General features: G+C 35.3%; 31 protein-coding genes, 1 non-coding gene and 4 pseudogenes across 40 annotated transcripts; 15 read left to right on the plus strand and 21 right to left on the minus strand.

Moving 5' to 3' along the window:
• The first annotated feature begins 14,974 nt into the window (after window positions 1–14,974).
• On the plus strand, window positions 14,975–17,400 carry LOC117914930 (exopolygalacturonase-like). Its single transcript, XM_034830450.1, has 5 exons — window positions 14,975–15,280; window positions 15,934–16,248; window positions 16,375–16,664; window positions 16,753–16,981; window positions 17,079–17,400. Exons 1-5 carry the CDS (start codon window positions 15,062–15,064, stop codon window positions 17,307–17,309), a joined length of 1,284 nt encoding a protein of 427 aa, XP_034686341.1. The 5' UTR covers window positions 14,975–15,061; the 3' UTR covers window positions 17,310–17,400.
• A 1,396-nt stretch (window positions 17,401–18,796) lies between these two features.
• Window positions 18,797–21,355, plus strand: LOC117914431 (exopolygalacturonase-like). The gene is made up of 6 exons (XM_034829778.1): window positions 18,797–19,066; window positions 19,121–19,159; window positions 19,845–20,171; window positions 20,270–20,559; window positions 20,643–20,871; window positions 21,131–21,355. Exons 1-6 carry the CDS (start codon window positions 18,797–18,799, stop codon window positions 21,353–21,355), a joined length of 1,380 nt encoding a protein of 459 aa, XP_034685669.1.
• Window positions 21,356–22,091: 736 nt separating this feature from the next.
• Window positions 22,092–23,973, plus strand: LOC117913952 (multiple organellar RNA editing factor 3, mitochondrial). The gene is made up of 4 exons (XM_034829087.1): window positions 22,092–22,513; window positions 22,620–22,717; window positions 23,198–23,263; window positions 23,378–23,973. Exons 1-4 carry the CDS (start codon window positions 22,140–22,142, stop codon window positions 23,620–23,622), a joined length of 783 nt encoding a protein of 260 aa, XP_034684978.1. The 5' UTR covers window positions 22,092–22,139; the 3' UTR covers window positions 23,623–23,973.
• A 2,400-nt stretch (window positions 23,974–26,373) lies between these two features.
• LOC117914694 lies at window positions 26,374–29,157 on the plus strand. Its single transcript, XM_034830138.1, has 2 exons — window positions 26,374–28,111; window positions 28,710–29,157. The coding sequence occupies exons 1-2, from the start codon at window positions 26,687–26,689 to the stop codon at window positions 28,881–28,883; spliced, it is 1,599 nt and encodes a 532-aa protein (XP_034686029.1). The 5' UTR covers window positions 26,374–26,686; the 3' UTR covers window positions 28,884–29,157.
• Window positions 29,158–33,473: 4,316 nt separating this feature from the next.
• LOC117913864 (ethylene-responsive transcription factor RAP2-3) lies at window positions 33,474–35,159 on the plus strand. The gene is made up of 2 exons (XM_034828957.1): window positions 33,474–34,185; window positions 34,299–35,159. Exons 1-2 carry the CDS (start codon window positions 33,999–34,001, stop codon window positions 34,898–34,900), a joined length of 789 nt encoding a protein of 262 aa, XP_034684848.1. The 5' UTR covers window positions 33,474–33,998; the 3' UTR covers window positions 34,901–35,159.
• A 4,139-nt stretch (window positions 35,160–39,298) lies between these two features.
• Window positions 39,299–40,166, minus strand: LOC117914739. The gene has a single exon (XM_034830195.1). The coding sequence runs from the start codon at window positions 40,148–40,150 to the stop codon at window positions 39,470–39,472; it is 681 nt and encodes a 226-aa protein (XP_034686086.1). The 5' UTR covers window positions 40,151–40,166; the 3' UTR covers window positions 39,299–39,469.
• Window positions 40,167–40,450: 284 nt separating this feature from the next.
• Window positions 40,451–43,853, plus strand: LOC117914740 (60S ribosomal protein L19-2). The gene is made up of 5 exons (XM_034830196.1): window positions 40,451–40,590; window positions 41,697–41,819; window positions 42,776–43,089; window positions 43,416–43,462; window positions 43,543–43,853. Exons 1-5 carry the CDS (start codon window positions 40,479–40,481, stop codon window positions 43,565–43,567), a joined length of 621 nt encoding a protein of 206 aa, XP_034686087.1. The 5' UTR covers window positions 40,451–40,478; the 3' UTR covers window positions 43,568–43,853.
• Window positions 43,854–46,248: 2,395 nt separating this feature from the next.
• On the plus strand, window positions 46,249–70,810 carry LOC117914401 (phospholipase D zeta 1). The gene is made up of 20 exons (XM_034829744.1): window positions 46,249–46,782; window positions 47,919–48,020; window positions 48,153–48,268; window positions 48,373–48,514; window positions 58,845–59,015; window positions 60,605–60,778; window positions 61,656–61,898; window positions 62,001–62,117; window positions 62,572–62,711; window positions 62,817–62,966; window positions 63,427–63,583; window positions 63,670–64,203; window positions 65,667–65,777; window positions 66,161–66,307; window positions 66,385–66,582; window positions 66,780–66,881; window positions 69,084–69,215; window positions 69,385–69,450; window positions 69,949–70,010; window positions 70,093–70,810. The coding sequence occupies exons 1-20, from the start codon at window positions 46,555–46,557 to the stop codon at window positions 70,340–70,342; spliced, it is 3,342 nt and encodes a 1,113-aa protein (XP_034685635.1). The 5' UTR covers window positions 46,249–46,554; the 3' UTR covers window positions 70,343–70,810.
• A 1,022-nt stretch (window positions 70,811–71,832) lies between these two features.
• Window positions 71,833–74,924, plus strand: LOC117915478 (probable protein phosphatase 2C 34). Its single transcript, XM_034831081.1, has 6 exons — window positions 71,833–71,929; window positions 72,415–72,679; window positions 72,811–73,113; window positions 73,835–73,952; window positions 74,053–74,276; window positions 74,422–74,924. Exons 2-6 carry the CDS (start codon window positions 72,437–72,439, stop codon window positions 74,653–74,655), a joined length of 1,122 nt encoding a protein of 373 aa, XP_034686972.1. The 5' UTR covers window positions 71,833–71,929; window positions 72,415–72,436; the 3' UTR covers window positions 74,656–74,924.
• A 1,265-nt stretch (window positions 74,925–76,189) lies between these two features.
• LOC117915479 lies at window positions 76,190–80,390 on the plus strand. Its single transcript, XM_034831082.1, has 8 exons — window positions 76,190–76,557; window positions 76,637–76,767; window positions 77,461–77,538; window positions 77,637–77,681; window positions 77,759–77,803; window positions 77,926–77,977; window positions 79,611–79,707; window positions 79,922–80,390. The coding sequence occupies exons 1-8, from the start codon at window positions 76,245–76,247 to the stop codon at window positions 80,085–80,087; spliced, it is 927 nt and encodes a 308-aa protein (XP_034686973.1). The 5' UTR covers window positions 76,190–76,244; the 3' UTR covers window positions 80,088–80,390.
• A 278-nt stretch (window positions 80,391–80,668) lies between these two features.
• On the plus strand, window positions 80,669–85,910 carry LOC117915480. Of its 3 annotated transcripts, none has more exons than XR_004651393.1 (9): window positions 80,674–81,012; window positions 81,092–81,222; window positions 81,540–81,617; window positions 81,733–81,777; window positions 81,873–81,917; window positions 82,021–82,072; window positions 83,365–83,461; window positions 83,667–84,860; window positions 84,980–85,910. XR_004651393.1 is itself a non-coding variant. In XM_034831083.1 (9 exons), exons 1-8 carry the CDS (start codon window positions 80,880–80,882, stop codon window positions 83,830–83,832), a joined length of 747 nt encoding a protein of 248 aa, XP_034686974.1. In that variant the 5' UTR covers window positions 80,674–80,879; the 3' UTR covers window positions 83,833–83,855; window positions 84,405–84,758. The 3 variants fall into 3 exon arrangements, 2 of the variants coding, with proteins under 2 accessions (XP_034686975.1, XP_034686974.1); XM_034831083.1 differs by lacking the exon at window positions 84,980–85,910 and having other exon boundaries at window positions 83,667–83,855; window positions 84,405–84,758; XM_034831084.1 differs by lacking the exons at window positions 83,667–84,860; window positions 84,980–85,910 and adding an exon at window positions 83,576–83,657 and having other exon boundaries at window positions 80,669–81,012.
• Window positions 84,574–91,403, minus strand: LOC117915477. The gene is made up of 7 exons (XM_034831080.1): window positions 90,904–91,403; window positions 90,127–90,324; window positions 89,280–89,552; window positions 87,296–87,398; window positions 86,248–86,366; window positions 85,961–86,137; window positions 84,574–85,658 (listed from the first exon to the last, which is right to left on the minus strand). Exons 1-7 carry the CDS (start codon window positions 91,192–91,194, stop codon window positions 84,906–84,908), a joined length of 1,914 nt encoding a protein of 637 aa, XP_034686971.1. The 5' UTR covers window positions 91,195–91,403; the 3' UTR covers window positions 84,574–84,905.
• A 3,792-nt stretch (window positions 91,404–95,195) lies between these two features.
• On the plus strand, window positions 95,196–97,005 carry LOC117914839. The gene is made up of 4 exons (XM_034830336.1): window positions 95,196–95,564; window positions 95,661–95,712; window positions 95,798–95,865; window positions 96,259–97,005. Exons 1-4 carry the CDS (start codon window positions 95,415–95,417, stop codon window positions 96,763–96,765), a joined length of 777 nt encoding a protein of 258 aa, XP_034686227.1. The 5' UTR covers window positions 95,196–95,414; the 3' UTR covers window positions 96,766–97,005.
• A 49-nt stretch (window positions 97,006–97,054) lies between these two features.
• LOC117914838 (pumilio homolog 24) lies at window positions 97,055–104,813 on the minus strand. 2 transcript variants are annotated; one of them, XM_034830335.1, is made up of 17 exons: window positions 104,456–104,813; window positions 104,251–104,304; window positions 103,511–103,572; window positions 103,288–103,369; window positions 103,070–103,193; window positions 102,885–102,968; window positions 102,269–102,383; window positions 100,998–101,148; window positions 100,789–100,902; window positions 100,581–100,652; window positions 99,480–99,530; window positions 99,334–99,384; window positions 98,711–98,818; window positions 98,401–98,616; window positions 98,098–98,172; window positions 97,592–97,839; window positions 97,055–97,487 (listed from the first exon to the last, which is right to left on the minus strand). In XM_034830335.1, the coding sequence occupies exons 1-17, from the start codon at window positions 104,714–104,716 to the stop codon at window positions 97,367–97,369; spliced, it is 1,989 nt and encodes a 662-aa protein (XP_034686226.1). In that variant the 5' UTR covers window positions 104,717–104,813; the 3' UTR covers window positions 97,055–97,366. The 2 variants fall into 2 exon arrangements, with proteins under 2 accessions (XP_034686226.1, XP_034686225.1); XM_034830334.1 differs by having other exon boundaries at window positions 100,789–100,905.
• Window positions 104,814–115,767: 10,954 nt separating this feature from the next.
• LOC117915114 (probable polygalacturonase) lies at window positions 115,768–120,277 on the plus strand. 3 transcript variants are annotated; one of them, XM_034830685.1, is made up of 7 exons: window positions 115,768–115,824; window positions 116,086–116,192; window positions 117,157–117,474; window positions 117,580–117,700; window positions 117,811–117,985; window positions 118,078–118,148; window positions 119,252–120,277. In XM_034830685.1, the coding sequence occupies exons 2-7, from the start codon at window positions 116,181–116,183 to the stop codon at window positions 119,926–119,928; spliced, it is 1,374 nt and encodes a 457-aa protein (XP_034686576.1). In that variant the 5' UTR covers window positions 115,768–115,824; window positions 116,086–116,180; the 3' UTR covers window positions 119,929–120,277. The 3 variants fall into 3 exon arrangements, with proteins under 3 accessions (XP_034686576.1, XP_034686578.1, XP_034686575.1); XM_034830687.1 differs by lacking the exon at window positions 115,768–115,824 and adding an exon at window positions 115,960–115,978; XM_034830684.1 differs by lacking the exon at window positions 115,768–115,824 and having other exon boundaries at window positions 116,021–116,192.
• A 4,560-nt stretch (window positions 120,278–124,837) lies between these two features.
• On the minus strand, window positions 124,838–127,396 carry LOC117913826 (senescence-associated carboxylesterase 101-like). The gene is made up of 4 exons (XM_034828878.1): window positions 127,271–127,396; window positions 126,842–127,169; window positions 125,976–126,521; window positions 124,838–125,833 (listed from the first exon to the last, which is right to left on the minus strand). Exons 1-4 carry the CDS (start codon window positions 127,285–127,287, stop codon window positions 125,027–125,029), a joined length of 1,698 nt encoding a protein of 565 aa, XP_034684769.1. The 5' UTR covers window positions 127,288–127,396; the 3' UTR covers window positions 124,838–125,026.
• Window positions 127,397–136,573: 9,177 nt separating this feature from the next.
• On the minus strand, window positions 136,574–138,081 carry LOC117914037 (senescence-associated carboxylesterase 101-like). The gene is made up of 2 exons (XM_034829194.1): window positions 137,711–138,081; window positions 136,574–137,568 (listed from the first exon to the last, which is right to left on the minus strand). Exons 1-2 carry the CDS (start codon window positions 137,744–137,746, stop codon window positions 136,867–136,869), a joined length of 738 nt encoding a protein of 245 aa, XP_034685085.1. The 5' UTR covers window positions 137,747–138,081; the 3' UTR covers window positions 136,574–136,866.
• Window positions 138,082–148,231: 10,150 nt separating this feature from the next.
• LOC117915406 (senescence-associated carboxylesterase 101-like) lies at window positions 148,232–150,785 on the minus strand. The gene is made up of 4 exons (XM_034830988.1): window positions 150,675–150,785; window positions 150,246–150,573; window positions 149,381–149,925; window positions 148,232–149,238 (listed from the first exon to the last, which is right to left on the minus strand). The coding sequence occupies exons 3-4, from the start codon at window positions 149,414–149,416 to the stop codon at window positions 148,432–148,434; spliced, it is 843 nt and encodes a 280-aa protein (XP_034686879.1). The 5' UTR covers window positions 149,417–149,925; window positions 150,246–150,573; window positions 150,675–150,785; the 3' UTR covers window positions 148,232–148,431.
• A 4,749-nt stretch (window positions 150,786–155,534) lies between these two features.
• Window positions 155,535–172,842, plus strand: LOC117913893 (WD repeat-containing protein 43). Of its 3 annotated transcripts, none has more exons than XM_034828994.1 (13): window positions 155,535–155,606; window positions 156,489–156,582; window positions 156,997–157,140; window positions 157,249–157,364; window positions 165,899–166,053; window positions 166,394–166,482; window positions 166,631–167,174; window positions 167,874–168,044; window positions 169,203–169,375; window positions 169,495–169,574; window positions 170,647–170,758; window positions 172,014–172,088; window positions 172,174–172,842. In XM_034828994.1, exons 2-13 carry the CDS (start codon window positions 156,493–156,495, stop codon window positions 172,321–172,323), a joined length of 1,899 nt encoding a protein of 632 aa, XP_034684885.1. In that variant the 5' UTR covers window positions 155,535–155,606; window positions 156,489–156,492; the 3' UTR covers window positions 172,324–172,842. The 3 variants fall into 3 exon arrangements, with proteins under 3 accessions (XP_034684885.1, XP_034684888.1, XP_034684886.1); XM_034828997.1 differs by having other exon boundaries at window positions 169,212–169,375; XM_034828995.1 differs by lacking the exon at window positions 155,535–155,606 and adding an exon at window positions 156,315–156,336.
• Window positions 172,843–174,728: 1,886 nt separating this feature from the next.
• Window positions 174,729–176,598, minus strand: LOC117913894 (heavy metal-associated isoprenylated plant protein 35-like). Its single transcript, XM_034828998.1, has 3 exons — window positions 176,138–176,598; window positions 175,915–175,999; window positions 174,729–175,809 (listed from the first exon to the last, which is right to left on the minus strand). The coding sequence occupies exons 1-3, from the start codon at window positions 176,153–176,155 to the stop codon at window positions 175,034–175,036; spliced, it is 879 nt and encodes a 292-aa protein (XP_034684889.1). The 5' UTR covers window positions 176,156–176,598; the 3' UTR covers window positions 174,729–175,033.
• Window positions 176,599–180,136: 3,538 nt separating this feature from the next.
• On the minus strand, window positions 180,137–181,324 carry LOC117914843 (major strawberry allergen Fra a 1-3-like). Its single transcript, XM_034830341.1, has 2 exons — window positions 181,087–181,324; window positions 180,137–180,655 (listed from the first exon to the last, which is right to left on the minus strand). Exons 1-2 carry the CDS (start codon window positions 181,268–181,270, stop codon window positions 180,360–180,362), a joined length of 480 nt encoding a protein of 159 aa, XP_034686232.1. The 5' UTR covers window positions 181,271–181,324; the 3' UTR covers window positions 180,137–180,359.
• A 1,390-nt stretch (window positions 181,325–182,714) lies between these two features.
• LOC117914202 (major allergen Pru ar 1-like) lies at window positions 182,715–183,788 on the minus strand. 2 transcript variants are annotated; one of them, XM_034829431.1, is made up of 3 exons: window positions 183,648–183,788; window positions 183,305–183,488; window positions 182,715–183,192 (listed from the first exon to the last, which is right to left on the minus strand). In XM_034829431.1, exons 2-3 carry the CDS (start codon window positions 183,486–183,488, stop codon window positions 182,891–182,893), a joined length of 486 nt encoding a protein of 161 aa, XP_034685322.1. In that variant the 5' UTR covers window positions 183,648–183,788; the 3' UTR covers window positions 182,715–182,890. The 2 variants fall into 2 exon arrangements, with proteins under 2 accessions (XP_034685322.1, XP_034685321.1); XM_034829430.1 differs by having other exon boundaries at window positions 183,305–183,788.
• A 2,386-nt stretch (window positions 183,789–186,174) lies between these two features.
• LOC117914082 (major allergen Pru ar 1-like) lies at window positions 186,175–187,004 on the minus strand. Its single transcript, XM_034829269.1, has 2 exons — window positions 186,730–187,004; window positions 186,175–186,626 (listed from the first exon to the last, which is right to left on the minus strand). The coding sequence occupies exons 1-2, from the start codon at window positions 186,911–186,913 to the stop codon at window positions 186,334–186,336; spliced, it is 477 nt and encodes a 158-aa protein (XP_034685160.1). The 5' UTR covers window positions 186,914–187,004; the 3' UTR covers window positions 186,175–186,333.
• Window positions 187,005–196,607: 9,603 nt separating this feature from the next.
• Window positions 196,608–197,340, minus strand: LOC117915036 (major allergen Pru ar 1-like). The gene is made up of 2 exons (XM_034830586.1): window positions 197,150–197,340; window positions 196,608–196,981 (listed from the first exon to the last, which is right to left on the minus strand). Exons 1-2 carry the CDS (start codon window positions 197,331–197,333, stop codon window positions 196,686–196,688), a joined length of 480 nt encoding a protein of 159 aa, XP_034686477.1. The 5' UTR covers window positions 197,334–197,340; the 3' UTR covers window positions 196,608–196,685.
• Window positions 197,341–198,819: 1,479 nt separating this feature from the next.
• LOC117914882 (major allergen Pru ar 1-like) lies at window positions 198,820–199,700 on the minus strand. The gene is made up of 2 exons (XM_034830397.1): window positions 199,439–199,700; window positions 198,820–199,302 (listed from the first exon to the last, which is right to left on the minus strand). The coding sequence occupies exons 1-2, from the start codon at window positions 199,620–199,622 to the stop codon at window positions 199,007–199,009; spliced, it is 480 nt and encodes a 159-aa protein (XP_034686288.1). The 5' UTR covers window positions 199,623–199,700; the 3' UTR covers window positions 198,820–199,006.
• A 1,960-nt stretch (window positions 199,701–201,660) lies between these two features.
• On the minus strand, window positions 201,661–202,421 carry LOC117914985 (annotated as a pseudogene).
• A 4,820-nt stretch (window positions 202,422–207,241) lies between these two features.
• LOC117914891 (major allergen Pru ar 1-like) lies at window positions 207,242–208,150 on the minus strand. Its single transcript, XM_034830408.1, has 2 exons — window positions 207,915–208,150; window positions 207,242–207,770 (listed from the first exon to the last, which is right to left on the minus strand). Exons 1-2 carry the CDS (start codon window positions 208,096–208,098, stop codon window positions 207,475–207,477), a joined length of 480 nt encoding a protein of 159 aa, XP_034686299.1. The 5' UTR covers window positions 208,099–208,150; the 3' UTR covers window positions 207,242–207,474.
• Window positions 208,151–209,599: 1,449 nt separating this feature from the next.
• Window positions 209,600–210,404, minus strand: LOC117915018 (annotated as a pseudogene).
• A 1,271-nt stretch (window positions 210,405–211,675) lies between these two features.
• LOC117914958 lies at window positions 211,676–212,622 on the minus strand (annotated as a pseudogene).
• Window positions 212,623–216,171: 3,549 nt separating this feature from the next.
• On the minus strand, window positions 216,172–217,209 carry LOC117914876 (major allergen Pru ar 1-like). Its single transcript, XM_034830390.1, has 2 exons — window positions 216,933–217,209; window positions 216,172–216,736 (listed from the first exon to the last, which is right to left on the minus strand). Exons 1-2 carry the CDS (start codon window positions 217,114–217,116, stop codon window positions 216,441–216,443), a joined length of 480 nt encoding a protein of 159 aa, XP_034686281.1. The 5' UTR covers window positions 217,117–217,209; the 3' UTR covers window positions 216,172–216,440.
• Window positions 217,210–218,949: 1,740 nt separating this feature from the next.
• LOC117914925 lies at window positions 218,950–219,861 on the minus strand (annotated as a pseudogene).
• Window positions 219,862–229,339: 9,478 nt separating this feature from the next.
• Window positions 229,340–230,273, minus strand: LOC117914671 (major strawberry allergen Fra a 1-2-like). Its single transcript, XM_034830100.1, has 2 exons — window positions 229,997–230,273; window positions 229,340–229,877 (listed from the first exon to the last, which is right to left on the minus strand). The coding sequence occupies exons 1-2, from the start codon at window positions 230,178–230,180 to the stop codon at window positions 229,585–229,587; spliced, it is 477 nt and encodes a 158-aa protein (XP_034685991.1). The 5' UTR covers window positions 230,181–230,273; the 3' UTR covers window positions 229,340–229,584.
• A 2,711-nt stretch (window positions 230,274–232,984) lies between these two features.
• LOC117914670 lies at window positions 232,985–239,638 on the minus strand. The gene is made up of 2 exons (XM_034830099.1): window positions 239,352–239,638; window positions 232,985–234,797 (listed from the first exon to the last, which is right to left on the minus strand). The coding sequence occupies exons 1-2, from the start codon at window positions 239,533–239,535 to the stop codon at window positions 233,668–233,670; spliced, it is 1,314 nt and encodes a 437-aa protein (XP_034685990.1). The 5' UTR covers window positions 239,536–239,638; the 3' UTR covers window positions 232,985–233,667.
• Window positions 239,639–242,046: 2,408 nt separating this feature from the next.
• Window positions 242,047–242,981, plus strand: LOC117914929 (major allergen Pru av 1-like). The gene is made up of 2 exons (XM_034830449.1): window positions 242,047–242,322; window positions 242,441–242,981. Exons 1-2 carry the CDS (start codon window positions 242,139–242,141, stop codon window positions 242,734–242,736), a joined length of 480 nt encoding a protein of 159 aa, XP_034686340.1. The 5' UTR covers window positions 242,047–242,138; the 3' UTR covers window positions 242,737–242,981.
• A 3,340-nt stretch (window positions 242,982–246,321) lies between these two features.
• Window positions 246,322–246,469, plus strand: LOC117915494. Its single transcript, XR_004651404.1, has one exon. It is a non-coding gene; the product is annotated as a small nucleolar RNA snoR135 (small nucleolar RNA).
• Window positions 246,470–251,556: 5,087 nt separating this feature from the next.
• LOC117914791 (major allergen Pru av 1-like) lies at window positions 251,557–252,425 on the minus strand. The gene is made up of 2 exons (XM_034830264.1): window positions 252,209–252,425; window positions 251,557–252,093 (listed from the first exon to the last, which is right to left on the minus strand). Exons 1-2 carry the CDS (start codon window positions 252,390–252,392, stop codon window positions 251,798–251,800), a joined length of 480 nt encoding a protein of 159 aa, XP_034686155.1. The 5' UTR covers window positions 252,393–252,425; the 3' UTR covers window positions 251,557–251,797.
• Between the last annotated feature and the right edge of the window lie 23,097 nt (window positions 252,426–275,522).

The raw sequence follows: 275,522 nt of genomic DNA on the forward strand, positions 1-275,522 counted from the left end.
TTTGTATTACCAACATTAGATTCATAAAGAGACAAGTTATCACACCTTTATTCTCAATGATCATCTGAAAGCTTAGCGAACTGATTTTCCTGATAAAATTAAGAGATGTGATGAGGACTGAAGGGGGGGAAAAAGCGAGGAATGCAAGCAACTGCACATGAGTCATTATGCCAAGTGATGTTAATACATGTTCCAAGTGTTGGATTTGTGTTTGGCATATTTGAGTAATCTAATGCACAAATTATTTGATTTGTTTTTTTTTTGGTAATAATTAACTTGTCAATATATTTAAAATTTTAATTAAATTTGAGGGTTAGAATTTTGTAACCATAGTTCTTGAGTTTTAGTGGTTGTATTAAGTTACCAATTCTGTTAAAATATTTAAGACAATATTTGGTTTTTAGAAAATGTGATAAAAATAGAATAGAAAAAAAAAATGAAGAAAAATAAAAATAAATTTAAAATCATTTATTTTTATATGTTACTATTTTAAAATTTTTTATTTAAAAATTAAATAATTTAAAAATATACAACTTATTTTTTAATTATATTTGATTTTTTCTCATATACTTTGTAATAAAACCAAACTTAATAAATAACTTTTGTTACGTGTTTTTTAAATACTTTTTTGAATCTAAACATAACTTATTTGGTTCACTAAATAGTAAAAATAAACTTAATAAATAACTTTTCCAAAAAGTGCCGAAAGGGAGAAAGTTAATGTTGGCCAGGCAGCATGTCTAGATCAACTTGGTGATTTATAACCTCGGGGCTTGATTGATGCTTTACAAGAGAACGTGAAGAGGAGGAAGTGGTCTCAAAAGACACCTCCAGAAGCAAAGTCCAAGTACATCAAGCAACAAGATTCGCCCCACCTCTGGTCGGTTAAGTCCACTGAAAATGGACTCAAAGAGGCCCAAGGTTAGTGGGTGGCCCCGTACGTCCAATGATTAGGTTAGTAATGGGGGGAGAATATTAAGCAATCAATGAAAAAAGGAAGAGAGAGGAGATCCTTTAATGACCTCAGCCCTTCTACGTATATAGGATGATAACATGTGCACATGTTGGTTAACTCTAATCTATAAAGAGAATAATATGGTTAAAAATCGCTAAATTCACCACTACGAGATTCCCCTATGAGCTACAGCAAGCTCCTTCACTATTCGGGTATAAAATCCATGACCTTCCATAAAATAAAGGTTCCATACCATGTTAAACCATCAAATTGATTCAAAGGCATAATCAGGTTATTAAATGATGATGTGCCACAAAATGAATAAAAAATGTGCCTTCTAAAAGGGAGACAATTAATGTTGGCCTAGCGGCATGTATAGATCAACTTCAGGGCTTGATTGATGCCTTACAAGAAAATGTGGAGGGGAGGAAGTGGTCCCAAAAGACACCTCACTTTTCACCTCCCCCAACTCCTGGACACTGTTGTTAATGGCCCCTCAGAGGCGGTCTAAGTCTACCTTCTGGTCTTATATCCTCTTTCTACAGCTTTTACTGACTTTACCTAGAACCAACATGCAGGTTATTCCAAATCTCAATTATTTGGCCAATATATATAATCTTCCCCTATGGCAAAACCATATTCATCTGCCATATCTTCTCAGTGCTCTCCTCCAAAGAGATATATGAGAATCTTTCCTTCTAAGACTCAAGATTATCTGGAATCATATTTTAGTGAGGCCCATTGCTCGACCAATGGCATGCTCACAACTATAGGGCACAGCAGGGTGGGCCCTGCTTGAGACAGTGGCCATGGGGGGACTGTCAATGAGTCAATAATTTTGGAAATCCGCAAATTTGAAAGCATCTAATCCACTGACGACCAACGGAAAGGAAATCAACAAACACCTTTATTTTTGCTTTGTTTCACTGAGAATATATGTACCGATATTTTCTATCGTGTGCCACCACTCCTTGCAAATGACATCATTGCCCCTTGGAAAAATCTGTATCACTATGAGCAACAAAGCCTAGTTGGCTATGATTTTCACTGCCCTTTATGGAGAAGAATCACAAGAAGCCGGGAAACCTCTATATAAAGGGGTCTATGTTGTGGTATTCATACCAAGAAGCAAGAAACACAGCGGACTGTTTAGTACATTTGGTGTGAAGGTATTTAGAGAATGGCACCAAAGGGAGATCCTCAACTCTCGGAGGTCGGGACGGAAGCCTTTGGTTTGTTGGAAGAGATTTTTCCAAGCAGATATCCTCCCCCTCAAGGGCCTCGACAACGTCAGTTCCAGCAAGAAGAGGCTGTGCTCAACAACTTCGAGGCTGCTAAAAAGTATGGGGGAATGGCATTTGCAGATCCCCGAAAGAGAAAACCAGTTCCAGTTCGCAAGGTATATTATTATGAGGTTGTGTAGCTTCTTGCAACAGAGTCCTGTCTGTCATGCTTCCTATTATAATAATTATAATAGGGATGGAGTTCAGAGTTATGCCAAGCTTTAATTTGCTGCAGCTGTAAATTAGCACTATGTATCTTCAGGCTCTTCAGTAAAAAAGCATGTCCCCCTGTTGTATTGTGGTATATATATATATATATGTTTGTATTCATATGTGAGTTTGACTTGCATGATTTTCTATGTTCTATACTCTTAACGCGACTGCAAAATTTTTAACAAAAAACAGCTTAATTGAGGAGAAGCAGCACAGTGATGGGAGTCATATATGTATATATATATAGTGTTGAAGCTTCAAGTCACTCAAAATCTCTGTTAGGAATCTGGAGCTCTAGTTCCATGAAATAGTTGGGGTCTCTAATGGGCTTTAAGGAAAGAGGGAGTCCACCCCTCGGCTTATCTGGGTCCTACCCGATGGAACCTCCTTCGGGCATGATTAGGTTAGGTCCTTTAATTATAGCTGATTAGTCCATTTGATAATGATTTTACCATAAAAAGTGTCTTTAAAAAAAACATTAAGGCTATATTTGGTTCTGAAAAATATTAAGGAAAGAAAAAAAAATGTTAAAGAAAATAATTTTTTTTAAAAAAATTAAATATAATTAAAATTAGTTAAATATTTATATATTTTAAAATTATTTAATCTTTATATAATAGAAGAAACTAAGTGAAATGAGTTTGAAGAAATATATAAAAATAATTTATTGATTTTGAATCTATTTTTCATTTTCTTTTATTTTTTCTTTTCTTCCACTTTTTCTCTCTATTTTTTTTTCCGTGAATTTTCCAGGAACCAAAAATGTTTGATAATATTTAAAAAACATTTTTAAAATTTTGAAAAATCATTTGTAATATTGAAAATCACTTGTAGTGTTTTGTGGAGAAACTTGAGAGGTGATTCTAATTAAAACACTTCATTAGAAAGCATTTCCACTAAAAACTCCTTCAAATATAGATATTCTCAAACACAAAAATGTTTTTGAGTTTTTTATAAGCGTTTTTAGTAAAAGTGTGTTTGAAGTGTTTTTTTGAAGCATTTTTAATAAAAGCATTTTCTTTCTAAATTGTTAGACCAACGAAAGCTTAAATGCAAATAATGTAGTTCAAGAATACAAAAATAAAATAGTCTACATTAACGAATAAGAGAGAATCATTCTATTATACCGTGAAAAACAGGGGCCCTTACTCATCAGATGTTTTTCATTCTTCGTTACATCTCTATCCACCTCTATAACCTTTACACGTCCATATCCATCTTATAACCCTTTTTCCTTATCATCTAAAATACTTATAGAAATATTCTAATACAATTCATAATGTATAAGTTTTGGCTCAAGATATACAAGGAAAATAAGATCAAGAGTGGAGTAAATGGATATTCAAGATTTTGGGTCAAAGTGCACTCAAAGTACTTTTAAGGGTCAAAGGATATTTCAACAAAGATTTGAAACTCCTCATTTTAATACATGAAACATATAGTTTTTAAATAGAAGTTGGATGGTTAAACCACTTATTAGGCTCAACTAGGTTCGATCGGTCGACCTTCTTGTTGAAATGGTTGATTAGCTGTTAAGGGGAAAAAGGAAAGACATAAAGTTATTATTGGATCATTTAGTTGAACTAGTTGAATGTCCAATTTGTTAAATTAATTGAGGTCTTGCCTCAACTGGTGGCTATTAGACCTTAGAACACATAAGACTCTTGAAACCACCCTTAACCAACTGATTGGATGATCAATTGGTTCCCTTGTGATTTAAGTGTTTATAAAAATTTTACAAGTTAAACACAAAAACCCTAGGAAAACTTGACTAGATAAATTCCTTGACATTTGAAAACCTCTTTGAGGAAATATGACCATGTACAATTCAAGTTTTTCTACGGAAAAAAAAAACATCTATATTACAAAAATGTGAAAATGATGTAGGTGCTAGGATGAATTTAAGTGCTTAAACAAAAATATGAAATGCAACCCTGTAACTTAGTGCAATTAGAGGGTGTTTGTTTTTTTAGTTTTTTACTTAAAGCAATTTGCTTTTAGACTTTAAGTAATTTGTTTTTCTACTTTTTCATGACTCATTATAAACTTTTTGATAAATAGAAAAAGTCAAAATATTTAGCTTTTTCTAAATAGAAAATATAACATATTGATTTTTCTTTACTTTTTAATGCTTAATAGAAATAAAATATTAAAAAAATAAACCATCTAACACTTATTAGAAATCCTATTATGCTTAAATACAAACATTAAATCCATCTATTATTATCAAAACATGAGATAAACCAAATCTTGGTCTAACATTTTCTCATCAACCAAACATAATTAGAAATCCTATTTATTATCCAATCACTAAAGTTTTAAACTAACTACATAATTAGTCATTATAACATTTTTATAATAAGATTTTGTGATATTTGAAAATATGTTAAATTATTTCATTTTTCAAATGATTATTTTATAAATTAAAAGAAGAAGAAATAATAATAATAATTGATTTTATAAATGGCTTAACAAATAAAAACAACATTTTTTTAATGAAAAAAGACTATGAAGTAGAATACCTACAAATTTGATTGAAATATGAGCCACAATAATCTTCAAAACCAAACTTTGTAACATCTTTAAGAAAATTTAACCACCAAATGAACAATTTTATATTACAAATATCTTTCTTAACTAAACAATATATTTTTCTATTTGTTTCCCTATAAATGTGATGACAATGGTAAATATTTAGATTTTGAGATAACTTCAAAATATTCTTCATTAATAACATAATAAAATTAGGAATATTATTCTTTTTATTATAACAATCAATAACTATTTTTGAGTAACCTTCAATCTTTAGATTTAAGAACCCATAATTTTTTGTAACTAACACGTCATTTCTTAAAACCATACATTCCACAATAATTATTGAAGCATTGTCTATATGCCTACTTGCAACCATTTTTATAGTTTCATTAGAGTCTCTAATAACCCATCCTAATACACTTTAATTCTCTATCTTTGAATCATCAAAATTTAATTTGAATCTTCCATTAATAGGAAGAATCCAATGAATCCATTTTTCAATCATTTGAGGGACTTTGCGTCTTTCATTTTGAAGATAGGAGTCAATCATATAATGTTGAAGATTTTGAAAGTTTAAGATAGCTTTCTCAATGACAAGAAAAAGGTTGAATCAGATCTTCCTTGAAAATACCTAATTTCTATGAATTCGTACATTTCACAAGATAATGATAAATTTTTCCTTAAGATGCTTGAAAATTTTGCGGCTAATCTTATAGTTTTTATACACCATTTCAAGCCAAGATAGGAAGTCACCTTCCTACAAGAGAGATGTAGGACAATTATACTTAATGCAATATGAAATTCCTTGAACAAAATGACAATATTTAAAAATATGATCAATATTTTCAATATTTTGATTGCAAAGATGATACATATTTGTAATATCCAACCTTCTAGTCATTAGAAACTCATGTGGGGAGAAAATCTCTAACAACTAGTTATAGGAAAAACTTTAATTTTGATAAAATATTTAATTTTCAAATTCAATAGAGAATTTTGGATCTAGATGCATCCAAGGCTTTCTCATTATCCAAGTTGTTCACTTAATGGTAAACTTTCCATGAAGAAACCCAAAAAATCCTATCCTTAATGATATAAAAACAACATTCAACATCCAACATTTAGATATGAATGAAAACATATAATTTAATAACTAACAGTATTCAAACAATATGGAAAGAACATTGAGTTGTATTTATATTTATGTCAAATTATGGTCTATTCGAATTTCAAAGAAAAAAAGTATCGTTAAAAAGAGAAAAAAATATCAATTATTGCTAAAATAAGATTAGTTTTTATCCATTTTTCTCTTTTTTAAAAAAAAGAAAATTTAGGTTTAAAATTTTCTTATAAATTATTACTAAAAACACAAAACCAACAACATACAAATCACTTAAGGTGAATAATAAATTAATAAAAAATCCCCAAAATTCTCAAACCAAAATTAAAATTCTACCATATGCTATCACTATTTTTGCCTCATAATTTATTGAATTCTTAATATAAATTCCTTAAATTTATGTATATATTCTTTATTCAAAAATAAAAATAAAAATACTAAAATAATAAAATTTGGATTGAAAATGAATTTACCTCTTACCATACAACAAAACCAAAATAAATTACTATCAATTTGAATGGTTTTTTTTTTAATTACAACTCTAAAACATAATTCTTCAATTATTTCAATTAATTTTGAAAAAAAAAAAGGATTAGTATTTGACACTCTTTCCCAAATTAAAATTTCAAAAAATTAATGAATTAATTTCAATAATAAAACACATCTTTCAATCACAAATCCATAAATAAAAAACAGACCACATAAAAACATGTATTAACATAGAAAAATTTCTAATATTTTTTTAACAACTAGGCATTATTGGACTTAATTATTATCCAATTACCAATTTCTTAACTAATTACACAACTAATCATTTTAGATTTTTAATTATGGTAATAAATTCTAATATTTTAAAATATTGGGAATATTTTAAATTGAAATGAACAAAAAAAGAATATAAAATTAATTTTATAAATGTTTTGAAACATGTAAAAATATCATTTAATGCTCAAAAATGAATAAAATAAACAACTTAATACTTAACTATTTTCAACAAAAATGAACGGTTTAAATATTTTGCATTTTCTCGGGTAAATGTTTTTGCAATTACAGGTGGTAAATAATAAAAACAAAGAAACATTAGATAATTTATAAAGAAGCACATAATTGTTTTAGGATTTAAAAGTAATATTTGATTTTCAAATAATGAATCGATTCTTTCTTAGTCGTGATGTAGGGATGCATGATTGAACAAATTATTACATGCAGATTTTCTTTCTTACTTCCGCTTGTTACGTACCAAGTGGCAGTTCCACTAATCAAACAATTAAGATTAGAAGAATATTACAATTTGGAAGGTATCAGTCAATTGCTTAGCCATTACATGTAACCCATTACCAAACTTGGGATTGAGAAAAAGGCAGGTTTAACAAAGGATCAGATTCACTGATCAGGGCTGAATCCCAACCTTTTTGGTGGCAGATTAGATGGAAGCCAATATCTAGTGGGAGTGGAAGGTAGCATTCAGTTACAAATGAACTGAATGTCACTGATTTTTTATTATTAACACTAGATTCATAAAGAGAAAAGTTCGTCATCTTTATTCTCAATGTGGATAGTAGATCATATAAAAGCTTAGTGAATTGATTTTCTTAGAAAAAATTCAGAGATGTGATGAGGACAGAAGAGGAGCAAAAGTGAGGAATCCAGACAACTGCACATGAGTCCACATGAGTCTCGATGCATGTTAAGTACTGTTACTAGATGTTCCAAGTGTTGGATTTGTGTTTGGCACATTATGAGTAACCTACTGCATAGATTGCCTCCAATGATTAGGTTAGTAATGGGGGAGAGTATTAAGCAGTCAATGAAAAAAAGGAAGAGAGGGGAGAGAATTGATTCAAAGACTTATTAAGGTTATTAAATGATGATGTGCCACAGTTTATATTAAATTAATTAGGGTTACAATTTGAACTTGTGGACAAAATGAATGAACAAGTGCCGAAAGGGAGAAAATTAATGTTGGCCTAGCAGCATATATAGATCAATTTGCTGCTTTATGCCCTCCGGGCTTGATTGATGCCTTACAAGAAAACGTGGGGAGGAGAAGTGGTCTCAAAAGACACCTCACTTTTCACCTCCCTCACTCCCGGACACTTGTTAATGGCCCCCCAGAAGCAAAGTCTCTACCTTCTGGTCTTATATCCTTTTTCTACAGCTTTCACCGACTTCATCTAGAACCAACAGATTATTCTGAATCTCAATTATTTGGCAAAAATATATGTAATCTTCCCCTAAGGCAAAAACCATATTCATCCGCCACATCTTGACTCCTCCAGAGAGATATGAGAATCAATCCTTGTGAGACTCAAGATTATCTGGAATCATATTTATTGAGGCCCATTGCTCGGCTTATGGCATGCTCACAACTAGAGGGCACGGCAGGATGGACCCTGGTTGAGACAGTCGCCATGGGGAACGGTCAATGATTTTGAAAATCCACTAGTACGAAAGCATCTAATTCATTGACGACCAACCGAAAGGAAATCAACAAATATCTTTCACCTTCTTTTTTTTTTTTTTTTCCTTTGTTTCACTGAGAAGACGAGTGTCATTCCTTGCAAATAGACAGTATTGCCCCTTGGAAAAATCTGTCTCAGTATGAGCAATAGAGCCTAGTTAGCCATGATTTTCACTGCCCTTTATGGAGAAGAATCCCAAGAAGGTGGGAGACCTCTATATAAAGGGGTCTATGTTGTGGTATTCATACCCAGAAGCAAGAAACACAGCAGACTGTTTAGTACATTTGGTGTGCAGGCATTTAGGAGATGGCACGAAAGGGAGATCCTCATCTCTTGAAGGTTGGGGCAGAAGCCTTTGGTTTGTTGGAAGAGAATTTTCCAAGTAGATATCCTCCTCCTCAATGGCCTCAACAACCACGTCAATTTCCGCCAGAAGAGGCTGTGCTCAACCACCTTGAGGCTGCTAAAAAGTATGGGGGATTTGTAGATCCCCGAAAGAGAAAACCAGTTCTAGTTCGCAAGGTATATTATTATGAGGTTGTCTAGCTTCTTGCAACAGAGTCCAGTCTGTCATGCTTCCTATTATAATAATTATAATAGCGATGGAGTTCAGAGTTATGCTGAGCTTTAATTTGCTGCAGCTGTAAATTAGCTTGTAAGAACATGAGCACTATGTATCTTCAAGCTCTTTAGTAAAAAAGTATGTCCCCCTGTTGTATTGTGGCATATATAAATATGTTTGTATTCATATGTGAAGTTGACTTGCATGATTTTCTGTGTTCTATACTCTTACGCGACTGCAAAAAATTTAACAAAAAAAAAAACAGCTTAATTGAGGAGAAGCAGCGCAGCGGGACCTTAATTTCCTCTTTGGCTTCATGCGGTTTTTTTTTTTCCAAGGAAATCTTCTTACCTTAAATACAAACATTAAATCCAAGGGCTATCATCAAAACAAAAGATAAACCAAATCTTGGTCTAATAATTTGTTTTATGATGATAATACCAAGGCTCATAAAAATCACCCATTCAAATAAAAAATCTAAGAATTAATCAATTAATCTCAATAAGGAGAAACATATTTCAATCACAAATCCATAGTTCAAGGATATACCACATTATAACAAGTTTTAACTTAAAAATTTTTCTAATATTTTCTTAATTACCAACCAAGATTAATTAAAAATCCTATTTATTATCCAATAACTAATTTTTTAACTACCTACATAATTAGTCATAAAAAAATTTATAATAAGAATAAATCCTAATATTTTGGAATATTTGAAAATATGTTAAATTACTTTATTTTTTCAAATGATTATTTTTTAAAATTAAAATAAGAAGAAATAATAATAATTGATTTTGTAGATGCCTTGATATATATAAAAACAACATTCAAACAATCTAAACAACTAATAACATTAAATTGTATTTATATTTATATCAAATTAAGGTCTATTTGAATTTAGAGAAAAAGAAAAACCAAACATCAACTATGATTAAAATAAGTTTTTTTTTTTTTAAATCCATTTTTACTCTTTTTTTTTTTAAGAAAATTTAGGTTTGAAATTTTCCTATAAATTATTACTAAAAACAAAAAACCAACAACAAAAGAAATCGCTTAAATGTGAATTAATAAAATAAATGGGACAATTGTATTTTGAATCCAATTGGGACAAAAAATTAAGATTTGACCCATAAAAGTTATATAATTGATAGGAAGAATATAAAATGTGAAGAGACCAATATACCTTTCAAAACTATTTTGAGTATTTTTTACCATAATATTTGACAAATTTTTTTATCTTAATTTTTTAAATAATTATTATGAAAATTTATTATTTTTAAAAAACTAATTTTTTTAAAAAAAAAAAATCTATCATTTTTAAAAAATAATGTTGACATATTTTTAGTTATTTTTTACATACAATTTTAAAAATATATATTTTTCAAAATGTTTGATTTTTAAATAATAATAATAATAATAATTTATTTTTATTTTTTTTGGAAAATGGTGTATTTTTTTCCAAATCACTAAATTAAATTAAATTTTATTGAGGTTTAAAAAAGAAATAAAATTTAAATTAATGTTTTTTTACTCTTTTTTTTTTCATAGTTAATAAATGTCATTTTTGGAAAGATTATACTATATGTCATTATATGTATTTTACTATACATCATCACAATTTTCACCCGGATCGAATTCTTAATAAAATTAAGTTTCTTAAATTAATTTATATGTATTCTTTTTTCAAAAATAAAAATAACAATACAAAAATCATAAAATTTGAGTGGGAAATGAATAGTCTTACCATACAACAAAACCAAAATAAATTACTATCTATTCTAATGATTTTTTTTAATTAGAACCCTAAAACATAATTCACACTTATCTAAATATCACCAAAAACCAATCATTTGGATTTATTTTGAAAAATAAGAAACCAGCCATTGACACTCTTTCCCATATTAAAATTTCAAAAATTAATGAATTAATCTCAATAATAAAACATGTATTTCAATCACAAATCTATAAATTTAAAAATACACCACATAAAAAGATGTATTAATGTACAAAATTTTCTAATATGTTCTTAACAACTAGGAATAATTAAGACTTAATTATTATCCAATTACTAATTTGCTAACTAATCATTATAAATTTGTTATTATGGTAATGAATTCTAATATTTTGAAATATTTGGGAATATTTTAAATTGCTATTTTTAAATTGAAATGAGAAAAAAAAATATAATAATTAATTTTATAAATGTTTTGAAACATGTAAAAAAATCATTTAATGTTCAAAAATGAATAAAATAAGCATCTCAATACCTAACTATTTTTATACACTAAAATAAAAAAACAAACAGTCTAAATATTTGATATTTTCTTATGAAAATAGATTTATTTAAAAAATAGGAAAAATTAAAAAATATATGTATTAACAACTATAAATACGAGGGAGAGTGGAGATACTAAAGGGAACAAGGGTCGACATGAATATTAAGAGTGAGTGAGTGGGAAATTTTTTTTCCCAAAAGATTGTAAATGCTAAGAACAAAGAAACATAAGATAATTTATGGAGAAGCACAAAACTGTTTTAGGATTTAAAAGTGATATGGAATTTTCAAACAATGAATTGATTTCTTTCTCATTTTCCATACAAGAATAATTAATTACACAATTTGATTTAGGGCTTAAAAGAAATATCTGATTTGATTCCTGCTCAACTTGAAGTTGGAATGATTGATAAATTAGTACATGTGGATTTTCTTTCTCACTTCCGGTTGTTGCATAACAGGTGGCATTTCCACTAATAAAACGATTAAGATTAGAAGAATATTGCAATTTGGAAGGAATCAGTCAGATTGCTTAGCCCTAAAAGCAACCCCATTACCAAACTTGGGATTGAGGAAAAGGTAGGTTTACCAAAGAATCAGATTCACTATTCAAGGCTGAATCCCAACTTTTTTTGTGAAAGATCGATAGAAGCCAATGATCAAGTGGGAGTGGAAGGAATCATTCAGTTACAAATGAACTGAATGTTACTGATTTTTTATTATGAACACTAGAATCATAAAGAGAAAAGTTCATCATCTTTATTCTCAATGTGGGGTGTAGTAGATCATATAAAGCTTGGCGAACTGATTTTCTTACTGAAAATTAATCGATGTGATAAGGACTGAAGAGGGGCATCCAAGCAACGGCACATGAGTCCACATGAGTTGGGATGTTGAGTTCTGTTACTACAAGTACCAAGTGTTGGATTTGAGTTTGGCACATTATTAGTAATCTTAGTGCACAGATTCTTTGGTTTTTTTGGCATTAGCTTGTCGATATACTTAGAATTTTAACTAAATCCAATATATAATTATAATTTAATATTTTTAAAAAATAATAAATAATATCAAAATATCAAAAAGTCCCAAGGTTGATGGGGGAGAATATTAAGCAAGCAATGAAAAAGCAAGAAAAAAAGAAAAGAAAAGAAAAAAAAGGGGGGGAGTTCGATCAGGGAATTGTTTCCAGATCCTCTCATGACCTCACCCTTTTTACGTGTATAGGATGATGGCATATCCATATGTTGGTTAACTGTAGTTTAGAAGGAGACTAACCATGGTTAACAATAACGCAATGGACGTTAGCAAACATGAAAATCTCGAAGTTCATCACTACGAGTTTCCCGTATGAGCTACTCGGCAGGCTGCTTCACAAGTCGGGTTTAAATTCATGACCTTTTATAAAATGAAGGCTCGCACTCGTGCCATATTAAACCATCAAATTGATTTAAAGATTTAAGATTATTAAATAATAATGAGCCCACAATATATATTCTTTTCAAAATTAAGGTTGGCCTAGCAGCATATATAGATCAACTTGCTGGTTTATGCCCTCAGGGCTTGATCGATGCCTTCAAAGAAAACGTGGAGAGGAGGAACTCACTTTTCACCTCCCTCGACTCCCGGACGCTTCTTGTTAATGGCCCCCCAGAAGCAAACTCTAAGTCTACCTTCTGGTCTTATATCCTTTTTCTACAGATTTGACCGACTTTATCTAGAACCAACAGATTATTCTGAATCTCTATTATTTGACCAGACTATATATATATTCTTCCCCTTAGCCTTGAGCTAAGGCGAAAACCATATTTATCTGCCACACCTTCACTCCTCCAGAGAGATATATGAGAATCTTTCCTTGTGAGACTCGAGATTATCTGGAATCATATTTTAGTGAGGCCCATTGCTCTGCCTATGGCATGCTCACAACTAGAGGGCACGGCAGGATAGACCCTGGTTCAGACAGTGGCCATGGGGAACTGTCAATAATTTTGGAAATCCACAACTATAAAAGCATCTAATTCACTGACGGCCAACCGAAAGGACATCAACAAATATCTTTCACCTTTTTTTTTTTTCCTTTGTTTCACTGAGAAGACGAGTGTCATTCCTTGCAAATAGACAGCATTGCCCCTTGGAAAAATCTGTGTCAGTATGAGCAACAAAGCCTCTGTAGCCATGATTTTCACTACCCTTTATGGAGAAGAATCAAAATAAGGGTGAGAGACTTGGAGCGCTTTCTATATAAAGAGGTCTGTGTTGTGGTATTCATACCAAGAAGCAAGAGACACAGCAACTTGTTTAATACATTTGGTGTGCAGGCATTTGGGAGATGGCACCAAAGGGAGATCATCATCTCTTGAATGTTGGGAGGGAAGGGTTTGCCATGGTGGATGAGTTCTTTGGGCCCAGGAAGGTTCCTCCTCCTCCCCAAGGGCTTCAACGGCAACGTCAATTTCCACCACCCCATGTTCATAGCCGCCCGGTTTCTCCACCGAAAGAGGCTGTGCTCAACAGCCTGGAGGCTGCCGAAATGTATGGGGGAATGGTATTTGTAGACTACCGAAAGAAAAAACCAACTCCACTTCGCAAGGTCTATAATTAATTTATTAGGTTCTCTTCTTTCATATGGTAACTCAAACATAGTCTTGTCTGTCGTCCTATTATAGGAATTATAATAGTGATGGAGTTCAGACTTATTATGCTAGACTTTGCTGCAGCTGTAAATTAGCCTACGTTGCAAGAATATGAGCACTTTGTATCTTCTAGCTCTTTAGTAATGAGAATGCCCCTACTGTTAGTATTGTAGTATATATATATTTACCCTCTTTCTCTCTTTTCTCTGCATATGCATATTCATATATGTATGTATTCATATGTGAGTCTGGCACAATTTTAACCAAAAAAAGAAAGAAAAAGCAGCTTAATTGACGAGAAGCAGTAGAATTGTGGATGCCATATCAAATTGAAGGTCATTAGGGTAATAGATTAAACAGTATTGAAGATTCAAATCGCTCAAAATCTCTGTTAGGAATCCTTTAGCTCTAGGACCATGCATGGAGGGTTTAATTACCCAATTCAGAACTTACATGGACTGGATCAACCATGGAATTTTAGGGGTGTTGGAGTTGCAGAGTTCTACAGTTATGTTTTTTAGCAACAGCTTTGAGCAGCAGGATGCTTGACAGATAGCATTTACCATAAATATATAAATGACTAAAGACACATAAATTCATAAAGCACTCTTGTTATTTCTTAGAAAAATGAGCACCTCAACCTTGGGGACTCAGGCCACAAAACCCTCCTACAAAACAGCTATGGTCTGTCATTTCTGGGTGCAATGCTGGTAGTGAATTTGGTGGTGGTTAAACGAGTGGTTAGAGGAAGAAGCAGATCAGTTACACCCCACCCCTACACCCTAAATTTAGGGAGGGCATACACACAAAGCATCACTAAATTTAGCCAAGCCAAACCAAACAACAAACCAAGATTCCCCGCAGAGTTAGACCTCCCATAGACAGCATTAGCGGTAGGCATTTGTTTAAGATGAAGACAAGGTATAAAGAAAGGGCCACAGTACGAGAACTCGTCCCCATCAATTAGAAAGGTGGGGGGACAAGGAACAGCTAGTCCACAATTGGGATTTGGAAGTTGCAATGGCCACTGCCAGAGGAATAATCTTATACTCCTTTCTTCTCTGTTCTTTTGCTCTAGTCTCCTCTAGAGCCAATGCTGGCTACCATCCACGAGTCGGTAGAGGTCAAGGCGGTGTTGCCCAGCACGGTGGTCGTGGTCGTGGCTCTATCCCTGGAGAAACAATATTTAACGTTCTACAATATGGTGCCAAACCCGGGGGGAAAAAGGACAGCACTGAGGTGAATTCAAGCATAAGAATAAAAATTTGATCATTAAGTTTCTACTTTATTTGTAAGAACTACAACACAGCTCATTTTTGTCTAACATCAGGTAAAGGTCATCAGGACCATACGGTAAATCTTTCCTAGGAAAAAATATATTAATTGTTTCAGTTTTATTTTCCAAGCTACCAAACAATGGAAGGAAAGAACCATCACCATCAGTTACTTGGTTATCCTGAGGGTTAGAATATTTTTAGGAGACTACTAGAATTTGCTTGACCAGAAAGATGGGCATTGTTCAAGCCAGGCATACCCAACATTCTAGCATTATTCCTAAACCAATATCGTTCCATTTTATTTAAATGATTCTTTGATGATCTGAAAAATATTCCCAATAGTCGGGATTAACACTTTGTTAAATTGAGCTTATCCTAAACAATACAAATTAACACTTGATAGTAAGCAACTGCTTTACTCTGTTTTTGTTGTCTTTTCTTTTTCTTTTTGGTTATTCTAGATTTGACCTGAGAAAATTTTCATTCTGAACAGTCTCTAAATCCCAAATGGATAAGGAAATGTGTCATGGGGTTAAATTCAGTCCATCTTGCCAGGGCAAGATTCCGAATGAATTGAATATTAATGTTGGATCTGATGAGTATTTTGCCTTGCAGGCTTTCATGAAGGCATGGGTTGCTGCATGCCACTGGAGGGGGAAGGCAAGGCTTCTTATCCCTCAAGGCATTTTTTTAATAGGGCAGGTCACATTTCAAGGGCCATGCAACAGCCCAACTCCTATAATTGTTCAAGTGGCAGCAACCCTGAAGGCAGTGACAGACATTTCTGAATTTGCCTCTCCTGAATGGGTCACATTTGAAGACATCAATGGCTTGATAGTCACCGGTGGAGGCACTTTTGATGGGCAGGGAGACGTTGTCTGGAAATATAACGACTGCCGGAAAAATTCTAACTGCCAGCTTCTCCCAACTGTAAGCCTTCTCAATTATGTATCATCCGCATTATTCACCTGTATCTTTTAGTATCTTTTGGTGTGATTTTCAGTAACCAGACTGCATATACTATTTGCCTAATTTTTTTCATTTGATTTGATGCAGTCCATAAAGTTCAACTCGATCACCAATGGAAACCTTCGCGGGATCAATTCTGTGAATGCAAAATCATTTCATATAGCCATGAACAGGTGTCAAAACTTCAGGGCATTTGGTCTTCACATAATTGCCCCTGAAGATAGCCCAAACACAGATGGCATTCATATAAGTAGTTCCAATTTTGTGAAGGTATCAAAAAGTATCATCTCCACTGGCGATGATTGTATCTCTATTGGGCAAGGATCCACCAATATCAGCATCAACAAAGTAACCTGTGGCCCCGGCCATGGCATCAGGTAACTCCTAGAAGCTGCCTCCATTGTGGTAGCCCCTCATTTGCTGATGGTTTTCTAATCTTTTTGTACCAATTCATTTCTATAACAGTATTGGTAGCCTTGGAAAGTACCCAGATGAGAAAGATGTGATGGGGATCATTGTGAAAAACAGCACCTTGATGAATACTGACAATGGCCTTAGAATCAAAACATGGCCTGGTTCACCTCCAAGTCAAGCTTCAGGAATTCTTTTCCAGGATATCATCATGAAGAATGTTAAGAACCCCATCATCATTGATCAACTGTATTGCCCATCGGGGTCTTCCTGCAGAACCCAGGTTTGCCCTTATCACTGGTTTATGTCGTATTGAATAATACCTTCTTCTATACTTATAACTGAGGGTGCGTTCTGTTCTCCTGTTGCTCTATGTGCAGCCATCAAGGGTCAGGATCAGCAACATTCATTACCGGAACATTCGGGGAACCTCATCCTCACCCCTTGGAGTCAATCTAATGTGCAGCCCTCAATTCCCTTGCCAAAATGTTGAATTATTTGACATCAATTTGAGATACAGTGGCAAACGGAGAGTTTCAACTCTCACTTCTTCTTGTTCTAATGTAAAAGCAGGCTTTGGTGGGGTACAAATCCCACCACCTTGCCGATAGTTCCTTACTGTTGAAACTACACATCTTTGTTGCTGGATTGAGCACGATTTGTATCATTTGAAAAGGAAGGAAAAGACCTCAGGAATTAACATACATATGTGTTAGGGGCAAAGCCTACTTTACAGATATTTGGTATGGGAAAATAATTTTATTTTTCTGTATCAACCACAGCCAAGCAAGAAATTCGTAAACTGGTTTCAAGTATGATCCACTGTAAACCAATCTGGATACTTAATGCAATTTTTGTTAGACATCAATAACCCGAATCGCAAAACATCGATGGGGAAAAAATTCACAAAAATGAAGTAGAAAATCTTAAGAATGAATTTCTTGAAGCTATAAGAATAGTTCAATCATACTGGTGAAAGAACTAAAGGAGTCATCACTCATAACTTTCTTCAGAAATGTTACTTCTCTTATTTGAAATCATCACCCAAAGTGGCAGTTGGTTCATATTTCACGTGGCTTAAGTCACAACCAGCTCAAAATAACACCTCACGTAGCTTTATGAAGGAGCGAGAAGCTTCTGCTGCTTCTGGAAGGAATAATTTGCAGAATTGAATGGAAGATGATGGAATATATATAGAGAATTCTAGGAACACATAGTTCTGTGTAGCAATCTCTAGAGAATTCTAGATTTGTGATAACCTTATTACTTTGTGCTTATAAATAGGAGGAGACTTGTTTGACCAATTCCAAGCACTTGAAAACATACGAGTCTGGTAAAGTGTTTCAATACAAGTTCCTTTCTTCGAGAACTCTTTAAACATGATTTCTTTGTTCTTGTCTAGCTTTCGGTTGAGTAATATTGCTTAGCCTAGCAAACTTTTGAGTTGAGTAGTAAGTACTTGGGGGAAAACTGACTTGTATGCGACACTTAGGTAGTGCACTAGACAATGAATCCTATTAACTATAAAAGGAGATGTAATCATCTTCTCAATTCTTTTCTATGAAAACCAAAGCAATTGAATTATTGATATACCCTTCAAAATGCCCTTATCTATGAAAACAAAACAATTGGATTATTGATATGCACCTCAAAATTCCCTTACAGTAGGGAAGCTGCTCAGGCATTAAGTGGTAAATGAACTGAAAATTTTACATTGAAGCAATCACAATGTATAGAAACTCCACACAGAAACATGACAATACTTAATTTTACATTCAAGCAATCAGAATGAAAAGAAACACAGGAACATGACAACACTTAATTTTACATTCAAGCAATTACAATTGAAAAAAACTCCAACATTTAATGACTGAATACATCAGTTTAGTAAAGGGATTTCAGTTTACTAGAGATCATAAATATCACAGTTTAAGGAAGGGTTTGAAGCTGAGCAAATTTAGTGAAAGTATTTCAGTTTACCTGGACATCATAAATATCACAGTTTAAGGAAGAGTTTGAAGCTAAGCCATGTGCCAGGAGAGGATCAACTTTTTGTGCCAATTGATCAAAGAAAACAAAGCAAATGACATTATTCAACATGAGTGATTTAGCTGTTTTTGCGACCCTTTTACTTATTTCCACTGCAGAAGCTTCAAATTCGAGGAGCCACGCCTGTGGCTCGGCGCATGCAGCTTCCCCGCCTAGAATAACTTCATCAGCTCCAGCTCCAGCTCCAGCTCCAGCCCTAGCTCCAGCTCCAGCCCTTTCCGCTGAATCACCCAAAAATGATCCGGCACCGGATGCTGCAATGATATTTGATGTTACCATGTATGGAGCAGTGGGAGATGGTAAGACAGAGAATGGCATGGTAGGTTCCTTAATTCTTACATTTGCCTAATCTTATATATCCTGTGCCGTGTAGATAATCGAACATGGAGTGTCGACATCAAAAGTATACTCTGTAAGAATAAAATGAGGAGAGAGTTAGAAACCAATGTGGTAAAGAAAATAATAAGGATCAAATATGAAGCAATTCCTGGTTATACACATGTCCAACTAACATTATCGGTGATTATGTTATTTCCCAACTGTTTGTAGAACTGTCTGCTCCCTCCGGTATAAATATTATATCGATTCATGGTTTGAAAACATGCCCACCCAGTTATAAACCCACAGAAGTGCAGCCAATAGAGTTCCACTCCGAGGTGTGGAATCAGCTTTGATACTATTATGTATGACTTACTCCTCATATGGATATTGTCGATTTTGAGCCCAACAAACTCTAATAGGTTTATTTAGTTAAGAAGAGTCATATTTATGGTGGTAGGAACTTTTTCTTCCCCTATCCAACGTCTGCTCCAAGTTTTGTCTCCCATACAACACATTTTCCTTGAAAATTTGGAAATTGACCACATTTCTTGGCAAAAAGTCATCTTGTCACAAGTTTTCTAAATCACAACATCTGAGCATTCGAATTTTCAGCCTGTTTTGACAAACAAAAACCAGTTATCAAATCTATACTCATGCAGTAATTAGTAGTTAATTCTTTCTTTGGTAGAAACTGAAAATTTTCAGTAATGTGATGTGATTTAACAGACAAAGAAATGGAGTTATATCTGCATTTATGATTTTGCTCTTTCTTTTAGGCATTCTTAGCAGCATGGGATGATGCATGCAATCATCCTGGAAAATCCACTTTATTAGTACCCAATGGGACATTCTTCATTGGCCCAATCTCATTTATTGGCCCTTGTCAAAACAATCAATCCCCAAAGGTAGAGATCAGAGGGACTTTGAAGGCTCCTTCCAGCCTCAAGGCCTTCCCCACACCCTCCTGGATTATGTTCCGACAATTGCAGAGCCTGATTCTCACTGGAGAAACCACAACAAACACATCTTTGTTTGATGCCCAAGGAGAAGAATCATGGAGACATGCCGATTGCAGACACAAACTAAAATGCCAGTTCCCTACAGTAAGTTTCGATCCCTCTTATGTTACTCTTTTTGACTTCATAAAACACCAGTGACCCAAGTATTTAATTTTATTGGCATTTCAAAATGGTTGATGCAGTCAATAATATTGGTCAATGTTACAAATGGGAATATCAGCAACATCACTCTAAAGAATGGTAAGGGATTCCATATGGGCATCATAAACAGTGACAATGTCACTGTCCATGGCGTCAACATTACAGCCCCCTGGAACAGCCCCAACACCGATGGCGTCCACATCGGTTACTCCACCAACATCCACATCACTTCTTCCACAATTGGAGTCGGAGATGACTGCGTCTCCATTGGACCCGGCAGCATCAACATAACTGTTTTCAACACCAAATGTGGCCCAGGTCATGGTATCAGGTAGCATTTAGCCTTTTTCGAATACTGCATAGAATTTACCTGTATCCAGTACTGCAGAAATCATAACCTTACCAATATGGCAGTGTGGGGAGCCTAGGCAAATACTCAGCTGAGAAGGATGTGGTGGGAGTCAGAGTGAAGAACTGTACAATCAATGGCACCCAAAATGGGGTCAGGATCAAAACATGGCCCGGATCTCCGGCAAGCAAGGCGTCTAGTTTTTGGTTTGAGGACATTGTAATGATCAATGTCTCAAACCCCATAATCATAGATCAAGAGTACTGTCCCTGGTCTACCTGCACCAGCTCCAAAGTAAGTGTCCTGACTCCTAACCACATTATAAACCTTACAAATGTGTTTCAAGTGGTAAAGGCTCTCTGGGCTCAAAAACAGATGATGTCTAAACAAATGGTAACGGGTTGTTTCAAATGGTATCGGTCCTGACCCAGTGTAAAGGTTTATCTGGCCCTGTAGACACAATGATGGGGAACGTGTTGTCATATCATACACACACACAGAAAATCTCTCTAACCTTACTGATCTATTGTTCTTATTTTTTCTCTGCGCTCAGCCCTCACTTGTGAAGCTCAGTGACATTCATTTCACGAACATCAGGGGCACTTTTAATACCAAGTCTGCAGTAGCTTTGATGTGCAGTTCTAGTGTTCCTTGCGAGGATATACAGCTTCTTAACATTAATCTGACCCACACAATGGCAAGCAGCCTTCAAGGAGGAGGCCACTTGAGTGTGAAGGGTGCTCTTCATGGTCTAGAAATTAATGGTTCTAGCTTCTGAGTTGAACTTCTACAGTTACCCAATAACTAGCTAGGAGAATGGCTGCTGAGAGACTACTATTCTTGGATTCAGGTAGAGTGAAGAGCCACTCCCTGACGGCCCAACATTCCAGGGTTCTAATTTTGGTTTGTCATTGAAGTTCAAACGTTCCACACTAGAGAGTTTTGAATTTCCAAGCTCTATTTTTGGCATATTATGAGTGTTATAATTACCAGTTTCTTCCTCTGTTAGTGGTTACCAATGGCGTTAATGGGTTAATAACTTAATATAAAAGGAAAGACGTTACAAAAAAGAAAATCAAATTTTAATATGTTAATAGGATTCATTTTAAGGCTTATTTTCATATCCAAAAATTTAACTTTTATCTCAAAGTCAAAACTAAAGTTTAATGCACAATTTTCTATTAATTTTTATAAAATAAATCCAAATCTCTCCCATACTTCAAATTCTAAAAAAGAAAAAAAAAAATCAGAGTTTTAAACATACCAAACTTTATTATAAATATTTTTAATTGTTTAAAAAATCTTATATAATATGTACATGTTTATAAAAAAAATTAATGAAAAATATTTATTAATTTTCTAATTTAATACAAGAATTGAGTTTGACCTCTAATTTTTGTTCAAATTGAGTGAAGTCAATGTTAGAATGGGGTTTTTATTTATTTTCCAAATCAAATATTATTAATTTTACATTAAATCACGCATTACGCAATTCACCAATATTTTCTTGGCCAGTGGAAGTCGCAACTCAGCTTATTATTGCACTAAAGGCTCGACCAGCAATGGCGTTGTTCACCGGTCGGCGCACTCTAGCACGCTTCCTCTCTCGAACCCTCTCTCAATCCTTTTCTTCCTCCTCTTTATTGACATCTTCTCGTTCGCGATTCGCTTTCGCCCTTATCGATAAGCACTCCCCGCCACTCGTATCAAACTCAGCCCGAGTTCCGACACGCTTGAAGACGTCTGGGTCCGGATACTCGCCCCTGAACGACCCGTCTCCGAACTGGAGCAACCGACCTCCAAAGGAGACGATTCTTCTCGATGGGTGCGACTACGAGCACTGGCTCATCGTCATGGAGTTTCCCAACGATTCCAAACCCTCCGAAGACGAGATGATTGCGGCTTATGTCAAAACTCTAGCTGCAGTTGTGGGAAGGTATGTATGCCCATTTCATTCGCTACTCTCTGATTGCTATGGTTCGATTTTTTATGTGCTTGTTTTTTGTTTGATGTTCTATTGTGTTTTCCTTGTGGGCTTTTAGTGAAGAGGAGGCGAAGAAGAAGATCTATTCGGTTTGCACGACTACATATACTGGGTTTGGTGCATTGATATCCGAAGAGCTTTCTTACAAAGTTAAAGGTATTTATTTTGGGGTTAGGGTTTGAGGGTTCCAGGTTTAGTTTTTGATACTTTTTTTCTTGATTTCAAAGTATGGGTGTTTGTTAGAATGGAATTATTTTGAGGTTCTGATTTTTTGTGGTTTAGGGTCTAAGGGGCTTTTTTTTTTTTGGAACAAGTTTGTTGTTTGTTTCAATTTTGGTAAAGTCATTTTGGTCTGTTGTTTCCTTTTCTTTTAACTTCTTGTTTGTAACAAATTATGGGAGTTTGGTAGAATCAGCTTGATGTGTTGTTGCTGGTGCTCCAGGGTTTTGGGTTTTTGGGGTTGTCTTTGTTATTCAGTTTGTTTCAGATTGTAGGTGTTTGTTTTATAGAAGCAGCTTGGTTTGTTGAATTGGTATTTTATGGTTTTGGTGTTAATTTTAGCCTTTTGATCATCTTTGAAACGTAGGTAACTGATGTATCAAATTTAACTAATTAATTCTTTTTCTTGGTGAATAGAATTACCCGGTGTTCTTTGGGTGTTGCCTGATTCATATCTTGATGTCCCCAACAAAGATTATGGTGGTGAGAATCATATAAAACCTGTATTTTACTAGGAAAGTAGCAAATTCTTTGGATTTGAATTTCCTAAGCATAACAAATTTTCTTTGTTTTATATTTTTCTGGACTTCCTATTAGGGGATTTGTTTATCGATGGGAAAGTCATCCACAGGCCACAGTATAGGTACAATGAGAGGCAGCCAACCAGGAGTAGGCCACGCCCAAGGTATGATAGGCGCCGTGAAACAATGCAGGTTGAAAGAAGAGAACCAATGCAACGGGACAACTGGGCCCAAGATCGGAGAGAACCAATGCATCAACCCACGTCCATGAATGACCAGAATTCACCTCAGGGTGGCGGTAGAGATCCCTCTCTGAACTAGGAGCAGTGCCTGAGAATTCAAGAGTCACCAAAATTCAGAACTTTGAAAATTGAATTAAGGTTTGATGTCATATTTTTCGTGTATTATGGACAATGACTGTGTTTCCCTTGCATTGCAGCTGAGTATGTTTCATGGTGAACTTAAACTCATTGTCTATAATCTTTTTGAAGATAAGACATGTGGATGTTCTGTAGGTCCATTCAGATTTTTTTTTTTTAACAGATGAGAGTACAACCTGAGGTTCTTCTTGAATTGTTCTTAGTATACACATTGATAATTATGGAACATCACTAATTATTGCAACAAATAACCTTCCATTGTTTATTCTGTTAGTTTGATCATTGAACATCATTAGTTATTGCAACAAATATGCATTTTTTGTATTTATTTGTTGGTTGTCACCATCACCAATGACTATGTTTTTGAGCCCCAGTATCATTTCATTCTTTTTTCTCTCAATTTGTTTTGTTAGGAGTGTGTTTTCTGTATCATCACTTCCAAGTTCATAATGCAGACATGTTTGTGTCTGATTTGTAAAAGAAACCTAAGTTTGAAGATATGAGACTGTCACTCTTTTGGGTTCAGAAGCCTGTGTCTTTTCATGTTTAAACCAATTCACAATGTCCATTTTGTGATGATTTCATATATCTGCTTTGTTGCTAACTGATTCTCCTTACACAAGTGCTTGAATATATTATGCAACAGAAATCATTCATTTGATAAGAGAATTTCGTATGTTGACCTCAGTCTATCTAGATGTAGTTTCTGAATAAACATCCAAAGTTTGCATACATGAGCTAGAAAAAGTCTGATGGCATGCTGAGTATTACGAGCCCTGCATCTGTATTGACACTAGGCTTGGGGCTTTGCCTTTGAGTAGCTCCTTACTGCCACAATACATCACACCATAATATGTCGTACTAATATGGTGGGAGTTTCTGTTATAGCTTATTGTCTTTACCTATGGTCACAATCAGGCAGCTGTTCAACTCTCACACAATGAGAGATGTGGTATAACTACTCTAAGCAATGTCGAAAACTCTTTTTTGCACATTTGAAAGGGGGAAAATGGCCTGCAGTCTTTTGCTGTAGGCTAAGACTTTCAGAGATGTCATTTTCTTACTTGAGTGTGGATGGATGATCCTAGTTGAAATGCAATGTGTGGCAAGACTTAAGATATGATACTAGTTGGAGATGACATCTTTCTTTGTTGGATGGTTTGGGATTATTGACGTTGCTAATCAAGAACTCTCCAAATGGATGTGAGAGATGAACCTTCTTTCTTTTTGTTTTAGCCAGATCTGTGTGGGGAAGCTTCTTGCTTTTCTGCGTTTGGTGAATGTTTGCTGCCTTAGAATGAATGTGGTTTTTACAAAGGTGGGTTAACTGCAAGAGTTAATACAACATTTGGATATTTGATGTAACCAAAATGTTGGCATTTAAGCTTTTGTTAAGTTTCGTTGTCCCTTTCATAAATTGACAGATCTTGAAATAAAAAGGCAGGTTTTGGGCATCCATATGGACACTCTGCAAGGGTGATTAAAAGGGTTGCTGGAGTTATGCCCTCATGGGGGCCATGAGGATGACTCAATATCCATGCTTGGAACCTTAACTAATTGTTCCTAGAGTATCTGTATGTAGTCCCATCTTTTTGCACCTCTCTGCACACAGATTTTGCCTGTTGCCTTCTTTCTTGGTTTTTGTTAAACATTTGATGCCTCCATATCAGAGATAGATATTATATTGCCTTCATTAGTAGCACCCTTGGGGACTTGGATGAAACCTGCATGTCTGGGATTAGTACTCTGTTGATTTATTTGTTATCCATATAAACAGTGTTGGTCCATGCTCAAAATGAGTGATTAATATAACTAAGAGCTTTGAATGATTTTTAAAAATTTGATTGAACACCTAATTTTTTGGAAGCAAACGCTTTCAAACCTTAGGAAACGTTTTTAACAGCGTTCAAAATCACTCCTAACGGTTTTAAGTTCTAACTTTAAATAATCTAATTCAAGGATGGATGCCTCGGAAGATAAATACAGGGCCTTGGGCCTTGTTGATCTAATGCTGTTCTGTCACTTCTGCTTATGCCCTCTTTACAATTGATAACCCCCAAAAGTTCAATGGTAGATCAGGCGGCAATAAATTTCAAATTTCAAGCTAGGGTGCTTCAACTGAAATAATCTTTAACAATTAACTTGTGATTCTAAAAATAAAAAATAAAAAAGTTTGATTTTAAGATACAGTGAAAGGTAGTTTTTGAAAAATGATATTTGGAGAATCAACGCCTTCTTCAATAGTTACCTTGTAAGCATATCATTATATTCATTGGTTTAAAATAAAAATTAAATTTTATTTTGTTGATGGAAACCAAGTAGAGTAGACGGTGGACCACACAACCACTCACTTGGTGCTTTTGTTCAAATTTAACCAATTGCTAAGTGCATAAGTAGATTCTATTGTTTGATTGCATATTGAAAAAAAAAATGTTTGGACTTTGATGATGATATTAGATGGTTTTTTTTTGGGATACATATGTAATTAAATCCTTTTATTTTGTATTTTATAAATAATGTTGTTGCTTTTTATATTTTGATCTCATAAACAAATTTGTATCTTCCTTCAGTCCTCTAGATTTTATGATCCATTTAGAGGATGCATGGCTTTTTCCCCAAAAATATCCACAAATGATACGTAATCTCATATGCGTATGTTGAAACGGCGTCGTTTCAATGCAAGTCAATTTCGTCTCTCCCCCGCTAAAAGGGGGTGCCTAAGATCCAGAATTGCCATCGCCTCGCAACCGACCGAAAAGCTGTGAATCCAAAAGCGAGGAAAATACGCCAGACATCGGGAAGCTGCTTACGATTGGCCACTCATCAACCACCGCCATCGCCACCGCCACCCCCCTCTGTCGCCCTCTCTCTCTTCTCTTCCGATCTGCTCTCTCACTAATCCGCGATCTTTTCTTTTTCCTTTTGATTTTTATCAGAGGTAAGCTCTCTTGATCGATCTAGATCTTGGTCGTTTCTCTTTGATCTACAATTCACGGCGGGATACCATGAACTCCAATTACGGAAAAACCACTAACTCCCAAAGAGGAGGAGGATCCGTTCCCCTCAACAACTACCAGTTCGATTTCGGACTCGGATCCAGCCGTTCCCGCCCTCTTAACGACCAGAAGCAGCAGTCTTCTCATTCTTCTTCATTTTCTGCGCCGCAATCCCACCCCTGGCAACCCAACAAGCCCTCATGGACTCACCAGCCCGCACCGACTCAGACGACTCGCTCCGGCTCGTCGAATGGGCCAGCTTCTATGGTGGGCGATATCTTTGGGAAGAGTTGGGCTCCTTCTCCAGGACCGAGTTCTGGTATTGGAATTGTGGATAAAAACCCGAATTTGTTTGGAGACCTCGTGGGCTCCGCTCTAGGTAAGGTTAATAGTAATGTTCCTCTGAAAAATAGCACGCCGGTGTCAGCACAATCGACTAAGAGCCCATATTCAATGGGGAATTTGGCAGATTCATTGCCGAAAACTGGCAATTCAGCGAAAAGTGGTGGGAATTGGGGGAATTCGGAGAATTTTGGGGGTTATTCTAGTGGATACAACAATAGTAGTAATGTCAATAAGAGTACAAACCTTGGAGGTACATCAACGCAAAGTATGGCTGGCGCTGGTGGAGGTGGGGTGGGGATGACTTCCAAAAAAGACCCATTTGGTTCTTTGGTTGATTTTGGATCAAAACCAATGGGTAGTCTTAATTCAGCAAGTAAGGGTAGTAAGGTTAATTCAAGGGATGAGGCATTTGGAGATTTTCAGAATGCTCCAAAATCAAGTGCATCTGCCTTTCCATCAAGTGCCTTTCCTGCGAGTAATTCCATGGGTGGTAAAGTTAATTCAAGGGATGAATTGTTTGGAGATTTTCAGAATGCTTCAAAATCAAGCGCATCCGCATTTTCTTCAGGTTCCTTTCCTACCAATAATAGCAATTCCATGGGATCAAGTTCAGGTTTTGATCCGAAGATGGACAGCTTTGGCATTCCCACCCAGGATTTTGGTTCTCAAAATCAGCCTCCTGTTCAGACCTCCAATGTTGATCCGCTAGACATGTTGTTTGCCTCTTCAGCTTCTGCTGGAACGGGTCCAACAGGGTCAGAAAGAGTTGGAGAGCAGCAGTTTTCTGAAGTTGATGATTGGGGGTTGGATTCGGACTTTGGAGGAGGACATGACAATGGCGGTACCACCACTGAGCTTGAAGGTCTGCCTCCCCCGCCTGCTGGGGTTACAGCTGCCTCTGCAAAGAGCAAGGGACTGGATAATCACAAGCAGGGGCAATATGCTGATGCAATTAAGTGGCTTTCTTGGGCTGTAGTTCTTCTTGAGAAAGCTGGCGATGATGCTGGCACCATGGAGGTCTTAACATGCCGAGCTTCATGTTATAAAGAAGTAGGGGAGTATAAGAAAGCAGTGGCTGACTGTAGTAAGGTATAGCTTTTCATGTTGTCAATAAATAGTTATGTCTAGGGATTGAGAATTTATTTTTTATTGCTCATCTAGTTACAAGATGGTGGCCTAGAAGTTATATTGCACAGTTCTAAAGCCTGTTTGAAGAACTCACAAGTTGGTTGACTGCTGTTCAGTTACCAGTGACAATGGGGTTACATTGATCCCTTCTGAAAATAATATGTTTATCTTGACCACTTTTGGGGACCTGCAACTTGATGGATGCTAATATTATGGGTTTGGCAGGTTTTTTACTGCAAAACTATCTCAGTTGGTAGATTTCCCAAACAGTCTGGCACAATGCAACTAGTCAGATTTTGATACTAAAGAACATAGCTTTAGATGTATTTAAGACAGTATTTCTCAGTTATTGGGTGCCGCAGATTTAAAGGTTTGCACCCAGTTAACTGATTCAGGCTGATGTGCAGCACTACTACCTGTGGGATGTAGTGCAATGTCACATTACTCTTCTACCATTTACTTATGGGCATGGATATTAGTCTTCTGGTTTTAATTTTATCATTATATTCTCTTAAGCTTTTTGAAGAAGAAACTTCATAGACTGCATTGTGTCTTGCAGGTGCTAGAACATGATGAAGAGAATGTATCTGTCCTTGTACAGAGAGCACTTCTCTATGAGAGTATAGAGAAGTACAAACTTGGGGCAGAAGACCTGAGGACTGTTTTGAAATTTGATCCTGGTAACAGGGTTGCAAGAAGTACCATTCACCGCTTGACTAAAATGGCTGAGTAGAGAGTTTTACATTTTCGTTTGATTTAGCTTCTTCATTTAGTCATAAGGTCAATACCCTTTTCCCCTCTTACTAGAAAAATTGTGGGGAACTATAATATTTTGCTTGGATAAGTGGGCATTTCTGATAGTTGTGGTCTTAAGGAGTGTTTTACATATATCATGTGTTGTATTCCATTTCAACCTTTGCTTGTGACTGGAAATGATTTTTGTTACTTCTTTTTTTTGTTCAGAATTTTGAATTTCAAGTGATTGCATTTCTTTTTCTTGTTTTGCATATGTGGGAAACAGTTGTTATGTGGTTTGATTCTTTGTCTCCTCCAATTTCTTGTGTATCATGAATTGAATTTGATGTTGGAACTATATACTGATGTATATTAACATAAACCAGTATATCTTGTTCTTCATTGATTGCTTTAAGATTTTGTTCCAAATTTTAGGCTGAGGTCTTTGTATGGGGAACATGGAGCTACTTCAATCTAGCACAGCTGTTCTAACATTCACCAGTGTTAATTGTTGTGAGTTGTTACATGTTACATGTTATCGGAGAAGTTGTTGATTTATTTCTGTCTACTTTGGCCTGTAGCTCACTGTTTTCTATCATTTCTTTTAACCTGTTTAAATAATGCTACAGCTAGGTTCTGAGATGATTTTGAGATGTGTGTATGTGAAAATCTTAACTGACTATTTTGTTCTTTTTCTTCCTGAACTTTCTTAAAACCACGAAGATATCTTTGCAAACCTTTAATGGACAGTTAATTGTGCATATGTGTGTATATGTCGATGTGTGTGATTCTGAGATTCAGAAATATGCTAATTCAATCTAACACCCCAGAAGAGAATACTCTCGAAGGCTGGACCTCTAAGTTGTGGTGGTGCTGATTAGGCGGGGAAGCACAGGGCCATGCCTGGAGTTTGTTTGCTTGAGGAGTTCCAGAGGCATCTGATGATAACTCAAGTCTCCCCTGAGGTTACAGACTTACCACTGTCATTCCTCTGTTTGTCTCTAACATTATTAAAGATACTCCTTAAAGGACAGACAAGTTAAAATTCATCTAAAATTGCAGCCAAACTCTGAAGAATATCCTTCACTTGCAAGAGGTATTCAACACCATAAAATCTTTTCTTTGTTCCACTTCTCCAACTATCTTTAACCTAAAAGTTAAAAGATTACTCTTTTTATCTAGAAAATGAAAATAAAACAAACAAGGAAAAAATTTGAGGATCATAGAGAAAGGGTAGTTCTAGTTAATTTCAGATCGTAAAGTGTGTAAAAAGGAAAGAAAAAATTGGTAATTGGAGAAAATGGATCTAGGAGTGCAGAAGGGGAATGAGGATGAATCATCTGAGATCATATGCTAAAACCTTGGCTGTGGGTTTTGAGAGACACGTCTAAAAATAAAGGCTTCCTGCCAGAGACTGATGCTGTTGATATGGTGGAATATAGCTCTGGGATGAGGGTTGGGATTTTAGAGGTGCATAAGGGCTCTTGTTTTAGATGTGTAGAAAGGGAATGAGGATCAAATTTTTCCTATGATTTTCTTCTTCATCCCAAACCATGGTTATGGGTTTTAAAGAGACTCTTCTCAGAATAGAAAAGGTGATGTGCTTTGTCTATCATGTCCATGGACAGATGTAATGATGGTGAAAAAGGTCTAATGATCATATACAAAATGTTTGTTTTATTAGGATTTTGATATGCCATTGTTGCATAGAGAAAGGAGTGACATCAAGCCTCCATTAATTTTTTTTTATATATCAAAAAAATAAAATTTAATGGAGGCTGATGTCACTCCTTTCTCTCTAGGGTAATTATGATATTTCATAAAAAGATTAGATGGATCCATTGTATGTTAGTGAACATTTCGAAGGTTAGTGACAAATTGGAAGCCTTTAGAGAGGTTTGTGTTAGTGTTAGAAATTCTAGGGGAGGTTTCGTAATTATCCTGAAGAAAATGGCTTGTTTTTCTTCAATCATTCTTAGTTGTTGATAAGTTGAATATTCGATTGCTTTCCAATAGATTGACCATTTGATAAGGATTAAGTAAATATTGGTCAATATTGCCTCCTAAGAGAATGTGACCTCATCATAGATTCATAGCATATATGAATCAAATGAAAATAATGTCATGTATACGGTAATGACTTAAACATTTCTTTTAGCACTGATGTCTTGCCTTTTGGCCTGTATATCAGTATTGTCAATAGTCGGGAAATTAATGTTTGGAGATATTATGTGGAATCTAGGAATTGTGATGCTCACATTGATTGTTTTTTCCCTTGTGTGATGAACCATGCAGATAAAAGAAATTTGAGGTGTTGTTTATAGATTGATTGCAAATTGCTAACCTTGCTTAAAGTTATGAAATTTAATGTTTAGCATGTGTCGCCAAAGGGTAGTCATGTTTTAGCTAGGCGAGGAGTTAACAAGTTTCTAATTGTATTGACTTGCTCTGATTTATGGAACTTACAGAATCACAGATCTGTACATCCTAGTTAGTGTTTAGCAAGATATTAGGCAATAGAAAGTGAAACAAAGCACACAGCTGTTAGAAAGAAAACACTCCAGAAATTTTCCATTTGTTTTTATCTGGGGTGAACCTAATGATCTGAGTCCCCATACGAATGTGTTCACTAGCAAAAGTTCAGTACCTAGACTAAGCTTGTCTGTCATATGTATTTAGGGATGTAGAAGCCACTGAGATTGTCAGACTCCAAAACTCATCTCTTCTCCAATTGATATGTAGCATTTGATCCAGACAGATTATCAACACCTTAGAAAGGTGAAAAAAAAAACTCCAAATCCAGATTGGGTCCAAATCTTTTATGGGAAGGTCCCAATTTAGCTTTATATTGCCCCTCTTTCATCGTCCATTCTGTTGAAAAGCAAGAAAGGAGACAAAGACATAGGCCATGATTTCCCACTCCATAGCCAGTCCCTGATTGGAAAACGGAGACACCCAGTATTCAGCCAAGCTTTTGCAACTTTTTAAACATCAGCAGAGGAAATTGTTGTTATAGGGCTTCAATTATCATGCTGTATGGTGTGACCATCTCCACCCACTGTAGTGGTAGGAAGCATGATTGAGGAGAAAGGGGGGGAAAGAGGCCAAAGGAGGATGCCCACGTTATTATAAGGGAGAGGGACGAGTGGTGAGTGAAGCGTTTTGGTTTCTTGGAAAGACACCAAGGGAGAAGTTAGGAGACAAACAGAAACCACTTCACTTTACACCTCTCTCCTTAGCTGTTTCCTAAAAGCCTGCCCCCTTTTCCTTTCTTTTTGTTTTGCTACATTAATTCCCCACCTCCCTTCCTCTCTCTTTATACCCACAATGCCATCCTTGTTTCTTTTTTTTCTTTTTTATTTTTATTTTTATTTTTTTATGGAAAGAAACCACAAAATAGAGTATTTACACATTTGATTGAAAGAACTGCAATAAATCATTGAACCCAAACTTAGTAACATTTCTAGGAAAATCTGACCTTCAAGTGAAAGACTCTAAAATTATAGATGCTTTTTTTAGTTAAACAATCAATTATTCTATTTGCTTCTCTATAAATATGCCAACAAATACAAACATTAAGGTTTTGAGTTATTTTCTACATATCTTCCATTAACAACATAATGGAACTAGGAATGCTACTTCTTTTGTTTTAATTATCTATCACTATTGTTGAGTCACCTTCGATCTTTAAATTTAAGAACCCAGTTACTAACGCACCATCTCTAAAAGTTAAACATATTTTGTAATAATTATTGACGTATTTTGCCCATATGCTTATTTATAGCCACTTTTATTATACCATTAGAATTTTTAATAACCCATCTTAATGCACATCTATTCTCTACCTTGACCCATCCTTGTTTTCAATTTTAGGTCTTTCTGCCTTTCATGATCATTTTTCTCTTTTAATTTTAGGGTGTGTTTGGTGCCTGAAAATACAGTAAACCCTCGTACAGATGGGTTTTGGTTTTATTCTTTTTCTGATTCTAAACAAGGATTTACTTCAGTATTTTAAACATGTTTTTTTTTTTTTAAAGTAATTAAAGCCTTGAATTTGGCCCATATGCTAGGGCTATGGGCTATCACCCAGTATGAGTTTTGATTTTTTATTTTTTTTTAAATTTTGGGTGAACTAAAGATGGAAATTAGAATAGCACGATAGATATAGAAAATTTTAAATTCTGTCAAACAAAGACAACTTTCATGAAGTGAGAAATAGAATAAAAAAGCGTTTTTTAATAACAATTTTTAAAAGTATTGAGGTGGTGTTTGTTTTTTTTATTTTTTATTGAAAATAATTTGTTTTTAGAATTTAGGTTGTTTGTTTTTTTATTTTTTATGATTTATTATAAATTTTTTATTAAATAGAAAAAATCAAAATATATAAATTTTTTAAATAAAAAAAATAATATATTAGTTTTTTTAATTTTTTAATAGAAATAAAATATTAAAAAAATAAATAACATAATATTTAATATTATTAAGCATTAAAATTCTATATAGAATTAAGTAAAAAAATAAATACCATTGTAATGTCTAAATGATCCCAAACTTAGGGATCGCTGGATTTATTAAAAAGGCAGACCCTCGTTGATTCCAAACGAGGAGAAATGAAGGAGGGGATGGCAGGATTGAGATATGAGGAAAACAAGAAGGTCATATAGTAAGAGTAGCATTCCAAGGTGCCAACAACTGCGAGTCCCTTCCTCCACTGGGCCGTTAAATTTTGGAACTGCTGTGACGCGCGTTACAACAGCTGCCCACACTTACGCTTCATCTAGACAGTGCTGTCACCCAGCCTCCCCACCCCTACGCGCCACGTCCTCACCCCGCTTACGTCACCAAACGCACCACTCCCGTACCGTCACCCTCATTTCACCTTCGTATTTGTATTAGCTCTCCTCATTGGCTCTCCACCGTCCGATCAGATGACTAGTGTGAAAGCTATCGATTGTGTTTGTCGTGTTGCGTGTTGATTTCTTTTGTAACCGTCGTCGTTCTATAAATGAAGGCTCTCAGTGAAGCATCTTTCCTCTCTCATCTGCATTTATGGAGTGCTTCTCTTTGGCGTAGTTGCTACTTGCTAGGTGTTTAATTGCTTTCTTTTTTCAAGATGTGTGGAGGTGCAATTATATCCGGCTTCATCGCCGCAAAGCGTGGCCGGAAACTCACCAAGGAGGACCTCTGGTCGGAGCTCGATACCATCTCGGACCTCCTCGGTTTGGATTCTGCTAACGGCGGTGATGATTTCAACCCGTCTGAAAATAGGGTTGCTCCAAAGCCAAAGCAAGTGAGCAAAGGTGAGGTTTTGTGCCTGGGTTTTTTTTTTTTTCTGGGTTTTTTTTTTTTCTGGATTTTTGTGTTTCTTCGGTTTTATCGATGGAAAAAGATTTCATTTTTTCTGGGGTTGCAGGGACGAGCGAGAATACCCAGAAAGCGATTCGGGTGGAGGAAAAGAAGAGTACCACCACTCCGAGGATTCGGAAGAACGTGTACAGAGGAATCCGGCAGCGGCCTTGGGGAAAATGGGCGGCGGAGATTCGGGACCCGCACAAGGGTGTGAGAGTGTGGCTCGGCACCTACAACACCGCCGAGGAAGCCGCCAGAGCCTACGACGAAGCCGCCAAGCGAATCAGAGGCGAAAAGGCCAAGCTCAACTTCGCTGATCCCTCCTCTCCCCACTTCCCTCCGCCCATCCCACCGCCGCCATCCAAAAGACGATGCGTTGTTCCAGCCCCCACAGCACAGTCAAGTTATCAGCCGACCGTACCACCACCACCATTAATGACCTATCCTGCTCGGTACGAGAACGAAGCAGCGAGCGAGTTGGAGTTTAAGGAGCAAATCTCGAGCTTGGAATCGCTCCTGGGTTTGGAGCCGGAACAGGCCGCCACTCCGTTGAACGAAATCACCGAGTCAGACTCGATCGACCTCTGGATGCTGGAGGACCTTGCTTCCACTCACCCTCACCACCCTCACCATCATCGTCTGCATGTATGCAGCGCTGCGTTTTGATGCACCACTCTGTAATGGTTCCAGTGCATCGCAGATACAGTAATAAATGCATGTGGTTGCATGCATCGCCGTCGGTTGTCGTCATCTGCGTTTGCTTTAAGACCCTTGGATTTTACGGAGTTTGTCGGTGCATGTATCTACTGCTCTTTTTTCTGTTAATTTCCTTCCTAGCCCTTCCTTCTTCTTCTACTATAATTAGACTTCACATTATATTATATGGGTAATAATGTAAAAACGTCTTTGCTAAATTTTGTGTGCATGGAGTACAAGTGTTGGTGTGTTTATAGGTTATGACGTCATAAAAAAATGAGGGTCCTCCACATGTTAAAACTTAAAACTACGTGCATGTCTCGACTTTCAACTACAAATTCACAATTTGAAAAATAAAAAATGGAAGAGATTTGTAACGGAGGTGATAAAACGCGCAGAACTTCCTCTATTGTCCATGTGAATTAGGGGCTTCATCACAAAGCTGTTCGATTTTAAGGGCCTAATTACTAAATTAACAATTAGATTAGAGAGTTCCTTTTTATCTAAGTCTTAAGGCCTTAGATGACGTCAAACCATTATCTTATATTAGGATTAACATTGATTTTAGTCTCATTTATAATGATTTTTTTTCTATGTAAACATTATTTATTGAATAAAATTTCTCACTATTTTAGCTTAGAAACTTCTTCCCTTAATGATGTGAAATATCACTATGAATTTCATAAAGAAAACTTATTTTCTTTTCAGTTCTTTCCTTGTCAATAAGTTGATTACCCTATCTCGCCCGTCCCAAGGGCTATTCTTCCCTTTTATCTCTTGCCTTGTAGCCTTCTTCACGTGGCCTTTCCCATCTTAATAGCTTTGTCAACTTTCTTGTGACTCTCATCACCCTCATGCATCCCTTTGCCACACCTTTACACTTTTATTACACGTTCTATTAAAACCATCCATTATCAGCAGTCATTAATCAGAATCTTAACGTGACACATATTTTTAATATGAAAGATGTTTGCTTGCTTAATTATTAAGGTCAGACATTATATATATATATATATATATATATATATAATGTGAAAGATGTGTGACTTGTAGTCATGAGTATAATTGTTCTAATATTTTACTAGTAAAGCTTCCCGAGCCATACTTTTCGACCCTTTTTGAATGAAAACCACCCGTAAAAGAAACAAAAAGGGTGAGGAAAATATCAAGCGAAGCAGCAACCAAGAGGATAAAGAAGGTTGAAATGTTATATTTATCAAAGTTAGATGTGAGGGATTGGAGCAATAATTGGAGTTTGAAATGGGGAGAAATATATTTGACGCTGGTAAACATTATGTCTCTGGTTGGTGGGACTCTAACCGAATCATTTGATTGGAGTGGAGTTGCAGGGGAAGGTGCATGAACCAAATCTTAGTGGGTCCTTCAGCTGTATGTCTATGCTATCCAATTTTCCTTCATTGGATAAAAATATGAAATGCTCCATAAAAGAAATTAAGGAGGGTCAGCTCCACGAAGAGGGTGTGGCTTTCTGGATGAGAGAGTTATGATTTACTTGCAGATGTGGGGGCCAGGGGGCATAAGTCCACTTAAAATAAGTACTGGCTGCTTAATTTGTGGGGAGAATGGATAAATTCCTTCCGCTCAAGTCAAAAGAGGCCGCCGATCAAGATTCATGCATGAGGAGTCAGCCAGCCCTCCACTTGCCTGTCTAATCCTCTCCTTTTCTTAGTTCGTAGTCTCCTACTCTTATTTTTTACGAGGACATTTAGTACACTGCGTTCTAAAACAGTTCTCAAAACTTCTTTTTATTTTTTTATTTTTTATATTTATAACAATTCTTAAATCAGTTCTTATTTTCAAAACTGATATATGAAACTAATTTTCTCAATCGATTCTCCCTCATCTCATTTTTTTTCTAAATTTCTACAAGGAAAGAGTATTTATACAGGATATTTAACGTATGATTGGGTGTGTCAAAAAGAATATATGAAGAGATAATATTTTATTTATTTATCTCTATTTAACTCAACTCAACCCAATTGGGCCTTCATTTGGAATATAAAAAATTTGTTATGTATAAGTTCTAAGGAATCAAATCCCCCCAGTCAAGATGCTGCTCCTCCTTTATATGGAAGGATTACAATCCAACCCTTGATTATGTAAGTCGCTTTGGTGCCGTCCCACCTTTTCAACTTCACCCTAGTCTGTCTCTGCATGTCTTCTCTTGATTTTGTCTCTCCCTCTTGGTTTCAAAAGAATAGAAACCATTTTTAGAAACATTTTCAACCTATTCATTTATAATTATTATCAGACCTTTCTTGAGCCAGGTATTTTTGGCCCTCACTATTAGATGTGTGGCCTACTCTACAATTTCTCAAATCCAATGCTTCATCAGGAAGAAGACAGATCTGGTGTTTACCTAAAATCAAGGGAAAATGGAAGATGAATTGGTTCCAAGTCCTCGGTCTTCATGTTAAAAACTCCCATATCATGACACCCTTGTATGCTCTCAAACTAGCCTTCTCAATAATTATCCATAAAGTAGATACAATCCGGTTTGAACACGGAGAACTCCTTGGTACGTATGGAAATTGATCCATTATGACCCAAGGACCAAGAACAAAGCATCGTCTCCTTGGTTGTTCACAGCATTCCACATCCTTTTACTAAAATCAAACCTAAATACCAGAAACCCAGCTGTTTCATTAATATCATTCCACTCCCTAGTCTCTTGAGACCTGCAAAATATCCCCAGATGATTCTATCAAACACTTCATTCAAATGATGGGATGTGAGTGGGTGCCACATGAATGACTTGCCCATCATCGTCATCACATCGATTCAAGTTTCCCCATTGATTCACGATATAGAAGTAGTCTCTGTAATGGAACTGATGTCTACCTCTACTACATTAGGTGGAAATCAACAATGAAAATATATTTTTATTTTTATTTATTTTTCTTATGTTTGGATAATTTTAATTCTTCTATTTAGATGGATTTGGTAATATAAAAGGTTAAAATGATTATTTGTTTTTAATATATTTTTTTTAGAGTTAAAAAAAAGTCCAAACTAATGGAAATGAAAGGGTAAAATAATAATTTTAATATATTTTATATCATTTCTTATATTGAATGAATCAAAATATCTTACATGAGTGGAACTGGAATCATTTTTATAAGTTAGAATTTATTTTAGTTGGAATCATTTTTAATATTAAAATACACTTCAAGAGTATTAAAATAGACAGATGACAGATGACAGGACACACAAATATCTGTGTGGATCTATGTTTGCAAACTATTTGGACTGTGTTCCTGCTCCTTGCATCAGATGATTCTCCTAGGATTTCACAGAATAAGCAGATATCCAGTTCTACTTCTTAGTTAATCAATGCCCACATGTATATTTCATTGTGGATCATCAAACATCAAACCTCGCCGATTTCAAATGCTCTTGACTGATTAATAATTTCAAAGATAATCAATTCACGAAAAATGAAAACTATTGGGAATCCATGCGCAATCTTCCTATATTTTGGAAGAATAATTTTTTTTTTTTTTTTAAATCACAAGGGTACTAACTGGGCTCTGTTGATGCTTAGAGACAACTGGGTATATCAGAATCAAGGTATATTAAGCACATCAAGGGACACAGTTCACTGATTACCACCCATCAGGAGACGCTATAATTGAAGGCTTTTTCCTCGTAAGCTAAAGAACCAACACAAGGGGCAATACAGAGTTCACCTTGTGCGCCTTGCGCCTTTTAAAGCTATGCATGTACCTAATCCTCCCAATATTCATTCAGAATTACAGATCTAAATCATATAATCCTGTCTAATGAAGTCAATCATAAAACAAAGACAACTTAAAAGAACATGAAACCAATTCCATGTAAAGGTTCGTAGTTATGTAGGCCGACTCAGACCCATTAGTAAAAATGATAATGCGCTCCAACTTTTCACACTGCCTAAGTCCATTGTCCAGAAACAACTATGTGGTAAGGCTTCCAATCAATCCGTCAACAGATTTTGTCTAGAAAAACACCCCCCTATTCTGGGGAAACAATACCCAAGAATCAAGAGGTCATCAGAAAAATTCTCTCAATGCTACAGCCCAACGAACAAACCAAGGAAAAATAGGAATGATATCTCTAAGAGCCTCTTTTGGTGTTCCTATCACCCATGAAACACAACATCTTCCTATCAATTTCGGGGCTTTTAGGGGACTCTGGATTCAGCATAAACTCTCTCAATGCACCTTCCAACACTGCGAATTGATACGAGATATCTTCCTTTTTCTCAAATTTATGAATATCAAATGTATCATTAGTTATTACTTTGGAAAAAAGGAACACACTTTTATCGGTGAAGTAGTTCAAATATGCCAATAAAAGGATTGAATCTACGTAAAGAAATCATAAAGGAGATTTATAGAAACAATGAGAATATGTACAATATATACAGAGAATAGTACATAGAAATTTTGGCAGAAGATTCAGACAACCCAGATAACAGAAATATTATCCAATTCTCATCCATTAACGGGTTGAACACTGAGGAGAAATGGTACCAAGTTAGCACATTGATGCAAATCTGAATGGAACCTTCTCCCTTGAAGCATCGCCGATATCATCCGCGAAGATTCGAACAACCCTCTTAAACGCAAAATGCACGCAATTAGAGAGGGCAATCCAGCAAATCACCTCGTACACGAAATCGAAAGCGGGATCGGATGACGAAGACGGAGATTCGTCCCAATTATGCCCTCCAAACCTATCAAAATTCCATCCCCTGCCACCGCCGCCGAACCCACCAAACGGACCATCGTCCCCGCCATCACCAAGGAACCCGAAGTCTTCGCCGTTCTCCGAATCTCCGGTCAGTGATCTCCTCCTCGTGCGCCGCTTTCTCCGTAAAGAAGTACGCCGAGCGGTCTTGTACGAATTCGATCTCACCGGAGGCGGAGCTAAGGCGTCCACCGGGAAAATCATGGCGGAGATTTGGAGGACTCCGGCGGTGGAGGATTGCTCCGACGAATCGAAGACAGAGAGGTGGTTGTTCGAGACGACGTTGTGGCCACGGAGGAGAATCTTCGCAAAGCTTAGCCCTTGGCTTACAGTATCGGCGATGAGACAAATCTCCATGAATTTATCAGATGCGTTGAAGAATAGATTTCGAAACCAAGAAAAACCTAGGGTTTCCGCAGCTTGAAATTCTGGCGGAGATTTTCCGGGAAACCCGAGAGAATAAAACATAGCAGGAAATTCGAATTGGACTTTGATTCCAAGAAAAAGACAGGGCCGAAACGCACGGAACGTGTTCAATTGGATTTGGGGCTCCTTCAACTAGTAGGTCGGACAAATGATGATTGGGCCCAACAAATGGCCCAACCCAGTAGTACACCCTATTCTTCCTTAACTCCTAGGCCCAACCCAATCGATTCCACATCCATAATTCCAATCTGGGCTGACCCGAAACCACTCAGCCACACAAAACCCTAACCCTAAGTAGCCGTCATATGATATAAAAGCTGGTGTCTCTCCATTCGGAAGACTCTCTCGTCTCTGGTTGCGAAGAGAAGCCATGGTATCGCTGAAGCTTCAGAAGCGGCTCGCCGCCAGCGTTCTCAAGTGCGGGAGAGGCAAGGTCTGGCTCGATCCCAATGAGGTCAACGAAATCTCCATGGCCAACTCCAGTACGACTCTTTCTCTCTCTCTTTGCTCCTGATATTTCTCTGCTTCGATGGAGGTTTTTGTGTGTTTTCTTTTTTCTTCATGATTTGTTTGATTTCGGGGAAAATGCAGGAATAGAATCTTTTGTAGCATCTTTGATTTTGGAGGGACGGTTGAAGGATTCCATTCCTTTTGCGTTTTTTTTTTTGTTTGTGGAACTTTCATGGACAGTGGATTTTAGTGGTTTAGCAGATTGATGTTTGTCTGTTTATATTTCTTTTATCGTTTTTGTAGTGTAGCGTGGTACTCTTGAGATGAATCGCTGTGAACATTTAGTTACATGCGAAATCCATTTCTTCTTAATCATGTTAAGAAAAATTCCCCATACTAGGTGCATTCTTACAGCAAAGTAGAGTGGTAATCTTATTGGTTATCACGTTTATGTTAGTATAAAACACTATCCTTATTGAAAGAAGTAGACTTGGTAATTCTTGGGTTCAATTATTTGCTGGAAGTTGTTTTTGAAAATTGCCTGTTTAAGCTCGTCCAACATCAAAATCTTGCTGATACTCCTTTTTCTTCTTCTTCTTGCTGTACTTGATTCTATTTTCTCCTCGTTGTCTTTTTTTTTGTTTGGGTGGGGCTGGGGGGGTGTTGTTTTGTTCTGTGATTCTTATTTCTTTGGGTTTTCCTTCTAACTTTGGTATCTTCCTTCAATAATATGATGTGTGTTTTTTTTGTGAAAATGTAGATGATCTCGGGTCATCTAATGGAATTGGTTTGCTGAATTCTTATTTCATATATATTTATATATAATTTGCTGTTGAAGCTTGGGTCAAAGCCATATTCTTAATGATTGTTTGTGGGGCCTTATATTAATCTTTGATACTTATCATTTGTCGATTTAGTATATTACTTTGGTTGATTTTTTATTTCTAAAATCAAACTAATTCTCCATGCAAGAGTTCTATTTATCATTTTTGTGTAATGGTATCCTTAATGATTGCTAATGCAGGGAAAAATATATTACTTTGGTTGATCTTTTATTTCTAAAATCAAACTAATTGTCCATGCGAGAGTTCTATTTGTCATTTTTGTGTAATGGTATCCTCAATGATTGCTAATGCAGGGCAAAATGTAAGGAAACTTGTGAAAGATGGCTTTATCATCAGGAAGCCAACTAAGATCCACTCTCGATCTCGGGCACGGAGAATGAAGGAGGCCAAGAGAAAGGGACGTCACTCTGGATATGGTATGGTTAATTGTTAAATGTATAGGGTCATGGTTAAATGGCTGCATATCTTTATAGATGCAATGTACAGTAATGAATCAGTTGATGTACATAACCTTTATTTGAATGTCATTTCAAATCAACAGGTGTTTATGCATGACATTTCTTTTTTACTTGGTTTTAGACTTATGAAATGAAGAACAGTTGTTTATGTGTGATTGGTTTCTTCATTTGCAATAGTTTTCTCAATTGCTGTTTGCAAGTCTTGATGCCAAGTATTGGGAAAATTTTTACTAGCTTGGGAAACTCATTATGGTGCTTACCTGGATGTGTTCTTTGTTTTGTGTTTCCTGTTTTTAAACAGTGTTTATTTATTGTTTGTATTTGTATTTGTTTTTTTGTTTTAGGGCCCTTATTTTCTCATTCTTTTTCTCGTGTTTTTATTTTTTTTTAAAAACTACAATGAATGTTATACATGTTTTAAATTTATGTCCAACAATCTTTAGTTTAACTTTTGAAGACTCATGAATTTTGCACCCTTTTTTGTTTGTCTCGAGACAAAGTGAATGCCTCATATTTGCTGGTAATTATGGTTACATGCCTCATATTTTCTGGTATTCATTGTTACAATCATATCATAAAACTATAACTCATATGATAATTTTTTTTAAAAAAAAAATATGTTAACAACTATAGAATGGGAATATATTTGGTCTCACAATTTGTGGTGCATGTACCTGACATCTTTGGGCATGCCTATTCCCATGGGAAGTGGAGAATAAACAATTCTCCATGTGAAGACAGAAATTATTAACTTTACCATGCTTTCAATAGTTCATTTTCTTTATGCCTAAGTTAGATAATGCATGTGCTAGGTTGCTCTAGATAAGTTACCGGTTGGATTTCCCTCTTCACATTGATTCGGATTGAAGAGCTTAAGACCATAATGAAGCTTGATAATGTGTGAATTTTTTCAGGTAAACGCAAGGGTACAAGGGAGGCAAGGTTGCCCACTAAGATCCTTTGGATGAGGAGAATGCGTGTACTGAGGCGCTTGCTCCGCAAGTATCGGGAGTCCAAAAAAATTGACAAGCACATGTACCATGACATGTACATGAAAGTGAAAGGTAACGTCTTTAAGAATAAGAGGGTGCTAATGGAGAGTATCCACAAGTCGAAGGCCGAAAAGGCAAGAGAAAAAACTCTTTCTGACCAGTTTGAGGCTAAGCGTGCTAAGAACAAGGCAAGCAGAGAAAGGAAGCTAGCTCGGAGGGAGGAGCGCCTGGCCCAGGTATGATGAGAGTACAAACCTCTTCTTTCCACAGTGTCCTTTCTAAGCTTGAAAGTATCTTTGATTGTTGGATGCTCAAAAATGATCTATGAAAAAAGATCAACATTGTTTCTTTTAGCTTAATTTAGTTAATGATATATGAGATATTGCAAGGATAACTTTGCTTGTGTGAATGCTAGGTGCTAGAATATCCCAAGCCCCATGTACACTTTAGAAGCATTTGTAATGTTTAAAACCAACCTGCACAGAAGTATAGGCATATGTGTAGTATGTATTTTTATATTCAGATGACCTTGTGAATTATAATCATGTCTTAATGTACTCAGGGACCTGTGGAAAGGGCACCACCAGCATCTGCACCCCAGCCTGCTGAGGGAACTAAGAAATGTGAAATTTTGTTTTATCCATCTATTTGAAACAGGTGGATCTAACCCCTCTCTCTCTCTCTTGTAGGGGAACTAAAAAGGCCAAGAAGTGATGAAAGGTGCCTCTACCATGAACATTGAAGAACTGATAACAACAGATGACAATCTCTTGGTTTTCTGCAGTAGGATTTTGTTCTTAAGCCAATATTGTTCTCTTTTTGTGGCCAATTTTTTCTTTATAAGAAATCTTGAACCTCTATTAAGTTCTAGGTACTTTCCCATATGTTGAGTGCTTTGTTCATTTATGATTTCAGTGAACCATTAAATTATGTGTGCATGCTTCAGTTAAACATGAGAATTTACTCGCATTAGTTGAAAGCACAGTTTTGGGTCTTAAAAGTTTGCTTTGTTCATAATGTTTGGAGTTGATCTTGTTTGTCATGTTCTCTTCTTGCTGCTTTGCTCAAAGCCAATTACAACGCAGCGGCTAAAAATGTCTTGAGTCCCGTTGCACCTTAATGCATTAAGGTCATTTTTTTCCGAAATTGGAACTGTATATTCAAACAGTAGCTTATCTTTTTTTTTTTTTAAATGTTTATTTATTTTTGGATTTTAGTATCAGGGCTACTTACCTCTGTGTGCTTTGTTGGGTTGGAACGAGTTATTCTCATGAATTCAAGATTGCTAAAAACAAATAGGTGCTTTAAGCCTCAAGCATGCCTGATGCAGTCTTTGTTGGAATGCCAACCCTCAAGATTCAATTCGGGATGTGGATAGCTGTTATTCTTGAGATTGTGCTTTACAAATCTTGATGGTAGCACCATCCAGGTGGGGTTCTTGATCTTATCAGCCAAGCTCCTATAATCCCTCCAAAATACTGTCTAATAATACTTCGTGTCCAAGTGGCTTTATTAATATAATTTCAGTTGTTACTTGTCAACCAATGTCCTTACTAAACTTGCAGTATTTTTTTTTTATTTAAAAAAAATGCAAAAATCCACGGGGCGCTTTTTGTAGCACAAGATTGTCAGTATAACTTATGAAAATCTTAAGCTTCAAATGGTACGACAAAAAACTTCGTTCTCAATTCTATTAGATTGAAATGAAGACAGCTTATTTATATGAAAGTTCTGCTAATAGATGGTCTAAAGCTTTAAACTCTGAAGGTAAATATTGAAATCATGTATTGAAGTAATGATTTTATATGATAATGATTTTTTCAACTAGTCGTAATTAATGTTGAAGGTGTAGGTGTGGCTTGACAACCCTATTTTCGTTGTTTTATAGCACTTACGTTTAGTGGATTTCTTTGTGGTATGTTTTAAAATTGTATAGAGATCGTCTTCTTACAACAGTATATGATTCTATTCTATTTGAGTAGTCTAATAGAATACAATGATAATATTTCATATTTTAAAACCTTAGAGATAGCAGGAAACAAACTGTTACAAATTATGGTGGTTTCACACATTATCATCTTTTAAAAATAATTTTCAAAATTTGCTGTATTTAGAAAGAAGCCCCTGGGAGTCCAATGTGGTTCAATGCCCAAAATATCCTGTGTTAAATGTCTTCAGCTAATATGATTTTGGCTATTATCCATGTGGTCCAATTCTTTGGACCATGCCATCTAGCTGTAAACCAATATGGGCACATATTCATATATTGAATTAAAAGATTTGGTCTTTTGAGTTACCATTACTCCCAAGCAAACAAATTCCACGACCCTCCCACCTTCTCTAAATATATACTATAGTTGTAATATTAAGCTGCGATTTAAAGTAACAAAACATACATGTTAATGGCTGAAATAATCCCTTTGAACCAGAACTTGAAAAGGGGTCACTAATGAGAATGTGTCATATTTACACTTTGATCCTATTTATACCTTATTCCATTACTTTCTATTTTGATTTCACTTATGTATATCCCCCACCTTTTTTATTTATACCCTCATTAAATAACTTAGATTTCATTCTGCATTTCAACCATCTATATTGAAATTTTGGTATGATATTGAATTTGATATCATAATTTTTTTATGTCATATTCTTGTTGTCAAGACTCAAGAGAAAAGTGTGCTTAACAAAAATTAATTTGTACCCAATGTTAAAAATAAGCGATAAACCCTTGGAAGATGATTAAATAAAATGGTTGCATGGAACCCATAATTTTATCCATTAATTCACGAAATCTGAAATAATTTAATCATGCATCGCGTGCCAGTTTGGTTGCTTGCCATGCTTTCATCTAGAAGTCTGGCACGAAACCAACAGAGAAAATATATATATCTTAAATAATAATTAAGAAATAGGTGTCTGCGACTGCGAGCCACCGACTTCCTTTGGTTCAATCATTTCCAAGTCAATCAAGGCAACTACCAAAGGGAGGATATGGTGGCATCTTCCTTTGTGTATCAACTAATATTCCTTCTCTGAAAATTTGTACAAACCAATAAAAAACTCTGAACATTTAACACTCTTCTTAAAAACAACTTTTTGTTTTGTGGAATAAAAATTAATTTTTCGAGTCAATAAATATTATATTTTACAATAAAATTTAGATATTTTTTATTTTATTTTATATACTGTGTTGTAAGAAATAATTAAAAATAAGAAGGATAATTTGGAAATTTCCCAATTATAGGGAAGCGTCTAGAAACTTGGTGAAAATAGTATACAGTTTTCAAAACATTAGTTCAGGCGTGCCTACTTCCCTCATCTCGTAGATGATGAAAATTATGGGAGACACGTGGAAGAGTGGCAGCCAAACGTGATTAAAAGTTTCGTTGGATTAAGAATCCGATATGAATTTTCCGGTTCGGATCATTGAACCATCCGGATTGTATTAGATCCGAAACCCATATACATGAAATGGCAAAATTCAATATGAGTTTCCAGATTTTGACGTAGTTGTAGAGCAGTTGTTTTTATTTGAAGCAAAACCAAAACCAACAATTTCCGGCCCTTTCTCTCTTTGTTGCTTTCTCTCTCTGGAACTTGGATCCGGAGCCATCGTAACAAGGCGTTGAACAGGTCTCGATTTTCAATCAAAATTCTCAGGGGAGGGACTGAGAGACTTAAGAGTCTGATCGGAATCAATGGCGTCGGAGGACTTGATGTCCGGCGCTGGGGCACGCTACATTCAAATGCAATCGGAGCCGATGCCGTCGACGATATCGTCGTTCTTCAGCTTCCGCCAGAGCCCGGAGTCAACTCGGATTTTCGACGAGTTGCCCAAGGCCACAATCGTGTTCGTCTCTCGGCCCGATGCCAGCGACATCAGCCCCGCGCTGTTAACTTACACCATTGAATTCCGATATAAACAGGCAAGATCGTTTCGTTTTTTTATTGTTATTTTTCATTGTTCTCTGGATTTATTTTTTACGCCTCTGTTTGCTTTGCGAGAAAAAGAAAAAAAAAAGAGTCAGATGAACAATAATTTGGAGTTCCTTTTTGATTTGTATTCCAGGTTGGGGTTAGAGTTGCTGTTATTTTCCGATTTTATAAGTTCTTAATAACCCTCGGTTTCTTGAAACCGAAGGCAATAGCGTTTGATGGTTATTTTATCGGAGGTTGAGCTTAGTTGAATTCGGCAACTATAGATGGTTTCTTGGTTGGAAACTTAGGTTAGGTTCAAATCACATTGACTTGATTAAAATTGATTTATTGAATAAGCTGATATCAGTCTTTTTGGGGTTTTTAGGTTCAAGATTGTGATAAATGAATTAAACTTAAAATTATATGATTGATTCAGCTGCATTGTTATCCATTTCACTTGCAAGGAAATGAGTATCACTCATGCTAAGTAAGATCATTACCTTTGTTGTCAATCAATGTGATTTTCTTTATTGTTATGTGGAGTTCAAGCATGATAAATTATAAAACAGGTTAGGCCACTTACTTTTGGTGCCCTACTGTACATAGCCTTTAATATTCACAGTAGATGCATACACATGCTATGGCCATGATAGTGAAATACGTACATGAACACTAGGAATTAACATTTGGTAAATGTCAAGCATGCAGATGTAACATGCACAAAAAGAAGTTTTGTAGGATTATTATTGTTTAATTATCATTGCATTCTTTCATTTTGTATCATAAGGGTAAAATACAGTTATTTATATCATTTCACATATGGCAAGTGTGAAATGAGACACCTAGGAGAGAGGTGTGTCCTCTTCCTTCAATGAGAACGGTAACAATGATAATGATAATTTTCTTTTAATGCTGGCAGATCAACAACAATCTTATAGGGGAAATTTATTGAATTTTCAACTCTGAATACGATTTCATGTTGTTGTATACCGTACAAAATTTAGGTTTTTATTCTCCGTCAGTGTGATATTTCTCTTATTTCTTTTCCTTTTTCTGTCCCCAATACATAGTGGTGCCTTTTCTTTTTTGTTGGAAGTGAACACCTTAAAATTTGGTGTACTAATCTTTTGTTCTCAAACTTCAGTTCAAGTGGCGGTTAATAAAGAAAGCTTCACAAGTATTCTTTTTACACTTTGCGTTAAAAAAACGAGTAATTATCGAGGAAATTCAAGAGAAGCAAGAGCAGGTGTGCTTCATTCTTTTTTCCTTGTTTTTTATTGTATCTGATAACGTAAGTTCGGGAAGATTCTCCCATTTATTGTTTAGTTGGGAAGGTGTGGGGTTTTTGATATAGTTTTTATTTAACATTATATTAAAGGTTAAAGAATGGCTTCAAAACATAGGAATAGGAGAGCACACAGCAGTCGTGCATGATGATGATGAACCTGATGAGGAAACTGTTCCTTTACATCATGATGAAAGTGTTAAAAACAGGTGATTGCTGGATCTTGTTCTTGTCAGATGGATGCTAAAAATAAAGCACATCTGTGTACTGCTAGAGTTCTTATGGGTGGCCCCCTTTTTTTTTTTTTTTCCAGAGATATTCCATCTAGTGCTGCTCTGCCAATCATTCGGCCAGCCCTGGGAAGGCAGAATTCTGTTTCTGATAGAGCAAAGGTTGCAATGCAAGGGTATCTTAATCTATTTCTTGGAAATTTGGATATAGTAAACTCCCGAGAGGTATGTTTAAGCTCCTCATTTTGAACATAGTTTTCCCTTCCTATTTTGAGTCATTTGAATTCAGATACCTTTAGTTAGTTGTCTGTATTCTTTTCTTTTTTTTTTTTTGCTAGTTATATTTATGTCATCTGCAAAGAGGTAGAACCCTTTCAATTATCATCTATGCTCCTAATATGCAATAAATGAGTTTCTTCTGTCTTATTATAAGTCCTATAATGCCCTGCTGCTTTGGCTTCTGTTCATGGGCTGAGAATAGATTGTCTAATTCAGTTAGAGTTTTAATCACTGTTTTGGCTTGTGTTCATGGATTGAGAATAGATTATCTAATTCGATTAGAGTTTTGGTCACTCTAAATTCAAAATTTATTGCTTCCATGTCTCTGAAGAATACTTCAAATTCCTCTCTCTGCCACTAAGCCCACCAAAAAAAAGAAAAGCACACTACCTCTCTTGCAAGATTTGCATCCTAACAAAAAAAAAAAAAAAAAAACCTCTATTTTCAGGTCTTGTGCTGCTTTGACAAAGTTTTTAATCTTAAATCTCTTCATTTGGATTAATGCACTGACAAGGGGTCCTTGATAATGCTAATGCTTTATTACGTAGCATTTAACACCCTGCTTCTCTTAAGGTTGATATACGATGTTAATCCTTGAGGCCTAGTTCAAGTAGTAAGGTGTTGGGGTGGGGATAGAGAAGATTCCTGGTTTGATTCCTTGTGGAAGTACCCTAAAAACTACCATATGGCTCTTCATTTGTTTTGGATGCTCCCAATAGTGTCTGTAATGGTACTAAATTCTCTATACCGAAGGTTTATTTTCAAGTCTTCTTCGGCTCCTTATTCTGATGCACACTAATGTTCTTGAAATGATATTCCTACCTAAACATTCTAGTCACATCATTTTGATAATAGAAAACTTCCAATTAATTGATGCCTTGTGTTTGGTTATTTGATTTCTGCTCTTTTTATAACTCTTGAGGTATGTAATGTTCATACTTGAACTTTGGAACTTCACATTTCTTTAATTGGGGGAGAATTATGCAACTGTATGCCATCTAAAAAATGGATTCTTTAAGAACCCAAGCTTTACCTTTCCATAACAAGTGCACAATGGGGTAAAATAATTCCCCAAAACATGCACTGGAACAATAATCATACTGGAATTCCAAAATTGCTATTTTTTTAAAAATTTCTCCAAAATTTCAGAAACTCTCTTGCCACATAAACATCCACATGGCAGCCAAAGTAGGATTTGCCAACTAGCCCATGCCATGTAAGCATTCTAACTTGGCATGACAGGTGGACTTATAAAAAGAAAAAAGTAAGAAAGAAACCCCCAAAATAAAAGAACCAAGGCCCTAACCTGTTTCTTGTTTGAGCACCTTCCATCTCATAACACTTACCTCGCTAAACCAAATCAAAGGCCCTAACCAAATCTGAACCCCTAACCATGCTGAAATCCACTCTAACTCTGCAGCAATATTGAAGTTTGCTCTGGCTTTGCATTTGACACCCTAATCCAGCCCATCTATTGTCACGTTCAACACTAATCAGCCCTCAAAAACCGTGGTACTTTGGCTCCATTCAGATCTCTTTTCTTTTTCAAAAGATTGGTAAGTTTTCAGGTCTCTAATCATCCATTCCCGTCGATATGTTTATATGTATGTGTGCATTTTTTTATAATGTTATTCACTTTCAAATGCCTTAGGTTGAGCTTATTTGTAATTTTTCAAAGCTCAATATTTCTTCATGTTGTTTGATAAACTTTTTGTGTGATTTTGTGGAAAAATTTGGGATGAACATTATGTTGATTTAGTTGTATATAGTTTAAGAGCCTATACCAAAAATAGTAGTAAAGAATGAGCTTTTTTATGCTTCTATATAAGCTAAAGGAATTAATTACTGAAAAAGGAATGAATGAAATTGGATCTTGTTTCTTAGTGTTTGATAGAAGGTTCCGTGGAAGTTTTGTATTTTGTTGGGTGCTATATTGTTTTGGTTTCTTTTCCCTTTGTGCTTTGTTGTTTTGATTCTATGCTATGTTGGAAGAGAGTATAAAGAACCCAAAAAACAACAAAACATCAGGATTGAAAAGGAAAAGAACCCAAAACCACATAGCACCAACAAAATGCAGAAGTTGTATTGAAACCTTCTATGAAAACCTAAGAAATGAAATCCATTTCATTCATTTCTTTTCATTAATTAAATTCCTTTAGCTAATAATTGTTTACTCTATTCACAACTATTTTTCACTTCTTGCACCTTCAATTGGATACAACTAAATCAACATAAAGTTCATTCCATTTTTTTTTCTTTTTTTCAAAATCACAAAAAAAATTACAAACAACCTCAATGAAACTAGAGCTTTGAAAAATTACAAAAAGATCTAAACCTAAGACATTTGAAAGTGAATAACATTACAAAAAGAAACACCCATATATATAAACACATTGATGGGGATGGATGATTAGGGACTCAAAGTACAAGGACTTTTGAGGGGCCAACCACTGTTGAGCATGGGTTGCAATAGATCATAGATGAATTAGATTTGGGCATCAAATGAAAAACTAGAGTAGATTTCAATATCTTTGTAGAGATAGAGTGGATTTTGGCTTGGTTATGGCTTTAAGTTTGGTTTGACATGGTAAGTGTTGTGGGAGGGAAAGTGTTCTGATGAGAAATAGGTTAGGGCTTGGGTTCTTTCATTTTTTATTTTTTTTTTTAATGGCATGGGCATAGTTTTAGAAGGCACGCACCTAGGTTCAAGGAGCAACCACTCCCTAGTTATAGTGCATTGCTTGCCAAGGCATGCGTTTTGTTGGAAAGTCGCACCTCATCTATTTTACTTTTCCCTTTCAAACACTTTTACTTTTTAAATTTCTAACCACATATTGAAATTTATATATTTTCGTTGCTCTTTTATTGAATCATTCTCTTACATGTTTGGAATCTTAAATTTTTATTGATTTTATTATATTTTTTTTTTATAAGCAACAGCAGAAAATATATTAAAGAAGGCCGAAAGGCCGCACCGCATACATGAGGTATATAAAGCAGCCACAAGGCCAAAAAAACAAAACCAAGAACACCTCACCAGCCCTTAGGGGACCGCAACCCACTCCAAGAAGCCTAGAAGTGAAGAGGACTCCTCTCCCCTATACAACTTAGCCCAACTTCACAGACTACATACAAAAGACTTCTTGAGAGTCTGAATAGCCAAAAGACCCCCTCTAAAAGCTAACCTATTTCTTTCCTTCCACACCGTCCAAAATATACATAACGGAATGGTCTTCCATATCTTCTTCCTTTTTTTACCCACAAAAGGGCTCCGCCAACAGAACAACGCCTCTTTAACCTTCTCTGGAAACACCCACTGAACCCCAAATAAGGCAAAGGCGATATCCTAAAGGGTCCTAACCACTGTATAGTGTAAAAGAATGTGATTTACATTTTCCTCTTCACAACCACACAAAAAACAACAATTTGGAAGCTGCTACCCACGCATTTGCAGCCTATCCAACGTGAGGATTTTTTCCCAAGTAGTCTCCCACGCAAAAAGAGCCACTTTGGTTGGGACCTTATCCACCCAAATATTTTTTCCCGGAAAAACACAAGGATTAGGGGCTGCCAGCAGATTGTAAGCCTCCTGAATCCGAAAACTGGCAGAATCCCCGCCTTTCCAAAGCACTAAGTCCTCCTCTGGGGTTACTCTGATGTCCCTTAGCAAAAAAAGCAAATCTTCTATTAGCACCAGCTCGCAATCATTAGAATCTCTAATCAATCTGAGATTCCACCCTCTTTGGCTAAGCCTTGGATCCCACGCATCATTCACCAGTTCATTACTGCACACTGCCAAGGCAAAAATCTGGGGGAACGCTTGGGACAGCGCTTCGGTGCCGCACCAATGATCAGTCCAGAACATGATCTTAGTCCCCCTCCCCACCTTGAACTTCATTTTATTCCAGCACCAGCTCTTCTCCTTTAAAATCTCCTTCCAAACTCCCACTCCAAAGGGCCCCCGGGCTTCCTTAGAATTCCACCCACAACCCTCCAGCCCATGCTTCACCCCGATTACCTTCTTCCACAAGACATCCTTCTCAACGACAAATCTCCAAATCCACTTGCCCAATAAGGCCCTGTTCAATAACCCCATCCTCCTAATACCAAGACCCCCCTTCTCCTTTTGAGTACACACCACCTTCCATTTAATTAAATGGATTTTCCTACCCGAGTTTCCCCCTCCCCAAAGAAAATCTCTTTGTAATTTCTCCAGCCTTTTAGCCACTGACTTAGGCATTCTAAAGATGGACATTTGATAAATAGGAATGCTAGCTAGGGTACTCTTAATTAGGGTGATTCTCCCGCCCTTAGACAAGTATTGTCTTTTCCAACAGGCAAGTCTTCTCCTCATTCTTTCCTCCACCCCATCCCACGTGGACAAGGCCTTGTGCCGGGCCCCAAAGGGCAGCCCCAAGTATTTAACCGGAAAACTTCCAATTCTGCAGCCTATCTCCACCGCCATTTCCTCAATATTATCAATCTCCCCTACTAGTATCAGCTCGCTCTTGGCCAGATTGATCCTAAGCCCAGAAGCCGCTTCGAACCACGCCAAAATCCATCAAAGATGAGTTAATTGGTCCTTGTTGGCCTCACAGAAGAGAATAGTGTCGTCTGCAAAGAGCAGATGAGACACCATAATCTCCGTATCCCCTCTACCTCTCAGCCTACAACCAGAAATGAAGTTCCCCTGCATTGCCCGCCTTACGAGTGCACTCAGCACTTCCATGCCCAAAATAAAAAGATAGGGAGAAATTGGGTCTCCTTGACGCATACCCTTAGAGCTGGAGAAGAAGCCTGCTGGAACCCCGTTAATAAGGACAGAAAATTTTGCCGTTGAGAAACACCACCACATCCAATCCATCCAGCGCGACCCAAAGCCCATCTTTTTCAAGACCTTCATAAGGAAGCTCCAACTGATGCTGTCGTAGGCTTTCTCAATATCCAATTTGCACACCATCCCTTTTCTTTCCTCTTCTGCCAATAGTCAACCACCTCATTAGCTATGAGAGAGGCGTCTAGAATTTGTCTCCCCCTCACAAACGCATTCTGATCAGCCGAGACCACCTTATCTAACACCATTTTCATCCTATTGGCCAATACCTTGGCCATAAGCTTGTATAGCCCCCCTAGCAGACTGATAGGCCGAAACTCCCCTAGGTCCTCAGCCCCACCTTTTTTTGGAATGATGACCAAAAACGTGGCGTTCAGACTTTTGGCAAATGACTTTTGATCGTAAAATTCCTTGAACAGCTCCACTATCTCCTCCTTAGCGAAGTCCCAACAAGCTTGCCAAAAGGCCACAGTGAACCCATCCGGGCCTGGGGCCTTATCGCCGTTCATATCCATCAGAGCAGAGAATATTTCTTCTTCAGTAAAGGGGACCTCCAAAGCTTCAGCTTCACTACGGTCAAGACTTTTAAGAGATAGCCCCTCTAAGTCGGCTCTCCACCCTGGTTCTTCCCTTAGCTGGTGCTGAAAGGCCTTGACAATCCCCTCCTTCACCTCCTGCTCCTCCACCAATTCCACCCCATTTATTTTAATTTTGTCCAAAAAGTTATTTCTCCAATGGGCACTAGCCATCTTGTGGAAGAACCCAGTATTCTTATCCCCTTCTCTAAGCCACAGCTCCCTAGACACTTGTCTCCAATGGGCTTCCTCCAAAAGAACCCACTTCTTGAAGTTCTCCTTAACTTCATTTTTCACGTTCGTTTCCCTTTCTGAGAGGTCCCTACCACTTTCCACCCTGTCCCAAAACTCAATTTGCCGAAGGGCTAAGCTTTTATTCACTTCCACTCTACCAAAAACATCCCTGTTCCACATTTTAATTTTCTCCTTCATCTCCTTCATTTTAGCAGCCATTTTGAAACTAGCTCTTCCTACTCTTTCCCCTCCTTGCCACCATTCCCGAAGAAGCTCCTTAAACCCGTCCACCTTGAGCCACATATTTTCAAACCTGAACGGGGAGGGTCCCCGACTCATCCCGCCCCCCTTCAACAAAATAGGGAAGTGATCAGAGGTAGGCCTAGGGAGCCTACACTGAACAACCCCCCTGAAGATGTCTAGCCAACCCTGGGATACCAGGAATCGATCCAGTCTCGCCCAAGTCTGGTTGCTCCTACCCCCACTCCAAGAGTACACACCCCCCTGCAAGGGGAGGTCAATGAGGGCAAGGTCATCCACCACCTGAGCAAACCTACGCATTGCTCCGTTAATGCTCCCCTGCCTGCTCCTATCCCTTTGAGATAAAGTAACATTAAAGTCCCCTCCTAGGCACCAAGGGTCTTCCCAATTTCCCCTTATCGCTCCTAACTCCTCCCACAACTCCTCCCTCTCCTTCCTGTTACACGGCCCATAAACTCCAGTAAAAATCCAAACCCCTCCGTCTTCAACATTCTTCAACCTACACGATATAGAAAAATTGCCCACCTCCATCTCCAACAGCTCCAAGGATCTCTTATCCCAGCAAACCAAAATACCACCCGCTGAGCCTTGGGCTCCCATAGCCCCCCAATCGAGGAACCTCCCAGAGCCCAGACTCCTCACCACCCCCTCAGTCATAGTCTGAATTTTCGTCTCCTGAATGCAAACTAAGTCCGCCCTTTGACTCCTAATCAAAGCCTTGATCACTTTCCTTTTAGAGCTATCATTAGCTTCCTGAACATTCCAACTTACCAACCTTAACTTCATAAGACAACTGGAGACTGGCCCCCTCTTCCTTGCACAATGCCTTTCTGCTTCCTTCCCCCATCATAATTGATGGAACATTCAAGTCTCTTCAATTCCCTCTCAAATTTCGAATTTTCTAAGAGAGACTTGCTGTGCACTTTTTCCCTTCTTTTTCTGATTTTGACCATAAAATCCATAATGCCTTTATCTAAACCCACTGTTGAAAACCACAAGAACTGACTGAACCTTGCCAGCTCACTCTCCTCCCAGTTGGCCTCCCTCCAATCCCTAATTTTTGGAACCGTCTCGCCAACAAGATAGAGGTCCTTTCCACTGGATCCCATCACGTCGTTATTATCTTCCAAAATCTCCCAGCACTCCGCATTCTTCAATACTGCAGGCATCCTTCCAATCATCCTCCGGTCCATAGATTCCCACTGGGAAGCGTCCAGAGCCACCCCAGAACGGTCGTAATACTCCCCCTGTGGAGTCCGACCAAAAAAAAAAGAAGGGGGAGAAGAAGAAACACACACCAACGGCCCAAAGAAATTAGAGGCATTCCCATACCTCAAAGCTTCTTCCAGTAGAGCGTCATCTGTCTTCGAGTTCTCCTCCAATCTATGCTCCTCAACCACAGGCCTCCACAGTCCATCCGTCACTAACGACCATGACTGATCAAGGCCCCCCGCAGAGCTTGGGCCTGCCCCATTAAAGGGACGGACCCCCCTCAAATGGGCTTCGTCCGCGTTAGAAGCCAAAGGCGAGTCCGGGCCTCGAACCCCCAGTCCAGCCCCTCCGATAAGATTCTTCGAGGCCCGCCCAGCGTCAAGAGACAGCCCAAGAAGGGACAGCCCAGGCACGCGAGGAAAGGCCGTGGGCGGGGGGGGGGGGGCCCAGAGGCGTCAGAAGGCCCAAAGGCCCACTGCGTCGCCAGCCCACACGCTTCATGGGGCCCATCCGCCACCAAACCCGAATCCGGAACCGTAGCCGAACCCGACCCCGAGGACTGCCCCCTAGTCCCATCATCAGTCTGCAGCCTGACCTCGAGACTTGAGCCTCCTACCAACCCCCTCACGCGCCCCCCCGTGCGTGCAGGGTCTTCACCCCCAACCTCGCCTTCTGAGACAAGAATATTTTTGCCCTTTCTCTCCCTTGCCATTCTCGCAGCGGGTCTGATTTCCCACCAAAGTGTGAGCTCATAGCAAACCTCCTTGGTCCAAACTTCCACGACGTTGGGGGGCCTCTCCTTATTGAGCTTCACCAAGATCCTTGCCCACTGCAAGTCTTCCAGCATCTCCGTCTGAGAGTCGATATCGAGGAAACCCCCACAGGCGTCCCCTATTCTCCTCAGAGTATCCCGCTCCCATAGCGAGACTGGCAGTCCCAGGATACGCACCCAAGCCTCGCGCCTCTTTTCCCCTTCCGGCGTACACCCACTCTCAGGCCTCCATTTTTCCAGACTGAGAGGAGACCCCGCGCACAAGAAACCCCCAATTCTTAAGGCTTTCTCTGTTTCAGCCAGAACCTCAAATTCTAAGAGGGCTTTGCCCCTTTCCAATTTCGCAATTCCTAAATTACCCTTCAAACTCCAAAATTTCGCCAATTTAATCCCCCAACCTCTCAAGTCGTCCTCTTTCCCAGAGCTAGGGTCCCAGCTCCCTACCAGGCAGTTAACCAATTTCCCCATATTCTGGCTCAATTCCCTCTTACATAGCTCCACCCTCACCACTGCGGTCTCTATCTCCTTTGATTGCACCACAGCTTCCGCATAGGTTTTCCCCATTGATGACCTCAGAAGCGTCGCGCCCTTTTTTTGTAAACTCTCGTCTCTGACGTAACACCCCAGTCGGCGAAGCATCTCCGCCATTAACACCCAACCGCCCTTATTTCCATCGCCCTTCGGGATATAAATGCTAAACCTTTTATTTTCCACATCTGTAACCCCTAACCGAATGAACAACCCCCCCTTATTTAGGTCTCGCACCATAAGAAAGGACCTCCCACTGTCCTTCCACTTCCTTTCCCAAAATCCGGTTCCTGCGTTCTTAATACAGGCCTCCAGACCATCGATAAAGCACCCAATACTATTCGGTCCCAACCTGATCCACGAGGAGACTCCCCCTTTCCTTTCTACAATCAGGGCTTGCACCTTGCCTTTCTGCTTCCTTACCTCTACATCAAACCATTTCGACTCCACTCCAAAACTTCCCTTCTTGGCCCTACTCCGAACCCCCACGAAGTCGTCACCTTCTGCATCAACCCTTGTGTCTCCCACTAGCTCTTCTGGAACTCGCCGCTCGCCTCGCTCCCTTCCATCACTTTCACCCTCTCTCACACTAACCCTCTCTCGCGCTCTCTCGCTCATCGCTATTAAGGCTTTGATTTCATTATATTTTGAATCATATTTTATAAAATTGATATGCATTTTAGGTCACATTTTATGTCGCTCAAGTGTGTGCCTTGTGTTGTGCCTTGCACCTACGATGTAGGAGACTTTTGCACTTTAGGTGCTCCTTGTGCCTTTTAAAACTGTGGGCATGGGCTTGTGTGGCAATCCCTCTTTTGCTACCATGTGGATGTTTACATAGCAAGAGAGTTTATGTGGAGTTTTGGACAACTTTTTTTTTTAATGGGCAATTTTGGAATTCCATCATAATTACTCTTCTGCATGTCTTGTGGGATTATTTTATCTTATTATGTATTTGATATGAAAAGGTTAAGTTTGGGTTCTAACAAAATCCTTTTTTTTTTTTTAAATGGTCTACTATTCCATAATTCTTCCTTTAATTATCTCTTTGTCAATAGAACAATCTTTTAGTTGCTGTTGTCAAAAATGGGTGTCTAATTGCTAGTTAAAATTTTATGTATTGTTTTATGATATTATGTATTTGTCTTCAACTGAATGTACACTCTCCCTAGGGGTGTAGAAATGTTTGTCTTTTCTTTTTGGGGAGGGGGGGGGGGGAGGGAGGGAGGGAGGGGAAGGGCCTTAACATAAGAAAGAGTAGTTTTTTCAATTAAAAATACAAAAAATTAAATATCATTTTAAAAATATTGTAGAAATAATTTTTTTTTAAAAAAATCAAATTTGGGTCATTGTGCATATGGTTGCCTATAAATTGAAACAACCAATATGTTCTCAAAATTTAATAGTAAACCGATTTTCTATTTTTATAGAAAAATATATTTGTAAAAAAAAGTCATATTTAAATAATTATGTGTCTTTTTTTTATATAAAAAATTTATACTTCTAAAAGAATTTTAAAAAATGGTAATAAATTTTATTAAATAATATCTTTGTAATTTTATTTTTTATTTTTTATCTCTAAGGTTTTATTCAGTTATTTTATAAATAAATAAAAAATTTATATAAAAAAAGCAAAATATATTCAAATTCAAAAAAGCATCATCAGAAGAATATTCATATATGTTAAAAGAAATTGTCAACTGGTGAAGTCCTTGAGAGGGACAACTGAGAATGAAATGAGTATATTTTTTAGCATTATTCAAATAAATGAAACAGGTGGCACCATGCACGAGTGGTGTGCTTGAGAGTGGCACCACTGCATCGTACCTGGTTCTTACAGTGGGTTATTCTATGCTGTAGGTTTGCAAATTTTTGGAGGTTTCGAAGTTATCATTTTCTCCGGAATATGGCCCAAAGCTGAAAGAAGATTATGTGATGGTCAAGCATTTACCAAAAATTCCAAAGGAAGACGATACTAGAAAATGTTGCCCATGTCCTTGGTTCAGTTGTTGCAATGACAATTGGCAAAAGGTAATGCAATCTTATCCTAAAAAAAAATTAGATTTAATGGTATCTTGAAAAGGTTCTGTTTCAATTGAACATTTCCATATTGGAATTCCGAGGTTTTGAGAAGTTTCTTATCTACCTGGTGGTGTTAAAATATGATCTACTTTAATCATAGATTTCTGTAATGGTTCTAAGTAATGATAACAAAAAATAAAGTTCCATTAAAAAGATATGTGCTTTTGTGAAGCCTTTTATGATAAATTTTGACTAATAACAACTTTATTATTCTTTATGTTTTTAATTATCTAATTCTTGTTCCAGTTTTGAATATTTTATTTATGAAAAAAAATTCATCACAAAAGATTTTGTTTAGTATTGACCTACCAAGTTTCCTAAAAGTTTAAGCTTATAAGATTTGGGCCCACAATGTATATCATGCACTTTAACATCCTCCCTTAGATGTAACCTCCATTTTTGGGTTTATGGACTTAATAAATTGGGTAAATAAAAATAGGGTCTGAAGTGGTTATACTTGTATAGGCCTTTTGTCTTTTTTGTATAGCATTCCTTTTTTAGTAGAGGTTTTCTTAGTTCTTTTGAGCAGGTTTGCACATCCTGGGGAGGACTTCTCATCCTTCTTATGTTTTTTTAATTACTAAATATGTTTGTTTCTGATTAAAAAAATAAATTGGGTAATTAAACATGCAATGGTGAGGCTCGAACTCTTGATCTCCCACTAAACAAGGCTTTGATGTCATGTTAAAATACTAATTTTCCTAAAAGCTTAAGCATATTGGATTTGGGCCCACAATGTATATTATGCACTCTATTAGAATTGTAATTAATTTTTTTTTTCTAGAATATTTTCGTAATTTTTCATTTACCTTCTACAAAAGTTCAAATTAAATTACTTTCTAAAGATAGTTTGATGGACAATATGATATTATTGTAATTTGAGTAACAAATAAAAGGATCTGCTTGTCACTTCAATTATTTTAAAACCCATTCATAGCAATCATTTTTGCAAACTCACATCCCTAGGTGTGTTATGTGTGCCACAAACCTATTAAAATTCTAAAAGAAAAACGTTGTGCATAACCAAATACTGGAATTGATGGAATGGAAAGCAACAACCATCCCATTCCATGAACCAAATGTAGCTTGAAGGTTTTGACCTGCTCTCTGGCCTATTAACAGGGCTGTAGGCTTACTGTTATTGGATTTCTTGCTCACTATCTGCATCATATTTTCATATCTGGGAGTACCATGATCCTAGATCCTAAACTCTCATTCTTTTAATTTATTATGCTTGCACATTTATTTATAATCTTCTTTGTTATTTGTTTTTCTTTCACCCTAGTTCATCTCTACTCTATGTGCCATATAACGGCACGTACTGACAAACCTGTGGTTCCCTCAGTTTTGTTTGTGAATTGTTAACAGTGTTAACATTAAATTGTGGTTAAATATGAAAAATTTTAGTGTGTGATTTATATTCTGTACCATGTTGCACAAGTGTTTCTCTTTTTTATCGTCCTTTGATAGTACGTCTGCATTTGTTTTTTTGTTCTTCTTACATTTTCATTTTATCACATTCTTGAATTTTTATGCAGGTGTGGGCTGTATTGAAACCTGGATTCTTGGCCTTGCTGGAAGATCCTTTTCATCCTCAGCCTTTAGATATTATTGTTTTTGATCTGCTACCTGCCTCAGATGGAAATGGGGAGGGCCGGCTATCATTAGCAAAAGAAATAAAGGAAAGGAACCCTTTACGCCATTCATTAAAGGTAAGAAGCATGTGGTCCTTTCATCTTGTGAAAATCTGTTGCTTTATTCTTTTTGGTTCTGGTGGAGAGGCTGGATTAAAAAATTCTGGAAGTTAGGTCTATTGTTGTTCTACTCCACCCAGAACCACATAAATGGAATAGGCACAGGCTACTGGCCTTTCCAGTGAGCCTTTAGGTTCATTTCACTTCCTATTGTATTATTGGAAATTTCAATATCACCACCTCAATGTGTACAGTCTATTTTCTTAACTAACCAACCATAGTGTGCCATGCTTGGGGTATCTTCTGATTCGATCTAACTGAAAGGATATGTATTTATGGTATATGAGAAGCTGAAAACCTACTAATATGGTACTGGATTACTGATGTATGGGAGTCTGCTTATTAGAAACACATGTTTCAGAAGCCCTGCAATAAAGCAATGGCTTTGAGAGGGAAGTTATGCTTATAAATTTCTGTAGGTTTACTAAAGATCTGTTTATTGTCTGGTTTGAACCTAAAAAACAAGGGCCTTAACATATTCGACAACTTCGACACTTAATTTGGAAAGTAAGGTTGATTTTCTTTCTTGCAGTAATTTAGAGTATGTAGGGGTTGTTTTGGGACTACAGCCACTTAATTCTTTTGCCTGATTCTACCCCTATACAGCTAGATATTAGGGCTTGTGCTGCCTTTTTCCTCACAGAGCAAGTGACATGAAATTTTAGTGGCTGAAGAAATTTTGCTATGTTTTGAGATGAATTTTTCCCACCACATCTTCATGTTGAAATTAAATTGGTCCATTTAATTTATGGGAACATATATATGGATAGATATATAGTTTAGTTGTTGGATAGATGAAGTTCACTCTCTAACAGACAACAGGAAATTTCTAAAGGTGACATGCGGAAACCGGAGCATAAGGTTAAGAGCTAAGAGTAGTGCTAAAGTTAAAGACTGGGTTGCTGCAATTAATGATGCTGGACTTAGGCCTCCTGAGGGCTGGTGTCATCCTCACCGCTTTGGCTCTTTTGCACCTCCAAGGGGTTTGAGTGAAGATGGTAGTCTAGCTCAATGGTTTGTCGATGGTCGAGCGGCATTTGAAGCGATTGCCTCCGCAATTGAGGAAGCAAAATCAGAGGTAGATTCCTGCTATAGCACATAATGCAGTTGTGGTCTGTCTTGGTTGATTATCGTTGTAGTCAGTTTAAAGCAATTCTTAGATGATGAAAGTTTGATGCAGATATTTATTTGTGGCTGGTGGGTGTGCCCAGAACTGTATCTGAGGCGTCCATTTCACTCTCATGCTTCTTCTCGGCTTGATGCTTTACTGGAAGCAAAAGCTAAGCAAGGTGTTCAGGTACCCTTATTCCTTAAATGGTCGTTCATATTTATGTTCCATTATATCATCTAAATATATCAAACCCACGGTTTGGTATAGTTGTACCATTGGTTTTTCAGGATATTCATTTATGCACCAAGTGACGATGTTTTCCACTATGAAGATAGGCTGTGAATCATTTGTTATTGATTTTCAATATCCTCTTAGTGGATATTCATTTGGATATTTTAACTCATGACATTTCATCCTAGAGATGGATGCCACTGACCTGGATTGAAGGGAGGGATACTGGATATCATTGATCAAAATCTTTACTTTACCACAACATGAGAACTCATGTAGCTTTACTGAACTCCATATCCATGGACTCTGGAAATCATTATTCCTGCATTTTTTTTTCTTTCTGTTGATTATGGGACCTACTTTGATCCACTAGAAGGGATGCTGGTGTTAATTTATCTTATGACTGCAGATTTACATTCTTCTCTACAAAGAGGTTGCTCTTGCTTTGAAAATCAACAGTGTCTACAGTAAAAGAAAGCTTCTTAGCATTCATGAGAATGTGAGAGTACTGCGATATCCTGATCATTTCTCAACTGGCGTTTATCTGTGGTATATAATTTACTTTGAAGTCCTATAGATGTAAGAATTGAGCTATAGTATTTCCTGTTGTAATGAATTTTTGAAGTTGCTGATGTCATTTCTGTTTATATACAGGTCCCACCATGAAAAACTTGTCATTGTTGATTACCAGATTTGCTTTATTGGAGGTCTGGATCTATGCTTTGGCCGTTATGACACATTGGAACACAAAGTAGGTGATCACCCTCCTTTGATGTGGCCAGGAAAAGACTATTACAACCCAAGGCAAGTTCTTTTCTCAATATCTGGATCCTGATTCAGAAAGTTTATTGCAATGGATGACTATTGGAAGACAATTTTAAATATAGATCCTGTACTTTTCTCTCGAAGTTTAAATTAGTTCTCTTTTCATTGATCTGTATTTGTTTGGTTGGTATGCTGTGTTTTGGGTTTTCATCAACAAGATCATTCACTATTAAGATAAAGAATTTTTAAGGGACCAGTTGCTGCTGTTCCTATGCTGGATTAAAATCAAAAGCATTTTTTTAGACATCAGTTTTTTTTTTTTTTTTTGTAAAATGTTTTGATATTAGAGACTGTCTTTCCCTTGTAAACATATAGGTGACAAGCTCCATAGTTTGTGTGAGAACATTGACAAAAGTTTCTTCTTTTCTAAGTAATTGCAAGTTTGTTTTCACTCTGGCTCTTTCACATTGGATAACTTGTAATGAATTTTCAATTTCAGGGAATCTGAACCAAATTCTTGGGAAGATACAATGAAAGATGAATTGGATCGTGGAAAATATCCTCGTATGCCATGGCATGACGTCCATTGTGCCCTATGGGGACCGCCTTGTCGTGATGTAGCTAGGCACTTTGTTCAGCGTTGGAACTATGCAAAGGTTGATGTCTTCACTACATACTCCCTAGTTCTTCTGTCAAAAGTATAATAAACCTTTTCTCTCAATACAAGCATACTTTTCTGCAGAGAAATAAAGCTCCAAATGAGCAAGCAATTCCACTACTTATGCCTCAGCAGCACATGGTCATTCCACATTACATGGGAAGGAGCAGAGAGATGGAGGTTGAAAAGAAGAATGTTGAAAACAACCATAAAGACATTAAAAAACTGGATTCCTTTTCCTCTCGGTCATCTTTCCAAGATATCCCACTGCTTTTGCCTCAAGAGCCTGATGGATTGGATTCTCCCCATGGAGAATCAAAATTGAATGGGTTTGACTCCTCTAGTAATCTCCTTGATCAGCCAACTAGGGTCAGCAGAAGTCTTTCTTTCTCTTTTCGCAAGTCCAAAGTTGAACCAGTCCCAGATATGCCAATGAAAGGTTTCGTAGATGACCTTGATACCTTGGATCTGAAAGGAAAAATGTCTTCAGATATAATGGCACAGCCTGGAATGAGAACGTGTGATAGAGAGTGGTGGGAAACACAAGAGCGGGGGAATCAAGTTCTTTCTGCTGATGAAACTGGACAAGTTGGTCCTTGCGTTCCATGTCGTTGTCAGGTAGGCTATAACCTTGAAGGGGTTTAAAATTCTTAAAATTATGACTATATAATTCTTGAAGTTCTTTAAAATCTTAAATTATGCCAAATATCAGCAACCTACATATTCCTATAATATCAATATGTTTATGATGTGTGAATCTTGGGGTTTGGATGTAGAATCAATTATCTGCTCTCAATCAGGAGTTGCACATTTTAACCAAGTTGAAAATACCATTTATTTAATTTAAATAATTTATATTATTTCAGGAGTAGATGAGTAGTTTATCGCACTAAAAATAGTAGTTGCCTAAGGGGGGATGTGTTGGTGAATTCCTCAGGGGAGATCAGCAATCTGTCAAAAAGCTCAATGTAGTCCAAAATGTTATTTTAGATTTCGTGATGTTGTCAGACTTTGGAATTAGATCACATCTGCATGGTGAAGATTGCAAATCTTTCCATTTCTTTTTTTGCTGTATCTACAGACTATGGATGTCAACCTTTTATTGACAGGCTTTTTCATTTTTCTTTTTCTTTTTCTTTTGATAGGCATATTAGGGATCTGAATTGATAGGTGTAACAAAAAAGAGAGAGTGCAACCCAATTACTATTGAATGTCATAGTCTGGCATAGAATTTCATAGCTTTAAGTCTTGCTGTGATGATGGTTTGTTGCCTTGTCAGTCCCTGCCCTCTTGTCACATTTCTAAATTGGATTCCTCTTTATGTAGAATCCACCCTGCCAACCTTGTCAGCACTCTACAGTCCTTTCCTTATAATATAGAATATTATAGTACTCATGGTTTTTGGTTATATTCTCACAATTCTATGACATTAAAAATATTTTGCTATATTTTTCCTATATCCTTTTAAGTATAGTTGGCTGCTAGAACCTGTATTATCATTTGGTGTCTTCAGATTTGCAAGTGGCAAGGGATTTGGAATGAAATTGGATAGCTAGTTAACGTTGGTATACATTTATATTTAGAAAGGGAAACAACGATTTAAGGTTTGAAAAGCTGCTAGTGCCTTGCTCTTGTGGTTCATTCAGGAACTAAGTAGCACCAGCCAATTACCAACACAATGGTACCTTATTTGTGATTAGTGTTGGATCAAACTTTAACCATCCCATTTGAAAACCAATTGGTGTCTAGTGAGGGTAGGTTAATGATACCAATTCTTGGATCAGACTCTAATCATCTCATCTGAAAACTTGTTTGTCTCCAATAAGGGTAAGCAAAACCTGTTATGGCATTTAACATCATATCTTGTGAGTCTATTCTAAGAGCCATCATTTAGTGACCCATCCTTGGGCTTAAGAGCAGAATTGTTGCACCCTAACAATTAGCCCTTATTCACAATGAGGACCAAAAAACAAAGCCCATAAATTTATATATGTTGTCACTCTAGCATATTTATGGGATTGAATCGTTTTTTCATTATAATATTATTTGTTTAACTATCAGAAATAATATCTCACTTTCAGGTTATTAGGAGCGTCAGTCAGTGGTCTGCTGGAACAAGCCAAGTTGAAGACAGCACTCATAATGCTTATTGCTCCCTTATAGAAAAGGCAGAACACTTTATATATATTGAGGTATAGAATGAGATGAGCTTTTTCATCTTTTGCTTCGTATCTTTAATGAATGATTAGTTGACAACCATATGCGATGGATGTTTTTTTTTTTTTTTTTTTTGCACTTGTAGAAATATGCATGGAAGCATGTAATAAACAGGAAAACATATTTCTCATATACACTTGAGTTTACCAGCATGTTAGGGTCTTAGATGTCTTCCTAAGACATTTATATGGACAAGTTTCCCTTCATAATTGGATATCTATTTAATTTATTTATTTTGAACCTTTGATTTCTTACTGAATATTGGGAGGTTCTCCATCCCAAGGAGGCCTGCAAAAGTTCCAATTAGCTGCTAATGTTTCTGATTTTTTGTTCTGCTCATGGGGCAACTTGTTCCCAGAATCAATTTTTCATATCAGGTCTTTCAGGTGATGAGATAATACGCAATCGAGTATTAGAAGTGTTATACAGGCGTATTATGCAAGCATACAATGATAAGAAGTGTTTCAGAGTTATTATTGTCATACCACTCCTACCTGGCTTCCAGGTACTATTCTTGATTAAGTTCCTTGACATTTGAAATAAAAGAGATTTGTTTTTTATTTTTGTCTTGAATTTCAACAGGGTGGTTTGGATGATGGTGGGGCGGCATCTGTAAGAGCCATAATGCATTGGCAGTATCGAACTATATGCCGAGGAAATAATTCAATATTACAAAATCTTTATGATGTTATTGGTCATAAAACACATGATTACATTTCTTTCTATGGTCTCAGAGCTTATGGTAGACTTTTTGATGGAGGTCCTGTGGCCTCTAGTCAGGTATTGTGTTTTGCTGATGCACATAATCACATATGTACATTTATTTTCAATGTTCCCTAATCAATTACAAAATCTATTTGTATGCATCTTTTTCATGTTTTTTTTTTTTAATTTTTATAATGGACATGGGAAAAACAATTGAGCTTGGAACTCAGTGGTATATCATTTTTCACATTATATTCCTATTGTTTCTGTAGGTGTATGTGCATAGCAAAATCATGATAGTTGATGACTGCACAACCTTGATTGGATCCGCTAACATTAATGATAGGAGTTTGCTTGGATCAAGAGATTCTGAGGTATCACTTCTCAAGCATCCCTTTGCTTTATACTTATTCATTCTTCTACAGGTTCATGCTTCAGAGCTAAAACCTATCATATGTGATAAAAAAAAACCCATGTTTTCAACTTCAGAAATGGAAAAAACCAGAGAATTTGAAATTTTATTTTTAGTAACTGAAGAAGACTGAGGAAATTGCATATTTTCTAAGCTTTATTCATCGTTAGGAATAATCTTAGAAGTGTTGTGTATTCCAGTCATCATCCAATAACAAAGAATCAGTCTATCATACTATCAACTTCTTGGATGCCCACTACTTTCCTTTCTCACAGCGTTCCAATCTATCTCCTAATATGCATGAATAAAATTTTGTTATTGGTATTTCATTCTTTTCAGTTCTAGAGCATGAGATCAATTTATTGTTCACAACTCTGATTTATCATGATTTGTTTCTTCACATGTGAGTTTCAGAAAATTTTTATCCAAAAACACTTTTGGTAAGATAAATTAGAGAACAATTTTTCAGAAGACAGAGGATTATCAAAATTTGTTTAGTTGTGACCATTGAATAATTAAAAAGCACATTGATGAATTTTGTGAGTGAATTGTTTCCAAATTTGCAGTTAAAATTCACATGTTTTGCTCATTTGGCCTGACCCATGTCACAAAGGGTTGTATTAGAGATGTGAAAGGTTCCAAGTTTTGAGACCCAATGAAGACCAAAAAAAATTACCCATGAAAAAAAATTACATGTCTTTAAAAATATAAATACAATATTGTGTGATCAAGAAAATTTATGTGAACCATTGAATTAATCGCAGAAATTTGAATGAAAATGAATGGAATCAGGAATACAAGATTTGAAATGAACTGATTTTAAGCTCAGCAGTCATAATTATTTTTTTCCCCTTATTTTAAATACAGGAGTTGGAGGATATTTTATCGCCCTTTGTTTGAACTTTATTCTCTCTTTTGTCCTTCTCAGTTTATGGACAGGCTTTGGCTGTGGAAGTGTCGCCTTGCCTTAATAAGTTCTAAAGGGATTATTTGTTTTAAGTTTCTTCCAATTTCTCATTGTTCCAAGATTGCTCTCCCAACTATCAAGCTTCAAAGTGTTTCAGAGCTCCTTCCTATTTAACTCTTGACTTCCAGTTGTTTTTGTTTTCTATCTGAAACTCTGACCTGAGTGGAAGAAAGTAGCATTAGTTTTTCTCCTTCTATCTCCCGGTTATAAATGTCAATGACAACTTGAAGTTCTTGTTGAGTTGTTTTCAATAACATTATTAAACTTTAGAGCCACATTTTACTGTTCTCTTAAAGCACCTGTTTTGAAAATAAAAATAAAATAGTTTCTGAAAAAAGTGAATCAAATATAGATTTTAGAAGTTCTATACTTCATTTTTAAAATAAAAATAAAAAACTGTTATCAGAGAGAACCAAACATTCCCATATGATATTCAGAGGAGGAGGTTAAAGTTTAGGCATACATATAATTGGATTGCTACACTAAGGTTCACCATTTCCATTGCTGTGGATTTTTTCCCAAGTTAGAATTTGATACAGGTTTCTCAATTTCTTGAAATTTCTTTTGTACTTTTCACCAAACAATTTAGAGCTGTTTCTTGTTTAAAATTAATGCTTAATGCATTTTGAATGCTTTTAAAAAGGTTGGTTTTTCTTTATGGTCTAGGAGGTGGTATCAGCATTCTGAAACCCTGGACTGTTCAGACAAATGAACCATCTATTCCATCACTAGTCCTCTTTTTGGTAACTAGTTGCTCCTGAAATTGTTCCACCATGGGGTTTCCTTGCATATCATGAGTTTATGTATAGTGAGAACTTTATTTATTTATTTATTTTGGTATTAATTTCAATATTGGAATATCATGGTTAAAGTGAACAATATAGATTGTTGAACCAGGATTGTGAACTTAAGCAGATTGCATTACAGAATATTGGTCAATATAATATTTAATAGCTAAACTGTAAATTGAATTTAATATCTTCAGAACTGTTGTTCTTGTGTTTTCTTTTTGTTGCTACCAAGTTTCTGAATTTTTCTCTTCCCTGCATTGTCTTAGTCATTGCGAATAATTCCAAAATTAGGAGTTATCCCCACCTAATGATACGGTTTTCTGTCCTAAATGTAAACTTGCTTCTCTTTTTTATTTATTTATGATTAGGTTTACCTTAATTATCGCTGAACTGTTTGTTCTTTCAGATTGGCGTGCTCATTGAAGACAAGGAATTGGTTGATTCATATATGGGAGGAAAACCAAGGAAGGCTGGCAAATTTGCTCATAGTCTCCGCCTCTCACTGTGGTCAGAACACCTTGGTCTTCGAGGAGGAGAGGTTAGTCATAAATATGATAATTGCTGCTTAGCCTTTTCTTCAAAAGCCTTCACTGAACCACACCCATGCGACTGAGGGTTGGTTGTAGCAAACCATAGCATCAATGAAGAGGAACTAAATATAGCTCATATCATTTGGCTGACTGTATGTTCTTTATTTCTTTTTCCAGATTGATCAAATAAAAGATCCAGTTGTTGATTCAACTTACAGAGATGTGTGGATGGCAACTGCAAAGGTCTGAATCGAAAACAAAAAGAAAAGTGTTACTGTTAAACAAAAGACTTCAAATTTAGCATTTACATTGCTTTCCTCAACATCAAACCAATAGAAATGAATTTGACAATTTCAGGATTCTTTACTAACTATATTAATAATACATAATTTTTCTTAAATATTTTTCTCTAATTTATGGCCCATATTTTATGGGCTTTTTAACCTCTATATAGGCCACTCTTTTTTTTTCTTTTTCCCAGTATTCTCTGGATGGGATAAGTCAACGCCGAGAGTGGGGAAAGCATTTATTTTTATTCCGAAGATTTGCATTTTTATTTTAATTTATGAAAGATAATTCCCTGCATATGAAAATGACAAATTTTTTGTGCATGCTAAATCTTCCCAACGGTGTAGACATCTTCATGTTGATATACTATTGTGCTCGAGTCTTTTTCATTTGTTTGTTGCTCTTGATTCTTTCTCTAATTAACTCCCATTTATGGGTGTTTAACCTTGACAGACGAATTCCACAATCTACCAAGATGTCTTTTCTTGCATCCCAAACGATCTCATACATTCTAGGTATGAAGCAGCTGTGATCTTCATCTCACATTCTCTTTTCTCCCTGCTAACCTCTTTTTCATCTCATCTTCATCACATGCAGAGCTGCAATGAGACAACATATGGCCATCTGGAAGGAGAAACTTGGCCACACCACCATTGATTTAGGAATAGCCCCTATGAGGCTAGAATCCTATGACAATGGAGACATCAAGACAATCGAACCCATGGAAAGATTAGAGTCGGTGAAGGGTCATCTTGTTTATTTCCCCTTAGATTTCATGTGCAAAGAAGATTTAAGACCTGTGTTCAATGAGAGCGAGTACTATGCCTCTCCTCAAGTCTTTCACTGAGTTTTTTCCTACACACTAATTAAAGAGTTTCACGGCAGATGGGGTCCCTGCCCTTCACGTTGTAGCTGTACCTCCCCGGATATAATACTCAAAAGACACAGCATGTTATCCTGAGATCCATCATTTTCTCGGTCATGTGAAGTGAAGATTTCAGGTTCATGACAGACACGGCTCCCCCAATGTTGTAAGTATTTGTTAGCATGAATACAAAAAATGATAGAGAGAAGGTCCAATGTGGCTGATAATTAATCCCCCACTTGGGGTTAATGTATTTTAGGTCAATCATTTATCGTCAGTTGTATAAAACTTCATGAAAGTAGTTGCTTCGGTGAATCTCTTTTCCTGCATCCGGAAGCAACGTTTGTGTCTCCAAAATCACTTATTGCTTTACCTTTGGAGGCTTTGCAGGTACACTGTAAAATTCAGGATGATATTTCTCCATAAAATGTTTGTTTTGGTATAGCATCACACACAACCTAGCCTTCTCCTCTTATTTCAAATCTACTTTCTTGTTTGGAAAACTCTATGGTGGCACCACGTGGAGCTTTTAATTTAGGCCATATGGTAAAATTTGGGTCATCGAATGGGGGTAACGAGCAAATGGGGGGTCAAAAGTGTAAAAAAAAAAAGAAGGGAAAACCATAATATAAAATGTCAGGTACAAAACAACAAAAAATAATGGGATCAACGGGACAAAAAAAGGTTCTTCTAAGAATAGGTGAAAAAATATTCATTATAACTTGTAGATCCTCTTTTCTTAAAGTTCTTATTAGATTCACCTTTATATAAACTTTAGTATAAACAAAAACAATGGAAACCTTTCTATTTAATTTCTATAAGAGCACATTTCATTCCATTACATGTACTTATGAATTACATGCATAATATTTACTCGACAAAAACTTAAAGATGAAACATCATGCCTTCCAGAGTTATAATATTATCAAACATAGTTGATAGGAACAATCGTAATTGTCACAAAAAAAAAAAAAAAACCCATAATTGCTTTCAAATTAAATGGTCTAGCCTACTTTCCTTGGATATCACACTACCATAACCAAACCCTTGTTTAAAATACTTAATGTACTACTTTCATGATATCATTACTTCTAACCACTCCGAAAAAGAACTTATATTTACTAATTCCATTTCCTTCGCCAAGAATTATTTAATTGCATTACGACTTCTTCAAAATATTTTTTAAAATTATCATGAATTCCCATCCACAAGAAAAACTTTATTCAATTCCCACTGTTCTTCTAAAATAAGCATTTTTAATTAGCCTCAATTTCCATCCACGTAAAAACTGTAATTAATTCAGAACAAACATTTTTTATTTGAGTCAATTTCCATTCAAAAAAAAAAAAATCTTTTACTATTTTGTCCTAATCCATATTATAATTTTCTTTCAGACCAAATCTGAATAAAATATTTTGATTACTATTTTACTTAAATGAAAAATGGCCCTTCCCGGTAAAAGCTATGCTTTAGATTCTAGAATTGGAAAGATCAGTTGGTTTGGCAATAGTTCGCCGGAGAGATCTCCGGGACGGAGTGATCGGTCTTTGACCACCGCGGAAAAACAAGGTTGTGTGTTAGTTCTCTGAACATCAGTTGCTTATGTTATTTAGAGGCAGTAGATTAAGACCATGTTTGGTCGGGGAAACCAGAGAAAGTTTTTCATTGTTTGTACTTGCAAAAACTAGACCAAGGACTCAGCTGAGAGGATAGGTTTTCTTTCCATCGGTTCTGTGTGGGGAGGAATGGTTTTCAATTCTTCCTGTCTTTCCTTTTGGTTCCGTTGGGCTCCTTTCGAGTGTGAATACTTTTTAGCTTCAAGTTGACCTTCAGTCATTGCACTTCGTATTTTGCTTTAATTTATTTATGTTTGGTAGCAAAGGAAGGAGGAAAACGAAAGAAAATTTTCTATCTTACTTTTTCTATTGTTTGGATTGGAATGTAATTGTAACAAATGAATTCATTTACTTCTTCCAGTACTCAGTAGACATGAGAGTCATTTTCATATTTGATAATCTGATTAAATAGATTGGAAAATACCATGTAATTTGCAGGTGTGATTTGGAGGGAAGGCCGATGGAGAATCTTTTGGCTCTTTTTGATGCATTGATGCGGAATATATCACTCATGAAAGGGGAGAGCTGGAGGAGTGATGTTGGAAGAGAAGCTGCTGAATCGTTAGCAAAGGAAGCAAGGGGGAACAATTTGATGTTGACTTCTCCAGGCATTATAAATTCAAGGGGCTCTAGCAATTTTGCCTCTGTCTTCTCCAAGAAAGGAAAGAAAGGAGTGAATCAAGATTGCTTCATTGTGTGGGAGGAGTTTGTATGCCAATCATATCTCAAAGTCAATATATGGCAAACTTGTTATTAGAATCTAGAACAATTCTTTGAAAATGATAATTACCATTTAGTTTCTAATCGATTGACAAATTCGGGTTTGGTTGGTAGGAGTTTGGATGCCAAGAAGACATGACCTTTTGTGGGATTTTTGATGGGCATGGCTTGTGGGGGCACCATGTAGCCAAAAGGGTCAGGAAATTGATGCCATCATTTTTGTTATGCCATTGGCAAGAAACTCTTGCACTTGCTCAGGGTTTTGACATGATGGGACTTGATAGAAACCTTTGCCCATTTGATATATGGAGGCAATCCTACTTGAAAACTTGTGCTGCCATTGATGAGGAGCTCGAGCAGCATGCAGATCTTGATTCTTTTCGCAGTGGCACCACAGCTTTGACAATTGTTCGACAGGTAGCTGCATAATATCTAATTTGAGCAGATAACTGCTTGGTTTGATTAGTCATTTCATTATTGTTCTTTTGAATTGATACTTGTTTTCAGTTTTATCACTTCTAGTAGATTTCCTTCGTGTTATCTTTGAAATAACAAAACCTCGTAACCCAAATTTCAAAGTCCGCTACATGATTCCTTGACCACCATTCAGCTCTATCTAATGTTATGTCTTCTGTTGTCAAATATTGAAATTAAAGAAAGAAAAAGGAGTTTTAATTTGCAAAAGATGCTTTGGCTGAAGTGACGTATTGAAAAGCTTGAGGTTAATTTGTACAGATGAGGAACAGACCTCTAGTTTGTATGGGAATTCCTGGGCATGTCCTAGTTTGAATTAGTTCCCCATGTGGTCAAGGCCAACCCTCTGTATAGAGGTACAAATAAGGTCGAGGTTGTCTACTTGTAGCTGGAGGTTGAGGTTGTCTAGAATGATTTCAATAGGTGGTATCTTCTTTGCCACCCTTGTTTCTTTGTCTACCAACCAAAAGCAAGTCACAGATATTTTAATAAAAATAGGAAAATGGATTTCTAAGATCATTTTGGACTGAGCTGGATAATTTATACCGTTGTCCCTTGAAAATTTTATTGGTTTGGAAAACTAAATTAAAAGACTATCAGATATTAGAAATTTTTAGATTCAAGCAGAAAGTTGCCTCAGCCTTTGCCACATTAACTTTTTCAGGGAGAACTCATTATCATAGCAAATGTTGGTGATTCTCGGGCTGTGTTGGGAACCACGTCTGATGATGGCAGCCTTGTAGCAGTTCAACTTACCGTCGACTTTAAGCCCAATTTACCTCGTTAGTTCTCCTTCTCTACATGTGTTTGTGGGGTGTTGTGTTAACAAGTTATACTAAGTACATATTGATAATTTTACACTCCTATTCATCTTGGTTACAGAGGAAGCTGAGCGAATAACTAAGTCCAGAGGGCAGGTATATTGCTTACAAGATGAGCCAGGGGTGTACAGGGTTTGGATGCCAAATACAAAGACACCAGGGTTAGCAATATCAAGAGCCTTTGGTGACTACTGCATGAAGGACTTTGGGGTTATTTCCGTGCCTGAAGTCACACAAAGAAATATAACCAGCAGAGACCAATTTGCCATTTTAGCCACAGATGGGGTATGCCTTTCATTGTTTCTGGTCCCAAATTTTACATCAACGCATTACTTTCTTAAATTGGTTTGGCAAAGGTTAGATTTTAAGTAGATTTGATCTTAGTGAAAAAAACCCATAAATGACAAGTTGTTCTGGCTTTTGTGTTCAGGTATGGGATGTCATCTCCAACCAAGAGGCAGTTGAGATTGTTTCTTCAGCACCAGACCGAAACAAATCTGCTAAAAGGCTGGTGGAATGTGCAGTTGATGCATGGAAACGAAAGAAACGGGGTGTTGCAACGGATGACATCACAGCTATTTGCCTCTTCTTCCACCCTTCACCCTCCCAGCAAGGCAACAATGCTAAGGTCCTAGAAGAGGCTGGCATGACAAAAGCTGGGTAATTGCTCATTGCCCTTGCCTTTAGGCTATCTTTCAACTATGTTTCAATTTCAATATCTTTGTTGCATGCCTTTAAATGTATGCAAGTTTGAATGAAAAATCATAAATGTGAACAAGAACTTTCCTGAATATTGTGGACTCTTCCTCGTTTCTGAATTATATCTTCACCAGTTGGATCAAATCTCATGTATGTTTTTGTATTATTCAAAAATACTAGTGCTGTTATGTGCTGTAATTCACAAGAGAAATATCTTGATGGTATTTAAGATTACTCACGTGTAGAAACAGAATGGGGATGTAAGTGATGATTTAGAAGCCACATTGTGCTCTAATGATATTATGAGAAAAGCTCTTAAGAGGTTTACATATGGACAGATGATGGCCAGTTTGGAAATTATTTTTGAAAAAAAGTTTGATAAATTTAAAATAAAAAACTGTTTTTAAAAAAATTGTTTTCAAGCCACAGATTTTTAGAATAAATTTATGTGTTTTCAATTGTTGTTTTTCAGAATGTGATGAGTTACAATTGAAAACAAAGAAAATGTTTTAAAAAAATTTATATTGTACGTATTTAAGTTTTTAAACAAAATTTTGTTTTTAAAAATTATTTCCGAGAGTTGCATTTGAAATCGCTTCCAAATGGCTCTATATTACCTAATAATTGTTTTATGACAAGATTACTCAACCTTTATAAATTCATGTACATCCCAATTCCTCTTCTTCCATTTCTCCTCATTTATTAGTCTTTGGCTAATCCTATGAAGGGTTAAAAAAAAATTAAATTTATTTTTTAGATGAATGGATAAGAAAATCATCATTGTTATAAACCAAGATGTATGGTTTTTGTTTTGTTTTTTTTTTTTTTTTTTTTTTTAAATATTAATTTATTTTTCGGGCATTTTGGGAGTTCGTTCTAAGGAAGGTAAGTTGAGGTTATCCAAAAAATTTCGCTGAGGTATTCTTTTTAACATTGGGAAGTATACTTCCAAACAATAAATAAATGTCCGAAGACATGCCCGTAAACATTAGAAGAGGTGTCTTACACTATATTTCGATGCACTTTTATAACGTTGGATACTAAAATGCCAAAAGTGTATAAAAACTTCTATGTTAACTCTTTTATAATCAAAATCTCTCTTTATGTTTGGTTCCCAAAAATATATATATATATATTTAAAGTTAATAATTTTTTAAAATCATTTCACGTTTAAATAATTTAAAAATATATAAATTTTTAATTAATTATATTTGATTTTTTTTCCGTATATTTTTATCAATGAACGCCTTTTTTTTCTCTCCTTGTATTTTCTGACAACTAAACATTGTTGTTGACACCAATTTCATCCATAAAAGTCAGATTTGTTAAGGAAGAAGACTAGTGAAACAGGAGGGTAATTTAGGTAAAAATTTAGGTTAATAAGCTTGCGACTTGTGACTTGTGAGTTGTGAGCGTGTAAAAGCCTAAAAGGCAAGGATAGTCTCTTCCATTTTTATCGCTTAGAACATGGGCGGTACTGAAATGACAAAAACGACCCTGAGTGATTAATAAATAGCAAAAAGACCCTCTCTCCCCTCTCTAGCTTCTTTTCCGATGACCATTTCTCTCGATTTCCCATTCATTCCCTGGACTTCCTCGCGAGGGCGTGGGCGCACTGGGCGGTGGCGCCATTCCAGAAGCCTCTCCTCACTTGCCTTCCCAACACCTCACAGAGCGATAGCTACATACACTGCTCTTCATTTCGCAGCCAAACCCGACCGCTGGGCATCCTCGCCGGCCTTGTATTCCGGGGACGTCATCAATCACTCTGAACTGACTGAACTTCACGATGAATCCGATTTTGAAAAGCTTGCCTCCTCCAACAATGATCTTCTCTCCATCTGCGGTTTCGGTTCTCTTCTCTCCGGTATGTATGATCATCATCCGTGCTAGAATTTTCTTGTTGTTAGTATGCGATCAATGTGTGTGATGCGCTGTGGTACCAGAGAGGAGCGCGAGGAGTACCTTTCCGGATCTAATCAACTTCAGAGTCGCAAGATTGAACGGATTTCGCCGTGTCTTCGCTCATGTTACTCCAGTTTTCTTTGAGCGCGGCGTTGCCAAACCGGAGACCATGGTTAATATAAACTCATTCCTTAGCAGTGCCTTTTGTCAAGTACCTGACCTCTGTTTGGTTGCTGAGAAAACTCAGGAAAGTAATAAAAAAAACTAAGGGCTTGTTTGCTGGCAGGTATAAAAATTGTGTTTTCAGAATCTATTTTTTTTTTTTTTTAAGTTAAACTATAGTGTCTTTTTACTATTTTCAATAGCTTATGTGCTTGGAATTTTTAGAACTCAAAATTTAGAACTGAAAAAAATTTTAGTTTATATTTTAACAAATATAATGAAGACCTGTTTTCAGGAAATGTTCCCGAATACGGTTTTTGGGGACATGTTCATAAAAAGTTTTTAATAACCATGTTGATCCAAAACTTTCAGAAAAATGTTGATGCACATGTTTTTTGTGTTTTTTTTTCTATTTTTTTAATACAGATAAAATATAGACCATTTCCTATTTTCACTGCCAAACAGGCCCTAGAATGTTGAATTTAATATTTTTTTTCCCCCTCAGAAAGCAGGAAAAGACTTACCACAACTATGGCAATTGGCTTTTGTTGGACTCATAGAGAGATATTCTTTCTTTTCCTGATTTCCTCAGAAACCAAATGGAGATAAATCATTTAGTTTTGAGCAAAGGGAGGTCTTTCTTATGACAAGGAAAATTGTACTGAATGCATTATTCGTTATATGTAAACTGCAAACATTTCAGGAGATTTCAGGCTTGAGTGTGGAGCCTTGTGAAGGGGAAAGCCTTATAGTTACTGTATTTGAGATTTATAGATCAGAGGTAAACAACAATATTAGTGCTTATTTTGAATCTTAAAGAACAGGGTAGTGAAGTTCTACTTCTCAAGATTAACTTAATGTGCTACTTCTTAAAGTCAGATTCCGTCTTATATCAAGAGGGAGATTGAGTATCGGTTTCTAGCAGTGAGTTCCTGGATTTTTACTCGATTGTCATTTCGAACATTTTGGTTGCCTTCTTTATATGTGAATGTGAATGGCAGGTCTTCCCTGAAACACTAGATGGGACCCCATTTACTAGTCCAGCGGTGCGTGAAATGGATGATTCACTATGCTGTAAAAATATTTTCCATGGCTTCTCATTTTCCTTTCTATTATTTGGCTGCAAATTACTTTATCAATGGATTATGGGTTTGTGGATTTTATTTAGGTGCTTTGTGCTCGTTACAGTGACGAGGAATTTTTGCAGATTAGATGTAAAGGTAATCAATCTTCTTTGGATTTTCCTATTAGTTTAAAGACCTCTATGGTTATAGGCACCTGGGGAAAGAAATATGACAAATGAGTACTTCTCTGGGACATCTATAATTCTTGTTTTGAGTTGTGTACTCTAGCCACTCTTTTGTTTGTGATTTAGATCAAGTGCATGAAATACTGAACAAGTTGATTGACTTGTTTGAAGGTGAATAGATGACTACATACAACTTGGAACATATGTGCTTCACAAACATATTCCCTTCTTTAGGATCCTTATAAGCTTATACTGTGTAGATCTTGAAATCATACTTGGTAGGCCTCAAGGAAAGGATACTGAGAGAATTTCTAGATAAGATCAATTTAAATCTGGCTATTGTCACTAAGGTGCACATTACTTTGTGCTAAAGCTAAATTTTTAGTCATATATCGCTATCTTCTATGGTATTGATAGCTGACAAAATTACTTCTACTTTACAAATTGTAATCTCCAATAGATCAATAGGTCCTGAATCCAGAATTGCATGATAGCTCAGTGGCAGTTTGGAACCCTGAACTGCAATTTCAGTTTACTATTTTTTATAATGGTAAACTCTGTTCTTAGTCCTTTAATTCAAATTCATATCTGCAAACCAATTGTGATGGTTGAATTCTTTTATTTATATCTAAGAGTCCACTCTTTAGTATTTAAGAAAGTGCATAAAGCTGATTCTTCCTTGATTTTAAAAATAAATTTGATGGAGTTGTAGGTACCTGATTGAGTGCCAAGTTCTGTTGGTTTTAGACAAGTTTTGAAGTTTGGAACCAAAGATTAGAATGGTTCCATTTGTTCTATGCCTTATTTTCTGTGATAAGTCATCAGCATTCTCATTGGAACAAGTTGATGGTGGTCAATAAGATTTTGTTTGTCCTGATCAGAGACCTGTTCTGCCCAGGAACAATATGCATCCTTCCTTTCCTTTTGCACACATTTTTCTTTTCTTAGAAAATAACAAGTGAAATGGAATTAATAATATCACAAGGATTTCATTTCTCAGGCACAAGTAATGAGCCTGCAGCAGTGTGACTCTAGTCAATGCACTTAACTTCTCAGCATTGCATCATCTTTTTTGTTTCTGTAATTGTGCTATAATATTCTCAGATTTTGAAGCCCTAAAACCTTTTCTTGGGTGTGGATGTTCCAGACCTCTCATGAAATTAAGTTCATGGATGACTGTTGATCTTGATAGAGTTCTAACCCCTAATTTGTAACCAAATAATTAAGATCCAAAAATTCTTTCTCACTCATGTAATGGCTTGGGTATTAGGTCCCAGGAAATAACACATGATTCTTTTGTGCATCAATGTAAGGATGCGTCCAACTCCTAATGGATTAGACTTTAATGTTGGAAGTGACGTCAACTATCATTATTTGATTTTAAAGATTGAGAAGCTGGGCATATTGGTCATGTTCTATGTGTTTTACTTGAGAGGAAGTAGAAAATAATTTTTATCATAAAACCTTAAGGTTCTCCATACCCGTGTGAGAACTGAGATCTTCATGTACTGCAGCAGACTCGATCATTGGACTTGTTAGGGGGTCATTTTGAATTTCTTTCCACATGTTCTCCTCGTGCTAATTTGCTAGCTACTTTCATACAGGGAGCAAGGAGATGTTTTTTGAGCAATATGGGCGATATAACATCCACAAGATTTGGCGAGATGATGTCTTCCCTTGCCGAGTTTATCTTCGGCACTGGTTAGTGTTAATTATCCTTGAATGTTTTGCTTACACATGTTCATAGTATTGCTTGAGGAATCTGGGAATGATTTACAAATCTTGAACCACGGTGCAATATTTTGTTCACACCCTAGTAAATGATATGATCTAATACTTACACTTTCTAGGATGTACTTTTGTTTTTAAGTACTAACTTCTATATGTGAACTGAAAGATGCAAAACACTCTGTAGTTTGTTGGCAGCAAAGAGTCTCAGCGATGCAGCCTACAACGACTTCCTCGATCACACTTTCCTTGCAGACCGCAAAACAACCATCCGGGAATACTTAGCCACAACAGGTTCAGGCATCATGGAAGAGGAGCCTCCAGAATCCCTCAAGGCCCGTTATGGTGGTTGATATGAACAAGTCCACAGAGCAGAGCCAAATTTGGAAGCTGCAAATAAGGCTTCCCATATTAGGACATGAAATTCTTCAACCTTGCGGTTTGTGCAGGCTAAAAATAAGGGGGAGAGTCACTGGAGGCAATTGAAATATGTAAAAGCCCTCTTCACCCCCTTTTTCTCCTTCAATTTGTTTAGTCACCATATTGGAGATTTAAACTGTGAATCTTCTATTAAATTTAATGGTTCATTGTTGGAACATGTAACTTCCATCACCCTTAAATTCTATGATTATTTTAGAACTGATTTTAGCCTTTTAGGATAAATTTGTTCTAGATTCAAAAATCATTTGTGGCATCACTAGTATAGTTGGCTCCAGTTGAGAGTGATTTTGCATAGTATGTGGATGTGGGGAGAAAATGCTTAGTTGCTGAGAAAATGGAGAGTATAGGTGGGTGTAGAGAAGTTGAAGAGAAAGGTATTTTCGTAATTATAATTTCTACATAAACTTAGTTTTTAAAAAGTAAGAACAGTGAGAGATTTTTTTTTTTTTTTTAATTATGCATTTGGAGGTGCCACGTGAATTGACCTAAGTACCCTTCAAGTGATTGACAAATGGCAAAACCGCCAACAACCGTCCACCAGTCATGCTTTTTCTGCCTATGACCACTCACTCGCGCGCATGGAGCGTGGCCCGTGGCGACATTCAAAAATCAAAAGAGTTCCCTGGACTCACCTTCCCAACTCATCGTAAAGCAACAACCAAACACACTCCTCTTCACCTCTCCGCCAAACTCGATCTCCGGCCATGTCGTCGGGCGAGGTTCGTGATGATTCCAAACTGATAGAATTGAAGGATGAATCCGATTTCGAAAAAGTTCTCTCTCCCGACGGTGGTCTTGATCTTCTCTCCGTCTGCGGCTTCGGTTCTCTGCTCTCAGGTAAGGACGATCGTTATCATCATTACTAGAATTCTTGTTAGTATACGATCAATGTGTGTATGATGCGTTGTGGAACCAGAGAGAAGTGCGAGGAGCACATTTCCGGATCTGATCAACTTCAGAGTTGCGAGATTGAACGGCTTTCGACGTGTCTTCGCTCATGTTGCTCCAATTTTTTTTGAGCGCGGCATCGCCAAACCAGAAACCATGGTTAATATAAACTTATTCCTAGTAGTGTTTTTCATTTTAACTTTATTTCTGTTTGGTTGCTGAGAAATTTGGGGGAATGGGAGAAATTCTTCAATAATCTCATGTTTTGTGCTGTTTTTGGTTTTGAAATTGCAAAAAATTCACTCAACTAAGTCATGGCTTTTGTTAGAATTCGCAGAGGAGTTTTTATTTTTGTTTTTCTTACATTTTCTCAACAACAAATTGACCTTAGTTTATTCAATTTTGAGTGGGGAAGTTTTTATATGATGAAGAAAATTGGATTAATTTTTTGTTTTGTGTTAATTGTAACATCTCAGGAGATTTCAAGCTTGAGTGTGGAGCCTTGTGAAGGGGAAACCCTTATAGTTACTGTATTTGAGATTCAAAGATCTGAGGTAAACAAAAACTTTCAACTGTTGGTGCTTAATTTGAATCTTGAGTGTAAGCAAGAACAGATGAATGATTTCACAATTCTCAATATTAACTCAATATGCTGCTTCACAAGGTCAGATTCCATCTTTTATCAAGAGGGAGCATGAGTTTCGATTCTTAGCTGTAAGTTTGTTACATGTTTACTTCATTGATATTTTCTTATTTTTTTAATATCTTATTTGTTTGTGAACCTGAATCCATTTAATATTTTATGGCAGGTCTTCCCTGAAACATTAGACGGGAAGCTCTTTACTACTCCAGCGGTGGTTCACTTTGCACTATAGTTTTTTTTTTTGGTTCTTTGCCGCTGTATGATTTGCTCATAAATTATTCTGAAACAGACAGTTGGTTTGTGAATGTGTGCAGGTACTTTGTGCTCGTTACAGTGATGAGGAATTTTTCCAGAATAGATGCAAAGGTAATCTTCTTTGGTGTCCTACTTACTATTAGCTTGAGAATAAACTTAATTACTTTTTCGTGACATCTGCAGCATGCTTGACAAGGATGGTGACTGCTTCTGATGTTAATTATTAGCATTTTTGTATAACATGGGTTTCTCAAGTAGCCACTGTTCTGCTCATGGTTGAGATTGATTGCATAAAATACTGAACAAGTTGAGTGATTCATCCAAAGATGATTGTACTACTTGGAATTTACACTTCATTTAACCTGGGGTTTTCAGATGGCCATTATTCTAACAGTTTTTTGAAAGAACTTTATACAGTGTTGATCTAGAAAACTAACCTGGTGTGCTGTAGAAAAACATGTTGAGAAAAACTTGAGTAACTTATTATACATTGATCTGTTGTGTAAATCTTTTTCTTGTCACCTAGGTCCACATGTTTCTTTCAAAAGTTAATGGTAGTTATATGCTTCTTCCCCCTAAAATATCATCCATCTCAATGTTTAGGAGCTGTGAAAATTACTAGTATTTTACAAATATATGGAATGATAGATTTGCAGAAGTAATATATGAAATGGAATTAACTTATTTCCAATCACAGGGATTCATTTCTCCATCACAGCATGGCTACTCAGATTAGTGCTCTTAATTTCCCAGCATTGCATTGTATCGTATTTCCTTTTTCATCATCTTTGGCATAATTCTGCTGTAAGATTCAATTACTTTTAGCCAACATAGATAATAAAACCTTTTTCTTTGCTTCTTCTTTGACATTGATTTTCCAGTCTCATCTCCTTTGCAACTAGGATTGTTAAGACCCAAAATTTCTGCCTACCCATGTAATCATTTGGCCTATAGATTCCATTAAATGACAAATTTGTTCTGAATTCCAGTTTGATGATTTGACCAACTTCCTAGTAATAAACTTTGTAAGTTGGTAGTGATGGCATTCATCCTGTGGTTGTTTAAGAGATTAAGAAGCTTGCAATGGCTATGCCCCTATATATAATTGAGAAATGAAGTTTTTACTTTTCTACAGTGATTCCAACATTCAAGGAAGATTAAATAATTCTTACCATAAAACTTAAGGCTCTGTACAAGCTAAATGTAAAGGAAATTAAAACCTATGGACATCATTCAAATACTCGCATGGGGAAAAAGATCTCTATTTGATTTCATCGATCTTTGTCATTGGAGCAGTCAGTGTTTTTTTTTTTTAATTCCTTTGTACTCTTTTTCCTCCTTTGCTGCTTGTCATTGAAATGTAGGAATGCATTCTCATATATTTTTTTGCTACTATTATGCAGGAAGTAAGGAGATATATTTTCAGCAATATGGCCGCCATAACATCCATAAGATTTGGCGAGATGATGTTTTACCTTGCCGTGTTTATCTTCGACACTGGTCAGTGTTGATTATCTTTTATATATATTTTTTACATATTTTATTGCCTGAGGGATATGGGAATTGTTTCCAACTCACAAGAACCACATTTTCTTCACACCTATGTTGATCTAGAAAACTATGCTTCAATATGCTGCTTTTCATATGCACGCTGTTTGCAATGCCAACTTTGTTGACAAACTGAAGGTCGTTAAATACTCTGTAGTGTGTTGGCTGCAAAGAATCTAAGTGACGCAGCTTACAACAATTTTCTAGATCACACTTACCTGGCGGACCGTAAAACAACCATCCGTGAATACTTGGCCACAACAGGTTCAGGCATCATGGAAGAGGAGCCTCCGGAATCCCTCAGGGCTCGCTATGGTGGTTGATTTTAACCAGTCCACTAAATTTGGTATGGGAATATGATACCAACTTTCTGTTACTTTCTGAAGTTTTGTTTCAAATTGACCTTTTTGGTCATTAAAATATTACTATTTTGGTCCTCTTCTCTCTGGCATCTCAAACTATTGTTCAAAATGGCCCCTTTACCATATATTTTATTTTTGTTTTTTCTTTTTAAATTTATTTCAAACTGCATCTCGAAATTACATTTTATTACAAATTTAAAAACCATGTCTTGAAAGTATGATTTTAATATGCATTTAGAAACACTTTAATACAGCAATTTCTAATTCATATGGAAGCCTAAAATACGGTTTCAAACTAATTTAAAAAAAAAAATATTTTGGACAATAGTTTCAAAAGATGCTATAAGTTATATCATGCACGTAAAATGGGCCAATTGACCCCAAATTCTACTTTTGGCTTATTGTCAACATTCAGCATGGGAATTTGAAAGAAAGGAAGCTTTCCCGTGACTCTTTTTTTTCCTTCTAGTTGGTTGAATGGTGAGTTGGGAGTGAATCGTGAATCTTCTAATATGTCTTGCCCTTGCCTCCAGGTGGGAGATACTGTATACCATAGGAGGAAGACACAGTAAATTGGCTCTACTAGTATCAAATTAATCTCCTTGAAATGGATCTGCAAAACACACCCGCCATTAGTTGAATCATTTTAGTTTGTATCATTTAATGCGAATGATATTTAAGTTTAGAATAATTGAAACATGCTGCAAAACACACTCGAGCAAGAATTTGCCCGAGTTGGATTCTCTCTTTTTTTCTTTCTCTGATTGACATGCAGCCTCAAGAAACAGTTGAATTCTACAATTGGATTCAACAGTCGGTAAGAATCGTGCCTTGTCAATATCCACACTTTGACATGATCAAACATACACTGACGATCAAATTTTTTTCTATTGATATCCTGTAATCCCTTTTCAAGCTGGTAAAAAAATAAGTGGAGTCTACAATGAATCATCGAAGACAAAACCTGTTTGTTTTTCTCAAACACTGGGGTATATCTTTCTTCACTATCATCTTGTTGCTTTTTTTTTTCTTTTTCACATAACATAGCTACTGGCTTCCTCATTTTCCAGTTCCCTGATTAGCAATTCCATCATCTTCTTATACATAGGCATAAAATGATCTTTAATCATTGTCCTTGAGAGCCGGAGCTTACTGTACAGATTCCTAGGTGTCTCATAAATAGCAACATGTTCTTCAGCAGGGCCAGCGCCAGTGTCATTGTCAACTGAATCATTGTCATTTGATGGGGGCATAGAAATAATATGCATAATCCTGCCAGGTGGATAGAAGTGCAGGCTCTCCGAAACATCAGAGGAGTTGGGCGTTTTGCTCTCGACTGCATCAGCCAACATGTTCTCCTCTTCAGTGATTTCCATAACTGCAGCCGCTTCTTCCTCCTGAGCCTGAACATCGGGTTCATCCTCCTGCCTCTGGAGCTCCTTCTCCAGTTCATACCACAGCTCACCATCGGTGATGTCTTCTGTGGTGGCTGTGGTAACTTCTCTATCACCTGGGAGGAGTGTTACCTCTTCATCTGTGTCGTCATTGCCTGATCCACCACTGGAAGAGCTGCATTCCGCTTTATTTACAACTGAGACTCTCGTTCCCACTTCAGTCACAAGGGATTCAGATGTTACCTCAGAAGATATTAGAGAAGCCTCAGGCAAATCCTCTTCTTTAGGGCTTGGTAGTGAGCCCACATTGCGGCGACGTGCACCCATGCAAGACCATGATGACAGAGATGAGCGGGTCCTGACAACCGCCTCAGTGACATTCTGTGTCACAACCTGCAATTTGCCAAAAAAATACTCAGGTCATGTTAAAGAGAGACAAGATGACCAAGAAATTAAACAGATAAAGGTGCATGTTAGGTATTTTTAGACTCAGACAAAAAAATAAAAAATGAGTCATGTGCAGTTCATCAATAAATGCTTGTGCAGTTCAGACACCAGAATTCAGACAGTTCAATGATCTACTGTAGCTGCGCATGGTGCTCATAGAGTTGCAATAAATTTTAATCCACTATTGAATATTGACAATTTAGATTCAGTCACTGGTTTGTCATCCACAAAAATGAGTCACATTGTACCTGAGTGCTGCTGGAGACAGGACGCAGAAGTGCACCAGCACCAGAAACTCTTGCCCTTGCACTGGCTATTGAAGGCAACCGAGAACTCAGAGCGGTTGCAGAGCGATAAACGACATTAATGACTCTTGTTCTCTGAACTTGATCACGCAGATCATTTAACCAAGATGACGCGGTGACCTGATTATATCCACTCAAAATTAGGATTCTGATGCCTATTAGAGCTTAAGATAGGAACTCACATCATAATTAACAAGAATAAATATTCTATATGCACAAGGTTACAGCACCTCAGAGCGAAGATCATCAACAGACACTGCTGAAAATGTAGGCACCAGGTCAGAACCATTGATGACAGTAGTGATAAAGTGCCTTCCTGATTCTGCTAGATCCCACGTCATGCAGGCAGCTGCACAATGGCAACAGTAATTCAAGCGTTTAGAGAGAAGCACATCGCACTAAAATAGAAATTTACCTACAGTAACCGGGAATAGATAAGTCACATTTCAGAAAAATGGACTTAGATGATTATGCTTTTCCATGAGGACAAAAGGAATTTAACTCATTTCAAGCTTGAAAACCTAATCAAAATGGCTCCAAGCAGATTTTCATCACTCATCCTCGGCATCAAGGATTGCCAAAAATTGGCAGTCAAATGAGGCTATGATTTGTGTTGCCATTTAAAAAACCTTGCTGAAAAAATAAAAATTTTACCACCATGTTTTATAATAGAGTTTGTTAGTCCCCTCCACACACACAGACAACCAATGTTGCATATCTATGTTATATCTCAAATTCAAATAGCCCATAAGTTTAGATGTGTGTATTCTTCATCCTACTGGGTCTCATTGGTTGCAAACCAGAATGTTACAGGAAAATTGAACATTCTAGTAGCAAAACTCCATACCATTAGTTAATCCAAATCCGATGAAGAAATCATTGAATAATCATGATAATAATTAGAAACTCTAGGTCCTAGGATGTTAGGAGTTATCTTGCAACGAAACAGAGCTGAGTTCATATCAGACACAGGTCACAGACAATAACATCAACTTGCTTCTGGATCATTTAAAACTGGAAATCATAGGTAAGATCCCAAGTTGCAACTGATGTGGGAATCCATATTACTGCAAATTCATCAAAAAAGCTAGGGTGATGATCTCCATCTGTTTTCATTTAATTAAACAAAGGGGCATGAAAAAAGAAGTTAAAAATGGAATGCTTGCATATATAGGAAAAAGAATTTACACACTCTCAATGGTTTAAGTGTGATAAATTGGTTATCACTTTGAATGTGCTCAAAAGGAAATGTAAGCATCATATTTGATTGGTACGTGCCTGGGGCAAATGTGACACAAGTGGTCGAGGATAACTCTTTCTGTTCTCGAAGAATATATGTTAACAGCGCAGCAGTACCACCACCAAGTGAATGCCCAACAATCTTAAAATGAAAAAGGAAACAAAGTTTATAGATGCAAATAAAATTGTAACTTGAGATTATACACAAAGATCTAGAATTGAGAGCTAATATCATGATAGCAGAACATACAGGTATATAGTGGAAAAGGCTGAAAATTTTTTAATTCCTAGGAAAGCAAACATTAATAAATTCAAAATGATTCTATAACTAGTTTCTCAACAGTCCAATAGCAATAACTAGTAAGTTTAAGCTAAATATAACCTATCAAATAGGGTTGCATCTTGAAACAGCTTTGCTTGTCTCTCAAAGTTGGGTAAATGATTGATCTATTATAAGGCTCAACAAGAATCAAAATGGCTGTTCTACAGTTGTTTTTTTTTTTTTTTTTTGATAGACAAATGAAGATTGTATTAAAAATAAAAGGTACACACGATGTACACAAAGCAACAAAAACCAAAAGGTGCGAATACACAAAAACAAGTAACCACACCCACAAAGAGCCTAACCAATCCACAAAGCCAAAGAACCATCCCCAATGGACAATCTAACTCAATCCCAAAAAAGAACTTTTAATTGTTTGGTCCAAGCTTTCACAATTCTCAAACGTTTTCCTATTTCTCTCCCTCTAAATGGACCAAAAAAGGCATAAAAGAGCCACTTTTCAAGCCTTTTTTCTTTTTTTGGCCAATAAAGAGCATCTCTCTCACTGAAAAGTGCATCACCCACTGAACATCAAATAGAGCAAAAATCAACTGCCACAAAATATGCACTTTCGGACAATGGAGGACATGATCCCCCATTTCTTCTTCTGCCTTGCACAAATAACATCTACTAGGCATCCTCCTGCCTCTCTTTTTGAGCTGATCCTGAGTTAATATCTTAACCTAAGTTGCTTCCCAAGCAAAAAAGCTAGCTCTTACAGGAGCCCAAGAGTTCCAAACTATGCTATGAGGGAAAGACTCTGCTCTCCTACTTGCCAAGGAGGTGTAGAAAGACTTGATTGAAAAGACACCATTCTTTGTCTCCAACCACACCAAATTGTTATCATTACCCGAAAAGATGGAAAAATCATGCAGCCTCCCAAAAAAGACTTCAACTTCCTCCAACTCCCACTCATTCAGCTATCTAAGGAACCTAGGGCCCCAACTGCCTCCTTCCTAGATATCAACCACCCAAGCATCTTTTGAAGAGGCTATAAAATAAAAATTCAGGAATGAATCCCTCAAAAGGTGTATCCCCGCACCACTTATTTGTTCAAAATTTCACCTTATCCCCAAAACCAACCTTAAAACTAGTCTTACCTTTGAACGCCTCCCAACCATTTCTGATTGTCCTCCAAACTCCCACTCCATAACTCTCTCCCACCTCTTTCATACACCAACCCCCATTGTCATGCCCGTACTATTCCACAGTCACCTGCTTCCAAAGAGGATTCCTTTCAATCACAAATCTCCAAGATCATTTTCCTAGAAGAGCCCTGTAAAAGTTCAAAAGATTTATGAAACCCAAGCCCTCTTTTTGTTTATCTAAGCAAACAATGGACCAATTCACCAGATAGGGCTTGTTAAGCAAAGCCCCCCTCCCCAAAAGGACCAATAACATGGAAATTAGTTTTTTTGACGAGACCTCATTATTGAGGCAATCAGAAATTACAGCACAGGTCATGCAGCTTCCATGAAGAGCAGTATTTGTTATACAACAAAAATTTTGAAAATTTTATGGTGCATTAACTTTAGTGTGTTGATGGTTGGATTTATTTTGCAAAAATCACTCAAAATAAACCTATGAATGTATGATCATAAAAACCAGAAATGGATAAAAGAAAAAAGAAAAAAAGAAAAAGAACAATCAAGACAAATTAAAATGTATGATATTCATTTAGATCATAGTGAGAGCATCTACCTTAACATTGAAGCTAGGATATTCTTCCAAAGACTTGAGCAAGAAAGGAGTGCTAAGCTTTGCAATCCAACGAGCTGCTGCAACCATTCCACAGTGTGCATATCCTAAAACTAAATTGATTATCCCACCATCATGTAAAACTGAATGGTGGAAAGGAACCACAGCACCAGTTGCAGCTGTTAGAGTATCTTTAATGCTATGAGTACCCCGAATCAATAGAAGGATGCATTTTGAATTTCTATCACATAAAATTGTGAAAGCAGGCTTCAGAAGCTGCAAAAAGAATATCAAATTATATTCTTCTAATAAAAAATAAAAGGAAATAAAAACAGAATAAGTAAACAACCATGCTTTATCATATAAATTAGAGATCATTTTTTTCTATAAGTTTTCTTTTTTTTCCTTTTTCTTTTTGCTACATGGAATGCACTCTTCCAAATCCCAGTCCTTGCCACCTGAGTCAAGTCTCCGGGGCAACCTATAAATTAAGTTGATAGGAATAGAGGCTGCATGACTATTTCAAGGAAGAAGGTTGTAGAATTAGCAAGTGGTAGAAAACTATATAGATTAGAGACTCTGTTATCCACATATTTACCCACAAATTACTGTTAAATTATAACCAAGGTTTGTAATCAACCATCCGCTTTTAGTAAAATGATCTTATTCAAAAGAAGGAACTTCATCAGAGAGGAGCTAGTTCTTATGTCCTAATCTATAGGGATGGGATCTCTGCAGGAATGCTTAAAAGTAATTTTGTTATCATGTTTCAGTCCTTTTCATATCTGAGTGTAGGTAGTGAGGTTTTCAAGTTTGAACACAATTAAGCATATTTAAGATAATTACATACCCCTGCCTTAGGCTTCTGAAGAAGTACATCTGCCTGAGTGTAGCCAGCAGTCTCTAGAAATACTGGAAATGACTTCTTTGAAAAAAGCATACAAAGGGTCAACAACCTCAGATAATAGTTCAACTCTGCAATAATTTCTGGGCCTTTGAGTTGTACAGAATTACATCCAGCATATACACTAGCAACTTGTAAGTTACCCTGCGAGAACATAAAAACTAAGAAATCTCAATTTTTTTATTTATTTACTTATTTTGATGAGCAAACTTCAGAGAAATCTTAGAACTAAATCGAGGAAGCACAAACTGAAAACAGTTCACATGAGCTCATAATTCTTGACAATTAGAGGCATATTCTTCTCCTTGAGCTTGGTGTAACACAAACAAACAACAGTCTCGTGTTGCAGGTAATATTTTGCAATAAATTTCATATTTAGACATTAAGTGAAGTTTGTTGGTTGAAAATTCAACATATGTTGACAGAAAAAGAATTTAGAATCGAGGTGAGAAATTCCTGGCAAATAAATATAAAATTTACACTTATGAGAATTTAGAATCAAAGGAGAGAAATTCCCGGCAAATAAATATAAAATTTGTACTTACGTTTATAAAATTCTCACGAAATCATTGATTATGCAATCCATGGCTATTCACAGTCAAAGATATAAACAAGCAACTGAAAATATACATCTCACACATCTCATAGGCGAAAACTAGAACCGTTGCAAATAAACAGAATCTTAAAGCAACAGCCAAACTAAGGCCATTCAACACAGCTCACCTGTCTACGCATGAGATAATTGATGCCGAAAGCCAAATCTCCAATCGGCCATTTGCCTAGTGTCTCCGAATACGTAAACCTAAGCGTATCCGACAACGTTGTGATCGTCTCAAACCACGTCGCCGGCGCCTGAGCCGGCCTCCGAGCAATCCTCCTCCCGGATCTACTCAACGACTTCGAAAAATTACCATTGCGATCATCCTCCTGCTCCTTTCCTCCTATTCTCCGACTCAGCACATAGTATAGCAGCATCGCCGCTCCGACCGCCGTCGCCATCGTCGTCGCCGCCATCGAATCGGAATCTCAAGAAAAAACCATCAAACTGAAGATCAGAAAAATCTCCGCCCCGATTCTAGGGTTTTGAAGCTGAACCGAAGAAGAAAAGCAAAATGCATCCAGTTCAGAGATAATGCGAAAACGCAGAGAACCGCGAACGAAAAGGGAGAGGGAACAGAGCTCGCTTTTGGTTTTGGGCGACTCACGAGTGAGTGCTGTGCGAAATTACCAAAAGCAGCCCTGTCTTTCAATAATTGACCCGGACAGGTTCCCCGCGGATCCGAGATTCCGAGTTCTCAACTAAAACCCGTTTGAGACAGTTTGGCTTGCATATAAACAGAAGCCATAATTTTAGAATTTAGGTATAACACATTTTTCTTGATAATACCACAAAAAAAAAAAAAATGCTTAGTAGCTACTAACTAGTAAGGAAGTCATATTGTCTTTATTTTATTTATGGCAAATTTTAGAGAGACAATATCAATAAAGAAAAGCCCCCTCTTTGTCTTTTTTGTTTTATTGCTTTGAAGTCATAATTTTAGAGAGACAATATGGATGGACTTGCTGTACAAGTTAAAAAAATACTTATATAATAAGATCATTATTAGTTTTTTCAAGACAATATATCAAGCATAGGAAGAAAATAAGTTTAAAAAAACTTGAAAAACACGGTGAATTATTTATTCTAAAAACAAATTATTAATTTATTCTATATAATAATTAAAATTTTGAAAAATGTTTCAACAATTTTTATACATGCATAAATGTAAATAATTTTATAAAAATGATTTTATATTTAAATTTCAAATAAAATTTTATTTTTAAAAATAATTTAAAACTATTTCTTAATAACATTGTCGAAAGAATTTTTTTTATAATAATTTTTTTGTTTAAAAAAATAATTTTATAATTTGAAAATATGTTTGACAAATTTTCAAAACTACTATTATACAAATTTTTGGGAGGCACTCAAAATCAAAATTGAGATTTTTTATTCCTGAAAAGTTAATTCAAATAAGGCATCATTTAATTAATTATTTATAATAATAGCGACGTGCTTTTAAAATTATTACTTGGAAAAAAAAATCAATTATTGAACTCAAAAGAAAGAGGCTTGCATTTATGAGAAACCTATTGGAAGTATACGCTTATTCTTGAAGTAGTAAACCGGTTAACGCATGAACAAAAGTGGACGCGATTCGATAAGGTTGAGCGTGCGCTTCATACAGTGAATGGGGACACAGACGCCATACGGAGAATGTGCGGTGGGCCCAACGCGGGGCTGTTGATAGTGACACGGACAGCCACCATTGAGGCCGTACATTGTGGGCTTGAATATCGGGGGCCTGCTAGATTTTACATCAACCTGTAAGGCTGTAACGAGTTAAAGCCTTTGTCTCAGTGCCGGCCCACGGAGTCAGTCCACAATAAATTCCATAAATTAATTGTCACCGATTATTTTTTTGGGCCTGATTTCGAGGGTACACATTTTTTGACCGGGGCTGACCATTGTCATCTAACTGAAAGCCCTTTGACTATTCAAAGCTCTTTTAGGCCCATCGGCAGTGATTGGGTAAAAGTAACTTTAGTGGCCGTGTGTAAACTGTTGTTGAAACAAGTTTTTTTATTTAGAATAGAGCACCGTTTTTCTAAGGAACAAGTTTGACAAAATAATATTTTAAGAATTTATTTTGAAAATAGGTTCATTTTAAGGACATTGTTTTCAGTTTGTTTTTGAAAAATACTTTTAGAAATAATTTAAAATATGAAAAATATTTTATAATGAATACATAGTACATTTGTTGAGAATAAAACAGAAAAATTATTTATAATATTTGAATTTTTAATAAATCATCAATACTACTTGTGGAGTATTTCATATATAATGTTTTATTTTTCTTATACTTGGTACTATTATTTGTTTATCTTTTTTTTTTTTTTTTTTTTGTAGCTTGTCTCATTATAACGATATAAATTTTACCATAAGTTTGAAGAAGGTCCCTCTTACCTTAAAATTTTCAAAATGATTTTGGAAGCATTTGAAACGGTTTCTACTACTTGTGCATTGGCTTTTTAGTTACACAAGAAAGTCAACAAATCATTGGTGTTTTTATAGGAAACTGAAGCGACATAGGGCAACTAGTCCGTGGATTTTAGAAATTGAGACAGGAAATGGTTGCATTTGCATAGGCTTTGATATTCGGATTCCAATCCCCCATCCACTTATTCCGGAAAAGTTCGCATTGGGTTTGGTTTTCAACTGCACCGGTTGACCGATCTTCACCATTCTCTTACCTCCAAGTCTCCAACCCATGTACTTTGTCCCATTGCAACGCTCCGAGGCTCCTGTCTAGTTTATGCAAACAGTAAACTCATCAATATCAAGAGGGTGCATACTGCATAGTATATTTGAGGGCAATGACCCATATGTAAGTTGTAACTCCTTAAAGCTGGTTTGGCACGGGTCTCCAGAAATAGCCAGCTTATGATGCTAGAAGAGACTTCTCATTTGAGTTGAAAGGGCTCCAGCTTTAAATGTCTAGGAAGCTCATTCAAAATTAATCACATATTTTTATTTTTTTGGTCTAAAGTTATTCTTATTGAAATAAATGTTGCCAAATAGTGTTTGAAATTAAGTTTTAATACTTGAACTCAGGGCTAGCTTGATAGTAGATAAGATAGAAAGAAGTTACTCAGATTTTGTTTGGTTATTGTTTTTCAAAATAGTTTTTTATTTTCTATAATAAAAAGATAAAAAAACATATTTAATAATCAAAAACTCTTTTTTTTTTTCTTTTTAAAGTAAAAAATAGAATATTTTTATATAATATATTTTAATTATTTTTTAATGATTGTTTTAAAAAATAATTATAAAAATATGAATGATTAAAAATAAAATAGTAGATATAAAAAAATTAAAATATATTAAAAACGTATTATAAGTATTTTAGTTCTTGAATAGACTTATGTTTTACAAAACATCCTTAAAAATTGTTTTTGAAAACAATATGCTTTTATTACAATACAAAGAGATGGAGAAAACAATTATATTGAAGCAAGAGACACTGATTTTTTAGAAACACTTAGAAAATGTCACACAATGGTATGGCGGAATAGGAGAGAACGCATCAATCAATGCAAACCTAGTTTACATCAACTTGTTCCTTACTCCATTAGAAGATCCTATAAAATAAAATAAAGAACAATATGAAAATTCGAGAAGATATCAAAATTAATTAATAGTACGAAGAATACTACCATGATATAAAAGTTAACCACGAAGCTTCGGTCACCAACAATTTTACAATGCCTAAAAATGCCTTTTACTCAAAGACGGTGGGTAAACAATGGCCTGAATTGAATTTTTTGCCTAACTGTATTGTAACTTAAAAGTCTATTTGAAGTTTTCACCTACCATATAGCCTTTTGAGTTGGTGAGGGTGAAGCATCGCAGAGGGCATTATATGCGTGGGTCACCCCAACTGGACGCCGCAGGCTCACGAGCAAAGCCTCACTATCTTTCAATATCACACTTGCTACACTCACAGAAGAAGAATGAAACTGCTGCCTCTGGGCTTTGCCTCACCCCCTACCACCATTCTTCTACATCTATACTTCAGAGTCAGTGGCCATTAACATCACCATCTGGGCATTACAACTGACCATTCATTCAATGGTTTTTAATTATTAGATTAGGAGGTTTGGTTGGTTGGATTTGAAGCCAGTTACTGCCTTTCCGTTTAATCAACTACTGCATTCAAATTTAATCTAACTCTACATCATGAGATCCACCTACAAAATTCATTGAATTCCAAGAAAATCGGTTTCAAAATTGAATTGGGTTTTCGAATATTTTGTCGTTTTGAAACACCCATGATACTAAAAAAAAGTTAAAAATCATGGAAAATAGTTACCATTTAGAAGATATTGGGGTGAATAAAGAAATATATAGAAGGGCCCGTAGGCATTGATCTCAGTCAATGCCTGGTGTCAAAATTAACGGTAAGCTCTCCATCTCTCTCTCACATCTTCCCACCAACTGATCCACTTTCAAATTTCTCTCCCGCAAACTGTGCCCCTTTTTCTTAACCGCTCCACTTTCTCATCAGTTCAAATCCAGAAAAAAAAAAAAAAGAAAAAAGAAAGGAGAGAGAAACAGGAAGTGAGTTTATTCTTTTCTTGTTTCAGCATTTGTCTCACCCTTCTCCAAATCTTCGATTCCCGTTTGTTTGTCAATGGGAAGAGTTGGAGAAGAACAGACAGATTTCAAAACCCAGTTGGTGTTGGAAATTATCTCCGTTTCCTCACGCTCCATTGCCTGCCCTCACCAGCATTCTCACAAGAGAATTAAATCGCCTCTCGTCGACTGGTACCGTCTTCTTAGAGTACGTTTCTTGGGTGGTTTTTCTTGATTCATTTGAAGCCATTTTTTCTGGGTTTGAATGTATGTTGCTGAGAATTCTGTTTCTGGGTGGAAACAGGTTGAAGAAGATGCAGATGCAGATATTATTCGGAGACAATACCACAAATTCGGTATATTTCAGATTGAAGTAAATATTTCTGTAGTCTTTGCAGTCTGTTATTCTTTCATATTTTGTGAGGAATGCTCTCTTTGCAGCTTTGCAACTTCACCCAGATAAGAACAAGCATCCCAAGGCTGAAATTGCCTTCAAACTTGTATCAGAGGTTGGAGCTCTTCCCTTACATATCTTCTGGAATCTCGGGGCAGTAGTCCATAGGATACCAATAGAATAAAAATGGGATTTATTCATTCTCTCTTTTTTGATGTATTTCCCTAGAACATAGAACCCAAGGTTAATGCAAAGTTGAAGTTCGAGCCTAGTTTGATTCACCAAATAGTTGTTATGGTGGGTAGGGATGAAGATATGGCCCTAACCATTTGTGGGTAGTCTTCTATGGAACCCACATGATCTGTATGTTGGGTAGGAGAGATTAATGGTTCATTGGGCATAGGGTGATCTCTTATGGAACCCACATAATCTGCCACATTAGGTTTGGGCGATGTGCTGCTTTTCACTTGATCTTCTGTTTCATTAATCTGTATGTTATTATTTGAAGGCATATGCATGTCTGTCTGATGATGTGAAGAGAAGAACCTTTGACTCAGAGAGATGGAGAAGCTTCTGCAGGGACTGCAACAGAATTCCCTATACTGCCTGCAATCCTTCAGCCAATTCTGGCTCCGCAAAACTGAAGCCATTGAATCCTACAAACTGGTCGAGATATTACAAAGTTTTTCGAGGTCTGAGAGACATCAGAGACAGGTTAAAGGAGGAGGCAAGGGTGATAGAGAATTGCTTCAAGACCAATGCAGCATCAAGAGAAGAGTTCCCACTCTTCAATCCATCTGACTATCAATTTCAAGGCTATCCTCACCACAGACCACTCTTTTATAAGAAGACTGAGAGCCTCTGGTATTTGCCGGGGTCAAGGGTGACAGAGAACTATTTGAGGAGCAATGTGACATCGAGGAAAGAATCTCCTCTCTTCAATCCGTCTGACTATCTGCACCAAGGCTACCCTCACTACAGGACACGGAGTTACCAGAAACCTGGGATTTGGTAGTTGCAGACAAGAAACTTACTGAACTGGGAATATGGAAGAGGAGTGAGATGTTGCAATTTGTTCAGGATCAAATCAGAAGGCAACTATTCAATTGCTAATCCAAATGTCTTAATTAATAATAGGAATTCAGTAGAACCATGTTCTATCCACAAAATCACAGTTTGATTGACGCATTTTTCATGTATTCAGCAATTTTCTATGGCAAATGGAATCACAAAGAATCATCTGATGTTATGCTTATATGTAGATTCCAAGCAGCAGTATACAACATATGGCTTCGAGTTCAAAAGAATAAGTAGAAAGCCAGATATAGTACAGACCCATCTGATGGAAAACAAGTTGTCTTTGATACAAAAATTTTCTTTTACTTTCAAACTCAATTCAACCAAAACGGAATACTGCTGGCACAGTCTAGTCTTTTATGAAAGCCGCTACATTAACTTGTTTCTTAGGCCAAAAAGAAAAACATTACATGGCTATGTAACTGGAAATACTACGGAAGTGAGAACCAGTAGGATCCACCATCACGGCAATGCTTGTTCCATTGAGTAAGACTTCCTCTCTTCATTGGGGCTACCAGTGCCTTGAAACTTTATTTTGCCTACTGCTTGGTCTCTGGGATCTTGAGAATGCCACTATCTATCAAGGGCTGCAGCTCTCCCTTGGCCAGCTCACATACCTCAGAATCAGAGGCCTCTAAGAATGCCAAAACTACCTTATGACTGCATTCACATTCCCAAAATGTGATATCAGAAAATATTTCATTATCTAAGTGGTTAAATGCATTGGTCTTAAAAGGACTTGAAAGGAGTCAGTGTAGTCAAACCTGTGACCCTGGGCCCACATTTCGCACTTCCCTCCAAGAGCTATCTTCCACAGAGTGGAAGCAAAAGTAGGGCAGTCCAAGACCAGTTTTCTAATGGTCCTGCTGGAGTGAAAATTTTCAAGGACATGTTCCTCTTCTGATTCTTCTGATTTAGGCTGTGCTGCAAGAGATGCTATAGCTCCATGTAGTGCATCTAACTTTTCATCCAAAGCTGGGCGTAGAATGCCACCAGCACCCCCGGTTGCAACCTGCATGCATTACCAAGATAAGTGAAGAAATGAGTTGATGGATTAATAGCTCATTGATTGCTTCAGACCGTGTGATGAAGATCACAGATAAAACTGGGTTTATAAAACCACAATTCATCCGGCAGGTGATAAGTCCAGAGACCTAATGCAGCTAATACAGAAACTAAAAGCATTTAAACAGTTTCTTGACTAAAAATCCACAGAAACCCTGGGGAGGATTGACTGTCATTAAGATGAAGTAATAGACAAAATAGCTACCTCATACATGACTTCTTTGCCAAAATTTGATCTAAGTAATTCTCCTGCACTCTCAATACATGTGTCAATGAGATTCTGCAAGACACATAAAATCAGTTTCCAGAGCAAATTGGATAGGTGTATAACATGACAGCTTAAATTCTTTCCATTGAGATGAATGTGTATAAGGGATGATGTGATTCACCTTCCAGTTGAAAAGAAAAGATGGAGGAGCAAAAGTAAATAAAGGCAACAGGGTGCAAATAGATAAAAATGATAAACCTTTTGGTTAAAAATATCATACAATAGATTGAAACAACAAACCTCAGCAAGCCCACTATCAACCAACAACTCTTGTCTTCTTAGATTTGGATCCTTTTTTCCACCTTCAGCTATGTGATGGCTCTCACTGGGGCTAGTGTTTTCATTGGCCTCAGCTGTAGTTACCTCTAGGTCACCCTTTGTCTCCTCATCACCAGATTCCTTGGTCTTAGAAGATTTTGCTTCCTTAACAGAGTCAGGATTTACCTTGGACTCACTCTGGCATGGGATAAAAAGAGAAAGATACAAGCTTCAATGTATTGCATCACTGATCAATATCTTACTACAAAAAGCTATCAGAAGACGGCAATACCTTGGGACTAAGAGAAGGAATAGACAAATTGAAAGAAACCAGATCCTCTGGACTGAAATAGCGGGAACAATTTGGATGAAGGAGCTGCAATAAGACTCGTCTTCCATTCTGAAATTTAGACAAGGGAAACAGAATCACTTTATGAACCCATGAAATATAAGGTTAAAATAGGAAAACTGTAAAGATGGTCTCCCAACAACACAGCTGTATACATGGCACTTGGAAAGAGGGCCCATGTAAAATTACTTGGATGCATTTTAAAAATAATTTCAGGAAGATAAAAGAAAAAAATAATGGCAATGATCTAATTTAGCCAACCAATGTCTCAGCTTCCTTTTGAAGCAAATCAAATAATCTCTAAAAGACCCACAGAGTTTGCTACAGACATCTTCAATAATCCCACCAGACAATTTTTGGGAAGTGGTGAACTAGCAGCAAAACCAAAACGAGAATAGGGTTTTACATAAAAATGGTTCGTCAACCATACTTACATCCTATTCAGAGCTATATCAATCTCTGTTTGAGGTTATATGCCAGTGTAATGTAAAAGAACTCAGAGCTATATCAATCTCTGTTTGAGGTTATATGCCAGTGTAATGTAAAAGAACAAGAAGAGTAGAAACCTTATCCAAAAGAAGCTCTTTCAAAATTGCTTGAAGCTCACGAATAATAACCTGTGTAAGGAGAATTTGATTAAGAACTTCAAATAAAAAGCAACTCCATTAATTATGAAGAATAATTCATGACAAACATCACTAGAGGAGCCAACCTTAGTTAGTAGTTTTGTGTCATCGACAGTTGAAAGAATGTAAGCAAGCACCTGAAAAGTAAATAGCGTAAGGTGAATCCTAAAATAAAATGAACCACAAAAGAATAAACAAAAATTTATACCTTATAAAATAATCAAGGCAGCAATAGGAAAAAAAAATAAGGTAAGGATGGGCCTCAGAATGGTACTGATGACTGGTGGGATACAATATATAATACCATAAAGCCAATAAATTTTCTTAACCATAACAATTTTTGCATTGAACCCATAAGCATAGACGTAGACATATGGTGGACCTATGTTAGCATTGCTAGGATCATGTGCAAATGCCATTCAAAATTCCGTTAGTCAAATTCCAGTTGGGGCTTCATGCTGATTGAACTTGTATTGCCATAGACTAGAAGTGAGTGCACAAAACAATCTTATGAAAACCAGAGCTACTGGAGGGAGCTTTGAACATCCCATAAAATTAAAGCATTGGAGATACATGCTGCAAGCATTTAACATGAATCCATTTTGTTATTTACAGAATCTGAAATGATTCTATTCAGTATCACATCTAGGATCACTTTAGGATTTAAAGAAATAAAAACACTTACATTTTATTACTATTATCATTAGACATCAACTTTTGCATTGAAAGTTGACACATTATTATGATAGATAACTTTAATTGAAGGATAGATTTGTGCCTTCAACTGCTACAGAAAATAAAATGGAATGATTTCATCTCAATGATATTATGGGAATGCCCTAAAAATATAAATCAAGTTCTTGTTTCAGTGTTGTTATGCTCATACAAATGCATATACAAAGGAAGATATATATATATATATACAAATGCATATATGAAGGAATATATATCAATATAAGAAAGCCCGAAGACATATCAACCAAAAGTAACAATAAGAAAGCTGAACTGATAAGCATCACAAACTACAAAGATAGACTCTCAATTACTGAGGCTGGTAACAACATCGTCAATATGACATCTGTAGGAAATACAAGTCAAAATGCACAGGCTGAAAGCTAACAGGAAGTTTTGTAAGAGTGCCCTAGAGAATAAAAGTTGAGTAAACGCATTCTGAAACTGATCCTTACCATACTCCCATATTGATCATGAGCTATCTTGTCTATGTGGCCTTTCATTCCTTTGATAATTTTCTTTCTTTCCTAAAATAAAAGATGACATTGAAGAACAATTCATCAGTTATTAAAAATTAAAACTTCAAATGCATAAGATCAGATCAGATTAGTTGTCTTTTAGTGGATCAACTCGTGGGGGAATCTTGACCAAATTTACACAAACCTTTGCACTCCCATGTTTGATGCAGAGCAACCCAATCCTGGATCCATCCCTGGTATGGATCATTCGAACAAGGAGTGCACCTGATAACTGCTGGATTACTTCTGCAGCAGATGACTGCTAGAAGACTTGGTTTAGGAAAAGGTAAAAATAAAGTGGAGAAAAAACAAGGAACTCCAGCAGGCAAGAAAATGCTAATTCAAGATGAATACCTTGTCAGCAATGCTTAAGTATTCCATTAATGCCCTGTGTATGATAGAGTGGTCAACTATTCCTTTCTCCAAAATTGGTTGAATCACAGAGCTCATGTGTCGTAAGACAGAACCTTTTTGCAGTCCTAGTTTAGAAATTACATCTATTAACCTGACAACATGAAAGAAGTAATAAGGACAATGAGAAAGTAGGAACCCTCAAAATTCATAAAAGTTCATATATTACATGTCAGGAATATACCAAATTGTTGTATCAACAAAAGCTTTAATGTAAACAAGGTTAATCCAAAAAACACAAAGATAAATCAATCAACACAATAATACATGAGGTTGTAACATGGTTTGACTAGTCATACCTACATCTATGGATGAGAGGATTTTTTCATTATACAATAGAGAACATTATAGAGGACAGAACCAGATATGAATATTGGGTTCTCGAAACATCCCATGTTTCTTCAATCCTTATATCCACACCCTAAACCACAAGCCTCCTCGCTCTACCAGATATCTCTCATTCTTCCTCATATTTCTATCCACTTCGTATAGTCCCTACAAACTCATCTCCATACAAAGTAATAATATATTGACATTATAATTCAATAAATAATTTATTTTATTTGTATTTTTTTTTTTTTTACTTTTTGGTGATAAGAAGCACATATACACACATGCATACACATTTATGCACATAAATATATACACATACAATTACTGATATGACCTTTTTCCACATCCAAAGGGAGTCCTTTGTTGCAATGGAAGCACAAGCTCTGGGATTACTTAACAATACACAATCCAAAACGAAACAACTCCAATATTTTGATTGTCATGTTGGATCCACACTCAATCCTAATGGATCCTTATATATAGAAACCATAAAGGGGGTAAAACCCAATAATAATGAGGGCATCTTAGAAACATCTGAAAATAAAAGAAAAGAAGGAACACAACTCGGGGTGAAAAAGTAATTCAATAGTTATTCCTTTATACCCTGGAATGAAAACAAAGATCCTAGAAAAAACAATAAGATTTTCACTTTGTAAGACTATGGTTGCCTGTTATGCTGCGATAGGAATTTAGTCCTCAAATTGCCCTGAAGATTGAAAATGTAACTTTTTAATCTTCAGAAAAATGACCTTTTGAAAATCGTATAAATGGTGATTTTGTTTAAAGAGAAGATTTTGCAGTTATTTGGAAATATTAAAAGGATATCACGAAAGAAAACAGTAATCAAATGAAGAAAGTCAATCAAACAAATGACTCTTTACCTGCTCTCTTTTACTGAGGCCAAGTCCTTGAACAACTGAAGCTCTGTGGCATACAATTCCATCAGAAGCTCTTGTTTCTGAGTTGCATTTCCCAACTGGTATGCATGCTCAACAACTGCATGAAGCCAAATGATTGAAAGAATCATATAACCTGAAAGGCTTGAGAAAAATAAATTTGGCTACTTCACAGGAATACATTATCGAAGTGGTCAAGTTGAAGAAACAGCATGCCAATGCCAATTGAATAAAACACGCCTATCATCTTACTTCTTCCCCTCCCAGGTTCCCTTACACCTTACTTGCTCCAAAAGTGTGGCAAGAATCAAAATCCAAGCTTGCCTAAACAAACTCCAGAAAAATCCAAGAAGGCCCAACCAACTCAGTACTTTTTTAGGTCACTGTAAACTAAGAACCTGCCAAAAGTAACTGAGACATAACTTGGGCAATTTGGAAAAAGTAAACCCATATAAAATGCTAATTATTGTAGCTATTATTAGGGCCAAATAACTATTTGATTCCAAATACTCCAGAAGAACAAGAAAATACAATGGATTTTTTACCCATCAACAAAAAAAAAAAAAAGAACAAGAAAACCTATCAAATTATAATGACATACCAACAGATCCAACCATATGACGAAGAAGAGAAGCAACATGGCCATGGAGGGAAGACATAAATGCTGCCAGATGTTTCTTAGAGGCTGCAAGCAGCATAAAAGTAACTTAAGATAATAAGAAAATAAAATCAACTTGACTCTGAAGCAGTGCTCTTCAGTTTTTTTACCCTTGAAGCTGAACATACCATTATCTAACATTTTCTTCACCAGATGCACTGCATACGTGTTGCATGCAAGGGTGAGAAGCTGTGGTTGAAGCTCCTCAAATACAGCATCCCTTTCAGCTTGTGTACAGTACTTAACACAAGTCTGAGGTAAAAGATAAAGAATTACTACAAGCTGGAATAAACAAATGAAGCCCTTAAATTTGAAGACACCCAAAAAGCAATTTTCTAGAAATCACCTGCAGCACACGGGAAGAAACATGGGATCCTGCTATTTCAGGGATTTTCCCTTTCATCTTATGTAGAGCTTCACTCACCAACCTATGATAAATTTCAATTTAACAATGGAAGGAATATAAACAAGCCATTAGGGAAGTAGCCAATGCAATATATAATTAATAAACATACCCAAAAAGTAAGAACGAGGAAGTGCCCCATGCAATATATGGTTAATAAGCATACCTAGATCTATCTTCTTTTGCAATATTACGGCGCCTCATCTTTTCCCACAGTGATGCAAGCTCCTAGTTGGAAAGGCGGAAAAACTCTATTAAGCCAAAAGCCACCACAATCTCACTATACGAGTCTTAAAATAAATCTTAGTAACTACTTCATCTGCAAACATGCTGTGCACTCCACTTTCACTGGATGAGTCTTAGAATAAATCTTAGTGACTATTTCATGAGCAAACATGCAATAATAAGAAAGCTTGAGCTTGAAATTTTTTAATCAATGAAGAACAAGTTAACCTTCATTAAAGGAAGTGAGCCCATATCTCATGCATGCTCTTATGACAGAGAGATTTGTATGAAAATAAAAAAGAACCAAAATAAATAAATAAATAAAGTGTAACATGTATCCACACATGCTCAGTCTCATACACAATAATTACAAATAAATCAAAGTTTTAGACTCTCTTTGGTTCTTGTGAAGAATTAGGGAAAGGAAGAGAATGCAGAAATTTACTTCAAATGGACCCTTCTCAAACTGCTTTCAGCATTTTGCTTGCCTTCCATACATTATTTTCAATATATATAACGCAGAAAAAAAAAAAAAAAAAAACCCCGTGATTTACAGATATGGCCTCCAAAATCCATGATAGAAAAGCTTAATATCAATTGGACTTTGAATCGATGACATTAATTATATCAGGTGAAGTTCATTTAGAAAACCAAAGGAAACCAGAAAATGGCCCTACTAACTTGTTCAAGAGTGTAATGCTTCTTTCTCTTCTTTTTCCTAGCCTCTGTCAGTTCCTGCAGTTAATCCAAAACCAAACAAAACAACAAATTACACTTCCAATCCATATTCAACTTCATGCCCAAAATATAAACCCTAATTTTCAATTCGAATTCAAGTTACGATGTTCTACATATACACCCAATCACTACAAAACAGCGAATCCACCTTGGCATGCAACCGACGTTCTCTCTTCGATTTTGGACCCTCATTTGCTCCAGCAGTTTCTAATTTTCCGGAATGCGATTTGACGGGGCGCTGTTGTTTGAACGATTTGAAGGGCTTGTTCAGGCCCTTGTTTCCAGGATTGGAGGATTTGGATTGAAGGAGCTTCGGCTTCTTGGACGGTGAGGTATCTGACTTGCTGTGAGGACCTGTAATTTGCTTTCTTTTATTAGATTTGTTGCTCTGTTGGGTCTTTGCCGCCATTGGAAGTCCCCTTCGTTCCTTGCTAGTCCCCTCTGTTGAATGTATTATGTGGGTTTTGATTCTATCGCCGCTGGGGTTTTGTGAGGGTTTTTGGAAATTGAAACCCTGTGTGGTCTCTCGGGTAGGGATGGAAACGGACAGGAGATCCGACAGAAATGGGCCGTCAATCGGGTCAACACAATTTCCAGCCCAGGGTTTGAGTTAGCCCTGGCCCATGGTGAAATTTTGAATTTCAATGAATAAGAATACTTGGTTCTATTATTCTTCGTCATTTAGGGAAATTATATGCTATCGAATGGGTAATTAGCGGTCAATATATGGAAAATTTATAATAAAAAACTATTAATAGTATATCAATTAATAAGATATGAAGGCTATGTATGATTCCAAGAAGTACAACAGGAAAAATTATTTTTATACCATCTTTCAAACTTATTTCACTTATTTTAACTCTTTTAAATAAAATTATACAAATTCATTATTAATTTTAATTATATTTTATTTTATCCACATTTTTTATAGTAAAATCAAATATAAAAAATTTAAATTTTTTAACACTTTTTCTTTTTCTTTTTTTTGCTTAACATTTTCTAAAAACCAATATAGCCCAAAGGTTTTTTCAAGAAGTTTTGCTAATAAAAAGTAGGAAAAATCAACTAATAGGATGGGTTAGAAGTGATGAGTACTTTAGAAGTAAGATGAATCACAACTAGATCAAATTTCAAGTTATTTTGAACATCTGGGACAAATTTTTGAATAAAATGGGTAGTATCTATTGGGTATTAAAAATAAAATAAAATAATAATAATAAAAAGACATAGGTCACAGATAGTGAAACATTCAATTTTTTTTATTTTTTTTGCCCTAATTCTTGCTTACTAATATACTAATGAATGATAGGACAAAAAGAAAAAAGTTCACTAGCATATAAATGGAATACCACAAATTTATTAACAAACAAATCGTTCCTAACATTATTCATTGTCAAACAATTCCAATGAATCTTTACCATCCTTATTTTGTCTTTCCTTTTCTAGTTCTTTCTTTTCTTTTCTTTTTTTTCTTATTAGTTATTTGGCTTGCTGGAAAGTTGAATGGAGTACTAACATCTCTGTCAACATGTACTAAGAAGCTGTATAAAAAATCATAAACGTATGTTTTTAAATTCCTCCTTAGAATTGTTTGAATCATAAACATGAGTGTGATCAAAGATGTATACGGATGCTTGAACATATCTCCGTCTCTTAAGACTCTTGGGATTTCCATTCTTGTTCTAGGAAGATAATCTCAACTATTATTTATTATGATTAGTTTTGTTTTGATACGCCATTTAATTCATGATTCTCAAATGCTTATACTATTCTGACATCAAGTATGTAGTTGTTCTGATGCCTTGATGAAATCATAGTTATGATGGCTGCTTTTGTAGCTTTGTTTTTGGAACACTGATGCATGGGAGAGAAGGAAATCAATTACAATTCAACCGCCCTCTGGGATGGTTCCTGGTGGGGACACTAGAGTGCAGTTCCATTCTGATCAAGTTCACTTGTTGGTATTCCATGAGACACAAATTCCCGTATATGATGTTTTTAAGATGGATTGTGTTGGGCAGGTAAAAAATACTCATAGAATGCATACTTTTTGGTTATTGGTAACAAATTCTGTAACATGTTTTTCATTGCAGTGGGTACCACAAGGTGCACGTCTCTGCCTATAACTAATGCTGCATGTTCATGCAACAGTGAACTGTCCGAGCCGGAGGGGATGTGGGGTGTTACAGCGCCTGTTGATAATGGAATACAGAATGGCAGGACAGCACCTTCATCCATCATAAGTAATCAGACTTCTGAGCAGCTACAAAGATGAGATTCTATCTACTGTACTGATTTTCTCGATTTGTATTTTGTCTACGTATAATACTTGCATAAAGTGTACGAGTGAGTGAGTTTTAAAGTGTTAAAAAAGAAGAAGCTCCAATCCCACGTGAAAAAAGGAGAAGCTCGTTTAAGTGGGTATATATTGAATCCCAATTCCTTAGTTTTATAAGCTTGTGGAGGGATAAGTGGGAGTCTCGTACGCCTAGAGGGCTCAAGCCCACCCCAGCGGAAATTCGGGTGGCTTGGTTTCCGATCCTAAGTGGAGACCAGTTTTATAAATCCAAAATTAATGTTTTTTATCTAATTTTTTTTAATTCTTTTTTTACTTAGTCATTTAGTTGTTCCACAGTCCTTTTTACTCCCTTGCATCCTACAGCATTCTGCAACCCGAGGCTGTGTCCACCATGCTGCACCTGATCTTACTGCATCCGTCATAACTACAGTCATATCATCCTCTACGTGATCATCATATAAAGTCTTATGAGCTGTATTTTTCTTGTCAAAAGTGTTCACCTAAGTCAAGGTTGCATTGGTTGTTGAATATTAAAGGTACGTAGCACGTTAATTTCTTTCTGCATCGAGGCGTAAAGGTTGATACGCCTCAATCACTTTAAATAATAAGTACCCTATCCTTGTGTTTTGTTTCTTATTTTGTTCGACCTTGGGTTAGGTCAATTTACCTTTTTTTTTTTTTTTTAAGGCCCTTGAACCAACATAAAGCGTGTTTTACATGAGAAAAATGCTACTCGCATCAAGTGTGTGAACATTAGAAAAATGGCTGTAGCAAATCTCCATATGGACTGACTTAATTCCTTACCAGTTAAGAGATTTCCGTTGTGATGGATGCTTAGTCATTTATAAGATTCCTCGTCTTCGATTTCTTAGTTGGGGTTTTCATTTTGGTAAATATTGGAGAAACCAAACTGAATGGTCAGAGTATATATATGGAAAGTCAGGCTGTCCACAAGTTTGGTGATTTGGTTTTTTCTGATTTCCACCAAAAGAAACAAGGAAGACAACCACATCTTTTGGGTAGACTTGGTATTTTTTATTAGATGGTCCATTTCGTGGGTCCTTTAGTTTGTAGGGCTAGCTATTACTTGCTGTCATGCCATGTGGTCATGGTCCTGAAGGTGCTGTATTGATTGACAAAATTCCAATTGCAGGGCTGGTCATTGTGTGTTCCTCGAAAAGGACAGGATCTATCCATGGATGACACACTGCATGTACATGGTATACATGCTGGGGGGTTTTAATGAGTGGGGTGGAGGCATACATGTGTATATGTTATCTCTCGATAGAAAATGTTCTTCACATCGAATTGGGTTCATGGTCTTACTACTCATAACAGTGATGGATGTCCACTTATAGTTTTATCACCCTCCTGAAAGTCAGTAAGAATGTTCATTTAACTTTTTTTAATATATAAGGTGAATCCAACCAATATTAGTAATCAATCGATATAAGATCTACATCTACCTCCCATTAGCTTACACTTCTAGGAATGTATGTGGTTCTACACCATTTGGTATTAGAGCGAGTTTTGGTCTAACTCACCACAAGCTCATTGATGTGGGCGTCAACTATTAAATGGAGGTGTCTGATCTAGGATGAGCGAAAATTCAATTTCTCACATTTGTTGATTATTAATATTAGTTGGACTTTATATGTGAGACTATTTTTACATCCCATTAGCTTAATCTTTAAAGAGTGTATGTGATGCCACATCAATATATATAAGGATAATATGCTACTGTTTCCGTTGGGTTACATGTTGTGTAGGCAAAAGCTTGAATAGAAAGGTTAAATACACAAAAATAAATGAAAATTCTAATTACTAATTTCTCTCTTCTACTAAAAAATCTAGTGTTGCTATAACATATTTTTCCAACATGTGGGGTGGCATGGAAGAAAATGGAAAGAACTGCTCAAAATAACGTACAGTGATAAATAAAAGAGAGGAAAATTGGAAATGAATGCATTTGAGAGAAAGTATAGAATCAGCCACAAGGGGACAAGGGAGCAACAAAACTCAGCTATAAATGGTTAAGTCCATGACAACAAATAGCTGACCTGGTGTGGATGAGGAGATTAAGAATAAAGGCATTGCAAATGTAAGGATGAGACCCCCAAGTTAAAAGATGTGACCTCTAGTACAAGGAAGATCATATTTGATTAATTTGCACTTATCCAATGATCAATGTGAACCAATCCACCAAATGAAGCCAAATTATCTGCAGTCAACAATTTGGCTTATAAATCACTGGCCTTGACTATTCTAAACTCCAACTACAAGATTTCCCTTCTCTTTACCATTAAGAGTTGTATTATATGCTGGGCCATACCCCTCTATTAAACAAACCATATGCCACAATATCTTTTCTAACATCTTTTGGATCTTTCCTCACATCATATCCAAATCATCACATGCCAGCTTGAATTATTTCTCTATTATATGCACTGCATGTGGCTTCCTCACTGTAGAAGCCACTGCTTCCCTAGGTGGGTCTCTCTCTCTCTCTCTCTCTCACACACACACACACACTCTTCAATCGCATATGCTCAGCATATGACCTCACGCTCCATTCTATCAAACTCCTATCAGCTTTGTCTAGATTTAATGTTTTGTTCGTACCATATGAAGATTTTGAGTTGATTTTGGAGATATGAGATCTGATAAGGGATTTGTTCTCTTATGTCTATACAGCTAGAAAGTTTGAACCCACAAAAAAAAAGGGCAAAACAAAATGAAGAAGCCCTGGAACTGTTGAAGCGGTGGAGCAACAAAGTGAAGTCCAAGAGGCCAAATTTTGAGTGTAAAAATATAGGGCTTAGGGTACAAGAAAAAGGAGAGAAAACGGACAGACACCAGACAAGTTACCGTGAAAAATGAAAGCTTTTGCTTTTGTGTTGTGAACATGAAGGATGTTGCATTGACCTACTCTTTGGTATGATTTCAATATTCTGTCTAACGATTCTTATTTTCTTACATTGCAGGGTTATCATTAGTTCGATTTGGAAGCTAAAAGTTCTTTTCAAAATTTTAATAGAAGTTTTTAGACTTATTTATATAATTTTTTTCGAAACAGTTTAAGGCTATTAAAAAAGAAGCTTAATATGAAAATTGAGATACTGTTATTCTTATAAAAAAAAATTAACAACTTTATGTAACAAATTTTAATTAAAACTTAAAACATAAAAATAGATCATGTATTTTTATGCTATATTTGGTTCTTGAAAAGTACTGAAAACAAAAAAGTATTAAAAAAAATGGTTTTTAATTTGTTTTATCATAAAAAAATAAATAAATAAAATTAAAATTATATATTTTTAAATTATTTAATCTTTATATAATAAATGGAAATAAGTACAATGAATTTAAAGAAATATATAAAAATAATTTATTATGTTTAAACTTTTTTTTTCCATTTTTTATTTCATTATACTTTTTTTCAGAATTTTCTTTCACTCAAAATTTTCAAAAACCAAACATAATTTTAATGTTTTAATATTATCTTGTAGAGTTAGCAAATGTTTAGTGGAATACTTCATTATTATTAATAAATTTTAAAACCCATTTTAAAGTTATATTTTGGGATGATTAAAGATGTTTCTTAACATTTGAAAGTAGTTTTTTTTTTTATAAAAAATCAATGGTTAAGAAAAAAAACATATTATTGATTATAAATATTAATTAATTCTCTATCAAAATATTTTTAATAAAAAGCCACCCTCGGCATGAAATATATTAGTCATTTGATTTATGTTTGAAATTTGAATTGATATGTTTCAATCAAATCATTCAAAATAAACTATCAAATATGAATTATTGAATAAAAGTATTAATATATGAAATCAAGACACAAAATAATAAAATTTATATAAAATAGAAATAAATAAAATTTGGGTACAAAGCAATAAGATCAACTTCTCAAAATTATACAAAACAATAAATATGCATACATATATGAAATCATTTGATTGATGATGCATTTTTTGGTACAATACTTATACAATTTAAAGACGAGCCCTTCTCTTAGTCCTCTACTATACGGTCGAAGTAGTTACTAGTAATTAAGGTTTTCAAGAATAGATACATGATAGAACTTTCAAAACATTTACACAAGTCCTATTTTTACTCGAGATGTTAACTTACCAAAAAATTTGGATTATAATGTTGTTTTCTTTAAATTCCATAAACAGTATTCCGAAGTTTTCTATTACGATATAAAATTACCAGTTTTTAATGGCATGCTAATAGGTATTAATCAATCACTAAAAAAAAATTGGGTTTTATAATTCAATGTCTGAAGTGCATAATTTGAATTGATCGATCAAGAACAAGATTTCACAATTGAATATCTAAAGTGGATAGTTTATGCCTATAAATACAATATTATAGATTTATCTAGGTACAAATATTATTTGTATGTGTACAATAGCCCATGATAATATGTATTTCCTTTTAAAATTTATTAATTAAAATCCTATTCCTATCATACTTCAAATTTCTTTATAAACATATAGCATAAGGTTGTGGTACTCATGGTTATTTTTTTGTATCATACCAAAAAGTACCCTCTAATGATAATAAGATAGCTGTCATATTGAAGAAATACCAAAAAGCACCCTCCAATAATTATAAGAGACACAACTGTCATATGGGAGGAAAAAAAAAAAATATATATATATATATATATGCATCACAAAGAAGGCGACCACAGTAAGAAAAAGGTGATGAAGAAATATTAAAATTTATCTCTAAAAATCATCATTTTCGATATTTTAGAAAATAAAGAATTTGGGATCATATATACTTTTTTTAATAATGCTTATTGTATTTATGGAAATGACAGAAAAAACATATTATAATATGGTTTGTCATATTTATTGGAACAACAATTTTCCAGTCAATTAATGATATTTTTATAATAATGATTTTTTTTTTCTTTCATAGAGTATAAATGGATGAAAAATAATTGCTTAAAAATGGAAAAAGTAATTATTTTAGCTTACAAAAAATTGGGTACATTATATCAGTCATCTTCCAATTTTAAAATATTATATTGATCTCTTTTTTACCTCAACGGTAGATGAACGTTAACAACCCTTTATGAAGAATTAAGTTAAAAATAATAATATTTGAGACATAAGAAAATTTTAGACTATAGTTTTCTTTTGAGAAATTCTAAGGTACAAAATGCATATCGTATCATGAAGTCTCGAAGGTTGAAGGAGATTTAACGAGGAGTCCACATGTGCTTTTCCTCCACCTCTTATTTATAATCCATTTAGTTGATTGCACAATTGCACGTATATAGTATTACACGAACTTCATGGGATTATACAAAAATCTGGACATGGGCATCGCGTCGTACGTTTACTCAATGGAAGAAAACACTTATCCTTATGAGTCAATTGCAAATGGATTTGATGGAATAACAATCCGTTTTGGCACTCGGTTGCTTGACTATTAGGTTTTACTAAGGAAATTACTTCCCTTGAATACAAATGGTTTCTTAGTTTTTTTGCTTAGGCATGTGATATCTCCCATTGTTGGATAGGGGAAAAAACTGCAATAATTCCTTGCATTCGTAAAAGATATTTATATGATTAAGCGCATATCATTCTCGACTTCAGTGTGAGAGTTTGTTTGAATTTAAAATATATGAATATAACAAAAATATTAGATCTACATGGAATATTTAAAATTGTAATGACTTAAATTTAAAGTAGACAATATTTATATAATTAAAAGCAAACTGTTATAAAACAAGTGAAACATTTTGTTATTTGCAATGTATAAAAAGCTATAGTATCTTGGGCATAATTGATATTGTGCTAATAAAAACTTTAATTCATACAAAAATATATGACATTTTAACATGGTTCGATTAAGCATATCTACATCCATTGATGAGAGAATGGAAGTATAGTTTTTATAAATTTATTTTCATTTTATAACATTTTTCCTCATTGACCTAAAATATTTATAAGATATTTTCGATAACTTTCCTTATTTTGTGAGGAAATCTAATATTACAATAACATATAAATATAAAAATTATTCTATATAATATTTTATAGACAAAAAATCTATATTAATTAGAAATTTGAATCATTTTTTAACCATCTCCGCCTTGGATCAAATTGCATTAAATTAGTTTTTCATCTTTCCGTTATATATGTTTTTTAATTACATCTCAATGAAATAACAATCTCAATACAGAACAATCAACTCCACATTTAATTAAAATATATAAGATTTTAACATGATTTGATCAATCATATTTACATCAATAGATAGATAATAAGTTTTTGAAACATCTCATATTTTTTATATATTTAAATCCTAAACCATGAGTTATTCGCTTCACTGTATCTCCAAGTTTTCTTGCATCTTTATCCACCTTTTATACTTATTATAACTTTTTCTCACGCATAATATTTATAGAAATATTTTTAATATTTTTCCTTATTTTATAAGAAAATAATATTACAACGACATATGAAAATAAAAAATATTCTTTACAAAAAAATCTAGAAATTTGAGATACATTCCAAAAATTATTCTTCTACGCATAGACTAAATAAAAAATAAAAATAAAAGAGGGTATCAAGAAATACAACTTAGTTAAACACAAAGATTTCCTATTACAAATAAATAAAACAATAAAAATAAATAAGACAATTTTGACAAACAATAAGATTTCTTATTGATCCCTAGCATACTCATGAGGTGGCCTAGTGTATAAAAAAAATGTAAGGATCTATTTTACAATATTATCAAAAAATAGTTCTTAAAAACAAATGTAAGAGTAGTTATTAAAATCAATTATCAATTATTATTTTTTAAGAAAATAATATGAAAAATAATAAATAATATTAATTAAAAATAATATAAAAATTATTTAAGAGTTGAAATATAAAAAATAATAAATTAATTAAAAATTATTTAAGAACTTAAATATGAAAAATAATATTCATGAAAGTATTTTACATTCATATACAATGTTAGTATTCATCACATTTTCAATTATTTCTTAAAATACAATAAAAAAAATCACTTTAAAATATATTAAATTTACTCTAAAATTTATTTAGTTTTCGAACTCATGAAGTTAGTTTTAATTCAAATTTAGCAATCATATTTTTAAAAATTGGAATAGGAAATTATTTTAATATCGTTTTTCAAATATGCCCGCTCGCCAAGTCACTGACTTTTTTTTTTTTTCAAAAATAAAAATAAATAAAGAAAAGGTGAAAAGCTTAAATGGTTGGAAAATGAGAGAAGCGGCGTGAAGAGGGGAGGGAATAGCGAATAGGATTGAAGCCAGGCTAGCATATTGGCTATGATTGCATCTGGGTCCCACCCACCTCCTCTCTTCCCTGTCAGCCCACATGCCGACTCGATACCCCATGCACCCCCTATCCTTCTCTTATTTTATGCCCTTTTCCAATTTTCCACTTATAACTCTCACCCTCACCCACCCTTTCTTACCCCTCTCCGTGCTACCTCCCCCTCTTCTCTTGCCACCTTCAAACCCCTCTTTTTTTTTTTTTTTTTACATCAAGGCTCTATTTAAAATTGTTCTTAAAAATATTTTTTAAATTGAAAAAACATGTTTTACAAGACAGTTTTTTAAGAATTTGTTTTGAAAGTAGATTGCTTTTTAAAAACTATTTTGAAATATTTTGAGTGTTTTTTAAATGTGTTTCAAGCAATAATTCAAAGTATGGAAAGTAATTAAAAACTTTTGCATACTTTTATAATAATAAGATGAAAAAATTGTTTCTATTTTTGTACTTTTTGTACTCTAGCAATGGTAATTTGGCAAACAAAGGTATGTTACATTAATATCCATTCCAATGCTAACAATATTATTTAATTTTTAAAATAAAAATATTTGAAATCATAAAAAAAATGTTTTAGTGGGCATTTAATTACATGCCAGATTCTATTAAACTGAAAGAAAAAGTCTTAAATTATAATTTAATAACTCAAACATGAAAATTAGGATTTGTTTGACAACTATTTTTAAAACAAATTTTTGTTTTTTATAATAAAAAAATAAGAAAACACATTTGATAATCAGAATTGTTTTAAGAAAAAAAAATGTTTTGGTAAAATATATTTTAATTATTTTATTTTGTTTTTACATATTTTTTGAGGATTGTTTTAAAAAAACAATTATATGAATATGTAAAATAATTAAAAATAAAACACTTGATGTAAAATTTATTTTTAAAAGTATTAAAAACATTTCAGATCGGCAAATAGACTTTTGTTATATAAAATATCAAAAAATAGTTTTTAAAAATTATTCTTAAAAAAACTATTTTTTAAAACAATTATCAAACATAAATTTAGTTTTTGTAATCTATTATCTACTTGATGTAAAAACTATTTTTTGAAAGTTATTACATATTTATATTAAATGTGAAAGTTTTCAAAGTATTATTTACTTTTTAATTATATTATAGAACACTTAATGAAAGAAAAACACAAAACCTATTAAATTTGTTTTTAGAAATAATTTATTTCCATAACAAAATTGTTTAAAAATTCATTAAACATGTTTTTTAAATTAAAAAATATATATTTTTGGAGTTACCATACATATCCATATCTTTTGGAAAAAAAAAATTATAATTTACATTTTATTTGTACTCTTTAAAATTGGAATTTAAACCATTAAGGAAAAGTTTATAGTGTAGATTTGGTATAATATGAAAGTTGTAAGTTATTGAAATCTATAATGGGGTATACTAAAATATTTTTGTATCATATAGAATTCATTATAATACAAAGATGCCAAACAATGGTACCTCTTAAACACGTGGCATTTTATGGTTGGCTGTAACTTACGATGTTTTACAATTGGTTGCTTTTTTTGGGCATGGTATAGAAAAGTAGTCCTTTAATATCGTAGCCAAATCCTTCATTAAAGGGTGTCACCAGCTAAGTATAGTTGCACCAAAAGTTATCACACCGTTGGTGAGTATATGATACCCCACCCTAATTTCTTCTCTGACTAATCAAATCTCAACAAATGTAAGCCAACGTAGCAGCACACTGGCACTGGAAAAACTCTTACAGCATACCCCCATCTTTCTTTCTCTCTCTACTTTCTCTCTCTCATGAGGGGCAGGGCAGAAGGGGGGACGTTTCAAACAAATTTGTCGGCGAGAGACGTTATTAATCATAGTGATTATAGAGAATAATTTATGGTAATTCAATATTTTATTCCTTTATTATTAGTTTGCAGTTTGCACCTCCTAAAGGTTTGATTTTTCTTGCCTGTGTCGCTGTGTGTACGAGAAAGCTGGCTTTTTTCTACTATTTTTCTCTCCATTACCATTTATTAATTCTTTTGTCGTTTTGGTAATTATTATTAATATGGTTGTGAATTTCGCATAATACATCAGACAGTACAGAAAGCTCCCCTGTTTTTTCATGCTTCTTCTTCGTCTCTCTCTTTTCTGCTGCAGTTCTTTTTTGGGGGTGCTGCTGCTGCTGCCGCTGTTCTTCTTCTTCTTCTTGTTTGGGCATCAGAGGATCATAGCTGCAGAAGCTCTGACGACCCATGAAGATGCTAGTAAGTACGTTTTTCTTTTCTGGGTTTCTGGGGTTCTTTTGATTTTCCCTCTTTTTCTTGGCCGAGCCCGGAAATCTCAATTTTCTAGGCTTGGTTTTTTGAGTTTGATTGTTGTGGGTATTTTCTTGTTTTGAAGTGGCCATCGGGTTTTTGCTGTAAAGGGGTTTTCTTTTGATGTGGGTATTGGAATGATTTTGTGCATTTTGGAGGTTTTTTCTGTTAGGGGAATTCGATTGTCGTATTTATACATCCCTTATCTCTCAAAGTGATTCTCATTATTTAATCTGTTGTGATAAAATCATGAAATCATACTTCAAATTTTCACATTTAGGATGGGCATTTGAAGACTGCTTGTTTCAGCTACTTAATTTTTTATTTTTAGTTTGACTGAATCATCTCTTCTTTCCCCTAGAATTCCAAGATCAATTCCCAAACAGCATCTCACATGTTCGATTGTTTTTTCATAGTGTGATACTGCCTGTTGACTTCAGTATTCAACTAGGGATTTCCCTTCTTTATCTACTTTAGCTCCTCATATGATTCTTGTTCTCTTACAATTTAGCAACTCGCAGGTCCTCTATTTGGCATTGAGAAATATCAGTAGCAGCAAATTTTTGCTAATCCTGAATCTACTATTTTCTGTTTCGCTTCTGAGTTTTCTATCATTATTGGGGTATCTGATGATTTTTCAAAATTTTGCTTCTAGAAATCCACATTAGTACTCTCGTATATTTCTCTCTCTCTCTCTCTCTCTCTCTCTCTCTTTTTTTCCTGGTTCTTGGACTCCATTGTCGCGTGTTGGTTTTTTCCCAAGTAGTCCTATCTCTTTTCTGTGAAATTGTTCATTTTCTGATTTTGTGTTGATTTAAGAATCTTTTGTATATGTTTTTTAGTTTTTTTATGAATGTTTAAGGCATTGAGAAGCGATAATTATGTTGCGGTTTCCCTTCTATTTTCCTCTTAGTTGCCATTGCTTGTGATTCTGGTATTGAGCAATGCTGTTGAAAGTAATGGACAAGAAAGGGGTGGACAGTGCACAAATAATTTGACATTGGATCCCAGACCACACAGTGTATCTATCTTGGAGTTTGGCGCAGTCGGGGATGGGAAAACATTGAACACCATTGCCTTCCAGAATGCCATATTTTATCTCAAATCTTTTGCTGATAAGGGTGGCGCTCAGCTTTATGTGCCACCAGGGAAGTGGCTTACTGGAAGTTTCAATCTCACGAGCCACCTCACACTCTTCTTGGAAAGAGGTGCTGTCATTCTTGGGTCTCAGGTATTGATCCACTCTTAGCTTAAAATCCCATGTTTTTATTTTGTTTTCCTCTTGTTTCTAAGTTTTTTACCATTGTCTTCTAAGGATTTATGAGTCTTTGCTCAGGATCCATCACATTGGGAAGTCATAGAACCCCTTCCTTCATATGGTCGAGGGATCGAACTTCCTGGAGGAAGATATAGAAGCTTGATAAACGGGTATATGCTGCGCGATGTGGTGATAACAGGTAAGTGTACATCTGAATGTCTTTTGTTCATTTCAATTCCTGTTGTCCTTGTAGGCATGCTAGACCCGAGTCTTCCATATGACCATTCTTACATTCATTAACTGCCCTAGGTGATAATGGAACCATCAATGGCCAGGGCTCAGTTTGGTGGGATTGGTTCACCTCTCATTCCTTGAACTACAGCCGCCCTCATCTTGTGGAGTTTCTGGGATCCACTAATGTTGTAGTTTCTAATCTTACTTTCCTGAATGCCCCTGCATACAACATCCATCCGGTCTATTGCAGGTACCTTCTGTGATTGCTATGCCCCTTCTTTGAATTTTAATTAATGATACTAGCAGTAGGACTTTAATTCATATGTATATATTTGGATGCAGTAATGTAAGAGTTCAAAACATATCGGTTTATGCTCCACCTGAATCTCCTTACACTGTTGGTATAGTCCCAGGTTCGTGATGTTCACTCTTGCATAAACCTACATTGAGCTGCAACATAATTGTTTTGAGGCATTTGCAGTTTATGTTAATAGAGACCTGATATCTTCTCATTTAAGCATGGCTCCAAGCTGACTTTTTGAATCCTGCTTTTAGCACTTTTTTTTCTTGTGCTCAATGCAAAACAGTGTTTAATTAAATTTGTCTGGTTTTGATCATTTGCGGGAAATTTTTAAGAGAGCAGAGAAGCCTACTTGCCTTGTTGGTTGTTGCTAGAAATTCTCAGAAACATGGGCTACAATTCCAAGTAAACCTGAGGGTTTTGGCATTTATGTAGTATGCTTGTTACTAATTTTGTTGTTTTTAACCAGACAAAAATGGGGAAGAAACACATGCTCATGTGCACGTTTCTTGCTCCAACAATGGAAAAAGGAGAAGGATACCCATCCAAAACCTTTCTATATGGTTTAGTTTCCCTATATTTGTAATATAATTTCTAGTCCATATCACCATTTTTTGATTATAAGGTACAAATTTTGAACAGTAAGCAGTGGGAACATAGTAGCTCATGCGATGGAAAAGGATAGGCAGATTTAGCCCCAGGCCATGTAGCTTTCCAAATCTATACACATACACCCTATGGTTTGCATGTTAGTGTATAATATCTCAATTTTGTTAAGGACTTCTTCCTCTCTAGGTTGAATTTAAGAGCCTGTTACTGTCATTTCCCTGATCAGTTTATAAATCCTTTGCATTGATTTATGAATTTATCCTTTTACACATTTTGAGAATACTTTTGTGTTGAGATGAGAAACCCCACCATGAGCAACAACCTCTCGGTTCACTGGCTGGTGTAGAAGCCTCTATCAGGGGCTAGGGATTCAAACCTCGTGGGAGGTCCCAATGGCAGGATGGTTGGCTCTCAGGGAAGGGTTCATGCCATGAAAATAATTTGGTTGGCTCTCAGGGGAAGGGTTCATGCCATGAAAAAAATTTGGTTGGCTTTCAGGGAAGGGTTCATGCCATGTGAAGAATTTGGTTGGCTTTCAGGGAAGGAAGGGTTCATGTCATGAAAAGAATTTTGCTAACTCATCTTTGTATAATGTTTTGGTTTCAGATTCTTCAGATAGCACCTGCATAGAGGATTGCAGCATTGCCATGGGCCATGATGCCATTGCACTCAAGAGTGGCTGGGATGAATATGGCATTGCCTATGGTAGACCCACCACAAATGTACACATCAGACGGGTCAACCTTCAATCATCATCTGGCTCTTCCCTGGCCTTTGGTAGTGAGATGTCTGGTGGCATTTCTAACGTCTGTGTGGAGCAGGTCCACCTATACAACTCATTCAGTGGCATCGAGTTCAGAACTACCAAGGGAAGAGGTGGTTATATCCAAGAAATCATCATATCAGATGTCGCAATGGAAAACATCCACACAGCCTTTAGTGCAACAGGCCAAATCGGCTCCCACCCAGATGACCATTTTGACCCCAATGCACTCCCAGTCTTGGATCACATCACCTTGCAGAATGTGATCGGCACAAACATAACCATTGCTGGAAGCTTCACTGGTATTCAAGAATCCCCGTTCACTTCCATTTGTCTATCCAACATCTCCCTATCAACTACTCCTCCTGCCTCCATCTCTTGGGTTTGCTCAAATGTCTCTGGGTTCTCCCAATGGGTGTTCCCTGAACCATGCCCAAGCCTTGAGAGCTCATTACTGAACTCATCTTCAACCTGTCTCTCCCGCCTGAATTCTTCTCCCACTCAGACTGCAGTCTTATGATGCCATTCTTCCATTTTTCTTCAAGCCCCAATCCTAGATTCTTTCCAATAAGACCCTGTCTAGAATATTTGTTTCCCCATTTCCCCCATTTGCATTCTTGCATGTTGTCATCCGCAGATTATATATGTACAGCCTCATTTCTTCATTCATGTGTAAGGAAAAGTTTTGGTAGTGATTGCACAGAGGATTCTGAGATGTTAGTAGTGTTGCTCTTTGAATTTCTTTATTTCTATATTTACATTTTGCTGAGTTGTTATTTCATTGTAAACCCTTTTCAGTGAATATTGAGTAGATATGGATGGAATTTCTAGTGAAATGTGAATTGGAATAAAGTGTTTCGGTTGTCAAAGTGCACAGATAGACTGGATGAGTTGGAATCAGATTTGGCCTTTTTTGTTGTTGGAAAACTGGTGTCTTTCACCATTGATTTGTTTCAGGCTTTCAGCTTCCCATCTCCACTGACATAATGATGGTACTTTTGAAAGTTCATGGTATAATGATTATTATTTTATTTTAAAATGAAATAAAGAGAAAAAAAGACTGAAATATTTGGATTTTGGGTACACTCCAACAAATATGACAATATTCATTGAAAAGGATCCACTTCAGGTCTTGTAAATGTGAGATTTTGAAGGTGTTTGGTAAATCAAGTCAATGATTTAAAGTGAGTTATTGACTTAATTTATATCCATCTCTGTTTTTATTTATTTTAAATATAGTTTTAGATTTAACTAAGAATGAGTTAATTATTTTAATTTAATATTTAAAATTAACTTATCTTTACTTAAATCTAAAATTATATTTATAAAAAAACTTATTTGAAAACTTTAAATTAAATTATTAAATTATTTTAAGTTATTAAATTGATTTATCTAATACCCTAAATATTTGATTTGATAATATCTTTCAAAATCTATACCATGATTGACATTATATCTAACTTTAAAATCTCATAATAATCAAATTTAGATTGTTTAATGATAGTACAATCAAATGAGATTAAATTACAAAATAATAAAATGGATATAAAATAAACAATAACACCATACATGAGATGTCAACACAATAAAACCCTGGATGTAGGGTAATGAGACCTTTATTAAAAAATTTATAAATTCAATAATTCAAAATTTATTAGCATTTAATAAATGAAAGAAAACCTTTTTCCCACCACGATAGCAACTTTTTATCTGTGTGATTAATTCTATTAAAATAAGTTTTTTGGCTTAAAAAATAACTTAATATGAAACACTCACTTTGTTTACGTTTGACATGTTTAGATAATTTTATTAAAAGTATTTTGATTTAAAATTTTTTTTTAATGAAAGTCAAGCAAATATTGCTTGTTATAAAACCTTTTTTTATTTATTTTATTTTATTTATAATCTTTTATTATATCAATATTACCCTTTTGTGATCATGGTTTTGGTGACTTTAGCTTGTAGTAAAGCTAAATATAAAATATTATCTCAAATAAGAAAAAAAATATTAGCTTGTAGATTTTTTCTTTTAATTTTTTTGCTATATTTTTCATTCTTTCATTTTCTTTTTGATTTTTATTTTCTTTCTTTCATAGCTTTCCTCTAACCTCAAATTACTTAAAATGTAGGGTAAAAAGAGGGAAACAAACTGCCTTTTTTTTTATTATTATTAAATTTTTTATTTTTAAAATAAAAAATTTCAAAATGAATTTGAAAATAATGTATTTTTTTATTTTAAATTTTATGCTAAAAACTTTAGAAATAAATGCGTGAGAAAATATTTAATTTTAAAGTTTTTAAAACTTTAAGATAGAAAATTAACTTGTCGTATCAACGTACTAGCCTAAAGTTTGGTTAAATCTAAATTTTGATGATAATAAAATAACATTTTGATTGAATATTTAATTTTAAGTATGAAAACGATGATATATAGTCAAAAGAGGAAAACAAGAGAGGTTTTATTTATTTATTTTTTAAACTTTTTTACATTATCATATGTATAGAATATATTCTCTTATAAGGCATAGTAGGGACAAGTATGCTTTAAATTGACCTTTAGAACCTAAGTATTTGGGAATGAAAAATAATCACATTTTTGAAAAGATTTTTTAAAAGAATTCATTCATATATTATTAATGATTTTTTTTGTGAAAAATGAGATTGATTACTTTGAAGATAAAAACTTGTGTTTTACATGATTTAAAAGCAAGATTTCCGATCTTAAGTTTCAATTTGAAATAATCCACTATATGTCGTTTATCCAATATTTTTCTAAGTTTCTTAAATAATTGATTAATTGACCAAAGTGATCAATTGTATTCCTGTCTTCCAATGATTTAAAAAAAAAAAAGTCGAATGACTAGTTTATAGTCAACTGTATGATTGCTTAATTGACCAAAGTAGTCGATTGTATTCCCGTCTTCCAATGATTATAAAAAAAAATGTCCAACAACTAATTTTTAGTCAACTGTGTGATTGTTTGATTGAGCGAAAAATGTGTCTAATAATTAGTGTTTTTACAAAATATGCCTAATAATTAGTCTTTGTACAAAACGATACAAATGTGATTATTGGACTTTATTTATGAGACAATAACTTGAAAACTTCATTTATTTACTTGTCTTGTCTTCTGAAACTCTTAAAATTATAGAAATAATTAGTTAAAAGGGATGAAATACCCCCTATATTTGTGAATTTATTCCCTCCAATATTTTTATTTGAAAAGTAATTCATTTTTTACATAAATGTCTTTGATTATTTGAAGTATTTATAGTATGTTTTAAAAGAAATGATTATTTTTATAAGAAAATGATAAGAGTATTTTTGTTAAAATGAGGTAAAAAAAAATGATAAAGGGTTATATTTTCAAATTTGGGTTTTCAATGACCCTTTTAATTAGATAACAAAAAATTATCTTGAATCCAAACTTGTTTATTTTCTCATTGTGAGCACTTCAGTTATTTCACCAGAGTTGTATTCATTAATTACATCTTGTGCTTAAAGGAGCTATTGTACGAGTGGTTAAGGAATCTTATTTAAAAGGTGCTTGTTTTTTTAATTTTTTATTGAAAACAATTTGTTTTTAGACTTTAACTTGTTTGTTTGTTTGTTTTATTTATTATTTATTTTTATCTTTTTAGGATTTGTTATAAATTTTTAGCTAAATAAACAAATTCAAAATATTTTTTTTACTTTGAATAAATAGCATGTTGATTTTTTTTTTTTTTTTTTTACTTTTTAATATTATATAGAAATAAAATGTTATAAAAACAAACAACCTAATACTTGATACTATTAAGTATTATTTAGTTTTAAGTTATATTTAGAATTAAGTGAAAAAACAAACATCACCTTAGTGATTGAAAAAGTCTATTGAAACTTAAGAAATCTTGACATAAAGAATAATAAGGAGAATCATGATTAAGAAAACTTTTAAAATTGTGAAATACATCAAGGTGTGGAAGTGGATAGGTCGTTGAACCATGATAAAAAAGCTTTATTTACAACATCTTTCCCCTTACTTTTTTTATTTTTCATCACATTCATTCCATTACTTGCATATATGAAAACGCTTCCTTGAATGTGACTTAATAGAAAACTATTTTTAAGAACAATTTTTAAAAACAGTTCTGAGTTGTTTTATGTTTAAAAATTCAAATATGAAAATAGTTTTTATCGATTTATTTTTCACGAAAGTCTCGTATAAGTATCTTAATTATGCAAAAGTTTTTAAAGTATTTTGTATATTTCCCATTGCTTCTCAAAACTCTTTACCACAAAAAATACCTAAACATGCCTCAAATTTATTCTAAAAAATTATATATTTTTAATTTTTTTTTTAAAATCTATTATTAACCAAAAAAAAAAAAAGTTACCAATGTGTTTTTAAGTAAGTCCTTATATTTCAATGTTAAAAATTTAATTTTATACAGAAACACATTCAATACTCATTGGGCTCAGACAGCTGAATCCAGTACAAAGCCCATCCACTGGTTTAAAATTCAGGCCCATTATATTGTTCATCCTGGCGGGCCTTTCAGTTCAGCCCATCCCAATTGTACCTAACAAAAAGCAAGAAAACAAGTTCCACGAATCTAAATACACAATCTGAAATTGGATTTGGGAAATTCAGAGACTGCAAGTATCTATGCCACACCTCTCCATACTTCATGAAGCTCCTATAGCAAGTGTCTATGACTTCTTCCAACTCTTTCCACCGTTTCATGAAACTGCTCGGGCGGGGGTCGACACTGCATAGCTTCCAATCAGTTCAATTATATAAATAAATCCTCAAACTTAACCAGATCACTCCATGATGATTCTTTCCCTTCAGGAGTAGGTTCTGAGCTCTGAGAGCAATTTGCATGAGAAGACAAAGCCCCCTTTTCCTCTTCATTGCATCATTGCTCCAATAGCGTGCAATGTTTAGATCCTCCATTGGTTATGTAGTTTCTTCCACCCTCTCTCTGGTAGGCAGCAATGTCAAGCGGTTCAACCATCTTTCTATAATTCGTTCCTGTACAGAGCCAGAGGGTTTGCAAAGCTGCCCCTTCCTGGTGAGGCTTCCTCTCTACTTGCTCTACCATGTCTTCCCATCGGTTCCATTTTAATGTCTCTTTTACACCCCAGGTTTCTGAAGCTGTCATAATAACCCATTGTGCTCATCTTTTGATTTCTTTCTTGTACCGTTCTAGCTGCAACATATCTAGATTTATGTCAGTCAGAAGCTTAAAAGGAATTTTTCAATGGGAAGTTGTTGCAAGTTTTGGTGGAGTTGAATCTAGACAAACATGTTTTTCATCCCCCCCTCCCCTTTTTTTTTTTTTGAAGGAAAAGACTCTTTGAAGTCTTATTTGATTTTCTTGTTTACATTTATTTGTTTAGGATATAAATAAAACACAATTTAATAGAACAACAATGAAAGTGCATCCCAGCAACATCATAATATTCATTTCTTAAAAAAAAAAAAAACTGAGGAAAAGAAGGAAGAAAATAGTGCTGAGAATATGGGCAGCAACCAAGAAAAAGGGAAAAAGGTCACACTCTTTCTAGTTTTATTCATTGAACGCTCACAAAACAACAAACACAACACACAACACACAAACTGGATTGCCCCTCTAACCATACTTCATATAGCTACGTTTCTTCATGTAGTTGATCAATGGCGACCCATGGGAATTACTGCAAGTATCTATGTAGCCCTCATACAGTCCCCACCATTTCATGAAGCTGCTTTCCCGCAAGAAAATCTCAGGGGACGCTGCATAGTTGTTAATCTGTTCCATTACATACTCCTCGAACTTAACCAGATTATCCCATGATGATTTTCCCTGCTCAAGAGTACAGTTTTCACTCTTGAGCAATTCGCATGACAAGATGGCCTCCTCCACATGTGCCCAAAACAAAGAATCCTCAGTTAGGATACCAGACACCTTTTGCTTCTTGGAATCAGGCTCATCTCTAGAGCGGGATTTCGCATCTTCCTCATACCATTGCTGCAACAGCTTATAATGAGGAGATCTTCCACTGTTTATGTAGTCTGTTCCACCCTCTCTATAGAAGGCAGCAATGTCCAGTGGTTCAACCATTCTCCTATAAACTGTCCCTGAATGGAGCCAACGGGTTCGCAATGTTGCTCCTTCCTTCTGGGGCTTCCTCTGTACTTGTGCAACCATGTCTTGCCAGTACATTGTGAGGTTTCCCCTAAACTGTTCAACGTTGATGTCCCTTTTAGACCCCTGGTTTTTGAAGCAATCGTAGTAACCCATTTCCGATTTCTTCTTATACCATTCTAGCTGGGCCATGTCTCTTTTTATGTCATTCAGTTTCTTGGCATCGGAAGCTTTATTTTTCAGGATTAGGATTCTGGTTTCCTGTTCCATTGTTCTTATCATAGCGTTGATATCAATGTTATGCTGCAGCAGCTGCCATGAATTTTAAAAATGAGACGAGTTATGGAAGATCCCAAAGGACAAGAAGATAAATCTGAATAGGGCAGTTATTGCAGTATTTGGTGAAGTGTAAACCATGTTTCATAACATCATTAGATGGGAGAAAGCTGTTTACCTTTGTTTGATTAAATCCAATTGTCTCAAGTTCCATGATGATCCCAGCTGAAAATGGATCTGCAAACCGTTCACCCACCTGCGGCAGTCCCTTGCAGATTGCCCTCTCCTTGAGGTTTCTTAAAATCTTCCCATAATCAACATCCTGCAATCCTCCGGCAACCTCTGATGATATGACTTCAAGCAATCCCAAAATTAAATCAGGGTTGTCAAAACAAGCACAACCAAGTTCAGAGCACAAGAGATATGTCCCAAAGGGCTTGTAACCGGTAGTTTGTGAATGGGAGGATGTGGGCGGAGATCCGCCGGATGGGAGGAAGAGTCCGGGGACTGGGTCTTGGTTAGACACTACATGCAGGAAGAAAGAATTCCATATGGAGTGTTGGAGGCCAAAGTCGCCTATGAGGGGTGAACCAAAGGTGATACAAAAGGGGCGGCATTTGGGTTTTAATAAATTGCCATCGAGCAGGCGTAAGGTGAAGAGAGAAGCAACGGATCCTCCCAGGGAGTGCCCAGTGATGATTAATTGACCTTCAATCTGAGTCAACTGCAAAACAAGTAACCATATGAAATCCATGTCAGAATAATGCCACTAATCTCACTTCTGAACATTCCTTTTTCAGTGACAAGATATATGCAAGCTGATCTAAAGACAGATACCAACACCAGTTCTACTGTATTCCTATTAAGAGTTGAATCACAACCGATCAATGGGTGATGTGACGATGCCATGAAAATGGATATGTGTGACGTCTTATCCTTCAGGTAGTTCGACTCCATGAGGGAGATCTCATGGTCAAGCTGTTTCGTGTCTCACAATTGTTAACGAAAAGGAAACGAAAATTCAAACAAGTATCAGATTTTGACCTCATCTGTTAGTCCAGAGAGATGATCATGGAGAGGGGTAAAGAGGGTTAATGCAGCTCTGTTAATGGAGACGGACGGGTATTCTTCGGTACGGAGGAAGTCAAAGAGAGGAGACCGATCTAAATCTCCTTGTCCAGGAAGAGGGTATTGAGTGCAGTCAGGTGAAGAGGCAAAAGCTACAATTGTGCACGTGGAAGACAGTTGATAAAGTCTGTATTGAACAGGCGAGGCTGTTTGGCCTCTCTTAAGTTCAAGAATTTTGGTCAAAGCACAGTCGATTAGATTGGAGCTCAGCACCAAATTTGCCAGTTCCCGTGCAGAGCTAAACCTGCAGTCAAAGACCCAACAGAAAAAGGAGAAATTAAGCAAGAACAAGGCGAGGATTCGATTCTAGGAACCAAAAAATGAATCAGAGACATTGATACTTACAAAGGAACTTGAGTCATCTTCCTTCCTTCCTTCCACGGAGATGCAACCAGAACAAGACCAAAAACAATATTATTGGGGAGGATGAAGGGAATCCTGACAACTTGTAATTGTTAAAAAAAAGACCACAAAAGCCGGTCTACGAGCAAAGATGCTTCCCCGGTCCTCACACGGTATGACGAAGACTACGATGGTCTACGAGCAAATAAGCTTGTTTTACCAACCTTTCGGAAAATCTCTCATGGTATAGTCTCTTCACACTCTCTTTGTTCTTTGTTTCTAAGGTTACGAATTTTCGTATCAAATATTGATATATGTTTCCGTTAGTTTTCAAAATGAAGAAACCAGCTAGAGAAATTTTGTTTGTAATTTTTTTTTACCCGTTAATTGGTTTAAGAGATCTATTTTTCAAACTTAAAAACCTAGTTTTGAATGTGAATTTGTCTTAAGACTTAAATTTAAACTTTGAACCTAAACTGTATATTATATAATACTTTTTTCTTACAATAGCTTCAACACTAAGTTATGAAGCTCTCTAAATGGTTTTTATTAGTGTATTTATTTTAATAAATATTTTTTTTAGGGAGAATTGTGTTTTGGGCCGGGCCCAAAAATTGACCAAAGATCCATATATTATGCACATTTAAGCTCAAGACCCAAATAAAGTGTGAAAATTAAGTTAAAGGATATTATCCTTCATTAATCCCTAAACTACCTTAATCCCTACATAGGTACATAGTGAGTGTAAATTTAAATTTTTTTTTTGTATTTTTTTCCCTTTTCTATTTCCAATTAAGTATTACTCATTTTTAACTTTTTGTTTTATTTTTTTAAAAGATATTGAATCTTTTTACTCTTATAAAATTTTTTCATATAAAATTTAATGGATAATCAATGAATGAAATTTAATTATTTTTATTATTTTCATACAAAAAAATAGTACTAAATAAGGTTTTCAATTTTTATTTTTAAAAATATTTTTTATTTTTTAATTAAATATTTTTTCTAAAAGAAAATATAAAAATATAAATCATATTACAATTTTTTTAGAAAGTATTTTTTAAAATAGTTTTTGAAAGTAATTTTTCTTTATTTATAATTTAAAATAGAAAATAATGCTGATTTTCAATTATTTATATAAAAAAAAGTTTTAAAAAACAATGAAAAATTCAATTAGTTAAAATAGAATTATTTTGGTTGCATGAATAGTGGTGCAATAAAGACCAAAAAAGCTCACGTGAAAGGTCAATGAGTATTTTGGTCTTTTGATAACTTATATCATTTCCATCAATTATGTAAGTTCTATGAACCAAACCTTAATTTTTGGTCCACCTGGGTCCAAAACACAATTATCTCTATTATATATATATATATATATATATATATATATATATATATATATATATTTATGTCTTTATTTATTTAATTAGGGTTTCAATTATCATAAGTAATAATGTGGATCCTCTTGAGACTCCCCAGTGGAGTCGCCATTTTGTGGACCCTGCATTTCGGCTCATGCGTTTTCCACTCGATGATAAGCTCGATTTTTGTTTAAAAATGATTTTATTTATTAGAAAATGACTTGGAGTCGCCACTTATTTTTGTTTTATTTTTAAGAGGGTAAACAAAATAAGAAAGAAAACCCTAAGTGTGACTCCTTATTTTGAAAAAGGTCGTCTGTGAAAAACTGGATCGGGCTCGGGGGTTAGATTACTTATCAGGAAGGTACGGTAAAGACCGTAACACCCCTCTAAAATCGACCATGCACACATGAGAATCAAAACATGCATAGAGAATGACCAGAATGGGAAAGGATGCGTACCTGGGCCATGAATGAGCAATGCATTATCATAAAAATGGGGTCAGTGTATAATAAAGAGCACAAAACATATCACATGCGTCACCAAATAGAAATTAAAACTGTTTGAGGGAAAACTGGATTTTTAAAATTTATTTGAAAATTGGAGTTTTAGAGATTAAATATAAGAATAAGAATTTTAGAAATTAAATTTGAAAGGAATTGGAATTTCAGATAACTAAATTTGGGAACTGGAATTTTGAAGAATTATTTAAAGACGTAATTTTAATAAACAAATAAGTGAATAAATAAATGAATGGAATAATAATAATGATGAAATAATAAAGATTAGGTAAATAATTGCGAAAAATTGAATTTTAGAGATGGAAGATTGAATTTAGAGATTGAGATTTTAAGAAATTATTTGGAGATGAGATTTTTAAATATATGAATAAGTGAATAAATAAATGAACGAGATAATAATAATAACGAAAATAATAATTAAATAGCTGAATGTGAATAGTGGAATTTTTGAGATTGAAAATTAAATTTGGAAAACGGAATTTTGAAAAATTGAACTTTAATTATTGGAATTTGTAAACTAAATGAATGGAATAATAATAATAATAATAATAATAATGAGAATAATATTTAAACGAATGAACGTGGATAGTGGAATCTTTGAGATTGAAAATTAAATTCGGAAAACGGAATTTTGAAAAATTGAACTTTAATTATTGAAATTTGTAAAATAAATGAATGGAATAATAATAATAATAATGAGAATAATATTTAAATGAATGAACGTGAATAGTGGGAATCTTTGAGATTAAAAATTAAATTCGGCAGTCAGATTTTTCAAGAATTGAACTTTAATGATTTGAATTTTTAAAAGAAATAAATAAATAAATATGAAATAATAATAATAATAATAACAAAAATAATGTTTAAACGAATGAACGTGAATAATGAAATTTTTTAGATTGAAAATTAAATTCGCAAGTCAGATTTTTGAATAATTAAACTTTAATGATTGAAATTTTTAAAAGAAATAAATAAATAAATATAGAATAATAATAATACTAACAAAAATAATGTTTAAACGAATGAACGTGAATAATGAAAATTTTGGAATATTGGAACTGAAAATTTGAATTTTGGGAAAATTAAATTTAAAGTTAGAGTTCTAGAAAATTATTTTGAGAATTGAATTTTGAAAAATTAAATTTAAAATATGGAGTTTTGGAAAATTGAATGTTAGATTTGAAGTTTCGTAAAATAAATTTAAAAATCACATTTTACGAGATTATTTTGGAAAGGATACGTGTGTGTATATATGAAATAATAACTAAATAAATAAATAATAAATGAATAAAATAGATAAAATAAATAAATAAATGAATGAATTTGAAACGTTGGGATTTTAAAAGAATTATTTGATAACAGGACTTTAAAAAAAAATGAAAATTTTAACATGTAAAGTGGAATTAAGAAGATGGCACGTGGGAGAAAAGAGAAAAAATAATAATAAACCACCTTGAAGCCTGCTGGAACCATGCCACTAATGAAAAATAAAAAAAAATAATAAAAAACTCATGTCTTTGATTTTTATCCACCAATTTGTTTAAACAATGCCATCAGTGGGAAACAAAAAGGCTTCAGCAAATACTTGCATGTGGACTGGGGTGTCCTCTAAATACCATAGAACGACATGAAGCTTCTTCAACGAAAACCTATTTTTTAAGAGTCATGAGACCCATGTCACCATAAGGTCCATCAATCACAAAACAACCGAATGGGTTGAGATGGAAAATGGGTGGTTTGTGGCTGCTAGGTGTAGGAGATGGGTGTGAATAAGTTTAGAGAGAGAAACGGGTGTATAGGTATGAAAGATGAACGGTAGATGACCCTATGCATGGGATTTCATGTACGTGGTATGGATAAGGAATAAATGAGTAAGAAATGGGTGTGGTGGCTAAAGAGAGAAAATGTGGTAGATGAAGTGTATGGAAGGTGGTGAATGGGTACTGAACCAAGGATAGATGATAGCTATGGAGTGGGTATGAATGGCAGCCATGGGTGCATGATCTTTGCATTGCATGAGTGAGAAACGAATGCATGAGGGTGGTGAGCTCGTGTGGTATAGAATGTGGGGTGATGGGTGTTATAATATGGGCTTTCTGGCAATGGGTGTGAAGGAAGGTAGTGAGCTTGAACGTGGGTATGACATGGACATGAGTAAGGAATGGGTTTAGATGGATGGATAGTGCAAGACGTTGGAGCTGTAGTAAGGCAAAGGCATGCTCCAAACACGTGGGATTTATACCGATATAAAACTGTGATGACTTTCAAGAACCGGCATGCATCGACAACTGTTGATAAGGTTCCCATGCAGCAACAAAACACCTAATATTCTCACCAATTCATATACGAATAGATTACCCCCAGACCAACTGCAATAACTTGGAAGAGCGCTTTCATATGTCAGTGTACCAGATTAGGAAACGATTGCCACTCGTCCTGGTTCATGGATGTATCCGAGCACAATTCCAGATCGAGTGCATCAAGTAAGAGTAACAAGAAAGAACAACATCTAGGACGAGAGAGAATAATAAAAAAAAAGAAGTAAACACGCAATATAAAAACCAAGAAAGAGCCAGATCTGATGCTCCCTCAATGAGCTTGGACTGGTGGGGAAAAAGGCTTAGCAAATTCAAACAAGAAGATGGTAACAAATATCTTCACATAAATCACCACGAAAACAGAGCTTCACCAGATTCAAACAAATATTCAAAAGAGCAGTGAATGAAGCGATCGATGAGCATATAAACAAGCCAGAAATAGACACAACTTAGGTATAACTCCTATTATTCATAACTAAGCACACAAACGGAACCCTGAACAACCAGAGGAGAAAGAGAAAACCGGTGGTGGTCAAAATAAAGCAAAAGATACGCGATGACCTTACCTGAATGCTCCCTCAAGCAAAAACAGTTGGATCTCCCAAAACCTCCACCTCTCTAGTTTCCTGGTCCTCTCAGTAACTTTACGCTCCTCTGTTCTTAGCCTCCTCCCGGAAGGAAACTCCTCTAGTTTGCCTCTAAGGAATACCCCCTGTAGCTTACTCTGTTTCTCTCCTTTTTCTCCCGCCTACCCTCATCCGGATACCTCCTTGCCCTCTTCCTCACCGGTCAGCAAGCATGGCGTCTTCAACCACCAGCATGGTCGCCCCTGCCCCTTGCTGTGTCCACGTGGTTGGTTTCATACCGAAAGGGGTCTCCCACACTTCAAAAAAAAATAATGAAAATAGAAAAAAAGGAAGTAGCAGCTCTCCCCCGGGCCCTCACCACAACAGGGGTCTACAAATAATCAATCTTATGTATTGACTTGGGTTTGCTCGTTATTGAGAGTAGTTAGTTGAGAGTCTATGAATTGAATATGAATTAGAGTATATTGGGGAATTCTTGCATTTAATGTTGTTAGCAAAACCTGCTTTCGTGACTTAGCTACTTCGTTGTCAAAAGAAGAGCATCAATTTACTCCATATGTCCTACCAGGGTTGCTCTTCCATTGAGAACATAATGTTTATTAACCTTTCTTTAGGTGAAGCCATCATTGATGGTACCAAATGCTCTAACTATTTTTTTTTTTGTCCTTCCTAATTCAAGTATAGGGTTTATATATTGTGTGTAAGGGTTTTCACATTATGCTAATTGGGTTAACATCTATAGATGCATAATTGATGCTAAGTCCACAAAAATTTATGGTAAAAAACACCCTTTATCATTCACACTAATTTATTTGCATGTTTTTCTTGATTCTCATTATTTGTTTTTTAAATCAAACCATTAGAAAAATTACTTACCCACATGTATAAATATCAAATACTATATTTTTACAATTTCACAAAGTATAAGGTATTTGTATTAAATATACAAGATATTTATACTAATTGAATAAGTTTTTATTTATATGTTTTTCTTCATTTTTTTATTTGTTTTTTATATCAAATTGTCGAAAATATTGTTTGTATACAAATGTAAATGTTGAATATAATTTTATTTTATTTTATTTTGGTATTTTCACACATAATGTATAAGATATTTATAATAATTGTACAATGTTTAATGTGCATATGTTCCATTGGTTATGTTGTTTCTTACACCCTCTTAGTAGTAGGCAACAATGTCAAGTGGTTCAACCATTGCCCCTTCCTTTTGAGGCTTCCTCTCTATTTGTTTAACCATGTCTTTCCGGTATATTATATTATGAGGTTTTCCTTAAAAGCTTCAATTTTAAATTTTATGCTAAAAACTTTAAAAATAAATGTGTAAGAAAATGTTTAATTTCAAAAGTTTTTAAAACTCTAAGATAGAAAATTAACTTGTCGTATCAACATACTAGCCTAAAGTTTGGTTAAATCTAAATTTTGGTGATAGTAAAATAATATTTTGATTAAATATTTAATTTTAAGTATGATAATGATATCCAGTCAAAAGAGAAAAACAAGAGAGGTTTTTTTTCTTTTATATTTTTTTATTTACACTTTTTTACAAGATCATATGTATAGAATAGATTTTCTTGTAAGGCATAGTAAGGATAAGTATGCTTTAAAATTGACCTTTAGAACCTAAGTATTTGGGAATGAAAAATAATCACATTTTTGATAAGATTTTTTTAAAAGAATTCATTCATGCATTATTAATGATTTTTTGTGAAAAATGAAATTGATTACTTCAAAGATAAAAACTTGTGTTTTACATGATTTTTCAACATTAAAAGTAAGATTTATGATCTTAAGTTTCAATTTGAAATAATCTGTTATATATATCTTTTATCCAATATTTTTCTAAATTTCCTGAATAATTGATTAATTGACCAAAGTAATCAATTGTATTCATGTCTTCCAATTATTATAAAAAAAAAATTGTCTAAAGACTAGTTTATAGTCAAGTGAATGATTGCTTAATTGACCAAAGTAGTTGATTGTATTCTTGTCTTCCACTTATTATATATATAAAAAAATCCAATAATCAGTGTCTAGTCAACTGTGTGATTGCTTGATTGAGCGAAAAATGTGTCTAATAACTAGTGTTTTTACAAAATGTGCCTAATAATTAGTCTTTGTCTAGCCTTCTTAAACTCTTAAAATTATAGAAATAATTAGTTAAAAGGGATGAAATACCTCATATTTGTCAATTTATTCCCTCAAATATTTTTATTTGAAGAGTAATTCATTTTTTTTTACATAAAAGCCCTTGACTATTTGGAGTATTTATAGTGTGTTTTAAAAAAAATGATTATTTTTATAAGAAAATAATAAGAGCATTTTTGTTAACACGAGATAAAAAAATGATGAAGGGTTATATTTCTAAAATTGGGTTTTCAATGACCTTTTTAATTAGATAACCCAAAATTATATTGAATCCAAGCTTGTTTATCTTTTTATTGTGAGCACTTCAATACATTTTGTGCTTAAAGGAGCTATTGTACGAGTGATTAAGGAATTTTATTTAGAAGGTGTTTATTTTTTTAAATTTTTATTGAAAACAATCTGTTTTGACACTTCTAGTTGTTTGTTTGTTTGTTTTTTTTTTATTTTTTATTTTTTTATTTTTTATTATAATTTTTTAGCTTAAAAAAAGTCAAAATATTTGACTTTTTTTAAATGAAAAAAAAAACATATTGATTTTTCTTTACTTTTTAATATTATATAGAAATAAAATGTTATAAAAAAAACAACCTAATACTTGATATTATTAAATATTATTGAGTTTTAATTTATATTTAGAATTAAATGAAAAAACAAACACCATCTTAATGATTGTAAAAGTCTATTGAAACTTAAGAAATCCGGAGTTAAAGAATAATAAGGAGAATCATGCTTAAGAAAACTTTTAAAATTGTGAAATATGTCAAGGTGTGGAAGTGGATAGGTCGTTGAACTACAATAAAAACACTTTATTTACAACATTTCTCCCCTTACTTTTTTATTTTATTTTTTATCACATTCATTCCATTACTTGCATATATAAAGAGATCACCACCTAATTTACTCATTTATCGGATGATTATCTATATTTGTTAATTAGATTAACTTATGTCTTTGTACTCCATTTATGCAAGGATGAAACATAGAAAAATAAAAGATAAAAGCATCCTTGAATGTGAGTTAATAGAAAACTATTTTTAAGAACAGTTTTTAAAAACAGTTCTGAGTTGTTTTATGTTTTGAAATTCAAATATAAAAATTGTTTTTATCAATTTATTTTTCATGAAAGCCTCGTGTAAGTATCTTATTTATGCAAAATTTTTTAAAGTATTCTGTATATTTCCCATTGTTTCTCAAAACTCTTTACCACAAAAAAATACCTAAACATGCCTCAAATTTATTCTAAAAAATAATGTATTTTTAATTTTTTCTTAAAGTCCATTATTAACCAAAAAAAAAAAGTTACCAAATGTGTTTTTAAGTAAGTCCTAATATTTCAATGTTAAAAATTTAATTTTATACAAAAACACATTCAATACTCATTGGGCTCAGATAGCTGAATCCAGTACAAAGCCCATCCACTGGTTTAAAATTCAGGCCCATTATATTGTTCATCCTGGCGGGCCTTTCGGTTCAGCCCATCTCAATTGTACCTAACAAAAAGCCCGAAAACAAGTTCCACGAATCTAAATACACAATCTGAAATTGGATTTGGGAAATTCAGAGACTGCAAGTATCTATGCCACACCTCTGCATACTTCATGAAGCTCCTATAGCAAGTATCTATGACTTCTTCCAACTCTTTCCACCGTTTCATGAAGCTGCTCGGGCGGGGCCGGGACTGCATAGCTTCCAATCAGTTCAATTATACAAATAAATCCTCAAACTTAACCAGATCACTCCATGATGATTCTTTCCCTTCAGGAGTAGGTTCTGAGCTCTGAGAGCAATTTGCATGAGAAGACAAAGCCCCCTTCTCCTCTTCATTGCATCATTGCTCCAATAGCGTGTAATGTTTAGATCCTCCATTGGTTATGCAGTTTCTTCCACCCTCTCTGTTGTAGGCAGCAATGTCAAGTGGTTCAACCATCTTTCTATAATTCGTTCCTGTACAGATCCAGAGGGTTTGCAAAGCTGCCCCTTCCTGGTGAGGCTTCCTCACTACGTTTCTACCATGTCTTCCCATCGGTTCCGTTTTAATGTCTCTTTTACACCCCACGTTTCTGAAGCTGTCATAATAACCCATTGTGCTCATCTGTTGATTTCTTTCTTGTACCATTCTAGCTGGAACATATCTAGTTTTATGTCATTCAGAGCTTAAAAGGAATTTTTCAAGGGAAGTTGTTGCAAGTTTTGGTGGAGTTGAATCTAGACAAACATGTTTTTCATCCCCCCCTCCCCCTTTTTTTTTTTTGAAGGAAAAGACTCTTTGAAGTCTTATTTGATTTTCTTGTTTACATTTATTTGTTTAGGATATAAATAAAACACAATTTAATAGAACAACAATGAAAGTGCATCCCAGCAACATCATAATATTCATTTCTTAAAAAAAAAAAAAACTGAGGAAAAGAAGGAAGAAAATAGTGCTGAGAATATGGGCAGCAACCAAGAAAAAGGGAAAAAGGTCACACTCTTTCTAGTTTTATTCATTGAACGCTCACAAAACAACAAACACAACACACAACACACAAACTGGATTGCCCCTCTAACCATACTTCATATAGCTACGTTTCTTCATGTAGTTGATCAATGGCGACCCATGGGAATTACTGCAAGTATCTATGTAGCCCTCATACAGTCCCCACCATTTCATGAAGCTGCTTTCCCGCAAGAAATCTCAGGGGACGCTGCATAGTTGTTAATCTGTTCCATTACATACTCCTCGAACTTAACCAGATTATCCCATGATGATTTTCCCTGCTCAAGAGTACAGTTTTCACTCTTGAGCAATTCGCATGACAAGATGGCCTCCTCCACATGTGCCCAAAACAAAGAATCCTCAGTTAGGATACCAGACACCTTTTGCTTCTTGGAATCAGGCTCATCTCTAGAGCGGGATTTCGCATCTTCCTCATACCATTGCTGCAACAGCTTATAATGAGGAGATCTTCCACTGTTTATGTAGTCTGTTCCACCCTCTCTATAGAAGGCAGCAATGTCCAGTGGTTCAACCATTCTCCTATAAACTGTCCCTGAATGGAGCCAACGGGTTCGCAATGTTGCTCCTTCCTTCTGGGGCTTCCTCTGTACTTGTGCAACCATGTCTTGCCAGTACATTGTGAGGTTTCCCCTAAACTGTTCAACGTTGATGTCCCTTTTAGACCCCTGGTTTTTGAAGCAATCGTAGTAACCCATTTCCGATTTCTTCTTATACCATTCTAGCTGGGCCATGTCTCTTTTTATGTCATTCAGTTTCTTGGCATCGGAAGCTTTATTTTTCAGGATTAGGATTCTGGTTTCCTGTTCCATTGTTCTTATCATAGCGTTGATATCAATGTTATGCTGCAGCAGCTGCCATGAATTTTAAAAATGAGACGAGTTATGGAAGATCCCAAAGGACAAGAAGATAAATCTGAATAGGGCAGTTATTGCAGTATTTGGTGAAGTGTAAACCATGTTTCATAACATCATTAGATGGGAGAAAGCTGTTTACCTTTGTTTGATTAAATCCAATTGTCTCAAGTTCCATGATGATCCCAGCTGAAAATGGATCTGCAAACCGTTCACCCACCTGCGGCAGTCCCTTGCAGATTGCCCTCTCCTTGAGGTTTCTTAAAATCTTCCCATAATCAACATCCTGCAATCCTCCGGCAACCTCTGATGATATGACTTCAAGCAATCCCAAAATTAAATCAGGGTTGTCAAAACAAGCACAACCAAGTTCAGAGCACAAGAGATATGTCCCAAAGGGCTTGTAACCGGTAGTTTGTGAATGGGAGGATGTGGGCGGAGATCCGCCGGATGGGAGGAAGAGTCCGGGGACTGGGTCTTGGTTAGACACTACATGCAGGAAGAAAGAATTCCATATGGGTGTTGGAGGCCAAAGTCGCCTATGAGGGGGTGAACCAAAGGTGATACAAAAGGGGCGGCATTTTGGGTTTTAATAAATTGCCATCGAGCAGGCGTAAGGTGAAGAGAGAAGCAACGGATCCTCCCAGGGAGTGCCCAGTGATGATTAATTGACCTTCAATCTGAGTCAACTGCAAAACAAGTAACCATATGAAATCCATGTCAGAATAATGCCACTAATCTCACTTCTGAACATTCCTTTTTCAGTGACAAGATATATGCAAGCTGATCTAAAGACAGATACCAACACCATTTCTACTGTATTCCTATTAAGAGTTGAATCACAACCGATACAATGGGTGATGTGACGATGCCATGAAAATGGATATGTGTGACGTCTTATCCTTCAGGTAGTTCGACTCCATGAGGAGATCTCATGGTCAAGCTGTTTCGTGTCTCACAATTGTTAACGAAAAGGAAACGAAAATTCAAACAAGTATCAGATTTTGACCTCATCTGTTAGTCCAGAGAGATATCATGGAGAGGGGGTAAGAGGGTTAATGCAGCTCTGTTAATGGAGACGGACGGGTATTCTTTCGGTACGAGGAAGTCAAAGAGAGGAGACCGATCTAAATCTCCTTGTCCAGGAAGAGGGTATTGAGGTGCAGTCAGGTGAAGAGGCAAAAGCTACAATTGTGCACGTGGAAGACAGTTGATAAAGTCTGTATTGAACAGGCGAGGCTGTTTGGCCTCTCTTAAGTCAAGAATTTTGGTCAAAGCACAGTCGATTGAGATTGGAGCTCAGCACCAAAATTTGCCAGTTCCCGTGCAGAGCTAAACCTGCAGTCAAAGACCCAACAGAAAAAAGGAGAAATTAAGCAAAGGAACCAAGGCGAGGATTCGATTCTAGGAACCAAAAATGAATCAGAGACATTGATACTTACAAAGGAACTTGAGTCATCTTCCTTCCTTCCTTCCACGGAGATGCAACCAGAACAAGACCAAAAACAATATTATTGGGGAGGATGAAGGGAATCCTGACAACTTGTAATTGTTAAAAAAAGACCACAAAAGCCGGTCTAACGAGCAAAGATGCTTCCCCGGTCCTCACACGGTATGACGAAGACTACGATGGTCTACGAGCAAATAAGCTTGTTTTACCAACCTTTCGGAAAATCTCTCATGGTATAGTCTCTTCACACTCTCTTTGTTCTTTGTTTCTAAGGTTACGAATTTTCGTATCAAATATTGATATATGTTTCCGTTAGTTTTCAAAATGAAGAAACCAGCTAGAGAAATTTTGTTTGTAATTTTTTTTTACCCGTTAATTGGTTTAAGAGATCTATTTTTCAAACTTAAAAACCTAGTTTTGAATGTGAATTTGTCTTAAGACTTAAATTTAAACTTTGAACCTAAACTGTATATTATATAATACTTTTTTCTTACAATAGCTTCAACACTAAGTTATGAAGCTCTCTAAATGGTTTTTATTAGTGTATTTATTTTAATAAATATTTTTTTAGGGAGAATTGTGTTTTGGGCCGGGCCCAAAAATTGACCAAAGATCCATATATATGCACATTTAAGCTCAAGACCCAAATAAAGTGTGAAAATTAAGTTAAAGGATATTATCCTTCATTAATCCCTAAACTACCTTATCCGCTACATAGGTACATAGTGAGTGTAAATTTAAATTTTTTTTTTGTATTTTTTTCCCTTTTCTATTTCCAATTAAGTATTACTCATTTTAACTTTTTGTTTTATTTTTTTAAAAGATATTGAATCTTTTTAACTCTTATAAAATTTTTTCATATAAAATTTAATGGATAATCAATGAATGAAATTTAATTATTTTATTATTTTCATACAAAAAAATAGTACTAAATAAGGTTTTCAATTTTTATTTTTAAAAATATTTTTTATTTTTTAATTAAATATTTTTTTCTAAAAGAAAATATAAAAAATATAAATCATATTACAATTTTTTTAGAAAGTATTTTTTAAAATAGTTTTTGAAAGTAATTTTTCTTTATTTATAATTTAAAATAGAAAATAATGCTGATTTTCAATTATTTATATAAAAAAAAGTTTTAAAAAACAATGAAAAATTCAATTAGTTAAAATAGAATTATTTTGGTTGCATGAATAGTGGTGCAATAAAGACCAAAAAAGCTCACGTGAAAGGTCAATGAGTATTTTGGTCTTTTGATAACTTATATCATTTCCATCAATTATGTAGTTCTATGAACCAAACCTTAATTTTTTGGTCCACCTGGGTCCAAAAACACAATTATCTCTATTATATATATATATATATATATATATATATATATATATATATATATTTATGTCTTTATTTATTTAATTAGGGTTTCAATTATCATAAGTAATAATGTGGATCCTCTTGAGACTCCCCAGTGGAGTCGCCATTTTGTGGACCCTGCATTTCGGCTCATGCGTTTTCCACTCGATGATAGCTCGATTTTTGTTTAAAAATGATTTTATTTATTAGAAATGACTTGGAGTCGCCACTTATTTTTGTTTTATTTTAAGAGGGTAAACAAAATAAGAAAGAAAACCCTAAGTGTGACTCCTTATTTTGAAAAAGGTCGTCTGTGAAAAACTGGATCGGGCTCGGGGGTTAGATTACTTATCAGGAAGGTACGGTAAAGACCGTAACACCCCTCTAAATCGACCATGCACACATGAGAATCAAAACATGCATAGAGAATGACCAGAATGGGAAAGGATGCGTACCTGGGCCATGAATGAGCAATGCATTATCATAAAAATGGGGTCAGTGTATAATAAAGAGCACAAACATATCACATGCGTCACCAAATAGAAATTAAAACTGTTTGAGGGAAAACTGGATTTTTAAAATTTATTTGAAAATTGGAGTTTTAGAGATTAAATATAAGAATAAGAATTTTAGAAATTAAATTGAAAGGAATTGGAATTTCAGATAACTAATTTGGGAACTGGAATTTTGAAGAATTATTTAAAGACGTAATTTTAATAAACAAATAAGTGAATAAATAAATGAATGGAATAATAATAATGATGAAATAATAAAGATTAGGTAAATAATTGCGAAAAATTGAATTTTAGAGATGGAAGATTGAATTTAGAGATTGAGATTTTAAGAAATTATTTGGAGATGAGATTTTTAAATATATGAATAAGTGAATAAATAAATGAACGAGATAATAATAATAACGAAAATAATAATTAAATAGCTGAATGTGAATAGTGGAATTTTTGAGATTGAAAATTAAATTTGGAAAACGGAATTTTGAAAAATTGAACTTTAATTATTGAATTTGTAAACTAAATGAATGGAATAATAATAATAATAATAATAATAATGAGAATAATATTTAACGAATGAACGTGGATAGTGGAATCTTGAGATTGAAAATTAAATTCGGAAACGGAATTTTGAAAAATTGAACTTTAATTATTGAAATTGTAAAATAAATGAATGGAATAATAATAATAATAATGAGAATAATATTTAAATGAATGAACGTGAATAGTGGGAATCTTTGAGATTAAAAATTAAATTCGGCAGTCAGATTTTTCAAGAATTGAACTTTAATGATTTGAATTTTTAAAAGAAATAAATAAATAAATATGAAATAATAATAATAATAATAACAAAAATAATGTTTAAAACGACATGAACGTGAATAATGAAATTTTTTAGATTGAAATTAAATTCGCAAGTCAGATTTTTGAATAATTAAACTTTAATGATTGAAATTTTTAAAAGAAATAAATAAATAAATATAGAATAATAATAATACTAACAAAAATAATGTTTAAACGAATGAACGTGAATAATGAAAATTTTGGAATATTGGAACTGAAAATTTGAATTTTGGGAAAATTAAATTTAAGTTAGAGTTCTAGAAAATTATTTTGAGAATTGAATTTTGAAAAATTAAATTTAAAATATTGGAGTTTTGGAAAATTGAATGTTAGATTTGAAGTTTCGTAAAATAAATTTAAAAATCACATTTTACGAGATTATTTGGAAAGGATACGTGTGTGTATATATGAAATAATAACTAAATAAATAAATAATAAATGAATAAAATAGATAAAATAAATAAATAAATGAATGAATTTGAAACGTTGGGATTTTAAAAGAATTATTTGATAACAGGACTTTAAAAAAAAAATGAAAATTTTAACATGTAAAGTGGAATTAAGAAGATGGCACGTGGGAGAAAAGAGAAAAATAATAATAAACCACCTTGAAGCTGCTGGAACCATGCCACTAATGAAAAATAAAAAAAATAATAAAAAACTCATGTCTTTGATTTTTATCCACCAATTTGTTTAAACAATGCCATCAGTGGGAAACAAAAAGGCTTCAGCAAATACTTGCATGTGGACTGGGGTGTCCTCTAAATACCATAGAACGACATGAAGCTTCTTCAACGAAAACCTATTTTTTAAGAGTCATGAGACCCATGTCACCATAAGGTCCATCAATCACAAACAACCGAATGGGTTGAGATGGAAAATGGGTGGTTTGTGGCTGCTAGGTGTAGGAGATGGGTGTGAATAAGTTTAGAGAGAGAAACGGGTGTATAGGTATGAAAAGATGAACGGTAGATGACCCTATGCATGGGATTTCATGTACGTGGTATGGATAAGGAATAAATGAGTAAGAAATGGGTGTGGTGGCTAAAGAGAGAAAATGTGGTAGATGAAGTGTATGGAAGGTGGTGAATGGGTACTGAACCAAGGATAGATGATAGCTATGGAGTGGGTATGAATGGCAGCCATGGGTGCATGATCTTTGCATTGCATGAGTGAGAAACGAATGCATGAGGGTGGTGAGCTCGTGTGGTATAGAATGTGGGGTGATGGGTGTTATAATATGGGCTTTCTGGCAATGGGTGTGAAGGAGGTAGTGAGCTTGAACGTGGGTATGACATGGACATGAGTAAGGAATGGGTTTAGATGGATGGATAGTGCAAGACGTTGGAGCTGTAGTAAGGCAAAGGCATGCTCCAAACACGTGGGATTTATACCGATATAAAACTGTGATGACTTTCAAGAACCGGCATGCATCGACAACTGTTGATAAGGTTCCCATGCAGCAACAAAACACCTAATATTCTCACCAATTCATATACGAATAGATTACCCCCAGACCAACTGCAATAACTTGGAAGAGCGCTTTCATATGTCAGTGTACCAGATTAGGAAACGATTGCCACTCGTCCTGGTTCATGGATGTATCCGAGCACAATTCCAGATCGAGTGCATCAAGTAGAGTAACAAGAAAGAACAACATCTAGGACGAGAGAGAATAATAAAAAAAAGAAGTAAACACGCAATATAAAAACCAAGAAAGAGCCAGATCTGATGCTCCCTCAATGAGCTTGGACTGGTGGGGAAAAAGGCTTAGCAAATTCAAACAAGAAGATGGTAACAAATATCTTCACATAAATCACCACGAAAACAGAGCTTCACCAGATTCAAACAAATATTCAAAAGAGCAGTGAATGAAGCGATCGATGAGCATATAAACAAGCCAGAAATAGACACAACTTAGGTATAACTCCTATTATTCATAACTAAGCACACAAACGGAACCCTGAACAACCAGAGGAGAAAGAGAAACCGGTGGTGGTCAAAATAAAGCAAAAGATACGCGATGACCTTACCTGAATGCTCCCTCAAGCAAAACAGTTGGATCTCCCAAAACCTCCACCTCTCTAGTTTCCTGGTCCTCTCAGTAACTTTACGCTCTCTGTTCTTAGCCTCCTCCGGAAGGAAACTCCTCTAGTTTGCCTCTAAGGAATACCCCCTGTAGCTTACTCTGTTTCTCTCCTTTTTCTCCCGCCTACCCTCATCCGGATACCTCCTTGCCCTCTTCTCACCGGTCAGCAAGCATGGCGTCTTCAACCACCAGCATGGTCGCCCCTGCCCTTGCTGTGTCCACGTGGTTGGTTTCATACCGAAAGGGGTCTCCCACACTTCAAAAAAAAATAATGAAAATAGAAAAAAGGAAGTAGCAGCTCTCCCCGGGCCCTCACCACAACAGGGGTCTACAAATAATCAATCTTATGTATTGACTTGGGTTTGCTCGTTATTGAGAGTAGTTAGTTGAGAGTCTATGAATTGAATATGAATTAGAGTATATTGGGGAATTCTTGCATTTAATGTTGTTAGCAAAACCTGCTTTCGTGACTTAGCTACTTCGTTGTCAAAAGAAGAGCATCAATTTACTCCATATGTCCTACCAGGGTTGCTCTTCCATTGAGAACATAATATTTATTAACCTTTCTTTAGGTGAAGCCATCATTGATGGTACCAAATGCTCTAACTATTTTTTTTTTTGTCCTTCCTAATTCAAGTATAGGGTTTATATATTGTGTGTAAGGGTTTTCACATTATGCTAATTGGGTTAACATCTATAGATGCATAATTGATGCTAAGTCCACGAAAATTTATGGTAAAAAACACCCTTTATCATTCACACTAATTTATTTGCATGTTTTTCTTGATTCTCATTATTTGTTTTTTAAATCAAACCATTAGAAAAATTACTTACCCACATGCATAAATAACAAATACTATATTTTTACATTTTCACAAAGTATAAGGTATTTGTATTAAATATACAAGATATTTATACTAATTGAATAAGTTTTTATTTATATGTTTTTCTTCATTTTTTATTTGTTTTTTATATCAAATTGTCGAAAATATGTTTGTATACAAATGTAAATGTTGAATATAATTTTATTTTATTTTATTTTGGTATTTTCACACATAATGTATAAGATATTTATAATAATTATACAATGTTTAATGTGCATATGTTCCATTGGTTATGTTGTTTCTTACACCCTCTTAGTAGTAGGCAACAATGTCAAGTGGTTCAACCATTGCCCCTTCTTTTTGAGGCTTCCTCTCTATTTGTTTGACCATGTCTTTCTAGTATATTATATTATGAGGTTTTCCTTAAAAGCTTCAATTTTAAATTTATGCTAAAAACTTTAAAAATAAATGTGTAAGAAAATGTTTAATTTCAAAAGTTTTTAAAACTCTAAGATAGAAAATTAACTTGTCGTATCAACATACTAGCCTAAAGTTTGGTTAAATCTAAATTTTGGTGATAGTAAATAATATTTTGATTAAATATTTAATTTTAAGTATGATAATGATATCCAGTCAAAAGAGAAAACAAGAGAGGTTTTTTTTCTTTTATATTTTTTATTTACACTTTTTTACAAGATCATATGTATAGAATAGATTTTCTTGTAAGGTATAGTAAGGATAAGTATGCTTTAAAATTGACCTTTAGAACCTAAGTATTTGGGAATGAAAAATAATCACATTTTTGATAAGATTTTTTAAAAGAATTCATTCATGCATTATTAATGATTTTTTGTGAAAATGAAATTGATTACTTCAAAGATAAAAACTTGTGTTTTACATGATTTTTCACATTAAAAGTAAGATTATGATCTTAAGTTTCAATTTGAAATAATCTTTATATATATCTTTTATCCAATATTTTCTAAATTTCCTGAATAATTGATTAATTGACCAAAGTATCATTGTATTCATGTCTTCCAATTATTATAAAAAAAAATTGTCTAAAGACTAGTTTATAGTCAAGTGAATGATTGCTTAATTGACCAAAGTAGTCGATTGTATTCTTGTCTTCCACTGATTATAAAAAAAAAGAGTCCAATAATTAGTGTCTAGTCAACTGTGTGATTGCTTGATTGAGCGAAAAATGTGTCTAATAACTAGTGTTTTTACAAAATGTGACCTAATAATTAGTCTTTGTCTAGCCCTTCTTAAACTCTTAAAATTATAGAAATAATTAGTTAAAAGGGATGAAATACCTCATATTTGTCAATTTATTCCCTCAAATATTTTTATTTGAAGAGTAATTCATTTTTTTTACATAAAAGCCCTTGACTATTTGGAGTATTTATAGTGTGTTTTAAAAAAATGATTATTTTTATAAGAAAATAATAAGAGCATTTTTGTTAACACGAGATAAAAAAAATGATGAAGGGTTATATTTCCAAAATTGGGTTTTCAATGACCTTTTAATTAGATAACCCAAAATTATATTGAATCCAAGCTTGTTTATCTTTTTATTGTGAAGCACTTCAATACATTTTGTGCTTAAAGGAGCTATTGTACGAGTGATTAAGGAATTTTATTTAGAAGGTGTTTTTTTTTTAATTTTTATTGAAAACAATCTGTTTTGACACTTCTAGTTGTTTGTTTGTTTGTTTTTTTTTTATTTTTTATTTTTTTATTTTTTATTATAATTTTTAGCTTAAAAAAAGTCAAAATATTTGACTTTTTTAAATGAAAAAAAAAACATATTGATTTTTCTTTACTTTTTAATATTATATAGAAATAAATGTTATAAAAAAAACAACCTAATACTTGATATTATTAAATATTATTGAGTTTAATTATATTTAGAATTAAATGAAAAAACAAACACCATCTTAATGATTGTAAAAGTCTATTGAAACTTAAGAAATCCGGAGTTAAAGAATAATAAGGAGAATCATGCTTAAGAAACTTTTAAAATTGTGAAATATGTCAAGGTGTGGAAGTGGATAGGTCGTTGAACTACAATAAAAACACTTTATTTACAACATTTTCCCCTTACTTTTTATTTTATTTTTTATCACATTCATTCCATTACTTGCATATATAAAGATCACCACCTAATTTACTCATTTATCGTGATTATCTATATTTGTTAATTAGATTAACTTATGTCTTTGTACTCCATTTATGCAAGGATGAAACATAGAAAATAAAAGATAAAAGCATCCTTGAATGTGAGTTAATAGAAAACTATTTTTAAGAACAATTTTTAAAAACAATTCTGAGTTGTTTTATGTTTTGAAATTCAAATATAAAAATTGTTTTTATCGATTTATTTTTCATGAAAGCTCGTGTAAGTAAGTATCTTATGCAAAATTTTTTAAAGTATTCTGTATATTTCCCATTGTTCTCAAAACTCTTTACCACAAAAAATACCTAAACATGCCTCAAATTTATTCTAAAAAATAATGTATTTTTAATTTTTCTTAAAGTCCATTATTAACCAAAAAAAAAAGTTACCAAATGTGTTTTTAAGTAAGTCCTAATATTTCAATGTTAAAAATTTAATTTTATACAAAAACACATTCAATACTCATTGGGCTCAGATAGCTGAATCCAGTACAAAGCCCATCCACTGGTTTAAAATTCAGGCCCATTATATTGTTCATCCTGGCGGGCCTTTCGGTTCAGCCCATCTCAATTGTACTAACAAAAAGCCCGAAAACAAGTTCCACGAATCTAATACACAATCTGAAATTGGATTTGGGAAATTCAGAGACTGCAAGTATCTATGCCACACCTCTGCATACTTCATGAAGCTCTATAGCAAGTATCTATGACTTCTTCCAACTCTTTCCACCGTTTCATGAAGCTGCTCGGGCGGGGCCGGGACTGCATAGCTTCCAATCAGTTCAATTATACAAATAAATCCTCAAACTTAACCAGATCACTCCATGATGATTCTTTCCCTTCAGGAGTAGGTTCTGAGCTCTGAGAGCAATTTGCATGAGAAGACAAAGCCCCCTTCTCCTCTTCATTGCATCATTGCTCCAATAGCGTGTAATGTTTAGATCCTCCATTGGTTATGCAGTTTCTTCCACCCTCTCTGTTGTAGGCAGCAATGTCAAGTGGTTCAACCATCTTTCTATAATTCGTTCCTGTACAGATCCAGAGGGTTTGCAAAGCTGCCCCTTCCTGGTGAGGCTTCCTCACTACGTGTTCTACCATGTCTTCCCATCGGTTCCGTTTTAATGTCTCTTTTACACCCCACGTTTCTGAAGCTGTCATAATAACCCATTGTGCTCATCTGTTGATTTCTTTCTTGTACCATTCTAGCTGGAACATATCTAGTTTTATGTCATTCAGAGCTTGAAAGGAATTTTTCAATGGGAAGTTGTTGCAAGTTTTGGTGGAGTTGAATTTAAACAAAAATGTTTTTCTTTTTCCCAATTTTTTTTTTTTTTTTTTTGAAGGAAAAGACTCTTTGAAGTCTTATTTGATTTTCTTGTTTACATTTATTTGTTTAGGATATAAATAAAACACAATTTAATAGAACAACAATGAAAGTGCATCCCAGCAACATCATAATATTCATTTCTTAACAAAAAAAACTGAGGAAAAGAAGGAAGAAAATAGTGCTGAGAATATGGGCAGCAACCAAGAAAAAGGGAAAAAGGTCACACTCTTTCTAGTTTTATCCATTGAACGCTCACAAAACAACAAACACAACACACAAACTGGATTGCCCCTCTAACCATACTTCATATAGCTACGTTTCTTCATGAAGTTGATCAATGGCGACCCATGGGAATTACTGCAAGTATCTATGTAGCCCTCATACAGTCCCCACCATTTCATGAAGCTGCTTTCCCGCAAGAAAATCTCAGGGGACGCTGCATAGTTGTTAATCTGTTCCATTACATACTCCTCGAACTTAACCAGATTATCCCATGATGATTGTCCCTGCTCAAGAGTACAGTTTTCACTCTTGAGCAATTCGCATGACAAGATGGCCTCCTCCACATGTGCCCAAAACAAAGAATCCTCAGTTAGGATACCAGACACCTTTTGCTTCTTGGAATCAAGCTTATCTCTAGAGGGGGGTTTCCCATCTTCCTTATACCATTGCTGCAACAGCTTGTAATGAAGAGATCTTCCATTGTTTATGTAGTCTGTTCCACCCTCTCTATAGAAGGCAGCAATGTCCAGTGGTTCAACCATTCTCCTATAAACTGTCCCTGCATAGAGCCAACGGGTTCGAAATGTTGCTCCTTCCTTCTGGGGCTTCCTCTGTACTTGTGCAACCATGTCTTCCCAGTACATTGTGAGGTTTCCCCTAAACTGTTCAACGTTGAGGTCCCTTTTAGACCCCTGGTTTTTGAAGCAATCGTAGTAACCCATTTCCGATTTCTTCTTATACCATTCTAGCTGGGCCATGTCTCTTTTTATATCATTCAGTTTCTTGGCATCGGAAGCTTTATTTTTCTGGATTAGTCTTCTGGTTTCCGCTTCCATTGTTCTTATCATAGCGTTGATATCAATGTTATGCTGCAGCAGCTGCCATGAATTTTAAAAATGAGACGAGTTATGGAAGATCCCAAAGAACAAGAAGATAAATCTGAATAGGGCAGTTATTGCAGTATTTGGTGAAGTGTAAACCATGTTTCATAACATCATTAGATGGGAGAAAGCTGTTTACCTTTGTTTGATTAAATCCAATTGTCTCAAGTTCCATGATGATCCCAGCTGAAAATGGATCTGCAAACCGTTCACCCACCTGCGGCAGTCCCTTGCAGATTGCCCTCTCCTTGAGGTTTCTTAAAATCTCCCCATAGTCAACATCCTGCAATCCTCCGGCAACCTCTGATGATATGACTTTAAGCAATCCCAAAATTAAATCAGGGTTGTCAAAACAAGCACAACCAAGTTCAGAGCACAAGAGATATGTCCCAAAGGGCTTGTAACCGGTAGTTTGTGAATGGGAGGATGTGGGCGGAGATCTGCCGGATGGGAGGAAGAGTCCGGGGACTGGGTCTTGGTTAGACACTACATGCAGGAAGAAAGAATTCCATATGGAGTGTTGGAGGCCAAAGTCGCCTATGAGGGGTGAACCAAAGGTGATACAAAAGGGGCGGCATTTGGGTTTTAATAAATTGCCATCTAGCAGGCGTAAGGTGAAGAGAGAAGCAACGGATCCTCCAGGGAGTGCCCAGTGATGATTAATTGACCTTCAATCTGAGTCAACTGCAAAACAAGTAACCATATGAAATCCATGTCAGAATAATGCCACTAATCTCACTTCTGAACATTCCTTTTTCAGTGACAAGATATATGCAAGCTGATCTAAAGACAGATACCAACACCAGTTCTACTGTATTCCTATTAAGAGTTGAATCACAACCGATCAATGGGTGATGTGACGATGCCATGAAAATGGATATGTGTGACGTGTTATCCTTCAGGTAGTTCGACTCCATGAGGGAGATCTCATGGTCAAGCTGTTTCGTGTCTCACAATTGTTAACGAAAAGGAAACGAAAATTCAAACAAGTATCAGATTTTGACCTCATCTGTTAGTCCAGAGAGATGATCATGGAGAGGGGTAAAGAGGGTTAATGCTGCTCTGTTAATGGAGACGGACGGGTATTCTTCGGTACGGAGGAAGTCAAAGAGAGGAGACCGATCTAAATCTCCTTGTCCAGGAAGAGGGTATTGAGTGCAGTCAGGTGAAGAGACAAAAGCTACAATTGTGCACTCTGAAGACAGTTGATAAAGTCTGTATTGAACAGGCAAGGCTGTTTGGCCTCTCTTAAGTTCAAGAATTTTGGTCAAAGCACAGTCGATTAGATTGGAGCTCAGCACCAAATTTGCCAGTTCCCGTGCAGAGCTAAACCTGCAGTCAAAGACCCAACAGAAGAAGGAGAAATTAAGCAAGAACAAAGCGAGGATTCGATTCTAGGAACCAAAAAATGAATCAGAGACATTGATACTTACAAAGGAACTTGATTCATCTTCCTTCCTTCCACGGAGATACAACCAGAAGAAGACCAAAAACAATATTATATAGGAGGATGAAGGGAATCCTGACAACTTGTAATTGTTAAAGAAAGACTACAAAAGCCGGTCTACGAGAAAAGATGCTTCCCCGGCTCTCACACGGTATGATGACCACCACGATGGTCTACGAGCAAATAAGCTTTGTTTTTCTCAGCAAGACCCAAAGCTGTGTTTCTAAGGTTACGAATTTTCATACCAAATATTGATATTTGTTTCCGTTAGTTTTCAAGATGAAGAAACCAGCAAGAGAAATTTTCTTTGTAATTTTTTTTACCATTTAATTGGTTTAAGAGATCTATTTTTCAAACTTAAAAACCTAGTTTTGAATGTGAATTTGTATTAAGACTTAAATTTAATCTTAGGTAGACTTTAAACCTAAACTCTACATTATATAATACTTATTTCTTACAATAGCTTCGATGCTAAGTTATGAAACTCTCTAAATGGTTTTTATTAGTTTATTTATTTTAATAAATATTTTTTTAGGGAGAATTGTGTTTTGAGCCCGGATGGGCCCAAAAATTGACCAAAGATCCATATATTATGCACATTTAAGCCCAAGACCCAAATAAATTGTAAAAATTAAGTTAAAGGATATTATCCTTCATTAATTCATAAAATACCTTTAATCCCTACATAGACATATAGTGAGTGTAAATTTTAATTTTTTTTCCCATTTTCTATTCCCAATTAAGTATTACTCATTTCTAACTTTTTGTTTTGTTTTTTTTTTCTTTTATTAAAGATATTGAATCTTTTTACTCTTATAAAAAATTTTCATATAAAATTTAATGGATAATCAATGAATGAAATTTAATTATTTTTATTATTTTCATATAAAAAAAATAGTACTAAACAAGGTTTTCAATTTTTATTTTTAAAAATATTTTTCATTTTTTAATTAAATATTTTTTTCTAAAAGAAAATATAAAAAATATAAATCATATTACCATTTTTTTAGAAAGTATTTTTTAAAATAGTTTTTGAACGTAATTTTTCTTTATTTATAATTTAAAATAGAAAATAATGTTGATTTTCAATTATTTATATAAAAAAAAGTTTTAGAAAATAATGAAAATTCCAAATAGTTAAAATAGAATTATTATGGTTGCATGAATAGTGGTGCAATAAAGACCAAAAAAGCTTACATGAAAGGTTAATGAGTTTTTTGGTCTTTTGATAACTTATATCATTTCCATCAATTATATAAGTTCTATGAACCAAACCTTAATTTTTAATCCACCTGGGTCCAAAACACAATTGTCTCTATTTTTTTATATATAAATTTGTGTCCTTATTTATTTAATTAGGGTTTCAATTATCATAAGTAATAATCAATCTTATGTATTGACTTGGGTTTGCTCGTTATTGAGAGTAGTTAGTTGAAAGTCTATGAATTGGAGTATATCGAGGAATTCTTGCATTTAATGTTGTTAGCAAAACCTCGTTTTCATGACTTCGCTACTTCGTTGTCAAAAGAAGAGCATCAATTTACTCCATATGTCCTACCAGGGTTGCTCTTCCATTGAGAACATAATATTTATTAACCTTTCTTTAGGTGAAGCCATCATTGATGGTACCAAATGCTCTAACTATATTTTTTTTTTTTTTTGTCCTTCCTAATTCAAGTATAGGGTTTATATATTGTGTGTAAGGGTTTTCACATTATGCTAATTGGGTTAACATCTATAGATGCATAATTGATGCTAAGTCCACGAAAATTTATGGTAAAAAACACCCTTTATCATTCACACTAATTTATTTGCATGTTTTTCTTGATTCTCATTATTTGTTTTTTAAATCAAACCATTAGAAAAATTACTTACCCACATGCATAAATAACAAATACTATATTTTTACATTTTCACAAAGTATAAGGTATTTGTATTAAATATACAAGATATTTATACTAATTGAATAAGTTTGTCCATTGAAAATATATTTATATGCTTTTCTTCATTTTTTTTATTTGTTTTTTATATCAAACTATCGAAAATATTGTTTGTATACAAATATAAATGTTGAATATAATTTTATTTATTTATTTTTCATATTTTCACACATAATTTATAAGACATTTATAATAATTATACAATGTTTAATGTGCATATGTTCCATTGGTTATGTTGTTTCTTACACCCTCTTAGTAGTAGGCAACAATGTCAAGTGGTTCAACCATTGCCCCTTCTTTTTGAGGCTTCCTCTCTATTTGTTTGACCATGTCTTTCTAGTATATTATATTACGAGGTTTTCCTTTAAAAGCTTCAATTTTAAATTTTATGCTAAAAACTTTAAAAATAAATGTGTAAGAAAATGTTTAATTTCAAAAGTTTAAAAAATTTTAAGATAGAAAATTAACTTGTCGTATCAACATACTAGCCTAAAGTTTGGTTAAATCTAAATTTTGATGACAGTAAAATAATATTTTGATTAAATATTTAATTTTAAGTATGGTAATGATATCCGGCCAAAAGAGGAAAACAAGAGAGGTTTTTTATTTATTTATTTATTTTTTTATTTACACTTTTTTACAAGATCATATGTATAGAATAGATTTTCTTGTAAGGTATAGTAAGGATAAGTATGCTTTAAAATTGACCTTTAGAACCTAAGTATTTGGGAATGAAAAATAATCACATTTTTTATAAGATTTTTTAAAAGAAATCATTCATGTATTATTAATGATTTTTTGTGAAAAATGAAATTGATTACTTCAAAGATAAAAACTTGTGTTTTACATGATTTTTCAACATTAAAAGCAAGATTTCCGATCTTAAGTTTCAATTTGAAATAACCCGCTATATATATATATATATATATATATATATCTTTTATCCAATATTTTTCTAATTTTTTTGAATAATTGATTAATTGACCAAAGTAATTGATTGTATTCATGTCTTCCAATTATTATAAAAAAAAAAGTCTAACGACTAGTTTATATTCAACTGTATGATTGCTTAATTGACCAAAGTAGTCGATTGTATTCTTGTCTTCCACTGATTATAAAAAAAAAGAGTCCAATAATTAGTGTCTAGTCAACTGTGTGATTGCTTGATTGAGTGAAAAATGTGTCTAATAATTAATGTTTTACAAAATGTGCCTAATAATTAGTCTTTGTCTAACCTTCTTAAACTCTTAAAATTATAGAAATAATTAGTTAAAAGGGATGAAATACCCCACATTTGTGAATTTATTCCCTCCAATATTTTTATTTTAAGAGTAATTCATTTTTTTTTACATAAAAGCCCTTGACCATTTGAAGTATTTATAGTGTGTTTTAAAAGAAATGATTATTTTTATAAGAAAATAATAAGAGCATTTTTGTTAAAATGAGGTAAAAAAAATGATGAAGGGTTATATTTCCAAAATTGGGTTTTCAATGACCCTTTTAATTAGATAACCCAAAATTATATTGAATCCAAACTTGTTTATCTTTTCATTGTGAGCACTTTAGTCATTTCACCAAGTTGTATTCATTCATTACATTTTGTGCTTAAAAGAGCTATTGTACGAGTGGTTAAAGAATCTTATTTAGAAGGTGTTTGTTTTTTTAAATTTTTATTGAAAACAATCTATTTTTACACTTTAAGTTGTTTGTTTGTTTGTTTTTATTTTTTATTTTTTTATTATAATTTTTTAGCTTAAAAAAAGTCAAAATATTTGACTTTTTTAAAATGAAAAAAATAACATATTGATTTTTCTTTACTTTTTAATATTATATAGAAATAAAATATTATAAAAAAAACTTAATACTTGATATTATTAAGTATTATTTAGTTTTAACTTATATTTAGAATTAAGTGAAATAACAAACACCACCTTAGTGATTGTAAAAGTCTATTGAAACTTAAGAAATCCGAATTTAAAGAATAATAAGGAGAATCATGATTAAGAAAACTTTTAAAATTGTGAAATATATCAAAGTGTGGAAGTGGATAAGTTGTTGAATCACGATAAAAACGCTTTATTTACAACATTTCTCCCCTTACTTTTTATTTTTTTTATTTTTCATCACATTCATTCCATTACTTGCATATATAAAGAGATCATCACCTAATTTACTCATTTATCGGATAATTATCCATACTTGTTAATTAGATTAACTTTAGTCTTTATACTCCCTTTATGCAAGGATGAAACATAGAAAAATAAAAGATAAAAGCTTCCTTGAATGTGAGTTAATAGAAAACTATTTTTAAGAACAATTTTTAAAAACAATTCTGAGTTGTTTTATGTTTCGAAATTCAAATATGAAAATTGTTTTTATCGATTTATTTTTCATGAAAGCCTCGTGTAAGTAAGTATCTTATGCAAAAGTTTTTAAAGTATTCAATATATTTCCCATTGCTTGTCAAAACTCTTTACAACAAAAAATACCTAAACATGCCTCAAATTTATTCTAAAAAATACTACATTTTTAATTTTTTCTTAAAGTCCATTATTAACCAAAAAAAAAAGTTACCAAATGTGTTTTTAAGTAAGTCCTCATATTTCAATGTTAAAAATTTAATTTTATAGAGAAACACATTCAATACTCATTGGGCTCAGACAGCTGAATCCAGTACAAAGCCCATCCATAGGTTTAAAATTCAGGCCCATTAATGTTGTTCATCGTGGCGGGCTTTTCGGTTCAGCCCATCTCAATTGTACCTAACAAAAAGCCCCAAAACAGATTCCACAAATCTAAATACACTCAAATATGGAGGCTAAAATGAAAAATCCTAAAATTGAAAAAAAAAAAGAAAAAAAGAAAAAGAAATAAAAGGGGGCCCTTGTGAAAAGAGCAGCTACGCGGCTGCGTTCCTAAAACCCCTCTCTCGTTCTCTCTTTTTCTTTGCTTCGCGCCGCTGCCGGTCGCCAAAACAGGTAAAACCCCTCTCTCGTTCTCTCTTTTTCTTCGCTTCTCGCCGCCGCCGGTCGCCAAAACAGGTAAGCGTGCATCATCTCCTTAAAACAAGTTTATCCTCTGTTTGGTTGCCGAAAAACGGAGGAAAATTAGTATGATGATGCACGACGGTCCCTTATTGGAACTGCTATATAAGATTTTCTAAGAGAACAGGAAATTCAGCCTGAGCCGGATCGGTAATTGCTCAGGATTTAGTTCTGTTGATTTTTCGTTTGCTTTTTACGGAGAACAACTGAAAATACCTGGTTTTAGTTTTCTTTTTATTTTTTATTTTATTTTCCTCTAGTTTGTCCGTAGACAAACCGGGAAGCTGAGAAAATGCAGGAAAGTAAAAGAGATAAAATCTTGAATTTTCGTTACTCAGGCTGAGAAAGCTAAAACTGCTGTTCAGCCAAGTTTAACTGAATTGTTTGGCTTGATTCAGTAACAGATAGCATGATATTGCATTTTTTTCCTCCTTCTCTTCCATTTTCTCCGCTACCAAACAAAGGTTATTAGAGCTTAAGTGCTGAATCAGTTTAGTTAATGAAATGATTTACTGGATTGGTAACATATTGGCGAGCTTTAAATTTTTTAATGCTGTGACTTTCTTATACATTTTTTATCTCTTCTTCATCATATGTTTCAGAGGATTGCCACCTTTTTTTGGCACTTCCTACTGTGATTTTGAGCTATATTATTTTCGTCATGGTAAGTTGTTTTGTTTCTTTATCAATAGGCAGTTACAGTCAATCTCCCTTAATATCGTCTTGGGACACCTCTCGTATATCTACAATTTCATTTCTAATTTGTAAATTATGAATTGTAAAGACTTTGACATTTAATTTATTCTTTTGATACAGGACCATGGGCCCATCGAATATCCGAGATTTATTAACAACCTTTAGCCCTTCTTTGGACTTCTTTGCTATCAGTTCTGGAGATGGACGAATTAAGGTACTTGAAACTTGGTTGTTGAAGAGGCTAGGAATTAAGAATGGAGGTGCAGGAATCTGAGGCATTTGAACTTATTTTCATACTGTCAGTCTCCAAGAGTGATAATAGATAATTTAATGTTTTGTTTTTCACTTGTTTAACAATAATTTTGTAGGTTTTGGTCTGTTTCTTTTTACTAAATTTGATATACTTTTGGATCTTTAATGGTCAGTGCTAGAATTGTTTTGTCTTTGTTTATTGTTTGAACCCTCTTCCGGTTGGTAAGATGTTTCTGAAAATCTATATTAGTTTTTAATGTATATATGAATGTTTAAGTATATTGATAAGGATATTTGTTGAAAGAGGAAACAGGTTGTTACCTGTGGTTTGTTTAGCGGTTCATGTAGATTATAATTTTACTTTTTCTCTGTTCAGATTTGGGATACTTTGAAGGGTCAGGTTCAGACTGAATTTGCAGACATCATATCAACAGACACAACTAATTTATGCAGCAAACCTGAAAGAGGGCACCTTTCAGTTGATTATACTTGCTTGAAGTGGTTGTCTCTGGACAGCAAGGTCCTTGTTAAGTTGTTTTAATTAAATTTAATTGAAGAATTGCTTTGCCATTACATTTTTGGATTGGTGACCTATATCTTTATTTTGTAATCTGTTAATGATTGGCAGAAAAAAAGGAAGCTTCGATGTTCATTATTAGTGCTAGGAACAGGCAGCGGTGATGTTTTAGCACTTGATGTATCTGCTGGTGAGTTGAAGTGGAGAATTGGTGACTGCCATCCTGGGTGAGTTCCTTGCTAACAGCTTTCTTTCTTTTCATTATTTTTAAATGTAAAGGTACATTTTTCGTAAGTTGCTAGAGTTTCCTTTCAGTTAGTTAACTTGAGTTTGGATGCGGTATTTATCTCTCTTATAGCTTCCTGAAGGGCTTGATTCCCAGACCTGACTGTTGGAGCAATAATTTTTTTTTGAACTGAGGCAAACAATTGTATTAAAAGAGAAAAACATGAGAAGGATGATAAGTCCTCCCCATGATGTACAAACCTAACCAAAAATTGAGTAAACCTCTACTAAACAAGGAAGACTATACAAAAAGGACAAAAGGCTTATACACGTATGACAAAACTAGAACTTGTAGACCCAACCCTAGGGTGTACAAATTGACAGCCAACTAAGTTGAATTACACTCAAAGGATATGGTTTAAAAATGTCTATACAATAAGCCCAAAAGGAAACATAGAATTGAAGCGAATCCCACATAATCTCCGGCGTCCTCAAAGTACCCTTGAAAATCCTAGCGTTCCTCTCTCCCCTCACAATTCACAACAAGGAGAGACATGCTATCCTCCAAAGAGTCATGTCTTTGATAGAATTCCTAAAACACTTGAAGGAAATCATCATCATGTTGCAAATATTGCCTAGTTGAACCCAATCCATCCCAGCCTAAGAAAAAAAATCCTATGCCATGAAAAAAACCCAATCCTACCGTGGAGCAATATTCAAACTTTCTTTCATTCTAACATATCTTGACACAAATTTCCTAAACAATTTCATGCTTCACACTTAATTAACCCTGATTCCTTCTAATTAATGCAATATAGCAAGTATTATTAGGAGGTTTGGTTAGTAGGAAGTTTGGGGAGGAAGAAGGGGGGTGGTGTACTAGGGATGTGAGGGAGGGGTTTAGTGTGGGATTTTGAAAGGAAATCAAGAAGGAAGAGTCTCTTTTGCAAAACAAAGTTGTGGGGAATGGTAGAAGAGTAAAATTTTGGAAAGACAAATGGTGCGAGAACATTGCTCTTTGTGATTCTTTCTCCTCTTTGTATGCCTTAGCAGCTTCTAAAGAGGCTTGGTTAGTGGAGTTGTGGGACTCAATGGGCGAGGAAGGGGGTTGGAGTCCTAGGTTCTCTAGGCCCTTCAATGATTGGGAGGTGGGGAAGTTACTAGTGACAATACAAAGAAGGAGTCTTAATCCTAATTTGGAAGATAGAGTGCTGTGGAAAGAGACTAAGGATGAGATTTTTTTTGTAAAATCTCTTTATAGTGCTCTAGATTCAAGAAGTGCTATTCAGTTTTCAAAGAACATCATTTGGAGCCCTTGTGTTCCTACTAAAGTGGTTTTTTTTTTTGCTTGGGAAGCCTCTTGGGGTAAGGTGTCAACTTTGGATCAACTTAAAAATAGGGGGTGGACTTTAGCTAATAGATGCTTCCTTTGTTGTGCGGAAGAAGAGTTTATTGATCATATTCTAATTCATTACACCAAGGCAAGAATTTTATGGGAGTTATTGTTTGCTCTTTTTGGAGTGATGTGGGTGCTTCCTTATTTGGTTAGAGATACCCTTCTTGGTTGGCATGGTATCAACATGGGCAAGAAGCGTAGTAAGGTGTGGATGACAACCCCCTTATGTCTTTTTTGGGTGGTTTGGAAGGAAAGAAATATAATTGCTTTTGAAAATGAGGAGCTTTCAATTCATAGGATGAAAAATTCTTTTGTATGTAATTTTTGGTTTTGGACTAAGTTGATTATAAATGAAGGACCTCTTCCTTTAATCAACTTTTTTGATTGGTTGAGTTCTAAATGAGGGCTGGTAATATTTTGTATTTCCTCTTCTTTTTGTTCTTGCTTTTTGGCGCCTCTTGTATGCCCTCTGTATGCTTTGGGTCAACCTTTTTTTTTTTTTTTTGATAAGTAAGCAAGATATTCATTAAAAAGGCTAAACGCCACAAAGCATACAGGGAGTATACAAGTTGGCTACAACCCAAAAAAGAAAAGGACCAGAAAGAACTACCTCCCCTCAAGTGGAAGCTATCCACTCCAAGAAACCTATAAGGGAGAAAGACTCCTCATCTAAATACACTTTGGCCCAATTCCACAGGTTACAAACAAAAAAATTCTTTAATCTCTGAATATTCAACTCACCCCCCCTAAAAGCTAATCTATTCCTCTCCTTCCAAACCGTCCAAAAAATACATAACGGAATGGATTTTCAAATCTTTTTCCTTTTCTTCCCTACAAATGAGCCCCTCCAGGAGATAAGAGTCTCCTTTACAGTTTCTGGGAGGACCCACTTGACATCTACCAACCCAAAAATAATATCCCAAAGGACTCTAGTCACTATACAGTGTAAAAGAATATGATTTACATTTTCTTCTTCACAGTCACACAAAAAACAACAATTTGGTAGTTGCACCCCTCTTATCTGAAGCCTATCCAGAGTGAGCACCTTCTCCCAAGTGGCCTCCCAAGCAAAAAAACATACTTTAGTTGGCACCCTATCCAACCATATTTTCTTTGCGGGAAACACTGTATCATTAGGTTTATCCAACAGCCTATAAGCATCTTTAACCCTGAAAAAGCCATTCCTTCCTTGCCTCCAGTTAACAGAGTCATCCCCCAGTGAAGGCCTATGACCCCTCAAAGTATGGAGCAAATCACCAACCATGTCCAACTCCCAGTCATTAAAGTCCCTCTCAAAAACAAGATTCCACTCTCCTTGACCCGAATCTTGATCCCACATTTCCTCAATCGTGGCGTCTCTATGCGCAGCAAGGACAAAAAGATGGTTGAAACATTGGGACAACGGAGTATCAGTGCACCATTTGTCTTTCCAAAATTTTATTTTGGAACCCTTCCCAACTATAAAAGCCAAATTCTCCCAGCACCATTCTGATTCTTTCATAATCTCCTTCCAAACCCCTACTCCAGCCGCCCCATTGACCTTCTTAGACCTCCATCCATGTTCCTCTTGCCCATATTTCGTAGAGATCACTTGTTTCCAAAGGTTATCCTTTTCACAAGCAAACCTCCAAATCCACTTGCCCAGCAAGGCTCTATTCAGAGTGGCTATTCTCCTTAACCCTAGCCCACCCTTGAGTTTTTCTGAACAGACCACTTCCCATTTAACTAGATGAACTTTTCCTCCCGAGTGTCCACCCCCCCATAGGAAATCTCTTTGGGTTTTCTCCACTCTTTTAGCAACGGACTTGGGCATGCGGAAGATAGACGTTTGGTAAATTGGCATACTAGCCAAGGTACTTTTTATGAGAGTGATCCTCCCCCCTTTGGAGATGTACTGTCTTTTCCAAAGAGCAAGTCTCCTCCTGACCCTCTCCTCCACTCCGTCCCATATAGAAGAAGCTCTATTGGGGGCCCCTAAAGGGAGCCCCAAATAGAGAGAGGGCAAAGACCCCACCCTGCACCCTAACTCAGCTGCCAACTCAAGAATCTCCTCCACTTCTCCAACTGGGATGATTTCGCTTTTGGCTAGATTAATACGAAGTCCCAAGGCCGCTTCAAACCAAAAGAGAAGCCAGCTTAAATGAGATACTTGCTCTTTGCTCGCCTCACAAAACACAATAGTATCATCAGCAAAGAATAGATGAGAGATATTCAATGAAGATCTTCTACCACCCCGAATATTGCACCCTGTTAGATATCCCCCCTCCACCGCTCTCCTGATAAGAACGTCCAGAATCTCCATTCCCATAACAAAGAGGTAAGGGGATAGAGGATCCCCTTGACGAAGCCCTCTAGTGCTAGGGAAAAACCCAGCTGGCACTCCATTAACAAGAATAGAGAATTTAGCAGAGGACACACAATTCCACATCCATCCCACCCACTTGGTCCCAAAGCCCATTTTTTGAAGGACCTTCATTAAGAATTTCCAATTGATGCTGTCATACGCTTTTTCTATATCCAATTTACAGATAATGCCCTTTTCCTTTCTCTTCTGCCACGAATCTATCACCTCATTAGCAATTAAGGAAGCATCCAGAATTTGTCTTCCCATAACAAAGGCATTCTGAGCGCCAGATACCACCTTACCAATCACCTTTTTGAGCCTATTAGCTAAGACTTTAGCCAAAAGTTTGTAGAGCCCCCCAATAGGCTAATAGGTCTAAAGTCTCCCAGGTCCTCCGCCCCGCTTTTCTTAGGAATCAACACCAAGAAGGTGTTGTTGAGGCTCCTAACAGAGACATTATGCTCATGAAACTCTTTAAACATCTCCATGATCTCCTCTTTTGTAAAGTTCCATACGTTTTGCCAAAAGGCTACAGTAAAACCATCCGGGCCTGGGGCTTTATCCCCATTCATCTCCATCAGTGCCGAATGAATCTCGCTCTCTGAAAAAGGGACTTCCAGACTCTCTGCTTCTTGCTGGCTGATGCAACCCACCTGGATGCTACCAATATCCGCCTGCCAGACCATGTCTTCAGAAAGCACCTGCTGAAACGAGTTTACAACTCCTTCTCTCACCTCCTGCTTCTCTATCAGCCACTCCCCATTAACCTTAATTCTGCCCATAGTGTTGTTTCTTCGGTGTGCACTAGCCATTCTATGGAAGAACCCCGTATTTCTGTCCCCCTCCCTTAACCAAATCTCCCTTGAATGCTGTCTCCAATGGGCTTCCTCCAACAGCACCCATTTCTTAAATGGGTCCTTGGCTTCCTTTTTTAAGTCAGCTTTCTCCACAGTCAAGTTTCTCTCACTTTCCACCCTATCCCAATAGTCTACTTGCTCCAAGGCTACAGCTTTATTGGTCTCCAGCCTCCCAAAAGCCTCTTTGTTCCAAACTCTCAGATTCTTTTTAATTTCCTTCATTTTAACATTCAATCTGAAGCTAGCGCTGCCCCTGACTTCAATCCCCTGCCACCATGATCTCACCATGTCTTTAAACCCCTCAACCTTCAGCCACATATTTTCAAATCTAAACGGGGTGGGGCCTCTTCTAATTCCACCCCCCTCTAACACGATTGAGAAATGATCAGAAATTGGACGAGACAACCTGATCTGAGTGACTCCATTAAACTGATCTAACCAGCTTTGGGAGACTAAAAATTTGTCTAGCCTCGCCCACGCCTGATTATTAAGTCCCCCATTCCAGGTGAACTCTCCCCCCTGCAGAGGCAAGTCCACCAGCTCTAATTCATCCACAGTCTCTGCAAATCTCCTCATGGCTGAACTGATTCTACTTTGGCTGCTCCTTTCTTGTTGAAACAGAATGACATTGAAGTCCCCACCAAGACACCAAGGATCGTCCCAAAGACCTCTTATCGCCCCAAGTTCCTCCCACATACCTTCCCTTTCCACTTTAGTAAAAGGACCATACACTCCCGTAAAAACCCAAGTAGCCCCATTTTCAATAGTCTTGAATCTACAAGACAGAGTAAAAAGACCCTCCTCCCAATCCAATATATCCAAGACCCTCTTGTCCCACCAAATCAAAATGCCACCCGCAGCCCCCTCCGCATTAAGGACTCTCCAATCTAAAAATCTTCCTGTACCCAGGCTTCTCACAATGCCTTCCGACATCTCCTGAATCTTGGTTTCCTGAATACACATTAGGTCCACCCTCTGACTCCTTATATAGTTCTTAATAATTTTCCTCTTAGAGCTATCATTAGCTCCCCTCACATTCCAACTTATAATCTTTAGCTTCATTGGACAACTATCAGCTGATTCCCCTTGCCCTGAACAAGACCTTTCTGCTTATTCCCCCCCTCATAATTGACTGAGCATTCCAGCCTCTTTAGTTCCCTTTCGAATTTGGTTTTCTCCAAGAGCTCCTTACTGTGGATCTTTTCCCTCCTCTTTCTGATTTTAGTCAGAAAGTTCAATATCTCCCTCTCCAACCCCTCCGTAGAGAATCCCAGAAATTCACTAAATTTTGCTAAACTGCAATCCCCCCATAGTTCCTCTTTCTCATTTTCGTTGTCTTGAGGTCCTGATGCATCAACATTCCCCTCCTTGCCCCTAACCTTGCCTCGGTTTTTATTGGCCTCTCCCAACTTCCAGAATCCCTTCTCTTTTTCGACACTCCCCTCATAGACTGTTAGCCAAGTTGACTTATCCCCCCATAACTCCTCCTCTAATCCCCCTGGATGATCAAAAGACTCCCCCTCTAGAGCCCGATCAAAATTAGAAGAGAGAGAAGAAGAATCCCCCATAGCCCGATTTCCTTTAGGATTGGAATTCAGGACATACCTCTTGGCTTCTTCTTTAAGCGCACGGTCAGTCAAGGATAGGCCTTTATCCCTCTGTTCCCTTCTGATCTCTACTGGTTCCCAGCACAGCAAGGGATCCTTTGGAGTGGATCCTGTTTTGGAGATAAAACGGCCCAAAAGACCAGCCTTCTCTTGGGCAGCAATTGGGCCCTCCCTTTCCCATCCTTCCATTTCTGCAAAAGAGTGGCAGCCCAGCTCAGCAGCCCAGTTACATGGGCCTGCCTCTGACTCACCAGCCACCTTTGATTTTCCTTTTAATTTTCGGCCCAAAAGCCCATCTAGCTTAACCAGCCCACCATCCTTCTCCTGCTCCTTAATACTCATATTTGGGCCATATGAGGACGACCCAGCCATTTTGCCATCTGAATAGTCCCAGTTCCTAGGCAACGGGCCATGGACTTGGTTCCCGGGCCCTAAGTCCGGCCCATTCTCCTGCAGAGCCTTCCCATCATCTGGCAGGAGCAGTCCCTCGATTCCCGCTCCTCTCAGATCCTTCCCCACGCTCTTCTCCGCGCGTGAAAGCATATCATCCCTGTCCTTGGTTCTCCTGCTGCTTTCCGCCGCGGAAAAGCTCCTTCTCACCACCGGTCTAACTTCCCACCACAGCGACAAAGAGTAAATCTCCTCCTCTACCTGAATTTCTAACATACTCGGTCTAAAATCGCCTCTTAGTTTGACCAGAATCCTAGCCCATTGAATTTCCCCCATCGTCCTTGTCCGTTCATCAATTTCGACAAATCCCCCACATTCATCCCCTATTTTCTTCAGTATCGTCGGGCTCCATAACGAGATTGGCAAACCAAAGATTTTAAGCCAGGCTTCCTGAATCATCTCCTTCTCTACCCAACAGCCCGTCTTTGAATTCCAGAGTTCTAACCTCAAGTGGACTCCTCCTATTGCTATGCTCCCGGATGAGACCACTCGGTGAGCCTCTCTTATGTCTTCAAACTCCAGCAAAACCCTACCTCGCTCCAGCTTGGCCAGCCCTAGCTTGCTTTTTAAGCCCCACGAGCTCGCCCAAAGCCTCCCCAGCCTCTCCATATTTTCTTCTTCCTTTTTGTTGGATTTCCAGCTCTCGACAAGGCAGTGTTCAGCTTCTGTAGATTTCCAGCCATCTCCTCCCTCGAGACCTTCATCTTGATCGCATTTGTGCCTTTCCAGTTGTTGTGCTTGACTGCTTCTGCGTATGACTTCACCGGAGAGGTTTTTCCGTCGGCCCGATCTTCCTGTAACTCCATTCTTCTGCCAGCCAACTTTTCCATTTGACAGATCATCTCCGCCATGTCCGTCCATCCTTTTCTGTCCCTCCTACCTCTCGGTAAGAAGATGCAGAACCTTCTGCGTTCCAGATCGACAACCCCCAACCTTAAAAAACCACCCGCTCTGTTGGAGCCCCGAGCCAAGGTGAACCGCTTGCCTCTTTCTCTCCACTCCTTCTCCCATTTCCCTTCTTCTTCGTCACGTATACAATGGATTAACCCTTCCTTAAAAAACCCTAAACTCTCCAGCCCTAAGCGAACCCATGTCGAGACCCCCCGCTTCTTCTCCACGATGAGGATCTGACGCCGTCCTTTCCTTTCGTCGAGGGCAAGCTCGAAGGTCTTAGATTCCACCGAGAAGCACCGCTTTCGACTCGCCTCGCCGGACTCCTCATTATCGCCGTCGCACGCGCCTTCACTCTCCCTCACGTCCCCTCTCTTTCTCACTCCCTCTCTCTCTCTCTCTCCCATCACTTCGGTTTTCCTGCTTTGGGTCAACCTTAAGGCGCCCTTTCTTCTAATATATATTTTTTCTGTGTGTTTACTTATATATATAAAAAAAAAATAGCAAGTGTTATTAGGACCAAAGGATGAACCTTGTTTTTCAAACCCATGATATTATCCTTTTATTCCCCCATCTATAATCTCATTTATTTATCTGCAATTTGAATTGCATCAAATTCCTTCTTATGATCGATTCTTAAATTAGATACAGTGATGTGATATACTAATGCACATTTTCTGTCTAAAGTACATAGAAGACATGGTAGAAAATGAGGAATTGAGTTAAACCATTACTATTCAATTCAAATTATATTGCTGTGACTGGATGGTGAGACCAAAAAAGTTTATTGTGTTTTAGGCGATGGAATGCCATTTGTAGCATGCTGGTCTCTCTCTCTCGCTCTCTCTCTCGCTCTCTCTCTCACTCTGAGAATTTAATGGACAAACTCTATTAATTAGATGGATGATGTGGGCTGAATATTCATAATGTTAAAACACAGCATTTACACTTGGAATGCCTGATCAACAGGATTTGCTTCTACAATGTGCAGGGGTGTTAGCGCTATTTCATGTTCTACTGATGGTTCATGCATTTATGCTGCTGGAGCTGATGGGATGATTTCCAAAATCGATTCCAGTGTAGGAAACCTATTGGGGAAGTTTAGAGCTTCTACAAAGGCAATATCATCCATGTCTGTTTCGTCAGGTCTTTGCCCTTAGCTTTTGAGTTGCTGTTGCTTTATTTTATGTAGAAGCAAACACATTATTCAATGGTAAATTAGTGTTTGATTGTCAACTGAATTAAATATTTTATGAAGAATGTCATGTGGAATGATGGAGCTCATGTCTTGAAGATGGCTCTATGGTTACTATTAAATGCATACACTAAATGGACAATTTACTAATATTACAAGAATAAAGCATTAAAAGCCACTGGGAAGACAGGAAATTGTCTATGCTGGAAACTAGAATGCAAGATTTTTCAGTATGCTGATTACTCTTCTTTTTTTGATAATGCTACTTGGATGGGAATTTGTCCACCTCAGATGGGAAGGTATTGGCAACTGCAGCTGCTCAATTAAAGATCTTCAATTCTTCTGATCACAAGAAGATACAGAAGTTTTCTGGTCATCCTGTGAGTCCTATTCAGTTTTTATATTTCTTATTGAGTTTACTCCTATTTCATCTCGTTCAAAACAATCAACCTGATGTGTGGAGTAAACTGGTTATCTTTTTTATTTTCTGTTCATAGTTGAGTAAGTTATCTCTTCACTCATTAACAGGGAGCTGTTCGCTGTATGATCTTTACTGATGATGGGGAGTACATCCTATCATCTGCTATTGGTGAGAGATATATTGCTGTTTGGAGAATTGATGGTAGCAAAAAACAGTCAGCCAGCTGTGTTCTTGCAATGGAGCACCCTGCTGTCTTCCTAGATAGCAGGTGCATTGACAATGGGGATACAGATAAGTCAGGCTTATATGTCTTGGCTATTTCTGAAATTGGTGTTTGTTATTTTTGGTATGCAAAGAATATGGAGGACTTACGTAATACAAAGCCCACAAAAGTTTCAGTATCTCTTGAAGACAACTTCTCTAAGAATCACAAGGGCTTGCCTACAATATTTGCTGCGAAATTACAAGGTGTTGTCAAACCTGCATCAGGTGATGTGTTTGTTGCCTATGGTTCACTAGTAAAGCCGTCATTTCAGAAAGTCATAGTGCATTCTGGCACAGACATCAAGATAAACATCTCCCAGGATGGTATCCTTCTACCAATGGATCAGTCTCATAAATCTAAGAAAGGGCTTGGTGTGAAAGATGGAGGTAAGGCTTGATCAAAATTTTTACTATTGACTCTGTTTTAATTAGTTGAACACTACAGTATGGATCCTAATGTCTGGGAAACCTGTACAAAAGTTTTGGAAATTCATATTTTATTTACAATGAAGTTTTTCTTTCATAGAATAAACTAGGTTTTATACAAAAATGATTTGCTTCTGATCAAAATTGATACACCTGGATGGTAGTGGTCTCTTGCTGCCCATTTCTTTGACCATTTTCCTTATCTTTTATGGTTCCATAAAAATCTCAAAGATGGGTGAAAAAGGGCAATCTTAACCTTTGGCATGGAGATTCTTTAGGTGGGAGCCATCAACTCCTGTGATATCTTCTTATTATTAGTATTTGTTTGATTTTGATGCATACAATTAGATCATTTGATTTTTTAATTTTTATTTTATTTTATTTTTTGTCTTTTATAATGTTTCATCCATGTGTCCTCAGGAATGATTTTTCTCAGTGTTCTCCAAGTCTTCTCTTTACAATTTTGGCTTGATTTGATGTTTATGGTTTGTTAGTCTGAAAGTTTTCATATTTTTTTTTGAAATATCAAATAGTTGTTGTGTGGATGGTAAAAAGAAATGGAAATTTTTACATTTATCCCTATAATCCCATGTGAAATTTTTTTAATTTTTGTTCTACATTTCATATGGATCACTAAATACTTGTTTAATTATTTGACAGTTACTGCTTTAGACCGTGCAAATGCTGAAGAAGCCTTGCTTCCAATCCCCAAGATTTTTTATTTTCATGACAAAAATAAAAGATATCAAAACTCAAATATTGACCCCGATGAGATAATGGCTGATGATTTGATGAATGTCAGGAGTCAAAATAAGGCTGTGGAAAGCAAAGGTACGCTTAACTTTCTTCCAGAGCAGTTTCCTAATTTTAGCTACACAACTCTTATGTAATTTGTTGGTAGAGTCACTGAATTATTGGTTGCTTTCACTGGGGCAATCTCCATTTTATTGGGGGCCTACAATGGTTCCTTGACCATTAATATTTTCGTCAAGATGGTTTGTTGAGCCTGATCATCCTGAAGGATGTCTATAAGAATGGTTACATGAATCAAATGGTTTTGATGGAAATTTGGTTTTAAATCTCTCCTCACACTAAAAGCAATGACATGTTCTTGTGGTACTTTGGTCTATCCCGTATTTCCTTTTGCATATGCTTGGAGACACAATATAGACTCCACTGCCATTTGGTAGAGGAAAGGAAAATTGAAGAAACACTAATGGAAGTTGGAACTAGGAAGCTAGATTTTGACCTCAAGATGGAGGAAGAAGCAGAGAGGAGGTAAAATTAAATGAACTGAATGTGGTTGGCAGAATTTTGAATTTAAATCCTACCTCATGTTTAAGGCTCATATTCATGAAATAAAGATGCCTTCCTGTGGTTATTTGCTCTACTCGACAAGAGAGCAAGTTACCCATTGAAAAGTTGGATTTTCAGTTCAACATTAACAATATTTACTGACAAGAGGATGAGGATGGCAATGGGCTTGGATTTTGATGTAAGAATATGCCATCTTTAATAAATATGATCATAAATCCTGTTTTGTGTTTGGTGATTGATGTTTTATGGGTTTGTTCCACTGCTTTTGTTGATGGAAGCAGTGTGGACTTTTATGTCTTCAGAAGGGTTGTGTGCTGAGTTAATATCCTGAATTTTGTGCAATCTAATGAATTTCCTTGAGCTGTCTGGAGTTGTTGGTGGCATTGTAAATATCTTGATATCTTAATATTTGGTGTATATCTCAATGTTAGACTCTTGTTTAAGTTGAGCAAATTCTTGACAAACTCAGATGTGCACAAATCAACAATAAACTCGTCTTTCAGAATTTCCCTTCCTGTTAAAACTACTTGAATTGTGACTTCATCTTTTGGTATAGTGGAAAAGGTTCTCAAAGTATATGGTCATAATATTTTTGTACTTAACTACTCCTGTTAGGGAGTTACCCTTCAGGGATTTTGCTTCTTCCTGGTCCAATTTTTTTTGTTATGTTAGTACATGCAGATGACTTGGAATCAGTTGAAGCTTCCAATGAAACTTCTTGTTTGGAGGAGCAGCTGAGATCATTAGGGTTGCTTGATAACAAAGATGATCTTACATCCAATTCAATGCTTAATTCTACAAAATTTAAGGGTATCAGTATTGAAGAAAATATGCCTCCAAAGAAGGTGTGTTTCTTTGCGGAAATAGAAAAGAGATTGCTAGTGGTGTATTTTTGGTTTCATGTGTTTGTTTTTTCTATTTCAGTTTGTCTTATGACTCTTTCTCTATATATCTTCTCCATCAGATGAGGGCAGCTGTTTCGTCTATAATACCTGGCGATGCATATGAGTTGTTGAAAGTCTTGGTGACTATGTGGCAATCAAGGTATGCGCCTCTATTCTTGCAACAGATGCCCTTTTTTGTTTTCTTTATCTAGGGATCCCTAAGTTTATAATATGAATTCCCATATATTGTGGCAATCATCTATTTCTTGTCTTTTCTTTTTCTTTTTATTTAGGTACGTTGATGATTTTTTTTTCCATATTCAACTGATAGTGTATGATGCGCTGTGTGATGTCTGAGCATGAATATAAGCAAAGTTGTTGACTTATAAAAACTATTATTCTTTTACACAAATAAAATATTAACTATCATTTACTCAAAATAAACCGTCAACTATCAACTGAACTTGATTGAGACCCATTTAATGAGCTTGCTACATATTTTAAATAAAATATAGAGATACCCTTAACTTGTGTGATTTCAATCCTTGTTTAGTCAATCCTCCATACCCAATTTGTGGTTCCAAAATCCACTCAGAGTACTTGATTGATAATTGTCTATGGTCTACCTTTAGTTGAATAACAACTTTGGATTTTAACAAAAATAATGTAAAAATGGTTATGGTGTGCAAGGGGATTCTGATCCATTTGCTTCTGATCATCACCATAAAATGCAAAAGATTGAATTACAACATTGGAAGATGTTGTGACTGAGAGATGCAAGCACATGTAACTTATTTTATTTTATTTTTAAAGAAAGGTTGTGCATATTTGCTTGTGTTGAAAGAAAGTACAAATTTCTTATTTGCTCAGAGTTACTGTTTTTTTTTCCTCCTTTATTCTTTTTGTTTGACATGAAAATTTTCCTTATATGTTTTGGGGCTGACTTCTTTAAAGCATTCAATTTTTACCTGTCATTTGTACAAAATATGAGGGAGATTGTACCCATGTCAGGGAGAAAAGAGTGGACCTTAGAATTGATATATGGGGGAGGTTCTTCTTCTTCTTCTTCTTCTTCTTCTTCTTCTTCCTCCTCTTTCTCTTCGTTTTTATTTTTCTAAACTTAAAAGTCAAATCAGCCAATTTTCACCAGTACTTTTAGATATATATGAGCCAGGCGGTGCCCAAGTCGGTGTTTGCTTTTACTGCCTCAGAGCTTTGGTTGTCTTCAACAGGTCATGCAGTGGAAACTATGTCCTCCCATGGATTTATACTATATTAGTGAATCATAGTCAACACATAGTATCTCTCGAACCAATGACCCAGCTTCTTGATTTCTTGCACCAGGTAAAGTCTTGTTTTCTTCATTTCTCCTTCATGTATGTCTTTTTATTTATGAGCTTGCTTTTGTTGTTAGTATTAGAAATTTTTAATTCTGTGAGTCCTTCCCCTTTGTGGTTTGTTGACAGTATGAAAAGATGATGGGGAAAATTTACTTAGTTTCTATGTATAAATTGATAATGTTTGACTGTTTTTGTGTAAATGAAGAGGCTTATAGGGTATCAAAAAGGTGAAGGAGTGGCCTTTACTTGAAAATCATGACTATCTTCTAACAATTCTGAATACCATTGAATGTGAATCTATATCAGGGAACCAGTCAATTAGTGTAGTTACTTTATAGGCAATGCCATTCAAGTTTATCAATTTTAATATTACATGATTACAATCTATAGTAGTACTATTGATGTAAATAGAATCTGTATAGTGTATTATTCATTAGTCCATTTATCTGCATTGATGTTATATATTAATGTTTATATTAATATAGAAATTAAATCATTTTCTGAATCAGGAAAATTCATGTTATTCTAAAGTTTGATTATTATTTTTTGGGCAAAAAGTGAAAAGAAAAAAGAAGAAGCTGTGCATGGGTTTTTTTATTTTTATATGACAACAACTGATATATTATTGGGCTTGTTCAACATCTAAAAATACCTTGGTATTGACAGTAGGGTTGTTGGTTGGGATAGGCTGAGATCAGCTGGAGATGCAAAACAGAGCCAAAGCTTTTCCCTAGAGTGTTCCCAGCCCTTAAGCTCCTGCCATAGTGGTCCTGTGATGTATGATTAGAACTTCAGTTGGGTTTTGTTTGACTTGAAATAACAGCTCACTGAAATAGTGAAATATATAATTTCTGTAATTCAATATAGGTTTCGTCAAAATCTAGACTTCAACAGGAGAACCTTTCCTTACAGCTAGACATCTACTTAAAGATCAAAGTCTTGATTTTGGGAACTTGAAGTCCTAAAGTTGGGGTCTGTATTCATGATCCTGACCTCTGCTCCTTCTCAGTTTTGTGGGCTGGGAAATAAATATTTGACCATCTTAGTTCTTTCCACTATGTCAAATGATATCTACAGCTGGCCTTCTAGGGTCTTTGTGATATGCATAATATTTGTAGGTTCTATAGTTTGCACATAGTTTTCATGCTCTGCTGTTCCTATTGGGTTGTTCCCCAAAATGTTGTTGCACTTTATTCATACTCTTCTAGGGTCATAATTCATAGTGTGGAGGACTTGAATGATGTTTTTTCCCCTCTCAGAGCACCAAATCTAGAGGGACGGCTGTTCAATCTTTATTACAGCTATCAGGTGGTTTGCAGCTTGTAATGGCACAGGTTAGTAACTTCACATCCTCACCTTAGTTCAGTATATGTTGTATGATTTTTTTTGGCATTTGACTTTATTTCTTTCTTTTAACAGATTGATAAGGCTTCCCAAAACATAAGTCAAATACAACATGGTCACCAGGTGGATGAAAGTGAAGATGAAGATGAAGATGAAGAAGTTGAAGATGTTCTTTATGGAGAAGAAGATGATGAATCCCAGATAAGTAGTGATAATGATGACTAACTGTATCTTACTGCAGAAGGTATTAATTCTTTGTCAAGTCAATATCCCTTTGCCTTTTTTATTACTAGGCATGGGCTCTTGAGTCATTAGCACTTGAAAAATACTTGATGGAGATTATCTGAAGCTGTACAATATTGTAAGGCCCTGTGTAGACAGGGGGAATGAGAGGATAGGAATGCTAGTTGGAATTGGGAATCAAGGAATTGGAATGGGTGACTGCTGTTCCATTACTTCCATACTTGGATGCAGATGGAGTCAGGTGGAATCAGAATCATTAATGGAAATTGCTGAAATGTATGGAGCTTGGCAGAATTTTTGTCAGATATGCAGTTACCTGCCAAGTCATTAAAAAACATGGCACCCGACTACCTTTTCTGACAGTTTAAGATTTAGCAAGTTGTAGAATTCTTTTGGTGTTAGAGTTTTTTCTGTTGTAAAAAGAAATATTTATGCATTTGAGGTACATTCAGATTTTGAATTAGTTTGAGTTAAAGAATAGAAGTTTTCTTCTTTTATTACTTTCCTTGGGATCTCTCCTATGTTGCTTCTGCTTTACATCACTTCTTTATTAAACAGGCTTCAAGATGAGGCTTGAGCTTGGTCTGGATTCAAGGTAATGAGGCTATTACCAAGCTGGGCCAACATGAATGATGAGTAGCTCAGTTCATTTGCAACCCTATTTGTGAGGGACTTCAATAATGTGGTCATTGTCTTATCTTTATTTATATCATTTCATTAGTTATCATAACCGTCTGGTGGTCGACAACTTTGTTCTCTGCTATGGTATGTGCTCCATAATTTGAAGGAATGACCAACCTCAATTAACAAAAGCCTGAAAGCAGAATTTTGATGTAGTTCATTTTATCCACCATCAATGAAGATAGTGAAAGTATTTTAATTTTCATAAATAATAGAGAATGTGCATTAGTGAGAATATTTTATTTGATGTTGGTAGGTGACAACGAGGCATGGAAGGCTCATCTTTCATATGTCCATTCATTGGGTTTATTGTTAGTGTAGTGACTGAGCATGACCCTTGATGGTAGTTTACACAACACTACTCTTTTATACTTGAAAACATCAATCATAAGATAAAGGCCTCTTATTTGGTAGGCATGAATACATGGTGGTGGAAAGGAATCATATTCAGCTCCAGATTTGTGCAGTAGTTAGAGCCAAGTTTCTTACGGTTTAATGTAAGCTAGGCCTGTCTGATATTAAAAATAAAATGTAAGAATAATGGCATTCAGCCATTGTGTGTAGTTTGAAGGGGATGCTTATGTTTGATATAAACTTGGATATGAATTCTCATAGTTCATTTTCCATTTTGCTTCTTGCTTCTCTCTTCCGATTTCGTTAGGGCAAATCTTAACAAATCTAATCACTGGAAAGAAACACTTGAAGGCTTCTTTCTCCTGTTGCATGCTTTTCAGAAAATTGAGATGTTAGGATTGATGTTCCCTTTTTGCTGGTTGCACTTGGAGGTGGAGCCTGATGAAATGAACCTCTGTATGTAGGGCAAAAACAACATCTACCTGCTTCTTCTAGGAGAAATATTGAACTTTCTTTTATTTCTCAAATATGCTTCAATTTATGTTGTGAAGCTAAAAAATCAAGCATGATCCTTTTTTGCTGTTAGGTTCCATTGTCACAAAGCGCTGGGTTCAAATAATAAAAAAGCATCAGTTCTTATGATTCAGGCTGTTACTGAGATGCTGCCAAACTGGATTTTGGTTTGCTCTAGTTATAAGCACCAGGGTCTAGATGATCTATGGTGGTCAGCTTATAGGGATGGGTTTGGCATCAAGTACAGGAGATGGCTGAGCTTTAGACCTTCTCTAATAATTCCCATGGTCGAAATTAACTACAACCTTAAAAAGAAATGTACTATAGTTTCAGGGATCTGTTGTAGTTGTCAATCTTGATTGTGACTATACGAAATAGCTTGAAATTCTTTTGGGGTTTGAATCCCCTTTAACCACTTTCTTTGGTGATCCTTGATTTTACTTCTTTGCATGACTTCAAATATAGTGCAGGTTGGACAATTAGAGAACTACTCATGGTAAAATTATGCTATTATGATGCTTCTTTTAACATTCTAGGACATTATATCGTTTAACCTGGCAGGAAATTCTGATCCAATGTTTGTCATCATGCATATATATCACACAGCTTGTAGAGTTGAACATCCTGTTATCTTTTGAATTTTAGATGATAGATTATGAATGTCATTGCAGATCTAATCAGCTGAGAAGAAAAAGAAAGCAAAAATTGTACTATCAATGGAGTATTGAAAAGGCAGTTCACATAACTTTATGACAAGCAAAAATTGTTGATCTTTGTTTCGTCTTTCAAGGGCAGATGCTTTTATGAGATAATCTAAACTAAAGAGAAGGATGGATATCTTTTTGAAAAATGGAAGGATGTGGATTAGGCTTGTAGAATATATGCTTTACAGGATTCTTACATAAGAAATGAATACCCGGCAGTATGTATTGGCCCTATCAGAAGTGGAATGCAGGATCGATTCTTCCTCCACTTACAAGCTCAGAATCTCATTCCTCTCGCAATATCTTCACGTGCTTATTAGGAAACATCACGGCCACAAATTACTTTTATTTCATTAATTATTCTCCAATGACTTTCTAGCTAAGACTCTCTTGGAGGCAAAAGAAAGAGCTCCGTTTTCAAACTGACTTCTCTACCCTGTCTAAACTATTCTACACGCATTTGGATTTTCATCGCTAAACATTGAAGTGATGTTTCCATTGCTGTTATTCACGTTGCGATAATCCTCACTATAGCGGTCCATCCTACTGTAATGTGCGTGCCGTGGTGGCGACCGGATGTACTCGTATTCAGTGATGTAAGGTGGTGGCTTGTATGTGTTGTACCTATGAGTCACATAGACAGGTGGGGGTGGCTCATGATGGAGTCCTTGGACATTGGTGTACATTGTCGGGGGTGGCTCGTGATGGACTCCTTGGACATTGGTGTAGACGGTTGGGGGTGGCTCTTGTTGCAATCCTTGGACATTGGAGTAGTTGTTCCAGTGCCCTCCATACCGGTGACCATACCCATATCTGTAGCCATACTCAGGTGGGTGGTGGTATATTACGTGAACCTCTTCCACATCTTTAGGTCGTGCTGGGTTACCTGCATTAGCATCTGCAGCTGCAGGTGCTGGTGTTGCCTCTGGCGGAGGATTTTCAGGTGGTGGTGGGTCTTTTGGTGGCTCCGCTGGTGGGGCAGCCTCGGCTTGTGGAGCTTCTGCAGGGGGAGGGTTTGCAGCTTCTGCTGGGGGTGGGCCGCCGCCTTCAGGTGCTTGTTCCGGTGGCTTTGTGGCTGGGTCTGTCGGTTCTGTATGACTACAGATGGTGGCAATCTTTCTCGTCTTCTTAATGGCTTTCATTATTTTTTCAGGATCCGCCCACCCAATTATTGTCAATTTTTGTTGGGGGAAGTCAATATAGAGATCATATATACCTGTTGGAGAACTCAAAAATTAGGTCACCTACACCAAAACATAGGAGTAAAGGGACAAAATAGAAAGACCACTATTGAGGTACCCATTAGCAATAAATCACTCACCATTGATGCCGTATAGGGCTTTCTTGATCTTCTGTACGCACCCATTACAGTCCATCCGGACCTGTATCTCAGTGACCCGAGGCTTCTGCATTTTTTTTTAACAAGAAAACTGACAGGTTAGGAAAATGTCTTGCAAGATATCTGCAAAGAAGAACGCTAGAACTACGATGTAGGCACTAGTTGTTCTGTATCAATATGTTCCTACTGTGGATTTGGCACATACCTCCAGTTCTGGGATCATGAGTTAGGGAAAGGCAGGAAAATGAAGAAAAAACAAAGGGTTGTGTTTTCTATGGAATGGAGAGGGTGGAGAGTGAATGAAGAATCAATAGTTGGCATTTATTTGTATATGAGGAGGGAATATTTGAAGGGCAAAAGGCCTGGGACATGCAAGGAATCTTTTTTTTGCTTTTCCCTCAGAGAGTGAATTTTGCCTTTGCTTGGCTTTCAGAAGTCACTTTCAAATCTTAAAGAGAGGGAGGAGGGTATGGCTTCGAGAAAGAGGGCGGTGTTTTGTATGGACCTTTGAATGTTGAGCCAAAGGGAATTTGCTTTAAGATGGATGGCCATCTATAATTGAGGGACGTTTGCGCAGTTTGGATATCCAAAGCCCGGCCAAGAAAGAAATAAAAGAATTAAAGTGAGAGCAGATGATGGATAGATCATTCATATATATGTCAAAAAAAATCTAAAGTAGCTTTTTCAATGAAGGATATCCACTCTTGAGGAATCCTTTTGTTACAAGAAACACCTTATAGTGTCAAAATTGTAGTTTATTTTTCTTATACTGAGTTGCATCCCACAAACCTTTCTTTCAGCTTTGCCATAAAAGGTTGACGGAGACCAGATTCTCCCACTGACATTGGGTGGTGCTTGAACTTTTTGTTAGTCTTACTGATGAGTTGGGTGTTGATTAGATTGTGATTTAGACATCTACCCGAGTTTTGTTATGGTTTGATTAGTTTGGTTTGCTATTGGCCTCTTTGCAGGAAGTGGTCCTATGACTCGGATTCAGCTCTTCTTTACTAAGCACAATTACATGGAATCAGGTTGCATAATTCACAAGTAACGAATCTTCATTTTTAGCCCAGTTTTTGCTGGACTATGTGCTCAATTGTTTAACCTTTATTAGGTTGGGTTCTGATGTTATTGGCTCAACGAGTCAAGATTCCATCCTGAGATCCAGAGAGGTTCCATCTCTGCCCGTCTTAAAAATTTCTAAATGTAGTGTCCATCTCCTAAGTAAGACTAGACTGTTTTAAGACTAAACTTTTTGTTACAGTGTGGTCCTAGTTGGCTTGGTTCTTGTTCTTGATGCTATTGTGAACAGTGGACGGTGTTTGGCATGCTTTCTCTAGTAGGCAAGGAAGCCAGTAGCCTTATATGTTTGGCAAATTTTGAGATTTAGGTCTTGTGGGATTCAAGAAAAATTAACAGCAATTTTGTAGAAAAAAACCATGATGGTTTATTTTGAGGTGGTATTCACCCTATAGCTTTGAATGATCTTTATAAAAAGCCATGATGTCACCACTGAGGGTGTGAACTTGAGGACTCTGAAACTTTAGGTTTGATGTTTCACTCGTTTTGAAAATTTAATAGGATTTGCTTGAAAACGGTTCTTAAAAAAATAATTTTTGAAAACAATTTTTACTTATTTTAAAAAATAAATTTTCATATAAAAATATAAATATGAAAAATAGTTTATCCGGATTTTTCTCTATAAAGGCACTGTATATTCTTGTATAAAGGGAATGTTTTTTAAATATTTTTTATATTTTTAATTTTTCTCTAAAAATTCTACAAGGAATAAATGAAAGCACAATAACATTATAGAACAAATTTTTGAAAAACATGATTTTTATTTTATTTTATTTTTGTTTTTTCAAAATGTGCTTATTGAAGTTGGAAAATTGATATGAATGAGGTCATTTTGATTTTCTTCATTTGGTACCGCCCCTCTGGTTGGCCCATAAGAGAGAAGGGGGGGGGGGGGGGGGGGGGGGGGGGGGTGTGGTGATGTAGATGGGAACATACCCAAATATGCCTCTACGAAATTTGGCCATCTATCAATTCAATGGGTTGACTTCAGTGTGTAGATAAACATAGATTTACACTACAAGAACTTTTTTTTTCTATGATTGAAGCAGGCAATTTATAGTGCCTACAGCTACTGTGCTTTATGGAAAGTGAAACCTACTCTTGTTTTCAAGTGTAGGACATTGACTCGCTGCCTTGTATTTTCCAGGTCGTCTTCTTGGGGGAATATACGGTCTGGCTATGCATTCCCCAAATTATCTGTCGCACTTGGTTATAGTGGTAAAAGGCAGCCGACTGCAAAAAAGTGAAAAGGAAAGAACGCTCATCCCAATTCTCTCCCAATCATTGTTGCCGATGCCCATTGCGGATATATCACATTGCTGCATGGCAGGCCAGTCCATATTCATTACCTATTCGCTCAACGAAGGGCCTCTTCTGCAGGATTCTTAAAGAGTGAAGATGGGTTCTTTAAATCTGGAATCCTGGATGAAGACCAACAATACTCATGCTTTCTGGAGTGGACAAATGGGTGGAGCTCTTATGGAATTATAGCATTGTGATTTGGATTTGAAGGGTCTCATTGGGCCTCATTTTTCAGTTCTGTTGAGGCTCGGGCATTAGTAATCCCATCAGCATATTAGTTGCTGTGGGTGAGAGTGCGGCTAGTACTCTTTTATGGTACTTCAACATCACATCAGTCATGACCATTTCGAGTGTGGCTATTCCACGTATAACAATCTTGAAAGAGTACCTCTATAATCTTTTCCTTGGAAATAAACCTTAAACTCAAATATTTTATATAAGCCATATCTATGACTAGGCACCGAAAGCAAACTAGCCATCACCAACATCTCACTATACCATTTTATAAGATTTAATATCATATTCAACCTCATGAGTATCATGAGTCATCGTTCTATAACATTAGTCTCCTGATTTTTATCATCTTCAGGCTTATAGCCAAAATTTATATACACCTATTGATATTAGTGTACTCTTAACAATTGTTTGAGTTCATTTTTTTTAGCCCCGTATTGGTTCGGCGTTTGAACATCATGTCCCATAGAACAACATTTTTGCACATGTAACAAGTTCTTCCTAAAGGGCATTTATTTTCTAACTGAATTTGTAGTCTCCTTTGATGGTAGTGAAGTGTATAAAACTCTTCTAATCATTAGAGAGCGTTAGGATATATGTGAATTATATTAAAGCTCTTCTTCTTCCACAAGCTAGGAAAGTAATAGTTTTCATAAAAAGGTTTATAAGAAGAGATTTCAAAATGAATTTTCTTTAATATATCAAATGAATTTCTCTTATTTTTTGAAAGGTTTTTATCGAAAGATGTTACATCCATATGTTGACAACTGTAATAGATATATAAAAGAAGTGATTGTATTGTAGTGTGTACTTAGAAAAGGAGGATTCTTTCAACATTGAAAGAGAAAAAAAGTAGATAAGAGAATAATTCTTTTTTCCTAACTAATTTTGCTTTTATAAAATATTCATTGTTCTATATAATTTTTTCATATAAAACCATCCCGAAGTTGAATCCACTATCATCCATTTTATTCATCTCTAATCTAAATCCAAACAAACCTCTTTAAACGTTAAATCAAACCATATGCTTGAATTTCAATTTAGACACTGTAAAAACAAAGGAGACAATCATTAATAAGATTTTTAATACCAATTTGTTGGACTTGATATTAAAGACAAATAATAGTATGCTTTTGACACCACTCTACGAGTAAAAGCTTGAGATTTGATAGTAATATCCAACCCTTGTTTTACCTTTGCTACTTTTAGGCTTTAAGAAGTTCTCCAAATAAGGCTTCAAATAGAAATTTCATAGGTATATCTAAACATTGTTTTGCCTTTACTACTTTTAGGTTTCGAAAAGCACCCCTAAGGCTTAAGATAGAGATTCATATTCTCATTTTGATCCCAAACCTCTCCAATAGCATACCAACTGTAATTTTTTCTTCACATGAATTAAGATGCTTTTATGTTCTCTAGAATTTCACCTAACATCACCAAACTCATAATAACATATCCCCCTTAATTTTCAAACTAATCATTTCATTAACATGCAATATTTAATGAACTAATTATTGAATATTTTTCAATCATCATACAACTACGAAAAGATTACCCTCAACTTATATGGGTGTTGCCACTCCAACAATTCAAACAAAAAAATTCGTATTTCTTAGTTTTTTCATTTGTCAATAACATTACAATAGGGAAATTTAGAGGCAATTTTGGCCAAGGAAAAAAAGAAAAAAATTAAGGGTACATGTAATGAAGAATACAAAAAACCAGTATAAAGTATATAATAGAGAAAACATTGGACAACAAAGAAGTGACAATCAAATATGTGTGAATATGTATATAGAGGAAGATAGAAACTAAGCATAGACATGGGGATTCTCCAATAGATAGGCTTCCACAACTTTGTATATCCCCATAGCTCTAGCCTTACCAGCTTTTATCTCCTCTTCCTTAATCTCAAACTTTCCCTTGGTGTGATACTCGCTTGCCATCTTACAAATGCTACCTCCATCTGTTGCCTCAAACTTCACCTCATGAGCAATTGATTCAAGCTCCTCACCCAATACATCTCCCTCAATCATACGATACTTGCACACAAAATTCTCTTTGTCCAATTCTTCGATTTGGTGCTTCACGTATTTGAGATTGCTAGCTGCATGACAAGCCAAAAGAAACATATTTTAGGCTCTTGCTGTAATATTTCACATGGGATAGGGAAAAAAGTTTCTATTGCAATACATGTATGAGTTGCTTTTAATTATTTAAAAGCATTTTAAATTTGTGTGGGCTCATAAATAATACCTATACACGGTTGAGAGTGGATTGTTATAAATTGTTTCAAAGTAATTCTCAATCCTTATGGAAGTTTTAAAAGCCATGTGGGTTTATTGGACTTAGAGCGAATAATACCTACACATAGGGTTGAGACGAGGTTGTTACAAATAGTATTAGAGTTTGTTTAGCCTCGCAAAGAGTGTATGCCTATTTGGGGAAAAAGTTCCTAATGTTATATATATACAAACTGCTTTTAACTATTGAGCTTAAAACATATAATATCTATTCTTTTGATTTAAGATTACTGACCTTCGGTGAAGTTCACTTGTTCAATGGTTCCAGCTCCTCCATCTCCTTGGACAACATCGATGCTTCTTATGGTCTGGGGCAAGAGCTTTGGGATCAGGTTGTTGGAGTCTAGGATCAGGGCCTTGAAGATGCGAGAGGGGGCAATTGGGCATGTGAATTCTTGTGTGAAACTGGTGACACCCATGTTTTGGGAGAATATGAAAGCAATGGTCTTTGAAAATTGTGGGGATCTTCACCAGTTTGCAGTACTTATAGATTGGGTTTTAGGTGGTATGTGTTTGGCATGAATTCACAAAAGAGGAATTAATTGGAGATTCAACCTTCTGCCTCTCCGACTTTTGACTAAATACGCACTTATGCATATGCCACATGGGCGGCTTGACCTGAGGAACCAAGGTACCCACCCCATGTCTGCGATGGCAAGATACCTTTACATGTTCGCAGTATGGGCAAAAGTTCTAGTCAGATGTATACGCATATCCTTTCAATAGAATTGTAGATTTTCTTTCTTGATATCAGGTTTAGATCAAGTGTAGAATCACAAAAGCATATCTTATGCTGCTGGGGTTGTGTGACCCAGATGAAGTTTGGGTCCAGCGAAAGGAGAGAAAGCAAAAAGGGTTTAGACCTTTCAGACAAGAACTTTGAACAAGATAGATTTTGGATAAGTTAGGTTGGGTGGCTGCTGAGGTTGAGTCAAAAATGGCCAATTTGATAATTAGAACTACCACAAAAATTGGCCTAAGTTGTTTTATCATTCTTCCTTTTCCCCTTCAGAATCCAAGACCCTTCACACCAAACCAATCTATACTTAATTTTATTTCTAAGAGATCATAATCTTGCTCTGAAGGCAATGATGGGTGTTACCTGCTTTACTTTACCCAAAAAGTTCATGACTCTGGCTGCTCCTGCTAAAGATGTTCAAGCCTTTGGTACATGGTGAATGATGGAAAATCAAGATGGAATCCCAACAAAAGAAATCAACGCAGGAGATGAGATCCATCACCATGAAGAACATCGAACTAATTTCCACTGTGACCAAACAAACCCCTTATATCATTCTTCTTCTTTTCCCCATTAGAGGAGTCAATTCTCTCATCGTCACCACTGTGATAAAACCCTTGTTTTTATTTTGTGGTTTAATGAACCAGAGGGAGATCATAGTACCATATCATAGAAGGGTGCCTTGAGGTTCAATTGACTTGGAAAGAATCCTACTCTCTCTGTACCACAATCAAACCATTAAAGAGGAAACAGACAAAAACCTGAGAGAGATTCAGTTGATTGAGACCATAGATCAACATAACATGGGAACTCAATATCAACCTGGATAATGTGCATTTATATATGTTTAGATATGAAGATTGATCACATCAATGGCAGTTTTACTTATCTATCAGCTCTTTATCTTTCTTTCTGGAAATTTTATTATTCATCTCCCATTTGATTTCTCCGATCAATTCTCATATTTGGCATTGATAGGATGCCTATGGATTGAACTCCAATGAAAAAGTTCATAACAAGCAAAAAGATCATTAGATAAAAATGAAAACACTGCTAGATCTGCTGCTAAGACTTTTCTGCCTGCCATGAATTTGTCATTTGCAGAGCCACAAAACCAGAGCCCAGAGACAACATAACCCCATAACTTGGCAAAATTCACATACTGATTGTATTTTGCATTTTTCAAGACAAGAACCAAAAAAAAGAAAAAAAAGAAAAAAGAAAAAAGAAAAAAAAAAAGGTAGCTAAACATATTAGGAAAAAAAACACACAATTCTCAAAATAATCACAGAGGTTTTTTTCAAGTATAGGCGCGAGGGTGTGCCATGAGATAGGCTTCCAACACTTCATACATCCCAATTGCTCTGTCCTTGCCATGCTCTATGTCCTCTTCTCTGATCTCTACATCCCCTTTTGTTTTGTACACGCTTGTCAGATTACAAACACACCCCCCAAAACCATATGGCTCGAACTTCACATCATAAGTAATATATTCAATCTTGTCCATTATTAGGGCATCAGTCTCAAACATAGTGTATGTGCATGTGAGTTTCTCTTTGTCTAGTGCATCGATCCGATGCTTCATGTATGTTAAAGGACTAGCTGCATATTCCATCACAATCAAACATGTTTGTTAGTTATGTTATCATTGAATTATCTAATTCAAAGGCACTGAGTATATGTTGGAAAATTAGTATCTAGTACTTTTGCTGACCTTCAGTGAAGTTGATCTGTTTGATGCTCCCAACTTCTCCTTCCCCTTCAAGAAATTCAATGCTCTTAATGGATGAAAACATGAGCTTGGGGCAGAGGTTGTGGGAGTCTAGGATCAAGGCCTTGAACATCCTGCCTGGAGTGACATGAGTCGCATACTTTTGACTGAGTCTTATGACACCCATGTTCTTTTACAGAGTTGATTGAGAGGAATGGTATGGAGAGGATTGGGAGAAGGAGATGGAAGAGTTGTAGCTCAATGGGTGGGGATAGATTTCTTTTGGGAGGTGAAGATGAAGACTCTTATGTGTTTTTTTAACTAGTTAGCAACTTGAGACACCCATGTTCTTTTACAGAGTTGATTGAGAGGAATGGTATGGAGAGGATTGGGAGAAGGAGATGGAAGAGTTGTAGCTCAATGGGTGGGGATAGATTTCTTTTGAGAGGTGAAGATGAAGACTCTTATGTGTTTTTTTAACTAGTTAGCAACTTGAGATTAGGGTGGCTTGGGTTAAATATTGCTAATCCATGATTCAAAGTTCGATGCCGTTGCAATATTATAATGTTGGCCTCATCTTTTTCATTTCTGACCTGTTCAACATGCCAAGGAGAAATCTCCATATAAAAATCATCTCAGTGATCTATGGAGACATGAAACTTTCATACTTTAAGGGAATAAAAAAAAAAAGAAAAAGGAAAATAAGGAGAAGAATGTGCAGAAAGGAAAATAACAAATATCTTCAACCAACTCCTAAGGTTGGTCTCAAACAAAACTTTATACATTATGTTTTGTTTGAAAAATTGACTTTTAGGACTAACTTTATTAGAAAAAGGGAAAAATAGAGGGATAATTCTTTTTCCCCAAAAACAATTTGTGGGCCTTCATTGCTTTAGAAGAACCTCCTACAATGGGTGCGTTGCCAATGCATATGACTTGTGGTGGTCCGACTTTGAAAAGTAGCAATAATTATTAGAAAGGAAAATTATTGTTGGGCATGAATTACCTTGAAACATCACGTAACAGGTGCAATATTGCCATGGCATATGACTTGTGGTCGTTGTTAGGGTTTGGGCAGGGGTAACATGAGATAACCAGGCCCAGACCTATCCTTCCATGCTTTCAAAAATAAGGCCTAACCCACTTTGTGGGGCATATGTCCTTTAAAAAAGAAAACAAGCCCATTTGAATAGGCATCATATACTTGTAAGAGCTTGTAAACCTGGGAGTTGGGACCATGTAATTATCCCTTGAAGACTTTTATTTATTAGAAGTGGAGAAAAATCAAAATGAAATGATTATTATTTTTTTTTTGTGGGCCATGCGTGGGATTCTAGAATGAATAGTTGTGGTTTAAGGGGTAAGATTGATCTTAAAATGAAATTTCCATATCTTAAGAGAATGAATGTGACATTTGTTGACATTCAAGATACATTAATCTAGACTTGTATTCTTTGTTTTATTTTATTAGATAGGAGATTTGAATGGTTGCTAATATGTCACAACAAGTTTGAAAATTTGGAGATACTAAATAGGATTTGAGCCAAGAAGACCGGCATAGAGATAGACTCAAGTCTCACAGATTTTATGGATAATTTTCTTTGCTTCTAGGCAGTCTATGCCACAAGCCTTCCTGAAGAAGTTTTGCTTTATCTTCCTTGTGATTTTCTTCCATTCCTTTTATCTTCCCTTTTGTGATAATTGTAATTTGAAGAACACCTAGAAAATCAATTTCATTCAGGACAGCAATGAGAGAGCCAAAAGAAACATTAAAGAACAGGTCATGCCCATTTTTTAGGCTGAAAATATAACTAATAGATGAACCCAGAGATGAGCTGAACTTTTTTACAGTAATAGAATTAATGCATTTCCTTTGTAATCACAATGAAGAATAGATTCCTCAAGTCCCATGTTATCTTCTAGTATTATGGACTTGTTTAGTACCATAATCCATAAATTACAATGAAGCATCCTGTTCTTGAGAAAATAGGCAAAATAGGGAAGTTCACACTGTAGGGCTCACATAGCTCACAGGCTTGAATGGTCTATGTATTCCCTGGAATATTAATGGAAAAAGATGTGGACCCTTGTGATTAATACAATTGGGATGTGTTTGGTGTTGCAATTAAACAGGCATGTGAATCCACAATTTATCAGTTCATGGCCCTGAGGAAACAGTTGGGAATAGTGGCCCAAATTATGTCAAAAGTCACCATCATCAAATCAGTGCACAGATTTTGTCTTTTCTGGTTGATTTCTTTTCTCAAAAAAAAAAAAAAGTTTCACTAGATTAGTAGAAAACATGGCCATAGTTTGGAGTATGTTTCCTACGGCCCAGAGTATCTGGTGGCCATCACAGGCTTAATGTTTTTGGTGAGGTAACCAGTTCTCTAGCTGGTAATGGCTTCCGTTAAGACATAATAGCAGTCCTCTAATCAATTGAATCAATCCTGCTCTATAAGGTCTGGATTTTCAGGAATGTGACGTGTTCTTCTGGATTGATTCATGTTGTAAAATAGATACAGCACAGATCTACATATATATGAAGGGATTTCATCTGGTCATTAGTATTATGAAGACTCAGGAAGTGTATGATAATCTCAGCCAAGTGGTGGAATAGAGAAAATGCTCAAGTTTTCTATACTACTTTAGAAGCTAAAGGGCTTGACAATTCATCACTATCCTAATTATGTCTTGGAACAGTAAGGCAAAGTTAGATTCACGAGTCATACTTTAGATTCTTCTCTGATATGTTAAAGCTGTGAAAGAATAGGTACACATTCTTAGCAGTTTTAATTAAATTCGAACTTTCTAATTAGAACTTTCTAGAGTTCAGTCCAACAAGAAAGAATAGTAGATCAAAATTATCAATATGGAGCAAATCAAATTTGAATATCAGGTTGATAGAGCTTTTATTTATCAGGCCAGAGTGGCAGATTTGATGGAAGGAAAACAAAAAGGCAGCAAGCAACAAGTGATTAAGTGGAGGAGAAGCAATACAGGTTCGAAACTCTCAACAGGATGCATTAGGCTCAGGCATCAGGATTAGCTAAGAGGTAGGCTTCCACAGCCTTGAAGACAGCTGCTGCCTTTTCTTTGCCATCCTTGATTTCCTCTTCTTTGATCTCCACACCGGGTTTGGTATGATACTCGCTCACATTCTTGCTCTTGCATCCCCCATCAGGACTGGCCTCAAATGAAATCTCGTAACTTATATATTCAATCTTGTCCATCAAAGCATCACCTTCAATCAAAGTATACTTGTAGATCATCTTCTCTTTGTCTAGTTCATCAATCCTATGCTTCACATATTTGAATTGGCTACCTGCATAGAGAGCAAAAATTCAAACATCTTTGGTTAGTACAATTTTATATATGTGAGTAAATTAAGACCATATGCTAGTGAAAATTTATGTAAAGTAGCTAGCCTTCAGCAAAGTTCAGCTGCTTGATGGTTCCAGGGCCTCCATTGCCTTCCACTGTTTCGATACTTTTAATGGCCTGAGGGACGACCTTGGGCAAAAGGGAGTCAGCCTCAAGGATCAGGGCCTTGAAGAGTCGTGGTGCAGGGACAGGACTAGTGAGCTCATCAGTGTAAGTGACAACACCCATGCTCTCCTTATAGTCTTGGAAATGATCAGAGGGAGAACCAAGGAGATGGATCAATGGAAATTGGAAAACTTTGGAGCGAGTGAGATGGTGAAGACTACTAGAGGTGGTATTTGTAGATTGAGGAGTGGGTTATGCGTAAATGCTCTGCATTAATTACCATGAAATACCTTATAGAAAGCCATCATTTTTAGGTGCATATCAGTATGGTGGATCAGTTCTAAGGACCTATGTCTCAGTTACTGCAAGTCATGACTGGGAATTTAGGTACAATTTGTCCTTTGACTGATAAAGCACAAAAAAATTGAACTACCAAGATATTTTTATCTGATCTTTGAATTGAAACTGAGCCAGAAAATGCAAATGATTTCCATTGTTTTTACTTGCCAGAGAAAGCATAGTCTCCTGAGAATGGGTTAGAAAGAAGAATACAAGACATTTAGTCCCAAATGTGCTCAGAATATTCTCAACCTTACCTGTAGATTAAATTTCATGGGATATTTAAGGGTGCCTTAATTCGAAGAGAACCAACAAAAGTATATTAATCTAAGTCATAATTAAGTTAAAAGTAAGAATATCAGAAGGCAAGAGACACCAACAAAAATGCCAGAAGATGATGCATAGTGTGACATATTCAAGAGGCTTACACCTCTATCTTCAATGTCACTCTTGTAGCTGATTTTAATTGAGGTCGTTGGAGATTTATACTGCTTCCAACCAACAAATTAAATAATGGAAGATTGGTCTTCTATGTGTACCACAAAAAAAAAAAAAAAAAAAAAAATAGAGAAGGAAAGAAAGAAAAACAATGCTATGGGGGTAATCCTATGATGTAATGATCAATGTATTAAGATAAATTGTTCTTTGTTACTAGCTTCTTGTGGAATGGCTGCATCTCAATTCAATTTTTTTAGGAAGATTACAAACAAAGGAACTGCCCTCGTAAATAGCCGAAGTATGTGGTAGAATTTAATTTTCTAACAAGGCTCATGCCCTTTTGTTGCCTTAAATCTTTCATTTTCTACTTCCATCTTCACTCCTGCGGATGTCTCTTTGAGATCTGGAGATTCAGTCAAGGAGATATTTTCAAAGCTAGTCATTTGGGGTGGCCACCCATTTCACCCAACAGAAATATTCTCCAAACTGGGATAGACACAAACTGACCCAACACCAATGGCATCTTCATTTCTGGGTTTATATATATATATATATAATAGGGCCTATTGCATTTAAGGCTAGCCAAGAAGGACAGATTGAAGATATTTACCCATGCCCAATTTGTAACACAAAGTCTTCACCTTATATTAATAAGGATAGAAGCCCACAAGGGGCCCTTCAAGATATGTTATTGCATTCTAATTATAGATCTAGTATATTAAATATATAAGTCCTTTGATTACCCATGGCCAGTTTGTAACACAAAGTCTTCACCTTATATTAATAAGGATAGAAGCCCACAAGGGGGCCTTCAAGATATGTTATTGCATTCTAATTATAGATCTAGTATATTAAATATGTAAGTCCTTATCAAAGGATAAGCTCCATCAGAAACACAAAGTCAACAGTTAATGTATGTGGTGTATATTCAAAACTGCCAGCAGAGATTTTTGGCAATGTCAAAAACCTCTCCGTGCTTCTTAAAATTTACAAGTGATAATGATATACTTAAAACACATATCTACAAAATCAAGATAACCCCCCAGATTTATAGGTTTAGGAACGACCTCTTTTCTTAGTGGATGTGAGATATCACAGTTAGTCAAAAACACGTTGATTTTCATACCAGGTTGGGGAACAGGTTGTTACAAAATAGTATCAGAACCAATCCTTAAATCTAAGGTAAATATAATGACTGATCTTCACAATTCCATGGGACATGATGTAAAGGTCCTATTTGTATTAAGGTGATTATGATAATCTACATTGGTTAAGGAGAAGACATCCCATCATTATATATCGTTTTAAAATTATGATGATGAATCCTTCAATCATCAATGAATCCTTCAACCAGTCTTTGATATCCTTCCCAATGGCATGACAAGTTCACTCTTTTCATATTTCTATTGTTTAAAGTGGAATAGTTACATTCTATATTTTTAATAATTATTGAATTTATTTGATGATTTTTATATGTTCAAGTAACTTGTATTATGCAGTAAAAGATATTAGTGAAACTAATGAAGGATCCACCTTTCAAGTTGTTCACACTTCATATCAAGAGACCTTCAAAGAAGTGTAGTTGCCTGTGCTTTTCTTCACTGGTTGACTCTGGATGAGTAAATTCTCCCTCGGTTCTTTCCCCTATATTACAAAGCAAGACTGCCAAAAATTCTATCCGCCCTTTTGGCTGTTTAGATTTATATTTTAATTTGGAACTAGTTGCAAAAAAAGTCCAATAGACTAAGCAAATACATAATTTTAATTAATCAAATAAACAATTAATTAAGAATAAATTTTAATATATATAGATAGATAGATAAATATTTTCCTTATTGGGTTTGAAGCCAAATTCAAGTATGAATAAATATTTTGGTCATCTTCCTGAATCATGCCCAATTACTGGTTTAATGAAAAGTTGATCTTCATTGTATTTATTAGATCCATACAACAACCAGTGCTCTTCATTCCAATCAAACATTACAAGCCAAGTTCAATAATCACACACCCACAAAACTCTTATTACCAAGTCGGAGGGTTTCACTACAAGAAAAAAAGGGAATAATGACGCTTTTTAAGTGTCAAGGAAGGCAAAAGATGACGCTTCCCACAAGTGTCATCTCCTAGCCTGTCATTATAGGTTTCAATCAACAATGACACTTCTAAGGAGCGCCATCTTTGATTTTATGTTTTCTATGACACTTCTAACAAGTGTCGTCTTTGATTAATATTAACAATGACACTTCTAAAAGCGTCATCTCTAAGTGTTTTCTATTAAAGAATTTTTACAAAATTATCAATCTTGACACTTATAGAAGTGTCATCTTTGACTTATTTTAAGAATGACACCTATAAAAATGTCATTTTTGAACATGTTCTAATAAAAAAATGATTTTATTTTTTATTAAAATAATGAATTTCCTATAATTAAATTAAAGAAAAAACAATTTTACACCATAAAATTGAATAAAACTTTACCAATTAAAATTTCCAAAAACTAATATACAATTACCTAATCTAAGCAATTAATATAACTACTTATATAATGATTACACACAAATTGTTGGACTATAATTTACAATTCTTTTAATATAAGAACAAAAGCTAAGGAAAAAAACCATTAAAATAAACCATAATATGCAAAAACCTAATTCAACCTCCTAATGAGTTCAATCACGTAATCTTCATGATTTTTGGAATCACTTTCTTCAACGTGACAATTTTCTTCTTTTGACACCTTGAAGATCATATTGATTTCATTTGCAACCTGTAAACAAAAGAAGAAGAAAAAAAACCTTTAAATTATACATATAACAACCAATAAACATTATTGAAACTATGACCTTCATAGAATTAATTTAGACTACTCAAGCTTGCTCACTAACCTAAACTTTAAAGTTAAAAATAAAAATAAAATAAATAAATAATTTTCATTGTTGTACCATATTATGCTTCCACTTGGTTTACTTTGGTAATATTCTAAAAGTACAAAATTATTGAATAAACATTTAAGTCAATTCCTAAGATTTATGTTTTTCTAATTTACTACAACCTGGATTATCATTCTTTAACACAGAGAATTATTTTAATAATGGAAAAAAATGTGTGAAAAGGAAGAGAGGTCCTTGAGCTCCTAAAATTAGGAGTATCTCAACTTCAATGAACTTTAAGAAATGGTTGACTGGAAATTCTAATAGATGGAAATACACCCCACAAAAAGCATTGAAAAGCTAAACTTAGAAAGAAAATAACATTACCTTAACATTTATACTAATAAGTGGATGGATCAAAATACATATTGTTCCATGGAAAAAATAAAAGTACTAGAGTTATGCTATACAATCATCATGAGATTATACTATAAGAGACATGATTTTAAAAACATTAAAAAGTTCATAAGATAATTAAGTTGATGAAAAAGTAAGTCATATATGAGAACTATGAAATTAATATATAATTAAATAGCTTATAAGACTATATGTATGATATAGAAAATCTTATCTTGAAAGTCGTAATAGAAAAACAATTTTCATTCTATAATGTGAACAAAAATTTATACTTCAAAGAGTTGAGAATAAAAAAAACAAATAAAATTTTAGAAGACATCCTTAGCAAAGAAAAAGGGTAAAACATAATAAGATACTGAGATCTTCTTGTCTCTATAATACAACTATCTTTGATGTTTACAATATATTTTGGAAAATTCGAGATGTAAATAAAATAACTCAATACTAAATACTAAAAATTAGCCCACTCATCTTAGTTGTTACATGCATTTTTGATGCAACCTGGATGTCAATTCACTCCATTAGTGGGGTTCATGTTTTGAATTTGAAGACCATTACACTATTATATATATATTTATTTGAGTAGATTTTCTTTCCTTTAAAAAATAAAATAAGAATAAGATCCCACGTAGCACCATTTAATTGATTAACAAGTTAATAACTACTTCAACACTGATCAAAGATATAAAATAAAATAGCACCTTAATAAAATAATAAGAGGCTACTTTTGCTAGAGGTTCGTTGAACTTGTACAATGATAGAAAAAACAGAAAAAAATTTAAGAGGCTGGTTTGAATAATAAAAATAAGAGGCTGGATTGGATAATAGAAATTTTTGTGTGGACAAAAAAGATTCAATGGTCAAGAATCAATTCAAGCATCTCTGAAAAGTCTACCCAACCATTTGATAGGATTATGCGAGCAGCTACAAGGATAATGCAAATATAGGCAAGCTATTGTTATTTAACAAGCCCCCAAACAAATAGGACCATGAATTCTAAACCTTTGAACCTCCTAAATCCAAGAGCTTCCCTGCAGCCACTTTGTGCTTCTAACTTTATCCAACAACCATTCAGATAAAATAAAACACAGTATGTGAGCAGCTACAAGGATTATGCAAATATAGGCAAGAATATTGTTATCTAACAAACAGATAGCACAATTGGCTTCTCATATTTCCTAGTTCTTGAAGCTCGCAAATCTAAAAACTAAGCCTACTCTGTACAAATAACACTCTTAAGGAACAGGTTAAAAATTGGGTAGCCTAATTTAATTTGATACTAGTTTATACAAGCAGTAGAGCTAGAGAATAATATGTTGGGCCTGATCCCAACTATTTGGCAACAATGCAAATTTGTTCAGCTTTATCCTTGCCAATGGAATTTCTAACTGCTAAGCATCATATAGTAAATATTTTAAACCAACTCTAAACAAAATCAAATTCTAAACCAAATTATAGAATTTTCTATGTTAAATTTTATAATTTGACAATACAAACAATGCACACAATAATGATCTAAACTTAAACTAATATTAAGCTTCCACAAATAGGATATATCATTAATCAATTCCATAAATAAGGTTATGGAAAGGACCACACAATAGATTCATAATAAAACCTACTTTTGACAAATGCTCTGTAATCAGGATCATGCTCACAGAAAAAGTTATCATCATCTAGCATTATATTTCTTTAACATTAACTCAAACAAATTCATCAAACTAAGAAAACAGGAAAGAGAAAGTATAATCTAACAAACATTGTAACACGATCATCATAAATTTGTCTTCTAATTACTGTTTTAACAACCCATGTTCCATGCCACTTGACTTTTTCAGATTCACCAAATAGACCCTGGCAAGTAACAAAAACAGAAATCTCTATATAATTGCTTCACATGGAGAAAATTATTGGAAATAGCTTCAGAATGAATGCATAAAACGAATAGATAAATAATCCAAAACAACAATCCTTAATTCAGCATTAAATAACAAATACATCATGAGATTTTGGTTGGTAAACTGTTCAAGGAATGAAAAGATGACCAGAGTCTGTACAAAAATATTTTTGGTAGGTCACCTCCTGTCCAAAAATATTGTATGGCGCTTAATTATTGCACAGAGCCAAAATCATTAACATAAAATAAAGTTTTAGGATAGCTTATTGTGTTCCTTAGTTTAAATGGTAAACCAAGCCAAACAATGATAGCACTATGACTGTTCTTTTACTAGGCCAAGACTATCACAAGACCAAGCCAACAATTATAACAATACGACTTCAGTTTTATCACACCCAAGCTATCACTAAACATAACACAGATGAAGTTATTTTACCTTTTTTTTTTAGCATTAATGGAAGGATTTTAACCCTGTATATTGTGATCATTGTGCTCTTGATACATATTTCATAATCTTTTTATATGACAGCTTCTTAAATATTTTTTGCAATCAGTAGGACAATCAGACAGTAAAACTCCCCTGACATACTCTACCAAGTTACAAAATGGTTGTTCAAAGAGTTCAACTATAGAAATATTTTGTGGCAGTTAAATATTTCCTTTCCATATTCTTGACTGGGAAGTAGCAGTTAAATATTTCCACACAATATTCTTGACCAGGAAGTACACTTGAGTAACAAGATTCCAAATCCTCTGGCACATTAAACAAGTAAAAAGCCTCTATTAGCTAGTGATTGCAATCTATGTTAGAAGTAAAACTTGTGAGATTAGTTAAATTCAGGAAAAAGAAGAGGAAGAAAAAAGGAGAAAAAGAAAATAAATTAAGGTTTAGGTTTGTGTAACTTGATTTCCCTGTACTTTCCAATCTATCTATATTACCAAGGGGTATACTATCTTACCTCTTATTTTGCCCTTAAGACCCATTTCTTTACCTACCTCACCAAACCCATACATCACCTTAAATTTTTGAAAACTCATAAAACCCCCTCTCAAATGCTCACCTTCTTCCACATCTTCCTCATCTCAAAGACTCATCATTTTCTGTCATTTTCCTCATTCCATTTGAAATCCCTCTCCTTCCAACCCACAAAGCTCATAGAAATCATGAAAGGACTTTTCCATTGAATATTTTCTAAAATCATATTAGAATACTATTAACACCAAAAGCATGCATGGTTCATAGCTTTAATTCCTTAAAGCAACATTTCTCAATGCTCATATGCAAGCCCGTGATCAACCAATACTATTATTGTAGTACACATTTAAAATTGGACAAGGAAAAAAAAAGACAATTTATTATAAAAATACCACTACCGAACATAGAATCCATCTATTTGTTTCTTAAACAAAATACGGAAGATAAATAAAACAAAAACGAAGGGCAACAAATACATATAATGGAGAAATTGACATTTCATAAACGGAAGCAATGACAACCTTGGGAAAATAAAATTAACAGAGCAAACACAGAAACCAGAAACATATGTTAAAAACCATCAACCAAAATTCAATGAATGAAAGAAAAAAGTGGAAGAGGTTCAATTATAACCTTAATAAAGTTCCTGTAACTCAATAGATATGGAATAAATATTATACACATGTAGACTTACCTCATAGATGAGGTGCCACAGATTCCTATTTTTACAATCCTCATGATTCCTTGAAATAAAAAATACATTGCAATCCTCATGATTCCTTGAATTTTCAGTTTTTTTTTTTTTTTTTTTTGCCATCAAAACCCACTAATGGAAGTCATTTATGCTTCTAGAGTACCATCTAGTTGGATCATTTCTCAAACTTTCCCTTTGCAGGTATTTTAATTTTCATTAACAACATCTAGTTTTTTTTTTTTCTTTTCTCTAATCTAAGTTGCAGAATGGATAACTCTTGTCAAGAAGTTGCCATATAGATGGTGGATTAGACTTCTCAAAATCAAAAGTCCCACAAAATGATTTTGATGAATTTTCACTATCCTTTAAAAAATTCTGCTACTGCTTAGACAAACATCTAAGTATCCAAAATGATAATTTTCATTAAAGTGAACTTGAATTCAAGAACTGAAAAACCTATAAGACTAAACTTCAAATCCTAGAGTTCAAAATGCTAAATGTCCAAATCTAAAAACCAAAGCCTTATCAAATCTCTAAAGAACTAGAAAATTTTAGGAAAAAGGAAAACTCTTATACTCATAAAGGAGAAAAAAAAAAAACCAATGCCACTGGTATAGAGCAACAACAAATGATTAAAAATCTAAAAGTCTAACACTAGAACAATAAATTGATAGAAACTTAGGATTAATTTTGCTAAATGATTCCTTAATTTGTAAATTTTAATAAAATTAATACCAAAAACAGAAACATTTTAGCAAACACATTAGAAATCTAACTTTCACCTAATTGAGAGCTATGGCCCTACTAAGAAACCCACCAATCTATAAGGAACGCAGTTCACCAAAATCTCTCCCATCCCTGAACCAGCAGCCTCATTTCCCTACGATCAACATCCTCACTGTAGGACCCATAAATGAGAAGAACACATCGTGTAAATCTGTCTCATATTAGAATCACCAACCCCATTTGTGATCCACACAAAAAATCAAGTTCTACCATTACATTAGAAAAATAATCCACAATCCTAACCTTTAACGTACCAATAAAACATAAATATCCAATCCTACAAATTAAATAAATCAAATTCCAATATTAAATCACAAGCACATTAAAAACTAAAAGAAAAGAAGCAAACAAAACAAACAATAAGAACTAGAAACTAAAATTTGCACCCGAGGATGAGCTAAAATTTGTTCCAAGCCCTTATCATGCATACTCTTAGGTTAGATAATAACAGATGGTGAGGAACAAAGTTTTGCATGGAAATTACAGAGGATGAGGTATTCGAAATGTCAAATAAGGTGGGGGTTGAAGAAAATGAAGGGAAATTACCATAAAGACCTGATAGTTGATATCTATAAGCAATAGAGGCTTCTATCTCTCTAGTGCGAAATCACAAAGGTTGTGACACCATCAAAAAAGAATTATAGAAGCTTTAATTCCAGACAAAGCATGAGAAAAAATAAACCCTAAAGAGAGGGATTTACCTGTGTTGATTTTTTGAAGAAGTTCCCAAAATCTTGGTGATGGTAGATCAATTAGGGCCTCTCGACAGTGGAGTTCATCTATGAAGAAGGGTTAAGGCTTCTTCGTTCTAGATTTCTCCAGTGATGGAGACATATGTTATTCGCGACAGTTATTTTCTGATGAAAGGTCATCAGCAGTGGCTAATAAACGTAGAGATTTAACTTGCCAATGATGTTTATCGAGGTTATCCTCTTGAGTGTAGAAGGAGCATCCCGACTAGTTGATGTTATCACCGATGCAGTGACAGATGGGTTTCTACTGGTTGCCATTGAGTTTGCCGATGGTCTTTGTCGTGGCTGTTGTTAGTAGATTTGGGGCTAGGTATGATATCGAGGGTTTGTTAAATTGGAAAAGATTGGGAAAAAGAAGGGTATATATAAACTCATAAATAATGACATTTATTACAAATGTCAATGTTACTCCAACAAACAATGACACTTAAAAAAAGTATCAACATATTTAAAGCGCCAACGAAACCTTTGAAGAAGCGCCAACTTTCAGCTAAATTCTATAAGCGCCAATATATTTATTCAAAAAACGTCATTGTTAGTCAAATTTCTATAAGCGCCATTATTAATACAATTCCTTGACGTTTCTTGCAAGCGCCAAGGAAATGAACGTCATTGAATATATTTTTTGTAGTAGTGTTTTAGCCACAAGGTAGGATTTATATCAAAGCCAAGCCTTTTAGAAGGAATGACACAAATTAAAGATAATCTCAATATGGTCAATTTTACTTAATAGGCATCAGGATTGGCCAAGAGATAGGCTTCAATGGCCTTGTACATGCCCATAGCCTTCTCTTTGCCAGCCTTGATTTGATCTTCTGTGATCTGGATGTCGCCTTTGGTATGGTACTTGCTGATGTTCTTGCAGATGGATCCTCCATCAGGAGAGGCCACCAGCTTCACCTCATAATAGATTGACTCAAGGGTGTCCATCAAAGCATCTCCTTCAATTATGGTGTAACAGTATGTGAAATTCTCTTTGTCCAATGAATCGATCCGGTGCTTTACGTAGTTGAATTGGCTGCCTGCAGCATACCAACGAGTTAAGGAAAAAAAAAAGCACTGCTTACCCTATTTGCTAACATATATAACAAATCATATAAATAAGTACTTCTATTGTTTTTAAAAGCATAAGCATAAAAATACAAAAAAAAAAAAAAGGTACTAATAAAATAGTAGTTACGCATGCTAACCTTCACCGAAAGTAATCTTCTTGATCGTTCCTGGCCCTCCATCTCCTTCAATTATTTCGACGCACTTAATGGCTTGTGGAAGGACCTTAGGGATGAGGTTGTCAACATCAAGGACAAAAGCCTTGAACATCTTGGCCGGAGGGATTGAAGAGGTGACCTCCATTTCATAAGTGATAGCACCCATGATGCTAGAGTGTGTGAATTAATGAACAAAGGAGGAGGACGAGGATTGATTGGTACGTAAAGAGTGGGTTTGGGGTGAAAAGAAGTGAGAAGTAGGGGGTGGTATATCCATTTTTTCTCAGCAGATGCCTTAAAGAAAACTCCAATGAATCCATTATTATTCTCAATAAAAAACCTTTATTTTGTTTTACTTTTGAGTGGGACCAGGTTTTACAAATTGGGTCGGGTATTGACTCTTGACCCTGATATTCAAAGCACCAGCCAAAGGGAATAGAGATTGAGTGATCTTAAAGATGACACAGGAAGTGTAAATGGAAAACAAAAAATTGGATCAAAGTTAAGAGTGAGAAAAATTGCGGAACCAGTGACAAAACTATGGATCTTTCTCAATTTTGAATGAAATAGTGAGGACTAGACTTAGAACAAGGGACAAAAACCATGAATCTTTGAGTTTAAATCTACTTGTAAGGGAGAAGTTTTTGACTAGTAAACAATAACATATAAGTGGAAAGTGACCTTTTATATTTAAATTTTTTTACTAATTATGGTGACCTTAGTGGTCAAGGAAGAGGATGTTAAGAATTTTTTCTAAGCCACTTATTTCAATCATTAACGTCAAGATTAATAATAAAATAAAGTTTTTATTATTTCATGTCTTTGTTATGTTCAAATTAGGTGTTTGATAAAATTTCAAAATTACTTTTAAACTAAAAATATTTTAAACCTTTTTTTTATTATATTTAAATATAATTAATTCTCTATAAATACATTTTAATTAAAATATTGGACCTCTTATATCATTTGAGGACATTTTTAAAATTTTATATCTTTTTTCATTGTCTCATAAACCTTTAATTTTATGAGAGCAATTGAGTTTTTATTAATTGGAATTAAAATAACTTACTAAGTATTGCTCTTAATTAATTGGGGAAAGTTATCTTATTACTAGTTAGGTTCATAGGCATAATAGCATATAAGAAATGAATCACTTTCTTCTCTATATTTAAGTTTCTAGAATCAAGCCTACAAAAAAAAAAGACTTTTAAGTTTCTAGAATCAGAAACCATATGATATTAATCTTAGACCATAATAATGATAAGATTTTCAAGAAAGTGAAAGTTATATGAAAAACCATAGGTTCTGTTAGTATCATAGAAAATTTGAGCATAATTTCACAAAAGAAAAAAAAAAAAAAGGAAAAAAAATGAAAATACAAAGTTATTTTTCTCTTTTTTCTTCTCTCATAAAAAAACATATATATATATTTTAATAATTCTTGATATATCGGTTTTTTTTGTGTACTTTTTATGATAAATAAAGAAAAATATGAGAATTTGATTTTATCCCTTTTTTTTTTGTTGATATTTTGAGTTTAGCGAGGAACTCCATCCTTACAAGTTGATCAAACAACTCGATCCCCGGTATTCCCAACAAAATGCAACAAAATTGATTAAGGTTTCATAATCCAACAAAAAACATAATCAAACTTAATAAAACAAGATGATCCTTTTTTTATATTTATTAAAATCATACGTCTTCCCTTCTTTGGAGTTAAATATTACAAGTCCAAGGATTACACACAGGAAACTCTTTTTATTTCAAGCCGGACGTCGGAGAAATATATATGAAACCCAACCCACAACTTTAACTGATGATATGAGACAAAGAAGTTTCTTAATAGGCATCTGGATTTGCCAAGAGATAGGCTTCAACAGCCTTGAACAGGCCCAAAGCCTTCTCTTTGCCAGCCTTAATTTGGTCTTCTGTGATCTCAAAGTCACCTTTGGTATGGTACTTGCTAGTGCTCTTGCAGATGGATCCTCCACTGGGAGAAGCCACCAACTTGACCTCATAAGAAATTGATTCAAGGGTGCCCATCAAAGCATCTCCCTCAATCACACTGTAACTGTATGTGAAGTTCTCTTTGTCTATTCCATCAACCCTGTGCTTCACATAATTGAATTGGCTCCCTGCATATAAATCAACAAGTTTGGTTAGTATTTTGAAGTGCCTTTGCTGCTTTTAAAAGCTAAAAACAGAATATTGAGGACAAAAAAATTTAGAATGTTAGTGATTCAATCTCTAGAAATTATAATGCAGATTAACCTTCTCCAAAAGTAATCTTCTTGATGGATCCAGGCCCTCCATCTCCTTCAATTATTTCAACGCACTTTATAGCTTGAGGAAGGACCTTGGGAATGAGGTTATCAGAGTCAAGGATAAAGGCCTTGAAAATCTTGGCTGGTGGGATTGAAGAAATGATCTCATGCTCATAACTGATAACACCCATGATGCTAGAGTTTGAGAGGGGATCAAAGGAGGAGCAAGAGGAGTGACTGGTTTGTTGGGATAGTTTTGGGGTGGGGAGATGTGTGAACCAGGGATGATATTTATAGACTTGGGGGAAGATTACTATGTTTGAAAGTGCCCTCCAGTATTCCAAGTGTTGAGGCAATCCGTCATTTAAAAAACAAATGCTTCTCATAAAACTATAATGTAATCCATTATATATATTTTTTCTAATAAATAAATCTTTTCATGTTGGGGCAGGCTGCCAAATTTGAATTCAAATGATGATCTAGTCTTGATGTCCATTGCACTGAAAAAAAAAGGTAAAATGAGATAGATCACATGATATCCTGATAAATAAGCAATCTACAAATCATAAGAGGGAGAAGTAAAATACAAAAAAATGGATCTCGTGAAATGATTTGGTATAATTAAATTTTAATACCCGCGGAGGGACAAAATTAAGGATATGGAAGTTGGACTTAATAAGCATATGCTTTTGGCTTAGTAAAAATCAAAGGTGCTCGAGGGAGAGTCACATTGTTGAAAATTGGCCCTAAGGTTCTTGGATGTATTATTGATCTCTTCTTATTATAATAACTTTGCTTGTAAAGGTTTAATTTAGGTCATTTATCAAAGGAAAACTCTTTCCTTTCAACTATATGTTCACATGCCCATTTTTATCTTTTCTTCAACCACAATTCAGGTCCCAATGGCTTCTAGATATTCCTTTATATTTCACATTTTAATTTTTAATATATCATGTTCACATGTCATATTAATGTGCATTTGACTTTCTTGTACTAGAAGTGTTGAGAATATCTGTAGGCTCAGATGGTAAATCATAGGGTTGTTTGCATAAATATTATAAATGCAACCATAATTTAAAGATTATAAACAACCATAAAAAAATGAATTCAAATACTATAAGCCATGTATCACATGTTTGAACCCATAAAAAGGCCCATAGAAATATCACACCAAAAATACACTAACAATGTCTACAAACAAGGCCCAAGAATATCAATTACCTACTAAAAAAATGCTTAAAAAATAACTCTCAAAAGAACTCTTTTCTCCCCAAACGCTCCCCAAGCAACTCTGCTTCTTTGCCTTCTTTGACACTCCTCACTCAAACCCCATGATCACATGTTGTTGCAAACATGGAGAATGAAATCAGACACTTGTATTAAAATTACTAGAAGCTTAGAGGGTGGAAAAAAGTTATAGTTAGAAATGAAGGGCAATGGCTGCAACCAATGATGATGGTTTTAACTTCACTTTCAACTTTTCTCTTGAATTCTTTGAATGTATTCAAAATTTTTTATTTTTGTTTTAGAAATTACACCTATGCATATTTGAAAAATCATCTATATATCAACGTCACTATGCAATGACTTCCATGGATTGATACTTTATAAAAAAGGTTCAAGGAGAGAAAGTCAAAGTCTTAAGTACATAATATGGGAATTTAATTACTTTGAGCAATTAATCCACCACCCAAGTCATCACTAGGGCTTAATTTATAATTTCTCTTTCATCTTTACTCACTAAATAAACTTTCCTTTTATAATATTTTATATTAAATTAGAAAGTAAGAATTGGGGCAAAATCTACCAACTTCATGGCCCATGGGAGAACAAGTTAATTACTCTAATTAGTAAGTTAAATAGTCAGCTAATTACATTGAATAATTTTTAGAAATGAAACTACAGATTGTCTCTAGTTAATATATAGCTACCTGTTTGTTACCACCATTCGTAATAATAAAATTTGCCAAGACTTAATCTTATTCCACAGGAAACTGTTTTCATGAACAAGCTATTCAGTGAGCCATGAACACCGGCATATGTGGTAAATTCGAGTCTAATAAATACTTTGGTTGTTTGTTCCCAATTAGACCATATCCAAACTTTATCAGATCTTTGTGGAAATTTGAAGATTAAAAGCAACACTGAAATCATATCAGAACTCATCTATTGCTTAATAAAAATATGATTTCCACTATGTTTATTAAAATAATAGAACAATGACTCCTTATTCCAATCAAGTATTACAAGCACTCGTATCATCAAGCATGTATCTTTTTGATGGCCACAAAGAAGAAATATATATAAAGGACACAACTTGAACTGATGAAATTGAGACACAACACGAGACTGTCACAATATATTCCATTTCACTTAGTAGGCATCAGGATGTGCCAAGAGGTAGGCTTCAACAGCTTTGAACAGGCCCATAGCCTTCTCTTTGCCAGCCTTGATTTGGTCTTCTGTGATCTCAAAGTCACCTTTGGTATGGTACTTGCTGGTGCTTTTGCAGATGGATCCTCCATCAGGAGAAGGCCACCAACTTGACCTCATAAGAAATTGATTCAAGGGTGCCCATCAAAGCATCACCCTCAATCACACTGTAACTGTATGTGAAGTTCTCTTTGTCTATTCCATCAACCCTGTGCTTTACATAATTGAATTGGCTCCCTGCATACCAGCAAATCTGGTTAGCATTTTGAAGTGCTTAATTTTGCTGCTTTTAAAAGCTAAAAACAGAATATGACGAGGACAAAAAAAATTAAGAATGTTAGTGATATTCCAATGCCTAGTAATGCAGATTAACCTTCTCCAAAAGTAATCTTTTTGATTGATCCAGGCCCTCCGTCTCCTTCAATGATCTCAGTGGACTTAATTGCTTGTGGAAGGATCTTGGGTATAAGTTTATCAGAGTCAAGGATAAAGGCCTTGAACATCTTGGCCGGAGGGATTGAAGAAGTGATCTAATGCTCATAAGTGATAACACCCATGATGCTACAACTAGAAAATGACCCAATTAAGGAGGAGGGGGATGAGTCATTGGTTTGCTGGGATTTTTTGGGGTGGGGTGATGTGTGAACCAGGGATGATATTCATAGACTGAGAAGAAGCTTCCTGTGTGTGAAATTGTCCCCAGTATTCAAAGTGTTGAAGTAATCCATTATTTTTAAAACAGATGCTTTGAGAAGACTACAATATAATCCAATAGTTTTTCTAATAAATAAATCTTTTTGGGTCGGCCAATTGAACTGAATAAAAAAAAAAAAAAAATTGATACAGATCACATGATGTCCTTATCTGAAAATCATGTGAGGGAGAAGTAAAATACAAAAAAGGGGATAGCATGGAATAAGGAAAAGGTTTTGTAGAATACAAGAGATTAGATGTTATCGATGTTTACCAATTGGTAAACAGTCTGAGAGAACTTCTGGAAACTAATTAGCTTGGAGTTGAGTCGTGGTAAACATGTGGTGACAAAATTATGAATAGGAAAGTTTTATTTATATGTAATACAACATGGTTTTAGCTTAGTAAAAAACCTTGTTGAAAGTTGTCCCTGGGTTCCTGGATGTATAATTGACATCTCCTTATTATAATAGCAACCTTGCTTTTAAGGATGTAATGTTTAACAATAATTTAGGTTCCTAGTAGAAGGAAACTAAAGCTCTTCCTCTTGAACTAGGTTCACATGCCCATTTCCATGCTTTTAGACCAGATCAATTCAGAGCAGGAATGGCTTAAATATTGTTCCTTCATATTTCACTTTTTAAATTTTAATACACTGTCCTAGTTTTCCCTCTGGGTAAACAAGCTTAATCATTTTTAAGTGATTCTTGAGTGCAAATTGTTAATTAAAGTTAAAATATGTATTAATATTTTTCTTTTATTTGTTGAAATTAATGGAGAAATTTTGTTTTCACCATATTGCATCAATTAAAAGGTCATATATAGCTGCTGTTTAAATTGTACATGGTCATGTTGTATTTTGAGGTTTTAGCATGGGAAGTGTAGAGAATGTAGGCTCAAATACTAAATTATAGAGAAATAACAAAATTAATTTGCACAAGTATATATTATAATGCAACCATAATTTAAAGATGATAAACAACAATAAAAAAAATGAATTCAAATATTTTATGCCATATATCACTAAATATTGAACCCACAAAAATATCCCACCACAAATACACTAAAAAAAGCCCACAAACAATGCCCAAGACATACAATCTTCTTTACAAATGCTTAAAAGCTAATTCCAAACATGCTCTTAATATATATATGCCAAGATATAGCTCATACTCCCAAACAATTCCCAAGTTACTCAACTTCATTGCTTTCTTTGGAACCTCTCACTCACACCCCACGATCTCATGTTGTTACAAAGATGGAAGATGATGGAGAATGGGATCACAACCCTATTTTATAACTATTGAAAGATGGTGAACAGAATTTGTGATTGGAAATGATGGCAGTGGCCAATGATGATGCAAAGATATGTGACAAAAACTATTAGCTAAAAGGTATGGTGCCTATTGTTGATTGGCTAAAAAAGGTGACTTTGGTATTATGGCCGTCTCTGGTGATTCCAATGGATGAAAGCAGTTCTGTCATTGGGAACCCAGATCAGTGTTGATTCTTCAATTCTCCCCACCTACACTTATCTTCCTACTATTTTGATGACTATGGTATTTATATGTTAAAGCTTTTATTGAAATTCTAATCGCTAAGTTTATATGGTTCTTTTTTTTTATATTAGTTTTTGCTACTATATTCTTTAAAATATTACCTTTTGCTTTTTTGTACTTTTTATAATGTTTCGTTTAACTAAGGCAACATTTGCATACCTTGATTTGAGCTTTCATTATTTAATCAATCATACAGGTTGAAATATAGATTCTTCTTGTTGATTTGGTTGCACTCCTATGTGGTTCTATGATATATGTAAATATGTTATGTACTTGTAGTTTTACCAATAGTCTTTGGTAAATTAACTTCTAATCCACCATCTTTTAAACTCAAGTATGACTTCCTCTCTTTAGGATCTTCTCTAATCCTATCCTGTAATTTCTCTAATCTTTGGTGTATATTAGTACTATTGTCCACAAAAATGAAGTTTTTAGCAAATATAGCATGCTCTGTATATAACATCAACCACTTATAAGGTTGCAACATCTCCATATTTTCTTATTATCATAACCCACAAATATGCAGCGAAACAATTTCTTATCAAACTTGGTCCACAATGATCAAACATGAACACATGGTGTACATACATATAATTACTTGAAAATGACTCACTGGACTTGATATATTCCATAATTTCTAAAATAGTGAAGCAAGCCCTAGTTTTGTTGGTGATCGATAACATATTAATTGTCATTTTCATTCATTCAACCTAATTCTATTTGACACAATCTTGCTATGCAACATACTCTAACATATTTATGCAAGATATTGATTATTCTTTTCTATTATATCATTATATGTACCCAATTCCATTATTTGTATATAACTATATCATTTTCAACTTTGTCCTTAAATTCTTTAAATTTGTTCTAAACTTTTAATTTTTGTTTCAAAAAATATATATATACATGCCTTAAAAAAAAAAATCATCTATGAAGGTCATTACATAACCCATTAATTGATGCTCATTGCTTTATAAAAAAGTTTGAGGAGAATGGTCTTATTGAAGCTGTCCAAAAGATTATTGATTGTATTGAAAACACGTATCAATGACACTTTCTAATTATAATATTGATCTTACTTGTCAAAGTTGTAATGGTTTAATTATTATATTAAGGGACTGTTTTAGAATAAAGTTTGACTCTTATATTTAACAAGAAAAGAAATAGAAGTAGCGGTCAAAGGAGTACTCATTGTTATATTTTTTAATATATATAATGGAAATCATATTTTCATTAAACAATATTTTATATGGCACAACCTTGTATAATTTTAATCTACAAATTTGAATACAAATTTCCTAAAGTTTGGAAAAGATGGTTGAAATTAGAACCAACAACCAAATTATTATTCCCATAGAATTTACCTTGAATTGCATATCAATTTTACCAGTAACAACCACCATAACATTGGGTGGCAGCAATACAAGTACTGATGGAAACTTTGAAGTTTGCCATCAATTAAGAGCAAAACTAGCATTGCAACTACAACTTCAACATTTTGATTCTTAATTAATCCAATAGTTACCTCAAAGAGGTGTAGGTTCTGTGAAAAGTATATTCTTGGTTTAATTAAGAATTTATTAATCAGATTGTTGATCTCAAACCAAGCTCTTGTCTGATATTAATTGCCTTAATATAAGGTTAACTAGTCTGGCACAGAGCCAAAATTTGAATAGTAATGGCATCCAGGAAGGGTTGGAATTAGATCTATACATTTACAGAAATGTTGCTTATTATTAGTTCTTAACTTTATGAAGTGGATGTCTCTTAAGGAAAAAAAAGGAACTCAATAATACAATAGGACTAAAAATCGTTAATTTCAAACAATCAAATACTTTAGAGTCTGGTATGCCACAATCAAGCGTTGACGTTGTTGTGCCAATAAAATCTTTAATGCAAACAATGTTAGTTGAAAAACACAAAAATAAAATAATTAATACAATGGTATATGGGGTTTTGACGTGGTTCAACCAATCATACTTACATCCATGTATGAGAGAAAATCATTAAAAAATTAAATATAACTATTGGGTTCCTGAAACATCTGCATGTTTTCTTATTCCTTGTATCTGCACTCTAAAACATGAGACCCTTCCTCCACCATATGTCTCTCATCATTCCTCATGTCTTTATCCATCTTGTATAATTTTACAAGTACATATCCATCTTATAACCTTTTCCCATGACCTCGTGATGATCTAGAACACTTATAGAGATATTCGCAATAATTTTCCTTATTCTATAAGAAAATCTAACATTACAATGACATAAATATTGAAAATATTCTATATAAATATTCTTTACACAAAAATAATCTTTACTAATTAGGAATTTAGGACATTTTCCAATATCCTACATATTTCACTATTTCATTTTTGACAAATCCATGTTTTTATATATATTCTCATTACTTAAGGAACCTCAATCATTTTTGTGTATCTTACTAGAGCATATGAGCACATGAAAAATGCATGTCTGGCCACCATCTTGTTTTGGTAGCATGTTCTATACATTTTGAGTTTCTAGTATATATGAGAAACCACATGAGTTGCATGTACAAAGAATGTGACCTTAATTTGATCATATTAATGTTGAGAGTATGAAAAGTGAATTTGATTAGTGATTAGTACTCAATTATAATAATGTCAAAGTCCAAGTGCATAATTAATTCATGAATTTACTTGCTTTGAGTCACACATCCATAACACAAGTCATCAGTCTAAGACTATTTGTGCTTATGGTTTCTCCTTCATGTTGACTCACTCAGTGAGTATTCCTTCTTTAGGCTTTTCTATTAAATAAAAAGGCAGGACTTGGTCCAATCGATACCAACTTCATGGTCCATAGGAGAATAAATTACTTTTAATCAATTAAATAATCAATTAATTATATTAAATTTTTAGAAATAAAATTGCTCTCCATTAATTTCTTACCACCATTTAACATAATAAAATTTGCTAGACTCAATCTTAATTCAGGTGAATGCTTAAGAGGTAATAAATTCTAATGGGACAAATAATTTGGTTGTTTGATCTAAATTAGACCATCAAATCTAAACTTTACCATATCTTTGTGGAAATTTGCAAATTAAAAGCAATACTAAAATTGTGTGGTATCATATATTACTTTATGATATGATTTCCATTTTGTTTATTGAAGTAATATAACAATGACTCCTTATTCCAATCAAGCATTACAAGCAAGTCAAGGAAATGCACCCATATATACCCTTCTTATCATCAAGCCTCTATCTTTCTCATGGCCACAAAGAAGATATGTATATATAAAAGACACAACTTGAACTGATGAAATTAAGACACAACAAAAGAGACTGTCACAATATGGTCCATTTCACTTAATAGGCATCATGATTGGCCAAGAGGTAGGCTTCAACAGCCTTGAACAGGCCCATAGCCTTCTCTTTGCCAGCCTTAATTTGGTCTTCTGTGATCTCAAAGTCACCTTTGGTATGGTACTTGCTAGTGCTCTTGCAGATGGATCCTCCATTGGGAGAAGCCACCAACTTGACCTCATAAGAAATTGATTCAAGGGTGCCCATCAAAGCGTCTCCCTCAATCACACTGTAACTGTATGTGAAGTTCTCTTTGTCTATTCCATCAACCCTGTGCTTCACATAATTGAATTGGCTCCCTGCATATATACCAACGAGTTTGGTTAGTATTTTGAAGTGCTTTTTCCCGCATTTAAAACTGAAAGGCAGAATATTGAGGACAAAAAAGAAAAAGAAAAAGAATGTTAGTGATTCAATCCTCAGAAATTATAATGCCGATTAACCTTCTCCAAAAGTAATCTTCTTGATGGATCCAGGCCCCCCATCTCCTTCAATTATTTCAACGCACTTTATAGCTTGAGGAAGGACCTTGGGAATGAGGTTATCAGAGTCAAGGATAAAGGCCTTGAACATCTTGGGTGGTGGGATTGAAGAAGTGATCTCATGCTCATAAGTGATAACACCCATGATGCTAGAGTTTGAAAGGGGATCAAAGGAGGAGGAGGATGAGTGATTTGGTTTGTTGGGGAGTGGGAGATGTGAGAACCAGGGGGTGATATTTATAGATCAAGAAGAAGGTTCCCATGTGTGAAAGTTTCCCCAATAGTCAAGCAATCCATTATTTTTAAAATACATAGATGCCTTTGAGAAGCCTGCAATGTAATTCATTATTAGTTTATATAAGTAACTCTTCTTGGGCTTGGAGCCAGGCCACCAAATTTGATTCCAAATGGTGGTTTATTCTTGATGTTGAATACACTGAAAACTATATAAAATAAGGGAGTTGAGACAAACCATATGCTTATAATATGGAAATCATGGAGATGTGAAATGATAAAAACAAAATAAAGGATCAAATATGGAATGATTGGTAAGTGTTATGTATTCAATGTAAGGTCAATTTGAACTTGTTCCAAACTTTTGATTTTCTCTTTTTCCAAAAATACACATGTACTTCGAGGAATCATTTATGTGAAGGTCACCGTATAATGCATCCCACTGATTAATGCTTGTTTTTATCAAAATACAGTTTGAGCAGATTGACATTGTCAAAAAAGTCAAAAAAATTCCGAATGTATCAATATTGACTCCTAATTATAATGACCTCACTTGGCAAGGTTGAAAGGGTAAATCAAATTATGCTCACATATCATTAATTGCAGTCAACAATGGATCAAGTAATTGCAGTCAAAATTATGTACTTTTGGTTCAAGGGCAACCTAGCTTCAGATATTTGCATTTCAATTAATGGTCATGCCTTCTGCTCAAATGTCAATTTTATAGGGTACTGTTTAAACAATGGGTTCAGTTTACAAAGTACATTGAAAAATGCATGTCCACCATTTTGTCTTGGTAAACATTCTGTGCATTTGAATTTCTAATATGAGAAAGCATGTCCATTGCAATGTGGATCTTACTCTTTGATAGTCAAAGATATGAAAAGAGGAATTGGACTTTGACTATTGCTCAAATTATAATGAAATAAATCAAAGAGTAAGTATATAATCTCTGGATTTACTTTGCTTTTAATCACAAGTCTACCACCCAAGTCATTAATCTAAGACACGGTGTCTATAGTTTCTCTTATATCTTGACTTAGTGAATAAACATTACTTCTTCCTTCTTATTAAATTAGGAAGCAGGACTGGGTGAAACCTCTATCCAACTTCGAAATTAGATAATCAATTAATTATATAGCAATTTTTACAAATAAAGATAAAGATGGTCTCTAACTAATGTACTTCTCTCAATTTGTTATCACCATTGGCAATAATACAATTGCCTGCAGTTTTAATTTATTCCACACATTAAGCCATGTTCATGAAAAAAGTTTGAATTTGATTATTTGTTCTCAATTAGAACCATCACAAACAAACTTTTGCAGGCATTTGTGGAAATTTTCAGATTAAAATAATTACTAAGTCATACCAGATCATATATTGCTTAATGAAAATATGATTTCTTTTATTCCAATCAAACATTACAAACAAGTCAAGAAAGTGCATGCATACAAATCTTATCATCTCTTTTGGCCAAATAAGAGGAACATATATGAAAACCACACCTTAAAGTGATGATACTGAAGACACAAGAAACTAATTACAATATAGAACATTTCATTTAATAGGCATCTGGATTGGCCAGGAGGTAGGCTTCAACAGCTTGAACAGGCCCTTAGCCTTCTCTTTGCCAGCCTTGATTTGGTTTTCTGTGATCTCAAAGTCTCCTTTGGTATGGTACTTGCTAGTGCTCTTGCACATGGTTCCTCCATTGGGAGAAGCCACCAACTTGACCTCATAAGAAATTGATTCAAGGGTGCCCATCAAAGCATCACCCTCAATCACACTGTAACTGTATGTGAAGTTTCTCTTGTCTATTCCATCAACCCTGTTGCTTCACATAATTGAATTGGCTTCCTGCATATATACCAACGAGTTTGGTTAGTATTTTGAAGTGCTTTTTCCTGCATTTAAAAGCTAAAAAACAGAGTATGAGAAAAAACAAAAACTTATGATGCATGCAGGCTACCTTCACCAAAAGTAATCTTCTTAATAGATCCAGGCCCTCCATCACCTTCAATGATTCAACACACTTAATAGCCTGTGGAAGGATCTTGGGAATGAGGTTGTCAGAGTCAAGGATAAAGGCCTTGAACATCTTGGCTGGTGGATTGAAGAAGTGATCTCATGCTCATAAGTGACAACACCCATGATGCTAGAGTTTGAAAAGTGATCAAAGGAGGAGGAGGAGGATGAGGATTTGGTTTGTTGGGAGTGTTTTGGGGTGGGGAGATGTGAGAACCAGGGGGTGATATTTATAGATCAAGAAGAAGGTTCCCATGTGTGAGGCTTCCCCAGCATTCAAGCTACCCGTTATTTTCAAAATAGGTGCTTCTGAGAAGTCTACAATGTAATCCATCATCATTATTATTATTTACATAAATGACGCTTCTTGGGGTTGGAGCCAGGCCTCCAAATTTGATTCCAAAAAATGGTCTATTCTTGATGTTGAATAGAACTGAAAAAAAGGAATCATAGAGAAGTAAAATATAAAAAAAGAAAAAATAAATAAAAAAAATCAATGGAATGATTGTTGGTAAGTGTTGGAGTACTGTAGGATACCGGAGGTTAGATGAGAATACAAATACTTGGCTTAGAATTGAGTTTTGATACACGTACAGTGACAAAATTATGGATATGAAAGTTGAACTTACAGGTAATAAACATGTTTTTGGCTTGGTTACATCAAAAGAGTTTGAGGAAAGTGACCTTGTTGAAAACTGTCCCAGGGGCCCCAGCCTGCAGTATACCATTGATGTCATTTCCCTATTATACAAACCTTGCTTGTTTAAGATATAGTGCTTTAACAATAATTTATGTTAATAATCTATTGAAGGTCCCTTCCTTTTTCAACCGAATTCACTTGCCGGTTTCCATTCTTTGTACCAAATTTCAAAGTAGGAATGCCTTCTAAATTTTCCTTTCATATTTTACTTCAAAATTTTTAATACTCCATCCATGTTTTTCGCTAAAGAAAATCATTTTTAAACATTTGTAATACTCCATCAATCTAAGACATGACCTTGTGCATAGAAATTCCCTTAATTTCATCTTGACTTAGTGGATGAGCATTCACTCTCTGGTCTTTAATTTCTATTAGATTATTAAGCATGACTGATTCTTTTCTATTAATAGAGCAAATTGAGTTGACAAATAAAGATGGTATCAGCTGTTAATTATGATAATACTCTCCATCGGTTACAAATGTTCGTAAACAATTGATGGCCAAAATGTGAGGAATGTATAAAATTTGTCCAACTGATTCTTTTTCCACAGGAAACCATTTTAATGGAAAAGTTTGGATTAGGTGTAAGTGGGTGAATGGAATTCTAGGTGAATCTTAATTTGATAGATAATTTGGTAGTTAATCTCTTCTGAGTTCGAGCATCTTATTCAAACTTTAGAAGATTAATTAGTGTGAAAATTTGTCATTCAATTAAAAGCAATACTAATTGAGATGATACTAGTTAGTCAAATGTTGAGGGATGAAAAATTGATTTTTCATTGGGTTTATGAAAATAATACAACAAGCACCTCATTCCAATCAAAGATTACAAGCAAAGTGAAGGAATTAATTACAACCATACAACTCTTGACATCAAGCCTAAAGCCTTTTTGGCCACATAGGAGAAACATATATGAAAGCCACACCTTGAAATAATGATATTGAGACACAAAAGACTCATATAAAGTATAGAAAATTTTGCTTAATAGGCATCAGGATTCGCCAAGAGGCCGGTAGGCTTCAATAGCCTTGAACATGCCGCTAGCCTTCTCTTTGCCAGCCTTGATTTGATCTTCTTTGATATCGATTTCACCTTTGGTATGGTACTTACTGGTGGTCTTGCAGATGGATCCACCATCAGGAGATGCAGCGAACTTGACTTCATAAGAGATTGATTCAAGGGTGCCCATCAAAGCATCACCCTCAATCACACTATAACTGTATGTGAGGTTCTCTTTGTCAATTCCGTCAACCCGGTGCTTCACATAATTGAATTGGCTGCCTGTACACCAAGAAATTAGAAAAGAGGACACTGGTCAATCTATTGTTATGCTTATCACACCATACAAGTGAAAATTTAATGTTTCCTCAACATCATGGAAGTGTTTTGATTACTTTCAAAAGGTAAAGACAACATTTTTTTTTTATTAGAAGAAAGGGAAAATGTACTTTTCGAAGTCAAAAGATTATAAATGAACTAACCTTCGCCAAAAGTAACCTTCTTGATGGTTCCAGCCCCTCCATCTCCTTCAATGATCTCAACACACTTAATGGTTTGTGGCAGGATCTTAGGGATGAGCTTGTCGACATCAAGGACAAAGGCCTTGAACATCTTGGCTGGGGGGATTGAAGAAGTGATCTCATTCTCATAAGTGATAACACCCATGATGTTAAGATTTTGAAAATGATAAAACGAGGAAGAGAAGAAGGATTTATTGGTTTGTAGGGAGTGCTTTGGGGGTGAGGAGATGTGATAACTAGAGGATGATATTGATAGTCCAAGAAGAAGGTTCCCCCGTGTGTGAAAGTGTCCCCAAAATTCAAAGGTTAAGGTGATCCGTTACTTAATTATTAGAAACTTCTGAGTAGACTTCAAAGTAAACCATTATTTTTACAATAAAGAACTACTTTTGGGGTGTGGATGGTGGCACAATCGGCTCTGAATAATAATAATTTGAATAAATTCCATGATACTGTATTTAATCTGAAAATGATGTGAGAAGAATTAAAAAATGGATGAATTGAATTGGTAAACTTTTTGGAGTCTAGTGGACTGAAGCCTAGAGACGAGGTATTTGTATATTGGCAAACCATTACAAAATTATGGAAATCATAGAATTTTGGGAGCAGTTAATGTAAATACTTAATTTTTTGGCTTAATTAATAGACAATTAGCATAAGAAAGAAAGAAATCATAGCAATTGGTCACTCCTAAAAATTTTCCATGGAGTTCTCTTCACATCTCTTTCCAACTACAGTTGTAATCGATAAACAATGACTTCAAAAATAAATAATTTTATATGTCCATGTCTATATACCTTTATATCATAACTAAAAACTTTAACTAGCCTTTAAATGTGTGCAAATTTTGCTTACTATTTTTAATAATTAGTTGCTGTAATTTTTGGTTGTCACATAATTGTTTTCATTCCCACCTTTAAGGCATTTCTCTCGAACATTTATCCATTGAGAGGCTTAATTTGTGAAAATACCTACCTACTGTTCTTCAACTTTGCAATATTTAACATGAATTACTCTTTCTTTGACAAGTTCTCTAATTAGGAAATGAAACTGGTCTTGAATATGCTCCTCCATGAAATATTGGCTCCTTAGTAATTAAAATGGTTGAATTGTTGTGACAAAACAAAAGTGTATGCTTTTCTTGCTTGTGATTGATGTTCTACCAAAGACCTTATACAATTAAACAATTAATTAGGATCTAATTTGGATTAGATTAAGTGACTGAAACCCATATGAACTCAAGTCACTTAAACTCAATTAGAAATCCTATAAATACCCTATAGGGGTTAGGGTTTCTATCATTTTTATTTTCCACCATTCAGAGAGAAAGAAAATAACCTCTACCCTCCTTTCTTCCTTATCGGAAGTGTGTCAAGAACAAGATTGAGTTATCGAACGAAAAATCGTGGGTTTATGAGACTTCCAACAACTTCAATGTCATTTTCAACAATTAAAATTTAAGGTTTTGGAATATCCAAACCTAAAGGTTAATATTTTAATCATAAAAATCAATTTTTCGAAAAATTGATATTGCTTTTGTTGGTTAGATCTAAGATGCCAACAACTTCTTAGAACTAAAGTTGCAATGTATTCAACTTCATTCGTAGAAAGAGCAACAATGGGTTGCTTCTTTGACCTCCCTAAAGATGCCCCACCTCTAATAGTGAATACATAAGCAATCAAATGTGCTTACTTTTGCTATCATCAAAGCTTCCTTCCATTTCTCTACCAGTGTAATACACAAGATCAATTGGACCATTGGTTTGATAGAAGATACCAAGGGATGCTAATCTTGTTTATTGCATATGTAATATATGGTCTTGTTCCTATTAAGTACATCAAATTCCCAACCAAGCTTTGGAACATGATAGAATTGACAAGTCTTCCTTTGCCTTCATTTTTTAACTTCAATCCACTAACATATAGAGTTAAAATAAACTTTATATTTTCCATTTTGAATTTCTTCAAGATCACTATTGTTGTTCTATTGAATGAATGGTAGTATCAAAGAAAATCAAATAGGATTAAAATTAATTAAAAACTTATATATGTTCAAATAATTTAATCTTTATATAAGATGTTAAAATAAGTTAAATGAGTTTGAAATAGTATATAAAAATAATTTATGAACTTAAATTTTTTTTTTTCCTACATTTTATATATATATATATAAAAGTGATATGGGAAAGCAACATATAAACTCAGTCAAAACATGCTAAAAATATTTACAAATGGACAAGGGCCCTTAAATGAGGGGAACAAAATCAGAAATAGTATTAACAAACCCTTCATCTCATTTCAGGTCTGCTCTGCCATGATGATTCCCATATAGCCTATTTACTCACCGTTTTGGTAATTAATTTTCTAACGACCAATTTGGCAAAACAGTAGACGCTTGGAATTTATTCAATAATGGCTAGCTCAATATGATTCCCATGCATACTTTTAAGAGTCATAGAAATAGAGACAAACCCCATGATCTCCTTAATTATAATGTGAAATGATCAAGGAAGAAGTAGAGTAAGAAATGGATTAACTAGGAAAGTGGGAAAGGATTTGGAGTCTAGGAGACCAGTCTGTACACCATTTGTGTACATTCAACAGGAATACAGGTGGGAAAACCTTCAACAAGAATACACAGCACATGGTTTGATATGAAGTTTTGGATTTACATGGCATGGCAAAATTATAGTGGTTTTAGTTGAATATACTACACATCAAATATTGTAAATCAGAAGTTGATCATTGACTGTTGACAGTCCTTAAAATATGCTCCAGTCCAGAGATTTGTTTTGTTTTGTTTGGCTAGACGTTGTTGTAGCAGGGACCCATTTCTTAAATGGTTACGAATATTTTTTCCTTTCCAGTATGAAAACCATATCATAACCATAAGAGATCTATCCTTTGATCAAATCAATGTCAACAGTGAGAAAAGAATACTTTCCCCTTCATTCAAATGATAATTCTTTAGAAAAAAAAAAATGCTTAAAAAAAAAGGAATATAACTGGATAAACGTACATTTTGATCCTCTGGTTTCATGCTGGTAGTTTATATAATTTTGTGTTACAACAATAAACAAAAATTTGAAAAGGATGTGTCCATTTAGCAGCGGTTTCAAAAACAATTAAAAAAAAAAAATTTAGATTGTTCTTAAAAATAATTTTTAATTCTTTTTAGAAATAAAACTTCATTTGAAAACTCAAACATAAAAAATAATTTTTTTTTAGTTAATTCTTTGTGAAGATATTATACATTTATGTAAAATACAAAAATTCTTAAAATATTATTTTTCTATTAAAATTGCTCAAATTTATTCACATTTTTTTTCCCAAAAGAATGTTTTATTCAAAATTGATCAAAATGTCTTTTAAGTTGAAAAAACTATTTTTGAAATCAATTCCTCCTAGACTTTTTTACAAGTTCATTTAGTTATTTGTTTTATGAATCCACAACCCAAATTATCTAAATTACGAACTTCTAACTCATTGCTAGAGTTAGACTGCAAGTAGATACTACTTCCTTCTCATTAATTTTTTTTTTTTAACTCATCTCATGTATTTTTTTTTATTGGTTTTACCTTAAATTAGGTAGACCAAGGGTCCAATAGTGGGACAAATATTTAATGAAGTGTCCTAAATTATTTTGTTTGGTTGTCTGAAATTAGAGGTTTTTCTTGAAACTCCATAAACCTTGCCAGGAAATTTGAAGACTAAAAGCAATATTGAAAACATATATGCAAAATTAATTCCTTGGTAGAAATAAATATACCACTTCATCTCTTTAAGATAATACAAACTATTTGTTCCAATCAAAGGCTACAACCAAGTTGACGGATCACATTCAGGAAATATTATTCTCAAGCCCAAGGCTGTTTTGGCCATATAGCAGAAAAGACAAATATGTAGAAGTAAAACCTTTCACCAATATATATATATATATATATATATATATATATAGATATGGGGAGACACAAGAGACTAATAATATCTCAATAATATACTGCTTAATAAGCATCAGGATTTGCCAAGAGGTAAGCCTCAATAGCCTTGAACATCCCAGAAGCCTTTTCTTTGCCAGCTTTAATTTGCTCTTCATCGATCACTGCATCATCTTTTATGTGGTACTTACTAATGTTCTTGCAGATGGATCCTCCATCAGGAGATGCCACCAACTTGACCTCATAAGAGATTGATTCTAGGATGCCCATTAAAGCATCACCTTCGATAATACTGTAACTGTAAGTGAAGTTCTCTTTGTCAATCCCATCAACACGATGTGTCACGCTCTTGAATTGGCTGCCTGCATGTTCATAAGAACACTCGTTACTTGTCTGGCTGATACGATATCATGCAAAAATGATGAATGCTTATGGAGTTCCCTGGCGAATTACTTCTCTTTAAGCTTAAACAAAACAAGTTTTGCTTTCAAAGAGTGAGAAAAGTGACATAAGATGTTAGGCATAAAGTGCCAAGTAATTAATATAATGCAAACTGACCTTCACCAAAGTAGATCTTCTTGATGGTTCCACGCCCTCCATCTCCTTGGATGATCTCAACATTCTTGATAGCTTGGGGAAGGATCTTGGGAATGAGGTTGTCGGCATCAAGGACAGAGGCTTTGAACATCTTGGCTGGGGGTATTGAAGAAGTGACCTCCATCTCATAAGTAATAACACCCATGATGCTAGAGCCTAATTTGAAAATGATCGAAGGAGGAGGAGGAGGATGCTTGCTGGGTTTGTAGGGAGTGTTTTGAGGTGAGGATATGTGAGAACTAGAGGATGGCATTTATAGATTTAGGCCAAGGGCTCCCTTGTGTGAAAGTGTCCCCAGTTTTCAAAGGGTTAAGGTGATAACCATTTTCCTGTTGGGTCCCTTCTACATAGTAATCCATCATTTTTCAATAAAAAAACTTTCGTCGGTGGGGTTGGCCAATTTGACTACAGATGGAGTTCTCATTCATATACACAAAAACGAAAACACAAATAAATTAAACCATCGGTCTATCTTATTTAAACCCAATATCTATTATCAAAATGTGATGAAACCGCCTTCGTACTCAAATTTCATTGATGATTAGAAATCACCTACAGCTACAAGTGCTTTACCTTCTGTGCTTGTAGCTTACAAGTAAATGATATGTTGAATACAACAGCTAACTGAGTCTTTTCCTTAGATACTGACATTGTAAAAATCAAGTATTCAAATTACTCTTGACCATGTAATTGGAGAGGGGGCTCTTTAAAAGTTATTTTTTGGAATGGTGAAGAATGATATAAACCCAGTCAAAACAGGCAAAAAATTTCTTCCAGTAGACAACTTCCCTTAAATAATTCAGAAATATTAGAATCTCTCTATCAATTCAAAAGTTTGGTGTTTCCAACTTGGCACAACAACTAGAAGCTTGGACAAATTCAATAACAACTGCAATGACTCCAAGCATTGACGACGACTAAAAATCTAGGCAAACAGCATTTCTGAACGGTAGTGCATGCAGTATTTACAGATTAGTAAATAACTTTAAGAGAGCTTTCAAAAATAATAAAAATTGATCTGTATGCCAATTTTGCATAACTTTCCACAAGAATACAAGGCTCACTTGGTTCCAAACAGAGATTTATACATGCTATGATAAAATTATTGATCTTACACATAACTTATGGAGTAACTCTATTTCCGGCTTAGTAAACTGTTCACTAAAAGAAAGATAAATTAGAAGAAATCGGCTATTTTTAAAATCTGCCTTGGCTTGGCAAGGATCAGTTTAAGTTGTAGATAATTCTTCTTAACATAATCAACCATTACAATCCACATCATTGATTCAACATGGTCCTTTAATCCATTCTTCCATGCCTTGAACTACATGTATGTGACCATGGCTACACTTCTACACAGTGAATAAAAGAACAGGTCCAAGTTTTAAATATATGCCCATGCATATTTCACCTTTTATGTACAAATAGCTAATGCATCTCTGATTCAGCATACTGTGTATGGCCATGCCCTGGTTCAAAACAAATTCTAATGATCATCCAGTTTCACAATGAATTTAAGAAATGATACAGCCATTTTTCTTAGAATTAGGCCCGGTATATGTACTCAGGTTTCTAGTATGATAAATGCCTGATCAAACCAATGTTAACATTCTGAGCAGTGAAGATTCTTTAAAATAAATATGAAAAATTGAAAGAAAAAAGGCAAATTAGAGTAGAATTAGATTTAGGTTGAGTTATATAGCTTGCTTAGAGTTTGGATCTTATACTACTGTCTTTGACCCTCTTCTTCTTTTCTTTTTCTTTTTTTTTTTTCCAGAATATTGTTGGATTGCCAGTGGATATTATATTCCTTTCATCCTTCATTGACTTGATCAGGGATCTGAATAAATACAAATAAATAAATAAATAAAGAAATTTGAGGTTTTTCCGGACATTCAGCCATTCTATTGAAAATACAGAAAATTTGCTTGAAATTTTTTGGATTAGAAGCAATTACCCGAGGATAGCAACTCAAATATTTCTTAATGATTAAAAGATTGATGAATTTCATTATACTTTGTGAAAAATACAACAATGACATTCATTGCAATCTAACATTACAAGTCCAAGGATCATGCATGGTAACTCTTATTGTAAAGCCTAGGGTTGTTTTGGCCATATGCAGAAACAATATAAAATCCACACCTTTAACTGATGACATGAAGGGAGACACAAGAGACTAGTACTATATTGAATATGGACCACTCTGTTTAATAGGCATCAGGATTTGCCAAGAGGTAGGCTTCAACAGCCTTGTACATGCCCATGGCCTTCTCTTTGGCAGCCTTGATCTGGTCTTCTGTGATCTCAATGTCCCCTTTGGTGTGGTATTTACTGGTGTTCTTGCAGATGGATCCTCCACCAACTTGACCTCTTAAGAGAATGATTCAAGGGTGCCCATCAAAGCATCACCTTCGATCACACTGTAACTGTAAGTGAAGTTCTCTTTGTTGATCCCATCTATCCGGTGCTTTATGTAGTTGAATTGACTACCTGAACATAAAAGAAAGAAAAAAAAAATCTGTTGTTAGTTACTCCATTGTGTAACATATAATATCATGCCAGTGGATTTTTATGCTATTGTCCTAATGGCATTTTGGAAGAACTTCTATTACTTTTAAGAGATGAAAACAGAATAAGGTTTTTGAAAGGATTATTCATACAGTGCTGATGAATCATGATAATGCAAACTAACCTTCACCAAAAGTAATCTTCTTGATGGTTCCCGACCTCCACCTCCTTCAATGGTTTCAACACGCTCGATAGCCTGAGGCAGATCTTCGGGATGAGGTTGTCGGAGTCAAGGACAAAGGCCTTGAACATCTTGGCTGGGGGGATTGGAGAAGTGATCTCCATTTCATAAGTGATAACACCCATTATGCTAGTGTTTAAAAAATGATCAGAGGAGGAGAAAGGTTTATTGGTTTGGAGGCAGTGCTTTGAGGTGAAGAGGTGTGAAACTAGAGGTGGTATTTATAGATTGAGGCGAAGGCTCCCTTGTGTGAAATTGTTCCCAGTTTTCCAAGGTTTGAGGTAATCCATTCTTTTCTTGTTGGATCCCCTGAAGAAGCTACAATGTAATCAATTAATTTCCACTAAAGAATTTTTCTCAGTGGAAAGGACAAGCTTTCATGTGAAGGTCTAATGCATGCTTTCCATTGTCAACCTGAGAAACTTACCATGCAGAAAACAGAACAATGGGCATTAATTAAGCCCATATCATGGAGTGTGAGAAGATTACATTTTTTTTTTTTACTAGGAATAACTTGAATGACTAGAAATTCTAATAGTCTGAGCAGCTTACCCCTTTTGTTTTTTTAACTAGTGTGAGAAGCTTATCCAAATTACTGCTCAGACCCTTCTTTCCTCTTTGTTTTAAAATACCCCTAGACTAGTAGACTGCAATCAAATATGATCTTCCTTTCGTCCATGATGGACTCGTTGACACACATTTGTTGGTGGTCTTTTCTATTAATTTGGAAGAAAAACCTGGTCTAACTATATCTCTGCTTTGCCTTCACTTTACCAGTCTTCATTTGTTAGTCACTATTACAAATTCTGGATCAAAAACAGAGTGTTGAGAAAGAAAAACAGAGGAAAATGTCTATCTCATTGAGTTCAGATTTCTGTCCAGTACGGGATACAAAATGGCGACCTATCTGTAGCTTGGAGTATCACAACTACACTAACTACTCCAGCTCACCAAATAACAGAAAAGAAAACAATATCAATTGAATGGGAATACTAATTACATAAATGCCATAAGATTTAATAGTAAAAAACAGAGTGTTAAGAAAGAAAACAGAGGAAAATGTCTATCTCATTGATGTTCAGATTTCTGTCCAGTGCGGGATACAAAAATGGTGACCTATCTGTAGCTTGGAGTCTCACAACTACACTAACTACTCCAGCACATCAAATATAAGAAAATAAAACAATATCAACTGAATTGGGAATAGCTAATTACATAAATGCCATAAGATTCTAATAGTCAAAAACAGAGTGTTGAGAAAGAAAAACAGAGGAAAATGTCTATCTCATTGATGTTCAGATTTCTGTCCAGTACGGGATACAAAAATGGTGACCTATCTGTAGCTTGGAGTCTCACAACTACACTAACTACTCCAGCACATCAAATATCAGAAAAGAAAACAATATCAACTGAATTGGGAATAGCTAATTACATAAATGCCATAGATTCTAATAGTAAAAAACAGAGTGTTGAGAAAGAAAACAGAGGAAAATGTCTATCTCATGATGTTCAAATTTCTGTCCAGTACGGGATACAAAAATGGTGACCTATCTGTAGCTTGGAGTCTCACAACTACACTAACTACTCCAGCTCATCAAATATCAGAAAAGAAACAATATCAACTGAATTGGGAATTACATAAATGCCATAAGATTCTAATAGTCACTAATCTGTGTCTCGCCTTTGTATGGTAGGACTCAGGACGAGGTTTCCAGCGTCAAGGATAAAGGCCTTGAACATCTTGGCTGGGGTAATTGAAGAAATGATCTCATACTCATAACACCTATGATGTTAAGAGTTTGAAAATGATCAAAGGTGAAAACTTTTGGAACAGAGCAAACAGCATGGAAGAAAACTAAAATCCCACTTCTCTTTAATTGCAATGGGCTATTTATACATTCATGAAAAGCTTTTGGAAGAAGTTGAAACTTAGCTTAACATCACCACAAGAGCACAAAGTGAGAAAGAATTATGGTCTTGCTTTGAAGGCTAATGAACCAACTCGTAGGAAGAGCATTAGTCATTAAATCTGCCAATTGACTCAAGACGGAATGAAATAAGCATCCAACGTGTTCTGTAGTACTCGTTTACGAACAAAGTGGTAGTCTATCACCACATGTTAGGCACAGGAGCGAAGAATCGGATTAGTGGCCAAGTACATTGTGCTCAAATTATCACAGTAGAGAGCATGTGGCTGAATCAAAGGAATAAATAATCCCTAAAAAGAAACTGTATCCATGTCAATTCAGCTGTTGCATTGGCCAAACCTTAAAACTCGATTCAGTCCTCGATCTAGAAACAATCTTCTGTTAGCAGTAGACCAGGAGATCAAGCTTGATCCCAAAAGGACACAATAACACTTGTACTGCGACGACCATCTAGGCAACTGGCCCAATCAGCATGACCAAAGGCTGGAAGATGGAGAAAGAGGATGGTTGAAACGATGATCATGATAAAGGCTTCATATACACTCAGCTACCATAGCTTGTGCTACTATAAATTCTTAAGTACTTCCGGTAAAAGAATTCAGTTTCATGACAAGATTTTGTACAAGAGAGGATGGAGTTGATGAGACAGGAGAGGAAACATTTTGTACAACAAAAGGAAAATGAAATCCACCAAATACCACATGCCTCGAGACATAATTTCGGCCACAAGAGTTATCTAAATAAAAGCATATGTGCTTTATGTTTGGGGTCGTAAACCAAGAAAAGGCACTTAGTATATCAAAATTGAAGTCTGTGCTTGTTGTAGGGCGAAGAAAAGGGTAGCAAGCACACCCAAAAACTGGAAGAACATAGTAATTAGGTTTGCAGTGGTAAAGAGATTCATGAGGATAGAAAGAAACAAAAGAACCTTTGGGCAATTGATTGATCCAGTAGGTTGCTGTTTGAAACGCAAATGGCCAATATTTGAGTGGCCTTGCTGCATTAAGCCAACATAGAAAATCCAACTTTAATAACATGGCAGTTCTTATGTTCTGCTAGACCATTTTCCCGAGGGATGTAAGGGCAAGGGATTTTATGAATCAAGCCAAGTTTTCCCAAATAAGCAGAAATAACTTGAAACCCACCATTCCAATCAGATTGTATTTGTTGAATTCTTGTGCCAAACTGAGTCTCTCCAAGTGCCTGGGATTTGAGGAAAGTATCAAAACCACTTCTTTGTTTTGCAAAATATAAATCCAGGTAAACCTTGTAAAATCACCAATAGAAGGAACAAAATATCTCACTCCATTTACTACCAAAACTAGAGATAGCCCCATACATCAGAATGAATAAACTGAAATGGTTAAACAGACGCATGAAATTGTCCAAAAGGAACATTACAACTATGCATTTTAGACTTTTTCATGCATGGTTAACAAGAATAAAGAGATTGGCTTCAAATTGGATACTTTTCTCATTAACAGAATGTAGTATATATATACACATGTTTGATCTAATCTTCTCCTAAATTATAGCTATAGAATCAGAAATATAAGGTAAATTATGCTCCTATACAATCAGCTAATTATGTCAAGATAATCATACAATAACTAAAATATAATTTCCTTAATACTCCCCCTCAAGTTGGAGAGTGCAAATCAAGAACTCCCAACTTGGTGCACAAAAATTCGAACTGCTCCTTGCCAAGTGCCTTTGTAAAAACGTCCGCCAACTGCATCTTTGTAGAAACATAACACGGACGAATTACCCCAGCTTGAAGTTTTTCTCGAACTATATGACAATCAATCTCAATGTGTTAGTACGTTCGTGAAAAACTGGATTAGCCGCAATATATAAGCTGCTTGATTATCACAAAACAATGGTGCTGGTTTGTCCAATTCAACCTTCAAATCTTTAAGTATGTACCTCAACCAAGTCAATTCCAGGCAAGTATTCGCCATTGCTCTGTACTCTGCTTCTGCTGACGAACGTGAAACATTCGTTTGTTTTTTTGATTTCCAAGAGATGAGTGATGATCCGAGGAAAACACAATAACCAGAAACGGAACGTCTTGACATACGACATCCTCCCCAATCTGAATCGCAAAATGCGCTGAGTGTTAAATTATTTTCAGATGGAAGAAAAAGACCTTGACCTGGTGATCCTTTAATATATCGGAGGACCCGTAATGCTGCTTCCCAGTGCGGCTTCCGAGGTGTGTTCATGAATTGACTTAGTGTACGTACTGAATACACTATGTCAGGCCTGGTTACAGTCAAGTATATTAATCTGCCAACTAGTCTCCGATACCTACTTGGATCATGAAGTAACTCGCCATCTTCATAAGTTAATTTCAAGTTTTGCTCCATTGGAAAATTTTCGGGCTTCACTCCCGTCAATCCTGTGTCTTGCAAAATATCTAATGCATATTTTCTTTGAGACATAAGATTCCCTTTTTAGAGCGAGAGAATTCTATACCCAAAAAATATTTCAATTCACCGAGGTCTTTAATAAAAAACGCTTGAGCAGATGAGTCTTGAGCATCTTGATTTCATGCAAATCATTACCAGTCAACAGGATATCATCAACATAAATGAGAATAGCAGTGAACTTGTTACCTTGGGATTTAGTAAAAAGTGAATAATCTGCTTTGAACTGTATGTAACCCGCAGACTTAACAGTAGCTGTAAAAGTTGAGAACCAATTGCGTGATGCCTGTTTCAAACCGTAAATAGATTTGCGAAGCCGACATACCAGATTCTCCCCCTGTCGGCGAAGACCAGGAGGTGGAGTCATATAAACCTCTTCTTGTAAATTGCCATGAAGGAATGCGTTGTGCACATCAAGCTGATGGATGTACCAATTTCTGGAAGCTGCGACAGTCAGCAAACAGCGAAGAGTGGTGAGTTTGGCAGTTGGAGAAAAGGTTTCCTGATAGTCGATACCGGCGACTTGTGTGTAGCCCTTGGCAACCAAACGTGCTTTATAGCGTTCAATGGTTCCATCAGAATGATATTTGATCTTGTACACCCAGCGGCAGCCAATGGGTTTGTGTCCCGGAGGAAGAGGGACCATCTCCCAAGTGTTGTTTCGTTCTAGAGCCTGAAGTTCAGTGGACATGGCTTGGCGCCAACGTGGATCACAATCAGCTTGTTCAAAGGATGAAGGTTCGGTTTGGGCTGTCAAAAGAGCTAAAAAAGCACGGTGATGGGGTGAAAAACGAAAAAAAGAAAGGTGAGAAGAGAGGGGATACCTTGTACCTTGATGAGAACTTGATTGCGTGGAAGAATGATTAAGCTGGGCAGACATGGCATAGTCGTGGTGCCAGGCAGGAGGCTGAATATGGCGAGTGGAACGTCGAAGAGGGGGTTCATGGGTGGGGGAAGGGGCTGACGTGTTGGAGGGTACTGAGGGCACGGAAGGTGGGGAAGAAAGCGAAGAAGGAGATGGAGAAGAAAGTAAGGGTGACGCAACTGATTCTGGGGATAAAGGTTCGGGAACATCAGTATTAGAGGAAGGTGGAGATAATACAAGATTGTGATGCGACAAGGGAGGAGTGGAACTTGGAGAAAAACGAGGAAGAGATATCGGCTGAGGTGTGGAATCGAAAGAAATGGGAAGCGGTAAAGGAAGAGAAGGTGAATGTTGTTGAGATTGAGAAGAACTAGGATGGAAAGGAAAAATATTTTCCCGAAAGAATACATCTCGGCTGACTGATATTTTTTGTGTTCGCAAATCGAGTACTTTATAGCCTTTTTTCCATGTGGATACCCCAAAAAAACACAAATAGATGCCCGAGGGTCAAATTTCTGTTTGGGGTGAACATTGGTTACATAGCATTCACAACCAAAAACTCGCAAATGTGTGAGTGAAGGAGGCCGATTATATAAGACCTCGAATGGTGATTTGTTTGAGAGCAATGGAGTCGGAATGCGGTTTATCAGATAAACGGCTGTTAAACACATTCCCCCAAAAATCAAGTGGGACATTTGATTGAAACATGAGAGAACGGGCAACATTTAAAATGTGTCGATGTTTGCGTTCTACAACTCCGTTTTGTTGCGGAGTGTAAATGCAAGAGGTTTGAAGTTCAATTCCTTTATTTTGAAGAAAGATGCGAAGAGGAATAAATTCTGTGCCATTATCCATTCTTACCGTTTGAACATCTGTGTGGAATTGAGTTTTGACGAATTGCACAAAATTAGTTAACAAAGATTGTGTTTCTGATTTATGATGCATAAGGAAAATCCATGTGCAACGAGAAAAATCGTCAACAATTGTAAGGAAATAACGTGAACCAGTATGTGCAGGAATTTTGTGAGGACCCCAAACATCACAATGTAAAAGAGAAAAAGGAAATTTTGTAGTTATTGAACTTTTGGGAAAGGGCAAGCGTGTCTGCTTAGCCTGTGGGCAAATTGAACAATGATTTCCTAATTCTTTATGAACATCTGGAAGCAAATGTGATAATAATTTAAAACGAGAAAAAGAGGGATGACCCAGGCGTAAATGCCATAAGTCAGACGGTTGAGAAACATGAAAGACAACCGATTTATTTGTTGATGGATGCATGTAGTATAAACCACCACGCTGTTTACCCGAGCCAATCATCTTCCCCGAAACCAAGTCCTGCAAAATACAATAGTCAGGAAAGAATATGATGCAGCAATTCTGATCTTTTGCGAGTTTGTTAGCCGAAATTAAATTCAAGTTAAAGGATGGGACACATAAAACATCTTTAAGGGTCAATTGGGAATCAAAAATAACGGTGCCAGTGTGTGTTATTGGTGATGCTGCACCATTTGGTAAATTAACAGTTGTGACATTAGAAGGTTTGAGATCAGTGAGAAGAGACATGTGGGAAACAATGTGATCCGTGGCACCTGTATCCAAAATCCAAGAACTTGTACTACTAGAATTAACAGACACAAGAGTTGATGGAATCAAACCTGCAGCATTTGCATATGCGTCAATATTACCGGAATTACTGTGATTTAATGCACGAATTGCTTGAGCCAACTGTTGTATTTGTTCTGTAGTGAACCCCCGGACTATACTAGAAGAAGTCGAATCAGACATTTCCTGGGATTCTGTCGCGTTTGCTGAGGGCTGATTCCCACGACCAAAAGGACGTTGTCCTCGGAATTGTCCCGCTTTGTTATTGCTCCCATTTTTCAGTTGGCATCTATCCTCCGTGTGGCCTCTTTTATCACAGAACTTACAATGAAATTTAAGAGTCCGACATTCATCTATGGTATGTCCGGATCTGTTACAATGGTCACATATTTTCTGTCTTGGATTACCTCCTTTTCCCGGGACTGCGGCAGCTATTGAGAAATTCTCGGTTGACGGACATTGGGCAATGGCGACATCATCAAAATATTGGATCTCACTGCCTTATATGACTCATTCAAACCCATTAGAAATTGCATAAGACGGTCTTCCTCCCTTTGCTCGAGATGTGTTTGTCGTTGGTTGCAGGTCAGCGGGGAACGGTATGTCTCAAGCTCGTCCCATAAGGCTTTGATCTTTGTAAAATATGCAGCTACTGTCATCGTTCCTTGTGACATGGTGGCGATTGATTTCTGTATTTGAAAAACCGCTGGAGCATTCTTTTGAGAAAACTGGTCGCGTAAATCAACCCACACTTCGCGTGCTGTTTTAGCATGGATAATTCCTTCAGCAATGTCCGATTCAACAGCATGAGTTAGCCAAGAAAGTATCATGCTGTTGCATTGATTCCACTGTTCAAACAGAAAGGGTTCATCTTCCTGCGATGGTTCTTCAACTGTCCCGTTGACGAAGCCGATCTTCTTCTTGGCAGTAAGGGCATGAATAACTGCTTTGCTCCATGATTGATAGTTGACCCCATTTAATTTGATGGGCACCAAAAGATGGCCTGGTTGATCTGAATGATGAATATAGAGGGGATGTGAAGGATCGATGGTCTTGTTTTCTGATCCAGAAGCCTTCTGACTGCCAGCCATGGTGGTTTGTTGTTCTGGCTCTGATACCATAACAAGAATAAAGAGATTGGCTTCAAATTGGATACTTTTCTCATTAACAGAATGTAGTATATATATACACATGTTTGATCTAATCTTCTCCTAAATTATAGCTATAGAATCAGAAATATAAGGTAAATTATGCTCCTATACAATCAGCTAATTATGTCAAGATAATCATACAATAACTAAAATATAATTTCCTTAATAATGGTACGCAAATAACATGGCAGAAAACTAAAATCCCTCCTCTTTAATTTCACTGGGCTTTTTGTATACCTTCACGAGGAAGTTTCTAGATAGGGGTGGTATTTATAGAGAGTGGTTTGTCTGCAGATATAGTGGTTTGAGAAGAGGAGAGATGTGAGAATTAGGGGTAGTATTTATAGATGGGGTCTAGGTTCCATAGTGCGAAGATGTTTCCAGTTTTCAGTTTCATGGATAATTCTCTTGTTGGGTGTGTCTGAGTGTGTCTGAGTAAGGTACAAGTAATTAAGCTATTACTTTACAATGAAGAACTTTCTTTTGTGGGGGAGGACTCCAATTGGAGGTCCTCAACCTGAGAATTCACCTTTAAGAGGATTTGGATATGGTTAGAAATCTGGGACTTTTGCTCCACCTACAGTTGTTTTGGATTTGGTTGGAAATCTGGGAATTTTTGTCTACTTTCAATTCATGTAGTGTACAAGTAAACGACAAGTAGAATACACGATTCAATGAACCTTTACCTTGGATATCCAACCAAATATTTGTGGATGTGTTTCTTCATGGGTCGGCATTAAATGGTGATGAATTAGGAAAAGGACACAGGTCATGTAGGCTGTGCAAGTGGATAAGTTCCCATAAAGAAAGGGAAGAAAAGTAAGAACTCTTCTATCTCATATAGTCCTACATGTCTTATATTATTCACCATATGGCTATTTTTCTATTTCATATTTGGCAGAACACTAGAAGGTTGGACTTATTCAACACCGGCTGCAGAAGACTTCGGAAAGAAATAAAGACAAATCTCGTGATCCACCTAACTAATTAATTATGATTTGGAAATGCATAATCATGGAAGAAGTCAAAAATGGCGATCACTAAATCAAAAGCTGGTAGTGGCATTTATGGATTGGCAAATCACTTTCAAAGAACAATTACAGGAATGCCAATCCGTATACCATTTTTTGGAGGACCTTCAACAAAAATACAAAGTACTTGGTTCCAAAAACAGTTTGGGATACACATACCTTATCAATACTAAGGACCTTAAGTTGGAGGACTGGTCACAGCATGGGTTAATTCAAACCAAATGTCTATGTAGCTGTACAAATTTAGCATATACACATAAGAAACACATATCAACCATTTTTTTCTTTTGAGTTTAGTGTGAAAAATCATATGATGAATTACCCTTTATACGAAGGCTAACTCAATGTTGATTAAAGCAATAAAAACAAAATTGAAAGTAGGGTTTCTTCCAAATTAATTACTGACCTCATTATTTTTTGATTCTTTCGATTTCTATGCTTTAGAATATTGCTAGAGTTAGGTCTCGAATAAATTTAGATAAGAAAAGAAAGGCTTTATACAGAACGTATAAAGTTATCCTGAAAATTTCTGAAGTAAAAGCAATAGCCCAATCATGTCAATTCAAATATATATGATCACTTAATAAGAAGATGATTTTCATTATATTTATTAAGGTAATACAACATAAGAAGATGATTTTCATTATATTTATTGAGGTAATACAACCATGACTCTTCATTCCAACAAAACATTACAAGTACACCAAGGTTCACACCTAGGAAAATCTTATTTTTAAGCCGAGGCTACTTTGGCCATATGGCATAAACACAAAACGTCCACACGTTGACTGATGCTATGAAGGTAGAGCACTCAAGAGACTAGTATCTCTTACTCAATAGAACATGACAGGAAACTTAATAGGCATCAGGATGGGCCAGGACGTAGGCTTCAATAGCCTTGAACGTTGCGAGAGCATCCTCTTTGCCACCCTTAACGTGCTCTTCACAGACCTCAGCGCCCTTGGTGTGGTACTTGCTGGTGTTCTTGTAGATGGATCCTCCACCTGGAGCAGGCACCACTGTGAGCTCATGGCAAATTGATTCAACGCCGTCAGTCAAAACATCCCCCTCGATCACAGTGTAGCAGAGTGAGAATTTCTCTTTGTCAATCGCATCAATCCGGTGTGTCATGCTTTTGAATTTGTGGCCTGGAAACCAGAAAGATAAAATAAAAAAAAAAAAAAAAAAAACCAGAACCCCCATTAGTCTATTCTGTTAACATGCACTGATAGTTATATGGGTTGCAATTATTATAATAGAAACTAACCTTCACCAAAGTGAATCTTCTTGATGGTTCCAGGGCCTCCGTCTCCTTGAATGACTTCCACGCACTTGATAGCTTGAGGCCTGACCTTGGGAATGAGGTTGTCAGCATCAAGGACAGCGGCCTTGAACATCTTGGCCGGGGGAACTGAAGAAGTGATCTCCTGCTCGTAAGTGAAAACACCCATGATCTTAGAGCGTGAAATGAAAAGGATCAAAAGAGGAAGAGAAGGAGGATTGATTGGATTGCAGAGAGTGGTTCGAGGTGAGGAGAGATGTGAGAACTAGGGTGGTATTTATAGATGGATTGGACCAAGGTTCCCTTGTGTGAAGGTGTGTCTCCAGTTTTCAAAGGTAGAGGCAGCTTCATCTGAGGAAGGTTCAAAGTAATCCACTAGTTTTTAATAAAGAAATACTATGATCTTATGCGGAAATGAGCAGGTTAATTTCAAGTGGTGGTCTACTCCCCGTTATGACCTAGAAAGTTCTTACAAATTCGAAAAAAGAGGAAAAGATTTTGATTAAAAAAAACAATATTAATAATAAAGCCAGCCAAACAAAACAAAACAAAACAAATACGTGGATCTTAATTATGTTATTAACAAGTGAGAAAGTTGTCCTTTTACTCAGAAGACATCTGAGACTAGTGCTTTACTTTCGGTGCATTTACAGGTAAATAATATGTAGAATGAAACAGGAAATGGATATTTTCCTTGGATTCAAACACTAACAGTCGGGGGGCATTCAAGCTACTTTTCTTCATATATTGGTGGTTGGTGGCACACCCATTATTAGTCAAACATTATGGAACGGTGAGTCATGGAGAGTGACATAAGCCCATTCTAGAAATGCAGGCCAAAACAAATGGATAAGTCCCTTTAAATTGAGGAAACAAAGTCGGGGATATTGAAAAGCATCTTTTATATTCCCGGCGGCTTTACTATTCTTTTAAACTAATAGAATTACTTTTTCTCTATTCAACATTGGCTGCAACTACTCCAACATGTTTGAAAAAAGAATAGCTATAGAGACAAATCCCATAAACTATACTTCATAATTGTAACTTGGAATGACCCTGGAAGATCATAAATAGGTAGATTGGGATATAGTGGGAAAATTTCTGGAGTGCAGTAAAACAGAGGCCAGTGTTGTATTTACAGATTGGCAAATCAATTCAGAGAACTAACTTACGGGAAAACTACAGTTCCGGCTTAGCAAGTACCTGTAAAGCAAGAAAAGAAGATCAAAAGGGTTACTTGATTAATTGATCATAGTTAAAAGGGTTATTTGTCAAAAATGGGTCATTTTTCAGATTAAAATCTATGGAGAGTTAGATTTGTAAAATTAGAATTATTTCTCCCTCATTGACTTGTTGGTAGGTGTCATTGATTTGTTGGTAAGTGTTCATTTCTATTAAATTGAAGGATTGGTCCTAACTCTATTATGGGTCCTAAGGTAGTAGTCAATATTGTGTTATAATAAATTAAAGAATCATCTAATAGAAACCAATTTTTATAAAAATAAAATAAAGATGGTATTATTAATAAAGTATTTCCAATTACACTATCATGCATATGTAAAATAAATTACTCCTTGCAAAAATTCACTAACAATAATCTTAGTGACTAAATTGGACTTAGTGTAGTGCTAGATATTGCACAATTAGTAAAAAGATGATTTTCAATATATTTATTAAGGTAATACAACAATGGCTCTTCATTGCAATAAAACATTATGGAAAAGTTATTAATATTTTCTTTTTAAAAAAATAGAAAACATGAAGTGTATCTAAATAGACAATAAGTTATTATTTATTGAATATTTTAATAAAAATGCAAGTGGTAAATTTGTAAAACCAAATTGGGAAGTTCTAATATGTTTTTAGATAAAGAAATACTATTCAACATATAATTGCATGGCAGCCATGATGTCCTGTGACCATTGACATGCAAGTAAATGATTGGTTAGTGAGATAAGAGAAACACATCAAGGGATCAATCACCAATATAGAACCATCTAAATTTAGATGCTAGTTTGTGAAAATGTTAACAATTTGATCTTCATCATATTTCATATGCATAAGCTATTGTTGCATGTGGATATTATAACATTTTATATCATACTTTATGCTCCCAATACTTTACTACTAACTTATTATTATCTTAATATTCATTGTCTATCTATCTAGCTACAAGTGATATGGATAGATAATATTTTAAATAAGACGATTAACAAGAAGATCAAAGAATTTACAAGAAGATCAAAGAAAGATTCCCTATTGGAAAAAGCAAGAGCACACATCATTGTAGTTGATGTGGTCAATATGGCCATAATAAAAAAAATACAAATGATCAATCCTTGAGATCATTATATCTTTAGCATCTTATGGACTAACAAGGCATAGAAATTGTATTTTTTATTTATTTATTTTGTATATGGTGATAGGATAAACACATAGATGGAAGTTGTAATAGCGATCCTTCTTTTTGGATGCCCATACAAATGAAAATATAAATTACATTTTTGTATTGTCATAGGACATGTATAAAGCCTTAATGGAAATTCTCAGTTTCTTCATGGTCATTAAGTTTGCTCACAATGATCTTGATAATAGTTAACTTCAAAACCTTTGGAATGAAAATAAAAGAATGGGCTAAGAACTATTTTTGTCAAGAATGAGTCATTTTCTAGGTTAAAATATGTGGAGGGTTAGATTTCCATCATTAACCGGTTGGTAAGTGTTGTTTTCTATTAAATTGAAGAATTGGGTCTTAACCCTATTTCTATCAAGCCATGGTGTCATAATAAATTAAATAATCATTTAATAAAAACCATTTTAAAAAAAGATAAATTAAAAGATGGTTTTTCAATTAAAGTATTTCCGGTCTACACCATCATGCACATGTCAAAATAAATTGCTCCCTACAATAATTCCCTAACAACAATCTTAGTGACTAATTTGTAGTTGGTGCAGTGCCAAAATATTTCTTAATTAGTGAAAAGATGATTTTCAATATATTTATTAAGGTAATACATGCAGCAAAGACTCTTCATTGCAATAAAACATTACAAGTACTCTTCATGTCCATCGCATCAGTGCAAGCATCATAGAGTGTCACATCATCAGAATCAATTGTAGAAACTTCAAACATATCAAATGCGGAATGAAGCTCGTGCGGGGCTATCAAGAATACGACCAGTGCTGATCATGTCCATCTTGTCCATGTAAGTGTTAGACAGAATCACACCATCGGTACCATCCCCTGAATCCATAGGCAAATCATAGTCAGAAGCTTCCTCAGGAAAGTAAATAGGGAACACACTAGCCCTGCCCGGCGACGGGGGTGCAATTATCATGGCATCGAAAGCCTCAGTAATGTCGGAACTCAGACACATCTGTCCTATGGCCTGCTGGATACCCTGAACCTCAACTGTCTCGGAAACATGGTCGACTCCTTCCGTGTGAGGTGCATGCTCTGATCCTCTCACAAAATAATCAGTCAACTGAAGGGTGTATGGGCGAAGGAGGTAATCGAATGGAACCCCGGACAAGTGAGCTCTCACTCTGTCCCAGTGCAGCCGCGCCATGTGTTGTGCATCCTCCTCAGAAGGAGTATAGCCTAATCCATAGGGTACATCATGATCAATGGTGAAAACAAACTCACGTGGCCCCTGCTAGCGGCAGCCCAATCCCAAACCAGGCATATAGGACATGCCTCTCATCATGCTCAGTATCATAGTACTGCTATACTGGTCGAACGACATGGGTACCATATCTCTGCTGTCATCCTCTAGACTGACAACTTGAACCTCATCAAAGGTGAAATCGGTCAAATGTAGGTCATCTTCACTATGGCTAATCTGTAGCACCGGCTCAGAAGAAGTAACAATGTCTCTGTCAGACTGTATCGTGATAATGCATCCCTCGTGTATGAACTTCACCTTCTGATGAAGGGAAGATGGTATAGCACCCGCCTTATGAATCCAAGGGCGGCCCAAAAGCAGGTTAAAGGATGACTGAATCCTCAAAACATGAAAGAGTATAGAATATCTTACTGGCCCTATCATGACATGTGTAGTGAGAGTACCCATAACTGTCCTTTGAGTCCCGTCATATGCTCTGATGGTCTGCGTAGATGACCCAAAATCGGATGGTGAAAATCCCAAAGCAATAGCAGTAACTAATGGACAAACGTTCAGGGCGGAGCCGTTGTCCAGTAGGACAGACGGCACCCGATGACCTAAACAAGCAACGTCAATGAATAGGGGTCGAACATGGTCTGACCCCTCTGGTGGCAAGTCATCATTTGAAAATACAATGCAAGTAGGTCTATCAGCTGTCAAGAAGTGAATAAGTCCCTCAGGGGTAGTAGCAGTGTCAACTCTGATCTGACTAAGTGCTCTGTTCAATGCATCTCTATGAGTGCTGGATAAGGCCAATAGATTCCTGATGGATATGCGGGCATGTGTGGTGCGCAGCTGGCGCAATATCTCATCATCCTCCCTCTGAACCTCCTCTCTAGAATCCATAAAACGTCTATCAATAGGTGGGGGCTGAGCTATCCTCCCACTCCTCGTAGCAATCTGTACATCTCTATGAATGGGCCCATACACCTCCGGGAAGGGCGGAACATGCTGAAGGTATACTAGCGGGAATAAAGTCTGTCCGAGAATCTCATCTGGAAATAGTCTGAATGGCCTAGGGGTCTGCTGGCCATGGATATATCCACTAAAGTCTGAATCTGTATATAAACTGATAGGCTGTGGAGCCTCTCCGTCCCAACCCATCATGAATATCTCATCTCCTGAAAACTCAATCAAATGTACACCCCCTATTACCAGCATATTTTTCAGAGAATAATGAATCCAAAAAAACAAACAACACTCAATTCCAAGCCTGGATGAGGGAGAACCAGCCGAAACAATGCGATGTGTTCTATAAAAGGCCAAACCCAAGTCACCCAAAATGCATTGTTTTCTTTAAAATTCGCCACTTAAGCCAATGCTTTAGTAAATGCAATTTTTCCATAAGCCTTTAGCATGCATGCCTAAAAAGGCAAGGCCACAAATGAAGGGGCTTACTTCCCAAACAAATTAACCGTATTTCCTACAATCAAAGGAAATGAACACTATGTCCCCTCCCTTGCCAAATCTAGGACCAACGAGGCCCCAATGGCTGAATGATGAGCACAGTGGCTCAGCCAATATGCCATAACCTCTAATCCTAATTGAAAAACCGAAATGGTCTACCCCAAATTCCAAACAAAACAGTCCAAAGAGACTTTTTCACAAATCAAAACTAAAGGGAATGGTTCCCTAAACTAAAGGTGCAAGCCCTTTTTTAGTATTTTGGAACCTAGCATGAAAGCCCAATGACAACTCACTCGGATGAAAGAGATATGGTCAAAACAGGCCCAAGTGCTCTGAGCTCAGACACATTCCGATAAACTCCAACTTAGCTAAAACTTCGGGATGACCCCACTTCCTTCCTATGACATGATGCCAACAAGAAGGAAAATGGTCACGATGGCACTCCAAAATGAACCATACTCGCACCACAATGAACCACATACGAACTTAAACAAGGTTAAAAAAAACCGACTAAGCCCAAAAGGAGGCCCTAGTGGTGCCATATGAAAACATGGGTTAGCCTCAAAAAACTAATCGGTTTCCTTGCGAGAAATCTAGGGAAAAGAAATGAGAACTTAGAATCTTTGAAACTCAATTCAACCCTAGCCAGTTGTGACTTGTGAGATACCGAGAATTGATTTCTTTTCCGAGGATTTCCCGGCAACCAAACCGGTCATTTCCGGTTGTTTAGGGCTTTCTTTGTAAGAAAGAATGGCTAATTAGATCTGTTTATCATTAAATCTTATGACAGCCAATTCAACTTAAGCCTGTTAAAAACCACCAAGTTCTCTTCAAAATTCCCACCATTTCTCCGCTAACCAAACACTGGATTTTAAATTTAATTAATTAAGGCGAAAATTGGACACATCATGCACTTGCTTGCAATCCCGGCTAGTCCACTGGTACCGAAGCCGTCACAACAAACGAGCACAAGCTCTTTAAAGGCAGGGAAGGACTGAGCTAGAAGCTCTAAATCCCGATCGGTAACAAACATCCGCTTCAGGCAAACCTTCTCGAGCCACGGGTAGGAGGTGGCCATGGCCGTTACCCAAGGGGTGAAGTAAGCACCCCAACTCGGAGGCATCAGGTTAAAGTCGGCGAACCGCGGCTTCCCCTTGAGCACCACGGACCTCACCCACCTGAACCGCTCGATCGCGCGGCGAGGCGACACAGCGTAGCAGTTTCTGATGAAGAGGTCGGATCGGGTGAGCGCCTCCGCACGGTACCACGATTTGCAGACCAATGAGACCGCGTTCCTGTCGCGACGAGAGGTGAGGAACAAGAGCACGTTCTCTAAAACATTCTCGAGAACTTGATCCGGGGCTGGAATTCACCGGAGAGGACTCCGGCGATCTCCCGTCGTCTCGTATCGACCTCCGGCTCCGGCATTTCGTTTCGATCCTCACTCATCTCACACTCCGATCTGCTTTCTGATCAGAACATGGAGAGAGGGGGAAGGAGGTAGGTTTTTGGGGAGAGACAAAAATAAATAAATAAATAAATAAATCGAGAGAGAGAAGAGAAAAAGAAAGAAAAAAGAGAAAGAGGGAGATGGAGGGAGGAAGGGAGGGAATGCGGTGTGTTTGGGGAAGGAGAGATGGGAGGCTATGGAAAATTTTTAGTTTAATTGGTGGCAAGGCAGAGTGCACAGTTCACTCTGCTGTCAGTGTCTCTGAACATTGGGATTCTCCATGCCCTCTCTCATCTGCACTATCCAATGGCTCTCCACACTCCTCTATTATTTGGGGTTTTTCCTTTAACTACCTTTGTCTTATTTTTTTCCTCTTCCTATTTCTTTATTTATTTCTCAACTCATTATTATTTTATGCCTTTCCAAACTACCCCTTCCCTCTTCCTCCATTTACAATTCGGTGCCTGTCATTTCTAGTTTTGCATTCTAATCCTCAAGTGCCCACAATCCTTCCTATCCCCATTCCCCACCCCCAATGCTTTGTTTCATCCCCTTGAATTTTAATGAATTTCCGGATCCCGCATCTTATCTAATACCATAGTTGTTTGTGGTGGTCAAAATTCTACTTCTCCCCCGTTTAAAACAACTCCGTATCAAATTATGTACAACTCAAATCTCCTATCTTAAGCTCCATCTATCATCCTAAAACTATTGTTTCTGCGACTTCCAACAGAACAGTCCACGCAAGTCAACCTAACTCAATTATTATATCAACATCGAAATCTGCCAATAACAATATGAAACCAAATTACATCCCCAATCTGCCATCGCTTGTTTGCATCCTCTCCCACCATTCACTGTAAGCCGATGTCTCCAAATAAAACCAATAATCCAACATTAGTCCATCTAAGCTCTCTCCATTGGCTTAACAACAAATCAAATCATGTCATGTCACACATCAAACCTAAACAAATTTGGTATCTCCGATTGCAAAGGCGTATGAAAATGTATACGTAAGATAAATACATTTACAAATAACTTACAACAAATTTAGAAAACTACAAATACTTGTGAGGACAAAAGCAATTGGATAGCTTAAAAAAACGACATTTGAATTGATAATGCATTTAACATAATAATTATAAAGAATGATCTTTTAATGCCAAACTTATAAATAAATATAAAAAGAAAAAAAAACAATTAGTATCTAAACATCAAAAAGAAATTTTGCTATTATTTGAAAAGATGTCGGTATAATATTTTGGTTATTTAATCATATTAGAATATTATAATTTATTAAAATAACTTAAAAAGTATGGATGAATACAGAGAAAATAGTAAAAAAAATTATGAAATAAAAAATTTAATTTGAAGTTTAAGTATTTTTTTTTTTAAAATATCAACCTATAAAATAATTATGAATTTGAACATTGAAAAATCTTAGGTTTGGATTAGTATATTTTCAATTTTTTTAAATATAAAAAATATAAATTATTGTACAAAAAAATATTGACTTATCTCGTATCTTTGAAAATTAATATAGTTACTTTTAAAAAATCTTTATACTTTTAATGTAATAATAAAAAAAAATTGAATTTAATATAAAAGTTACTAGCATTTTTTATTTTAAAAATAAAAATGGAAAATATGTCAAATATATGATAATTAATTCTTGATAATCAAAACTTAATAATATGAAAAAATGCTTCATATAATCAAATTTAATTTTTATTTTATATTTGACACCAATGAAATTATTAAACCGATATTAGAATTTGAAGGAAGGGTGTTGTAGAAAAAATCCACAAAGCAAATGGAATATTTATGAATAGTTGTAAAGAGAGGGAACTTTATAGAAAAAGGGTTTTAACATTGAGGATTCACAGGAGATGATGAGCAGCGACCCAACGTGGGAAGCACCGTCCAGTGGAAAAAGAGAGAAAAGACGCGTGTAGTTGGGGCACTGCAAAGGGGCGTGGAAGCCGCTTCTCAATAGCCAATACAGTGTCACCGGAGGCTAGCGAGGATAGAAGAATTTTACAAGTCTCCCTTTATTCCCTTTATTCTTTTATGCAATTTAATAAATACCAGCTCACTAATTTAGGTTACTTGGGCAACTATCTAAACTAGTTAACCTTACATTTATAAATTGTCTTTAGATAAAATATTCACAAGATGAAATTAATAGGTGACAGCAACATAAAAAACTCTCTGAAATTTCAATAAAAAGAAAGCACAGTATGAAATTAATAGGTGACAGCGACAAAAACAACTTTCCGAAACTTCAATGAAAAGAAAGCACAGTGCACATGCATATAAAGAAGGTTCACATGACCCATGTTCAAATATTAAAATAGATATATAATCCTTATTACTAAGATGTTAATAACCGAGTCTATAATAAATCACAAATTCCTGCATTGACACCGGTTGCACCATACTGAGACAACCTTCTAACACCAGGAAGAGCCTCACGGGTGCTCTCCGGCTGCTGTGAACGACGCCTGAAATGGCGCTTCTTAGGGCGTCACCTATGGCGCCTAAATGGTGGCTGAGGCCCGCCTTAAATAGTGCCTGGTGTAGCGCCTGAACAGCGCCTGAATTGGCGCTTTTGGAGTGCGCCTGACATGGCACCTGAAGCGCGCCTGGAACAGCGCTGCAAACGGCGCCTCCAATGGCGCCTGGACTGGCGCCTGAAGATGGAGATGGCGCCTGAGATGGCGCCTGAAAACGGCGCTGCTGTTGCGCGCCTGAAAACAGTTCATGGCACCATGCAACGATGGTTATATGTTCTGCAATGATTATAATAGAAACTAACCTTCACCAAAGTGAATCTTCTTGATGGTTCCGGGACCTCCCTGTCCTTGTAGGATTTCCACACTCTTGATATCTTGAGGCCTTATCTTGGGAATGAGGTTCTCAGAATCGAGGATAGCGGCCTTGAACATCTTGGCTGGGGGAACCGAGGAAGTGACCTCACTCTCGTAAGTGAAAACACCCATGATCTTAGCGTTTGAAATGAAAAGGATCAAAAGAGGAAGAGAAGGAGGATTGGTTGGTTTGCAGAGAGTGGTTTGAGGTGAGGAGAGATGTGAGAACAAGAGGTGGTATTTATAGATGGATTGGACCAAGGTTCCCTTGTGTGAAGTTGTGTCTCCAGTTTTCAAAGGCAGAGACGGTTGCATCTGAGGAAGGTTCTAAGTAATATACTATTTTTTAATAAAGAAATACTATGATCTTATGCGGAAATGAGCTGGTTAATTTCAAGTGGTGGTCCACTCCCCGTTATGACCTAGAAAGTTCTTACAAATTCGAAAAAAGAGGAAAAGATTTTGATTAAAAAAAACAATATTAATAATAAAGCCAACCAAACAAAACAAAACAAAACAAATACGTGGATCTTATTAAACATGTTTTTTTTTTTGGTTTTGCGTTTTCTCGGCGGGAGGAGGGAAAATAGAAAAAAAAAAAAAACAAATAAAACAAAATAAATGTGTGGATCTGATTATTAACCAGCGAGAAACTTATCCTTCTACTTTCGGTGCATTTAGAGGTAAACAACATGTAGAATAACCTAATCTTGATAAAAATTTCCTCCAGCCTATTTTGATTAAAATGAATGAAAGAATCCTAATCTTGCAAATTTAGCCCTCTACATATTTCAGTCTCAAAATAACCTATTCTTGATAAAAATTTCCTCCAGCCTATTTTCCCTCTTATTTATCCCATTTCTTCAAACTTTGAACTTCAATGTACCTTTATTCTTTTTACCTCCATTTATTTTTCTTTCAATTCTTATTTATTGAATGTTCTAAACTCTTGATGAGATGCAGTGAATATCTAAAAAGTCTCAGCTTATTACCATTTTTTTTCATGTCGGTTGCGGCCATGGAAAGGGACTCAAAAGCAGTAAATAGACATAAAAAGTGTGGAGGAGCATTATCTATATGACAAGGTCTAATGATGGTAAGTAATTAAATTCAACTATGTAATTTATGGTACCTATTGTTTTGTTGGCAAATTTGCTTTTTATATAGATATAAATATATGTTAAATGGAGTTTTAAGATAACAAATAAAGTTGCGCTTCTTAGTTGTACACCAAACTTTATCGATGTTTTGAACTTGATGCAGGTAATTAAGTCTATATATATGTAGTCATCCTATATTAACTCTATATTATTATAATAAATATTTTTTTATTATTAAAAATAGGTGAGAGTCACGATATTAATAATTATTTAATAATTTAAACAATTTTTGTTAGGGTGGTATTTGTGATAGTAAAGATGATTAACAATTTATTTATTTTTTATTTACTATGGTTAACTTCAAAACCTTTGGAATAAAAATAATAAGGAATAGGTTGAAAGGTATTGTTGTCAATAATGAGTCATTTTTTAGGTAAGGTATGTGAAGGGCTAGATTTACAAAATTGGAATTATTGCATCCATCATTGACTTGTTGGTAAGTGTTCTTTTCTATTAAATTCAAGGATTGGACATTTATTAAAGACTTATTCATGTGTCTTTATAAGATATATCATTCCTAAAAATCAGCAATAGGACGAAACCCACCAAAAAGCAGCCTCAATTATACAAACACAACCAACTTGCCTGAAACTTTTGCATCCAATTTGGAAAGTTCAAAGTACTCCACCGATTCTGATTATCAAATTGGTCCCCACTTCCTGAAAATCAGTTCCAATTTGAGGATGTAAATACATTAACTTGCCTGAAAATTTTGCATCAAAAATCTCAAAATCAAAAAATCTTTGATTATTCTACATAAAAAAATGGAAGTTGGTCAAGATATATATGTTTTTTATTTGTTGACCTTTTTTTTACAGATAACACTGATGACACACAAAAAATGTCTAGGTACACAACTTTCTTTTATTTTTAAGAATCATCAATCAAGGATATGTATTGAAAAGTATAACATAATGGCTAAATTAGAAAAATTGTATGGTTAATTATCTATTTCATTTCTCATGAGTACCATAGTAATAATAATATTGGTTCCATCAATGAGAGAATTCTTATAAAGGGTAATTGGATGGTTCTACTATTACTTGAATGCCATAACTATTACAATGTTAATATCCAAAAAAAAAAAATCATTTCCTGTTCTATTCTACATATTCTTTACCTGTAAAAAGCACTAGTCCTCAGATGTCTACCGAGGAAAATGATAGGTTTCTCACTTGTTAATAATAAGATCCACACATTTGCTTTGTTTTGTTTGTTTTATTTCTTTCTTTCTTTTTTCCCCTCATTTTCTTCCTCCTAGCTACCCCCATTGAAAACAAAAAAAAAAAATTAAAAAGAATTAGGCCACATCTTGAATTTAACCAGCCGAGTACAACATGAGATCATAGTACTCCTTTATGGAAAAATAGTGGATTACTTTGAACCTTCCTCAGACGCAACCGTCTCTGCCTTTGAAAACTAGAGACACACCTTCACTCGAGCAAACCTTTGTCCTCCATCTATAAATGCCACCCCTTGTTCCCACATATCTCCTCACCTCAAACCATTCTCTGCAAACCAACCAATCCTCCTTCTCTTCCTCTTTTGATCCTTTTCATTTCAAACTCTAAGATCATGGGTGTTTTCACTTACGAGAGTGAGGTCACTTCCTCGGTTCCCCCAACCAAGATGTTCAATGCCGCTATCCTCAATTCTGATAACCTCATTCCCAAGATCAGGCCTCAAGATATCAAGAGTGTGGAAATCCTACAAGGACAGGGAGGTCCCGGAACCATCAAGAAGATTCACTTTGGTGAAGGTTAGTTTCTATTATAATCATTGCAGCACATATAACCATCATTGCATGGTGCCATTAACATGTTAACAGATAAACTAACGGGGTTTTTTTTTTTTCTTTTCCTTTTTCTCATTTCCAGGCAGAAAATTCAAAAGCATGACACACAGGGTTGATGCGATTGACAAAGAGAACTTCACATTCAGTTACACTGTGATTGACGGAGATGTTTTGACGAGCGGCATTGAATCAATTTCTCATGAGCTCAAAGCGGTGGCTTCTCCTGATGGAGAATGCATCTACAAGAACACCAAAAAGTACCACACCAAGGGCGATGTAGAGATCAGTGAAGAGCATATTAAGGGCGGCAAAGAGGAGTCTCTCGTATTGTTCAAGGCTATTGAAGCCTACATCTTGGCACACCCTGATGCCTATTAAGTAAAATTGCCTGTAGTAATTGAGATATTAGTCTCTTGAGTCCACCTTCATATTCATCATATCAGTCTTAATAAGTTTGGATCTTTTGTGTTTTTTGCCATATGGCCAAAGTAGCATTGGCTTAGAAATAAGAGCTTCCTAGGTGTGATTCTTGGGAGTACTTGTAATGTTTTATTTCAATGAAGAGTCGTTGTTATATTGCCTTAATAAGTAAATATATTGAAAATCATCTTTTTACTAATTAAGCAATATTCTGGCACTGCACCGAGTCCAAATTAATCACTAAGTTAGTGAATTACTGCAGAGAGCTATTTATTTTGATATATGCATGATCGATGCTATAAACTGGAAATACTTTATTTGGAAAACCATTTTTAATTTTATTTATTTATTTAAAAGAATTTGTTTCTATTAAATGATTATTTAATTTCTTATAACACAATGACTTCTACCTTAGGACCCACAATACGGTTAAGAGGTATGCCCAATGCTTCAATGTAATAGAAAAGAACATTTATAAACAAGTTGTTAACCTAAGGGTTCTCCTAATCGGGTTTTGATGATAACAAACCATGGTTAAGTGACTAATTAACTTGAATGGTAAAGAATTTCAAGTATAAATTTGGAAATTCATCAAAGGACCAAATGGATACAAGATCTAGACTTTTGGAAGACTCCTAATCATAGGAAATGAATGCAAGATAAATGCATGGGTGCACTTAGGATTTTCATACCATTTCATGCATCTTTAAAAACTCGGTTTATCCTTTAAAATTTTGTTTTCATTAAAACCCGAGTTTTATCAAATGTACCTTAGGAAATTTTTTTTAAAATTAGCATATTAATTCACCTAAAGACCTTGCCTAAGTGTTAGAAAATAAAGGAATTAAAAAATATAGCTTTTCGGGGCCAAAAGGTTGAACCGGTCGAGGCTCTGGCCAATCGGCTCAACCGGTTGGGGAACCGGTAGACCGGTTGCCCTTGTCCAGTCGAGGTCCGATTGAGGAGTGCCAAAAACACTCTCTCTCTTCCAATAGTTTCCTCTTCCTGGTTGAGGTTCACTCCTTCCCGGTCGAGGTCCGGTCAAGGCAACGGTACCTGCCAAAGCATTAAATGCTCAAACGGCTAGTGAACCAATCGACCCCTAGCTCGACCGGTAGTGGCTTCCTTTTGCTGTTTTTGGCTCCCAAGCTTAGAAACCTATAAATTGAGAGCTCCACTTCATTTATGACATAGAGAACACTTGTAATAAATTGTCTACCTACCTGTTCTTGGCCTAAAAACTCTCATTTCTTTCTTAGTGCATTAAATCATCACTTGCATATCCTTTAGTGCACCTTTGTGAGTCATCTTAGCTTTGTTTTGTATTTAAGCTATCTTTGAGCTAGGTTGAGGGATTCATCCTTGTAGAAATTGAGCGTTAAAGCCTTCAAGAGGTTTGGAACCCTCACTCGGTTAGGAGATTGAGGAGAGTGGACGTAAACCCGAGTTTGAATTCTCTAACTCCATATCTCTATTCTTTATTTATATTGTGCTTCAACTTGTTGTGTTGAAATTTTTTTTGAAAAACCCAATTCACCCCCCCCCCCCCCCCTCTCCTCCCTCCCCCCTTCCTTCTTTTGGGTGTTTTTCTTAATTAAGCATAGCCTTTATTTTCTCACAAGTCAATGATGGATGAAATAATTCTAATTTTGTAAATCTAACCCTCCACATAGTTCAACTTAAAAAATGACTCATTCTCAAAAAAATTACCTTTCAATCTATTCCTTAATATTATTTTCCAAAGTCTTTGAAGTTAACTATCATCCAAATCACTATGAACAAACTTAAGGAATGTTAAGCCCATAATTGAGATGAAACATGCAATTTTCATTTGCATGGGCATCCAAATAGAAGGATTAGTATTACAATTTCCATTTATGTGATTATCCTATCAACATAAACAACAAAGAAATTTATATTTCCATTTACATGAAATAAATAAATAAATAATCACTATTACAATTTTCATGCCTTGTTAGTCCATAGTGTGCCAAAGCTATAATGATCTCAAGGATATAAAAGGATTGATGGTTTGCATGTTTTCTAATTATCGCCATATTGATCACATCGACTATAACAACATACACTCTTACCTTCTCCACAAAAAAGGATTTTTTTTTCTTTGGTCTTCTTTTTAGCCACCTTGTTTAAGGTATCATCCAATCCACATCATTTGAAATTCAATAGATAGACTATGAATATGAAGACAACAATGAGTTAGTAGTAAAGTATTGGGAACATTGAATGTGACATGAAATGTTATAATATCCACAAGTAGTAACAACCTATGCACATGGAATATGGTCAAGATCAAATTGTCGACATGTGCTCAAACTAGTGTCTAAATTCACTTGGGTAAATATTGATGACCAACCCCTTGATATGTGCTCTCTTACACTCTCACCAATCGGTCAACTGCTTGCATGTGAAACATCATGTCTAACTTGCAAGTATGTGTTGAATATTATTTCGTTATCTAAAACATATTGAAATTTCCCAACATGGCTACATGAATTTGCCGTTTGCATTTTGTTAGGATAAAACCCTTGAAAACATCATGATGTAATAAAATAAGGTTTAATTAATAACTTTATTTATTTATGATTCCTATTTCTATCCTTATTTACATGAATTGTTATCTAAGTATTCATATCTCTATAACTTGCATTGTATGTGACTTAGGGTGCCTTAGGAGTTATATAGAAGATTCAAGTCATGTGTTTCTTACAAGATGATAAATAGTTCACAGTCAGTTCATGAATTTAGGTAATCTATTAGAGACTATAGTATACTACCTCCTAATTTAAGGGATGACTTGTCTTCATCATTAAGATAATTTTCTCATGGTGAATGCACTAGTATGTACAATCACACATCAAACAAGACTTACGATGAATCATGACATTAGCTTTTGGGTAATTATGATTCACTAAACTTCTATGTTGCATGAGCATTCAAACTTAAGAGAATATTCAAATAATGCTAAGGTCTTTAGTGGATTTTGTTAAAATATAGCCCTACAAAGCATGACATGATATAACATATTTTAGTTTCATTAATAAATTTATTTATGTAAGATTTTAGTTTCCTTTAATATCTTATTTACATTAATTGGTTATCTAAATATTCACACCCCTAGTGCTTGCATTTTATATGACTTAAGTGTATTAGGATTTGCATAAAATTATCTATGTGTCTTTATAAGATGAAACGCATCAAAAAGCAGCCTCAATTATACAAACACAACCAACTTCTGGTTGTTAAGCTAGGTCATTGCGTTAACGACGCAAATAAGGGGTTGTGTGAAGGGCATTTTGGTCAATCTCATTTGATGTTTGTAACTTGAAACCCTAGCAAAACCCTAATCCCGTGTCCAACAGTCTCATATGCGTGTGTATATATAAACACATACGCATAGAGAGTGCCACAACAAACCTACTAATCTCCTAAAGTGTTTTTGTTTCTCTCTCTCTGATCTAGTATTACAATTCTTCTGCCACAGAAATTAGGGCGAGGGTTTTTGTAGAACGTTAGGAAACGTTAGAAGTAGGGATTGTGTGTATCGGCGTTGTGCTACAATTGATGCGCGATCCAGCCAAAAGAGTTCCCTGCAATAATGATCGAGGGGAAGGTGGGCAGTTGGGTTTCATCTCTACCATTGAAATTCTCAACAATCATCTTCCCCACATCTCTTCCATTTTCCCCCTGTATTTATTTCATTTTCAATTGTCATTGCTTCATTTTCTTTACTTCATTCCCAAACCTACCTTCAAAACAACTTCGTTTTGATCTATTAATCCCAAACAACAATCATTATAATTTTTTTAATAAGTCTTTTTTTTATATCATTTATATGATAATTAAATATAAAAATATGAATATTAAAAAAAATCATATATATATATATATATATATATATATCATTATTTATTTTATACACTTAAATTAAATAAATTATAGTTTTAATATTAAATGTATCATCATTAATCTTATTTTAAAACATTTATTATCTCTTTAATTTTTTATATATATTTATCCTTTTAATTATATTTAATTATGAATATTTTTATTTTAAAATATTAAAAATATAAACTTATTCAAAAATTGATAAAATATAAAAAATTAATTAAATTCTAATATTTTATAAATTAAAATTAATTTGACAAGATAATTTTTTAATATAATTTTTAATATTTTTAATTATTTAAAAAATTAATGTCAATAACAAAAAATTGTCGTCATAAATTTGTACTAAAATTTATTTTCTATTTTTAAAAATAGAAAACATGAAATGTATCCAAATAGATCCTAAGTTATTACTTGTTGAATGTTTAATAAAAATGTGTTGAGAATGTCTGGATATCTCGACTCTCATCTTTGGACCGTTAGGGTGCATGTATACTATCTTATAGTTCTCTAGATCTATGCATGATAGTAGTAATAGTATTTAAAAATGTAGATCTAGAGATGAAAAAGCCATATTTGTGATCTTGATGTTCTTAGATCAAATCTAGTAGAAGGAGATGCGTCACAGATCTTAAAAACCAGCAGTGTTCTACTTGATAGCTCTCTTTCTTGGGTCCTAGTATGGGATGAGGTAATCCTTGTTAGAGAGGATGGGGACTAGGGTTCTTTTCCAAAATCTAAAAAACAAAAGAACTTCTTAAGCCCTAACCCCTAAAAAGTTCTATATAGGCTTTCTTATGAACATAAGTGACTTGAGTCCATCGTAGGTTTAAGTCATTTAATTTAGTCCACCTAAGTACTAATTAATTAATTATCCTTATTGAGTTTCAATTAATTAATTAGCCTAACCCAAAAAAACAATTCATAAGCTCTTGTGCAACCTTACATTTTTACAAAGACGCCCTTATGCACGCATATGAATAAGGAATATAAGAATTCCTTAATAAAGTGCCACCATAAAATATGAGCTTGAGTGGGGAACATAGGGACTTATAAAAAATAACTAACTCCCTCAAAATCCAATTCTGAAGTTGACTCAATATCCTACTATAGAGAGTCAATTATACTCCAATATCCTATGATATTAGAATGAGTATAAACTTGAGTTTGTGACTTACTGTCCACTACATGTAGACTGCCCATGAATTAGTATTCATAAATTAATGAGGTAGATGTTGTGAACCTCTCAAGATTACCTCTCCAATATTTTAGTCTTAGATCCTCCTATTATATGATCAATTGATATACTCTAACTCTATAAGAACATATGTCAAATTCCAGTTAAGAAATTACTATGACCATAAATTTTCTAATCACATGTTCTTAGGATCACCTAAGAAAACATGTTATCTCAAACCCATGAGATATCTCATAGGGCTTGTATTAAAATATTTTGTCACCTAACTTAATCAATAGTGATCTTATCCGCAAGGAATATATGACTACTTTATGGTCTCATTCATAGGTTAAAGTTACAAGACAACCTCAATTACTTCGTTCCCTATTCTTAGATCTTGTAAGATGCATGAAATCTATTTCTAGACTCTCTAAATCTAACATAACAGAAAAATATGACATTGAAAACCATAATAAAATGTAGGTTTAGAGATTTTGAGTGACATACCTATGACCTAGATGTTTCCAAATCGAATCCAATATGATGAAGTAAACTATAGGTGTCGTAGATCTCATATACCCAAAGATCTTCCACTTGATCTTTCCTTTCAATGATCTTTGGCAAAAGAGAAGGGTAACGTTCTCTAAAGGGATGCTAGGGTTTTCTTTTCTGAAGTCTAGAAGATAAGGATGTAAAAATGAAACCCTAAACCCCTAAAGAGTTTATATAAACTTCTTTATGGGTTTAAGTGACTTAAGCCTAACCCAGGCTTAGGTTACTTAATCTAGCCTATTTAGGTCTTAATTAGCTAATTAACCCTATTTAATTCCAATTAATTAATTAGACCAATCTAGAAAGATCATTCATAAGATCCAATGCAATTTTGCATTTAATTAATTAGCCGTATATCTTAATTAATTAATTAACTTAATCCACCAAAATGCCCTTAATTATGCACACTCTATGAATTACAAACCTATACTACCCTTAAACAAATGTGTCATCACAAATTAGAAGCTTGAAAGGAGATCATTGAGACTCATATGAAAATATCAGCTCCCTCAAAATCTAATTTTGAAGTTAACTCAACACTCCACTAAGGAGAGTTAACTACACTCTAATATCCTATGATATTATAATGAGATAAAACTCGGGTTTGTGAACCATTATCTACTGTATGTAGACTCTTCATGAACTAGTGTCTATAATCTAATAAGTTTTATGTTATTTTCCTCTTAAAATTACCTCTTCAATCCTTGAGTTACAAATCCTCCTATAATGTAATCAATTGACATACTCCAACTCACACAAAGCATGTATCAAATTCCACTTAGAGAATTACCACAACCATAATTTTATTAATCACATGTTCTTAGGATCACCTCAAAGGAACATATTGTCATAATCCCATGAGATATCATAGTGCTGCTCTTAATAATATTTGTTACCACCAACCTTTATCAACAACGACCCAATCTGTAGGGAATATATGAGTACCTTAAGGTCTCACCCATAAATCAAAGCCTCCTATTAACTTTAGCATAGTTCCAATGTCCTATCAAGGATAGAGTTCATGTAGTTTAGTAGTTTGGTGAATCATGACTACTCAATAGCTAACATGTCATGATTCACCAAAGGTCATGTCCAATGGGTAACCATACACACTAGTATATTCATCATGGAAAAACAATCTTAATGACCAAGACAAATCATCTCTCCAATTAGGAAATAATGTACTATAAATAACCTTTAATGGATTCTCAAAATCCATAAACCAACTATGAACAACTTATCATCTTATAAGAAACCCATGACTTGTATTTTTTATGAAACTCCTAATACACTCAAGTCATGTAAAATGCAAGTAGTAGGGGCGTGAATATTTAGATAACCAATTAATGTAAATAAGATAATAAAGGAAACTAAAATCTTACATAAATAAATTTATTAATGAAACTAAAATCTGTTATACCATATCATGCTTTATAGGGTTATATTTTAACAAAATCCACTAAAAACCTTAACATTATCTAAATATTCTCTCAAGTTTGAAAGCTCATGCAACATAGAAGTTTAGTGAATCATCATTACCCAAAAACTAATATCATGATTCATCGTAGGTCCTATTTGATGCGTAACTGTACATACTAGTACACTCACCATGGGAAAACTATCTCAATGATCAAGGCAAGTCATCCCTTAAATTAGAAGGTAGTGCACTATAGTCTCTAATGGATTACCTAAATCCATTAACTGAATGTGAACTACTTATTATCTTGTAAGGAACACATGACTTGAATCTTCTATATAACTCCTAATGCACCATAAGTCACATACAATGTAAGTGATAAAGATATGAATAGTTAGATAACAATTCATGTAAATAAAGATAGAAATGGGAATCATAAATAAATAAAGCTATTAATTAAAACTTATTCTATTACATCATGATGTTTTCAAGGGTTTTATCCTAACAAAATGCAAGCGGCAAATTCATGTAGCCATGTTGGGAAATTCCAATATGTTTTAGATAAAGAAATAATATTCAACACATACTTACAAGTTAGACATGATGTTTCACATGCAAGTAGTTGACCGATTGGTGAGAGCATAAGAGAACACATATCAAGGGGTTGGTCATCAATATTTACCCAAGTGAATTTAGACACTAGTTTGAGCACATGTCGACAATTTGATCTTGACCATATTCCATGTGCATAGGTTGTTACTACTTGTGGATATTATAACATTTCATGTCACATTCAATGTTCCCAATACTTTACTACTAACTCATTGTTGTCTTCATATTCATAGTCTATCTATTGAATTTCAAATGATATGGATTGGATAATACCTTAAACAAGGTGGCTGAAAAGAAGACCAAAGAAAAAAAAATATCCTTTTTTGTGGAGAAGATAAGAGTATACGTTGTTATAGTTGATGTGATCAAGATGATGATAATTAGAAAACATGCAAACCATCAATCCTTTTATATCCTTGAGATCATTATAGCTTTGGCACACTACGGACTAACAAGGCATGAAATTTGTAATAGAGATTTTTTTTATTTCATGTAAATGGAAATATAAATTTCTTTGTTGTGTATGGTGATAGGATAAGCACATAGATGGAAATTGTAATACCGATCCTTCTATTTGGATGCCCATGCAAATGAAAATAGCATGTGTCATCTCAACTATGGGCTTAACATTCCTTAAGTTTGTTCAGAGTGATTTGGATGGAAGTTAACTTCAAAACCTTTGGAATAAAAATAATAAGGAATAGGTTGAAAAGTACTTTTGTCGAGAATGAGTCATTTTTTAGGTTAAACTATGTCATTTTTGAGGTTAAACTATGTAGAGGGTTAGATTTGCAAAATTAGAATTATTCCATCCATCATTGACTTGTTGATTGGTGTTCTTTCTATTAAATTGAAGCATTGGGCATACCTCTTAACCCTATTGTGGGTCCTAAGGTAGAAGTCATTGTGTTATAAGAAATTAAATAATCATTCAATAGAAACCAATTTTTTTTAAAATAAATAAATAAAATTAAAAATGTTTTTCCAAATAAAGTATTTCCAGTTTACATAATCGATCATGCATATATCAAAATAAATAGCTCTCTGCAGTAATTCACTAACAACAATCTTATTGACTAATTTGGACTCGATGGAGTGCCAGAATATTGCTTGATTAGTAAAAAGATGATTTCCAATATATTTATTTATTAAGGCAATATAACAACGACTCTTCATTTAAATAAAACATTACAAGTACTCCTAAGGATCACACCTAGGAAACTCTTATTTCTAAGCCGAGGCTACTTTGACCATACGGCAAAAAACACAAAAGATCCAAACTTATTAAGACTGATGCTATGAATATGAAGGTGGACTCAAGAGACTAATTTCTCAATTACCACAGGCAATTTTACTTAATAGGCATCAGGGTGTGCCAAGATGTAGGCTTCAATAGCCTTGAACACTGCGAGAGACTGCTCTTTGCCGCCCTTAACGTGCTCTTCACTGATCTCTACACCGGCCTTGGTGTGGTACTTTTTGGTATTCTTGTAGATGCATCCTCCATCAGGAGAAGACACCACTTTGAGCTCATGAGAAATTGATTCAATGCCGCTCGTCAAAACATCTCCGTCAATCACAGTGTAGCTGAATGTGTAGTTCTCTTCGTCAATCGCATCAACCCTGTGTGTCATGCTTTTGAATTTTCTGCCTGGAAACAAGAAAAAGAAAAAATTAAAGAACCCCCGTTAGTCTATCTGTTAACATGTTCATGGCACCATGCAACAATGGTTATATGTGCTGCAATGATTATAATAGAAACTAACCTTCACCAAAGTGAATCTTCTTGATGGTTCCGGGACCTCCCTGTCCTTGTAGGATTTCCACACTCTTGATATCTTGAGGCCTTATCTTGGGAATGAGGTTGTCAGAATCGAGGATAGCGGCCTTGAACATCTTGGCTGGGGGAACCGAGGAAGTGACCTCACTCTCGTAAGTGAAAACACCCATGATCTTAGAATTTGAAATGAAAAGGATCAAAAGAGGAAGACAAGGAGGATTGGTTGGTTTGCAGAGAGTGGTTTGAGGTGAGGAGAGATGTGAGAACAAGAGGTGGAATTTATAGATTGAGGACCAAGGTTCCCTTGTGTGAAGTTGTGTCTCCAGTTTTCGAAGGTAGAGACGGTTGCATCCGAGGAAGGTTCTAAGTAATATACTATTTTTCAATAAAGGAGTTCTATTCATGATGTCACGTGGGAATCGCTGGTTCGTTTCAAGTGGTGGTCTAATTCGTTTTTTCTTTCTTTTTTATGTTTTTTTTTTTGGTTTTTCGTTTTCTCGGCGGGAGGAGGGAAAATAGAAAAGAAAAAAAAACAAATAAAACAAAATAAATGCGTGGATCTGATTATTAACCAGCGAGAAACTTATCCTTCTACTTTCAGTGCATTTAGAGGTAAACAACATGTAGAATAACCTATTCTTGATAAAAATTTCCTCCAGCCTATTTTGATTAAAATGAATGAAAGAATCCTAATCTTGCAAATTTAGCCCTCTACATATTTCAATCTCAAAAATGACCTATTCTTGATAAAAATTTCCTCCAGCCTATTTTCCCTCTTATTTATCCCATTTCTTCAAACTTTGAACTTCAATGTACCTTTATTCTTTTTACCTCCATTTATTTTTCTTTCAATTCTTATTTATTGAATGTTCTAAACTCTTGATGAGATGCAGTGAATATCTAAAAAGTCTCAACTTATTACCATTTTTTTTCATGTAGGTTGCGGCCATGGAAAGAGACTCAAAAGCAGTAAATAGACATAAAAAGTGTGGAGGAGTATTATCTATATGACAAGGTCTAATGATAGTAAGTAATTAAATTCGACCATGTAATTTATGGTACCTTTTGTTTTATTAGCAAATTTGCTTTTTATATAGATATAAATATATGTTAAATAGAGTTTTAAGATAACAAATAAAGTTGCGCTTCTTAGTTGTATACCAAACTTTACCGATGCAAGTAATTAAGTCTATATATATATATGTAGTCATCCTATATTAATTCTATATTATTATTATTATAATTTTTTTTTTGTTAAAAATGGTTGTGAGTCATGATATTAAAAATTATTTAATAATTTAAACATTTTTTGTAAGGGTAGTATTTGTGATAGTAAAGATGATTAACAATTTATTTATTTTTTATTTACTATGGTTAACTTCAAAACCTTTGGAATAAAAATAATAAGGAATAGGTTGAAAGGTATGTGAAGGGCTAGATTTGCAAAATTGGAATTATTGCATCCATCATTGACTTGTTGGTAAGTGTTCTTTTCTATTAAATTCAAGGATGGGATATTTATTAAAGACTTATCCATGGGTCTTTATAAGATATATCATTCCTAAAAATCAGCAATAGGACGAAACCCACCAAAAAAGTAGCCTCAATTATACAAACACAACCAACTTGCCTGAAACTTCTGCATCCAATTTGGAAAGTTCAAAGTACTCCACCAATTTTGATTATCAAATTGGTGTCCACTTCCTGAAAATCAGTTCCAATTTGAGGATAAAAATACATTAACTTGCTTGAAAATTTTGCATCAAAAATCTCAAAATCAGAAAATCTTTGATTATTCTACATCAAAAAATGGAAGCTGGTCAAGATATTTTTTTTTAAATTTGTTGACCTTTCTTTTACAGATAACACTGATGACACACAAAAAATGTCAAGGTGCACAACTTTCTTTTATTTTTAAGAATCATCACTCAAGGATATGCATTGAAAAGTATAACATAATGGCTAAATTAAGAAAATTGTATTGTAGACCTTAAAATTTGTCCTAATTTTATTTTTACATTAATTTTAAGCCTAATTTTAAATCCCGATTACATGTGTTATTTTAAGCTTATTCACCCTTTAATTTTTAGTTTTTATTATTTTGTAAATTTTTTTATTTTTATTTTTATTTATTAATTTTATTTATTTATTATTATTATTATTATATTATATTATATTATATTATATTTTTTTTTCTCTCTCCTCTCTCCTCCTTTTTCTCCTCCACCTACCTCACCCACCCATTTTTTCTCTCTCCTCCCATGCTCCTCACCACCGGCCATCATTTCACATTTCCTTTTTATTTTATATATTTTTATTTTTATTTTATTTTGGATTTTTCATTTTGGCCTTTTTTTTTTTTTTTTCCTTCGCACTCTTCTCTCTCTTCCCCAAAACTCCCTTTGGTCCACCCCCATTTTCCTTTCCCCCCAATTCCCAAGACTTTTGCCCCCCATTTTTTCTCTCCTCTCCGGCCCCCCAATTTTCTCTTTTTTCCCCCTCTCTACAACTCCACTCCCAACAAGTGCCCCCGATTCACTTCTTTTTATTTTCATCCCCCAATTTTCTCCATTTTTTCTCCACAAACGCCGGCGCCCATTTTTATTTTTATTTTTCCCTTTTCCTTTTTTTTTCTCCATTTTTCCTCCCCAACTTCCCACACACTGCCACTCAACTCCCGACGCCATTCCTAGTGCCCTTCATCCCTCATTTTCTTTTTTTTTTTTCTTTTAATTTTATTATTATTATTATTATTATTATTATTATTATTATTATTTGTTTTTCAAAAAGCCATCAATCTCACTATTGCTAGTAGGGTCGTCGGCCAATTGCGGTCGGCGAGCCTTGCCGGCCGGTGACCCCTCTATTTTTCTCTCATTCTCTCACTTCCCCGTATCACTCATTTTCCATTAATTATTATTATTATTATTATTATTATTATTATTATTATTATTATTATCATTATTATTATTATCATTGTTATTGTTATTATTATTATTATTGTTATTATTATTGTTGTTATTTTATTTTATTTTAATAGTAATTGTTGTTTGTGAAATTTGGATTGTTGAATTAATATGAAATTTGGGGTTAATTTGTTGTTGGTAGATGATTCGCGCAAGATGATCCAGTCGGGTCATTTAATAAAAAACATTTATAAAACCTATGACCTCATACTAGTGTAGCAAAGCTACTATAGTATAGTGGCTCTAGGGTCGAACTCTGGGATGGGTTTTCATTCTACCAGTGATATACTTGAGATTAGAAATTGAATTTAATGATTTCCTTTATCAAAAACTTAAAGTTTAAAAGAAAATAAAATTTGTTTTGAAAGTGTTTGAAACTAAATTAACATAAACTAATTAAAAATGGAAGAAAGAAAGTTTCTTGGAGCTAAGGATTGCTAGGATCAAGTTTAGAATGCAAAGTGGAAAATTCCGGATTTTTCTCCTCGCATTGGGGATTTAACCTATAGTTATTTCCCGAACCGGTATAGGTTTAACAATGAAGATTTAATCCATAAAAATCAATAGAAATGGTAGTCAAGGTCCATTAATGGCTTTAGACACTATATAGGTCTTCACCTTGAACCACTTTCCAATGGCTCGTACATGATAACTAATGGACTAATATGGATCTAGCAATAAGCATCCATAAAGACCTGAAGCTTACCATGTATTGGCCATTCAAAGTGATTCTAAGGGATTTAAAGCTAAACTTTGGATTTAAAAGCCATTTATGAACTTCAACTACCTAAATTTAATGCACGAGCATTTTCCACCTTTGCATCTGGACTTTTCACCTAGCTTCCTTCACTCCAAGAAACCAAGAGTTTAGCCTCTCATCCTCTGAGAAAACATCCTCAGAGGTTGTTTGGCTTCCAAGAAAAAGAAAATAGTAAAGAGAAAATAGAAAACGAGAGAGCTCTGTATATTGCTAAGTGTTAAGCATAACACGCGTGTTCCATGTCTTCAAGAGGTGATTTCCACCCCTTATATAGTTTTTACAAAAGCAAAGCTTTTCATTGGCTTGTTACAAGGAGAAGAAAGGAAATTACATCAAAAAATACTTAAGAAAATATCTAAAGTGGAGTCGGCAAAAACAGAGGAGATTTCGCACCACGCATGGGGTGTGCGAAATTTTTGCACACCTGAAGGGGGTGTGCGAAACTAGCACACCATTCGCACACCTTTCGCACGGCTGAGGGGGTGTGCGAAAATTTCGCACACCTGGAGCAGTTGTCTTCCGAAGGCCATAACTTCCTCGTTTCAGCTCCAAATCATACACGGTTTGAAGCGTTGGATTCTTGACTTCTTGAACTTTGAAACGGTATATAGAATGTAGAAAATGGACTTCGGGAAGTGCTCCAAAAATTCCAAAGAAGACTGCAGCTGCTGTCCTCTGATTTCCTCCTTGCTTCTCTTTGCTTTTCTTTGCTTTTCTTCTTTGATTGGCTTGTCTTAATGATCCAAAAAGATGTCAAAACACTAAAAATAGCCAAAAATATGATTAGAAGTCATTGCTAGGTCCTTAACATGCCAATTGGAATAAAGGTGAAGAATTACTACACAAAAGTGCTTAAAACATAATGACTTAAAGGTGTAAAATAGCACTTTTTGGGTAGTAATCAGTAGATTAATACGTAATTTAATTTAATTTATTGTTAGTGAATTAATTTGAAATTTGTTAATTTGGGTTTGTGGGTATATTGTATTTGGTGATTAATTTGGGGAAATTTGGATTATATCAATTGCATATTGTTTATTTGGACTTGGGCCTATTGTTAAGTTGTTATTTGTTTGGGCCTATTGGATTGGGTTTGAAATATTATTTTTCTTGACCATGTATTTTTTATGTAGACATGTTAATTGATGTGAATTTTGGGGCCCATAATGTGGGTGAGATTTGTTGGATTATTTGAATATTTGATATGGGCTTGGCCAATTTGAATTGTTTAATTTGGACATGGGACAATTGTGGTGTATATTAAAGTAGGCTTAGATTATGGAATATTAAATTTGGGTCTAGCATAATTTATTTTAATTTATCCAATTTTAGGTTTGGTTGATTGTGTTTGTATCTTTGGTTATTAATTTGGATGTTCTGGGTTAAGACCTATAGTAATTTGGGCTCATTTTAATTGACGAAATTTATGAGACTAATTTGAAATTGGAATTTGGGTATGAATATTTGTTTGAGATTTTATACATCTCTGGATATTTACATTTGTGTTGTTCTTGTTTTTGCATGTACCCACTCTGCAATCTTGTTGGCTGAGTACGAATTGATGACACGTGGAGTTTGTTGTAAGTTTATTTTGGTACATATTTTATTTCCCACTTTTTATTTGGTTTTATTTTTATTAGTTTATGTAAATATTCGTTCGTATGTATTTATTGAGTGTGTACAAAATTGAACATCAAACAAACTAGAAATTTTGTTTAAATGAGAGGAAGAAGTCAGTAAATGTGTTTCAATAAAACAACAATTTAAAAATATTATTTTTAATAAAAGAAAGTTTTTTTTATTTATAAAAATTCAAAAAAATGCATTTAGAAAAATAAAAAAGAAATGTTTTTAATGGAATTTGAAAATTTGTTTTTAAATAATATTTGTCCAAAAATTTCTTTGTTTAACAAAAATTGTCCAAATATTGTTTTGTAAATAAAGTTGTCCCAAAAAATAATTTTTAATAAAATAGTCCAAATTTTTTTAAAAAAAAAATAAATTCTTTTTACTTAATTAAAATTGGATTAAAAATCATTTTTAGAAATAGATGATTTTTATTTATTTATTTATTTTTATTTTTATTTTTTCCTTTTAATTAAAAATTCTTTTGTAAATAAAGTTATGTCTTTTTAAATAATTTATATAAATCACTTTTCTTAAATGAAATCAAATTGAAATATTTTTGTAAATAAAATTGTAAAAATTCATTCTTTTTTTATTTTTTAAACAAATAAAAATAATTTTTGTGCCCAAATTGAAATTTTGTAATAAATTCTTTTGATACAATAAGTGTAAATAACATTTTTTTTCGAAAATTAAATATAAATGAAATTGAATCAAATCACTTAAAAAAAATATCTTGTAAATAAATAAATTGAAATCACTCATTCAAAATCATTTTTAATAAAATCCTTTGAAATTTATTGAAAACTATTTTTTTTACTATTTATTTATTTAGTTCAATAAATCATTTTGCATAATTCTTTTGTCATTTATTTTGTGTATTCTTATAATTAGATTTCGTCATTATTTTTGTGTATATTAATATTCACCGTGACTTCTACATTGATTATTTTTCTTGGTATCCATAATTAATTAATTAATTACCACAATTCCCTTAATTCATTTAGTAGAGGTTGTACGTATGCGGGCTTAGAGGGGTACTACGGCTCACCACCGTACCTTCCCAATAAGTAACCTGACCCCCGGACCCAGACTTGGTTTTTTACAGACCTGTTTTTTCCTTCAGAAGTCACACTTAGGGCTTTATTTCTTATTTAGTTTTTCCCTTAAAAAAAATAAAACAAAAATAAGTGGCGACTCCAAGTCTTTTTCTAAAAATCAAAATTTCATCAAATAAAATAAAAAGCGAGTTTCGCCATCGAGTGGGAATGCATCGAGCAAAATACGGGGTCCACAAAATGGCGACTCCACTGGGGACCTTTAGTGTGTAAGAGTATGCGCAAAAAAAAAAAAAAAAAAAAAAAAAAAAAAAAAAAAAAAAAAAAAAACAAAAAACAAAAAAAAAAAAAAAAAAAATAGCGCATTGTTCATATTCTTATTCTCCATTAGGCATGTGTATGGACGTGCTAGTTTGCTTCATTAAGATAATGTGTTAGAGAGAATTCCTATGAGAGCTTCTTTTGGAGATTCTATTTTGGTATATTTTGGGTGAGAGTATGAGTTGCCCATTCAATTTTTGTGAGAAAGGCGAGCGACTTTTCTTTAGTACCTCTAGATTTTTACTTTATCCATCATTCTATCTATTTCGGATGTGACTACTTTCCATGCTTTGATGTGGGTTGACCATCACTCACTTTTCTATCTCTTTGCCTTCTTTTATCTTTGTTCTATTCCTCCATTTCACTCTACCTCATCTATTTATTTATTTTCTCATCTTGCTCGATGTTTGATTTGGGTTCAGTGTCCACACTTTATTCTTGCTTCTTTGATGTGTCCATTCTTTTATCATCACTTTTCGTGTGGGGACCCCTAGGTCCGGGACTCATGACGTTTTCTATGCATTGCATTTCATGCATGAGGGATATAGGGATTATGTCATTGGGATCTTTGAGCCTAGTTTCCTTTCGTTTCGTTCACCCTATTACCTTGGCTTACGTTACATCCCATGTCTTAAGACCACCCTGAGGCCATGACTTCACACGTTGTACTTGACGGCTCACACATGGGCAATACTTGAGATTGGTCGGAGATTATTTCTAGAGTATGATGGATGAGGAGCTATGATATGATTTACACTAGGGCATACCCCTCTTATCAGTCATGGATTTTCAGGCGTGACGTTATCTATACTGGGGCATACCTTGTACATTGATGACGGTTTCTTAGTGGGATGACGTTTTGCACTGAGGCATAGTCAATTCGCCTCTTCACTTGTTTTATGATGGATCAGGAGTTGTGGGATGACCCTACACTGGGGCATAGCCATTTCAGAGAGCACTTTTATTGGAGATATAGTCACTCCACTCGATATTTTGCATTGAGACATACTCTACTCATTGATGGTTGATTTTTGAGATGACAATTTATTTTGAGGCATAGCCTTCTCATTGGTGATGGACTTTGATTTATCTTGGAGCATAGACACTTCAGATGGTTTATATTGGGGCATAGCCACTTCATTCACATTCATAGAGCCCAAGGGTTCTGATTCATATGGATTATGTTGAGATACTTCCATTTTTGGCATCAGAAGTAGAGATTGATCGATTTGTTGACCCGTACTAGGCATGGTCTTTCTCAGCAGTTATTGACTCAGATACGCTACTTTACACTGGGGCATAGCCGGGATGGAGAGTATTTTTCATTGCAGCATAGCCACCCTATTGGATCCTTTACACTGGGGCATGTCCATCTTTTGGAGAGAGATCAGATTGGTTCTTTACACTGGAGCATATACCAGATGATATGGAGATCATTGGATTGTTTCATGTTATCCTCATTGCATACTAGGGCATAGCCACCTAGTCGGATGTTTTGACATCGAGACTTGACTTTCTATTTGTGATTATTGCTTTCGATGGATTATGGAGCTATTGACACCTTGGGTTCAGTCTTCTCGGCATACTTGGATGATCTCGGATATCTGCCTACCTTTCATTTCATACTCAGACATTTCACCCTTGATACTTTCATACTTTCTATCTTACCAAAGCCTGATCATCACCTTCTTTTATCCCACACATCTCACCGTGACACATGACCTTACACTCCTTTCTCAATTAGGAGGGATGTAGATCAGTCCTCGATCACTTTGGTTGTGCTTTCATACATCTTTTGGACTTTAGGTTCAACATCTTCCATGATGGCAGGGCCTGACAGATTGTTGATTTACTAGTGACGATGTTTTCACGTTGACAGTTTGCATGTTGAGTGTTGATTTGTTTGCTCTTTGCATTTTGAGGACTGATCATTATTGTTGTTATTCATCAGTTAGTTTTGTTTTGTCAGCATGGTGTCGCGACACATGGTCCTGTTTGGCATTACCTATCTGAGGTTGGACATTTTCATTACATGATGGATAAGCATATTTTAGAACATAGTGGTTTGGAGACATTTTGCATCTCTGTTAGTTCGTCATTGCATACTGGGGCATATCATCATTCCCCGAGAGCACTAGACCTTCCACAGGTTTCATTCACTTTTTTGATCTAGTTGTTGACCCCCGTGAGTTGCATACTGGGTCATACCCTCCTTCCCTGGGATCATCGAACGTTTCAAAGGCTTTGTTGTCTTTCAACCTAGTTGTTGATCCTCATGAGCTGTCATACTGGGGCATATCTCCTCCGATTGAGTCTGTTTGCATCGTTATCTTAGTTATCCTTTGGCTTTGGGCCACTTGATAAGATCCTTGTCATGTTAGTTTTGAGTTTGAGTCGGGACCGCACCTATATCGATCGGTCATTCTTTCGTCTTGTCTGTTTGCGTTTTAGGGCCTCACCTATATCGATCGACCATTTTCCTATAAGTTTGTGTTCAGTTTGAGTTGGGACCGCACTTATATCGATTGGTCATTCTTTCGTCTTATCAGTTTACGTATTAGGGTCGCACCTATATCGATTGGTCGTGTTCCTATCAGTTTGTGTTCAGTTTGAGTCGGGGCCGCACCTATATTGATCGGTCATTGCAATCGCGTCCCGTCATTTGTATGTTTCAGGTGATTTCGGTCATGGCAACCACGTCTCATCCTTTGTATGTTTCAGGTGATTTCGATCATTGTGACCACGTTCCATATATTTTAGGTGATTTCGGTCATTACGACCGCGTCCCGTCCTTTTTATGTTTCAAGTGATTTTGGTCATTATGACTACGTCCCATATATTTCAGGTGATTTCGATCATGGCGACCGCGTCCCCTTCCTTTTTATTTTTCACGTGATTTCGGTCATGGCAACCGCATCCCATCCTTTGTATGTTTCAGGTGATTTCGGTCATTGCGACTGCGTCCCATCCTTTTTATGTTTCAGGTGATTTCGGTCATAGCGACCGCATCTCGTCCTTTTTATGTTTCAAGTGATTTCGGTCATGGCGACTGCATCCTGTCATTTTTATGTTTCCAGTGATTTCGGTCATGGCGACCGCATCCCATCCTTTGTATGTTTTAGGTGATTTCAGTCATTACGACTGCATCCCATATGTTTCAGGTGATTTCGATCATGGCAATCGCGTCCCTTTTTATTATTCAAGTGATTTCGATCATGGCGATTGCGTCCTGTTCTTTTTATATTTCACGTGATTTCGGTCATTGCGATCGCATCCCGTATGTTTTAGGTGATTTTGGTCATTACGACTGCGTCCCATCATTTTTATGTTTCAAGTGATTTTGGTCATTGTGACCGCGTTCTATATATTTCAAGTGATTTCGGTTCATGGCAACTGTGTCCCCTCCTTTTTATGTTTAAGGTGATTTCGGTCATGGCGACCGCGTCCCATTCTTTGTATGTTTCAGGTGATTTCAGTCATTGTGACCGCGTCCCATCCTTTTTATGTTTCAGGTGATTTCGATCATTGTGACCGCGTCCCATATATTTCCGATGATTTTGATCATGGCGACCGCGTCCCATCCTTTGTATGTTTCAGGTGATTTCGGTCATTAAGACCGCATCCCATATGTTTCAGGTGATTTCGATCACGGCGATCCTGTCCCGTTCTTTTTATATTTCACGTGATTTCGATCATTACGATCGCATCCTGTATGTTTTAGATGATTTCGGTCATTGCGACCGTGTCCCATATGTTTAAGGTGATTTCAGTCATTGCGATCACGTCCCATATGTTTCAGGTGATTTCGGTCATTGCGACCGCGTCCTGTCTTTTTATGTTTCAAGTGATTTTGGTCATTGTGATCGTGTCTCGTTCTTTCCTTTGGTTTAGTGATTCTGATCATTACGACCATGTCCCGTTCCTTCCTTTAGATTTAGGTGACACTAGTCTTTGCACACCTCGTCCTCACAGCTTCATATTCCATCCTATTTTTGTATAGTAGATGAGTGATTTCTTCCTTTGTACACATTTATTCCTGTGTTCCTCGATGGTTCACTTGCTACTTGACTTCGATATCGATTTTCGAGTCACTTTTAGAGACATTTCTGAGGAAGTCCGGATCCATAGTGTATCTTTAAGGGCACCTTAGGAGTTTTTGTTCTTACCATTTTTTGTTGGGTTTTAGAGTCCATCTGTTCTTATTTTGGTTTAAGAGAGTCTGTGTCATATTGGGACAAATTTGGTGGTCTTTCTTGTTCTTTGGCAGAGTTCACTTCATTTCGCTTGTGTATACACTCATTTTACTCGTGGACTCTACCAAAGAGGGGCATATTTGTAGACCCCAAAATTTGTCCCACTTTTATTTTTACATTAATTTTGAGCCCAATTTTGTCCTTGGTTTTTAAATCCCAATTACATATGATATTTTTGGCCTACTCACTATCTAATTATTAGTTGTTATTATTATTATTATTATTATTATTATTGTTATTGTTATTTTTTTTCTTTTTTTCTTTTTTTTCTTTTTATTTCCTTCATTTCTCTCTTCTCCCTCCTCTCTCTTCCCTACCTACTCTCACCTACCCCTCATTCCTCCCACGTCATGGAGACATGCCCCCCTCACCTTTCTTCCATTATTTTCTTTTTTTTTTTTTTATTGGTTTTCTCTTCTTCCTACAAATTTTTGACTTTTCCTATTTTGAGGGGCCCCTCCATTTTTTCTTTCTAGAAAGGCTGGCAGTTGGATAAGAAAAGAAAAGGAAAACAAAAACGTGAGAGAAAAAGGGGGGAAATTCGGTGCATTTTGGGGAGAGAAGAGAACAGAGAGGGAGCTTTTCGGGGGGAGGGGAGGATTTTAGGAGGGTGAGAGAGAAAAAGAATGGGGGGAATGATGTTTTTTAGCTGAAAAACTGAAGCTTGGAAGAGAGAGGCTGACGCAAGTGCCGCTATCCTCTTGGCCATCCTCGTTAACCCTCTCGATGTCGCTGAGGTGTGTGTTTTATGTTGTTTTGGTTTCTAAATTTTGAAAAGCTTGACTCCACGAAGAATTTCTTGTTATTCAATTCTCTTATTGATTTGTTTGAGATGTCCATTTGGCTAATCAACAATTTATTCTTCAATTTTTCTCTTTGAGTTTTATGTGGTTTTGAAGATTCCAGTTTTTGGCTCTACTCATAATTATTGTGTTTGCATCGATTTTTTATTTTTTATTTTATTTTTAGGTATAATCTTGTTTTTGGGTTTCCATTGATTTTTCTAGGATCCCAATTGTCTAAACGGTTTACATATGCTTATTCTTCTTATTGTATACTTGCTTTGTCTTTATTTGATTTTTCAGTCCAGCTTGTTGGGTTGTTTAAAAATATGGAGTTCTTGAGTTTGCCCTGTTAGCCTATTATTGATATGAAAGGGAAGTTTTAATGAGGAGTTGTACTGGGCATTTGTTTTGTGAAAATATCCCATGCATATTTGATTTCTATGGGTGGTGGAATGAAGTAGTCATGAAAGTTCTTACAGGAGGTATATTGTTTTCAAAATATACAAACATGGAAAAATATTTCATTTACTTGGACTTAAGGCCCCACGTGGAATGGGTTGATGGAAAATGGGTTTGTTGCTACTATATTTGAGATAATAAATAAAGTTGAGAACAAAGATGAACACGTGGAGACCCGGCCATGTGTCATCTTCCTAATCCATTTTTTTATGATAAAAAAAAATTGATCTTTTAAAAAGAAAAAAAATTTTTTTTTTTTAAAACTTCATTTCAAATTTAATTTTCAATACTCCAATTCTTAAATAATTTTCAAATTTCCAATTCTCAAATAATTTTCAAAACTCCAATTCTCAAATAATTTTCAAAACTCCAATTTCTTTCAAATTTAATTTCCAAAATTCTAATTTCTTTCAAATTTAATTTCCAAGATTCAAATTCTTAAATTTAATTTCCAAAATTCCATTTCTTTCAAATTTAATTTCCAAAATTCTGATTTCTTTCAAATTTAATTTCCAAAATTCCAAATCTTAAATTTAATTTCCAAAATCTCATTTCCTAAATTTAATTTTTTTTAAAAAAAAAAACTCTAATTTCTTTTAAATTTAATTTCTAAAATTCAAATTCTTGAATTTAATTTCCAAAATTCCATTTCCTAAATTTAATTTTCAAAATTCCAATATTTTAAATTTAATATCCAAAATTCCAATTCTTAAATTTAATTTTCAAAACTCCAATTTTCAAATAATTTTTTAAGCTCAAATTTTCAAATAAATTCCAAAAATCCAGTTTTCTCTCGAACAATTTTAATTACATTCCGATTTTCAAATAATTTTCTGTTTCTTTTTTGTTTTTTTGTAAGTAAGAATATATTTTTCATAATTCCAAAATAATGGAATTCGTGATATTAATTCATGCAAAATAAATTGGGCTTTGGTGGGGGCCCTACATATGAGATTTCTTTTCTGATTGTTAATTGATATGTCTAATGAATATTGTTTGATTTTTGTTTTGATCTTTAACATGCATGCAATATATTTTGTATTTGTTATTGCATACTAACTATGTTTCATGATAGTTTTTTATTACCTGCTGCCAAGGTATGCCATCGCTCTCACTTTGTCCATTTATTCATTATCATGACTTGCTTCTAGTTTGTGGTCACTTTGGTATCCATTGATTTCCTTACCAATCGTCATGTTTGCTTCATCTTATTAGTATAGACTTGTTTTTAGGGACTTAAAGGGGTGCTACGGTCTTTACTGTACCTTCCCGATAAGTAACCTGACTCCCGAACCCCGACTCGGTTTTTCATAGACCTGCTTTTCCAAATAAGGAGTCACACTTAAGGTTTTTCTTTCTTATTTTGTTTTCCCTTTAAAAAAATAAAACAAAAATAAGTGGCGACTTCAAGTCATTTTCTTAATAAATAAAATCATTTTATCATTTTTCAAATAAGAAAATGAACAATGCGCTATCTTTTTTTTTTTTTTGTTTTGTAAATACTCTTACCAAAATGGCGACTCCGTTAGGGATTTTTAGAGGGTCAAACTTGAACTTGAGTTAAGGGGAATGTGGCATTTGATTGGTCGATCAATGGATACCCCTCTCTGTGTGTCTTGGTATGATTGGTTGTTGATTACACGTTGAGAGCTTTGATATATTTATCTGTGACACATGTTTGGCTATTATGTTCATTTGTGATGTTGACTTGTTGATTAGATCGATTGATTCTCTTACCTTAGCATAGTGACTCTTCTTGTCGTATGCTTATCTTGTTTTCCTAGACATGTATATTCTCATTTTTTGTATATCTCATTCATCTTGACATGATTGATGCTATTTGCTGTATATTATCTTGTTTATCTCAACATATTGTTTATTCTTGTTATATTCCTATCTTGCTTATCATATTTTTGCCTAGCTTGTGTGTAGATATGAGTGATATACCTATTCTTTGCATGATTGCTTGGTGCATGACTGCTCTTCCTCTGTGTGATACATGTATTGTTTGTCTGTGTGGGATACACATCTATCCCTTTACCTCCAACTCCCTAGTCTCAATCGACCCTGTCTTCCTTGATCTCGTATTTGATATGAGACTTTTTGCTTTGTTTGCTCTTTGACCGAGCTAGTGATTAGGAGTAGGGTTTAGTGACGAGATATATCGATGTTTGGGAGCATTCTGGAGGAGGCCGACACATTGATGCTGATGGGAGTCCGATCTTTGAAGACCTGTGTAGCCCAGAGCTAGGTTTCATGGATATTTGTGTGATCAGTGTGTTTTTTTTTTTCTACTTTAGCTTCATAGGATTTTCGGATACACCCACACTGTCACTGCGGACTCTAGCTGACCATTGAGAGTTAAGAGTTTTGAGAGGTTTCACCATAGGAAAACCCCTGGGATGTCGAGGTAGTGCATGTGTGGAGGTGATGACCACCTTGCATGGAAGTGCCCCGTCTTTTCGGAGGCGTGTAGAGGGTTGCATACCTTTGGAGGGTATGATCGCTTCTGCTAGGGATCTTTTAAAGTTCACCTATATCCTTTTAGAGCTACCTTGACCTTATAGATTGAGTCGTAGATCCTTCGATTAGGACTTTCTCCCTACACGTGGGTGCATTTAAAGGCCTTCAGAGCCTCTGTGGTCACAATTTGGATCCGATACTCCCTCCTTTTAGTCTCCAGTTGAGAAACACCGAGATCAGTACGAGTTTGAGTACGGTCGGACAGTCCGCCTTCGTTTTTTATGCCTTGCTTATTCCAGTTCAGACTAGCATTTCTCCCATGTTTTCCCTATGCATACCATATCTCGTGCTTCATGTTCTTCAGGATTGGTTCTTCATTCTCAGTGCGGGTTTACCATCTTGGGTTAGAGTATAGGGGAACTTAGTTCGATTTTTCGAGATATCAGGCATAGATTAGCAGACTGTCACAGTTGACTAGTTCACAGACGCCATGGATTCTATTCAAGTATCTTGTGCTTCATGCTCTTCAGGATTGGTTCTTTATTCTTAGTGTGGATTTGTCATCTTGGGTCAAAGTAGAGGGGAGATTAGTTCTCTTTTTCGAGAGATCAGACATGGATTAGCGGGTTGCCACAGTTAATCAGTTCACGACTGCCATGACTTCTATTTAGGAGACCTTGGCCAGTCTCAGGTAGGAGATAGGCAAACAGCAAAGTAGACAACCCATAGTTCAGGATGAGACACCTTATGATAGCCATCCCATCACTACCACCTGTTTCGACAGTATCACAGGCCTCACTCTATATATTACATGGTCATTTTGAGGTTGCCCCGTTTGTAGTAGTCCGGACCATAGTCCTTGAGGATACTCATGCATGTATGGATCGTATTGAGTAGCATATCAAACAGTTGAGAGTATCTGACAGTTTATCGACTTGGGATGATCTTGATAGTATACCAGTGGCTAGTCTATCGGCCAAGTTCGGGATGCCTAGCATTGAGAGGTACACTGGCATTGGTTGTCCATGTATTCATCTTCGACTCTACAGTACTGTGATGAGGGCCCATGGGTTAGACAAGTCACAGATGATCACCATGTTTCCTTTATCTCTGAGTGGCGCAGCCCAGCATTACTTCGCATCTTTGGAATCCTCGCGACGCAGGACATGGGATGACCTAACTTAGGAGTTTCTATGATAGTTTTCATTTAGTACTGTCGTAGATGTGTCGAGAAGAGAGCTTGAGGGTTTCAGATAGAGATCAGATGAGTCCATTTCTTCTTTCATCTCCCACTAGTGGGGGAAAATAACAGAGATTGTTGATCAACCATTATAGAAAGGTGACTTAGTCTTGAGGGTCATCGGAGGATTGATTAGAGATCCTAGAGGGAAGTTCAGACCCAGCTGGAGCAGACCTTATTTCATCAGGGAGTTGACCCTAGAGGGCGCTGCATGTTTGATGGATTTAAATGGAAACCGATTCTCGGAGCCGACTAATGTGGATGAGCTAAAAAGGTACTATGTTTGAGACCATGGTCGCAAGATCGGTGGCCATCATTTCGGTTAGCCATATCCCCTTCACCATTTTGATAGATAGACCATTGCTAGCCCATTGAGCCTCGCATGTGCATTATAGCCTTTCTTTCTTATCGCCTTGCTCACGTTTTTGCATCGGGATAGGGACCCTTTAGTGTATGCATGCATCGTTTGGGAGTCTCATGAGTCTTGGACGTGCATCTTTCTCTCATTATTTTTCCTACCATCACACTACTACATTCCATCATATCTTATTAGTTGTGTTCTTCATCTCTTTTTCTTTATTCTATTTGCTGCTTGTTTTGCTTCATATTCTTTCCACCCTGAGTAGTGATCCTCCTCAGTTCATTACATGGGGGATAGTCACATCATTTCCACTATCTATCCTACGGACACTGATTTAGAGATCCTTAGTTTGAGAAGGTCATCTTGTCAAAGAGAGTTTGTTTGTTACTTTAGCACTTGGGAGTGTGTCTATTCATTATTGATATCATCTTTGGGGTTCATTTGTTTATGTTCAGGGTATGTGTATTTGTATATATGTAAAAAAAAAAAAAAAAAAAAAAAAAAAAAAATCTGAAAAAAAATTGATGAAAAAAAAAAACACATGTGTGTATGTGCATGGTATTCTCCATTATTGAGCGTGTATATTGATATTTGAGGGTCATTTTATCGAGTATCTTTGTTGATGGGAGTTCTTATGTGAGCTTTCCGAGACTCTTTATTCTTTGTATTCATTTTGTCATATTTCTTTGAGAGTGAGATGAGTAACCTTCTCCTAAGGACTCTAGGTCATTGTCCTTTCCATCATTACGCTCATTACTGATGTGACTTCACTCCATGTTTGACTTGAGTTGATTATCACTTTTCTTCGTATATTCATTGTTTTACTATCATTTTTGTCATTGCTTGTGATTTAGCTCATTCGCTTCACCCCCGTTGTTTTTTTTTCTTACATTGACCTATTCTAGGTTTGATATTTCCCTTGCATCATTCTTACGTATCTCATTACCAGTTCGTTTTGCTTCATCGTCTCATTATTGACATTATATTCACATTGGGCACCCTCAAGTCCATGGCTCACAAGATTTTCTATACATGTTGCATTTTATACATGAGGGCATTAGTTTTTCATCATTGGGTATTTGGGTCTAGTTTCCCTTCATTTCTATCACCCTATTGCCCTAGCCTATGTTACGTCCCGTGTCTTAAGACCATCCTGAGGCCATGGGATCAGATGTCGTCTTTGATAGCCCCTACTTGGACAGGTATTTGAGACTTGGTTAATATTTGGATATCATAATGCTTCTTCATCTGGGAGGCGCCTCTTTGATGTTTGGACCCGATTCACTTGTGGATTTGGATTACTGGGATCACACGTTCAATGATGGATGATTTGATGTCACTTGATTTTCTGATCTATCACACATTCGAGGCCATACTGGGGCATATTCCGTTTTGGTTGAGGTTTATAGATTTTCATGGATTTGCATGTTTGTCCCCATTTATGGGATGCACGCTGAGACGATGACCTGTTTGTTATCTTATCATGATCTCCCAGGAGAGCCTCTCTTGAGCCATTCAATCAGGTGCACACTTTTGACATTTAGATGTCCTCATGCTTCTTCTTTTGAGAGAGGCCTTTTGATATGTGGGTTGGATTCAGCTATGGATTTGGATGGTTAGGATCACACATTTGATGACAGATTATTTGATGTTGTTCAATTTTTGGCTTATTCCATATCTGATTCCATACTAGGGCATATTTTTCGTTTTGATTGAGATTTATAGATCTTCATGGAGCTACATGATCACTCCCACTTGCAAGATGGACACCGAGACGAGGACGTGTTCGTTATTCTATCATGGTCCCTCGGTGGAGCCTCTCTTGAGCCATCCAGTCAGACTCATACTTTTCAACATTTGTGTGTCATCATGCTCCTTATTCCGGGAGACATTTCCTTGACGTTTAGGTTCGATTAGGATTACGGAGATCGCACATTTGACGATTGATGGTTTCATGTCACCCGATTTTCGACTTATATACATTTGATGCCATACTAGGGCATATTTCCATGTTGATTGAGATTTACAGATCTTCATGGAATTGCATGCTCATCCCCATTTGAGAGATACATATTGGGACGATGACCTTCCAGTAGAGTCTCTCTGGAGCTATCCAGTTAGGTCTGCACCTTTCGACACTTATATGTCATCATGCTTCCTCCCAGGATATGCCTCTTTGATTTGTGGGTCTGATTCAGTTATGGATTCGGGTGACTAGGATTACATAGTTGATGATTGATGACTTGAGACTATTTGATTTTTCCCGACCTATCACACATCTGATTCCCTTCATGATAATATCAGAAAATACAAACCCGACCAGTTACGAGATGCACGTTGGGCTGATGATTTGACTTCATTTTGCCTTGATTCTCCAGTGGAGCCTTTCTTAAGACATTTGGTCGGGTTTGTATTTTCTGATATTATCATGATTCTTGGGTGGAGTTACTCCAAGTGCATAGGTTCCCACATCACCATTTCAGTGGAGTACATGTCAGACCTTTTATGCATCTCCATGGAGTTATTATTGAGTTATTAGGACAAATCGGGTACAACTGATGCCATACTGGGGCATATTTCTTCCTTTAGCTATGGAGATGATTATTCTCTCATAGATCTATTACAGTTTTCATCACTCGGCCGAGATATACTATATTTGCTTTACTGGTCACTATTCCTGTGGTTTTCATCGAGATGAGCTTTCAATGGAGCATGACATTCAAGGTGTGATTGTCCCGCTATCCATGACCTCGCAGTAGATTGTTTTGATGAGATCGTGGTAGTTACCCTAACGGATTATTATCTCGAGACTCCCTAATGGATTACCCATTTGAGATGATGATGGATTCCTTCAGCAGAGCATTTCGAGATAGAGAAGTCTTACTTATTGTGACATCTCGTCAGGCCTCGTGATCCAGACGGATGGGTTGCGGGACTATGTTTATAGTCGATTTGATCATTCCGACTCGCTAACAGAGCATTTTTTTTAGGCTTATGGAGTCTCTTTTATACATTCTCATAGGATAGAGAGTTATGGCGGCACGCTACACTGGGGCATATTTCTCCCCTCATCGTTTCCTTATCGTTTGGCATTCAGAATCGCCATCCATTCTCGGATACAACATACAGAGTCGTCCATTTTCAGCTTGGCGTTTAGAGTCACCATGTCTTCTTAGTCACGGCGTTCAGAGTCGTCTTTCTCAGCCTGACATTCCTAGTTATCGGTTTAGTTGGGCATTCAGAGCTGTTGTTTCTGTTTGGCATTCATAGCTATTATTTTTAGTTTGGTGTTCAGAGCCATCATTTCTTCGCAATTTGACGTTCAGAGCCATGTTCCTAGTTCGGAATTCAGGGTCATTACATCATTTTCAATTTGGCGTTCAGAGCCACCACCTCTTTTCAGTTTGGCGTTCAAAGCCATATTTTCATTTTGGCATTTGAGGACACCATCTTTCTTTATTTTGGCGTTCAGAGCCGCTTTTTCAGTTTAGCGTTCAGAGCCGCTTTTTCATTTCGACATCAGAGCTACCACTTTTTTCGTTTGGCGTTTAGAGCTGTTGTTTATTTTTCGTTTGGCGTTTATAGCCACATTTTCATTTCGACATCCAGATCTTTTTTTTTTTTTTTTTTTTTTTTTTGTTCGAGCGTTCAAAGCCACATCTTTATTTTGGCATTCAAAGCCATATTTTCATTTCGACATCCAGATCATTGTTTTTTTGTTCAGCATTTAGAGCCACGTCTTTATTTTAGCTTTCAAAGCCGCATCTTCAGTTTGGCGTTTAGAGCTGCATTTTCATTTCGACATCAGAGCTACCACATTTTTCATTTGGCGTTCAGAGCCACATTTTCATTTCGACATCCAGATCCTTGTTTTTTTTTTTTTGGCGTTCAAGAGCCACATCTCTAGTTTTGGCGTTCAGAGTCACCATCATTCTCAGTTTCGGTGTTCGAAGCCATCATCATTTCATAGTTTCAACGTTCAGAGCCTCCAGTTTCAGCATTTAGAGCCACTATCCCTTCTTATTTTGCGTTCAGAGCCACCATTTCTACTCAGTTTGGCGTTCAGAGTCACCATCATTTTCTAGTTTGGCATTCAGAGTCACCCTCTATCTTCGGTTTAGCGTTCAGAGTCGCACTTTCAATTCGACGTTCAAAGCCGTTGTTTGTCTTTAGCTCGATATTTAGAGTTGCGTTCTCAATTTCAACGTTCAGAGCCATCATCACTTCTTAGTTTGACATTCAGAGTCACATTCTCAGTTTCAGCGTTCAGAGCCATCATCGGTTTTCAGTTTGACGTTCAGAGTCGCATTTTTTTAGTTTCGGGGTTCAGAGTCATCATCATCGCTTCTCAGTTTCGGTGGTCAGAGCCATCATCGCTTCTCAGTTTTAGCGTTTAGAGCCATCACTTCTCAGTTTGACGTTTAGAGTCGCATTCTTAGTTTCGGCTTTCAAAGCCATCATCGCTTCCCAGTTTGACGTTCAGATGTCGCATTCTCAGTTTTAGCTTTTAGAGCCATCATCGATTTCCAGCTTGACGTTCAGAGTCGCATATTTAGTTTGGCATTCAAAGCCATCATGATTTATCCACAGTTCAGGCATTTAGAGCCATCATTCACAGTTCAGGCGTTCAGAGCCATCGTTCACATTCAGGCTTTCAGACCCATCATCTTTCCTCAATTTGGCATTCAGAGCCATGTCTTCAATTTGGCATTCAAGGCGTCATGATTTATCCACAATTCAGGTGTTCAGAGCCATCATCCACATTCAGGCGTTCAGAGCCATCATCTCTCCATAGTTTGGTATTTAGAGCCCATCGCTCAGAGTTTGGAGTTCAGAGTCGTCGTTCATAGTTTGGCATTCAAAGTCGTCATGATTTATTCACAGTTTAGGCATTCAGAGCCATCCTCCACATTCAGGTGTACAGAGTCATCATTTCTCCATAGTTTGGTATTTAGAGCCCGTCGCTCACAGTTTGGCATTCAGAGCCGTCGTTCACAGTTTAACATTCAAAGCCATCATGATTTATCCATAGTTCAGGCATTCAGAGCCATCGTCCACATTCAGGTGTTCAAAGCCATCGTTCACATTCAGGCGTTCAGAGCCATCATCTCTCCATAGTTTGGTATTTAGAGTCCGTCGCTCACAAATTGGCGTTCAGAGCCATCGTCCACATTCAAGCGTTCAGAGTCATCATTTCTCCATAGTTTGGTGTTCAAAGCCATTGTTCACAGTTTGGCATTCAAAGCCGTCATGATCTCTCTACAGTTTGGCATTCAGATCCATCGTTCACATTCAGGCTTTCAGAGCCATCATCTCTCCGTAGTTTGGTATTTAGAGCCATTGTTCACAGTTTGGCTTTCAGAGCCATCGTATCCTTAGTTTGGTGTTCATAACCACCATTTCTCCATAGTTTGGCGTTTAGAGTCGTCGTTCATGGTCAGGTATTCAGAGTCATTGGTCAGCTTGGCATTTAGAGCCATCATATCTTCAATTCAACATTTAGAGTAGTCAGCTTGGCATTGAGAGCCATTAGTCAGCTTAGCATTCAGAGTCGTGAGCTCACGACCCCGAGTTATTCTTAGCATTCAGAGCCTTGAGCTCATGACTCAAAGCCGTTTTCAACCTTTAGGTGTTCAAAGCCACTACTTTCTTTCATGGATGTTTAGAATTGTAGGCCTTCAGATCTCCTTTTGTTATTCAGAGCCATAATTTTCTTTCATAAGTGTTCAAAGTCATATTCATCAGCTTAAGGCGTTTAGAGCCATATTTTCTAGTTTTAGGCGTTCAAAGCCATCTATCCCAGTTTAGGCATTCAAAGCCATTTCTTTCGGTTTTAGGTGTTTAGAGCCATGTCTTTTGTACAGGTGTTCAAGGCCATTTCTCCCAGTTTTAGGCATTTGAAGCCACTTTCATCAGTTTTAGGCATCCTGAACCATCTCTTTCAGTTTTAGGCGTTTAGAGCCATGTTTTCAATTTGACATTTAGAGCCATTATCTTCTTCAGTTTGACATTTTAGATCCATCATCTTCTTTAGTTTGGCGTTCAGAGTCGTGTCTTCATTTTTTATAGAGCCATTGTCCATTTAGGCATTCATAGCCATCATGTTCATTTAGTTTTGGCGTTTGAAGTCGTTATGCATACTCATTTAGGCATTTAGAGCCTCTTTGTTCTTATTTTGGTTTAAAAGAGCCCATGTCATACTGGGACAAATTTGGTGGTCTTTCTTGTTCTTCGGCAAAGTTCACTTCATTTCGTTCATATATACATTCACTTTACTCGTGAACTCTACTGAAGAGAGGCATATTTGTAGACCCCAAATTTGTCCTAATTTTATTTTTACATTAATTTTGAACCCAATTTTAAATCCTGATTACATGTGTTATTTTAGGTCCACTCACCTTCTAATTTTTAGTTTTTATTATTTGTAAATTATTATTATTATTATTATTATTTTATTAATTTTATTTGTTATTATTATTATTATTATTATTATTATTATATTATGTATTATATTATATTTTTATATTTTTATTTTATTTTATTTATTTATTATTTTATTTTTTTTTCTCTCTCATCTCTCTTCTTTTTTCTCCTTCACCTACCCTTACCCACCCATTTTTTCTCTCTCCTCCCATACTCCTCACCACTGGCCATCATTTCATATTTCCTTTTTATTTATTTATTTATTTTTTTTTTTTTTGGCTTTTTTTTTTTTTTCCCCTCCCACTCTTCTCTCTCTTCCCTAAAACTCCATTTAGCCTGTACCCCTTCCATTTTCCTTTCCTCCCATCTTTTCCCCCCAATTCCCAAGACTTCGCCCCCCCCCCCCCCCCCCCCCCCCCCCCCCCCCCCCCCCCCCCCCCCCCCCCCCCCCCCAAATTTTTTCCCTCCTCTCTTCTTTCTCCTCAGGCCTTGCTCCCCCAACTTGGAAAAGGGCCGGCCCCCCAATTTTTTCTCTCTTTTCCCCCTATCTGCAACTCCACTCCCATTTTCAACAAGCGCCCCTGA

The sequence above is a fragment of the Vitis riparia genome, chromosome 5, assembly GCF_004353265.1.
Source record: "Vitis riparia cultivar Riparia Gloire de Montpellier isolate 1030 chromosome 5, EGFV_Vit.rip_1.0, whole genome shotgun sequence".
NCBI lineage: Eukaryota > Viridiplantae > Streptophyta > Magnoliopsida > Vitales > Vitaceae > Vitis > Vitis riparia.

Coding starts and splice junctions, on each gene's coding strand:
- LOC117914930 (XM_034830450.1), top strand. CDS start 15,062: ATGGCCACTGCCAGAGGAATAATCTTATACTCCTTTCTTCTCTGTTCT. Junction 16,665..16,752: donor GGCCCCGGCCATGGCATCAG/GTAACTCCTAGA, acceptor TTTCTATAACAG/TATTGGTAGCCTTGGAAAGT. Junction 16,982..17,078: donor GGTCTTCCTGCAGAACCCAG/GTTTGCCCTTAT, acceptor CTCTATGTGCAG/CCATCAAGGGTCAGGATCAG.
- LOC117914431 (XM_034829778.1), top strand. CDS start 18,797: ATGAGTGATTTAGCTGTTTTTGCGACCCTTTTACTTATTTCCACTGCA. Junction 19,067..19,120: donor GTAAGACAGAGAATGGCATG/GTAGGTTCCTTA, acceptor TGTGCCGTGTAG/ATAATCGAACATGGAGTGTC. Junction 19,160..19,844: donor CGACATCAAAAGTATACTCT/GTAAGAATAAAA, acceptor TCTTTCTTTTAG/GCATTCTTAGCAGCATGGGA.
- LOC117913952 (XM_034829087.1), top strand. CDS start 22,140: ATGGCGTTGTTCACCGGTCGGCGCACTCTAGCACGCTTCCTCTCTCGA. Junction 22,718..23,197: donor GCTTTCTTACAAAGTTAAAG/GTATTTATTTTG, acceptor CTTGGTGAATAG/AATTACCCGGTGTTCTTTGG. Junction 23,264..23,377: donor CCCCAACAAAGATTATGGTG/GTGAGAATCATA, acceptor ACTTCCTATTAG/GGGATTTGTTTATCGATGGG.
- LOC117914694 (XM_034830138.1), top strand. CDS start 26,687: ATGAACTCCAATTACGGAAAAACCACTAACTCCCAAAGAGGAGGAGGA. Junction 28,112..28,709: donor CAGTGGCTGACTGTAGTAAG/GTATAGCTTTTC, acceptor TGTGTCTTGCAG/GTGCTAGAACATGATGAAGA.
- LOC117913864 (XM_034828957.1), top strand. CDS start 33,999: ATGTGTGGAGGTGCAATTATATCCGGCTTCATCGCCGCAAAGCGTGGC. Junction 34,186..34,298: donor GCCAAAGCAAGTGAGCAAAG/GTGAGGTTTTGT, acceptor CTGGGGTTGCAG/GGACGAGCGAGAATACCCAG.
- LOC117914739 (XM_034830195.1), bottom strand. CDS start 40,150: ATGTTTTATTCTCTCGGGTTTCCCGGAAAATCTCCGCCAGAATTTCAA.
- LOC117914740 (XM_034830196.1), top strand. CDS start 40,479: ATGGTATCGCTGAAGCTTCAGAAGCGGCTCGCCGCCAGCGTTCTCAAG. Junction 41,820..42,775: donor GGGACGTCACTCTGGATATG/GTATGGTTAATT, acceptor GAATTTTTTCAG/GTAAACGCAAGGGTACAAGG. Junction 43,463..43,542: donor TCTGCACCCCAGCCTGCTGA/GGGAACTAAGAA, acceptor TCTCTCTTGTAG/GGGAACTAAAAAGGCCAAGA.
- LOC117914401 (XM_034829744.1), top strand. CDS start 46,555: ATGGCGTCGGAGGACTTGATGTCCGGCGCTGGGGCACGCTACATTCAA. Junction 61,899..62,000: donor TTGAGGAAGCAAAATCAGAG/GTAGATTCCTGC, acceptor AGTTTGATGCAG/ATATTTATTTGTGGCTGGTG. Junction 70,011..70,092: donor AACGATCTCATACATTCTAG/GTATGAAGCAGC, acceptor CATCACATGCAG/AGCTGCAATGAGACAACATA.
- LOC117915478 (XM_034831081.1), top strand. CDS start 72,437: ATGGAGAATCTTTTGGCTCTTTTTGATGCATTGATGCGGAATATATCA. Junction 72,680..72,810: donor ATTGCTTCATTGTGTGGGAG/GAGTTTGTATGC, acceptor TTTGGTTGGTAG/GAGTTTGGATGCCAAGAAGA. Junction 74,277..74,421: donor CCATTTTAGCCACAGATGGG/GTATGCCTTTCA, acceptor TTTTGTGTTCAG/GTATGGGATGTCATCTCCAA.
- LOC117915479 (XM_034831082.1), top strand. CDS start 76,245: ATGACCATTTCTCTCGATTTCCCATTCATTCCCTGGACTTCCTCGCGA. Junction 76,558..76,636: donor TTTCGGTTCTCTTCTCTCCG/GTATGTATGATC, acceptor CTGTGGTACCAG/AGAGGAGCGCGAGGAGTACC. Junction 76,768..77,460: donor TTGCCAAACCGGAGACCATG/GTTAATATAAAC, acceptor CAAACATTTCAG/GAGATTTCAGGCTTGAGTGT.
- LOC117915480 (XM_034831083.1), top strand. CDS start 80,880: ATGTCGTCGGGCGAGGTTCGTGATGATTCCAAACTGATAGAATTGAAG. Junction 81,223..81,539: donor TCGCCAAACCAGAAACCATG/GTTAATATAAAC, acceptor GTAACATCTCAG/GAGATTTCAAGCTTGAGTGT. Junction 81,918..82,020: donor AGCTCTTTACTACTCCAGCG/GTGGTTCACTTT, acceptor GAATGTGTGCAG/GTACTTTGTGCTCGTTACAG.
- LOC117915477 (XM_034831080.1), bottom strand. CDS start 91,194: ATGGCGGCGACGACGATGGCGACGGCGGTCGGAGCGGCGATGCTGCTA. Junction 89,553..90,126: donor TTCAGAAGCCTAAGGCAGGG/GTATGTAATTAT, acceptor TTCTTTTTGCAG/CTTCTGAAGCCTGCTTTCAC. Junction 86,138..86,247: donor TTGATGATCTTCGCTCTGAG/GTGCTGTAACCT, acceptor GGATATAATCAG/GTCACCGCGTCATCTTGGTT.
- LOC117914839 (XM_034830336.1), top strand. CDS start 95,415: ATGGGAAGAGTTGGAGAAGAACAGACAGATTTCAAAACCCAGTTGGTG. Junction 95,565..95,660: donor ACTGGTACCGTCTTCTTAGA/GTACGTTTCTTG, acceptor GGGTGGAAACAG/GTTGAAGAAGATGCAGATGC. Junction 95,866..96,258: donor CCTTCAAACTTGTATCAGAG/GTTGGAGCTCTT, acceptor TATTATTTGAAG/GCATATGCATGTCTGTCTGA.
- LOC117914838 (XM_034830334.1), bottom strand. CDS start 104,716: ATGGCGGCAAAGACCCAACAGAGCAACAAATCTAATAAAAGAAAGCAA. Junction 104,305..104,455: donor AACGTCGGTTGCATGCCAAG/GTGGATTCGCTG, acceptor GATTAACTGCAG/GAACTGACAGAGGCTAGGAA. Junction 98,617..98,710: donor TTCCTTCTCTTAGTCCCAAG/GTATTGCCGTCT, acceptor ATCCCATGCCAG/AGTGAGTCCAAGGTAAATCC.
- LOC117915114 (XM_034830685.1), top strand. Junction 117,701..117,810: donor GCGCGATGTGGTGATAACAG/GTAAGTGTACAT, acceptor TAACTGCCCTAG/GTGATAATGGAACCATCAAT. Junction 117,986..118,077: donor ATCCATCCGGTCTATTGCAG/GTACCTTCTGTG, acceptor ATTTGGATGCAG/TAATGTAAGAGTTCAAAACA.
- LOC117913826 (XM_034828878.1), bottom strand. Junction 126,522..126,841: donor TCTCTGGACTAACAGATGAG/GTCAAAATCTGA, acceptor CTTGTTTTGCAG/TTGACTCAGATTGAAGGTCA. Junction 125,834..125,975: donor TTGGATTTAATCAAACAAAG/GTAAACAGCTTT, acceptor AATTCATGGCAG/CTGCTGCAGCATAACATTGA.
- LOC117914037 (XM_034829194.1), bottom strand. CDS start 137,746: ATGGAACTTGAGACAATTGGATTTAATCAAACAAAG. Junction 137,569..137,710: donor TTGGATTTAATCAAACAAAG/GTAAACAGCTTT, acceptor AATTCATGGCAG/CTGCTGCAGCATAACATTGA.
- LOC117915406 (XM_034830988.1), bottom strand. CDS start 149,416: ATGGAACTTGAGACAATTGGATTTAATCAAACAAAG. Junction 149,239..149,380: donor TTGGATTTAATCAAACAAAG/GTAAACAGCTTT, acceptor AATTCATGGCAG/CTGCTGCAGCATAACATTGA.
- LOC117913893 (XM_034828994.1), top strand. CDS start 156,493: ATGGGCCCATCGAATATCCGAGATTTATTAACAACCTTTAGCCCTTCT. Junction 156,583..156,996: donor CTGGAGATGGACGAATTAAG/GTACTTGAAACT, acceptor TTCTCTGTTCAG/ATTTGGGATACTTTGAAGGG. Junction 168,045..169,202: donor TAAGGCTGTGGAAAGCAAAG/GTACGCTTAACT, acceptor TTGTTATGTTAG/TACATGCAGATGACTTGGAA.
- LOC117913894 (XM_034828998.1), bottom strand. Junction 175,810..175,914: donor AGCCCTATACGGCATCAATG/GTGAGTGATTTA, acceptor GTTCTCCAACAG/GTATATATGATCTCTATATT.
- LOC117914843 (XM_034830341.1), bottom strand. CDS start 181,270: ATGGGTGTCACCAGTTTCACACAAGAATTCACATGCCCAATTGCCCCC. Junction 180,656..181,086: donor ACAAGTGAACTTCACCGAAG/GTCAGTAATCTT, acceptor CTTGTCATGCAG/CTAGCAATCTCAAATACGTG.
- LOC117914202 (XM_034829431.1), bottom strand. CDS start 183,488: ATGGGTGTCATAAGACTCAGTCAAAAGTATGCGACTCATGTCACTCCA. Junction 183,193..183,304: donor ACAGATCAACTTCACTGAAG/GTCAGCAAAAGT, acceptor TGGAATATGCAG/CTAGTCCTTTAACATACATG.
- LOC117914082 (XM_034829269.1), bottom strand. CDS start 186,913: ATGGGTGTTGTCACTTACACTGATGAGCTCACTAGTCCTGTCCCTGCA. Junction 186,627..186,729: donor GCAGCTGAACTTTGCTGAAG/GCTAGCTACTTT, acceptor CTCTCTATGCAG/GTAGCCAATTCAAATATGTG.
- LOC117915036 (XM_034830586.1), bottom strand. CDS start 197,333: ATGGGTGCTATCACTTATGAAATGGAGGTCACCTCTTCAATCCCTCCG. Junction 196,982..197,149: donor GAAGATTACTTTCGGTGAAG/GTTAGCATGCGT, acceptor GGTATGCTGCAG/GCAGCCAATTCAACTACGTA.
- LOC117914882 (XM_034830397.1), bottom strand. CDS start 199,622: ATGGGTGTTATCAGTTATGAGCATGAGATCATTTCTTCAATCCCACCA. Junction 199,303..199,438: donor GAAGATTACTTTTGGAGAAG/GTTAATCTGCAT, acceptor ATTTATATGCAG/GGAGCCAATTCAATTATGTG.
- LOC117914891 (XM_034830408.1), bottom strand. CDS start 208,098: ATGGGTGTTATCACTTATGAGCATGAGATCACTTCTTCAATCCCACCA. Junction 207,771..207,914: donor GAAGATTACTTTTGGAGAAG/GTTAATCGGCAT, acceptor GTATATATGCAG/GGAGCCAATTCAATTATGTG.
- LOC117914876 (XM_034830390.1), bottom strand. CDS start 217,116: ATGGGTGTTATTACTTATGAGATGGAGGTCACTTCTTCAATACCCCCA. Junction 216,737..216,932: donor GAAGATCTACTTTGGTGAAG/GTCAGTTTGCAT, acceptor ATGAACATGCAG/GCAGCCAATTCAAGAGCGTG.
- LOC117914671 (XM_034830100.1), bottom strand. CDS start 230,180: ATGGGTGTTTTCACTTACGAGCAGGAGATCACTTCTTCAGTTCCCCCG. Junction 229,878..229,996: donor GAAGATTCACTTTGGTGAAG/GTTAGTTTCTAT, acceptor TCTGGTTTCCAG/GCCACAAATTCAAAAGCATG.
- LOC117914670 (XM_034830099.1), bottom strand. CDS start 239,535: ATGGGTGTTTTCACTTACGAGAGTGAGGTCACTTCCTCGGTTCCCCCA. Junction 234,798..239,351: donor GAAGATTCACTTTGGTGAAG/GTTAGTTTCTAT, acceptor TTGAGTTTTCAG/GAGATGAGATATTCATGATG.
- LOC117914929 (XM_034830449.1), top strand. CDS start 242,139: ATGGGTGTTTTCACTTACGAGAGTGAGGTCACTTCCTCGGTTCCCCCA. Junction 242,323..242,440: donor GAAGATTCACTTTGGTGAAG/GTTAGTTTCTAT, acceptor TCTCATTTCCAG/GCAGAAAATTCAAAAGCATG.
- LOC117914791 (XM_034830264.1), bottom strand. CDS start 252,392: ATGGGTGTTTTCACTTACGAGAGTGAGGTCACTTCCTCGGTTCCCCCA. Junction 252,094..252,208: donor GAAGATTCACTTTGGTGAAG/GTTAGTTTCTAT, acceptor TCTTGTTTCCAG/GCAGAAAATTCAAAAGCATG.